The sequence below is a fragment of the Poecilia mexicana genome, unplaced genomic scaffold (assembly GCF_051168715.1).
Source record: "Poecilia mexicana isolate PSO_F unplaced genomic scaffold, ASM5116871v1 scaffold_22, whole genome shotgun sequence".
Classification (NCBI taxonomy): Eukaryota; Metazoa; Chordata; class Actinopteri; order Cyprinodontiformes; family Poeciliidae; genus Poecilia; species Poecilia mexicana.
Genome location: NW_028263391.1, coordinates 13,453,087 through 13,741,444, shown reverse-complemented (window position 1 = coordinate 13,741,444; position 288,358 = coordinate 13,453,087). Strand labels below are relative to the sequence as shown.

The following is a 288,358-nucleotide window of genomic DNA, read 5'->3' as shown; positions in this document are numbered from 1 at the left end:
TGGTCTCCAAAAAATCCCCGGCCAAATCACCCGGTCTTTGGAATAGACTGTGGCAATGTACTGGTATTTGATCCAATAGTTGTCGGATTCGGTGAGACAAGGTATAACCCAGGCTTGTAGTTCTTCTTCTTGGAGTCCCCACCATTCCCAATCCCACGCACGATAGTAGTCCTCCCACCAAGCTCGGAGAACCAACTTGGCTGTAGGGAAGGTATTAGGATTGGGGCAATGGTATTTCCAGGTGGAGTAAAAGGTGTTACTGGTTTGCCAAAGGTCGCATCGCGGAGAGGACAAAGTCTTCACCCAATCAGTGTCGTTAAGGCTATCAAAAATTCGTTTGGCTACACATTTGTCAATTTTTGCAAAGTGATCTTTTGGAGCATTCAGCAGATCATCTGGAGTTGGAAGAAGCTGTACACGCATGTCAGCCACATGTGGTCCTTTCAACCCGGCAGGGGAGCGGACAGCCCCTTCTGGGAAATCTCCCTTGAAGTATACTTGTTTATTGATTACATAAGTCCATGGGAACGAGTCATTCAGCCAAGTTTCGATCTCCGTGCGCACTGCACTCAGACGAACCCATGAAAGTGTCCAATACTCTCTCAGCGCCAAAGCAATGTAATTTTGGCCGTTGCACCTGTAGTATTTGTTCCACAGGCATGGATTCAACAGATTAAACTTAGTTCTATAACATTCTAGCTCATCGAGCTGATACATGAACCGTCTGGGTCCTTGTCTAATTAAGAAGGCTGTAATGTTTGTCCAGACCAGCCCAGGCAGCACTGTCGGTTGCGTTCGAATGACGCTGCTGGCGTTCTTGTTCTTGAACAGGGTCGAGGTGTCCACTACCTCCTCTTCACAATTCAAATGAAAATCTCCCCAGAACTCTCCTTTTGGAAGCCAAGCTTTGCAGCCCGAGGATCTATGCGGGGCCGAGTAAATTACCTCATTGTCCCAGTATCCCTGAAGCGGCAACGACTGCAGGGGTCGACAGGCCATGTTGCAGTGCCATTCGGGCATGCCTCGGTCCGGATGGATCCAGTTGCACCTGACGGTCCGACGTTCTTTCCGTTGCAGAATTCTTATCCAGCAGATTACCCCATCACTGAGAAATTCATGGTTGTAGATTTCCCAGGTGCGGTTCAGAAGATTATCGATGGTGGAATCATTCAATTCATGAGCTCGGCTTTCTACATATTTTTTCCCATTGTCTTTGGCAAACTTCCTCGTCTGGTTCTGAATTGATGACCCATTGTCCCATGGTACAAAGATGGAGATGGTACTGGTGTTCCAGCAATTGAAGGTAGCATATCTGGAACGAGCATAGGTGACTCTTGAGTGCGTGAGATGCCAGGGCCCAACTCCGACGAAATATAAGATTGCGATAAGGATAGATGCGGCAAACAGTAGGGCGAGTAGCGTAAGCAAAGTTTTTATGTACAGTGGGGTTTCCGCTCTCGTGGTCTTTTTCCGTAGCAGGGGTTCGTCAGGGGTTTCCGTGTTATCATCGTCGTCAAAGTCAGCGCTATCCTCCGAATCCAGAGCATCTTCTAACAAATTCGTTCTGGTATACATACGTCTTAAACGTGTTTCTTCCATCCTGGTCTTCTTGTCATGAAGAGAGGATTAGCAACTCTCTGGGGTCTTTGGTATTGGGCTTTGTGCAGATCTTCTTCAAGGCTCTGGTGCGATGTTGAGCAGTGGTTCTCGTAGCCGCTCGTCTGGTGGCTCTCCCTTGCAGGAGGGAGTTATACACAGGAGAAGGGTAGGGTAGGTTAGGTTCCAACCCCCTCCACACCCATTTCCAAAGGAACACCCTCCAGAAGTCAGGTTGAGGAAATGGGCCTTGGGCGGTGCCACCCCGTAGCTGGTCATCTTTCCAGGCCTCGTGTTTGTATCCTACTGATGTTGTTACTGAAACATAGGTACATAATGATTGCCCATGCAATGTCAATCTCGTGCGATACCCCCAAGACGTCGGAGTGAAGATCCTCTGATGAGGCGGATTGGGGTAAACCCTGTCTAATTCCAACCTCAGTGGGAGCCTGGTGTTGTTAAAGACATAATAGTCTGGGTTTGTTTCCATTTTCAGGACGACCCTCGCCATACCTGGAGAGGTAGTCCAGAGGATCATGCCATTTACCGAGAGTTCACAGTACTGTCCTTGCAATGGTTCCAAGTAATGGGGACCCCACCGAACCCGCACCTCCTTCCCCTCAATCATCAGATAGACTGTATTGAAAATCCATGGAAGGTGATGTGAACAGTCCGGTGAAATTCCATCATAGCTAGTCGCCTCGGGTGACATTTTTCCTTGCCAAATCGGGATTACCGAGGGGACAAAGTAATATGGTTTCTGCCATGGACGTGGTGATGCCTCTTCACTCTCCTGGACTTCTTTCACCTCGCGGAGATCGGGGGGTCGAAGATAGGTGAGGTGCTTGAGGTAGTAAGCTTCTGTAAGCGGATAGGAGACTGTGAAATCTTCTCGTGGCATGTCCAGTAGGATGGAACCATTTGGCAGTTTTAAGAAAGGCCCTTTTTTAGAGAACCCAGACCAGACCTCTGGGCCTACTTTAAATAATTTGCTTACAAAATATTTCTTCCCCTTTCGTTTTTTATCTTTTCTCTGACTTTTAGACTTGGTAACTCGGTCCCCTTCTTCCAGAGTGTCCTTTAATTCTGACTCTTCTTCCTCCATGCTGATGTGAGCGACTGCCAGGCGCTAGTCTTAAACTTCTTCTTGGGAGGTTCTAGTTCGACGGTGGCGTAAACCTTTTCCTCGTGCACCACCTTAACTGTTGCTCCTACTGAGTACACTCCTTTGTAAGGGATGGTGAGCATCTGCACTGACAGTTGAACTTTACGGGTGGTGCTAGGATCAGTGGGCGTTCTCACTCTGTGGGCCACGCCTCCTGGGACTTGGAGTATTCCGTCGCGGAAATTGAGCTCCGCTGTTACTGTGTACAGGGCTGACTTTTCTTTGGGTCTTGCTGCATTGCTGCCCCACCCATCTATCTCTGTGGTGTAGTAATACAGGTCTGACGTGCGTACTCCCCTCTCCCTTGGTACGTCTGGTAGATCCGTCACTGGGATAGTGCAGTCATTAATAACCTCCAGAATTAAGTGAGCCCAGGTGGTCAGCTCCCAGGGGCCCGTCCAGCCCCCATTAACAGCTTGTACTTTTGTCTCATCGGGGAGTAAGCTCAGCTCCTCAGCCATGGGGCGGTTGGTTTGAGGCCGATGTACCCGGAAGACCACAGGGGAGTGCGTTGTACTCACTGGTGGGAACTGCAGCTGTGTTCGTGCGGGATCATAAGGCCAGGCAGAATGGACAGAGTCCCACAGGTAATCGTGTGGTCCCTCTTCCTTCCGCCAGATCCATTGTTCCCTCGCTGAGGAGTCCTCTGGGGTGTTGGGCGGAGCAGAAGGTCCTGTGAACCATTGAACCGATGGTATGGGGCTTCCATAAGTACACTGGACCCCTCCGTATGTTTGGAAGTACCGCAGCGAGCTGTAAAACCTCCTCACTTGCCAGCCGTCAGCTTCCCCCGACAGAGTCACCTCTCCTCCCTGGATCTGCTCATTGCAGATAGAACAGCTGCTCAATTCTTCTCCGTCCCATAGACAGGTACACCTTCTTGGTTCCTCCTCCCGCCATCCCCACTGACTCACTAATACCAGCCGAGGCAGGTAACCCATTCGACAGTTTCCACATATCTGGACATTCATGACAGAGACCGGGGAGACGGGAAGGTGTTGCAGTCTACTGGCTATCGCTTCTTGTCGCCTAGGCTTGTCGCGACCTGGTCCCTCCCAAGTGATGGGGAGTTGGCTAATTGATAAACACACAGGGCAGCGGTTCTTCGCTTTGCTCCACATCAGCATTTCAGGATCTTCCGACAGGACTCCATTTTTGGCCCAATCCAATTTCTTCAGGGCTCGTCCTGCCCAAATCCCTGAAGTTGTTCTCCTGATTACCACCACCCCTTTCACGGTGGCCAGTCCGAGATAGGGTGGAACAAAACATGATTCACTGGCCATTTCACCGGCTTCTGTTTCTCTTTAGTCAGGAACTGGTTTGAGCTGTTCAACTCCTTGGATCCCTTTCTTCTCCAGCAGTACTGTGTTCCTATCCAGTACCTGCTTAACAGTGTCTCTTGTCTCAAATTTAGGTTTTACTGCTGCTCTCACAGGTTGCTCTCTTGCTTTGACCCACACTCGTTGTCCCACTCTGAATGGCATCTTGGGCGTTGGTTCCTCCTTTTCTTTGCTGGAGCCCCGCCCCACTTCCTTCGTGGTGAACGGCCGTTGGTTGAGCTCCATCGAGGGGGCGGGTCTTTCTGCTCTGCTTCGGTCGTTTAGGGCCCGCCCTATTTCGACCGCCATGGTGCTCCAGCTCTTGTCGTTAGCATTCTTAGCTATCCAGCCCTTTACTAACCCAATGGTGCGTTCCACTACTCCATTGGCCTGGGGTGTATAGGGTGGCGAATACACCCTCATCACCCCATACTTTTGACACCATTGGTCAACCTGTGTATTACGGAAATGTGTCCCATTATCCGTCCGCAGCTCTTTCGGGATTCCTAGGGCACTGCACACTTGTTCCAGCATGCTGACAACACTGCTGCCATTCGCTTTCCTGGCTGCTTTCACGGTCACAAATCCCGACATTGAATCCACTAGTACCAAAAGGTACTTCTCACCCTTTCTTCCTGTTATTCCCATGGGGCCTGCAACATCCATGCAAACTGAGCCCCAGGGGATCATACTCTTGATGGTTAATCCTTCCAACCGCTGCCCTCGGCGACCTGCGTTGTATTTTCCACACACTTCACAGTCCCTCAGCACGCGTTGGACTTGTTTCACTGGGATCCAAAGTTCATGCCCCTCCAGTTCCTTACGGGTGGGTCGTACGCCTGCATGACCAAGGGCTTCATGCACACTCCGCACGACCTCATCCACGTACTCTTCTGGGACCTCCCGTCCTCTGGGAGTGTTGTCCCATTTCTCGATTCCGACAAAGACAATCTTCCTTTGTTGGACATAACAGTCCACTTCATCATTTCCACGCCAATGAGCTCCCTCATGCGTGTGCGCTCGTTGGTGCTCTACTTCGAGCTCCAGTTGCATTTTCAATTCAGCAATCTTCTTCCATAAATCTCTATGCGCCACCGGTTTACCTTTAGCTGTCTCAAAGCCATTTTCTTCCCAAATGGCTAAGTCTTCTTTAAGGGCTTGGGCGCAGTAGTAACTGTCCGTTACTAACCTGGCTCTCTTGATCTTCCTTTTCCCTAGCTCCAGTAGTCCTTCCAGTATTGCTGTCACTTCCCCGGCTTGAGCGCTGCCGGGGGCCTTTCCTTTCTGTCGACATCTCTCTTTGCCGTCTTGTTTCAAGATGAAACCCCAGTAGGCCACTTGGTCGGACTCTTTCTTTGATCCATCCGTGTAGAGTGTCCATTCCGGTTGTCCTGGTTTCTCAGGTGTTTCTTGTTGTCGTTTCTTGTTGGTGGGTTGTGCTGGCCCAATTTCAAGCTCTGGGTCTAGCAGGATGTCTTCCCATCTCCCCCACCGTGCATTTGTTGCTTTAGTACTTTCAACGGTACCTTTTCTCAGGTACTTGTGGACCTGGCTCTGCGTGATGACTTTAACCGGTTGTCCTTGCGCTAGATCTTTCAGCACGCTCCAATATCGAGCCAACACTGCCAGTTCCTTCTCTTCTTGCGGGTACTTTTTCTCAACGGAGGTCAGGGTGTAACTCCATAGTGTAACCAGGCCTCCGTTCTCATTACTCACTTTAATCATGGCATCGTCGTCTTCGCAGTTGATTTCTGCCACCAATCTATCTGACAAACTTCTCGGTTCCAGTCTCACCGCGGCCTGAATTGCCTTCTTCAGGTCCTCCAAGTCTCTTTGATTAGCCGCAGTCCAAACCCAGGGTCTTTTTCCTCCCTCGTTCTCCACACTCTTCTTCAGGCAGTTATACAAAGGTCTGGCATACTTCTGATAGTTGGGTACGTGGTCTCTGACGTAGTTGCATAACCCCAATATCTTCTGTAGTTCATTTTCTGACTGAGGGGGCTGAATGTTCATCATTTTTTCCCTATACCCATCTGAGAGTCCCAAGTCTGACGTGACCTGGAAACCCAGGTAATTCACCTGGAACTGTCCAAACTGGCACTTCTTGAGGTTCAGTTTCAGGCCCGCTTTTGTAAGGTTCTCAATCACTTTCTGCAGCCTTTCTAGATGCTCTTCCTCGGTGTCATCAGCGATAAAAACATCGTCTATGTACACGGTTGCCCCCACGTCCCCCAATACTTCCATCACGGCTGACTGAAAAACGTTTGGTGAGTTCTTGTATCCTTGGGGCAACCTTTGCCAAACATAACTTTTGCCTTTATGAGTAAATGCTGTCTTACCCTGGGATTGTCTTGCGAGGCGGAGAGAGAAAAATCCATTAGCCAGATCGATGCAGGACTTGAATTTCTTGACGCGCAGTGTCTTTAACGTGCCTTGGGGATTGATCAGGCTGGCCCGATTCGCTATCGTCCTCCGGTTCAAGGCCTTGAAGTTGATGACTGGCCTCCAACCCCCTCCTGCCGATTCGGGTTTCTTCACCGCTTGGATGGGGCTGTTCGTGATTGGGTTGAGCTCCTCTCTGATGATTCCTAGGGAACCCAGCTCCTTTACTATCTTGTCCATCTCTTCAACTGCTCCTGGATTTAACGGGTACTGTCGAACCGGCGGGTGCACTCCACCTTCAATATGGTGCACGAACCTTGGGCCCAAATCTCCGCAATCGTTCTTGAATCTGGCTACATTTGCCGAGGCAATGATTTCACGCAGCTTCTTCTTCCCGGCCGGGGAGAAGTCACTCTCTTCGATCTTCTGCTTTGTCACTGCCGGTATGTCCACAGGTTTGTACCATTCTTGAGTGCCTGATCCTGTCTGCGTCGGACCAACTTTTACCAACCTCGCTTTTAAGTTTATCAACCGTCTTTGGAGGGTCCGATAGTTGCACTTCTTCTTACTTAACTCTTCTAAGTCTTTAACAGTGAGAAGATTGTATGGTCCTTTGATCCACACCACTCCTTTCCATGTCCCATATGGCATCTTCTCTATTTTTCCATTAGCAAATTGTACCTTCAGGTGCCCTGCTGTTTCTAGGTCTTTGCGGGTCATCGACACCTCTGCTCCCGTGTCCACTAGGTAGGGTACTCCTTCCACTTTAGCGTAGATCTCGTCCCCCTCCCAGTAGGCATTTTCCAATATGACCCGCGACCTGGACTCCATTACTTCGGTGGCCCCCCGGCCCCGGTTCTACGGGACTCATGGAGGGCCGTTCTTTGTTCCGGGCTCAATTTTCTGTACTCCTCCTCCGTCAGATAAGGGCCTCCTCTCGGCTGGTTCGATGATGCCGGTTGATTAGTCTGTTTCCCTTGCGGCCCTTGTGTTTTTGGTTGAAACGTCCTGTTCTGGAAGTTGGGTGGCGGTCTGTTTTGGTAACTAGTCGACGGTCGGCTCTGGAAGTTGGTTGACGGTCTGCTTTGGGGGTTGGATGGGGGTCTGGGGCCGACCTTGTTAGGTTGTCTCACTTGCTGGTTTGATTCCTTCCTCCGCTTTTCCTCATAGTACTGCTGTTCCAAGTCGAAACTTTTCACAGCCACATCCATCTGGGTGACGGTGGTACCTTTTACTGGCATTTTCACAAAGGCCATTTCTCCTCTGCGGCCCCTCGTCACCTCACGCAGCACTTTCACATATCTTGCGGGGGGGACTGTCTGCTTCAAGGTGTGCCACAGCGGTTCCAACCGACCTCCCTTGTCGAGCCGTCCCCTGGCCCTCTTAATTTGGGAGTCTTCATCATCCATGTCTTCCAACACCAACCTCTCATAGTTATCTTGTGCTGATTCTGATCCGATCATCGGATCTGCTGTCACACTTGTTAGCCACAGCTTCTTGGCCCCACCGTGGCTTGTGGTAGACAGTACTGTCGGCCAAACATCTTTTAGGTACTCCTCATTGTTCTCATCCGCGTTTTTACCCCTGACCACCAACCTGAGGTTCTTAAGTTCGGCGTAAGCGTCTTGGCCGGCGCTAGGGGCAGCTGATGGAGCCGGCCCGCTCTGGGCGGCCACAGGGCTGCGCTGGTCCGCCTTTGATGATATTTGAGGTGGCTCTTCCTCGTCAGCTGACACTTCATCTAGTTTTTGCTGGGTTTCTCGGGAGTACCTGAAAGCGGCCTTCTTCAGTCGTCGCAACATTACGTCGTGCATGATTCCAATGTATGCAGATCTAAAATTGGAGGTCAAGAGCTGGTATGCCACCAGTGTGGAGCGAGACGGAGTCATCAGGATGTTGGCCCACTCACCGATGGTCGCCTCGACCCCAAGGGTAACTCGGTCATTCAGTCGGCCAGCCCACTCCTCTGGTATCTGGTAGTTGGTCTGGCCGGCCTCTGGGACATATGCACGCCGTCCGTCTTTGGCTTGTACTGGACCCCAGGTTACATCTCTTGCCATTCTTTCGGAGGCCTTTTCGATGTCGAAGGTCTCTGCTTCCTTCTTCTTCCCTCGATGTTGACCTGTGCGAAGGGGCTTGTAGTTACCTAGGGGGTTCCTTGGGCCGGAGAAGGCACTCTCTTGATCGCTTTCTTCTCTCTCCTCTTCTCCATCTTCGTCCCCCCGTTGCTCTTGTTCCCCCTCTGATTCGCTGACGTCGCTGTATGGTGGCTGTCGTATATGCTCATCCTCGAGGGAATTCAGCGGCTGTATCTTGGCTGGCCTCATAGGTCCATCCCCTGCCTCCACTTGGGGTTCTTTCTTCTGCTGGTCCTCATCACGCTTCCTCTGTTCGTAGTTGTCCGACTCAATAGTGAGCCTCCTAATGTACTCTGGTGCTTGGCCTTCCGGCTCGATCGATGACACCTTCAATTTTATTTTTGTTGGTCCGGCCATCTTGGTCCGGCCAGTCTGACTGCTGTCTGGAGGGTTACTCCCTTGGATTCCCAGGGGGTGACTGCTGGCTTCAGGAGGTGAACGTTCGGCGTGGTACTGTTCCTCTATTTCAGCTGCCGCCCTCACACCTTGTTCGGTCTGGAGTTGATGCAGGCGGGGGTCTACTACGAGCACCACCTCTCTAAGCCCCAGGAGGTGACTGTTGGTCTTAGCTATCGACACCACCCCTTTTTCTGCGACCGATTGCGCGGTGTTCCCTCTCAGATCCGGGGATCTCAGTCCTTGCACACTCACCACTACTCTTCTCATGCCTTCGTTGCTCGCAGCCGTGAGCCCTCGGTACAATCCGTGCCAAATCTTTTTCCGGTAATCCTCGAGGTTGTCCTTTTTCTTGTAAGCGTCGATTGGGACCAAGATCACCACACCGTAAGTCAGGTTGTAGCCATTTATCGTGACTATTTCCCCCTTGGTGGTGGCACTGCCTGTAGTTCTCAGTAGGCGTTGGTCTCGTTGGTAGTCTTCTCCCGCTCGATGTTTGAGATCCCCTCTGAACTGTCGGTTGTGGATTTTGTACTTCTCGTTAGTGAACGCGATCAGTCCGTCACCCTCGATGTCCCACGGCTCTCCGATGTAGCGATGCACTTGGAGCCCCGTCTGCAGCCTGACGCTGATGATTTCCTTGGGCAATGGGGCCAATTCTCGGGGCATCTTCCGGGCGTTTGATTTCTGAAGCTTCTTCCTGGGGCTGTCGGTTGTTCCTCTCTCTTCGTCTGTATCACCTCTCTCGTCATCCGAGCTGCTTCCAGACTGCTGTCGTGGGGGAGCCGCTGGTTTCCTCTCAGTGCTGTATACTTGTGGCTGGAACTCACCCCTCCAGTCCCGTCGCGGAGACCAGTCTTTCGCTGCCTCCGCCCACTGTTTTTCATCGAGGTCGAAGGCAGACGTCCTACCCTCGACCCCCTGTCTCGACGGCTCGGAGGGTCTTTGTCGGTTCCTCGAAGGGCCTGGTTGTTCTTGGTCTTCCTCATCGTCATCTTTTGTCAGGTCTATTAGGTCCCCCGACGCTGGCTTTCTCAGCGGCGACTGGTCACGGCTGGCCCTCTGGGTAGGGGGTTCAGACATGTCCGACTCTTCCAGGTCCAGCTCCCGTTTTTTCTCTTGATCTATTCTGTAAGCTGCGAGTCTCTGCAGGGCTTCAGTACACTCGGCATAACGGGGCGTTCCGCGGACCTCTGGGTTTACCATGACCCCGTCTATACCGGCGGCTAGTGTCGCCGTCTTCACTATACTGTCGTATTTTTCAGAAGGACTGTAGATGATTCGTAATTTGCCGTCTGTCCATCCTTCCAGTAGGTTAGCAAACCACTCCAACCACTCTTTGACTTCCGTTTTTTTGGCAACTTTCTCCGGGCATCTGACGACCCCTAGGCGGTGACCATCTTGGAGCTGAGTGCAGTAGTAAACTTTCTGATGCCTTATTAATGCTTCCATCATCCTCCTCCCAAGCTTGGGGTCATCCGAATAATGGGCCCGATCGAAGCTTCGTCGACTGGTCGTGGTCCAGGTCTCTATTCCATCACCGAGCAATATCAACATCACTGGAAGCTGTTGCAAGACTATCTGGGAGCGTAGGAGCTGTGATTCCTCCTTTGATCCGGTGACGCTTGTCTCCCGCTCTAGCGCTGAGGCTTGCGGGGGTTCTGGTCCTTTCTCTTCTTCTTCTTTTCCGTCATCCATGATTGTCTTTGTCTTCGAGTCGCCTTTCCCCCAAAGCCTCTCTTTAGCCTTCGAGCAGGGATGGGTTCAGGCTATGGCTACTAGCCTCTCATCTGGATACTCTACCTATCCTCAGCAGAAGCTCTCCCTCACCTGTATGCCATACAGTTACTGCGAGGGTTGTGACTGACAGCCGGATCAGTCACCACTAACTCTATTCCTTAAGAGCTAGCCTCCAAGTGAGCTATTCAGATACTCGCCTCTGTTTTTACTGACTTGGTTAAAGTGGGGTCCTCCTACTCCTTTGGGAGGGGCCCACCCAGGGACGCCATGTTCGTTATTCTGCAATAGCCAGCCACGCCCTAACCTCACCACTAACTGACTATTGACCAGTTCTCTGTCTAACAGGTCCGGAAAATCCCTGAAACCTGGGTTTTACCCTATCATAGGTTTACTAGAGAATTTCTGTTTAAACTGGTGGCGGAGAAAACTCGTCTAGCTCTAACTACCTTCAGATCCAGAAGTTACGGCCCTTTTCAGTTGAGAAACAGTCGACAGAGTAGCTCTAGCTGCCGCGTAGTTCCAACAACCACTCCTGTTAACGGTAGCTTTCCTCCTTAAAATAACGTGCACTTGTTATCGGCTAGATTGGATTTAGTGACTTAGATATAAGTCCCAGGGCCATTATTTATAGCTCGCCAAAGGAAAGTACGAAGCCACCCATTTCTAGAATCATGTATTTAGATTTTACTTATACCAGAAGAACCCTCATCAAACAGTGACTCAATTGAATTCAATATCCGCGACCTCCATTCTTATTTTTATTATATTTTATTAAGCAAGCTTTAGCAGGGGTAAATGACAAACAGATTTAATAAAAGTAATTGTAAACTTGTAACAAATATTAATTTCAAATTATAATATCAACCAAATCAACCATATCCTATCTTATTTCTATCCCTAACCTATGTCACTAATCTCACTGAGCGAGGCTTTAGGGGCAGGGCAACTCACACCCGATGTTAGTCGATCTTGGCAGCCGAAATCTTTAGACGTTCTTGGTTAGAGTCTCTGTCCTAGCCGGGCAAAGTCCTTTTCCGGAAAAGCAGCAAAGTCAATCTGTCCAACCTCTTTTAGACGTACAGAATCTTCATCACTAGGTGACCTTTGTCTTTTCCCCAAGTCTGCTGCTGTTGAATAGGGATCGTAGGGTGGAGGCAGAGGAAAACGGTCAAATTCAGGGGCCAGGGCTGGGGCTGACGGATCTTGTCCTTCTTTGCGGCGAGAAGTCTCAAACTTTTCCCCCCGGTCCCAGGGTGTGGTCCTCCGCTGATCTTTCGCCTGCGTCTTCTTGTTGATTCTCCCTCAGCGCCGCGGACTAAGAACAGTTTCCTCCCCAGCTCGCTGGCTTTTAAACCCTCCTGGTCCACAGTTGTGTGTGGGAGAGATCTTATGACTCATTCTCCCCGATTACCTCATCGGAAAGTACCCGTCTTCCCAAACCTCGCTCCACCCTGCATTTGGTAATACACAAACCTCCCTCTTTTGCGTCCGCCTGCTGCAACTCCTTTGCAATGCTGACCATCTGGTAGTTATTACCTTTTTTGGCAATCTGTTCTGAGGTCCCCGCCCAGCCAGCTCAGTGCCTCTCTGTGCTTAACTCTACAATCTTCTTATAATGTACCATGAAACACAATCAACTCAAAACATAATCAGTTTTACCATTATCTGAAATCATTGAAAATGTATATATATAACAATTAAGTTGTTACTGTTACCGCAGATCATGAATACAGATTATATATTTCAGTCATACATTACAGACATTGTGATTATAAGACATAAATCATTTCAACTATTTACTTATCTATGTATTTGATTCCAACCATTACACACATATGTATTTCATTTCATTTCTTTAATCATTCTTAAATCAATACAGGATTACTGTTACTCCCCAGGCCTTTTACCCTGCTTTCCGCGTGTACCTAGAGAGATCTCACAAGTCCATGCCAGTTTTCTTGACATTAGTTAATGTTCTTGCGCTTCCCCCATCATTTAGTTACCCCAGTGCCTGCTTTTCATTGTCATCAGTTGCTTTTAAAGACATAAAGCAGCTAGTCAAATTTTTTAAATGTCTGTTGCTCACGAAAATAGCGACGGGTTGACAATTTGGTGAATTTCCATTTTATTCTCCAAGAGCGTTTCTTTAATGATTGTCCTGTATTTCATTCTCCCATTAACTCTGGCCTGCCTGCCTCCCATCCGTTCTGAAGAAGAGCCTCTCCACAGCATGATACTGCCAACACCATGTTTCATCCTTAAGGTAGCAAAATGATCTGCATAGTTACCTTTTTACCACACGTAATAATTTGTATGGTAAATATGTGTTACATGTTGCCACTACCTGAGCTGAAAGGCTAGACAAGTGTAACTTAAAAAGAAGTAGCTCCACAGTAAAACTGAAATTGTTCACAGGACAATTATTAGTTGTGTACTCCTCGGATATATCCAATGTAGACAATTAATTTAAATACGATTACTAAATGTTAGGAATTGCCACACGTTATGTAAGGGGCACAAACATGTGGAACAGCAAAAATTTAAATTGTAGGCCTACATGCAAAGTGGTATGTGACATGGAAAATCATCACCCGTAACACACCATGCCCACTGAGAAACTGCTAATTGCAGGATCATGTTGTGAGGACGCTTTCCTTCAGCAGGACAACAAGCAGGACAGCTGAAAGGAAGATGGATGGAGCTAAATACAGGGCAAAAACCCCCCTTGAAAAATCATGTAAAGAGAAGCTATCCATTAAATCTGACTGAGCTTCAGCTATTATGAATAGAAGATTGAGCAAACATAAAAACATGAAGGTTTTGCACTGTTAATTGTCATGAAAAGTGGTTCTGCAAACTCTTTAAGTAGGGGGACTGAATGTGCAATTTAAAAGTGCACATCACACTTTAAATTGTTTTAAAAACTTTTAAAATCATCTGTACTTTTGCTTCCACATATCAACGAGCATTTTCTGTGGATCCATCAAAAGTTCTAGTTGTAAATTATGTTTGTGTTCGTTACATGAGAGAATATAAAAAGGTGCAAGGAACACTTTTGATAGCATTTTACTGCCTGTGCCTGTAGCCAGCTCTGCCTCAGATGATTGCTCCGGCATCTTTCTGTGTGATTTGTGCCTTGTCTACATTAGATATGTTTTTTTTTTTTTCCTTTTGGAAGTTGTCTTCCCTGCAAGTTCTCACATTGTCACTGTTTCTGGGCTGGTTCCGGAGGATTCTTCACTCTGGTCTTAACATTATGCACTTTAGCCAAACCGAACCTGATTTCTCACACAAATGTGTGCAATTAAAATGAATGCACCGACAATGTTCCACATGGCTCAGTGCCGTCTCCAGCCCTCCTCTGTTCTCCCCGACTCTCTACCCTCCCTCCCCTCCATCTCTTCCCTGTGGGAAGATCTGACTCTGAGAGCAGACAGTCTGCAGCCCTGAATAAATGTATAAGAGGGAGAAGGGGAAGGGAGGGTGCATTAGCAGGCAGAGGGAGCGCAGGGGCGGGAGAGTGTTGGAGGATACATACATGCCGAGTGTACAGAGAAGAGCCAGATACACATTAGATAGAGAGGAGGGAAGCAGTTCAGCTTGTATAGGACCAAGAACGGAGCGATTCAGCTTCCTTCAGCTGTCTCTCCCTCTCTGCACAAACACATGCTCATACACACTCCCAGTTTCTCCCCCTGACACACACACATACACACACGCGCACAGGAACAATTGCTTTAGGGTATACCAGTCGGCTCTGGCAGTCCTCTCCTTTGTTGTTTTTGCTATTGGTTGGTCTCAGCGGCAGCACGGCGTGCGCCTCTATCACCGGGTGGGTGAATGTGTGTGTGGAGTCTGGAAGGCAGTGTGTGAAGGATGCCACTGGCTGTACCCGGGTAAGTCAGCTCCTTCCTTCCTCTCTCTGTCTTTTTCTTTTTGTTCTTTCTGATCTGCAGCCTCTCCATCTCGCCTGGGATTCTCGCCTCTCTCCTCCTGCCGTGCTCATCCTCTATGCACGGTTCTTCTCTCTCTCCCTCCCTCCATCTCTATCTCTCCATGCGAGCTCCCTCTTTCTCTCAGTCTCCTCCGGACTGTGCTCCCTCTCCAGGCTGCGCCTCATTGGTGTGTCCTGATTCCTGTTTTTTTTTTTTTTTTTTTTTTTTTTTTTTTTCCTTTTCCTCCCCATTAGGCTCCAGGCCCATTGGTCGTCTGCCTCCCAACCATTATCTCCACTCCTCCGCCCCTCTGTCATCCTTTCTGCCTCCGCTCACACTCTCTCCTTCTCTCTCTCTCTCTCCCTCTCTCTCTCTCTCGCTCTCTCTCCTTCCCACAGTCATCTCTCAAGTCGTGAAAAATGATTTGCATGCAAGAAGAGAGCAGAACTTTGCAGTGAGCTCAGTAAGGGAATTCATTGGGAGTGAAATAAAGGGAAATAATAGCAGAGGAGGAGGAAAAGTTTAAAGACACGACTGCAGTTGGTAGGTACCTTCTGCTTTGCTCATGGCATTTTGCGTCTTTTCCATTGTTGTTGGCTGATACTGGACTCCGCTTGCCACACTTTGTCCTTCCATGTGCTGTCTGTTAGTCTGGGATTGTTGTATGTGGTTTCTTGTAGTTCATGGGAAGAGTCAGCTCCTGATATTTTACAGGTGATTTGTGCTCTAAAAGTAGAGAATGTCTTCTTCAATCTATTGCAGTCAAATTCTGATACCTAGTGCTAATTTAAAGAGAAGTTCTAGAAGTTTTTCTTCTTCTGGTGCAGGTAATTCTGGCAATCCAAACTTAGAATGAGCTTTTCTTGTCATCAAGCTCTTAAAATTCTAAGAACTAATAAAATACCAACATACAAATGTTTCTGTTTTAGAACATTTGATTATTTAAAATTGTGCAAATTCCTTAAGTTTTCAGTCACTTTTAATGCAAGCCTATGCATCTGAAGTGTTAGATAAACTAAGCAGTTTATCTAACAAGGACAAGGAAGAAACTGTACAAAAAAAGTAGTTTAGATGAAACTATTTGGCTTCAAATAACGGCAAGCTCTGTGTTTGAGTTACATGGTTGGCGTAGCTCATGCACCAGTCCATTTTGTCTCTGTTTTGTGCTTGTTTTGGGAGTTAGTCTTAAGGAAAGTACAGTGCAGATGTTGTGTGTGCTCCTGTGGGTGGTATTTACAGTACAGATGCAATGCAACTTGCCTCTTTTCTATCAGGACACATAACAATGCTTGAGCACAAATTGCGTCCAACTAAGTGCTCTTCATGTCAACAAACGGCGTAGACAAGAGGTTGGAGACTTCTGGCGATACACAAAGAATTTTATCCTTTTTTTCATGGTTTTCAGTAATATTTCATCTGGAGTTTCGATTAAATTGTAGGGAAGACGCTTTGCGTGTTGAGGTAATGTTTTCACCACTCTTTCATCAGACTGTAACAATGATTGTTGGTGTGTTTAGCTCAGTTTCCCTCCATGTGTGCACAGAGACTGACATGAGCTGCTCGGCGGGATGTGAAGCCGTGTTCTCCGGGATCTTCTTAAAGATGCGAGAGGAAGGCGATGTCTTGCTTGTTATTGGGAATGCTCGTGTTTGTGCCACCGCAGTGCCTGATGTGCTATGCTGAGCTGAGCCAAGGACAGGCAGACAGCTGAATGTGATTAAATTATAGTGGGAAAGCACGCTACCTGGGTCTTACCAGGTCCAGCGTCGCAGGAACTCCCTCCCTGCCGTTTCTGCTCATCTCTCTTTCTCTCCCTTGCTGTGGAATAACAGCAAACGGACCCAGCCCCTGTTAATCATAACAGTCTGGTTAGAGCTGGAGCCAGGAGGAAAGTCGGTGCAAGATTGAACCGTTGGGTTATAAGATGCACTGTTCACTCTTACTGTGAGGAAAAGTGCCGAGTCCTTTAGCAGTAAAAAGCCTCCTGGGGATCCCCTTTATGCAACTGACAAGGATGGGTCAGATGATGAGGAGCATTATAAGTCTACTTGTCTGGCATGACTGAGCACTTACACTTAATGTGACTGTAAATACATGATAAAATAAAGCATGAGAGACTGTTCTTCAACAACATACATTTTCTGAATATTCTGAACCGCTGCTGCATGCATTCAGTGTTTATGAAGAAAAGTACATTTCCCTTTTCTTTAAACTGTAAATTACACTAAAAGTAAATGAAGGGGAAGCCACTGGGACATTTTTTCCTTTTTTGTTTGATTAGCATCGGTTTGGTTGGAAGAAGACCATCATTTAAGATGGGTGTCATCCTCATTAGCGATGCCCCAATCAATCTGCTACAGAATTGATTATCAGATTTGGCCGCTTTTCCCTCCCGAATGGACATCAGGCATATTTCTGAAAAATCCTTTTTTTTTTTTTTTTTCCATGTTTGTTGAATGCACCAAAAACTGCAAACTCCCCCAGTTTCTGGTGGGAGCATCAACCAACAACATGTAGTTCAGGTAACTTTTTTTTTAGTTTATTGAAAACCTGAAATCAGTATAGGTCAGGAAAAGTCAGATCGGTGGCTCTCTAATCCCCATACACTTTCTTTTCAATGATCATTGTGATGTAACATCTAATAGCTGACATATTTAAAATTGAAGAGACTAATGTACATATACCGTTTATTAGCTTTACAAAATAATTGCTGTAAAAGTCAAACAAAACGTTATTAAGTCTGGAATAAACCTCAGATGCAGTGGAAAACTTCCTAGTCCCTTAGAGAAAGACTAAGTGTACTAGACGCAGCTTCAGACTGTGCTTCTTTCAGCTCCACACCACTGAATCTCTCTAGTGCAGAGCTGATGATCATGGCTCCCTGCTGTGGGATGGCTTATATTCTACTTTACCCCTCTGTAGCTATTTTTCCTTTAAAATAAAGAATACTTGCAGAGGCTTAAATGCTCATTTTTGATTTTATCAGCTATTTTGCGAAGGTGCAGAGGAGAATGATCTATTTGAGCAGACATATTGTCAATACTGACATCTACTCAGTGTAAGATGTAGCTGCTCCCGCGTCCTTCACACATACACTCCTGGTGCGCCTGCCAGTATGCACATTATTAATTATGGTATATTCCTTATTCTGATCCAAGCTCTTGATTTGGATTGAACTAGAGGAAAAAACAAGAATTTGGTCACTTTGAAACCGAGTCTTTCCTTCCATTTTAATGATAAATAATAATGATTTATCTTAGGTGTGGGCCAGTATGAGATTTCTGTCAATGATAATATTGATAAAAAACATCACAGTTTTAAGATTTCAAATAAAAAAATAAACATTTAAAAATTAACCAACCATTATTCTACATGTGCTGATAAAACAACTTTTGATTTTTACCATTAGAGCAATATCTGAAAGATTGTTAATTTGATGTGAACCCAGACTTGTCCAAAAATATAAATTAAACACTTTTTTAAAAAATTCATTGATGTTTAAGTGCTTATTGTACAGAATGTTATGTTATTCTGTACCCTTTTGAAGACAAAGCCTATATTAGTTAGGTAATTAGTAAGGCTACCTGCTCCGGCACCTAGCCTGTAAGCTGGATGCTTAAAATAAGCTACTTCCACAACTTTTCTTTTAGTTCCCACAGCATTACGTTTTGTGTTTTTAATTATCAAAAATATTCCCAAACAGAAGCAAATAGTTGGGTTATTTATTTGGATAGCCAGTCTGCACTCTACTGCTGTGTTTTAAAAGATTGTTAACCTAATGAAAATGATTCCCACATTGTGACACTTTTATGAAAAGTTTCCAAGCAATGGAATTGTTTTTCTTGTAAGTGCAGAAAACTCTCTGGAGCTTTCTTTAAGCTAGCAATGCACAGCAACGTGTTGGGGAGGGGAAACACTGCCTAACTCTTTAAACTGTGAACAAAAGAAAAAAAAAACCCTCTGTTTACCTCAGGATTTTCTTTGACATTTTATCAAAATAAGTTCCATCTAAAGGAACAATTTTAATCCGTGGTTGTTAACAACACTGGCATACCTTTATACCAGCTACCAGCCCATGTCTTGATTTAAGCGCTCATTTGTATACAATAAGTAATGGATTGACTGTTCTTTCTATGAGGGTATTCCTCCAGAAAAATCACAGGTGCCCCCGTCTCTCACACATACACACAAACACGCTCGTTTTTGTTCTTTTCCTCGGGGAAAACGTGATCTATCTCCTGGCGGGCAGGCCAATTAAAAACCAATCAGGGTGCTTGGAGTGTGCTGGTAATGGGAAAGCCAAGGCAGTGAAGGAAGTGGGGCTGATTAATGGACATTTTCACCTTGTGGCATAACAGCCTCCCACAGGCATCCATCACCACAGGGGGACTACGCTGGCTACACACCTTTCCAGGAGCGTCTGACATGTTGTATAAGTTGCAGATGTCTGACTGTGTGATGATGAGCATAAAGTGCCCCGACGAGGCTGCAGTAGCTTTATATTAACCTGCCTTATCTGCAGGCCATGGAGATCATTTGATGTATGGCCGCATCCTGATTAATACCAGGCTGTGCAGCTCAGCTCCTTTTCATGGTTTGATAACATTCAGGGGATACGCTGTTCACCTGCTGTGGAAACCCAACCAGTTGAATACTAAGTATTTAGAGCAACAGAGAAATTCACAAATTTCTCGTGTTTTTATCATCTTTGAAGGAAAAAAATAAATAAAAACCTGTGTTTTCCACAGATGAGTATGTTTTTTTTTTATATGTATATATTACAAGTAGACTCGAGATGCCCTTGGTGAGTTGGATCGAAAAGCGTTTGTGTCTTTCCCTTTGGAGCCTTTGTGAAGCTGCGAGCCGTCAGAAGAAAAGTATTAAACGGTGTGAGCAAGGTTCGTTCCATTTCAGGAGCTGCTGTGACCTACTTCACACAGCCTGGCAGCTAGCTGTAAATACAGATTTTCATAACCTGCTTTGGCCTCTTCCCATTAGCAGCACAACTGTGCCTTGAAGAAAATTACGAGCTCAGGAGAAGCTGAGCAGAACGGTGCTATGATATCATCAGAGCAGGGAACACGAGTCTGATTGTGTTGGTGCCATAGGATTACATTAAGGTTTAGCACAACATTTAATATAACCTCAAGGTTGCATAATCATAAATGACAGAAAATGAGACGGAGCAATGCTAGCCATCTGGAAATATTAGGAAGGAAAAAAAAAGAAGAAAAAAACATCTGCGAAAAATGTTGATCTTGTTTCGTCTGAAACAAAAGACTGTACACTTACTGATGTTCACTGAGTTATATGGTCACCAGGGGGCAGAGTTGTACCATTTTAATCAGATTTTACAAGAAGTATAAAACTGAGCTAATTTTTCACTTTCTGTACCGATATCAGGGAAATTTGATTTCTTCACCTTTGTTAAAAATTGTGAAATCGATTACGATTAACTTACATTTTTGGGAAAGTTCTTAGTTTTTTTATACAATTTTTCTAACACTCTGTATACGCTTTAGCATCTTGGACAAAAAATATAAATCTGACGTGGGAAATATGAGTAGTTAGAATTTAACCATTTGGTAAATATTTTACTAATATTCAGAATGTGAATGCGCAACTTAAAAAAAATAATACATTCCCAAATATTAGATTGCAGTTATTGTTTGCTATTGTGATGCTCACTGATATAGTTATGATTGCAATTTGACATATTTCAAACTAATTTGTTTAAAATGTTCTTTGAATACAAAATATTGAATCTTAAATATACATCCGACCAAGGAACAATTGAAATATAATTATTTTTTTTATGGCAGCGGTGGTTTCAAATAAAGATCCACACACATTGAAAAACAGAATTTTCAACATTTCTCCTCTCAATCACCAGCCAAGGGAAAATAGTCTGGTTTCAATCACTTACTCACTGATTGGGGCAACACTAGAAAAGCCAATTTTTTTTTATGCTTGCTGTGGCCGATTATATGCTGAAGTCAGACTTCAGTTTTCTAAATCACAAACATACCCGGAAAATCAGTTGCTGATGAAGTGTGTTGACATAATAATAATAAACAGTGTTTTAAAGAATCTGGAATCTGTTCAGAAGTTTCTAGTTCAGATTTGGTAAGTCCATATTTTAAGGAGGCCGTAATACTAAAAAAAAAAGGAAATTAGATGTCAGGTTTATGCATTTCCAAAATAGAACGTTAGTAGTTGTTCACAAAGCTTAACTGTTCAGTTTAACACTCATCAGTCAGTACAGTAAGGAAACTATCTTTCTTTAATGTAAAAGTCTCAAAAACAGATAACAGACGTCCAGCTTAAAACTTGGTTTACGCTAAATGCGATTTCTGTGAGTCCGAACGGATTTGTACTTTTAGCAAAAAGTCTGGAAGAAGTTTTGCGATTGAATCAGATGTAGCATCAGAACCTCCTGACCTTTTGTTTCTCTGGACAATGATAACATGAATCATAAAAGGAGATGTTTCAGTGATAACAACACCCGCCTCCTCAGTAACGATGCTATCTGCTGAGCGTCATCACTGAGAGTCCAACTCGTCCCCAGACTCATCAGGTCAAAGAGGCACACAGATCCACCATAGAGAAACAAAAGAAAGGAAACTAAAACCAAAGGAGCAGGACGGGCCGAGCTCGTGTAAAAGCGCTGCGTTATTGGAAAATGATTACCAAACAGGCATCCATAATTCAACGGGGCAATCAGGGAGGGCTCAGTCTGTTCATTTATGCGAGCACCGTAAATCCGATTTGTCGGTTTTGATCACTCTAAAATCTCCCAGTCACACGCGGGCAATATTGGGTGAATATTATTCTGTCTAATGGGGAATTGATGACGGCATGTGACACCGGTCAAGACAAATGGATGGCTTACAGGGGTGGGAAGGGGGAGGAGGCTGGAGGTGTTGGGACAGAGGTTTATTACCGATTGAGGCACTGTATATTGCATTTCATTTATAAAGAAGATTCCAGAGAGTTACTAATACAAGGTTATGCTTGCATTGAGGGCGCTCAAAGTGATGATAGAAAAATTCATTTTTTTATGATCAAATAGTATTTTATCATTGTGGAGTTTTTGGTGTGTGTGTGTATGTGTGTGTTGAAGGTCAAAGAAGCGCAGTTAATTGAAAATCTAAATGATTTGTGGAGCTCGAACAAGCACACATCTGTGCTCGTGTGTATGCAAATGAGGGCCTTGTGATCGTTGCGTGCAAGAATCCGGGCGCGCTTGTGCTCGCGCGCGGCGTCGGGAGGCAGGCAGACATGATGCGCTCTGAGCTGCAGCGTCTCTGTGAGGGTGGCCTGACCTCTGCCTTCAGCTCCGCTTCACGGGACAGCAGCAAATGAGAGGTGTCATCGCATGACAGCAGCGCGGCCCCTCTTTAGGACCGACTGCGCGCCGCACGCGCGCACGCAAACACACATATCGGCAAATGGGCTCGCGGTGCGCAGGCAACTTCACATAAATGCATGCAAATATTCAAGTTGAACCAAGCGCTGGCAACAGTTGGAACATAAACAGACATAAATGCATAAATATTGACACGCAGGCAGACTTCCACAGAGACCCATGGGAAACACGGCCCAGATCAATAGCTTTGCTTCGTGAACATACAGCTTTTGTTTGGGCAACAATGATTTAGATTCAATTTGACCACTTAGTGTTTATGCCGAGCTTTGACCAGCTTAGAAAATCAAACTCGAATGTGAACAGGATTTTGTCAAGCGCTAACTTTTGATTTATTTTCATTGTTCGAGGCCTTTCTGAATGCAAAAAGCCCTGTAAGTTTGGATAAAATGGGCCTCCTGCTTAATGCATGTTCTTTGTTGTCTGTTAACTATTTGTCAGAGATGCAGTCAACAGTAAATTAATTAGGCATGGCAAGTTTATTTGTATAGCCCTATTCATACAAAGTAATTTAAAGTGCTTTACAGGAGAATAAAAAAAAGAAACAAAGTACATTAAAGACAAAACGACATTCATTTCAATTAAAAAATGTAAGCATAACAAGAAAACAGAGTGACTGCTTTAAAATGAACTGATAAAATTAACTTATCTTTATGGAAAAGCTGCATTAATATTTTCAGTCATGCACATTTTCAGAAAGTTTGTTCCAGAGTTGAAGATTTAATAAATTAAATGCTACTTTCTCTTCTCGTGGTGAACTCATTAGGAAGATTGCAGATGACTTTATGGTCAAAATTACATGAAATCTGTTGTTGCTCAGTACCATTCAATGTCTTATAGATGTTTTTTTTTAACCTTTCCTTCTTAAAAGCACAGATAGTGCACTGGTGTGATGTGATCAATTTCCTTGGTGTAGGTCAGGACTCTGGCAGCAGCATTTTTGATGAGCAGCAGCCTGATTGATTTTATTACAGATGCTGGTAAAGACTAGTTACAATCACATCTAAACTACTTAAAATAAAAGCATGCAGTTGTTTTCTTTTATTCTGTCTTAAAAAATATTTAAAGACAATCAAGGGCTGATTTTTCAACGTTATCGGTTATTTTAATGTAGATCTGAGTCCTTTATGACACCGAGGTTTCTGGCATACTCTGTGGTTATTAGCCTCATTGAGTCTAGCAAAGTGCTGACCTCTAACCTTACAATTTCTCAGGTTTATGTGCTGTTGGATTTGTCCTTATTGATTTGACCCTTCACTGAAAAGAGTTCAGACTAAAAGTTGGCAGCAACATTCAAGTAGTCATATTAGAAACCACCAAATTTTATTCAGTAGGTAGGTACTTTTATTGTGATTATTACGGTAATGCAAAGATATGAGCTCTTCCATCTTTTAGACTGCAGCTGTGGGAAGGAATAAAAGACTATCTTGCACAGAATGCAATAAGATTTGTTCTTCTCATTTTTGTAGGGAAGAAATATGTGAAAGTGTCTTGAAAAAAATTCTTAAAAATTTGCAATCTAGTTGTTATCGCTAACATAAGCAGTGATAATATTGCTCCTGGGTTACATTTCGTTCATTAGCTTTGTGTAGCAGACTTTGTAAAATAATACATAAAATAATGGTTAAGAGAAAATGCACCCCTTTTAAGTAGCTACATCCTTTTTAAATACACAGGCCACAGATTTTTAATGATTTTAGTAGATACGTCTATTAAAAGAATAGCTGAAATACAAAAGCATAAACAATACTTAGAGGTTACAACCAGCAAGTTGGAAAAATTAAACTAATTGACTATGGAGTGTTTAGAAATTATACCTAAATAAAGAAGCTGCCATGTAGTTGACTTTTCACCATTTAATCATTTGGATAAAGTTGCTCCAAGATAAAAAGTACTTTGGGTGCCTAAACCCCCACCAGCCAAGACTAGTATTACTTTTCATGAAGAACTTGGAGCACACAGTTTCTGAAATGATGGCCACATATAGGACAACATGTTTCTAAATAGACAGAGGGATACGCAAAAGAGTCACATTTGTGTTTCACATATATTTCAGGAACCGATGAACAAACATTAAGGTCTTGGTGTTACATTGTTGATGCAACAAGATTTTATCTGATTTTATGTGTAACTCGTTCTGTATGCTAACTATGCCAGAGCCAATGATCCAGGTGTAAGTCAAAGGAGGTTGAGCAGCTTAAGGTCAATAGAAAATACATTCAGTGAGAGATCAGTGATATCTTTTAAACACGTTTTTGGTCAATTTAAGCTTGAAAATTAGCTGGCATTTCTGATCAGCATAATCCTGGTCTTTTCTGAGGCATATTAACCCAAAAAGTCCGCTGAGTAAAAGACTACTCTATCTAAAACTGCCATAAAAAAAAGATTTCCGTAACCCTACAGGGTTTTGAGTAAATCAGTGCTGCATTTTTTGGTCAGTGGTAACTTTGTTATTTCAAGGTTAGCACAGTTGACTAATTTAAAAAGTGCATACATTGGGCATTCTGTCAGAGGGCCATAATGTGCTAAGAAGCTGTTTATTGCCCTCTAAGCAAAGAAAAATGTGTTTTAGAAATGCCAAATTTCCATTAGAATAAGCATTGAATCTAAATAATACAAGCTTATTAGGTAATTACACACACTCTACTTGTCACAAAGGATTGGGCTACTAAGTAAGAAGAGCCACAATCTAATAATACAGATGCCAAAATTTGCTCAGTGTCTGTGTTACTGTTGAGGTGAATACAAAAAATAAAATATTTGAATGCGTTTCAAACCATCTGTAATCAGCCCACGAGGCTTCATGCTCTTAGTAATAACAATCAATAAAAGTAGGCTGTAACCGTGCTTGTTAATATAAAAGATGTGCTTCTGTAGCTTTCCCTGTTAGTTGCAGGACCGTGATCATTTAGGCAATAATTCCAAGCTTCTTTAGTAATAAGTGATATTTTATTGTACTAAATCTCTAATGTATGAACAGTGCAACTGTTGCTGTACTTTTTATTATTGAAATCTCCAGCTTCGGTTTCATATGTGCTCTGTGAGGTTGAATCAGCACATTCATCATACTGAAATGACCTACCTCCCAAAATAACAGCTTCACTGCCCACCTGGAAAGGATTTCCGGAACAGCAGAAGATTAATCGGTGCAGGTCATTTCCAAAATGTTCTGAATTTGTTGGTTACCATACCCCATCAAGAATTGTACTATAATGAAGAATTCAGCAAATCAAAACTGTAGTGACCCACAGTTTGGTATTAAAGTGTGAGTCTTTTAACCCTCCAAATCGCTCATGTAACCTCACCAAGACTGTTAGAGATAAAATTTGTGTAGAAACGAGGTCGTTTGGAACATGCAACATAATCGTAGTGTGTTCATTTGTAAGCTAAGTACACAAGTCTTCTGTGGATGCCTGGAAGGCGTGAGTTTGTTCGTAGGCACTCCTCAAAGTAGGGCATTTCCACCTTTCACCTGCAGGTCGCCTCAGAAGTGGTCTCCTGAAAGTGCTGGCAGTGCACCTCTGGGTCTTCTAGTTACAGCTGGGAATGCTCTCCCGTGACTGCTTGTCCTCTGCTCCCACTGTCTTACCTTTATCATAGCATGTCTGTCTTGTTTCTGTCCTTGCACGCTCACATATTCTCTCTGCAGCTCCTCCTTTGCCTCATTGTCTCCCTTTGTACCCCCCTTGTCAGTTCTTTCACTCTAGTTCCAACTGCATTGCATCTCCCTTTTCATTCCTAACCAATTCCCTGTAACAGAATTTTCCCTGTTCAATTGTATGATTAGTCCAAATACAACAGTGAGGAGGGAGGAAGGGATGTCAGAGTAAGTTTTTTTTTCCCTCCCTCCCTTCTTTATCTCAGTTCAGTGGTTAACGAGATGGATGGACCGCATATTTACTGTTAACAAGGAGGATGCCATCGCTTCTCATTCTTCCTCACCAATTGTGCCCCACAGTATCATGCATAATAAATCAAATCCTCTGTGTCAGCATCGCTTTCTTTACACAGGCAACAGAGTCATCGAGTATGGTGTGATCTGCTGCAAAATGCAGGAGAAATATGAAGCTAAGCACTCAGAGCCAGCTCTTCGCTCCCCCCCTTCCAGTGCTGCAATGTATTCAGGTCATTGCCAGGTCTCTGTTAAAACGCTTCTTTGGTTTCTCCTCTCTAAGCTCCGGCATCTTGTTCGTTTTACTCAAATCTGAGCAGCCCCTTGCCCTGAATAAATAGTGCAACACGTTTTGCTTCTTTAGTCTTAGCCCTTGCCGCCGTTTTGCTCGCTAGCTCACTCCCTCCTCCCCGTAAGACAGCTCTGCCCTGCCCCGTGTATGTGACCTAATTTTCCTGCTCGGCCCAGCGTTTTCCGATGTGAGTCGCTCCAAAATAGCTTGGCTACAGCAGACCGTGGCAAACTCATTTCCATCTTGCATAACAGAGACCAAACATCCCCCCCCCCTTCCCACCCCCCTCACCTCCTGAACGACATCACCACCACCACTCTGCCTCGGCTCAATGGCGAGATGGCACTTACTCTCGCAGGCTGAATCTCGTCTTGCCACCTCGCTGTGTGAGGAAGATGGTGAAATTATCATTTTCACTTACTCATTTTTATCCCACAGTTTGTGCATTATGTCTTTTCAGGCCGTCTTAGTAATTGAACATGTCAAATTAATAGATTATACAGCCTTGCTTAGTCAAAGAAGAGAAGATACAGGAATCGGAAGTGACTCCTTTTCTCACTGCAAAAGCAGCGAAGCTAAATCAAAGAGGTCCCAAAAGGATTCATGAAAACATTTATGAGATGTAGCTTTGCTCCATAACCTAAAGTGTATTTCATAACAGCATCAAAATAACTATTCATATGCTATTAAAAGCTCATTTAAGTGTTGAGCCCTATAATATATTGCGTCGAGATGACATTGTGGAAGGCTGTAAGGACTGAACACGTCTATCGGCTGTGGATGGAGATTGTGAGGAGCTGTGGGCTGAGAAAGAAATCATTATTTTACCAATGGCTGCAGCACTTCTTAACATGTTCTATGGGGTGCCTTTCGCCAAGCTAATGCAGAGAAATGGAAACAGATGGAAGGCATGATTATTTGATCTGCAAAGAGTTCCTGGTGGGCTTTGTAGTAACTGGACGAGACTGCTTAGAGGCAGAAGAGTGGGTTGTATACGTGTGTGTGTGTGTGTGTGTGTGTGTGTGTGTGTGTGCGTGCGTGCGTGTGTGTGTTCTGAGGGATGTGCACGGGTGTGGGTGGCTGTTGTCTGTGTTTGAATGTCTGTGTGTGTGTGTGTGTGCATTTTGTCCATCTGTTCATGTGTTTGGATGTGTTGCATGCGCCTTTGTGAGTGTTTACACGCTATTGTGTCTCCCTCCAAACATATGGACCTCTAATTAGGAGTGAGCAATGAATAGTGATACAGGTAGCAAGCTCATTCAGACTTTCAAGCTCCGTTTATGGTCCTGGCCTCCTGCTTTGATGTGCTGCTTTGCCGTACGATGCATTGTAAAAGCATTCATACCGCTAGGACTTTCTCACACGTTGAGAGGTTACAGCCACATTTAAAGTTCACATGTAAAACTCTCAAAAATGTGGCTTGCATATGTATTGACCCCTAAATAAAATCCATTAATAAACTGGGAGTTGTCAATGGAAAGCCATGAGATGTTGCATTTGCAGTTTGATTCAATCAGGTAGTGGACACAGAAAGGTATTGGATAATAAGAATGGTCAGGTCAGACTCAAACCTGTAAAACAAAGTTATGAAAGAATCATGCTGTTAGTCAGAGATGATGTGAAGATGTGTGGCTCTAATTGCAGGGCAATCCAAGAAGAAAAACCTTAAGATGTTTCAAAAATACTTGAGACCGGAGCAGAGGTTCATCTCTTAGCAGACAGTTACATGGGCTGACCTTATCCAGTCCTCAAAAGCCTGTGTCCTTCGTGTTACAGGCATGTTCCTGCTGAATTATCTCAAATCATCAAGTTAGGCAGATGTCTCATATTAGGGGTCAATACCTGTTCATTTGGTTTAGGTCTGTTTAACCAAGAGGAGATCTAAAACATGCTCACTTACAGTTTTTTGAGTGGCATCAGGATTCCATGTCCTACACACAAAGCTTGAACTGAACAGTGAAATGGCTTAGAATGGCACAGTCAAAGTCCGGGCCAAAATCTATTCTAGAATCTGAGGTTTAATTTGAAAACTGATATTTACAGATACTTCCAATTTAATCTGATTCTGAACTATTTAGCATAAAAGAAAGGGCAAAAAAATTCAAAGTGTAGCTGTGCAAAGCTGGAGGAGACATATTTACTGAGGACATGCTGAATATATTGGCTTGACTTTTCTCTATTTTTAATCGTCACAGTTATGTGCAACTTTTAGTAGTTTTTGACATAAATTCCAACAAAACATTTAAATTTGAATTTATAATTTGCCAAAGTGTGAAAAAGTTCAAGGAGACTTAGTAACTTTGAAAGGCATTGTATGTTTTCACACTTGAAGAAGCTCCGTTCTTTTGCTTAAAATTTGCTTTGCATATATAGATTCTCTATACAGCCATAGAATGCAGTGTCAACAGCTCTACCCCACTCTTAAGACAATTTCTAATAAGAAAAATACACAATACACCTATATATTACCATTATTGTACAACCCACACAAAGAGAGAATTGCTCAGTCTCTGTGTTCTTGTATTCATCTCACTGCATCGCCTGAGCTGTTTCAATGTCTTTCTGCCCACTATTCAAAGCTCCATATTTGTATCCTCATCACAGATTGGCCTTGACGTGCCATAAGACGCACCTCAGATTATTTCATGCATGTAGCGCACATAAACATGCATACACCTGGGCAAAACATACAGGCTTTCATTTTTGCCTCTGCTGAATGCACGGGGTCTGAGAATGGGGTGCATTATCACATGTGGCTTCCTGTCAGGCGAGGGGTTGGAGGACGTGGCTGGCTGGTGTGTGCATGCGTGACTGGCGGGCCACACCTGTCAACAGTACTCCAAAGGCGCGGCGGTGATGCTATCTGACAGCCCGACTGCCACGGAGGACGTGCGCGCGTGTGTGACCGTTTGGATGAGTCACTGTTGTGCCTCCACCGCTGTGTTCCCCTGGAGCACCCACTTGTGTCTGACTGGTGGATTCAGTGCATGTGTTGTTCTGTTTGTGTGCATTATTTATTTATTTATTTTTTTTGTTGTATTTTCCTGGCTCTGTATTCTGAACATATTAACAGCTGGCCTCTTACTCACACAGTAAACAATCACATTGAACCATCAAAATTTTTAGCAATCTAGTCTCGAGTAGTGTTTGCACCATGCCTCTGCAACACTTTCAAATATGTAATGTGCTGAAACACTCACTCTCTCCATCTGCTGTGGGCTTGTCTTTGTATCACAGCAATCTGCTTTAATTCATTCAGCTGGATTTACATTAACGAACATCACCTTTGCCATTCTAATGGAACATGTTAGTGTAATGCAAATCAAGTTGAATTTAACTTACTTTTCCCTGCCATCTTATCCGCTAAAAAGCAGGTCTCTGGATGTGACTGCCAGAGAGCGTTCTTCTGTCATGACCACTGCACTCACAGCATTATGAAGCAGTCATACCTTCCGGTGCTCTCAGCAGCACATGCACTTGGCTGAAAAATTCAGCCCAGCTCCCAGCGTTACCTTGCATGTATAATTACCGGATATGCTGCCTGCTGCTGATAACTCTCCCAAACAATGTTTGAAGGGGGAAGGCGGCGATGAATTCCCAATGAAGTGTGAAAAAGACTGATTAAAATTGCCGTGGTCAAAAGCCAGCGCTCCAGTGTGTTCTGCTCTCATGGACCAGGGGAGATGGGGAGACGGGCTCTGCAGTGGAGATAGCAAGGTCTTTTTCTCTCTGTGTGACTCACGGGAATGAATTTTTGGTTTCTATTTTTGTCCACAGCAGAAAGGTTATTGGCAAATAAGCTTATGTTTTGGCCGCTGCATCCTTAGTGCAACTTCCTGTGTGTGTACCGACACTTATTTAGAAATACTTAGCACAACCCTACTTATGACATTGAAATTTTTCATCCAAGTAGGTAGCTGAGCCTTTTTTGAAGGTGAGGTTGTGTAGTTAGGGCAGTCAATATGTTACCTTCAGCAGATGAAAGTCCAGTGGATCCAAGTTTGAAGAATCGGGGAAACGTTCTTAAGGGGTAGTCATTCAATCTTTTGCAGCACACAAAGCAAATGCTTGGTATGAAAATTAAATCAGAGATACACTGAAAAATCAGTTGGTGGCACAGATTATCCGACCTTAAGCTGACCCAAACTGACAACTAGATAATCAGAAAATAAATGTTTTTTTTTGTTTTTTTTTGGGAGGTGCAGGGGTTCTAAAATGCTCTATACTTACCGTAAGCACTACAAGACCGCATCAGCAACACCACTCTTCAGTGTGAACCCAGTTGCTGAGTGAAGAAGACTCAAACTTTAATATTTTCAGCGAGATGTTTTACATTACAGTCAGGATGTGAAAAGACAAGCTTTTAAAAGAAATCTGTTTTACGTGATGTGTTGGGATATGTATGAAGTTCATTCAGGGCGAAAAAATCTGAGACAGCAAGTCTGAACATATATAGGATCATAGGATGCTATATATACCATCCTAGGATGGTATATATAGCGATGTTGAGTTTTCAAGCTCTATATGTTATGGAGCATGCTGGATAAAAAACATGTTGGCAACATTCAGAAATATGGTATGGATCTATATTCAGCATGGAAAACACACAGAGGCCGTTGTTTTAGTTGCTAGCTGTGTTAACCATCCTAATTGCATGTAAAAGACACAAATGACAGTTGAAAATGTCAACTTTGTAATCATTTTGTCTTTTGTTATAAAACATTCGTAAAACTCGGTCTTGCATAACTTGCTCTTTTACACAGCACACATGACATCCTCTTTGCTGCTAATATGAATAATTTATTACCACTCAATATGGGAAGACTTGGAAAAAAAAACCTGTAATGGTGTTCTTGTATATAGTTTATAAAACGGAATCGTAATCAGTTAAAGATGATGACGAAAGCCAATACAGCAGGCCTTTTCTCTGGAGGAGTGAAAATAACGCTATGGGAATACTTTCTCTGCTAAAAATACTTTTAGCAAAGTTCTTTAGCCCCATTTAACTTTTTTTTGCCATCTTTCACACATCACTTATATGGGGACAGTTTATTGTCATAGTTCACCATTCTTTATCTTCTTACAAAATAACAAATAAGCAATATGTTCATTTTTTTTATAAAAGAAAATAAGTTTTGATCATTTGTAGGTAAAATTGAGTGTTATAGGTAGCATAATACTCAATTTAGCATCTTCTTTGGAGGATTTCTTCATTCGTTTTCAAGCTTAAAAGACACACCATCACATCAATGGCTCATAGAAAAAAAAAAAGTCTTCCATTTACTGTACCTGACAAAATTACAGCAAAGGAGGAACACTTTCCTTTGTTGAGAAGCATTGTACCATTTTATTATCATGAAATGTTCCTCACTTCGGTTTCTGAAAGATGGGGTGGATTTTTTATTTTTTATTTTACTATTTGTAAGCACTCCTGAGAATAATCTGTCCATTTATGTGTTCAGTAACAAACATTTCATACATTATGTACCTGTATATACTCGTGCTTGTTCATGTGTGTGTGTAGTCGTGTAGGTGTCCAGGCGACTGTTTGCAGAGGGTAGGGAGGCAGTCTCATTCGAAGCTTGTGGGTGTCAGGCTCCGGGCACCTAATTACAGCCCCGACTCCCACAGATTGCCAGCTTTTCCCTCAGCCCCCATGTTTGGGTGCATCTTCACTGGCAGACTCAGATGTTGCACTTCCCTCGTCTCCCAGGTTTTGGTCTCAGGGGGGCTCCACCTAAGCGCAAAGCTCAGCGGCGTCTGATTAGCCGGCTCAAATGAGATCCCCAGCTAGCTGTCTATACCGTCATTCTCTCAGCTGACAGTCTGGAGATGAGCTGCCAAACAGCCACCCAGCACGTTTAGCTTGTTAGCGTGATCAGGAGGTTTCTATATCATGTCTAGCAAACAGTGGAATTACAAACCTGTAGGGACCTAATTTGGACTACTCTTGTTGAGAAACTAGCTAGCTATTTACCTCTGGGCTAACAAGGCTTGGCTGACAGAGAGAGGGTCATTTTTTATTTTTCTTTTCTTGTACAGTTCGATAATTGGTGGTTATTAGTGAGGAGCTTTGGCGCTGGTTAACCCTTTCCTTCCTAAAAGCACAGCACACTGTCTTTCATCTCATTTCAGAGGAAGGAAAGATGGATGCCTATGGGGGTGGAGGGTTGTTTTTTTTTTTTTTTTTTTTTCATGCCAACAGTAAAGCGGGCACACTTTAAAGAGCAGCACAGCTGCCTTCGCTGCATCTGGGCACCAGATTGAAAGAAGAGGGAGGAGAACAAGAGGAAGAACAGGAGACAGAAACAGAGGGACCAGAAGGGAAGAAGGAAGAGGAGGAGAGAGAAGGAAACAAAGGCTGACATAGATAACATCTATCAGCACAGCAGAAACATGGGCTGGGTTTATCATTATAAATGGAGAGATATATACCCAACAACCCCCCCACTCCTCCAAACTCATCCTCAGTTTTCATTTTTCAGACGCTGGAAACCACTAACTGGGCCAATCCACAACAGGGATTAACTATGGAGCTGCAGAAGCATTTAAATGTGCTCACAGCGAGCTCCGCGCTTACTGTGGGAGTGATGGTAAACACAAACACCAAGGTGTCACGGAGAAGAAAGAAATCGGGAAGCGTACCGTATACTTCATTGTTTCTGTTTCTTTTTTTTTTTTTTTTAAAGGGATGTCACGTATAATTTGAGTACTACAGAGGAGAAGGGTTACAAAGAAACTGCAATATAGCACCATCACATAAAAGTAGCTGTTTAACATTTAATGCAGAAAAAATATTCCTGGGACTCTATTAAATACAGACAAATGTCGGAAAACAGTTTATAATGACAAAACGGACATTTTCAAAGACATTGGTGGAATTTATCAGCTAGTGTTGATAAACCTGTGTTGTGAGTATAACACATAGAAGAGAAAAAGCCATATGCTGTGGGTTGTTTGAACGGGATAATGGTTTTAAACTCAAAAGAAAAGAAAATAATTTAAATATTATGCCCATTTTTGTGTGAAAGCATATACCGCTTTTCAACCCACCCCATGTGATTGGGTCACTGGGGCCACACTCTTTAGGCCATCGTCAGGTTGTCCTATAAGGCAGAGGAGATTTGGAGTCATTCTGGTTCTCGCAGCTTTGGGACATGCCATAAAAAAAAACCACGTCAAGGGGAAAAGCATGTCACATGTCGGATCCACCTTAGCTGACTCCTTTTGGTCCAGAGAAGTCGCAGCTCCACTCCAAACCCCTCACTTTGTGTCTAAGGCTGAGTATGAGTCTGTCTGAAGCTCATGTCATATTATTATTTTTGGGATCTTTTTTTTTTTGTTGTTGTTGTGATTCATACCAAATGGCCACAATTGATGTTTGGAACTAAAGGGTTTGATAAAGTGAGGGCTTTGCCCTTTGCCTCAGCTCTTTCTTGATCCCAACAGACAGAAGAGATGCCTGCCTTACTGCAGACAACGCCCCAATCAGTCTTCTTCTATATCTTGCCATCACTCATGAACAAGGCACTCATCCATTTGAGCGATCCATCATTTTTCAGTTAAAAAATATGACTGACTCCCATTCCAGTCACCTTACACTTGGCTGCAAACTGCTCCAGTGCACACTGAAGGTCAGACGTTACAGAGAACAACAGAACCACATCATCTCCAAAACCAAACATGAGACCCCAAGGTTCCCAATCTTAACATGCTCTTTTCCATGACTGCACTTTGAGATCCTGTCCAGGCACACCCTTCAGAAGGCGATGAAAAGAGAAAACCCTGGCAGAGGCAAGCCTGGCCTGTGAACCACTTTGACTTTGTTGTGAAAATTTAGAAACAGGTCTTGCTTTGGATAAGATTTTTTTTTCTTTTTTAGTAAATCAAAATGCACACTACTGGTTGATGAATTTATTGATACGAATTGGAAGGAGTCCATAGTTTGTCTTAAAAATATAAATGCTAGTCACCAACCAGGTTGCATCAAGGGAAAATTTGCAGATTGTGATTTCTGGCAGATCAAAATCTTCTTTCCTAACTGTGGATGGCGTTTCACAACAGAAGTCAGCACCACGGAAAAGTGACGTACATCCAATTATTACCTCGCAATATGTTTCAAAAACCACTTGCAACACAGCGAGCTTGTTTTTTTTTTTTATCGGTCTCTTTCTGCCCCTCTCCCCTTTTCTTTTGTTCTACCTCTATTAGAGTTGTCCTTGACTGCCGAGCGAGCATGCAGTGCAGTCTTTGCTTGAGAGGAGCCAGTCAAATGTTCTCCCACTCTCCTGTTGAAACAAGAATAGGAGAGGACATGGAGGGATAGAGATGGATTGGATGGAATGAATGAGGTTGGAGAGTCTGCATTTTAATTCAGCTAACATCTTCTTAAAGCCACAAAGAGCTATGAACGAGCTGTGAACGAGGAAGATTAACAGGAAGTTGGCGTGATGACTAAGCATTGGGAGATGGGGAAGCTTTGGGCATTCTGTTTAGAAAGACAGTGAATGAGGAATTATTATGTGCCAAGAAGGGAACCTTCAAAAACTGTGATGCGTCACTCCCTGGATGAGAAGAGATGAACTCAACAAAGCCTCTAGGCTCCGGAAGCTTGCGCCTCATTGTAAAATGTCAGGTGTGAAATTGTGTACAAAGTTGTGTTTAACACTTTTCTTTTATTAGTGCCGGTTTTTCTCTATTCAAGAAGTTGTCATGCCAGCAGGGACTTCAACTGGTTTGAGTTGGTTCCATTTTAAGAGAACTGAATTTAACTAAATCCACCGATGGTCATCTAATTCAATCTTTCCTGTGTGTGTGCCATCCTGCTTCTCATTCAAGCAGCGTGCTGCGTGTACAGGATGCTTTGTTGACATTTAAGTTTGTGGAAAGATGTGGGGGAGAGCGCAGGAGATGATTGTGCTTTGCTTTACTTTTTTTTGTTATTGTTTTCATTTTAAAATATTGTTATTTCTTTTTGAACATACATTAATGATACATGGGCAATGTTGGGGGCCACCAAAGCTTAATGATTGGGAACCCCAAATAGCAGACTACTTTGCCTACATGGTAAGTCTGCCTCTGATGCACAGTTGCTTAAAGTGTTGTCAAGTTCTTGCTATCTCAAGGCCTAATGCTAAATGATTTGCTTTCTTCCTCCAAGTTAGCAAAACAGCCTTCTCCAGATTTGTAAAAAAATAAAAATTGCGCATTGTGGCTCACAACAAGCAAGCTTGTTCTACCCTTACCATAAAAAAATAAGCCTTTCTAGTGATTACTTTTCAAGAAAGCAGCGAGTAACAATTCAACCAACTTTTCTGGTGTTTTTTGAGAGTTTTAGAAACTGAAACAAAAGCCTGCAGTGTTCTTACTCTTCTCGACACACGTTATGATCATGCTCCATGACTTCTTCTCTGTTCTTGATGTTTTCACATGCCGGTGTTGCAGTGCAGGCCTGATACAATTATGGAGCTATGTTTTGTAAAAAAGTTTTGAGAAACCACAAACAAACAGTTTTTTGAAATGAAAGAAGATCTTTCATCATTTATTTTCTAAACTTTGTTCTATTAGTGTATTTAATAGTTGAACAAATGCAGTGAGCATTTGTAATTCAAAGGATGCCATGCATAGGATGCCAAAGTTATTTTGCAACACCTATCTTTGGCCGCGGTATTGAGGAATAAAACATAAACATAAGCTGTGACTACAATACAAAGTATGTAAAACACATTACGGTAGCTGCTGATATAATCATGTATCGGCTTCCGTCTTTATTTCCAGTCTCGTGTGGAGGAGATCGAGAGGAAGCAAAAGACAGAGCGGACTCATGTAAATAACAAGGTGTTAATCCTACTTTGCTGATTTGTTTTACAGGAGTTGCCTTCTAATAGACAAAATGACAATGTTTCCACTCAACCTTGCACAGACATTTAATTCAAAGGCTCTATGAATTAAAACATGTAATTGAATAAATCATACTACTACATCTTTTTTTTCTTGCACGCCACTTGATCTTTCAGAAATTCAAATGAAAATCTTTCTTGTATGGAATGGGGTCAGAGGTTGTGTGGCATTTTTATTTAATCTGAACAGTAAGAAGAGCTAATAAACAGGCGGACGGACAGACAGGTAAACCAGCAGATAGACGTGCAGGCAAACAAATAGAGACGCACACAGATGACAAATAGGCAGATAGTCGGGCAGATTGGCAGAGCGGCTGACAGGCTGGCCGCTTTCCGGTGGAGGGATATTGGACGGAGGAAGCGACTGGCAGAGAGACATGGACGCAGACAGACCGACAGACAGTAGGACTGGAAGAATAACAGAAAGCCTAGGAGGAGAGACGAGCACACAGAGCAGCAGACAGGCAGGCGGAGAGGTTGCCAGACAGACGTGCACTGTTGGTAGCGAGCAGGCAGTTGGCGTAGGAAGGAGACATGGGGACGGCAATGGCCTCTGGCAGAGAGGCAGAGCGAGATAGGAGGAGACAGAAATAGTGGGAGTGAGAGGGAGAGGGATGAGGTCAGTGCACGGCTGGCTGGCTGACTGTTGATCTGTGGCACAGGGTTGGCAGAAGAGGCTCCTCAGGGAGAGAGCAGCCTCCATCTACATCCCCCAAGCCCTCCATCCCTCCATCACCCAGCTGGGTTTGGAAAGACGTGCATGGAAAGGCAGGGACTTTTCTCAAACAGTGGCATGGCGGGGCGAGAGATGGCAAATACAGAACAAAAAAAAAAAAAAAAAAAAGAGGATTCATAGCAGCAAACAGCCGTGTCATCACTGAGAAACAGGAATCAAAGTTTTCCACTTTTGGTTTTGTGCAGGAATTTATGAAAGTCCTTCCTTTTCCTTCTTTGAAGGACAGTCTGAGAGAATTGCTGAAACCAAATTTAGAAAAAAAATCATCACATTAATGAAGACTTGTGTACTTTTATCGATTGAAACAACATCATAGACTTGGAAACAGACTATAGTTATCCAGTGTAACCAGTCTTGTAAAATCAAATCACTTGTCTTTGTTACAGGAAGATATGAAATTATTTTAAACTCCTATAACAATTCAAGGTAGAAGATTTAATAAAAAAAAAAAAAAATCGTACATACATATGTATAAAAACGATACATTTTTTGTGAATTTCCGGGGTTTACTTTGGGATTCTTCAGCTGTGACAGTTCACACCAGTCATAATTTAGTTTTTATTTTTTTCGTTCTCAGAATCCTGAGCAAAAAGTAAGAATTCTTCTTCTTTTTTTTTTTTCCAGATTCCCTCATCTTCTTCTGTACTAAAGTGTACTTAACAGTGGAATCCGGTAGTGCTTATGTATGGCGTGTTCACCGAGAAAAGAAAAGAAAAGAAAAGAAAAAGATCTGATTGTTGAATTCTAAACTAGCCATTCAAGCTCAGCTGTTACAGCTCAACATGATTATTTTTTGTACATCTCTAAAGCCAAAGGTAAAAACTAGAATTTGCACTTTGCTGATGCTCAGCATCCTTAATTTAACCCCTTCATTTACACATTAATCTCACTTTTATTACTCCGAAAATGTAAGTCTGGAGCAAGATATACTTTACCAATCAGCTGCAATATGAAAGAGCGGAGCATAGCCAATAAAAAGAGCAGTCGGAGCCAAATTAAGCAAAAACAATTCCTATTTTGGGATTAATGAAAGAGTTTAGAGACAAGCAGAGTAAAATAAACTAAAATGGCATTACTGTAAAGGTTTGATTTACTCCGTTTAACAGAGCTGAGCATAGCGGTTACTGATTTCATGCTCATATTTCCAGACCGGTCAGTTGAAAATGCTTTGATGCTCCCAGGAAACATCTCTAAAGCCTGTGGAGGTTTTTTCAGGACACAGAGGAATGTTAGATTATTATGGTGGTTTTGACTTACCCTGTGTTTGGACAGTTGAAATACCGGATAAGTATGTCGATATGTGATTTGAGGTGCTGAGGAGGTTCTTTTTTTTCTTTCTGTTTTTTTTTTTTTTTTTTTTTTCCTCTGGCTTTCACTTGGCTAGAGTTACACGAGGTTAATGTTACAGGCGTGCGTGGGAGTGTGAATGTGTTTGTGCTCGTGTGTGTTTTGCTTCAGGGTGCAAAGCTGCTCCAAATGTCCATCTGCCGAGTTCACAACCCACCTGAGCCCACTCACATATGCACAAGTGCATCCCCCCCTTACACACACACACACACGAACACGCACACAGACAGACACAACTGCTCCCGAATTCCCACAGGCACATGCAGAAACTACCCCAGCACCTCAAACGCTCGGCGCATACCTGTACAGGCCGCGCTTTCCCTCTTTCAGCATCATTCCTAGCTTGATTTGCATAAAAAACATCCCACCTTTTTTCAAGCTGTCACCTTGATGTCGCTGCAACACGCAGTGTGATATCAACATAACAAGTTTCCCAACAAGAATCCAGAAATGCACAGATACATATTTCAGAACAGGTGTTGGAGAAGTATGAGGGAAACAAAAGGATGCTGCAGAAGATGCCGAACACACACAAACCTCCACGTCCACAGACACACACACACACACACACACGCACACACACGCACACACATGCAGGCGCACGCACGCATACACAGATGATTGTTTTTCAGCTTGTATTTCAGTGTGGGCATGTGAGCCTGGTACAGCGACTGCCAACTAAATAATTATTGAAATGAGCGGGCAACTTGCTGTCGCTGGCAAAACTCTGGCAGAATCTCAGAGTCCAAATTTGTTGCCACGTTTATGAAGATTCGGTGTATTTGTTTCAGGGACAGTGGCAAAGGTTTATACTCTTGGAATAAAGAGAAACAAGGTGTACCAGCTGGAATGTCTAGATAAGTGCTGCTTTATGGGGGTTGTACCCCAATTTATCACAGACCGAACACAGAGAGCGCCAGCGTCAAGCTCTTACTGGAAAAGGACAAATTATATATATATATTTTTTCCTTGTTGCTATAGGAATCTTACATTTTAGAGGAAGGATTTGTTAATTTTGGTGACACTTATTTACTCTATGATTCTGTAATTAGTCAGCTGTTTCATGAAGTATGTGGACGCCCTCCACCACTGCTGCAGTACCTCAGGAATGGAGTCCACCTTCTTTTCAATGCAGAACTTGGCCTTCATTTATTTATGTACTAGCATAAGTGTGCTTCAAGTTCGACTAATATGGATTTCACAGAATCTAAAATCTTTTTTTTTTTTGCCCTGGCATTGGAATTGTTAGCATAGTTTTTAATTAAAAAAAAGCTGTACCGCTCCTTCAAAATTCAGTTTTTACCTGTTGAATATTTTCTGTTGCTCAGGGCGTTTATTCATTTTTTTCATTTTTTAACCCAGGCCACCTAACTCCCACAACTAGCACCTACCCTGCAGCATACAGGTAAAAGATGGCCCATATGATCAAATAAACCCTCCCACTCCGGTGGGCTGTTCCAATATCAAATGGATTACAACACCTGGTCAAAGATTTTCCCCACACCTTCTTTGCTGGCCTTTTGGCCTGTCTTGCTTTTAATAGCAGGTGTAGTAGAAGTGCTGCCGAGGAAGTAAAACCAAATTGAAAGCAAATGTTAGAAGTAAACTAACCTAAATAATTTGCAGTTAATTAAAAAAAAAACCCTTTTATTTTGTATTGTTTTTGCATTTACCTAATATGCTGTTGTCGATTTATTACTATGTTTCTTCATTTATATTTGTGAAGGACAAAAGTAAATACTAAATTTTCCATTTTATACATTTGATTTTTATTAAAGTTTATTTCCCCTTTACTTTTTTTTTTTGCCACTTCTCATTCTCCCTGCATAAGGTGCCTTAACTGAGACCCTCTATGGCAATTTACAATTGGTTCAAATTTCTCCTTTCAGCACAAAAGGATGGAACCTATTTGATTAAGGGCAGGATTTTCACCAACAAATTAACATTTTCTTTAAATTGAAATCTTACGTACAACACAAATTCTTTTATTAGTAAGGCTCATTAAAAACAAGAGGTTTAAAGTTGTATGTCTAATTTAAATTTAGTCACAGTTAACTTAGTTTGTATTATATATTTAATATCAGACCAGTTACTTCTGTCTGAAGGCACTTCTATTTTTAGACACACAAACACACACGCACACACACGCACACACACACACACACACACACACACGCGCACACACAAAAACAAAATAAAAGGAAAAACACATCAAGTGAACTGACTAAAAATATAGAGAATCACAGAAATAGTGATGCAATGAGGGATGTACTGCAGATATCAGCAACCTTTCTATCTTTGTCAACATTCTCTGCAAGTTTCCAGCCTGGAGCTTGCAGACAGGGCTTCAGGCAGTCAAGAGGGCACATTATTCCTGCATGTGTGTATGCGTCTGCATGCTCCTCGGCTCTCCCTCGGCTTCTCTGAATTACCGTGTGATTCATTCAAGTCTAAGCAAATTCTGTCTTATGTTGTCCAGCACTTTTTGACTCCCACACTGGAAATATAGACCTTATTTGAGGGCGGAAGAGTGAGGGGACATTTTTTCCATTAGGCTGCTATTTTTGGTGCCACAGGATACCCATTGACTGTGTGGAGGTTTGTCAGTGACGAATGTGTTTGTGTGAGAAACATTGGTGGGGTGCCTTCCCACAGGAAGACGTGCATGCATGTTTGAAATGGATGGAGCGGGAGGACGGGGAGATATTCGCTGTTTTTCTACCTTGCCTGCAGGACAGTAAGAGGGAGAGCAAGAATGTGTGAACAGTGGCAATGCTCTCTTTCTCTCTCTCTCTGCCTGGCTCACTCCCCTGCGGTGATTCAGTGTGTGCATGCCCATTAGCTTGCCTGAATATGTGCGTCTGTGTTTGCCTCACTGCCATGCTTCGGTGAGATACAGCGTGCCATGCTGGGGGTACCTCAGTGTGCGTGTGTGTGTGTGTGTGTGTGTGTGTGTGTGTGTGTGTCTGCCTGCTGTCATCCTGGGGTAAAGCCCCAGGACATATAGGGTCATGTGACAGACAGCCCTATCTATCTGCAGCCTGCATCATTGGTATTCTGGGTACACACTTGCAGTCAAGCAGGGGTTGGGGGTGGGTTGGCAAGAGGGAGACAGGGCAGAAGTGTGTGTGTGTATGCGTGTTAGGAAGACAGAGACAGAATGAGAGAACGTAGAGAAAATAACAATGGAGCTCATCAGTTAATTGAGAATAGGGAGCAATCAGATGAAAACAGCGACTCTCGCAATCAGCCATCAAATCAAGACAGGTGTTGGACTGTATAGGGAAACCGCATTATTCTGGATATTTTTCACCGATTTGAAGCAAAAATCTGTATCAAGAGGGGAATGTTGAAATTCGAATAGAAGAAAGCAAACTCTTCATGTAGGGACAGTAAGTGGCGTTTTAAATGCCACCTGCAACTCATTTGAGCACAAATTTAAGAAAACTCCCGTCATGATTGATGTGACAAGATGTTGTTGCATGGTATTTTAACTCCCCAGTATTCTTCATCAAAAAGTTAAATCTGTTTCACTTAGTGTAGTACTATCTATTTGTTATATGTTGGTAACTTTGTGTGTTGAAGTAAGGCAACGTTTCTATCGGCGTCAAATGTGAAGGTGAATCCTTGTCTGTGACAAGGACTGGTACCAAGTGACAGACAAGATATGAATCGTTTTCATTCAGTGTGAACAACTAGCTAGCTGTTAGCCGCTAACCATGCTAAAACTTCATAGATTCTTATCTGGGCTAAACAGGCGTTCAATAGTCTGGACTGCATTTCTGGTATAAAATTCATAATACTTCTACTGTCAAAACTGTTAGGCACAAACAATACTGAAAGTTATTTCAGTGTTAAATAATAGATCTGGACTTCATTTGATCTTGACTCAAATATCCTTCAATATATAGTTTGGAAGTTGTAACCATTAATTTATCTATGGAAAGAAAAATAAATGACAGTTATGGTGCAAAACCAAAATGTCAATTCCATAGTAAATATCAACTTTTTAAGTTTGAAAATATAAACATAGTTTTTCTGATCACTGGTCATAAAGAAGCATTTTTCTGTCAGAATTTGAAAAAGTGATCCATCATATTTTAGCCCATCATGAAGAGAAGATGATCTCTGTTGTTTAAGGTGCCAGTAAAATCAAAATTTACAGTTTCTTTTGACTTCTAGACAAAATATTTGAAAGTACATGAACAGCTCCAATGAATTGACTAGAAAAAAAATAACGTCTGAATCCGGAGTCAGACCTCAGACAAAACTGGGAGCTGGTATTGATCAGGAGGCTGATTAGTGATTATTGGCATGTTCATTATGACTTACCTGGTTCAACAGTCTACAACCCTGTCTTCAAGAAGCCTGAAAATACAAATGTCTTTGGTAGTCTGTTCTATCATTTGAATGCCACACGGGAGCATTTTTGTCTTTTTCTTTCTTGTCCAGAAATGCAGTTGAGCATTTTTTTTTTAAAGTATTGATTACCATTTCTATTTCCAGTTTGCCAAAGTCACATTTGCGGCATTGTTTTCACCCACCAGAAGTTGCATTGTTTTCCAGACAGAACAAAATGACATGCAAGTGCTCTATTCTGTAAGCCTGCTTGCAGATGCGCACTAATTGGTATCAGATTGACACATAAGTAGGCTCAATCTACTTTTAATAACATGGGGAATACCACAATGACTAATGCCGTGCTGGAAGAACACTAAAAACAGCACGACCAAGAGCTGCAAACAAAGCGTCAGTTTTTTACATTGCCCAGGGTTAAACTCCAATCTGATGTGATAAAAGACTGCTAACCTTCAAAGACGCTTTGCCATCCATTTCCCTCCGTAGATCTACTTCCAAGGATTGATCCCTCCGTCTGTCTCCTGAGGAGGGATCATATACTACTCTGTAAATAAGGATTCAGCCTGCACTGACAAACAGCATTGTGCAGGGGTATCAGGCCTAGGATCTAATATCGTTTCTCAGCAATACATTCAGATTTGCTTATTCTGAAAAGTCTGAGTAAAAGTGAAGCGATAGATGCTGACTAGAAATGTAATTCTGCTTGAATTTTAGGACTGGATTATACATTTTTTGAGGTTTACACCATTGTCTGTTTAACTTGAGGTCACTGACTTAACTAAGAAATTGTGAATTTAAGTGAAGTATCTTAACAAATATCATCTCGGTGCTTTTCAAAGAGGTTTGTTAGCATTTTATCAAGTCTGAACCAGAGCTCATGGATGCTGGCTGATTAAAAAAAAAAGAAAAGAAACAGTCATGCTTCATTGCGATCGTCCATCCAAGGGCTGATTTTTTTATTTTTTATATATATAACACCAGATGCAAATCTTGATTACATGTTATGAAAATCTCTAAATGGGCCACCAATCTTTTTCACTTTCACAAGTGCAATGTTGCTTTTATTGAGCTTTTGTACAGATTTTATGTTACTTTCTCTCAACACATTCAAATCAGTCGACTAGTGTTTAAGTTTACCTTTCACTTTATTTTTGGAAAAGCATGATTCTGTCAAGTAAATGCTACATGACAACAAAAGGAACCAAATCTGCTGATGTGAATTTTATTGTCTTTTGCATAATGTTACCTTACATTCCACATGGCTGTTTTGGAGTGGCATAAAGTTCTGTGCCTCCTTGATTCAATTATAATTTTAGTATGTTGTATTTATTTTATAATCACTGTATTTATTTTTGCAAAGATACACTGATCAGGCTGATGAGAAACTGACCTGATGATATTCCTTTTGACATCTTCTGACTTTTTTCTTTCCTAAATAGAATACCACGTGACAAAAGAAAAAGTTGGTTCTTTGATACACTTCATAGTTATACATGAATGCTCTTGATTGATGGAATGATGGAGATAAAGTGTTGGGAGTTCTTGGTTTCATTGAATGCTTTTAAGCAAATAAGAAAATAAAGTTCTGCACTCTTTAGTGTTTCCACTGAACAGATCCAGTGAAGGGCAAATGGGCTCATTCTAATATCTGAATGATTTCTTGGTACATTTCTACTCATTTATAATTTTTAGTTGCTACTTAGCAGGTAACTTTATAAAATAGGGTTTCCAACAAGCCTTTGAAAACATAGAAAGAGTAATAGTTTATTTATACTTTTGGGTGTCTGTGTCAAAAGGGAAAAAACAAAACAAAAAAAAAAACAGAAGAGTCTTTGCAGGTTTTAGCAGCATATCTAACTGGGTTTAGGGGGCAGAAATGCTTGTAGTAATTAGAACGTACCAACCTGGATATTACATACACGAAATAATGAGCCCAAAAGACATTTGCTGTAATACATTTGAGTTCATTAAATTACAATGTAAGATGGATCGGATGTAGTCGAAGGGATGTCTAAATCCTATCCCAATCAGCTTGAGGTCTCATTGAGGAAATTTTTTGAGGATTGTTTGGGTTTCCTTTGCCGTTTGGAGACGCTGGAGTCACTGTGCATCCTTTCTTCTCAGTAATACATAGCCAACACAGCATTACCTGAAAAAAATAATGTAGTCATCTGTGAATTAACTTATCTGATGTGACTGCTAATGGCTTTACTACAGGAATTTGAGGATTTGACTGATGTCACTGCTTAGCTACACGTAACCTCACAACCGATGAAAAACGGGGTGTGCTGCATGAAAAGCAGTTCCATGGACTTCACACCGCAGAGCACTTAAAAAGTAAGTAAGTAGGTCTTTGTCCTTTTCCTAGAAGATTCTAGAGACACGATCAGAAGCTCAACTAAGCTTACTAAGGCTAGGGAGCAAAAGTGTTAGACCACTGCTGTCTTCAGATGAAAGTCATTTTTTTTCTGTTCTATTTGAAAAATCAAGGTACCAGAGCCTGAAGTGAAAACAAAGAGGGACAGAATCCATATTGCTTCAGGTGCAGACTGAAGTTTCCACAGTCAGAGTTGCTTTTGCAGAGCCATGTTATCTGCTGGTATTGGTCAACTATGCGACTTGGTACCTGCCCAACAATTACAAAAATCCCAGTGCCATTAAAGAGTATGGATCCAGAATGTTCGATTGGTCATCAATCAAACCTGAACTCCACAGAGGATCTATGGAGTATTGTCAAGAGAAAAATGAGAGATACCGGAGCCGAGGCTGCAGCTAAAGGCTGCTATTAAATCAACCTGGGCTTCAGAAACACATCAGCAGAGCTGTAGACTAATGCACAAAGAGACCCAGCTGCAGGTACAGTGTGGAATATGGAGACACTTTTCTGAAGACTCACATTTCTATATGCAATTGTAATTCACAGATGCACACATGCTGTTCTTCATTTTGCAACGTCATTAACATGATGACGAATGATCACTGCTCATGTTGCACACTGAACTATCGAATGCATCCGATGTAACAAACGTCGTGCTTTTTTTTCCTATAGGCAGAGGCGGCACTGGGCTCTTTGTTTTCCTGTCTCGGTTGTGTCACTCCTCGACCTTGGTGTTCTATAGCTGCTGGGGATGAGAGATGGTGTTAACACTTCTAAAGGCGTAAATCACCCATCTCTACCACTCTGTCCCCCCATCCACCCTTCCCCTGCGCTCTCTCCGCAATGTTGTTCTCTTCACTTGCTATCAGTGCTAAGAGGTGATTGGAGTCTTCCCGCTCTGATAATGGACCGCATGTACACAAGCCTCTCTTTTTCTCCCAGACACGCACCTTTTTACAGCCGCAGAGCTGAGAGAGAAAGCAAGAGGAGACTCATCAAGTAATTAAGGCCCTGGTGCTCCCTTGGAAATTAAAGGAATGGCCCTTTGCTCTGTTCTGTCTCTCTCCTCTGTCTCTCTCCTCATCTTCCTGCTGGGCTGATTGCTGTCTGGCTTCTTTTCTCACCTGAGTATTTCGCTCTCTCTCCGAGGCAGCCGAGGCATAGTGCATTGTGCTGGTGATTACCCCACTGTGGGTAATTGCGGCGGCTGTTTGCCCGATGTTATTTCCCCCACTCTCTGCATTCGCAGAGCAGACGCCTCCCTCGAGAAAGAAGAGTGGGAGTGCAGTTTCTTTTTTTTTTTTTTTTTTCTTTTTTCTTTTTGCTTTGTGTGTGTGTGTGCGCGCGCGTTTGTGTCTTATCGGGAGGGCAGAGCTAATAACGAGTGTGCTGCATGTGCTCCTGGGTGCATTTTATATATTTCTTTATAGACTCCCACAGACTGCTGGCTTGCATGTGTATCCGTTTCTGTTTGCAAGCATGGCAAAGCTCGGTGGGTCAAGCTCGCGGTCAGTTCCATCTCTCATGTCCTTGAGAAGAAAAGTGTGTCAGACACTACTTTCGCCTTGGATCGCCTTTCCTCCTTAATAGGAGCAGCAGACGTCAAAAAGAGCCGGCCCGCTTCACTACACCATAGCTTCTTTAACCCTTAAAACAGAGATCATCCGATATCCCAGCTGTGTCTGAAGGTATTTGCTGAAATAGAGTTAATCTGAAAAGCAATTAATTCATGTATTTTAAGCATTCCAGCAATAGATGACAGTCCAGATAAATTATTTTATGTGTTGATTTATTATAGGGGACTTTAAGTGGTTGACTCTTCATAGGTGAGCGGTTTTTATCTCCATCCATGGCTTCAGTAAGATCAGCTAAAGTACATTTGAAGAAAAAAGGATAAGTGATATGATTCAGGACATAAACACAAGTACTACAATTCTTTCTTCTTTTTTTTTTTTTTTACTTTAGTTTTATAACTTATGAACAGATAATTTTCTTCACAGTTTCAGAAAAAAATGATCAGTTAATCAATTATATTGAGTATGTGACATCCAGTAGCCTGCTTCCACAGAGCAAACTTCTCTTTTAATGCGACTCTGGTATCGCCTATTTTGTAGCAGCTCTACCTCACATGTTGGAGATGTGATGAATGGGTTCCAGGACCCAAATGCAGGTCTGGAGCAGGCAGTGCAGACAGGTGACAAACTAAAAATACTTTATTACATCAGGAAATCCACCAAGGGCGCCTGCAAAGACAGGCATTCCAGAAACGTACACCAAGAAGTCACGTCACAGTGTTGTAACACAAAATGAAGATGTTGACCAGACGTGAGAAAGAAGCAACAGACAGAAGGGAGAATCTGAGAACAAACATTAAAATAATAGTGTATTTTCTGCAGACATAACAGCTCAGTGTTGAGTAGCTGTGGTGATCTGCAAAAAGGAGCAGGGGGCTGGATTACTCTTCAAGAGTGGTATATTCAGTTTCATTATTGCAAATCTGATCTCGAAACCTGACCTGCTTTGCAGCAGCAAGTCTGCACTGATCAATGCTTTTAAAAAATGAAAAAAAAAACAAGACATTTTTCGTGAGCTGACATCTGGAGCTCTATTTTTTTTTTTTTTACTTTATGTCGTGTAAAATAGGAAATCACACACATTCACTTACACAAGCTGACATGAATCGCTTGAATATAATTTCCCATTACACAAATCTGTTAAGATAATAAAAATTGTTATTTGGAAATCAATTGTATTTATTAGCATTATGTATTTGGTAAGTTTTTGTTTTAAATTTTATTCATTCAGACATCATCTGCACAGTGAAAATGGATCAAGATTAAACTATTTGGTCATCTACACACACCTTGCACACTAACACAGGGATAATCAATCTAATGGAGGGCTTACAGTTTCCTCAAAAATGTATTCACAAGGATATATAGCTGACAGATCATGTGCCTAACTTAGCACTCTGCAGTAGTTCATCTTGCATTGTGCTTGTACTGCTGCAGCTCACAACAAAATCTTTGACATTCCCTAATTAAATCCAATTAATTAAATTCCATTGAATCTTATCCAACTTCAAGAACTCCCCCAGTTTAGATCTCATTTAAAAATACAGCCAACCTCTACAGAATGTAAAATAAAAATAAACTAGACAGATTCATGAAAATTCTTATCGCCAAAAATTTTGATTCTGACACTTTATTTTCAGCATAGTTAATTATAACTACCACCAAGGCGACCTCACGTGTAATTTTTTTGAAATTATCAAAAAAAGAGAAGTAAAGATATGATGAAAATCCAGATCCCTACACAAGAATAAAAATAGCAAGACATGCATTAATAAAAAAAAAAAATATTGATCACGAGAGTCAGGCAAATAAAATGAGCTATTGTGTCTTTTTTAAAGTTGTGCTGTTTACTAACAAGAGTTCATAGAGAAAAATGGTTTTCCCTCTGCTTTGCACTTCTTACTCTATGGTTTCAATCTACAAGTCATTTTTTTAAGAGGAAAAAGCCTCCTGTAATATTAAAGTTGTCTTGAATTAGGTTCATGGGGATTTCCTCCACTGGTTTCTGCCGCATTACAGTTTTGACAGTGTGGTCAACGTAATGCTTCGCTGGGATTTGGAGGGTTTTGGTGGTTTAGTTTAGAGATATAGTGAATCAGCCTCCTTTTTTTTCCGTTTTTTTATTTTTTTATTTTTTTTATAGTGAGAAACCTCTGAATAAATAAACTCGGAGCAGTCTGGGCACAGGGAGCTCCCTTCTGAGCTGCCTCACTCCTAAAATAACAACAACAAACACATTCTAATGTGAATATGAATCAAGACAGTGGCTCTGCTCTCTCTGTGCCTGAACAAAGAGAAACTAATCCCGCTCCATAACGAGGTATCAAAAGGGTTATGGATCTAAAGAGTCAGCTGATATTCTTGTCAAGATGATCTCATGTTCTGCAAAAAAAAAAAAAAAAAAAAATATTGCAAATAATGCACACCGGCGTGCATTCATTTCTGTTAAGTTGTGCACATTAAGCACATTTGTGGTTGCTCCTGAAATCAATTGTTAAAGCATTGAACTGCTTCACAGCTGCATGTTTCCGGCAATCATTGTGCACGAAACGGCAGCTGCATCAAAATTAAACAAAAACAGGAGCTATAATTGTACAGTGCTCAGATATAAGCAATTAAACCCAAGCTCAGAAAGGATGAGGCATGTTTCCACAGCTGCACTGTGAAAACATGTCAATATTCTTGTTGTCTATGTACGTATTGATGCCATTTCCAGAAAAGTAATACAGGTTACTGTCATTTACGTCGGTGTTGATGTTAGTAAATCTTCTTTGTCTTGGTTTTAAAAGGAGATGGATCGTAGACAAAGACCGACTTTGAGGTGGGGGAACATAAGCATTGAAGACACAGAGAGAGATTTCTGCATTTGTCTTGTTACTTTGATTATTTTTTCAAATTTTATGCTTTTTAGAAGAATGCTGCCATCTGTTGGCCCCCTCACATCTAAAGCTGACTATTCAGCTGCTGATCTTATAGGCGAATATTGCCCTGAAAATCCTCCGTATTAATTTCTGCTGGGAAAGTCCCTCTGAGAAACTGGACATCTTCATCCAGAAGTCCTGGACAAGTTGAACATGCAAAATTGATGTACAAAACTAGATTAATGTTGGAATTGTGCTACTTTAGATTAAAACCAAGAAGAAGAGAAAAAACCCCAGAAATCTTAATATAATATGAAATAAAACAAAAGTCCAAAGATTCTGGAAGAATATTTTAGAAGTAGCACACCAGGAGCAACATGGTTCACCACCAATGAAAATCTCAGTAAAACAGTTGTTTTCAATACAGCTGTCTGCGGACAGTCGAGACTCTGTAATTTGCTAGAGAAATTAAAACGTTAAAGCTAGGCCTTACCGGTTCTCGGGTAATACAAAATAATTGGCTGAAGTTTAGAAAGCATTATGACTGGGTGTTGAAACAAACATCTAACTCATTTTCTTTCACCCTACAAGACCTGGAAAATTCAAAGATCTCAGATAAGCTGAGCCTCGAGTGCCGTCTCAGCATTGATGCAGCTCTGAACAAGAGAAGTGAAAATAACGGTTATCTGGAAGTGCTATATCTCCTTCTCTTTTGCTTATAGTACTCCCTGAACACGTCGTCTCTATGCTAAATCATGGTAGCAATAAACTTTTGTTGGATTTCTTTGACAAACACAAGGAGTCAAATTAAAATCTGACACGCGACATGCATACGTACTGACCGCACCCAGAGCATGGTGCTACCAACACTATGTTTTACTGAGGATGCAGAGTAAACAGGGACATATTTACCATGTCCTCTTCTGAACAGAACAGCACAAAGCAAAGCCATCGTTGCTCAGCTCTGGTAGCTCTGCTTCCTGAGCTGTGGGCTGCAGCTCCTGCAGAATTACCAGAAGCCCCTTGACCGCGTCTCTTATTCTCCGCTTGTTAGTTTATGTGTCTTACTTTTTCCCTTTTCAGAAGATGACTTGAACAGTTCTGTGTGGGATGTTCGAAGTGGCTGTGTTCTTTGGTCTCCATGATGATTTTTCTCTACTCATGTTCTCCAACAAACGTTTCAGTCCTTCACAAAACAGTTTACATTTGTTTAGAGATGAAAAAAACACTCACTTGTGGATGAGATGGGAGTCTTCTTCAGTAAGGTCAAGTTAAGTTTTTGCATAGCAGATTTACTGCATTGTCAAGTTTTCTGTATCTCCATCACGAAACCCAGAAAATCAGATGAGAAGCTAAGATTGTTTGACAAATGTTTCAGCTGGTTTTTTTCCTGCAGCCACATTTGTAATTAAATTACATCTGAGGAGATGCTCTGAAGTAAAAACGTAACATTTTGCATTGTGGTGTCAAAAATTCCAGTTCCTTTCATTCCTAGTTTTGGGCCCTTCTCACCACGTACTTGATGTGAAATGTGACATATTTAATCTCTGTCTCCTCCTCTGAGCTGAATTTGGTGACCTCATGGGGATGTAAATAATTTATGTACATGGATAAAGAGCAGAGGATAGATGAAGGGATCTCTGATATGCAGTAGAGAGCCTTCCATCACCTCCCTCTGAAATCCATCAAACGCACATTGCCGTTGCTCTGTCCGTCCCCAGTCCGAGGGTACATTTCGGGCTCGAGAAATCACAGCAGCTTCTTCATCTCAGCTGCGTGAACAAGCGTCTGAGAAGAACACAGACTGGAGAGCAGCAGAAAGAGAGATTTCATCTTCTTGAATGTAGGTCAGGCAGCCCCAGTCAGTCTCAAAGCCTGAGAGAAGAAGCTGGCTGTGTGCGCACACACATCGCATGAATAAAGCATGTTTCTCTCTTGTAATAAGTGCCTATATGTGAGCACTCCCTTATCTTTGCCACATGTCTTTCAGTATATAATATTTGCATTCTTGTATGTGTGTGTGTGTGTGTGTGTGTGCTAATCATGCCACGTTGCGTTGTTGTACATTTCCATACACTGGGTTTCATTGTGGTGTGTGGGAGTCTTGCTTTGATAGATAAAGAAGCTCAGTAAAGGCCAGACATGATCTGTTTTCTCAGAGGAAAAGACTATGAGAAAAATCACACTTTAAACACACACACCTGGGATTCTGGGTCTGAGGAGAGTTCCTGCAGTCCTTTCTAACAAATGTGAAGAATATCCGTGTCTGTGTGTGTCTGTGTGTGTTCCCATTACAGCTGAAGGCCAATTCTTCCTGTCTGTCGCTGTCCTTGGTGCTTAAACCTGCAGACTAGAAAGAAGCTGAACAGCCCCGTACGCCGTAAGCACCACCAGTATTTACAGGGGCACACATTGCGTTGATGCTTTTGAACGCTGTCTGGTTTAATCTAATTTTTCCTTTTATTTCTGTCTTTCTATCATTCTTTCTTGCCTTCCTCCTCTCCTCTCACCTCCCTCATCTCTCTCTCTCTTTTTTTTCTGGTCCACACACACAAAAGAGGAATGTAGGCTGTGTCCTGATGAAGCGTCAGAGAGCTGTGATTTGTCATCAGCCTCCACATGAAGACCTTCATCAGAGGACAGACCCATCACTTACACTCTGATTATAAAGACAGAGAGGCCAGCGATGTGTGTGTTGTATTTTATGAGCTGGAAGCAGTGCTGCACATCGGCTGGGTTCATATTATCTGTGAACTTTGAACTGACGGAGGCTGCTTTTTTTTTTTTTTACTAATGAATGTGGACTGAGAGTGATTCACCTTGGTGGGGCTCAGTAACTGAGAGTTTTTGAATGTGCTTTGGCTGCTGCAAGCAGATGAGAGTTGCCCGCACTCTGGTTGGACAACTGCAGCAGCTCTTTGTCTGCTGTTTGTGTGCCTTGCGTTTAGGCTGTAGAATACGCTTTTTGTTAGTTATAAATGTAATATTTGCTGCATACCAGATGTTTTCCCATCATGACTGTTAATCCTTGTCAGAAGTCACATTTCTTCTTGGTTCGTTGACTCAGCCCAAGCAGTTGGGTAAGGATTTTCATCTTCCCTAAGATTAATTAAAATAACACCCTTGGGGATGGGTGCTTTAAATTTCTGATCATTTGGAAATTTATCCTCTGATTGCAGGATTTATCCATCTTTTACAGACACCAGCTGAAGCCACAGGTTAACCTTCATCTGAAGAACTGCAAAGCAACAAACAACCAAACAAGTATTTATGTTTGAACGTGTCCAAGCTGCGAACGGACATGTCTGCAGGTGTGCGGTTATTGTAACAGATTAAAAGAAGAAGAAGAAATTTAGCCATACAGCTTACCAGTTATTTAAAAAAAATGCATCCAACAACTGTCCCATTCCTATGAATGACGTTTTTCGGATTATGCTTAAACCAGTAAGTGAAGAGAATAAACAAAACTTTATTGATAAATGGGTTTTACTGGGACGTTTTTCAGTCAGTTTTTGACTGAAATGGCACCATAAAAACTTTCGAATTTGACCATATTACGATAAAGTACATGTGAGCAAAAGGAACAAAAGAGAAGCAAATTAATGTAGGAAGTTGGCAGAGAAGAACTTAATGAATAATATGCTAATCATCACATGACATTCCCAACTTTTGAAATCTTTTTTTTATAAGACTTTATCTTATGAAATATTAATGCACCTGAACTATGAGAGCATAAACTAAGTTGTGAATTTTAAATAGTAAACGATAAACAAGAATAAATCCATTTTTAATCTTTGAGAACTGAACTTTGGACTAGTTCTTTTAAAGTTTGACAGGAATGGGATTTATTTTTGCCAGAAGTTATCTAAGCTCCAATAGATTTTGTCAAATACGGTTTGGGAACTAGGTGTGTTTTACCACTAGAGACACTCTTTTTATCTGAAGTTATACATATTTTATATTCACAAGGTAGCACATACCAGTAACCAAATCCACTTTGCGTTTGTTTTATTGCATTCTTTTTTCTTTTTTTTTCTTCATAAAAATGCTTTTGGGGCACTCCAGAGGCTGTAATCAAATACAAACCAGCCTTTGATGCATTTTTCATGAAACAAAAGACAGCAGGGCTGCAGTAGTAAATGAAAATATAGCACGAGTGTCCCATTGTTTCCCATTAGGGCTTCCTGTTAATAGCCATTTTGAAAGTTGTTTGCGCTGTCCCCTTACAAGCCCGCTCTCTCTGTTTCCACGCTTATTATGTACACTACAAAGGGAGAGGAAAGCAGAGGTGTGTGGCATGATGAAGAGTAGAGGAGGAACCCCTGCCGGTTGAAAGTGAAGTCCGTGTGTGTACGTAAGCACAGCCTTTTACATAACGCCTGACTTGAGCTCAGCCGGAGCTTGCGTTTGTCCTGAGGGACCGGCTTTTGTTTTGATTTAAGCTGCTTTGAGATAGGTGGGGAATGACTGTGTGAATGTGTGTGTGTGTGTGTGTGTGTGTGTGCGTTACCGTCCGTCTGGCGGTCTCCCTGTGGGGGCCCTCCTTCTTCTTTGTGATTCTCCCTGTTCACCATCAACACCTCATCTGTTCCCTGCTGTACATCTTCTCAATTAGCAGCAGTGGAAAAGAAAAGAAAAAAAAAAAAGCAGAAAGAAAGAAAGGGAGATAGTGCTCCAGCATGCTCAGTACTAACACCTTCATCTCTTCCATCTTTATCTCTTTTGGAGCTTTAGGTTATTTTATCTTTACAGCAATCGACCCCCACCTCATTTTTTATTTTTTTTTTCCTGCTTCCTATTTGCTCCTTCAGCTCAGCCAAGGATGGAGAGCTGAGGAGAGAAATCATGGAGGCAGGCACGGATCATTAGCTATATTTGTCCCCACTTCCTGCTGCAGATGATAGATCTAGCTAATTACCCCATGTTGCCAAGCCTATCGCACACGACACGCGACCGTCGTTATGGCGGAAATCAGTGTTCGCTCTGCCGCGTGCCGCATAGCTGACGCTATATGACTATTCATGAGCCTGGAGTCAAAGGAGTAGAGGAAATTTCAAATTCTGTCATGGCTGTGCCTGAATGTGATTGTTCTGGAAATGATTTTAATGATGCATGCTCTCCCTCTTCTTCCTCCCGCCCCCTCTCCCTCCACGTGTAGAAAATGAGTTTGGAGGAGACGTGGTGAAGCCGTTCATCTATAGCTGAACGTCAGAGCATCACGGTGGCAGAAGGAGTCGGGACCAAAGAGCTGTCTGAAGTCCAAAACATTTCAGGTAGATCTTTCTGTCTGCACGCGTGATCCGCTTCGGCTTCCACAGTTCACACACAATCACGTTTCTCAGGTTCGTTCAACGATCAAACGCAGCTGTTTGTATTGTTCTCAAAGAAATTCAGATGAATCTAAAACATATCAGTACAACAGCCTGGCCTTCAATAATAATTGTAAAAGTAATTTTGGAAATTATGGGGAAAAAAGTAAAATAAGACACTTGGTTACTTTGTGTGCTGTTTGTTTACCAAAACCCAACTTTTTCATGATCAGTCATCCTGATTTTACTTTTTTTTTTTTAGTTTGTTTCTTGTGACGAGGAGGAATAGATTTCCAGCTCTGTGAATGGCTTACAGCAGGTGCCATTATTGAGAGTACAGGGTCTGCTGATAAAATTAATTTAGATTTTTTTTCTCTCTTTCTCTTTTTTTTTTTTGTGGATTTTTCTGATTTTTTTTTGATAAAGCTTCCAGATCAGTTCCATTTTGTCTGCCTGTTGCATTACAACTATTTGATTCGACACAAAAATGCAAGATTGACTTTAAATTAAAAAAAACCAAAAAAAACATCTAATGTAATTTAAAATTGTGATAGTACTGGCTTAAAATTTGCATTTAAAGTAAGAGTTCTGCAGATGTTCAATACGTTTTTGTAGTGGAATTCTGTCAAAATAGATTAGAAATGTTCATAAAGGGAATTAAAGTTCAAAATGGCCTAATGCCAAACATTTAATGACAATATTACAATACATTTTATATGAAGCACCTTTCAGAACAGCCAAGGACACTGTACAAACAAGTTGGTTAACAAACGTATTGTGACACTTTTGGATTTGAAGACCCTCTAAAATCAACATTTACTAAAGTAGATCTGCACCAACCAGAATTATTTAGACAAATATTTTCTTCTGTCAAGCTTCATATATATGAAAAGACTAAACCAAGTAAAGAAACACAGAAATAAGAAAAGAGTAGAAACAAAAGGTGGAGGCAGGGAGGATGGAAGAAATGTCATTAGTAAGAAAGGAAACCTCTTAGTAAGGTTCCTGTCTTCCTTCAAGGAAGACAGGAAGAAGAGAGGACAACACAGCAATGGAAAGTTATGAAGGACGGAAAGGAAGGATAAAAGGTAGGAACAAAAGAAGGATGGGAAGGACACATAATAGGAATGAAAGAAGAAGAAACATAATAGGTAGGAAGGAAGGAATGGCGCAAAATAGTTAAGAAAAAAGATCACGAGGGCATAGGGGAGGAAAAACACAACATCTTCTGGACTGTTTGGGAACTCTGTGACTCTAAAAACAATCTGTGCTCTTCACAGATGCTCTCTTTCCAGTAAAGTTGAGCTTGTATCATTTTCTTTCCACTTCACAACTGGTATGCATCACATAAAGCTCCTACAAAGTACAGAACACTGAAGTTTGTGGTTGTTGCAGGACAAATGTAGAAAAGCTGTTGTAAACACTTGTGGAAGGACCTCTATGCATTCTGTGCAGAAAGGCCTTCACTACAGCTGCATTTTGGCATCACCAGGCCAGCTGATAAATAGTTTTATTGTGCTCAAATCACAGCTTTTCTCGCTCTAACCGCTTTTGAGTGCTGCACAGCTGCCCTTCCCCAACCAACCACAGCCATTTTCCACAGTATTTAGGAATCAGTGCCAAATTTTGGCCCGTCTGCCTCCGTCACTCTCACCCTCTTTCTCGCTCAGCAGCCACTCAGATGCTATCGCCACAACCCTTCACACTAATTCAGATGCACTTAGCATCGCTCAGGCACACGTGTTTGCTGTCACTACACGATGCATGGTGTAAATATGTGTTTGAAGTGAAATTCGATAATGCCTGTGCAGCTTTGCACTGCAGCTCTGTGCAGAACAGCAGCCAGCCTGTGAATGTGAGCATGTGTGTGACTTAAGGTGGAGCTGGGAGCCACATGACTGAAGCACATTCTCCCAAAAACTGACAGTGACACAACTTGCTAAGACTGATGTCTGAGAGTCCCAACTCCCTCATTACCCAATAGGAAATACTTCTGCCATGCAACATATTGCAATAATAATAATAAAAAAAGTTTTATTTGTCGTAAAATCCATTCTTTTCAATCAAAATAAAAAACTTTTTATTGAAGACATTCCGCGCAAATGGTGAAGACCTACTAATAACAAGCAAAGCCATTTTAATTTACATTTTACTTTCTATTGATGCAGTCTTCGATCAGTGCAAACACACACGCTATTTAAACAGCTGCTGTTCGCAATGTCTCTGTGGAATCAAAAGTTTATGTCACCTCCCTCTGGATGACACTTTTTAAAGTTAGAGCAGAGGCTTCATATGAGTCTCTAGAAAGTGAAAAATCTTTGTGAAACATATACTACATGGCATGACTTTATGGGAAAAAAAATAGATGTGTATGCAAATTAAAAACTTGTACCGACATTCCGACCATTGTAAAAACTAAAAAGTCAAATAGAATATGTCGTCCTGGAGTTTTTTAAAATCCTGTTTGCTGCAGGTTTAAATAACTGAAGAGGAGGGAATGAAAAGGTAAATAATCCCATTGAAAGAATAGACTGATGATTGCATAAGTCAAATGTAATTTTAAAAAGTATGTTTTCGAAAACTCTTCACAATAAATTAATACCAGCCTTTTATTTATTTTAAAATGTATTCTTGATCCGCTTCCGAAAAAAAATCATTTTTTGCCTTTCTCTATTTATTTAATTATTTATTTATTTTTTCCTAAAACATTTTTTTTACAAAAGAGGTGGTTATTTTATTTATTTTTACCAAAATGTAGAAAAACAGCCAAAGCTCATTGTGAGAAACATACAAAATGGTACAGGTTTGATGATCTCTATGACTCTCGAAACTGTGGGATCAACATAACTGTGTGTTTATTTGTCTCGGAATATAAAGCCATTGATCCAGGGGGTCTAATTGAGACACAGATGGGGGAAGGAGCGGGCCTCAACTAATCCTCAATAAGCACACTAACCTTCATTACAGCTGTGACATTTTTTCATGGGGTCCTAAGAGACAGTAAAAGCCAGACAGGGTATGAAGGGCTGCGACATACGATGAGCCACAGTGGCGTGCGGTACGCCAGAGGCCTGCGGGTTTCCTGGGCTCAGCTCTGACGAGAAAGTGGAGGCGAAGAATTTGCTGCTGTTGTTTTCAACTATTCAGCTGGACACAATGTTAAAGACTTCGTTACAAAAATCAGAACTGGTATGTGACTGTGGACTTTTTTACATTTTTATTTAAATCCAAAGCAAATCTTGTTCTTGTGTCTAAAAGCTTAGACTATTTATTTATTTCTTTATACCTGCTTTTCATTTTAATTCCTTCAATCCCTAGGAACTGTTGAACCCAAATGTCGCATCAGTTCTTAATGGTTAAAACCAACAGCTAATATGTTCAAATCTTGCAGCTGACTTAAAGTCTTCTCTTAGATTCTTCTGTTTTCTCCTTGTTGTATTAATCTGCTGCCAAGTAAAGTGTCGAGCAACAGGAACATCAATGTACATGAAGCAAAACTGGAGTTAATACCAATACATCTCCACTGTGATGTGAGCCACTGATTATCTGGAAAAAAAAAAAAAAAAAAAAACATCCCGAAGCCTCGGCTTCAGCCAGCTGGCAGCTGTTGATTGCTGATTCTGATCAGGAACAGATAAGTTTGGAGGACGGCATGCCAAGCACATCATAATGTTCCTCTTCAACATGTTCTGCTTTATCCTTGATTTATTTTGAAAATGGAGCAGTAATTCACAAAATTAAATTTTCCACACTATGAATTCTCCCTTTGGACTACCCTTCAGGACCGTCAGATAAAGTAGATGTTTTCTTAGATCAGTAGTCATTTTCTAGCAAGTTTCTCCTTTAAAACGCAGCTGTTAAATTTTATTTACCATTTGTAGCAAAGGTTTGAAATACATTGTCGTTTTTTTTGTTTTTTGTTTGTTTTTTTGTTTTTTAAATGAAGGGCGCTCTTGATCATTTAATTTACTTAATTAGGAAAAATTAAATTAAAGCAAAATTTTGTCTTCTTATAATGTGTCACAAGCGATCCTGGTAATAAAACAGAGCTTTAAAAAAATTGCATCACATTGAAACTGATTTTTTTTTTTTGTTCTGTGACATTAAAAGGCACGATCTCTCCGCCCTACTGGAATGTTTATTTCCTAAAGGAGGATTATAAATGTTCTTGAACTGGAACAAACAATGTTGAAGTCCATCATTCAATAGCATAATAGATTTTTTCACAAGAGGTATACATTCAGAACAGCTACCTCTCCAAGGTCAAAGTACACAGTGGTGAGGAAAATTGCAATAAACCCAAGAACTCTATCTTAATTGCTACATGCATCAGTTAGCATGCAAAATGTTAAAGCTCAGATGGAAAAAGGCTGAAAAAAACCCAGCTTGTTTGGAATGGCTTTCTGGAGAAAGGATGTTTTCTCTCTAATTTATGTAGCATCTTTATTTTGGTCTGCAATTGTGCATCTAAAGGAAATCACAAGACAGATTAAAAATAAAGGAAAATATGTTTTCCACAGTACCTTGACTGGGAAGAAACCGGCATGGCATAGTTTTTGGGATTCACCGAGTTTGTTTTGTTTTACATCCGCATGTCCCAGATACTTTGCAGTTATTGAATTTATTACAAACTCCTATGTATACTAGATTATCCTAGAGCCAATGTAAAAATGTTGGACACAATGACTAAGAACGAAGAAAACAACAAAAACATCATGTTTTCAGTGGCCCAGTCAAAGTCCAAACCTCGACCTGATTAAAATCTGTCGCAGAAACTAATGCCAAATAAAATATCACTGACATGAAGCAATTTTATTACAAAAAGTAGACTTGAAAATGTCTAGACTATATTTTGAGAGACAGGTTAAGTCTTCATGTTAATACAGGCAATAGTTTAAACAATTGAATAATGGGATTGACTTATTTTTCCTCCATAACTGCAGCCATTTCTACATATAATGATATGTAGAAAATTCACTTCCTCTACTGATTCTTTGCCATAACCAAGAATCCCATATGTTGCTTCCTTCTTTTCTTCACTGAGAAGATTTATAAGCTATCTTTGTGTTTCATCTTTTTATTTTTCTCCCGTTGAAACATTTATAGGCATTCATAAAGAAACACGCCATTAGTACTGAGAGGCTCTACAGTAAAGCAAGCATGCTGTTAATAAATCATGTTGAATAAAACGAGACACCCAAACACGGCCCCCGTCATCTTCCAATCCTGGCAAGCATGAATATTTAGAGGCATCTGGAAATAACAGAAGAATGTTCATTGGCATTCAAGTTCCTTCGCAATTTATGACCTGTTGTTGAGGTGATAAAGCTATATAGGAAAGAGATATGTAGGTCTGATAGCTGTAAAAGATGTCAGGAAAATGCTTACTCTGGCGTAAAAACAGCTTGAACGTCCTGGGTCATAAACCAGTTTTTAGAGGAAAAATCAACACAACTGCAAAATGAATATACAAAACAGTCTCAAGATTTCTTGGACATGAGAACAAAAGATGCCAAATAAAATTCACAATAAATATTTTTGGCATTATTTCAGCCAAAAAAGCAAGAAAAATGGTAAAATGTGAATATTCATTAAGCATATCCTTGAGCCTTTTTGGAATTGGGTTAACAGTGAAGATTTTGAAGGCAATTCCCAAACTTATCTATTAGTCAGCTCATCAGTTCTGGCAAAATATGAGTCTCTATGGAATTTATGTTGATTTTGAGTAATTTCCAAGAAAAAATAATTCACCCCTGGCAATTCAATCATTGTAATCACAGACCGCATAAGAAACATAGATGCTTTTGCATCATATAATTACAGCATTATAAAGCTGTAATTTTTTTTGTATCTTAGATCCAGATACAAAAAAAAAAAAGAAGTAATTTGTATCTGGAATGAAAAATGTGAAATATAATATAAATTGACAAAATTATTAGTAAGAATACATTTTCATCAAAATCATTTTAGCGTCTTCAAGTTGATCCTAAAAAGCTGTGGTGAAGTGAAAGCAACATTAATGGTTTAATATCATGGATGCAACAAAGCACCTCCCTGTAAATATACAGACAGGTTACAAGTTAAGTACAGACATGACAGACAATACAAATAAGTTTATTTGAACTGTAAAAAAAAAAAAAATCTAAGTAATCTCAACAGATTGCATCAAATGACGCACTTGCAGCATTCACTCATCGAATGTGGTGACAGACATTGTGATACATTTACTTTGTCATCCCTCATACAGTAAGACTGCTACTGCTACTGTTCAGTAGCTTGCCATCATCAGTGTGTGAATGTGTGTGTGAATTGGGAATGACTGAATGTAGTGTGAAGTACTTTGGAGCACCATACATGTACAAGACATTTACAGGCCATAATGAGCATGCATGTAGCAACAGTGGATAGGAAAAACTCCTATTTAACAGGAGGGAACCCCAGCAGAGCCTGACTGTGTGAACGGCCATCAGTCTGGGGGTTTGAGAAGACAAAGCATATACAAAAGAAGCACTTTTCTTTAACATAATGCCTATGTTAAAAGATTAAAGGCAATAGTAGCTCTTTCAGTGGCATTTTCTTGGACAGAAATAGCCAGGTAAATATGCTATATGCTGGTTTCCATACTTGGTGAATAAAAACTAGCACTACTGATGTCCTACTTCAGGAAGGTATCACAGCTAAACAGAACACTAGACACGATTTAGCTTTTATGAAGAAAAAAAAAAACAGAGAGAGAACATACAGCTGAAGGCTGAAATAACACTTATAATTAAAAATTGGAGAGTAGTAGGAGAATGTAGCAGAGTGAGAAAACGTGGATATTGTGTCCTCCAGCAGCCTAAGCCTGTAACTGCATAACTACATAGAGTGATTTAGGTTATCTTGAGCTTTTTCTCAGACAATAAACCTGTTTTCGAAGAGCAGACAATGTATCCTCAGAAGAAAGAAGATTCCTACCTCCACCTACCTTAATGTAAAGATTACTAAAAGCTGTTTCAAATTTCATCACTTCAGCATAACATATATTGAAAGCTAAAAAAGCAACAAGGGGAAAAAAAAAACCTGGAAAATGTGTGTTGGAAAATGGATGTGTACTCCAAAAAATATCACTTTAAAATTAGTCAGAGTACTTCATCGCAGAAATAGTTAGAAGCAAGAGATCTCTAGAGCGCTTGCTTCCTCAAGAAAGCTGTGTGAGAAGACAAATCTCAGCTGGACCAGTCATTTCCAAAACGTTTCCACTGGGACACTGGAGGTCAATATACTTAACTGGAGAAGTATATTTAAAAGAAGGCTGGCTTGTCGATCAGAAGGATTGGATCTTACTAATGACACCACAGGGACTTTGGGGAATCATTTATTGACCTTTTGGAGAGAAGCTGATACTTTTTGAGTGAAGGAGAGACGTTTGGCACCCGGTGGTATTGATGGTTTCAAGAAAACATTTTTAGATTTAAAAGACTTTTACAAAACCTTTAAATTCATTTTTAGAATAAAAGTTAACAAATTCTGTTTAAATGATATGTGATTTGCCAAGTATGACCTCAACGAATAAGGGTTACATATAAGCTAAGGACATCTTCTTGATCATGCTGTGGGATCTGCAACGTAGCTCAACCCGCAAAATCTTTGTTCAACCGACATTTTCCCCATTTTCTTATGTCAAAACCAAACGTTCAGTGTGTTTATTGTGACTTTATGTGACAGAACAACAAAGTTTTGCATATGTTAAACTGATTTGCACTTTTTCAAATAAAAATATGATGAGCGTGGTATGCAGTTAGTCGATAACTGCAAATACAATCTGGTTCAACCAATTGCCTTCAGAAGTGATCTAGTTAGTAGAGTCCATCCGAGTTTAATTTAAAGTCAGTTTGAATCCAGCGGCTCTCTGAAGGACTCCGAGGTTTATGAGATAACATGAGCTTGAAAACTAAGTATTCAGTAACTTGACAGAATATGGAAAAGTTCACTGCAGTAAGCATAGGTACTTTTAAATATTGGGAAGACATATTTGGTATTTACACCTTGAATAGGGTTAAAATTATAATTGCTTGTTTTATGTATGTAACCCTTCGCAAACTATTATTATTATTATTAAAATTCTGTTTCGAAATGGTTGCTGGCACATTCATTTTGCCTGATTTACTTGTTTGAGTTAAGTATCTTGCATCTTTTTACTTGTTAACGTAAATACCTTAAATTAGTAAGAGCTGAGATGTAATGTGGTCTGCAACTACAGGCTACATCGAATCCTATCTAATGCATGCTGGGTTCGTGTCAATTCATCACAAAAAAGGCTTTTCGGGTTACATCTATCCAGTAAGAAAATAAAATAAGAAAAATCGACTGTGCAGTCTCTAAATCACTTTAATCATTCACACTAATGCTGCCCATCAGTCATCTACATGAAACCTTCTGGCACATCAGGTGCGAACTGAAATGCCTGACAGGGTGGAAATAGCACTCTGAACCGGAGAGAACATGTATCCAAATTAAAGATAATTTCACCGGTCTGTCTGTTGTGTTGAACAGCTTGTTTGTGCCTTTTTTTGCAGATGGAGGTGGATGCAGACGATAAGCGCCATCGCACACGCTCCAAAGGTATCTGCACAGATACGCACAGAAACACACACCTCTATTCAGGGTGACCTTCACTCTCCCAACACAAACACGTTTATGCACACAGATCCTGAGCAGTTACACTCCAGTTGCTTTCTCTCGCTGGTTCACTCCTCCTCTATCTTCGCTTTACATGTATCTAGCAGCAACAGAAGTCCACCTTCTCAACGCCTTGTGCAAAAATAAAACATTGGCAGGAATCGCAGTGGCACGCACCACAAATCGGAATAAACGGAGGGTTTCATTGAGTAGATACCTCTCATTTTCAGTTCACAAAACAATGGCTCCCTTTTATGTTGTTGACAAAGCTGAGGACATGTTTTTTCAAAGTGAATAAAATTAAATGAAACATTAAAAGGCTGCTCAGTCCACTCTAGCAAGCTGAGATGATGCTCCTCTTGCTTCATCTTTTAATACCTGTGTTGAAGTACCTAACATTGTTTTCCCAAAACGGGAAAAAAAAAAGAAAAAAAAAAGAAGATACATTTAAATTCTAAAAATGTTATGAAAATCTCAAAAGTTATTTACTCCTCCAGCAAGATGTTGGCTCATAAAGTATGCTGATGACTATATAAGCTACAGTGTTTCCTTTCTTGTGTTAAACTGTATAACTTCCCATAGAAACATGACTAAATGTTCCTTAATTGTCAAGATGTGACATTGTGACTCATGGTTTCTGTTCAATATTCAGTCAAAAGTAATGTCCAAATATTCGATTTCTGCTGGCACCTGAAGCAGCACATTTGTTTCATCTAAAGTGCCATTGAAATTTTGAGTTGAGTTGCAATGGTTGTTTGTCGACAACAAAATGCCTCGGTGATATGACGAGGTTATAGAGTTGAATTTGTATTTGCAAAGAAAAAAAAAAAGTAAATAAATCGCAGCTGTTCATCACTACACATGTCCTCCAACCAAACTGCCACACATGACTGCAAATTGACTTACACTCAGGCTATTTCCCTTGGCAATTAACTCACTGAAATATGAGTTGTGCTCTTACCACAAAGATGCCCTTTGGATATCATGAAAAAGTTGCATTTAATATAATTAATTTTAACCTTAATTTCCAACGAGTACGGGCTTATGTGAACTTATGGACTGAGAAGAATTCAGGTGTAACGTCAGCAAAGTGATACGTAAGTCAGGCATGTACAAAATTACAAGAATAACATACTGTATTGTAGGGGCAAAATTACAACACAAAATACTTTTCAATTATCAAAAGATGGCAAAAATCAACTCGGCATGATACCTGTACAGACAGTTAGTTCAATGGAAGGAGATGTTAGTCTTGTAAAACACAGTTGACAACTTGGATCTTTTCCTCATCTTGGTTCAGTGTAGACATTGTTTAAAAGTCTCAATCTTGATTTAGATCATCATGACTGACATTCACTAAAATTTCACTTTTATAAATAATGTAACTCCTTTTCGGTTTGGATGTGTAGACAGAATGTGCCTAAGCAAAATCTTGACTGTTGTTGTACATTTAAGATCAAATTGCACCTGCTTTTTTTGGTCTGAAAGTCAACATTTATTTGACATTCAAATCTGTTTTGGATTATAATTATAGCCAACATTCAGCAGGTAAAAACAAGAATATGAAGGGACTGATCTCATAATTACAACCCTATCACTTTTAAATCCCGAGTATTGTCAATTTTTATTTTACAAATACAAGCAAATCTGTGTCCCCAATAATCATCCAGATATAATCTTACAGTGTTGTGTCATTTCTACTTTTACAAGCAAAATGCACGTGTTGGCATGATAAAAGTGTCCGACTGTCCTTGGAATCTACAATTCATATGAAAAAATAAAAAAATCTGTTCTCTATGGATGACATATAAATGACATTACAAAGACGAAATGATTTAATGTTTGGGAAAAAAAAAAGCCAAGGTCTGAGGCAAAGCTATGTAAAGATTTAAATGAGGTCTGTGTGCAGCCTCAACATTGATGGTGTATCTGTTGCTCAGTGGATTGCTATTGATGAAATTGTCAAGATCCGTGTTTTTGTGTGTTTATTTTTGAGTTTTCTGTGTTCAGTCCTGTTTCCCTGTGAGTCTCTGTCCTGTCCTCCCCGTTGATTGCTCCCCAGGTGTGTCTCATTCCCTTAATTACCCCGTGTGTATTTAAACCCACCTGTTGTCTGTGTTCTTTGTCGGATCCTCGTCATATGTATTGTGGTTTGTGTTTGTTCCGTCTAGTCCGTTTGACAGTTGCTACCGGTATTTAGCTGCGTGCTTGTTCCTGCCGTGCTGCCTGCCTTGGACTGTTTGGGTGCTTATTCATCATTAAACCTTCATCTTCACCATAACCTGGGTCTCAGCGTCTCTCCTCACCACCAACAACCTCACACCTTATGACAGAAATGACTTGTTCTTAAACGTCAAACATCTGTGATGTGTGTCACTTTCAAATGACACCATATCTCTTCTGAAACTGTATGAGATGATTTGTATATTGCTTCTTAGATGAGGTGCCCAAGATGAAAAATCTGGTCTTTTATCAAATGCATTTGCTTAAATTTCTCATTAAATTTGTAAATTTTGCCAAAAATTCTACTTTTATGTGACCCACCAAGTTATGCTTGTGGGTGGTCAAAACCTCTTGCCTTGGAAAGTTATATAAATAAATAGATTAGATGGTGGTTGTCACCTGTTGGATGGAGAAAAAAAAATTAGAAAAATATATTTAAAAACAATAAATGAAGAAAATAACTTGTATAATTTAGCATGTAGTACATGCTAATTTATTAAAAGTTATTTAATCTAAGCCATTTAAAAATATTAAACACAATACATTTGTATTTGTGAACAGAAGTAATGAAAATATACTTTTTAACATCAAAATAAAACAATTTTTATTAGACACTGACTGACTAATTCCCACATGTTTCCAGCTTTAAGTGTTTCAAGTGTTTCACGGTTAATTTATTTTATAGCAAGCCTACGCAGACGAGAAGTCACAGAGATCAACATTTCAGCAGGTTCCCTTTATGTGTGTTACGGTTTGTGTGTTCAGCTGGAGCCGGTGCCGTTTCATAATGATTCTCTCCTCTCTGCTTCTCCCTCAGTGCCTGTGGATCCAGCATTAACAGAACTTTTCAGGTCAGTGAGAATGGAAAAGCGCATGGCGCTCATGTACGCACACACACACACGCACACACACACTCACGCAATCGCACAATTTGCCTATTGTTGTCTCAGCGCAGAGAGTTAGAGAGTACCAGTCACCTTATTACCAGACGGAGATGTTTCCTCTTTTTCTCCTCTGTTTGTCCTCACATGTGTGGCAGAAGTCTGATCTACCATTTTTCTTTTTTTTCTTTTGTTCCTCTTTATTTTTCTCTTCAAGCCAGCTTTGTAGAGTGAAAGTCTCTTTCTCTGCCTTTGGCATCTTCATTGTCAGAACACATGATTGGAAGAAAACTGACAAAACAAGCCACAATTTGTTGCAAGTTTTGCCAAGAATTTGATGATCTGCTTTAAAAAGTGAAAAAGCTATCAAAGCCAACTCTGCGTTAAAAAAAAAAAAGTAATCGTTGTTCCACCCTTGCTCGCAACAACTGCTTTTACGCATTTATGATAACTGGCAATGTGTGCTCCACCTCACTATGGAGGAATTTTTTTTTTTTATGCCATTTGTAAATGGACTTACTGGTGGGTTAAGTATCACTGCCTTGGTCTGAGGGTTGAATGGTTGGATTTTCTGGTATCAAGCAGAATGTGTGGCTGAGAATTCATTCAAGTCATCCAGCTGCAGACCAACACATTACCACCACCATGTTGGACTGTTCTTTGAGTCTCTGGGTTAGTTTGAACCAAATGTAACGGACCAAATGTAACGGGGAGGGGATAAAAGCTCCTCCTTCCTTTTTTTTTTCTCAGTAGTCCACAGAACATTTTTCCAAAAGTCTTGGAGATCATAATTTTTTTTTTTTTTCTTTTGCTGTTTTGTGGCAAATTTGAGAAAAGCCATTTGTCCAAGCAAGTGGCTTTGGTCTGGGAACTTTTCCATGGAAACCATTTTTCCTCGCTCTCTTTTATTGTTGAATCATGGAATCTAGGTTTTCCATCGGCAAGCATGTCCAGATTTTATATTAAGTTAGGATTTTTTTTGTAACCTCCTACTATTCAGTGCACTCTTGAAAGAATTTTGGTAAGCTGGAGCCTCCTGGAAAGGTTCACCACTCTGGCATGTTTTCTCTCTTTGTTGATAAAAGCTCACACTGTGGTTCTATCGCATTGGAAAGCCTTAGAAATATCTCGGTGATCCTCTCTACCAAGATGCTAAAGTATTTGAACGAATTCTTGAATTTCTTTCGATTTCACATTGTGCTGCTATTGAAAATCTCAGCTGACAGTTACAGTTACAAGCTACATAGTAACTTGTCTTTGTTCTGGTTAATGAAACTGAACACAAAAATGTAGGTGATTGTAGTTAAATAATGATTTAGGAAGTGCATCAATTACTTTTCTTTATAGAGGGCCAGGCTGGTTTGGACAATAAGCAACATAATTTGCCAAACTAAATCTTGTATTTAAGCTGGTTATGTTTGTGTAATATTATTTTTTTATGACCTGGAAAAAAAAAAAAACATAAAATAGAGCTATTGTCACACTAAAACTAGGATTTTATGTAAAGTGCAATGACTGCTGTTCCTGATGTATTTGCAGCATTATAAGATTTCGGCCTTCTGTCAAGTCACTTAAGACTATTGTTGGTCTCCTGTGTGTTGTTTTGCTGCAATTTGGGATGCAAGGAAAATGTCAGTGAGCACACAAGCAGCAGCCGACTCTAGTCAGGTTAAGTAGAGTTGGTAGCAGACAGTGAACAATCCCTGCAGCGTCTAGTACCTGCATCCTCTCTCTAGCCTTTTTACAGAAGGCTTGAGAGTATTTGTTACTGTTTAAAGCTCCGATGCTTCTAAATATTTATAGGTCTGGCTGGATGGAGGAGATCCTTTGTCAGCGTCTTTGTTTAGTCTGATAAAGGGTGTGTGTCTGTTTTCTTTTTATTCTACAGAAGTGTTTTTGGATTCCAGTTTGACAAAGCTAAGGCCTTAGTTAACTTTTTTTTTTTTTTTTTTTTTCAAGAACATAATTGCTGTGATTTTGGCAGCGTCGTCTGATTCATTCTGTCTGTCTGAGCTCATGGAAGATCTCGTGGGATTTTTTTAATGCCACCCAGGGAATGTTTGATGCTGATGGAAATTACGTTTTTATTTATTTATTTTTTCAGAATTGTTTGTATTTATTTATTTATTTATTTATTTACTTTTACAGAAGCGTTCTAACAATGTTTTAAATGATTTCTTTTGTACTGTTTAAACACTGAGAAAGTATAAATGACTCAGTAAGCCGTATGCCCTTAGAAACATTAAATTAATCTGTGGGAGACAATATGTAACGCCCTTCAGAGTAAAATTTGTCCAGAATATTGTTGTATTTCCAGTATTTTTTTTTCTTTAACATTTTCTGAAATAGTTGCGAGAATGCCAAACAGCGAAGGGACATTTGATTCTTTCCAGACAGCCGGCTCTTGTGGCTCCTAAACAACTGTTAATTTATGACCATCTGTAGCCTCCTATTTTGGCTTAACTTGGTGAATATGAATGTTTTGCAAATCCTTTTGAATGTAATATTTTTTTTTATGCAAAGCCTTATAAGTGCTTAATTGTATGTAATCTGTTAGGAAACCAGGCGTTCTTACTGTTGTGCACTATTTCATGTAAGCTTTTCATTTTTATTTAGCACATAAGCAAACACTGCAAACGCACACCGAGGAGTACCATAATAATTTATCATGATATTACGTGATATTTTTAAACTGCGGCCAGATGCTGCTTTGACGCACTGTCACCTTCAACCCTGTTTACTGTCTGAGGCGATGGACTGCTATACCTCTGTTCTAGTTATTACTTTCTTTAGACATGGCTTAACTTCATATGATTTAATGAGAACATGAAATAGATTCTCGATGCACACTGTCAGTTTTGTGAAAAGATGATTTCCCGCATATCATTTAAATATACAGCCCCGTCTTAAGCTAGACTCAAGTGGGAGACTAACGCTAGGACTTTAGCTTTTTACTGACTACCCAGTGTTCATTGAAGCTTTCTGTTCAGGGTGCTTATCAACAATTCAGTGTTTGATAGTTTGTTCTGCATGCTAAAAGAGGTTGGAATACATGTCTGTATTCCACATGTCGTTATTTTCACTGGTATTTACAGAGGGCTGTGTGTAACCCAGTTGGGAATTCATGGGTGGATTCTTCAGTGTCCTCTACTCGTCTTTGCAAGTTGTTTCCACCCCAGTAATGTGTAAATTTTATTTTGTCCTTGGCGGTGTTAGGAGGTGGTTGCAGCTTAGATAAGCTTCCCAGCCTACCCATGTATCAATAAATAATATTCCACCTCGAAGATTACTGTGTAGCCTTTAGCTGATATTCATAGATAATACAAGCCGGACTCTTCCAATCCTTCATCCACCCTCCTCTCACACCCTATCCTCATTTCCTATCATTCTCTCACTTTTCCTCCTACCCTCCCCGCCTGTCTCAGCTTCTTCTCCTCACCGTGCTGGTGCCTGCAGATAGTAATTAATCAGGGGATCGATGTGAAGCCTATCTCCAGGCTGGGGCGTCTATAATGTCGATAAGACTGCTCGATGGCCTCTCTCCCCAAAGAGCTGCTAGTCTTCGGGGCAAACATGCCCGACTTTGCATCATGTTCGGAGCTGTAAGTGTCGTAATGTGCTTAAATATGACATCCTGTTTTATTTGGGCTTTTTTGTTTGTTTGCTTGGGAATTAAATAGGAATTATGTTTTTGTAAGGAATTGTTCTAAAAGGAGAATTCATTTCCCATCTTGCATATTTAAATTGCAATTGTAGTGCTGACTCAGTGTGTACAGGGTCAAGAAATTAACATTTTTGCTGTTTGAGAGCTCTACATACTATAATTTTATGTACAGTACTTTTTTCTAAAAAGGCTTTGATCAGTCATTTCAGACTATATCTACGTCATCTTTCATTGCCTCGTTTCTCTTTTGGTACCTATAGAACAAAACTAAATGGCAGGAAAAATATTTGTCCATTTAACTAAACATGAGGGGACGTATGTTTGAATTAATTGAATTAATTATTTGAAGTTTTCTTAACCCTCCATTGTGAAATTTTCTAACAGTTTTAGGGTCATGTGTCAGTGTCCAGAAAGTGGGACTAGCCATAGTCATAGGAAGGTCATAGCAACATCATGTTTGTCGCATGGCTGTGTGGTCAACACGTTGCTACAATTCATAGGAGTGTCACAGCATATTTATGGTAGTGACATAGGAAGATAATCATAGCAGGGTCACAACATGGTCATAATGGGGTCATAACATAGTCATGCAATGGGTCAACCAATGCTCTGATATAAGAGCTGTCACTGTTTGCCATAGAGATGATAAAATCATTAAGGTCTGCCATAAAATAAAGTCCATGAAATCCAGCAACATCTCTAATTATTCACCTACAAAATAAGTAGGTGATTCATTGATGTACTTTCTACAAAGAAATGGCTAGAACTACCATATAAAGGTACTTTTGGACCTCAGTTTTCAGGTATTGCAGAATTCTCTTCCAGCAAGCAACACAAATATATTCAGATGAATAAACTTTGGACTATGATTTCCACAGCTTAGCTGCAGATTTTAAAAGGTTTTCCTGAGTTTTCAAATAGCATTGCATGTGCTCATACACAAGTACGTCAGCTGAGCCCTGCAGTCATTTTTTATAGACTCTGATTAACTTTTTAATTCAGTGTCATACATTATGTATAAGTCAGTAATGGACCAGTTACAACTCTCATGGCTTTTGGGTTCTTCTCAGACTTTTTACTCACCAACCCACCATTTTGACTCCTGAAGTACGGTGGAGTTCACCAGCTGATGTCTGCTTTTGTCGTTCCAGTTGAAGTAGGGAAAAGGTTGATAGTAATGCATCCCTTTGTATTAAAAATCACAACTATATGGATGAATTTCTTTTATCAAAGAATAAAAATAAGGGTAAATTTAACAGAGGCCCCCGTTTTTAACCTCATCTTGCTTTTCAGACAACGGGCAGGGTGGATAGTTTGTGCGACACTCAAAGCCCCAACTATAAACATTCTCCACACATCTTCCCTCTCATTTGCATATTTACAGTCTGCCATGCTAATCATGTTTATTGGGGTGTGTAAGTACGGCACATGAGTTGAATAGCAAAGGATATCTTTGTACTGGAGACTTTATAGTGAAGTCGCTAGGATGGAAAAAAAAAAAAGTCTCCCCATTTCTGGAAATAAATGGTTTCTCCTGCGGTAATCCAATTTCAAAAGACAAAACAGCCGTCTTACATAACTAGGACAGAACAGGGTCTTGCTAATTATGGTGCTAATGCTCAGTGAAGAATTCCCTTCGTTTTTTGTTTTTTTTTTCCACAAAAGCCAAGATTTGTGCAGATATTTCTGTGCAGCTCAGGAAGCGGAGCTGTAACATTTAGACTGAAATGGATCTGAGCCTCCCATCTGAACCTCCCATTATGCAGGACTGGAGTGTTTCTTAATTTTCCTGCGCATTATTCAAAATATTCTTCCGAAAATTAGACACTGGTGAATCTCAACACCACAGTCTGGTTAAAGGAGATAAATAGTTAATTCCCTTGATATACACGGTTAATGAAACTGTCAGTTTTAAATATTTCAGTACGTTTCCTCTTTGGAAGATAAACATTACGTCATCTATCTTGTGTCCTTTGGCTTTATTTTATTTTATTTTATTTTATTTTTTTGTGATTAGACAAAGCAGATCACTGCTAAAGATTTCCACCTTCATACTTGATGTAATCTGTAGTCACTGCCTGTTATAATAAAAACATACTTTAATGAAACAAAATTGGGTCTACATGTATGGATGTTTGTGCAACATCCATACATGCATACTATATTTTACTACTTTAGATTCTCTGCTCTTGCTTTTTGCAGAATGTTATATTACCTTTGCTTTGCTCTGTTCATGGTCATTTCTTCACATCGCCAGCCTCGGTCTTGCCTGCGAAACTTAAACCTGTCGCTGCAGCTCTGACGGACACTGTCGTATTGATTTGAGAGCAGGAATGAAAAGCTTTTTCCCTCTATTCTCCATCGCCGCCTCTACGCCAACACACGCGCGCAAACCGACGAGCAGATCAGATAATTAAAGAGAGCTAAAACAAACAAGAAGATATCAGTTCATCACTTCGCCTGAGATGCCCTCCCATCTCACTCTCTCTGGATTTGGTTTCTCTCATTCCTCCTCTCTTCTCCTTCCTGCCCCTTTTTTGGTTTCCCTACCCCTTCTAACGCTCTCTTCCTCCCTTCCTTCCTTTCTTTCTTCCGTCCTTTTCTCCGCTTACCCCCTCCTCCTCCTCCTTCGGCTGTCTCAGGCAGAGCTAATTCCCTCTTCAGATGGTGCAGCTCTCATTTGCATACTTATCAAAGTATTTGGACTATCCGACAGAAGCTGTAGGAAGGTGGGGTCATTAATATGTTAATTAGCTCCTCCGTTCTCTTCCCCCCTCTCCTCCGCCCCAATTTTGGAGCCTTTAACGTTGGTGCATCCATATTCTCCACCTCTCTCTGCACTTCACATTTAGCTTTCAGGTCCTGAAAATGCCAGAAGACTCTGCAGACATTAACATGTTGGAGTAACGGTGCATTCATAATGTCTTTAGGTAGACTACATACACACACTATCTTCCATTGTGCAGCAAAATATAATCTGGTTGCACAGTTTCAAATAATCTGTTCTGGTCCTACACTGACAAAAGAGAATAGTTGATCCAACTTAAAAAAATTGATTTAATCAGTAAGTAATTTCTTTAAGTTTAGCCTGGACAAATTTAAGTCAGACATACTCAAATCATTTAGTTTCTTTCAAATAGAGACGGAATTTGATTTAAAATCAAAGTTTTAAGTTCTTTCACATCAATAACTGAATTTTCCAAAAGTACATTATGACTCATTTTTAAAAAATATAGCTTAACATAAATAATTTTATATGTGTGCCTTTGCGAGTTGTTTTAGTTTTCCAAACAGGATTAGGATGGTAATCGAGAACCGGTTTTCAGTGATTCAATTCCTTGAAGTTGTTAAGCTGATTGCTTAATGATCAAACTTATCAGTTCCAGTAACGTGTGACGTATTTGCGCGATGATGTATTGCACATGCTCCGTATTTTGCTTCAGAAAATATCCAGGATGGCATCGCTGCCAAAGCACTTCAAAATATTTTCATATTCCACAGAAACAGGTGATGCTTGGACCAGTTGCAACATGTTCAAAACTTTACTCACATTAAAGCGATGAAATGCCTCCAACATCCTCAAACATTTGACACAACTTGAAACCAGTTTTTAATTTTGTGAAGTGTTTGATGCGTTGCTTGCATTAAATTTAGTAAATATTTCTTTGGCAACTGCATTAGGAATTTTTCTACATGCCTTGGGTTGTGAATGCTTATGAATACTTCTTGGTTTTGTCAGTAGCTTTCTAGATTGTAGAGTGAAGTAGTATTGGTTTTTTTGTAGGCAACAGCTGCAGTTTATCAAACACCCTATAAGAAAACTTTATGTGAATGTTTACATTACCTATTAATTTATAATATTTTCTTAAACACAAAAAAAATGCAAAATCCTATTGGTGCCAAAATTATAACGTGGACTGGTTGTTGTCAGTGACATCTTTAAATATGCTGTTCAAAATTACTGATGTTTGAAGTCAGACTTGTTTTAAATTATGAAAACTTTGCTTTAGTCATTACTGCCTTCTAAGTAGCCATTAGAATCGCTTGGCTCTGTGTCAGAAAGTTAACATCTGAGAGGTATTGAATACACATAAGTAATACAACTCCTCTTAAATAAACAAAATGCTCACTCCCAATTTTCGACGCAGTCAGCAGTCAATTCTCAGGATAAATGGCGGTTGGACTGTGGTTGGTACTGAGGGATTTATGTTCTGCGAATGTCGAGCAAAGTTTATATCATAATATTAGACGTAGGGTATCAAGGCTGCAGTAAACTTGATTGTTTTACTTAGTCTGAAAGTAAAAAGTACATTTCAGATGAAAAATTTTAATTTTAAGTTAACTGAACTCATAAAAGTAAGTTGTCATCACCAGTCGAAATGAATTAAGTGAGCTGAGCGTAATATCCGCTACCGTACAAGAACTCTTAAGTAGAGTAATATCTTGATGGACACACCCAGATCCTAGCAAGTATGGCAAGCTGTTAAACTAGATGTGTGCACACAGTTTGTTTCCTTAGAATAAAACATTACGATTTTGTCTATGAATAAATGTAACATAAGCTGAAAGAACTGATGCAATTTTCATAGCTGTGTGTGTATTTTTGTAGTCTATGGAGGAAGAAAAGTTTGAAAAATTGAGTTTTTTGTATTTTTTCCATAAATCTCATCTACTTTTATTTCCATAGCATACTTTAACAGAAGTGTGAAGCATTTCTAGGTGTCTTCTTTTTCTTCTTCAACCTTTATTTAGCCAGAATATAACTGCTTGAGATCAAGGATTTCTTACAAGTGTCCTGACAATCATGCAGTTAAAACAGTTGGTTACAAAAAATACAATACAAAAAACGTAAGCCAGATTAAAAAAAAAAAAAAAATGTTCACTGAATAGGACCAACAACAAATTTGAAGATAAAAAAAAATGTGTAACCAAATATATGTACTCAATATCAATACTGCAGTTAGAAATAGAAAAGCAGAATCCAAGTAAGGATCAACAAAAATATCTGGCACTTATCAAATGAAAGTGTACTTCTAAGGTATTCTTTTCCAATTCATAAATATGCTTACGGGCAAATTCTGGAAGTGTGCTTCAATTCATATCGCCTTTTATCAGCCCTTTTTCATATGTGCAAATTTATGGAAACTACTTTTTTTTTTTACATTTAAACCACCAAAATTGACAAGAATTTGTATTATTTTCTTTTATTGTGTCAAGATGGAAAGACCTGAGTGAAAAATTCCTTCAAAACAAAAGTGAAATAAACTGTAGTGGAAGCCTAAGAAAAGCATCATAAAAGGATATGAATGATGTCACAGAGTCACAGTCAGTAGTTTGCACGACCACAGAGGAGTGACGTTAACGTCTTTAGGTAACTTTCAGCTTAACGATGGCATTTGTTCTGGCACTGCTCTTACTGGAAGAGATTAAATGTGCTTTATCCAAAAAAAAAAAAAAAAGAATGAACATGGTCGAAACATTTAGGACACCCTGACCTGGCAACCATTAAGCAGGAAAGCTGAAAAAGTCACATTTGCAAATTGGTATTCCCATTTGATAGCTGCTTAATGTGAGTCAGCAGTTGCACACAGAGATCCATCTCTGTGGAGACTGACTCATTATTGATAATATATCACTCTTCCTTCCCTACAATATATCAATATAAACTAAGGCTCCTATCCTAACCATATAAACCAATATATTAGACTGAGTTGTATCTGCTCCCTGGTTCTGTTATTATTCTGCATGAGCCTGCAGCAGGCAGAGAGTATCCACTGTGTATTTGTAGTTATAGCAGATACAAGCAGTGCAATGCTGCAGTCTAACCCATCGAGCCACTTCTAACTTTCCAATTTGCTGCCCTGCAATGCTGAAAAATTACTTGTTCCCCCCCCATATTTTAAGTTGAAAAAGTTTTGTTAGCTCTTTTAAATCAAATCAGGATTTTATCAGAGTAAGAAAAAATTAACTCTGATAACTGTGTCTTATTTTAAGTGAATCTGGTCCAATACTGTTGCTCACCTAAACAGTTGGTGTAAGAATGCAAACAACGAGCTTCTCAAACCTAAATAGATCTGAGGGAAAAACAAAGAGATTTTTGAAGGTAGTATATGCTTATTAGTTTATCAGATAAAAGCTATGGACAGACTTTCATATATGAGCTTAAACAGTTGAAAGTCACTTTGCAGCAGAAGAGACACATTGTTAATTATATGGTTAATAGGTCAGCCATGCAGTTCTTGTTCTAACAAGGTTTGGTTGGCAGTGTCCTGCAGATGAGTCGACACTGATGCAGGTGATTGACTAAGATGCTTATGACAGGCATCAGTGTCTGACGATAATTAAAAAGGCCACGAGAAGGTAAAGCAAACGCTGGAGTTTATGTCCTGAATACGATTTAAATTTCGTGCCTTCAATTCGATATGCAAAGTAAGCAAAACTCACACAGTTCACACAAAGGTGCTTTTGGTAGTAAGCTTAAATTTAAATTGTTAAAGATCAGGATAATCATAGAGGGAGAATATAAAGCTGGAGGGTTCCAAATGTGGAAACAGTCATGTCAATGCTGCTGCTATTTTTTTTTTCTTCTCAGTTCTTATCACATTATTTTAACATTTTTCTGAGTAAACTCTCCCTTTTTTATTTTTTTTGCATGTATAAGTATGTATGGAGGGTTTGTTCCACATTGTCTTCCCGGGCTTCGCAAATAGGAATTCAAAATGCTTCTTTTGTTCACACGACCTTCTTATATTGTCACGATTTTCTTAACTGTATCATTAAAACTGCTGCCATTATACTTCTGCTTTGGAGACATCTTCACTGGACTACAGAGATGTGGTGTTTTTCTAATAACTAGTCATTTTATGTGTTTCCTTTGTTTGATTTGCGAGACATCGGAGGTGGGCCGGGTGAGAGCACATTAAAAGAATATTTAAGGATTTGATAATGATAAATGAAGAATGAGGACAGAACCCGAGGATAAGATGCAGCGAGAGGAGAAGAGCGCTCACCTTGCTCTCAGCAACAATAAAAGCCTCACAAATCCACCTGGCCTTGCCACTGAAGACATATTTCTCTCTGCGTGCCAAAGCGAGAAGGTGTTCAATTTGGCCCACATGGGGCACGCTTGATAATTACTCTCACTTTGAACGCAATTTCCTGGCCGTGGGTAATGATTGACAGATTGCATCCCTGGTGTCAGGTGGCCAGCCACGCCCCTCCCGACTACGGCAGAAATTAGAGAACAGCGGGGGCTAAATTACACCTTAGCAAAGACCTCTGGCAGGAGGACAGGAAGGGAAGCATGATGAATGAGAAAACGATCGGAACAGAAAGGTAGACGGGTGAGTCGCACGGGAGCACCAAGATGATTGGAGGAATAGCTCGGGAACACATTTGTAGCTGCACATGGAGGCATGCACTGAGGTAATGGGTCTGCAGTCCTATTGGAGTGCAAGGGGAGAGACACTTAAATGCCATTTCTGCAGCTGGGATGCTGTTTACTCCCTCGCACACACACACACACACACACGCACACACCATCATCTCCACTCCCTCCACTTTGTCATGCACTGAAAGCACTCAGACTGATATGCGAGCAGCTAGAAACCAGCAGAGTGGCACAATGACTCAACGAGTTCAGCAGCAGGAAGTGGACAAGAAGAGTGACAGATCATTGTAGGGATAAACATAACTGGTGGACATCATCTTAACAGAAACCGCTCTCACATCAATCCTCTTTTAGTCAAACAGTATGGCACCCAAAAGTGGGCTGTACATTCATTTTTGTCAACAAAGGTAATAAAAGGATCAAAACTATCCATGAGTTGGCCACACTTGCAAGCATTGTGAGAGTTTTCGCACTGAACTACAATAGCTTCTGGTTTAGCTCCAAAAACCACCTTCATCCAGAAGCTGTTGTAAACACTTCAAACACACATATATCAGCTGCAGGAACTGCAGAACCGAGGAAGAACAAAAAAACAAAACAAACGTGCACACTGGACATTTAGTGGTCTCTTTGTTAGGTACACCTGTTAAATTGCTTGTCACTAGTAATGGCGACAGTTTAGTCAAGTGCCAGTAACTTATTAATTTAGGAATCTGGATGTGGTTACAATAATTTACTGTAGTTCAAACTGAACATCAGCACAAATAAGAAGAACAAGGTTTTAAATGACTTGTGCCAGATGTGCTGGTCTGATAGTTTCAGAAACGGAAATGTCAAACTCTGACAATCCCTCAGTTTACTGAAAAATAAATATCAAACAGATTCAGGAGGGTGTCTTGCTTGAAGTGCTCATCATGGTAATAGCACAAACAGAATTTAGCAGACACTGTAAGTTTTATTAGTGCTATGCAATACTTTGTAACTGTGTGGCTTTGCACATGGTTTAGGTTAGTGACAAATAAACGAAGTGTTTTTGCAAAATTTTGATGAAAATGTTTACATTTGTAATGGTAGAAGAGAAAATGGCTGATCAACTTCTGATGTTATTTTTACGTCCTTTACAACCTCCTAATTTATTTGTCTTTTTAAGATACACCTTGGAAAGAAGTCTATAATTTACGCTGTGGTATTGTTTTCTATTAAATGGTTTCTTGTCTTTCAAAAATATTTTAAAGTTTCTTAAATTTAGCCCCGCCCCTCTCCCCCCTTGTACTTGACTGGCATATCCAAGCAGATTTGCTTAAAAACATTTTCTGAATCAGTGCTATGAATAGGTCCAAGTCATCGTACTGTTGATCGGTACTGCTTCAAGAGCTAACATGTCAAATTATACTGTATTTCCTCATTCAATACTTAAACACAGGAACCACCATAAGAATAAAGTTTTGAATCAAAAATTTTGCACACTTAGACAAAATGTACATTTTAGTCTTTTATACTGTAGCGACAAATATACCAATAAATACATATTTTTAGATTTGACATTTCACAGAACTATTGACAAGCTATAAATTGCACTGTTGAGGTTGTTGTTCAAATTAGAGATGTAAGTCAGTGCTAACTTTGCTAATAGAACAAGTGGTGCAAAGTAAAGCCATCAATTCAGTTCAGATTTTTTTTACATTGCGCCATTAACAAAATATAATCGCCAAGCACTTCATAAAAAATAGTCAATTCAATCATATGTAACGGGTGGTATCAATGAGTCTCCAGAAGTAATTCGACCAAGCTTCAATGAAATCTTTTATTCTGGGGGAGAAGAGTAAAAAACAAATCAACCTCCTCTTCAACTCTGTCTCTGCACTCCAGCCTAAATGTGAGAATAAAAACAATGTTCAACCGAACTGTGCTGGATTAGCACCGGTTGTTTGTGACAAAATAAAAAAAAAAGAAAATTATAACAAAACTGGTTATAAAAACCCACAATGATTGTCAAAACTGCAAAATAACACATTAACAAACAACAATAAACATCACATGGTAAAACTTCAACATAAACAACAACATCCGTACAGAAAACAAACATATATCGCAGCAGCGAACTTTCCTCTGACTTACCCACAGCAGCGCAGAACAACGCTGTGAGGGAAAAGGGGGAAGAGGGGATGCTACGAGGGCTGGACTGAGCCGGGGACACAAATGAGGCAGAGTGCAGAAAGGCGACCCCAGCAGGCAAAAACAACAAATAGAAATAACTGAATAAGATACAATTCACAAATTCTCAATATAAAATGAATTAGAAATATATATATATATATATATATATATATATATATATATATATATATATATATATATATATATATATATATATATATATATATCGTCAACGGACGATGTGCTCAGCGAATGTCTCAGGCAATGGGGAACAGAGGACAAGGTGCTGGAGGAACCATCATGGGAGGACAAGCCCCTACATGGGATGTACCACCGACAAATAACTGAAGTGGCTGATATCAGGAAATCCTACCAATGGCTGGAGAAAGCTGGACTCAAGGACAGCACAGAGGCCCTCATCCTGGCCACCCAGGAACAGGCCCTAAACACCAGAGCAATAGAGGCTCAGATCTACCACACAAGACAAGACCCAAGGTGTAGGTTGTGCAAGGAGGCCTCTGAGACAGTCCAGCACATAACAGCAGAGTTTGCAGCCAAGGCAGATGTGCAAGATGCTGGCAGGGAAAGCGTACATGGAACGACATAACCAAGTGGCGGGCATAGTGTACAGGAACATCTGTGCCGAATATGGACTGGAAGCCCCGAGATCAAAGTGGGGAACACCCCCAAAGGTGGTGGAGAATGACTGAGCTAAGATCCTGTGGGACTTCCAGATCCAGACAGACAAGATGGTAATGGCGAACCAACCGGACATTGTGGTGGTGGATAAAGAACAGAGGAAAGCCGTTGTGGTGGATGTAGCAATACCAAGTGATTACAATATCAGGAAAAAGGAGCACGAGAAACTGGAGAAATACCAGGGCCTCAGAGAGGAACTGGAGAAGGCCTGGAAGGTGAAGACCACAGTGGTGCCTGTGGTCATCGGGGCCCTCGGGGCAGTCACCCCCAAACTGGAGCAGTGGCTCAAACAGATCCCAGGAACAACATCAGACATCTCAGTCCAGAAATGTGCAGTTCTAGGCACAGCCAAGATACTGCGCAGAACCCTCAAGCTCCCAGGCCTCTGGTAGAGGACCCGAGCTCAGAGGATGAAAGAGACCACCCGCGGAGGGTGAGAGGGGAATTTTTTTTTTTATATATATATATTTTTTTTATTTTTTTATTTATTTATTTATTTTTTTTTTCAAAAAAAGCACATCTGTAACTTTGTTACACATACATACAATCCAGTTGATCCTAGTTGATCAAACAAAGCAGTCAAGTTCAGTTTATCATTCAAACTGGTGAAAAAGTTTTCTGTCTAAGGAAACCAAGCAGATTGCATCAAGTTATTGTCTTGCAGGATTCATCCTCCTGGACGAACATATAGCGACAGTGAACAGTTTCTTGCATTGTGTCAATTACTTTGCAGCAATCCCTCATACTGAGCACATATGTAGCATGACAGGGAAAGGAAAGCTCCCTTTCAGAGGGAGAAACCTGCAGCAGGATCTAGTTCAAGATTGTAGCTAAAACTAATTTACAAATGTAGTCCTTGGCAGGTTACACACGACTGTACACACCGAGCAGTTATGGCCGCACTCATAAATAATTAATAACCTTCTTTAAAGCTCATTATATCATATGCCCTGTCCCGAGTCTCAGCAATCTGAATACAGACTTAACAGTTTCATGGCATAATGCAAACATAGGCATGAAAGGATTGGCCTGAGGCTTATTATGTATTTAGCAATTTTGGTAAACAATAGTGCAAACTGTGATATGGGCATCGTTGGCAGTACAAATTCTGGATTGGAGCATCTCTACTTTTTTTTTTCTGTGTTGCATGAAATTGTATTAGAAATTCTACAGAATGACATTTCTTCTTCTTTAGCTTTGTATACATCTCTTTAGGTTTTATTTAGTATTTATCCTCTATTTTATTAGCAATTTGTGCTAGACCTCCTCTGGGGACTACCAATGGAAATTAGCCAGTCACTACATCTTCTCTTTTAGGATTGACATTCCTGCACATGAACCAAATAAATAAATTCAGGCAAACATTGCCTTAATGTTACTTCCCAGGTTTAAATGTATTTATATGTAGATGTAGGTATGAAACCACTTGTAGTCGCGCTGAGACAGTCCATTGAGAGTTTGCAGCCAAGGCAGATGGTGAACTTTAGGTCCACCTCTTCCTGAGTAAAGTGCTACCAGGCTGACATGAAGGGCTCTCGACTGAAGCGGCGCCCTCCGAATAGACTCTTCACCTGGAGAAAGAGAGCAGATAGAGATACACACTCACACATGCTGCACATCCACGCTTACGAAAGACCTCTCAACATGATGACACAAATGTAGACATGCGAGTCGTACTCGCGCATGCACACGCACACGCACACACAACCTACTTCACATGTAGAGCAGCATTCCCAGCTGAGTGCCGCTCTCCAACCTGGCAATTTCAGCGGAAAGAAAATCCAACTAAAGTACACAGGGCCTCATGCTGATTTCGCAACAGGGGGCTTGAATGGCAGAATGGCCTCACTACAGCCCTCGTTACTGATCCGGCAAGATCCAACTCATCTGGTTCAATAGCACTCTGTCACTGGCTCTTATGTGTGTGTGCACATGCAGGCAAAGCTGGATCCTGTCCCCTCCCCCCTCCCACCACCTCCTCGTTCACAATCTTGTTGGATTGCAACAGCAAGATTCAACCCACATGCTTAAACCTAGTTGAGAATTGTGTCTTTATACGCATCTCAGATGGAGAAACATAATGTACATGCTCTCAGATGCACCTAACAGGGAATGTTTTGGGTGACATTTAGTTTCTAGGTTGCACAAGATGCTCCTATAAATGAATCATGAGTAAATCTGTGAGGTGTGAATAATAGATGGGAGGAGAAGTAAAAAACAAAGGAGTGCTGTTATTATTTGTTAATAAGACACTCTGGAGCATCACTAACTAGATCTCATTACCTCAATACTCGCAGGCATGCATACCACACACACACACACGCACGCACACCCCACATGCCAAACACATAACGAGGTCTCTCATCCTGCGTGACTATTTTTACCTGTGAAGCCTGTCGTTGCCTAGCACTCTGTAATTACATCCCACACTTCTTCTCCAGCAGATGATTAGAAGCAGTGATGGATGGGTTAACACTGTCACCTAAAGATGCCTAGGTGCAAAGCTAATTATGCGACCATGCATGTGTCATATACCTGATACACGTGATAGCCCTGTGGAATGAGCACGATAAAGGTGGACGCTGCGTCTTCTGTTAATTAACAGATAAGACATGATGAAGGAACTCCGCCGTTGATTAATAGATTTTTGGAGCTCAGTGTCTCCAACTCCGACAGCAGAGTGACAGACACGGTTCCTTCACTTTCTCGTCGTCCTCCATGAAAAACAATTTCAAAAGTGCTTGGCTCATTTATCACTCTGCACTTTATGGAAAAAAAAAAATAAAAAAATTCTAAATGCACGCTGTATTTTCGCTCTCCCAACCCCCAGAATAGATATGGATTTACTGTCATGTAAGGCGAGTGAGCTTTGTTTTGTGTCTCTGCATAGACAATTGTTGCACTGTTGGAACCTGGGGATTGGAGTGTGTGCTTATACATGCAAAATGTGCCCAGCTCCAGAGCGTGTGTGCATGCAGGGATGTGAGGGGTTACATTTATGATTGCCACGGCTGCAGCTGGGGCTGTGGGCTGAGTAATTGCCTGTCTTGGTAGGGAGAGCGTGGTAGCGAGCTAAAAGTCAAGTGCTCTCTTCCTGCTGTAGACCTCATTTGGATTCCACATAGCTAGCTAGCAAGCTAACACCAGCCTTGGGCCTGTATTATTCATAACTTGACAGATAGCTCTCACTAAAAGCATTGGAAGTGGGCCAGGGAGTGATGGAGCGACAGAGGGAAGCGGCACCACTGCACCTCAGTCTCTGGCAGGGACAAGCGGAGAAGGAGGAGGAGGATTTGGAAACTATAGATGCCCAAATACATCTATATGTGCATCTCGGTAAATTAGAATACCACTAAAAATTTACTTAATTCAATGATTTGATTCAAAAAGTGAAACTTTTATGATCTATTACCAAATTATATGGCTATTTCAAGGCTTAATTCCAAATCATTTTTATTATTTTTATTATGGCTTCTAATTCTAATGTTGCTTAAGACCGGTTTAATAAGATTATTTTCATACAAAAATATTTTCGTACCGAAGCATACCGGTATGTCGCTGAGATGTACAGTGCACGCACACATACTTGGTTGGTACTTTTTGCAGCAATACAGTGTGGCACAGAGCATGTTAAGAAAAGCCCAGGTTGCTTTAATATCAGCCTGTAGCATATCAGCAATATTGTGTCTGGTGTCTCTCATCTTCCTCCATACATTTGAGGTTTGGGTCAGGCAAGTTAGTTGATTGGCCAGAAATCACTCCATTGGTTCTGGAGTGGTTTAGAACAAGAAACGGAAACGTTATATGTGCCTGTAGTAGCAATGTTCACCTTGTGTATACCTCCAAAAGTCTTGAATGCGCTTCACTTTATAAACCACTCAATGTTGGAACAATCTCTGTTGGTTGTGCACAATTTCTTTAACCAATTTTTCATTCATGCCATGATCTGAAAACATTCAGATCATTGCCTGAATGTTTTCGCAATGGTCTTTTGTGACTTACCCTCCATATGGAGGTGAGTTACTGTTTGATGGGCAACTGATAAGTGGGAACTCTTCCTCATGATTGAGTAAGATGTATTCTAATTAACTGAGATGCAATGATAGGCAGTCCAAAGAGGAGTCACGTAGTAGCACCAGATGGCCTAGAAAAGCATGCAGTAAAGCAAGGACTTGAATGACAACGGCAAAGAAAGAACAAAAGCAAAATGAAAAAAGAAGAAATGCAGAGTAATATCAAATTGAAGAGAGAAAGATGGCTGGTAAAGAAAGAACAGGCATCCATCCACCCCCACCAAGCTCAGGAAGCCCTCTGTCTCCATGTGCAGCACCAGATAAGGTCGCATTAATCAAAATCTGCCACTTCCCGTTCCAAAAAACACAGTGCATGCCATCAGCCCCCCTCCATGAAGTATCTGTCACCGAAACAGAAATTTCCATATTTAATGGGAAAGCTTTATATCACAAAAAAAACAAAAAAACGAAACGTGTTTGGGCTGGGGGTGAAAGGAACTGAGCTGGTTGGATCTGTCAGCTCTGTCATTAGTTTATACACTTCAGACTGTGCATGGCGCCTTGGGGTTCATTTCAGTTTAGCTCTGATTCAGCTGTTATCACTTCAGCAGCACGACTGAGCCGGACACAGATTGGTCCGCTCAAATACAATCACTGCTGTAATGACAGTTCACTAAAACAGTATTATATTGTCTACTCTACATCACCGAGTCTCTTTCTTCGCCTGCTAGGACTTAATTAATTAATGTATTTGTTCTGCTGCATATTCTGTCCTCTAACACAGTTTAAAGCAGGCTTTGAAAGCCCTTCAACAGTGCGGCTGCCAAATTTACAGTGGCGTGCACGTATTTGTTTATTTTTTTCCCTTTGTAAATGCTCCCCCTCATTTGCCTTCTGTGCTTTGTGACAAGCCTGCAAACTGCCTTCCTGACATTACCTGACGTCAGATAAACAGGTGGTGTTTATGCTTTTTTTTTCTCCTATCCCTGCTTTTTTTCTTCTTTTTTATTTTTATAACTGCCTCCCGGTGGAACAACATCAAAGGGAATGGCAGATCATGTACGGTTAGTGCCGAGCGTGCCGTGGGGGTTTGGGGGTGGGTGGGACCTTGGCAGTGGAGAGGGGAGATGGCGCTTTCTGAATGGGTTAGCGACTCGGGGCCACCTCCGGGCTCGGGCTCATCCTGACCCCTAACCTCTGAACCCATTTCATACCCATTTCTGGATCTTTCTTCCTCCTCCTTCCGGCATGCCTTCCCTTCCACAGCAGCTGCCAACAGAATTACATCAGTGTCATACAGCCCTCCTCCACTGGTGGAAAGACGAGGCTTAGCAAATATGAAACAGAGTTGGCCTCACAAAAGGAAGAGTATTTACTCTGTTATGTTATTGAGGAACTACTGTAACCACCAAGGCTGGTTGTGATGGTTATTATTAACAAATCACATGGCATTCATGGCCATGGCATTCATCAGTGACCAGAAGAAGTTGAGTACGATGATATTGGTTTTCTGCACTATATTCTGCTTATAGAGGGCTGTAGTTTGTCAATGGCAACGGAGAAAGTGAATACAGTCATTTAGTCCATGTTGACCAAATTTCCAAATGTTGCATTAACATTTCCAGTCATCTTGTTTGGCTTGACAGCTCTCTCTTTGCAGTGTAGGAAGAGAAATTTCCGGTAAGCTTCATAGCATCAAACTAGTCCATTACATGCGTCACAGCCAAACATTAGCAATTGGGTAAAGTTTAAAACTGCAACAAAATCCTTCAACAAAATCCAGGAAGCTATCATTTCTCAACAGCAGAAGTGTAGAACAAGTGGCTGTTTTATTTATTTATTTTTTTTACCATGCTAATATAAATGGACTCAGCCAGAAAAAATATAAATCAATTGTTAATAGAACAAAAGGAGAAGTTTTCAGGTTGCGATTTAGTTATTTTTATTTTCAGCACTTTTTAAAAATTCTCTAGAAATATTAATAGCATCGTTTTCCCTTTAGATCTCACCTCTAATTTTATTCTAGCGCCTGCATTGTAATCAGTACTTTACAATTGATAATTGGCAAATCACTCTGGTTTCTTACATGCAAACAAAAAGTGAAGAACTCCGAGCAATAAGGCACTTAGTGATAAGAATTTGTAATGTATTTTATTGGCTTCTAATCAGGTAATGATTATGTTCCACAGCAGGTAAGAAATAAACAAAATAGAAACACAGATAATATATCTTCACTCAGGTGGTTCATCACAGCCAAAGATTGCTTCATCACTCCATCAGTTCTTCCAAACAAACAGCTACTGTGACAGCCTCCTCAGTGGCTTCGGTAGACAGATGAAAAAAAAAAAACAAAAGAAGAGGGAAATCCTCCTCAGAAAATGGCTGATGGGCTAGCAGCTACCTAGCTGTTCTTTCCTTATGCATCCGAGAGTCGAGGTGATTGATTGAAGTCATTACGCTGGTGGAAAGACTCCTTACCTGGCTAATCCGGGAGTGATTTTAGAAGCAGGATGACAGATAGCCACATTACAGTCTAGAATCAGCTGCTCGATGAGCTCTCCTCCCCAGGTCTTCCTCAAGTGAATTATGTAAAATAGCTTGTATAATATAAATACTAATATTCTCATAGTTGATAACGCAGCTGTCTTAAAGTTGTATGCATCTCTGACATAAACAACATGTTTACAAAGACATTTCAAAGTTTTGGACTATGATTTTTTATTTTTTTTTTTTACTTAAACGCTTATTGGCTTATTGTTGTAAATACACTGATTATTTATTAAAATATCAAAATATAACTACAGTTTTCTGACAAATGTTGAGCGGTGTCTCTCACTTGGTCTTCACCAGCCAAGACTATTTCATTTGGGATGGGGGGATGGACATGGCCAGTCTCCAGTTGGAAACGGGAGCTGCGCAGTCTTCTGAAAAATATACAGGAAACAAAAAAATATAAAGGTTAATAAAAATTAGTATGGATTTTTCTTTACCAAAAAACTAAATCCCATCATAAATATATATATAAAAAAAATCTGAGTATGTGTTGATGAGGCTCATGTAACAACCCTAAAGCAGATAATAAACATAGTTTTTATTAAGCCAACGTTTCTGTATTAAACACTTTTATTGTGCCAATGTAATATTCTAATCTAAAATGTTGTGATTTCATTAGTTGTAAGCGGAACGTAATGAGAATTAGTTAAAATATGTGTGTAAATAATCTATGCAGTATGTTTCACTTTGAGTTACTGAAATACATGTTGTTTTCCATAATATTCCAATTTATTAAATATGACTGTTTAAATAAATAAATGTGTTTTATTGGGTCTTATTCAGACGAAAACACAGAAAGCTTTTTTCTCAGACTGCATTCTGTGGAATGTTGTCACTTCAATAACCCTTCATTTCCTTGGCAGGCACCATTAAAGATGGCAAACGTATTTAAGCCAAAGGTACTTTATGTGAAGATGTAAGACAGAATAGAGTCAAAAGAATATCCAAACAAGAATTAAATCCAGCTTAACATTGAATGAAGAAAACATTGTAAACTACGTCCCTTTCCCTTTGCAAATCAGAATCAAAATGTTGGCATCTCGTCTGGTGAAACATAAATGATCTGTGCAATCCTGATTCATCCCTCCTATCTTCAGCAGTTCCAATATGCTCTCCACCATAGAGAAAAACCTCTAGCTAAGCAACAAAAACACTTTGGTTTGGTAATTAGCGCACAAGGCAGAGAAGAAAAATGAGCAGCCAACACTTTGGGTGGGTTTAGAGGATAAATGTTGGAAGATTTTCGTAAACACATGGAAGTTGCCAACTGGAAAGGTTGCTTGTCATTGTGCTGCGCTTAGGCAGAAACATGTACAGATAAGTCGAGAAGAGGAGTAGAAGACTGTGCAAAGATGGAAGGAACCAAGTTTACATTATTGATGAACTTCAAGAATTATATTTTGCATTTGCCCGTCATCCTTTTCGGAGCCAGAACTGACCATACGGGGACAAGAAGTTGGAGCTTTGTGGGATATTTAGAACTTGCTGTGTGGAAAAAAAGAAGAAGAAAAAAAAAGGTTCTAAAGAAGCTCTCGCGTACCGATACTAATTTCAGGCGGGTTTTTTTCTGATTTCTTTGTAAGATCTGTAAATTTACTCTTTGACAAGACGGATTACTGTTCACTACCATTTTTCAAAGCTTCTAGAATGTCTTTCTATTTTTGCATTCTATATTTTTCTACAAATTCCACTCAAATCAGTAGCTTTGTCCAGTCCTGCAGAAATAAGCTGATGGTACGGATTGTGCATCCAGGACAGGTCGTGGAGTGACAGGTGGAACCGTTTCTGTCATCGTCTTTTTCTTTGTTCCTTCTGCAGATACAATGTGAGCTCTAACTAAACTGTCCCCACAATTATTAGTATTGATTTGTTTGTTGTGTTTGGGTATTCATCCCCAAACTCCTTGATGAAGAGCTAAAAAAAAATGCAAGAAAGGAACACAAAAGACAGACAGAAGGCTCCATCCTTATGTTTCTGTGTATTTAGCATTGATCGTATATGGTCCATTAGCACAAGTATTATGACTTACTATAGAAAACACACATAATGTGTGTTTCCTGCTGAGTACAACTTTACCATTATAATTCCAAAAGATAAAAAGCCAGCATGTTACGAAATGGACTCCTGAAGATGATAAACCAGAACAACTTTGAGTCAATATAAAGTTTTCATGCTGTATACTGATGTATCTTTACTGGCTTAGGTGAATTAGTAGCCTAATTAAACAATGAACCTGCCTACAAAGAACAAAAAAAGGTACGACTCGTAGCTTCTAAGCTTCTAACAGCTTTTTTTGTATTTCATTTCTAACACCCTGTTAGTACTGAACATATAGCCGTTTCACTTAGGAACAACTTCAACTGTGTTTTTGTTGGCACTGCCCAGTTTTACTTTAGCATGTTCACTCACCAGAAAATAAAGATCTCATTTTCATTGCTATTCAAAAGTAGCAATGAAACTCTACTGGATGCATCTCTACCTTTAAGCATTGAATAAAGGTGAGCACAACTAATGTCCAAATCATGATATGAGGTATAAATTCAAGAGGTCACTCACATGTTTGGAACATAATCAGTTTTTGGCCTTTTGTAAATTTCCCAAACCAGCGCTGCCATTGCAGTGAAAAGCATGTCTGTTATTTCAGCACCATTGATGAAGGAAGAGTTGTCATTTGTCACATTTTGGCTTTCTAAATCCAGGAAGACACATTATTATGCGCAAGCATCATTTGAGCTTCATAGTTGGGATTTGTGTCAAGACCAAGGCTATTTGAGGTGATATTTTATGAGTCTGGTCGTCATTCCTGTGCTCATGAACGGGCCAAAACAGCAAATGTGCAAGCTGGAGACTGAGCTGCCAGCAAACGCCCCAAATTGTGGCGTCTGCCATGCACTTGCTGAGCCTCCTGCACCAAGACACTGCCTTTTGTTCTCCTCTGCTATTGGGAGAAGCCTGACAGCTCTGAAATGATCCTCAATTCTCTTTCACACGCAAAACCGTCCTTCTCTTTATCCCTCCTGTACCCTATACTTCCCAGGTTTGTGCACACATGAAAGAGGCCTCCATACAGAAATGCACAAAAAAGCATACATTCTCCCATCTGTCTCGCCTCCTATAGCCTCTAATTTTCCTCCCCACCCCTCATTTTCTCTCCCTGCCTGCCGTTCTCTCTCATTTTTCCTCACTGGCTGGCTGACTGGCTGTGAGGATGGCGAATCCCTCGTGGGTTTCTGGAGGGTATCACCATGGAGACGGGGCTCTGCCACACGTGTCTATAGATCCTCCTGCTGGATAGGGAGCACAGTTGGAGGTGGTGCATTCCCTCTGTCTCCAGTCTGCTCTGTGGAGCAATAAGTGCGATGAAGACAGTAGCAGCGTTAGAGAAACCAGGGAAAAATGGCAGGAATAGTAATGCAGAGAGCAATTTACGCTTGAAAACCTTAACATATTGAAATAATGCAGAGGAATGTAGGAATGGCGAACACAAAGATGGCAGAAAGAAAAGATGAAGGAAAAAGGAGGCAGGGGGAGCAGCTACAGCACCTTCATCCGTGCATCAGGGAGACAAATAGTGTGTGATGCTAATGACCGGCTAAAGCTTTTGCCCCCGCTGCGAACAGCCGCTAATATGACTGCTAATAAAGGCACCGTGGAACGGTGTCGCATTCCAGCAGTCGCTCAACTGTCGACTGAAATTAGCCAAACAGGAGCTCTCTGTCTCCTGCCACTCCTCTCCCCTGTCTCACGTTAATGCTCCAGGAACTGGAGCCCGTTCAGTACAATGCCTCCTGACGGGGCTATTCTGCATTAAGGGGGCCTCTTGTTCACACTGTAATAGAATTTGTTCCATCTTGTAATGCTAAGGATGCCCACTTTATAGAAAAATCAAGTGGTCTTTTTGTGGTCTGAAGCTCTTTTCTCCTCTTGATTGCTGCCTCCCATCCTGCACGCGCCTCTCGGAGGATTTTTGTCATTCTGCCAGGAAGGTGGTGGAGGTGTGGGGGGGGTGCAAAGCAACTTAGAATGGTGCAGTATTTTCTCATCGTCTTGTTTTTTTCTTCACATTTCCAGCTGAATTAGTCCTCTTTTCAAGTAAAATACCATTTAATTACTTGAGGAATTTTAATTGCTAAGTGCAGTGAGTGGGATGCAAGGCCTGTGATGAGGAACATTGCCGACAAGGTCACTCGGTGGCAGGATTGGAAGAACGTGGGAAGCTGCGGAGGCTTCCTGCAGGTTTAGTCATCATGGGGCTCGCTAGAAGCAAGGCAAACATACCTTTTCATCATATAGCAACAGTTCGACATCTAAAGGACACTTAAGAGCTCAGCTCTTACAGCGATAATAAGCTGTGGTGAATTATAGTGAATTATATTCCAAACTGATTGGTTCTGGAACCAATCAGTTTCTAATTTATCAAAAAAGTTTGCCTCATGATCATGCCTATCCAGAAAGCAATCTTTGTTGTATTACTGGCATTTGTTTAGAATACTAAAATTGACAACTAAACAACACTCAACATAAAATTAACTGTAAAAATCTATGATTGAACAGGAGTTTATAAAGTTCTCTCAAACCGAAGGAAATGATGTTAAGCTAACAATGAAGCTGTTATCACGCTGTGTCTGTTTTGATTTGTATGTCGATGTATTGATGTATAATCAGACAGACGGTTGGTAAAATGTAGTGTGAGATTGCCTGATGTAATCTTAAGGTATTTGTTTTAATATCTGAGAAACAGTTTGTTAAATGTGTTAGATTTTGAGCATAGGAATGTTATACATGCAGTACCTATCCTACACCTATCAGATGCCATTTTAGATTTGTTTAAAAAAAATATGTTGCGTTTTAGTTTTGCTGGTAATAGTTATTTTTGGTACAAAATTAAATGCATAGGAGAGTGATGCTGTACGATGCTGTGTATTCCTATGCCATTTGCAAGACACATATGCAACATTGTGGTTGTTTGTGATTGGATGAACTGGATCACTCAGCAAATCAACAACAACAACAACAACAAAAAAGGTTTTGTTGGGCAGGATTTCATACTGAGGCTGCAGCGTACGTTCTGGTGCATACGTTGGAAGGACGGCTTTAATCAGTTGTTCCCCAGTCAGATTTGTCTCCATCCAGAGATCTTGTCATATTCATCCCCGTTTTTGGAACCACGTCTTGGGTGGTACAAACTGGACCCAGCCGGGTATTGCATGCAACCGATTCAACTGCCATCTCACCACATTCGCTGATTAGCCCGTGGTATCCATGCCGATAACGTAGTAACTGGCAATCTGAAAATTGATATCTCCATAGTTAAACTTGGTCAACCAGTCACACTTTGGTAAGATAAGAGCTATGTTGCGTTAGAAAATTTTTACTATGTTTATAAAGCTTTTTTTTTCATATGTTAGAGGTCTAGTTTTTAAAAATGTAAACAATCTGCAACAGCTGTCATAACCATCTTAAAGCTGCGATGGCTTTCACTTTCACCTTTTTCAAAACCTGTAACAATTTATTTGGATAAGAGAGACTCACATTGAAAGTTCAACATATTAGCTATCAATATTTAATGTTATAGATAACATATATTAACACACTTAGCATGACATTTGAAAGCTTTCTTCATTCTTGTTTAGCCAACAACAACTAATCATTCTAGAATAATGTAGACATGTTACAAAATATGTATTATATATCAAATGCTTCTCATTTGTGGAGATACCAAAAACCTCCCTATGGGAATAATTTTTTTGTTTTGACTAGACCTGTGGTTCTACAAGAACAAGCTGAACTTGTTGGGGAAACTATTAATCTGACAAAGGAAGGCCACACTGCACTGTCCTGTCACCACTGCGATTAAAATTCATTTGCGCACATTAAGGCGGTCCACTTCCAGTGGTTGTACAAGCCTGCTCCTAAAATAATAATGCGCACTTGACTCCTTTTAATGAAAAAATACACAGCCCACCCCATATTATTTGCTGTCCATTAGCTGATGTTGCAGCAATTATTCAGTTCAACAACATGGTCTTTTTTATTATTATTTTTTTTGGATGTAGTTGCATTAAGACCTGTCAGGCACAGAGCCACAGAGCCAAGCTCAAAGCTTGACAAGAAACATTGCCTTCAGACTGTTTTATTGTTAAAAAAAAAAAAAGAAAAAACAGGTAGAAAAGCAAGGCTAGGTGACAAAGCAGGAGAGGAGGGGGTGAGAACCCGTGTCTATCTACCTTTCACACCACTTCTCTCCCTTTCTGCCCCTCCTCTCCTGCTTGCCCGCCTGCCTGCTGGGACTGGCCCTTGATTTATTTGGAGAGGGCCATGGAACAGAGGAGCCAGGATGAGTGGCATTTTAATGTGCTTTCGAGATGTTTGGTCACAAGCACTATTGATCACTGTGCTGCAGCTCAGTCTCAACCCCCCCTCCCTCACTGTCCCGCGAACCCTCTCGCTGCCCTGGGGGGGAGAGCTTGTCAGGCAGGGAATGAGTTTCCATGTAGGCTTAGATTAATGAAATGAGGCCCCTGGTCACGGGTGGTGCAGGGGGTCAGACCATTAAGGAATCCCCAGACTGGGCGAGATTTAGCCTTGACTGACTGAGTATGGATAGGCTATTGAATAGAACTGGATTGGAATATGAGAAAAGTAGGTGGTGTAGACGTATCAGTTTGCTGCTGTTGTTTCAGTTCAAATCTCACCAACATCTTTTCATTCATTTAAAGTTTCTTGTGTTAGTGTTGACGCTGTGCACAGAAGAGAACCTGGGGATATTTCATAGCTGAGTGAATGTGACCAGATCCTTTTGGGTTCATCTGACAGCTCAAAAAGCTCAAAAATACTGACTGTGTGGGTGATTTCTGAAATCAGGCACATGCTCCAGGGCTCTCTCAGGTTTGATGAGTCAAATGGAATAAGATCCCTCTGATCAATAGCCTGAGCAAATACACAGATTATCAGATTATCAGATTAGGATTTGTCCCCTAGATGCAGAGGAGAGCCAGAGAATACATTAAAACCTGAGGTGCCTTGATATGATTCAGGTTTGTTCTCACTCGGAGTGAATTGTGGGAAAGCTGTTGTGTTTCACAACTATAAGTTGAGTTTGGAGGTGTTTACAGGGCAGGCATTGTGGTGTTCTTTAGCCTAAGGAAAAACTGACGTTAAATCTTTTGATTTTGTTTCATTTCGGGGTCCGTGTGTGTGGGAATGTAAGAAAATAAAAAGATCACGTTAGCATAACAACTCAATAGTTAATGAGCACATCTAATTAAAGCCTGATGTCTGTCTCGGCGGAACAACTTGAGATGCTATGTTTTCCGTCTTTGACCCTGCAAGTATTGAACTCCTTTCAAAATGTTGTAAATAAGCTTTACAAAATAAAGGTTAACATGAACAGTGATGTTTGCTGTACTTCGTAAAAGTATTTAGACCTCTTGAATGTTTTTCACACTTAGCCATTTCATCACTACACATGTATTTTGGGGGAATTGGAATGAAAAAGACACATTTTTCAAGAGAAATAAAACAAAGTGTGTCATTTACTCCTGTGGGTCCCCAATGAGTCAATACTTTGCAGAACTGCATTTCACTGTGATTGCATCTGCAAGTATTTGGAGGTATTCCTCTTTCAGCTTTGTACATCTCAAGAATAACATTTTTGTAAAATAGCTGAAGCTCAGTCACAATGAATGGAAGGAATCTGTGAGAGTCTGTTTTCAAGTCTTTCCACGGATTCTCAATTGTGTTTTATGTTTAGATGTTGACTAAAAGATGACTATGCTTTTATATAAACCACTCAGTTTTAGCCCAAGCTCAATGTTTGGGGTCATTGTCCTGGAGGAAGGTGAACCTCCAACCCAGTTTTAAGACTTGAACTAGATTTCTAACAGTTATTTTCCAAGTACTGCCCTAAAAAACGTTCTATCTATATTCTCATTAACTCTGACCAGCTTTTCTGTCCCGACTAAAGAAAAGGTCTTCCCACAGCATGATTCTGCCACCACCGTGTTTTACTGTGATTGTTGTTGCCCCTGTATAAATTAAGGCAAACATTAAGCAAGACTTCTATTAGCTTTAGTTTAACAATTGATTTCTTCCTTTTTAATTGTTGTTAAACTCACAATTTTGCTGTAACTGGTCTGTCAAGTGTTGGTTTATCACAAAAACTTCATTTAGAAAAAATGGCATTTTTTTAATGTAACAACTTCAGAAAATGAAGGGATGTAATCTTTGTAGGTTAGCTAATATTCCTAACAGGTACTCTCATTTGTCCTCGGCAGTGTGTACGGCTGCCCTGTGGCCAAGAAGAGGAAGGGTCTAGACAGGCAAACTCTGGAAACCTCTCCGAAGAGGAGCACCTACCTGGATGACATGGACAACTCCACCATGGAGGAGTGCTACGAGACAGACGGGACAGAGGAGATGGACGACAGGGAAGAGGAAGACGACGAGGGGGCCGTGGAGGAGGAGGGAGAAGTTGAAGAGGAAGACGTCGAGGGTTACATGGACTATAATGTCGAACAAATGGAGCATGAAGACGGGGAGGACGAGGACAGAGGAGAGGGAGAGGAAGAAGAGGAGGTAGAGGTGGAGCAAGACGAAGAGGAGGAAAGCGATGAAGTGAGGGTGGAGGAGGCAGAAGAGGAGGATGAGGAAGCTATAGAGGAAGTGGACTATGAAGAAGGAGAGGAGGAAGACGGAGAGCAGAATCAGCAACAAGGTAAGAGTACTAAAGGACAATGTTAGAAATAAATTCAGCAAATGTGGTGCATTTTGTGAATTTTTTTCATGGTTGTACAAATTGATATAGAAGAAAGTTTTCAAAAACGAAAAATAGGCTTTAAGGGCCCTCAAAAGAGAAAAAAATGCTTTCCTGTTTTTTTTTTTTTTTGTTTTTTTGTGTTTGTGTTCTGGCGCTCATCATTCTCTGAGATGATCCTGAAACTTTTATTTTGTACAAGTGTTCATGTAGTTTGTGTTCGCTAAATTCAACATAATGAATTAAAATGTGTTTTTTTTTTTTCTTCCTTTTTTTACTTTTAAACAAAGCCGGATTAATTGACCAGAACATGAAATCATATCATTTAAAAGCTGCAGACTGTGCAAGATACCAGTGGTAACAACGGTAGGAAGTTGTAACGATATACTATAGATAACGTAGCCGATTGTGTGAGTCCATATCAAAAGGCCCATGATGAATGTATTCAAGCAACCAGAATTGCCTTTTCATTGGAGTTATGAGCTCCAGCATTTTTATTGGTATGATCAACAGCAGAGATAGCCTGGCATGCCACCATGTTCATAGAAAGCTTAAATCTCATTACTCTGGAACCACATAATTGAATTCAGTATCACTTCAGCTCAGTTTGTTTATATAATACCAGATTACAGCAGATAAAACCGATTCATTCCATATGCCGTGGTACAGAAATCAATCAAGTCCAAATTCACTTCAGATCAATCTAGTTTATGAGAATAGAAGCTATCATATATCCATTTTTAGGTTAAACGTGCACAGTACAATTTGATTTTAATTTGAATACTTGCGTTTTCCTTCATAGCATCAAATACTTTTAAAAGATTTTTAAAATATCTTCTCAAAAACATCTGACGGGGATTTTTTCAAAGGGTTGAAGAAATGTCTGACAACAGGATTACAAACCGTCAAGTGAGTAAAACAAGATCCATCTGAAAAATGAAGATAAAATAGCTGATCTGGTAAGAGTTTTTCATAGCCCAACATGTAAAAAGAACATCTGCAGTTATGGCGGAAATAATATCTGTTGTTTTGTTTCGTACTGACTTCCATCAAAGTGTTTTTTACAGCTTTGCATTGACGAGTTTTGAATTTCATAGCTGCGTGTTCAGACAGTGGAGAGTGGGCACCCACCTCTCTTGTGCCAAGTTTAAAACCTGTGGAAAAAAAAATATTGGCATACTCAACCACTTTCTACAGATATGAACTAAATATCAGGGTTGACATTTTCAACATGACACTAACCTGAAAGGCATAATTTTAAAAGAAATCTGAATTGTATTTGATCATCCTTCTCTGAACAAACCTTAACCTACCCGAGGAAATATCACCAAACTTCTAACACAATAAGAATTGAGTCTTTAGCCACTCAAGTTTGAATATATGTCTCATGAAGACACACTGCAAAATTCCACCCAGTTTTGGCAGTGGGATTTCAGAAGCTCCTGCCCCATATGTTTGTGATCTCCCCTTCCCCCAGTGATGCACCAAACAGCAGATCTGGCAGGTTTCTCTCCAGCAGATTCGGCTTTGCACCCACGCATCACGATTGGACCTGACAGTGCCTTCAAGTCCAATTAAGAGTGAAGCTCAGAGAGAGAAGTGTGTTAACCCTGTTTGGCGCGCAGCTCCATCCACCCAAAGTGTCGATGTGGCATCGCCGCTGCCGCTGTGCTCCTATTTTCTCGCAGACATGTGAAAACATCTTTTCAGACTACTTTTCATTAGAGCCCATGGCTGAGATTTTATCTTTAACACTGAGACTGTGCCACTATCTCTTTGACCTCACTCTGTTTCTATCGAAGGCAAGTTGTCTGCACCTACCCTTTAGAAGCGTTGTACAAGACTGCTGTTGCCGGAAAGAATTCTGCACACCCTTATTTTGTTAGGGCTCTGTAATTATTAAACATTGAAAGAGGAGCATTGGATTTGGTGTACGACCTCTTCCGGTACGCATCATCTTTGCTGTTCCCATTTACTGATGGCACTCAGTTACCAATCTCCAGGTGAAATTCAGGAGCTTTTCTGTGTTTTTCATTCACATGCACGCCCCATTGTCGCTACTACGACGTCAGTTCAGGGCAGGGCAATCCCTCTGTTCCCCCCTTAATCTGTGTTGCTTCTATATCCCTTTTGTGTACCTTGATTGCTCTTCAAATTGCTTCCCTGTGCCATGTTTCAAACCATCAAAAATTAAACCCCTGGTGCTGGAGGTTGCTGTAAGAAGCCTTTCGCTGTCAAAATATGTGCTTGGTCATTCGTGACAGTTCCCTCTTCCTGCTCTAAAGCCCTCACCCTCCAGGCAGCAAAGGCTGTGTTGCTCTCATTAAATTTGGATGTGTAGAAATGTGTGTAAAGATGACAAAGCTTTTGTAGAACAAGGACCGTTTTCACAAGAAATATTCAAACATCTTTGTGTTTTGTCAGTGTAGTAAAAAATATTTTTTCATTAATATCTTTTTTTTTTTTTCCCCTGGTTTTGAAGTTACCAAAGGTGATGCAAACTTTTGTTCCTTTTGCTTCTACATGTTATTGGGGACCTCCGGGTGCGTTTTCTCTACAGGAATGCAAAAGGCAAATGTGGCGCCAATATGAGCAATGTGCTCTCGACGGCACAGGGCGGAAACGTGAAAGGAGAGATTGGAAGTGCTCCAGGAGTGAGTGCTTGAAATTACTGACAGAAGAGGTTCAGTAACCTTTGCAGTCTGCCAGAATCAATTAGGCACTGAAAGGAATTCTAAAGATACTGATGATTTAATGAAAATAAAGAACTTTACAAGCAAGGGATAAATAGCTGCTGACTGAAGTTCATCATGTTACCGTTTGAACACCACGACATGACTCTGAATTTACATTTTCAATAGAAAATAATAGACTGAATAGGCATGTCTCAAGTTCCAGTTGGATTGTGTGTTCAATGGGATAACTATATAGTGTGCAAAATCTATTTTAAGTTTTATGGGAAAAAAGGAAAGAGTATGGAATATAAGACATTTCTGTTGTACCAACCCATCTCTGATTCATCTACCTTTTATTAGATGAAGTCACGTGTATAGAATACTTTTAAATGTTTAAACTGTAACAAATATTAAATGTTGTTGTAAAAACTGGCCAGGAACACTGTTAGGATGACTTTAAAACTTTTAACCGTAGCATTTTAATTAAGGTTTCTCCCATCTATACTACTTAAGAAGACTTGTTTTACTTTTAATACTCTAAAACAACATAATCACACTTTATATGAACTTCAAAAACAGCCATTATTTAAAGTTTATGCAAACTTCAAATGTCAACTTGAAGTTTCTATTTTTAATTCTCACCGATTAAAAGTAGTTATCTTGAGATATTGTGATGAGGAAACTGTTTTCACAATGAAACAAGATTTAGATCTTTTGATATAAATACATTTTAATCTGTGTAATTAAGAATAAAGTATGATTGAGTCAGTAAATCACTTAAGTCTAAAGAAACTGTCAAAAACTTCCAAAAACCTTAAATCAATGCCATTTAAAAGACTACAACATCCTTGCCTCGCTGGAAGTCATTTTTTCCCATGAAATGAGTCAATACTTTTGCACAGCACTGAATGGCGCAGAAAGAATCAGGGGCCTACTGTGAAAACATGATTCATAGAGCATCTTTGCCTGGAACTTTCCTAAACTACTGCATTTAACTTCCTGTGGTGATTCACAATTCAGAACACAAGCTGCTGCTAAGACTCTCAAAGTAAATTATTAAGGGGAAGCAAAGAGTTCCTTATCCAATTTAGATGGTCCAAGCCCAGAAATCCGATTTAGCTGTAAAATAGAATGACGGAAATGGAATTACAAGATGCTTGTTCTTTCTTCCCAACAGAGGAAGATCAGATGAGCACTGGTGAGGGGGACGAAGACAATGGCGGAGGCGGCGTTGTCGGAAAATCCGGTCCTGCGACAGAGAAGGATGACAACAACAACGATGAGTATGAAAACTATGACGAGCTCGTGGCCAAGTCCCTCCTTAACTTGGGGAAGATCGCAGAAGACGCCGCTAATCGCGCCATGACAGAGTCTGAGATGAACAGCAACTCGTCCCACAGTGCTGAAGATGATGAGGAGGAGGAAGAGGAGGAAGAAGACGACGAGGAAGAGGAGGAGGAGGATGAAGAGGAAGATGACGAAGAAGAGGAAGAGGATGAGGAAGAAGAGGAGGAGGAAGGGGATGAAACACAACGAGAAGATCTGAGTTTGGACGTTGACAGCGATGTGGTTCGAGAAACGGTGGACTCTCTCAAACTGCTGGCACAGGGTCATGGTGCGGTTCTGTCCGACAGCTTAGACGGACAGGAGTTTGAGAACAGAACGTCCGGCATCGGGGATGATACTGACTGTACTCACAACGGTGGAAACGCACACAACGGAGGTCAAATTAGGACCTCCAGTAACGGACAAATAGAAAACAGTGATGAGGAAGTGTGTTTAAGCAGTCTGGAGTGCCTAAGGAACCAGTGCTTCGACTTGGCTCGAAAACTTAGTGAAACAAAGCCCAACGAACGAAATGGCCCAACTCAGCAAAATCACTATTCGTGCGGGGACCCCAATCAACAACCCCAGCATCACGGCTATGGAGATTACCACAGCAGCCAAGACGACAGACGGACTCTTGATAGGAACTATTCTGACATGGACAATCTCATGAAGCTTGAGGAGCAGCTGAGCCCACGCTCCAAGGCCTTCTCTAGCTGTGCACACGATGAGCGATATCACACCAACAGCCACCGGGACTTTGACGAGGACACGGCCTCGGTGACGTCGGACCGATCGGAGGAAGTGTTTGACATGACAAAGGGGAATCTGTCCCTGCTAGAGAAAGCTATTGCACTAGAGTCGGAGCGTGCCAAAGCAATGCGGGATAAAATGGCTGCTGACGCAGCCAGAAGAGACGGGGTGAGGTACACCCATGAAGAGCACGGCCCACGTCACGGTTACAGCGTTGAGCGCAAAGCCCGGCTTCCTGATGGCATGAAGAAGCCTTTCTTCCATAAAGGTAAGTGGATTCCATTAGAACTGATTCATGTTTGTAACCCAGTCTCATGTTTTTGTCACAATCTAACTAGTCTTATGATTTATTAAAAACAGTAATTTATTTAAAAGCATTATTTACGCCTTCCCAGTAGGATCCTGTTAATTGCATGCAATAATTATTGTCTACTTGCTGCTCTAAAGTTCTGCTTCACTCATTACTGAAGGTAATGGACATTAAGCTGATAAAAAGAATTTCAGTAATAAAAAAAATGTGTACAAAAATCTAAGTTTGACTTTCAAATGACAAATATTTTGATGGTCTTCTGAAATTCTGAAAACCTCTGTTTTGTACATTTATTTTATTTTAAACAGGATAATTTCAAGCGAAAGAATTTTCACCTTTAGAATATTGGCATAATGAACATTCATTGTTGAAGTTTAGGATGAATATTTTTGAATTATTTTAGATCAAATAAAATATAAATGTTTATAATTTTGTGTCAGATCATCTGAGTCTGCAGGTGGCTGAAAAAAAAGTAACAGTAACAGTTGTTGAAAATATATATTTTGAGTGATTAACTAATTATCTTGAGAAAAATGCTTTATTTTTACTCAACTAAGAGTTAATTCAGTCCAAATAATCCATCTTAAAGGCTAAAGAAAGCATAAAACATAAGATGCTCCAAAAAACCAAAGGTCAAGATCCGTGTTTTGTTTTATACTGCAAAAAGCATTTCTACAAACAACAGTAGGGCTTTTCTCATTTGACAGGCTCAGGTAAAATATTAGCTTTTTCAGTATTCTGCATTTCATTTCCTCTGCAGAAGAAACCAGACAAACACGTGTGCATTCCGGGAACCTCAGTATAACCTCGGGACAAGCTTTTTTCTTTTTTTTTTTTTTTTTTTCAGCCAATTTGGAAATTCGAATCTCGGCACCAGCGTGAGCAGCAGCAGCAGCTTATATTGTAAAATAGGCCAGTATGGAAACATCAGAGGGTAGGCTTGTCAGGCATAAGTAATGGCAATCTGCATGGCCTGTTAGGACCGCAAATCTCATCCCTGTGATGCAGCTCAGGGTAAAGCAGCCTATTTTTAAACCTATAGGCAAACAGATTGGGTGAAGAAACCATGAAACAAGGGTCCTCTGTTTTTAGGATCTGCAATACAAGTCTTAAGAGCACAACGCTGAGGAAAATACAGATCATCACTTCTTTATTCTTCTCATCATTTGCACCAGTAATACACAGACCGACGTGGATAAGTTATTGTCACCTGTATGGATGATATCAGATGAGAGCAACAAATAAGAGCATGGCAATTCACAGCGGGATGATATTACACCTCAAATGCCACACAACTCACAGCAGGTTTATATTGCTACTTAAATGCCACACAAATGCTAATTTCAAGAGTCTTCCCTGGCCTTTGTGCCTGGATAATGTTGGTATAATGAGAGGATGCAAGACGGCTGCAAGGCGATAAGCATCTTTCCCCGGGCAAGATAGTAACAGACACTCGTTGACCAGGGTTTCGGTGTGTGATTTATAAAAACTAGCGGAGGAGCAAGGCTCCCTAAAAGAAGCATGAGGTTGAGATGAAAATTGAACAGTATCAAAATGACCGATAACGAACGACAGGCCCACTGACTGCACATTAATTATCTAGAGATGGTATGGTAATGGGGGCCATTTGCTATGCAAAGCACAGCCCGTCCCCAGCCACAATCAATATCCCCTGCTTTCTAATATGCCTTCCACTTGGCTGCCTCCGCTCTCCACAATAGAAGCGATGCAGGCGAGATGCATGAGCATCACGTCTGCTTGCACTCACATGTATGGAAATGGAGAATTATTTCCAATGTGCTGCTGAAACATTAACAGCAAACATTGTATAATGAAGCCATTATACAAAAGAAACTGCATTTTACTTGCAGCTCAAGTTCCCTATCAACATGAAACTTTGCTTCCTGATTGTGTTGGTGCCAGACAAAAGAGCCAGACATGACATTGCAGTTTTATCCCAACTCACATGGGCCTAATGTGGCATAGATGGATGATGGCCCCAAAGGATAATGAGGTGCTTCTTTTCTGATGAATGGGACATGGAATTTATGTTGGTGACTCATTTGTAAATGTATGATTACGTGTGCCCTATGCCACCTCTCAGTTTTGCCGTTTCCAAACTCTTCCCTTCACTCGAATGATTTTAACACCGCAACCCAAGTGAGGGGCTTATGTCTGTTCACGTGAAGTGAGTTAGAAAATGGTCTAAGACATAAAAGAACTGTGTATCGTTCCTCCCCTTGTTACGTCAACATTTCCACAGAGTATATTGAAATATCATTAAAAATTACATTTATTTCTGTAATTCCATTCAGAACATGAAATAAATAATCAGCACAGCTAAGTGCATTTTGGTTGGAACCATATCTGATCTAGTTGCAAGGAAATATAAGATGCAGGATTCAGGGGGGGAAAGACAATCTTGTTTCTTGTGTGGAGGAGAATGTCTCAAAAAGTGTTTTTGGTGCGAAAATAGAGCGGAAAAGAAAACAGAGATTTTAATTCAGTAAAGCAATTAATGCATGTCTTTGTTTTAATCATTTCATTCTGGCTCCACACATGAATGCAGAAATAAATGTCGAAGAAAGACATAAAAAAAGCGGATTCGAAGGTCAAGAAAAATAATTTGGTTTCAAGTGTGCTCGGCACTCAAAAAGCTAACGTTTTTTTTATTTATTTATTTTTTTCTTGGACAAAAATAATGAAACATTTAAAATATCAAAAAATATTTTCTTTGTAGAATGTCAGAAACAGTTTGAGATTTCTTCTATATTTTCTGCTATATTTCAATCCTGACTGAAATCCTGAAATCCCTTTTCCTCCACAGCACAACTCGTGCTCATAAAGGCAGATTTGCTAAAGAAATCATTCGAAATGATGTTAGGGCCCGATAAAAATTGCTTTTGAGTTTCAAAGCTTTAATTTTACCCCTTAGAAAGTCTAACAGATTATACTTGATTTGCAGTTATGATTTTAGTAGACTTTTCATCAGACTGTCTCCCTCTCCTACTATTAACTTTTTACTTGAACATAGAAAATAATCTTACATCATTTAGTGTGTATTTTTTGTGCATTTTGCTCCGTCTTCTCAAATACGCAGTCACACTTTCCTCTCCACTGTTGCTACATGCTTGCTCAGTATGAGGGATCGCTGCAAAGTCAATAACACAATGCAGGAGATTTTCTGCTGTTGCTATATGTGCCCGTCCAGGAGGAGTGAATGCTGCAAGTCAATGACTTCATGTAGTCCACTGGATTTCCTTGGAAACTTTTTAAATTACTTTGGATAATTACCTGAGCTTACTGTACTGTTTGATAACCAGGATCAATTTGGAATGTAGGGGTGATTGATTTTAAATTTTTTTTTTTTTTTTTTTTGTAAAAATAGCATTTTTCAATCTGGCTCCACCCAAGTTCATCCCACGGGTTTTCCGGCCTGGAAACGGGCATGTCATCTACTTTCACAAATTCTGAAGCTTTCCTCTGATGCAGCCTGCTATGAAGGAGCGAGTATCATGGAGGATAGAATTTGTTCACCAAGACGAGGTGTTTGATTCCTGCTGATTCCTACCTCCACATCTCTCTGCACTTAGATTGCTTCAAATGATGAGAAAATGTCCTCCATTAGATAGAAGGTTACTCAGGGTTACCTGTCTTTACTTTTCCGGTGGCTGTCACAGGCTCCTGCCCGTAGTTCTGTCAACACAGTAAAGTCTACAAACCGGATTCCAAAAAAGTTGGGACACTAAACAAATTGTGAATAAAAACTGAACACAATGATGTGGAGGTGCCAACATCTAATATTTTATTCACAATAGAACACAAATCACAGATCAAAAGTTTAAACTGAGAGAATGTATTATTTTAAGGAAAAATATGCTATTTCAAAATTTCATGATGTCAACAAATCCCAAAAAAGTTGGGACAAGGCCATTTTTTACCACTGTGTGTTCTCTATAGGTGAAAGATCTGGACTGCAGGCTGGCCATTTCAGTACCCGGATCCTTCTCCTGCGTAGCCATGATGTTGTGATTGCTGCAGAATGTGGTCTGGCATTATCTTGTTGAAAAATGCAGGGTCCTCCCTGAAAGAGATGACGTCTAGATGGGAGTATATGTTGTTCTAGAACCTGAACATAGTTCTCTACATTAATGGTGCCTTTCCAGACATGCAAGCTGCCCAGGCCACCAGCACTCATGCAGCCCTATACCATCAGTGATGCAGGCTTCTGAACGGAGTGTTGATAACAACTTGGGTTATCCTTGTCCTCTCTGGTCCGGGTGAGATGCCGTCCTAGTCTTCCATAAAGAACTTCAAATCGTGACTCATCTGACCACAGAACAGTCCTCCTTTTGCCTCACTCCATTTTAAATGACTCCTGGCCCAGTGCAAACGGAGCTTGTGGAGCTTGCTTAGAAATGGCTTCCTCTTTGCACTGTAGAGTTTCAGCTGGCAGCGGCGGATGGCACGGTGGATTATGTTCACTGGCAATGCTTTCTGGAAGTATTCCTGAGCTCATGCTGTTATTTCCTTGACAGTGGCATTCCTGTTTGAGGTGCAGTGACGTTTAAGGGCCCGGAGATCATCAGCTTCCAGTAGAGTTTTACGGCCTTGACCCTTACACACAGTGATTGTTCCAGATTCTCTGAATCATTTGATGATGTTGTGTACGGTTGATGATGATAACTTAAAAGTCTTCTATTTTACGCTGGGTAACACCATTCTGGTATTGCTTCAGTATCTTTCTCCGCAACAATGGTGGAATTGTTGATCCTCTTACCATCTTGGCTTCAGAGAGCGTTCACACTGCAGCCTGAAGTGACTCAATTCTGATTTTTTTGACGTAATGCGACCTGTATCCGATCTTTTCATGGCAGTGTGAACAGCACAGGTCGGATTCTTTTTCGAATGTGACCCATATCCGACACATATCCGATTCAAATGCGACCTAATGTTCAGGCCGCATTCATCCGAACTGAACGTCACTAATTCTCAACAAATCTCACTATTCTGCGTCCTGATATGCGCAAGTGGGAAGAAAAACAACAGCCATGATGAATTATATGAGGATTAAGTTGTTAATATTCTGCTCTGGCCGGACAACAACTTCAAATATGTAAGCTAAGCTCCGCCGTTAGCCTCCATGTCTACTTCCGCAAACACTGAGCACTTCTTCTTTTTATGGCAGTTGGCAGAACACTCAGAACGCTGACGCTATTGCGCCCTCTACTGCGCATGCGGTACACTTTCAGGTCGTTTGCCCGTTTACACTGCAGAATGTATACAGGTCGCATTTATTGGCAATGTGAACGGCCCTGGCAAAAAAATCGGAATTGCCAAAAAATCGGAATTGGGTCACTTCAGGCTGCAGTGTGAACGCACCCACTGACACTCTAAGAAGCTTTTTTTATACCCAATCATGTTGTCAATTGACCTAATTAGTGTTAATTGGTCTTCCAGCTGTTTGTTATATGTTCAATTTCCTTTTTCCAGCCACTTATTGCTACTTGTCCCAACTTTTTTGGGATTTGTAGACACTGTGAAATTTTGAATCAACATATTTTTCCTTTAAAATGTTACATTTTAACATTTTAAATTAAACTTTTGATCTGCCATCTATGTTGTATTACGAATAAAATATTGACATTTGCCATCTCCACATCAATGCATTCAGTTTTTATTCACAATTTGTTTAGTGTCCCAACTTTTTTGGAATCCAGTTTGTAGAAAAATGGCACATATTAAAAACATTAAATCACAATAGAGCCGGGTCCAGGATGGGCTTTATTTGGTTGTTGTCACCAAAGAGGGGACCTTTTTTTTTAATTAAAGATCCTTGTAAAATATGTTGAATTTAAACTGAGTTCATACAGACACTATATAATAAAATGCAGTTGCTGTTAGAAATCTCATCCATGCACTTGGCATTCGTCTTTGGCACCTATCAGGTCACTTGCTTGCTTACTATTGTATTGGTATCGAGCTGAGTACAAACTTTCAGCGCCTTCCAATTAATGGAAAGACAAACTTGAAAAGAAACTCTTGAGGTTTTCTGTCTTTTTAAGACTCCACATTAGGCATGGGCATATTTGTTAAATTTGAACAAATGAAACGGTATTGATTTGAAAACTGTACTTCTCTTTCTCAGTAAAGGATGTGCAGCATTATGCTTAAGCAAAAATTGCGTCTTTAGAAATTATTCATCTTTAGAATGTAAAAATAAAGACGTCTTGTGTAACAGTCCTAGAATCAAAAACTAAACACACCGGCAGCACAAGTTGCCTAAATCATTCCCGTTCTCTTCTAAGCATTAATCTTTGGTTATATATTTTTACTTTTACCATATATTTGTATTCTTACTACTGCAGAAATCTCACACGTTACCCAGTAACATCTGTAATGTTAGGTCTGGTTGCCGCTTTTATTTAGTCATGATTATCCTTTGCTTAGTTAGTATAAAAAACCCATACGTTTTCAGAGAGTGTGATTCTAGCTGGAGAAACACTGACCAGAATTAAAATACATTTTTGAACTCTGTCTCAATGTCTAAAATATTTGTAAAACAGTTTTTTTAGAGTAATTAATTGTCATTTTGTAAAGCCAGTAGTTTCCAGCAATATGAAAAATGCATAATATTGACAGCAGGTTGGCATCTCACTATCTTGAGGTTGACTGTTATGTGGCAGACTGGTGTTTTTGCTTTCAATGTGTTTTTCTGATGGCAGGAGCTCAGACACCTGAAGAAGGTGTAAGGACGACGTTCAGCTCTAAAACAGATACAGAACAGAGGCTCCAGTGACCAGCTCTTCACTGGTCTCTGCATAACCATCTTGCTTACAAGTCGGCACGACAAACAAAACTCAACTGCAAACATTTAAGACTTTCACATTGTGATGAATCCACAAATGATCATTGAGATGGTAGCATGGAAGCATTCCAACACTTTCCAAGTCTGTCACGAAGCTTTCTGCCCACAGATGTTTCCCGCGCAGACAAGAAGGAGAGCCGATGTCCGACGCCGGGCTGTGACGGAACGGGTCACGTGACGGGCCTGTACCCCCACCACCGCAGCCTGTCGGGCTGTCCGCACAAAGACAGAGTGCCACCAGAAAGTGAGTAAATCAGCTACATGTAGCAGTCGGTCTCAGCCAGTGTCCTCCCTGTTCTTTGATGTCCAGCAATCAGCATGTGCTCTGTGCTTGCCGCCATGTCTGGTCCTACGTCGGTGTGTACCTGTTTTATTGTGAGAGGTCGGATGGGTTGCAGCTGCACCAAGCTTCCTCCGACATTTTGCACGGGGTCGTGGTTTTGTTTTCTGACTGTCTGCTACGGGTGCCGTCGTTGATGAGGTGGGAAATGAGGTTTTGGTAATTGGCAGGACAGTCGAGAGCTGTCGGTTATAGATTCACTGGCCTGCTTGACACAGCTGCACTGACTGACAGCGACGGAGAGAATAAGATAATCCCACTTCCTCATTGTGAATGGAGTCCTGTTGAGGGTTGTGTGTTTTCTCACTGCATGTCAGCGCATGTCTGAGGGGAAAGAAAGGTTAAACAGTTTGCTCTCCGTTCATTTCTGGAGCTTTTTTTCCTGTTAATAGAGTCATAATTTTTTCATTTTCTTGAAACTCGAAAATGCTCGCAGACCTTGATAACACTGAGCGTGCTTCAGTCATCCATGGCATAAACCCTGTTCATTTATTTGTGTTCCTCGCTCAATTGAATTCTGTTGAATAGGGCGGCAGTCTCATATCTGTAAGCCACAGATCAAGAGAGGTGGCAATAAACATTAGCCTTGAATGAAAAATGAGTTTTCCCTTTAGAGCATTCAGCGTGCTGATTCAGTCTCTTTCACCCTGCGCACTCATCTAGTCTCGTGTGTATTTTTCATTAACGACGGAATGAAAATTAAGCTAGGATGTGCCATGACCCAGACATAAGTAAAAAAAAAAAAAAAAGTTTTAAAAAAACAGATAATATGAAAGAGCTAGACCACACACAAGTGTGGTTTTTGGCCCCAAACAAACTGCAAAATGACTCAGAGCAGGTATCCTGAACCAGGAGATTTTAAGCAGAACTTGGAAAGGTCATGAATAGACATCCGCTGTCCACCACTACTGTCAGTCTGCCTTTTAGTAAAACTCTGAGCAGGGTCATCAAAACACCTACTTCTTCTGTTCTTCCTCCTACAAATAATAAAAATATATATATACATGTCCAAGTGAATAATTCAAGACTTAGCATTTTCAGTCATCAAGAGGACAGTTGAAGGTAAATAGGAGCATATATTACATCTGATAGCCTGAAGGGTTGAGCCTTTCTTACTCTTTCCCATTAAGACATTTTCTGTTATGAATGGAGCATGTATTATTAATTCAGTGACTTTATGTAATTGGGAAATCACAAAGTGCAGTTTGACCATACTTGTGAAAAATGACGATTAAATTAGATCTCAGAGTATTTCTTTCTGACTATTTGCTCATTTTGGGGTTTTTTTTAGTAGAAGAAAACTGCATTTTGTGATGCAGTTGTGATCAAGTGTTTGAAATCTTCATTTTTTTTTAAATTCCATCCATCAAAACTAAAAAAAGAAAAAGACTAAAAGGTGATTTTCCCATAACCAATGGGAAAGTGTGTTAATCCTGAATAAAATGTGATTTTTTTATACAAGACAATAAGCAAGTAAACTTTGAGACACAAAATAAAAATCCTAAAACTTAAACCCATATTAGATTACAAATGGACTGGAGGAAGTGAGTTGGAGAATAACAATACATATATTCATGAAAATGAAATTACCATATTTTAACAATATTTTTCACATTTTTTTGTTTACACAAACTCAGTATGAGTCGTCAAAAATGACAAGCACTGTTTGAAACTACCGTTAAGTGTAAAATAACTTATTTAAGGTTTAACTAGTTTGCTACTGGTTGCTTTTTATGATTATTAAATGATCCTAATAACAAAAAGCATTGAAACCACTCCCCTTTTTTGCTTCCCCACAAAAGAAAACTGATTTTATGAATCTTGAATTGTAAATCGGATAATCTGTTTTCAGAAAGTTATTTTTACAGGTTTAGATTTTACATTTTGAACTGGATCTAGCTGGGCCCAGACTCTGTAAAAAAAAAAAAAAGAACTTCAAAAGCAGATGCTAACTTTTGTTTTATTAGCACATAAACCGGTATTCTTACAGGGCTTACAAATCATTTGTACACTTTGACAAGAAATGCTGTGGCATTTTTATGCTGAAAGATCTTGTAACAGACTGCTACTATCAGAAAAGTAAACTGTCCATGAGTATCGTTTTTCTTATGGAGATGAAGCTTTCAAGCATTCATCAAAAACAGCCTAAATATTATTCAAACCATCCTGTGCCACATGTCTTTGGATTCATTATATTATTCACTTTAGGCTTCTCTTCAGAGTAGAGTTTGAATTTTTTGCTACACTTCCTGTCCCCCAAAAGAAGGCCAGCGCAAAGTAGGAATATGCATAATGTATTGTCTCGTGCCATGTTGAGAGTTGGGGGGTGCTTTGTCCAATTACCTGCACCAAACACCAATTAGTATTTAGGGGAAGGAGGATGATGTGGGGTTAAAGTGTAAGGGGGCGATAATGATGAAGCTGATGCCGATGGGTTTGGCCCCACACGCCACCAGCATGGAGACTCCTCCTCCTCCTCCCCCAAGCCTGCTGCGCTCTGACGGCTCCTCTCGGACATCCATAGATCATTAATCTAATTGGCTAGTTGCTGAGGTGATGTGAGAGCGTTATGGACTGTTTTAACGGTAAACGGTATTGGAGACTGCACTTTGTGCCCTAACAATGCATGGATGATACGAAAGCACACAGTCAAGAAGCTGCATTCCCTCTGTTTGTGTCCCAACATCGATTTTAAGGCTCCCGTTTTGCATGACTGTAAGCTGTTTGCATGCGCCAAAAAAATTTCCTTCTATTCCTGTCTGTCACCGGCTTTGTCCTGTCAAACCCAAATGACATCTTTTTATTCATGAATGTCCCTCATTCCATGAATACTAATTTGAAAGAGCTAGATAAGTGGAAGCAATATGGTGGGAAACCTCGCCTGCCCTTTCAAACTTGTGTTCATTAAAATGAAAAAGAGGTCATTTGGGTTCATTTCTTAATGATGTTTATAATGCCAGGTTCCTCACACACTAATAGCGCTCATGGGTGATTGTAAAGGGCTCCTAACCTTCCCTGTCTTTCACTCCTGTCTCCTGTCTGTGCGAAGTTGTGGCAATGTATGAGAATGTTCTTAAGTGTCCTACGCCTGGCTGCACGGGACGCGGCCATGTCAATAGCAACAGAAACTCTCATAGAAGGTAAGAGCTCATCTTGTGTGAAGCTCGTATTTGTCCCTTTTTTTTCTCTCCATTTTCTTTCCTGTGGGATTATTTTTGATCATCCCTCTTTGAGGTATTCTTTATTTCATCAGTTATTTTTTTGCTTTTTCAATGTTTTTTTTTTTTTTTTTTTAGATTTGATTGTAAGTGAATTCATTCTTTTTAACGTTTTGTGTCTGTGTGCGCGTGTGTGGACGCTAGAAATGATCAAAACACTTGAGCTGCTTCACAATCACATAATTTGGCTAAGGCTGGTTTGAATGCAGCGAGTCACACTTCCCACAGCATAAATCATTCATCAGCTCCAGGCAAAAAAAAAAAAAAAAGCCATCTATCAGGTGCAGGTTTGGAGGTAGGAACTGAAATAGCTGCTTGGCGCTGCTGTCAGACGGGGGTGAGGTGACAGCAAAAAAAAAAAAAAGAGTGTCACCCGCAGCAGATGCTCAGGGATTCGGGCATAGCGGCAGCCATTAGCACCTTGCTGCCACTCAGCCAGGGTGACAGGAGAGGTGCAGACCTGGGAGGACCAAGAACGGGTGACTCCATGCTGAGCTCGGTGACAAACTGCGGCACCACACAGCCGCGCACAGTAAACTTTCACTTCTGCACGAAAGGTCTGCTATAAACCTCCACATACTACTTCACACTTTTTCCACAATCTCATCCGTGCATGTGCTCATCACGGCAGGTTGCGCGCGGAGACAACTGGCTCCGGGCCATTGTCACAAATAATTTTTTTCACACGACACTTTTTGACAGTCAAGATGGAGAATAATAGAGGTTAAAGATAGCAAAATGAAGTGATAGCAAGAAAATATATCTAAGATTAACTAAATGCATTCCCGTCACACAATGTCTTGCAAAAAGTACTCATGTCCCTTGACCTTCTCCATCGTTTTGGCATGTCACACCCACAAACCCATGTAGACTTTAAGGTTTTTATGCAATAACCCTAAAGAAAGTAGTGTTTTAAACAAAAATCCTTTAAAACATATGAATTTGAATTCAACCTGTTTTACTCTGATAGCACTTAATAAAATCGTATAACAAATTATTTTTGAGACTTTTATTTGCATTTAAAATGTCGGCCATTTATCATACTAGTTCCACTTCGACGTTGATCTATTACAAAAATCCAATCCAAACACATTGAAGAGACAGAACAAGCTCAAGGGGAGTAAATACATTTGCTAGACTCTCTAGAATCTTTCCGGCATGTACATTTATGTTTGGTAAACATCAACTCGACTTGCACATTCACACCAAAAGAAGACTGGCGGTGCTTCGTTACATATAAATTAAGAAAAATTTAGAAAAACATCATTTTTGGATTTTGCTGTACAGCAGGACTCGACAAGTGACTTGTCTCTGGATCCTGACCTCTGAATATCTAGTTCTGTCTGCTAGAAGTCAGTCAAAAGTCATATTTCACCTGACTGCCTCTTGTGGCAAGAAGGAGTATGACGAGTGCAAAAAGAAACACGAAACTCACTTACACACCCACAGATACACATACACAAAAGAGAACTTGCCGTCAGAGCCCATAAAATACACTCCCCCCCCACCCCCCCCCTGAATATTCTTACTAATATTAAGAAAACGGATTAAATTGAAAATGAAAGCCTAAGAATTCTTTCTCAAAACATGAACAACAGGCCCAAAAAACAAAAGATTAAAAACACTACTTTTGTTAGACTTACTCAAAGCTTTCTACTTTAAGAGCTTGTATTTTTCTTCTGCCCTGGTTTTAGACGAGTCCTCTGCTGTGGAAGCCTTTGATGTTTTATGTGGCATCTTCTCTGGTCAGACACAAAATATCAATTTAAAAAAACAGCTTCAAATTGCATCGACATAGACAGAAATGCTTGGAATGTTGCATATTTATAATTTTTCTCTTTCTTTTAATATACATATATATTGTTTTTAATTTTGGGACTGTTTTGTAGTTAGCTGATGTTTCATTTTGGCTTAAATAAATGCTGCATGACCTGTCTCTGCTCTGAATGATAAAGGCTTTGTTGGTGCCTCTTTTACATGTCCAGTATTGGTACCCACCTATCACCAGTTATGCTGCTAAAAAGATAATCTTCCACCATGCTATTGGGCCTTGCTTACATAAGTTTGGCCATCAGTTTCAATTCTCAAAATTCTCCCTAATAGTTATTTACTCCAAATATATGAATTACTATGTTGCAGAACAGATTATAATTGTACAAAATATTAATTAGAATAAAAACTTCACCAATTTTTCATCTTTATAAAATAGGGTTTGCACAGTATATCCCATATGTGTGGGTTTTTCTGTCAACTCCTGGTCTTTGAAGGCAACAAGCTGCAGAATGTATATAAAAAATTTAAGATTTGTCCATATGGGAGAATCTATTCCGAGAATTATCTTAAGCTGCTCAACCAGAAACATGCAAGCTGTTGCCAACTGCGTTGTTATCAAAAGTGTTAAAAGTGATGAAAATTAATGAGTTTGCATCTTTTATTTCTGCATATTTTAAGCAGAGACTTCCTGAACTGTAGTTAGGTGCTTTCAGTCGATGTTTCAAACCGGCTGACAGGCAGATGCACAGTCAGTCGCTCCGGCAGCTTGACAGACTGGATGACAAGCACTTCTAACAAGCCAAACATTTTATATTATGTTCGCTCTACGTAGAATCTAAATTTCCCTTCTCATTTCAGTCTATCTGGATGCCCGATTGCTGCTGCTGAAAAGTTGGCAAAAGCCCAAGAGAAGCATCAGAGCTGCAATGGCCCAAAGTCCAACCAAGCCTCTGACAGAGTCTTAAGGTAGTATTCACTCAGATCTTTCCTTCTCATGTCCGATTTGAAATTTTCACAAAGCTGTGAAATTTGTTGTGACATGATGCACTGAGATAAACCCAGAAAAAACAAAAACAACAAAAAAAAAAAAACCACTCATATCATGTGGGATTTCTTTCTTTCTTTTTCCTCGTACATCCTGTAATTGAGATTTGATGTCTCCCCTTTTTTGTTTCATGTTTAAGTTCTGCTGTCCCCTGAGAATACACCCGAGAGACTGCACGTTCATTTGAACAAAATATGCCTCATTCATCGTCGTTCAGGCCCTGCGTTTTGAATGAGTGTCTTTGATAGACATGAAAATGCTGTGATGAAAAGTCATAAGTAGTTGTGAATTTTTATATCCGTATCAAACAGAATATCAGGCACCGTTTTCTTCCCAAGCCTAAATTGAGGCTGTAAATGCACATCAAATGATGAAATCACATAAAAGAGAAATAAAAGAAATGCTTGATTCAATTTTTTTTTCTTTTATTGCATTTACTTAAAAATACTCAAAGCAGTTTCTTTTTCTTAAAGAAGAGCAGAACAGCCCTGCACCTTCAGTCATTTTTCATCTTCTATCATCCTCCATGTATTAATTTTCCCACAGCCGCCTGCTCGTTCTCTTCCTCCCTCCATTCCACACATTTTTCTTTTTTTTTTAACCAAAAACCAGGTTTCTTCTCCTCCCCCCTGGGCAATGTTCAGTGCCTCGGTCCAACTTCCACCCCCTCGTCATTTATTTTCCAGGCCTATGTGCTTTGTCAAACAACTGGACTATCCACAGTATGGTTACAAGAACAATGTCTCCACCAGCACGCCCCGCTCCAACCTGGCCAAGGAACTGGAGAAGTACTCCAAGACCAGCTTCGACTACAGCGCTTTTGATGGCAGCAACAACCACCAAGTGTATGGAAAGCGGGCCATTGCACCCAAAGTTCACGGGCACAGGGACACATCCCCCAAAGGATATGATGGTACTATTTTAAAGCAGCATAAGACTCTTTAAAGAGATTCTCGTAATATGTCCGATTTCTTTCACATATCTATGCAGGGAATTATCTCAGAATAGTTTCTGCTTCTGTCCAAGAAGACTTGCATCTCCCAAAAATTTGAAACTGAACAAAAAAAAAAACTTTTAGGACTTTGCCAAACATCTTTACTTGATCTTAATTTATTTGTGATTGTGAGGTGGTCTTAATCATATCTGTCTGACAGATTTTAGTTTGTACAATTTGATCTGTCACCATAGATACCATTTTTACTTATGACGTTACAAAGTTTCTTGACTAGGTTCGATTCTGTTTCCTCTGTACATGCTTTATTTGATCAATATCATCTCACTTCCATCGTTTTGCAGATGATACTCAGCTCTATCCAGCAAATGTCCCAGATATTATTTGGTTAAAAATATGCAAACGCCTCTATGAGACATGGAAAACTGGATTATCTTCCAAGGCAGGTAGATTTAGGTTTTAAGTAAAAGTTTCTGTGAGAATGACCCAGGACTGGATAGGAAGACCCTTCAAAACCTAACAGAAAATCCAGCCAAGATGTGTTTGTGGATTTTGCCCAGCATTGGATGGATACTGAATGGGCCTGGGCTCATAATGTTGTCCTATATGAGGCCCACCTGGGCACACAATCCATATTGGCAAGATCAACTACGAACCTGATATAGATCGTAGCAGGGTTTCAATTTGCTGTTAAGAATTTGAGTTCTAACTTGCAGTCAAATAGAATGTTGGGTTCTTCTTTTTAACCAGAGATGTTGTGCATCAAACCTACCATGTATTATGGCCAACATGTAACCCAAGCACAGTCCCTTCTGGGAATCATTTTACAGCCCGTTTCCTGCTCATACATGAATTTGACCGCCTTCTTGCAAACAAAAATTTGTTAATTATTGTAGACGTTTTAATTTCTGAAATTCATCTTATTTAGAAATTTTGTTCATATGTTTTGCACCTTTCTGTGAATCATACTTTTATTATATTACACTTTTATTAAAAGTCATTGTGTTTGGTCAAATGTTGCAGGATGGGCAAAAAAAAAAAAAAGAAAAAGAAAGTTGTTTAATTGTGTGTCCCTGCAGCCAAACGATACTGCAAGAACTCCAGCTCAGCCAGCAGCACCACCAGCACCTACGCCCCCAGCAGCAGCAACAGCAGCCTGAGCTGTGGGGGTGGTGGAAGGGGCGCGGGAGGAGGCGGAGGTGGAGGGGGCAGCAGCGCCAGCAGCACGTGCAGCAAGAGCAGCTTCGACTACAGCCATGACATGGAAGCTGCCCACATGGCGGCGACCGCAATCCTCAACCTTTCCACGCGCTGCCGGGAGATGCCCCACGGCATGGGCGGAAAACCCCAGGACTTATGTTCACAGGTGAGAAAGGAGGGGCGGGGTTTAAATGCACTCAAAAATGTGCTTGTTTAATTAATTACTATGAAAAAAAAATGACCCTGTAAAAAAGACAACTCTGATATTCCAACCTCCAGCTTTGATTGCAACACACATTCACTGTGGCATCGTTTTGTAAAGCTATTGCGACGTTGCTGCATTTATTTCAGTGATCGGTTGCTACTTTGCCACAATCTTGTAGAAATGACGGGAGAGTCGGATTGCTGTTCAAGTTTTTTCCTGCAACATCCCAAAGATCTTCACTGAGGTTAAGATCTTCACTGTGATGGAAAGTCTATGAGTCTCAAATCTTTATGCTCTCTGGTAAATCGAAGCCTCTTTTTTTCAATTTCAATTTTTCTTAAGACCACTTAAGACCATTGGCTACCCAGGTTTTCAGTCCCACTCCCTGCAATGCAATGCTTTTAACTTTCATGATTCAACATGCAGTTGAAACCAGAAGTTTACACCAAATATAAAGACACATGGACCTTTTTTCTCACTGTCTACAGTTAAATAAGACCAAATGTCTCCTGTTTTAGGTCAGTTAGTTACTAAAATTATTTCTATTTCCTAAATACCACAATAATAAGAGAAGGAATATGTGAGAGATGTATTTTTTTATGTTTGTTCATTGAATATCCGGCTTATTTATGTTTCGGCTTTGGAAAAGAGTTGCACATCTGGTTTCCGGTTGCTTGAATGTGCTGCATCCATCTGTTCATGCCTAAACAGGAATGTCCAATGATCAAACTACTCGGGAAGGAGACAAGTTCCGTGTCCCAGAACAAAAGCCAGTGTTTGGCCATATTGACCATGGACACATTTTGAGGAAAGAGGGAGACACTTGTAAGCCTTCAAGCACCATTTACAACAAATGACTTTGAAACTTCTCTTCTTGTTTGGCTCTTCCTTTCAAGGGTCACTGCAGCAAATCATTTTTCTCCAACATATTACTTTGAAACTGAGAAATTATTTCCTGAAATCAATAAATAAATGGGGATTTTTTTTCATGGATATGGACATGTGTTTCTAATGAATTTCAGTAGTGAAATCATGATGCATTTCCTGATTTGATTCTGAAGCCCATAAGACTTCTAAGAGTCTTGCCAAGATGTACTGAATAGTTCCTCTGTAATGCGGTGGCCTCCTGCTGCAGGTGCAGAAATATCCACATCCAGATTATCCCTTTCCTTCCTTCATTATGCTAATTCTGGCATAGAAAACTGACAAAGATAAGGAGATTTGAGTTGCATATAACCGCACCAGCGTGCACATGACTTGTGAGCGACCCAGAGCTGTGTCTTACACTCAGGGCTCCGCCAGGCACTTTCTTTATTTTCCGTCTGGGAATCAGATAGGAGCTGGGACGAAGCGCCGTTTGACACGGCGTGAGTCCGGTGTGTCACTTCTGAGGAGATAAGGTGACAGTGCTCCTGTATTATCTGTGCCCAGATGCTAAGCTGGAAAATGGAGGCCAGAGTGGGAGTGCACAGTGGAGGTGTAACGTTGGCTTATGTTGACAGAGGAGACTGCTGGAAAATCAGAGCGAGGGAGTTAAGAATAAAGACTGATAGAAAGAAAGGGGGCACAGGGGGAGAGATTTGTAAATGTCACAGCGAAGGAGGAGAGAACAGAGCAAAACAACAATGAGGACAGGGAAGGAAAACGGCCAAAAGAAGCTTATTTTCAAGACAAAATAAACTCGGCGGGACAAGCTCTGGAGCAGTCAGGACTGGGTTTTTTTTTTTTTTTTGTAGTTTCACCTCATTTCGTCGTGTGCACCCGCAGCCGCCTCCCCCTGCTTTGGGACGAGATGAGCAGGAAACTCTCTGGACAGAATATGAAACTTCAGAGGATTCTGTTTTCCTTCCTCCTCTTTCATCTCAACACCTCACCTCGTGGCTCACGCTGTTCTTTTTCTGAGTCTGAATGAAGCCTTGCACGCACACCTTTTTCTCACCTCGTTTTCTCACCTCGTTCATTTTTTTTTCTACACCCAGTCTATCCGCCTGCTTCTCTCAATCACTCCATTGGATTCGTCGCTGAAGCTCTAAAACGTATTGTGTTTTGCACAGGATTGTTGTTTCCGCGGGAACCTTTTGTTGCTGGCGACCCCAGTGAGCGTGTCCAGGCCTTCCCACTGACATGCTTCTCTGCTTCGACGTGCCTGTCTGAATTATCTCCCCAGCAGGTCACGAGGTTCAGCAGATGCTTGTTAATGAAGCGCCATTTGAATCAGATGTGTTGAGGCAAAGAAACATCTAAAGTATGCAGGGCAGCAGGTCCTGAGAAGCTCTGGCTCAGAGTAAATCAAAGGTGGGAGCGGTCAAGTGAGAGTTGTTTGTCCTTGCTAAAACTTTTGGTTATTCTAATCAGGCAAACTGTTCAGCATCAGTTTGCAATACAAAACTTTGACACACTTATATTTTTTGTTCATTTATTTTGCGAATTGTCACAAATCGCAATTTTTATACTCAACTTCATCACCAGTCTTGATACAGTTCAGATTGCTCAGAGTCCACTGTAAATTAAACAAACAGCCACAGTCAAATAATTTTGACTGCTTCTGACTGAGATGACCATGAAATACAGTCGATTTAGCGTCTGGTGAATCATTTCTTTGTTATTTTGGAGATATATTCCACATCTTTCTCCTGCTGAAAGGCTTATTGTCTTTCAGCAGGTTTTGTGATGCAGGCCACCAGATGTTTGCCTAAGTTGATATTTCAAAGAGGCCATGATGCCACACACTATAATAAGGTTCCCAGGAGAGAAGCAGGGTCACAGCATATCAGAATCTTTACCATAAAGACTGATAGATTCACTCCTTTTTTCATACCAAACCCATCTGAAACTCTTGCTGCCACAAGAGCCCAAATCAGGTCTTCTCATGTACACAGCACACAGATTCAATTAAATGTCTGCTAGGGTTTTGGCACAATCCACATTTACATTTCTGGATGTTATTAGGACTTTGGAATATTTATTTTTTCTTTGTTTCTCCAACAGTAAATTTCCTTTACTATCCTTCTGTGTGGTATGTAGTACCAATGTCAACTTGGGTCCTTGTCCAGTGTTGTTTTTCTCACAGTGCTAATTATTGCTCTATATAGATATGGACAAGTTCAGGTCAGAACCTATTTCCCTTATAGCTATTTTCCGACTTATGAATACATCTGTCTCACTTTAATTATATGTTTTCTTATCCTTCCCTGTGGCTAAGAACAATAAAAGATATAATATCTAACTACAGGGGAAAGTTTTAGACACCCTGATGGAGTTCAAAAAATAAAGTAGATGTTAGAAATGCTTCAGTGCATTTTTTTTTTTTACAACCTGTTTAGAAAACAAATTAACGTTTCATCATTTCTGCAAATTAATACACTGAAGCTTACACAAAATTCACCCAGCACCAAGCAAATGTAAAGACCATAGTGTTTGATTACAGTGGATTCGCTTTGGTGGGAAACCTCATCCAAACCCCCTTTAGACCACGTCTTTCCAGAAAAGGTCAAGGGTTACCAGAGGGCAAGAGTAGAAAGAGTCGGCTAGTAATGAGAGTGGGGGGATGCAGTGTCCTCTCACATTATCTTTGGTAATTTGATATGAAGGGGTGGGCCATGTTAATTTGACAGTGATACACAGTAAAACAGCTAACAAGAAGAGGCTGACGTACTGCACACATTAATAAAAACAAGATCGGTAACTGCCTCACCCAGTGAGAATCTCTGCAGGAATATGACCTCTGTTCAACAAAACGTCCTTCCTGTCTTCTCCTTCATTTTATGCTTGTCCTCTGCTTTTATCTCTCTTGTATTCCTGTTTAAGTGTCATTACTTTCCAATTTTACTCTCTAATCTTTACAGACCTGCACAAAAATGTTGAAAGTTCAATTTGACATCAAGTAGTACTGTGTTTAGCGTCTTGATCTATTCAGCTCACCTTTTAAAGTTCTTGAACAGCATCCTGCACGTTTTTTTTTTTTTTTTTCTGTTTCAACAGTTATCCCCAGCCTTATTTTTGCATCACATTTATTGCAGTATTCATGTCCAGTTGCAAATCTATCAACCCATGTATTTGAGTCAGAGTGCATCACAGAGTTTGGCTTTGGACACCAGGAGAATCCACCCTTGGGTACTCTGTCAACTGGAATCAGAATTAGAACGGGCTTTCCTCCTCACAAAACTGGAAAATGGGGGTGGGGAAAACAAGGAGTAGAGAGGAGATAAGCAGAAGGAGTCGGAGGCAAAGAAGGCACAGTAACATCCAGGAATGCATGCACGAGCATCCCACTGAAGGATGAACCTGAAAGAGACGGCTCTTTTTCTTTAGGTGCGATTGAATGGATAAGTTTTGAGGAGTCTGTATCTTTTTTTTTTTTTTTTTTTTTTTTTTTCCCCAGATCTAAGTTTGGACAATGTTTGTACAAATTTTAACGGTGGGGGGAAGGTCATAGCTTTTCTTGATCATTATTTGATCAGAGGCAAATAATGAGGGAATGGCTACCAATTAACCAGACTAAAACGTAAGCTCTTATAAGAGGTCACCCTTTGTTAAAATTATTGCAACATGTGGTTTTCGCTTTTAACTCAATAAAGTTTTTGTGTGTGCGTTTTGGCTGCTGAAATATTCTGGCAAGTAATTAAAAGTCCATCAGTTTCCCTTCACTCAAACCAGCAGTTATTGTTCAATCTCATTGGAAAATGTTTTTAGGAGCCCAGACAACTTTTGCAGTAATTAAAATATTACTGCAAAAGTTGTCTGGGCTTCTGACCAGTGGAATGAAGTCCAATGGCTTGTTAGGCAAAGGTCACATTCAGTATTGACCAGGGTCAGAAATATGTGTAAAAATACAGAGGCTTGTTGGTTAAGAAAAAGGCTTATATATTCATTATAGAGGGGACTAAACTAAAGTGTTTATTTAAAATCAAACAAATGTGTGCAGTTTAGAATAGAAACTTAAGCTGTGGGTAGGGAATGTGGACGCTTCGCTCTTGTGGACGTGGCCCACTTTGTTCCAGAACACCTTAGAGTTCTACCTCTATTTTTGGGTTTCCAGCAGTCTAGTTCGAGTTGCTCCTGCTTCTGCTCATCACTGCTCACAGCCCCACCCCTAACCTTTGTCCCTTGCTCCCCTTGTGATGTCCACTCACATTAGGTTCACACATGCCCAACACACGCACACAGTTCGGACTGCAAAGCGCAGAGCATGGAGGCGTGGAATGGAAGAGAAAGACAGAGAAAGGCATAGAGGAGGGCTTCGCACAGGGATGCAGTCGTCCTTGAGAACTGATGAACCTCCTTTGCTGTTGACCTTCTTATTAGCAAACATTGTTACTCAACATCGCAAGAGTCTGTTGTCGTCTTTTTTTTTTCCTTTTTTTTGTACAAAGTCTTGAGCCAAAAAAAAGATTAGGAATTTAAGTTACAAGGGAGCTTAAACCACTTTATTCTAATAATAAGTTAGTATTTATAAGATTTTAGAACTTTTCATGTACTTTCATAGGAAAAATCATGCACTGCTTTGCCCATCTAATGATGAACATGTTTGATTGCTAATTAATCAGAACCTCTCTCTGTTTTTTATGTCCTTCTCTTCATCTCTGCTTCCTTATGTTCTATGCATCCTCCTCTCCTTCCCCATAATCATATAATCATCCAACCTGCTTCCACTTCTCCTCACTTAACCTCCACATATAAACGCATAACCTCCCCCACCCCCATACCTATGCACGCCTTCCAGAGCCCCAGTCTAGATGTTGATGAGAACGGTACGTTGGACCTGAGTATGAGCAAGAGTCTGTGCGGCGGCGGCGCAGGGGACTCGGTACTCACCCCGCTAGAGCCCATGTCCCCCCAGAGGCAAGCGGCCCTGCTGGGCTCCCGCTGTTACGGCATGGGTGATGCTGCAGACTGCTGGGACCTTCCTGTAGACTACACCAAGATCAAACACATAGACGAGGATGAGAAAGAGGTAAACAGAGAAAATGTTCAAGGGTGGCTCTGGAAAGTTTGCTTAGCTGTAGTTTTCTAATGCAAACAAACTTTATTAAGCATTTTAAAATAGCCTTCACATATATATATATATATATATATATATATATATATATATATATATAGTCTTTGTTTGTTCTTTCAACACTGCATTTTCCTCTTACTTTTACTTTTCAGTTCATGGTTTGTTGCTGATTGTTTTCACAGAGATCTTGTAGTTATTTATCAAGCCACCTAACTCTGACCTTTGAGAGAAGAAAGACTTCTTCTCTGTATGGTTGTCTACACAACAGCCAAATTAGCAAAGAATTAATTCTGTTTTTAATACTTTTTTAAGTGGAAAATAGCAATGTTAACACATAACAGATGTAGAATAACTCTTTACCGAAACGCTGATTTCTAATGAGCTATTGCATAAAACCGTTCTTGTATGCAGTGAATTAGCTAGTGATATTTTTAGTAATCAATTATACTGATAAAGGATTGATTAATCAACAAATTGTCACATTCTTCTGATTTTTAATCTAGCCACTTAAGTCATTTTATGCATTAGAAATACATTAAAAGATGCAAACAATTCAATTCCCTTTTAAGATAAAAAAAAATAATTTATTGGCTAAAATGTAAAAACATGGCATTCTGTTAGTGTGTACTTGATCATCTATGGCAAAAAAAAAAAAAATCTTCTAACATCAAAATGTGAAAAGCTCAGCCCTTTCGATTTGATTGATGTTTTGATTATTTTTTTGTATTTATCATTTAACAGCTGGATAGTAAGGTACATTAAGAAGGTATACAGTGTATGACAGTGTCATGATGGGTAGTGGTTGACGTTGGACCCAAAAGCAGAGTTGGAGGCGGCAAATTAGTTTGAAGATTTAATGAATAAAATAGTCCCTTCAATGAAAAATTGAGTATTGTGTTATACTCATGTGTAACAAAATACTCCCATGCATTTTCTTACTCATGGAAAACCAGGTCAGGAATCAAGAACTAAAAAAATACTCAATCAGGAAATCAGCAAAGGAACTCAAGGAGAACATGGGATTGTAGCAAGGAAGTGATGGGATCAGGCAAGTAGTGACTGAAAATGAAAAGCCTAAATTCTAAGGAGGTTGAATGCTGAACAACAAGACCGAGGCTGACGAGCTAATTGATTACAGGTGCAAGATGAGGAAGCAGACTGAGCAGACAGAGAGAGAAAGTGGCACAGGGGACGTGGGAGAGTACACAGCGGGTCAGGAAATAACACTAAAGAATAACCAGACTAAGGATACATAATAGAACTAAACAAAGACTAACTATAAGAAATAAACATAACTAGAAACAATGAGAAGAAATGAACTAAAGAAAAACAGGAATAAGACAGATCTAACCAAAATAACATCGAAATAAACAAAATCCAAAGCCAAGTTAAACAACTCCAGATATGACTCAGTGTCATTTTATATTACATTCAATTCATTCTTACCATCAGTTGATATGAATGCTGCATATATCACACATAGCTTAAAATAAATTTGACTTTGCTATTTCGCGCTTTGAAATTGGTCTCTTTAAGAATCTACTACTCTTTCCAACACTCCACCTTCAGGATATTATCATAAAGGTGCTCCTATTCTTATGAACATGGTTGTTTATGAAAAAAAACCCACCAGTTTTTCATAAACAACCAGCCAACAGACATACTTTGTGTAAAAGGAACTAAGATTCTCCTGACCCATTCTTGTGCTCAGTCTGAACTTCAACAGAACATGTTTATCCCCTCTAGACGCGTAAATGCATTAGGCTGCTGCAGATTGTCTCATTCACTGTTTGTGTTTTCAAACAGGTCCAAGCAGATCTACCAGAGTAGTGAGTGAATACACACCAGTTCTTTGCGTACTCACTCATACTGGCTAGAGAATGAATGAAATAGTTGCCAATGTACAAAGAAAAGCTAAGACAGAGCTCCAGAAAGCAGAGAGAACTGATCAAGACCTTTTTAAAAATTTAGTAGAATTTTTTTTTTCCTAATTGGAAGTGAAGCATAAAGAAATTCATAATAATTTTGCTAATGATTTTGTGTGTTCGGTTTTGTGGACTCTCCTCCTGTTTGGCTCATGATGATGCTCCAGCACATACAACTTGTCTTCTCAGAAATCTTTGTGACTGAGTGAGGAGACAGAAATGATAACAAGCAGCGGAGGGTAGAATAGAACGGAGCACAAACAGCAAGCAGTTTTGTCACTGATGATAATTATATAGCAGCAGTTGCTGTTCCCGAGACTGAGAGAATATACTGTCTGGTTATCTCCCTGCAGCCATTGATTAAACACAGTCTCCAAGTCAAACATTTGCATTGTTTTCTTGGTCTCTTACCTTCTGGTCTGACTCAGTCTTTGCTGCAGAATCAGTAAAAAGTCATAAAAAAAAGGCTTTTATTTTTAAATTTTACATAAACCTAATGGATCTGTCTGTTAACTGATGTCAACACCCCCATGCACAAGAGTCATCTCCCCTGTTTGTTCCGTGCTCCCCGCATGCTGGCTTTCTGTTTTTACATTTCTCTCCTCTCCAAAATGAATTATGCAAAGTAGCACCTTGGGAGGGAGTCGGAATAGCTCATCTCATCAAAGAACCGCTGGAAATCAATGCACCACTGCTGGGTGCGCCTGTCGGAACGCTGATGCGCGTGCGTTTGCAAGTGCACACGCCTGCTTTCCTGTGTGTGAATATTCATAAGAGCGTGTCTGCTGAACCCTTGTCTCTTTGGGAGGGTGTCAGAGTGAGTTTGTAAGTCCCATTATGGCAGCCTACTTTTTTTGCGTTCCGTGTCCTCTGTCTGCATGCATGCATCAGTCTCATTCCTGTGCCATTAATCGGAGAAACTGGTTTCAGCTGAGCAATTTAGTCTTGATTTGGACTTCTGCCTTTATGGCCATTACTGTACCCACACTGTAAAATATGAAAGAAAGGTAAAATGGATTTGGATCAACTTGCATCGTGCCCTGGTTGCATGCACTGCAGACAAAAGCATAGTCCCACACTGCAAATCCAAACAGCGGTCTGGTCCCACACCACAGTGCCATCTAGTGGCAGGTTGATTCATTACAAGAGGCGACTCCCAGAATACTCCATACCTACACACTAGCACTACAAGCACGGGCATAACCACAAGTGAGGCCTCTCACACCATTCGTTTGGCATTATTTCCTCTCTGCTGTTCCATTTTACTGCACTGTTAGACTGGCTCAATAGTCACACTGGCTCACCAATTTGCATCCACACTGACAAAACTCTGTAGCCTGAAAGTGCATATGATATTCGTGGGTGAGGAAAGTAGACAAAGAGGGAAGAAAGGTAACAGAAGGATTCACTGCAGAAAAAGAGCTTTTCTTTTCAGGTAGTTGAGTACATACAACCAGAGAAGCACAGATTTTGTGGTGAACATGAGTGAAAACACTTTGTGTGTTTCTCCTCTCTTCAGCCTGATGATCTGGATCCCTTCCACGATCTGCTGGAGGATCGATCCTACACCACAGATGTTAACATGCCAAGCCCCAAGCCCAAGTACGTCCAGTGCAAGGAGAGTAAGAAGGACCTGATAACGTAAGGAGTCCCGTCCTTTTCCCGCCTGACCCCCACTTGCTTTGTTCCACTCATGCTCTGATTTTTTTTCCCCCACTTCATTTACTGGTGCATCTCAATAGATCAGAATATTATCTAGAAGAAAATTTCTTTCTGTAATTTACTTGGAAAGTAAAGCCTGTATGGTGCATATATTCACTACCTGCTCAGTAAGAGATTTCAGGCTTTTATTTCTGTATTTTTGTTGACGATCATGGATTACAAGTAATGAAAATGTTATGGCCTATAATCTCCACAAGTAAGTTCATTAAATGTCAGTGCTACTGAAGAAGCTGGCTGTTCACACAGTGCTGTATCCAAAAATACAAATAAAATATACAAAAGCAGCTGAACTGATACTACAGTATTTGCTATACAAAGCCTCTCCGAAACCAGAAACAATGTCAGAAGCATCTTAACTGGGTTATAGGGAAAAAGGACTTGACTCAGTGGCCCAACCAACATCCTTTTTTGAAATTAAAATTGTTTTTTTTTAATTTTTTTTTTTTATTTGATTTGTAAATCAAGATCTAAGAGTCTGGAGGGAGAGTGGACAGGCACAGAATCCAAGTTATGGTCCTGTGTGAAGCCTCTACAGCAACTGATGATTTGGAAAGACAGATGGTCTGTACAACCATCTAATACAAAATCTTTGAGCACGCCACGCATTTCTCTGGTGACGAACTTTATGGCGATGCCGATTTTGTTTTCCAGCAGGTCTTTGCACCCGCCCACACTGCTAAAGGTACCAGGCTTTAAGGCTTTAGTAACCATGGTACTACTCTGCAAAGTCAATCTGTGAGCGATTGAACACGATGAGAGACACCAGACCCAACGGTGTAGAATTTTTTTTTTTTTTAATTATTATTGAATTACAGAAAAAAAAATTACATTTCTATGATATCCCAATTTATTGACATGCACCTATAGTTTCCCCCTTCATTCTGTTCAGTTAACCTCAGTGATCCACTGTTTCTGCTCTCTTCCTGCCCACATTGTGCCGCTGGCTTGCTATATGACTTTTATTTAATGGCTATCTGTGTGAAACATTTCAAGCTGTCAGTATCATTCCACATCAAGACTAGCCCATCTCAGGTAGCACTAGGTTAAGCACAGACAGTGAAGCTAAACTGGAAACAATGAGAACCATAAAAATAAAAATCCCCCTTTCTTCCTGTGATTTTCACATTTTCCTTTCCTTCCCTTTGGACTTAAAAAAATCTATCTATTTTTCCGGTGGCAGATGTCCCACACCGGGGTGTGATGGAAGTGGTCACTTGACGAGCAATTTCACCTCACATCGAAGGTGTGACTTCCTTTTCTCCTTGTGGATTCTAAGTCTATTTTTCTTTATTGTTTTCAGCTTACCTCGACGATGCTGTCAACCGTCTGTAGGCAGGGCTTCACTGTTTTCTGTTAGCCCTTTGAATATTGAGGTGCAGAAGCAAGACATAAAAAAAATAATTAAATATTGAGCAGATGCTTATTTTGGGGTAAAGCCCTGGATTAAGTTTTTTCCTCAGTGGGCCACGTTTAAAGCCTTCTAAGCTGATGTTATTTAGTCCTCCAGGCACCTTCTCACAGTCCAGTGCAGAGTGTGCATTTACCATTCAAAAGGTTTGAGCAGAACTGCTGAGTGTTGCAGAGCGAGATGAGTCTGCATGGATCCTGAGACTTGTACAACCTCTCAATTCCCAAGAAAGTTCTGACGTGTTAAATATTGTCATTTTATTTAAAAAAAACACAGCTTCAATTTGTTTGCTTTTAGATACTCAGAGGGTTAACATTTCTCTTTTTGTTTTCTCTTAATCAACTCTTTGCACTTGCATCATGGCTTCCTTACATTTCCTGGTTGATATTTTACTCATGCATGTGTTTGTCAGAGTGGCTGCAGTGTCTTTTAACCATAGTTGTTCATTTAGAGTAATCTGGTATTCTGCTGCTGTATTTTTCAGTCTCTCAGGTTGTCCTTTGGCTGATAAAAGCATTCGAAGCATGCTAGCCAACAATGCACAAGAACTCAAGTAAGGTTTTAGATGACTAATCGATATTTGTGTGTTTTCTTTGGTTGGTTGATTGGTTGATTGCTTGATTTTCTATTTCCATGCTTATTAATGAAAATACTATAAATAAACAAATAAAATAAACACTCAGAATGAAATAAAATTTCAAGAGACAATTTTGGAGTTTGTCTCCACAGGCCTGAGTGATCTTTTTTTGTTGCATTGGAAAACTAATTGCTATACTACTGGCAATGGTTTTTTTTTGTTTTTTTTTTGTACAATGTAGTACATGGGATGTCAGGTAAATGATATTATTTATGTATACCATGTGATTATTTCCCTGACTATAAAAGTACTCAAATCGAAGATTGGACATTTTTTTTAATATGTGGTTATGCAACTGCAATTTTAAGAAATTTTCCATATTTTAACAATGAGTGTTGGATAAAATTATCCTTACCACAGGCTGATTTAGATTTAAAAGTGTATTCATTTAACCAAGAAATTAATAAAATGGGACATAACAGTAAAATGGAAATGTGTAGGCAGAGGCACCAATTAAAAAAATTGATCTGTTTTAATTTACATTTAGAGAAAAAAAAAACTATGTATGCCATTCCCAATAGTTGGAAAGTCATTAATGCTGGGAATACCAGCAATTGTACTGTGTGCACATTCTCGACTAGCTTCTTGTAAGTTTCCCATTTATTTTGATTTATCTCTTACAGTGAGTTACACAACTTAGAGTGACCTCCTTTCCATTATTCTAATTTCTAGCTACGTCAATAGGTTTGTTATCAAATTCAAGTCGGGCCATTCCAAAACATTAATATTACGAGCAATAAAAAGAAACGTGACGATATCATTAAAAGATTACTCTAAGTGCAAATCTGTCAGGGGTTTTAAAAAATTGGCCTGACAGGTTTTTTTTTTTTTTAATAAGCATCATTACGACACTGCGGATCTGTGTTAGGCCCTGAGCCCTCTATATGTTTTGTGCCCCAGGTGTCCGACACCAGGGTGTGATGGTTCGGGACATATCACTGGTAACTACGCTTCCCACAGAAGGTACAGCAGTCAGTCTGCAGATACATCTTGACAAAACCCTTCTCTCTTTCTGACGATTTCAGCCTTGTAACTCCGTCATTTGTCTGCAGTCTTTCAGGGTGTCCGCGGGCCAGGAAAAGTGGGATAAAGATCATCCACAGTAAAGAGAATAAGGAGGACCAGGAGCCCATCAGGTAGCGTGCAGGCACAGATCATAAGTCTTTTGTCCGACCGCTAAACCCCGAGGCTGGAACTTCCTCCTGCCACCATCGCTACCCACCGTCCACTCCCTGTGACATATGACTTTTCATTTCCTGCTTCAAAACGGACTCCATGCGATTCCTAATCAGTCCCACCACATCTCGTGCAGTCCATGCTTATCCTCCTGTTCGACCGCACACATCCCCGTAAGCAGGAATAAATCAGTATTGGTTCTGACAAGACAAATGTACCAAGAGTATAAAGTTTTAACACTGGTATCAAGGTGTAGGAGGAACTTCAGAAGTGCAAGGTTGTAGGAGTTTACAGAGAGGTGGTTCTGTGGTCTCTGGCAAACTCCTGCAGACCCTCGTGTAGGTAAAGAGACGCGCGAGCAGAAGTAGAGATGGAGGCAGAGAGAGATTGATTGACTCTGCCTAAATCCCACAATGGGCTTCTGTGGCCTCATCCCTGCAGCTGCATTGATTTCTCTGGTGGCGCAGAGCACAAACAACACACTCTGTTCATTCGTAAGCTTGTCATTCTGTTGGATTCGGTTTGTCACAGCGAACTCTCTTTGGATGCAGTTTTCATATAAAGATTGGCATCTGGAAATATAACGACAACAATCTAAAACAGACTGCTGCTGAAAGAAAAAGGTTTTGTGGGAATGAAAGCACATGAATATATTTTGGTGAAAGCTGGCCGAAAGATATAAATCAAGAACTCTGGTATATAATGTCACGCTCTGCTTTACAAACAGCCAACCTTTTAGATGATAAAGGGAAGATCTCTGAGTCTCGCTCCATCCTCTCGCAGGTGTCCGGTCCCAGGTTGTGACGGTCAGGGACACGTGACGGGGAAATATGCATCCCACAGAAGTGCTTCAGGTTGCCCCATCGCAGCCAAGAGACAAAAAGATGGCTACCTGAACGGGATCCAGTTCACATGGAAGTCTGGAAAAACGGAGGGCATGTCCTGCCCGACACCAGGCTGCGACGGCTCGGGACACGTCAGCGGCAGCTTCCTGACACACAGGAGGTAAGTCATAGAGCTGTGGATCAGGTACAGCTGCATGAGCTTTGTTAGATTTAATAAAACAATATTGGATCGTTTTCTTCAGTAAATTCAAATCTGTTTTTGTTTTCAAATGAATCCGTTTATGACCAATTCTTCATGATATTGCAGCTTTCGGACCGATGTAGTGCTGGATTTATTTTGTTGTCTAATCTTTTATTAATTAATGATTTTTTTTTATTTTCTTTATTGTTATTGTGCATTTAGCAGAAATAAGTAGCTTAGGTAATCCTGACTGACCTATAAGACAAGCAAATTTGGACTGAAACTCTTTTTATTTAGTGTATGTAAATTCTGGTTTCATCTTTGCAATGCATGAAACAAAGCATGACAGTTTTAATCTTTTTCAATGTCAAGCATAATATGTGATCAAACATTTCCTGTTTTTAGGTCATTTTCCAGATGCAGAATTTATATATATATATATATATATATATATATATACAGGTGCTGGTCATAAAATTAGAATATTGTGATAAAGTTCATTATTTTCCATAATGTCATGATAAAAATTAAATTGTCATATATTTTAGATTCATTGCACACCAACTGAAATATTTCAGGTCTTTTATTGTTTTAATTTTGATGATTTTGGCAAACAGCTCATGAAAACCCAAAATCCCTGTCTCAAAAAATTAGAATATTATGAAAAGGTTCTCTGAACGAGCAATAAAAATAATCATCTGAATCAACAAAGTAACTCTAAACACCTGAAAAAGATTCCTGAGGCCTTTAAAAACTCCCAGCCTGGTTCATTACTCAAAACCGCAGTCATGGGTCAGACTGCTGACCTGACTGCTCTCCAGAAGGCCATCACTGACATCCTCAAGCAAGAGGGTGAGAAACAGAAAGAAATTTCTGAACGAATCGGCTGTTTGCAGAGTGTTATATCAAGGCACCTCAGTGGGAAGACAGTAGGAAGGAAAAAGTGTGGCAGAAAACGCTACACAACGAGAAGAGGTGACCGGACCCTGAGGAAGATTGTGGAGAAGGGCCGATTCCAGACCTTGGGGGAAGCAGTGGACTGAGTCTGGAGTAGAAACATCCAGAGCCACTGTGCACAGGCGTGTGCAGGAAATGGGCTACAGGTGCCGCATTCCCCAGGTCAAAGGTCAAGCCACTTTTGAACCAGAAACAGCGGCAGAAGCGCCTGACCTGGGCTACAGAGAAGCAGCACTTTGGACCACTGTTGTTCAGTGGTCCAAAGTACTTTTTTCGGATGAAAGCAAACTTTGCATGTCATTCGGAAATCAAAGTGCCAGACTCTGGAGGAAGACTGGGGAGAAGGAAATGCCAAAATGCCAGAAGTCCAGTGTCAAGTACCCACAGTCAGTGATGGTCTGTGGAGCCATGTCAGCTGCTGGTGTTGGTCCACTGGGTTTTATCAAGGGCAGGATCAATGCAGCAGCTATCAGAAGATTTTGGAGCACTTCGTGCTTCCATCTGCTGAAAAGTTTTATGGAGATGAAAATTTAATTTGGTCTGGAATCGGCCCTTCTCCACAATCTTCCTCAGGGTCCGGTCACCTCTTCTCGTTGTGTAGCGTTTTCTGCCACACTTTTTCCTTCCTACTGTCTTCCCACTGAGGTGCCTTGATATAACACTCTGCAAACAGCCGATTCGTTCAGAAATTTCTTTCTGTTTCTCACCCTCTTGCTTGAGGATGTCAGTGATGGCCTTCTGGAGAGCAGTCAGGTCAGCAGTCTGACCCATGACTGCGGTTTTGAGTAATGAACCAGGTTGGGAGTTTTTAAAGGCCTCAGGAATCTTTTTCAGGTGTTTAGAGTTACTTTGTTGATTCAGATGATTATTTTTATTGCTCGTTCAGAGAACCTTTTCATAATATTCTAATTTTTTGAGACAGGGATTTTGGGTTTTCATGAGCTGTTTGCCAAAATCATCAAAATTAAAACAATAAAAGACCTGAAATATTTCAGTTGGTGTGCAATGAATCTAAAATATATGACAATTTAATTTTTATCATGACATTATGGAAAATAATGAACTTTATCACAATATTCTAATTTTATGACTAGCACCTGTATATATATATATATATTTATTTTTTTTTTTTTTTTCATTCACTGCAAACATAATCATCAAAATTATAGTCTTGAACATTTTCACTCTACTTATAACCAACTAAGAAACAATACAGGTGAAGATAAAAAAATAGAAGTATATACAACAAACATTATTATTATTATTATTATTATTTTACTTTGAGAACAAAACTCTTCTATTTAAAAAGTTGCTGGTTTTCCAAGCGCCAATGACAAATTTCTCTTTAAATTCATGTAAAGTACAATACAAGGCAGTCTACATGAACAATTTTCAGTGTATTTTGACGTGGAACAACATATGAAACAAAGCTTCCTTCTGGTTGCCGCCTGCAGTCTGTCGGGTTGTCCACGCGCCACCTCCGCCATGAGGAAAGCCAGGCTCTCGGGAGTGGAAATGCTAACAATAAAGCACCAACGTGCCAGCAACGGTAAGCTCAGCCACACAATGCAGCCAATCAGGAACAAGGAACATGGAAGGGTTTACAGAGCGGAGTTCCAATTACAGATAATAAACCAATCAGAGTGGTGTGTGTGTGTGTGCGTGTGTGTGTGTGTGTGTGTAGGGTGAGGGGTGTGTGTAGGGTGAGGGTGGGGGGGGGGGCAGCAAATGAACGGCCACTCATGGGGTAATAATTCGAATGGCTCCAATCTGGAGGAACAGGTTGAAAGAAATCGTGCAGATTTGAGAGACGCTATGACGTTATCATCCAGTTGCGTCACACACTTGTCAAAAAACACCTCCCCCCCAAAAAACTTAACCACATTTGTCATTTGTAAAGATTTTAAAATCTGACGATAAGGTTGGGATTAATGCCGCTTATCGTCTCCAGGGCTGGATCATGACGAAGAGATCAAGCAGCTGGACGATGAAATCAAAGATTTAAGTGAATCGAATTCACAAGTGGAGGCCGACATGATCAAACTCAGAACACAGGTGAGTCACCCGCCCAGCACCCGTCTTCCACGTCGAAGTCGTCTTTGTTTTTTTTTTAATCGGCAAGTGGAAACATGTAACGCACCCTCCTCTCTGCAGATCACAACAATGGAGACCAGCTTGAAGTGCATAGAGGAGGAAAACAAGGTGATTGAACAGCAAAATGAATCTCTGCTGCATGAGCTGGCCAACCTCAGCCACTCACTGATTAACAGTTTAGCTAATGTCCAGCTCCCTCATATGGTAAGGGCCACCAGGAAACGGGCGAGCCAGAAAGTCACAGAACGTAGTGAACCATAGCGTTTATCTGTGGTACATTTGCCCACGGCTTTCTGTGCATGCTTACTCTAATGTGTGGAGCATCGCTTGTCTTCCCAAAGGCTGAGGGGGAGTTGTGAAATGAGTTGCAGCAACTGTGAGAACTGAAATTCAGCATAAACAAAACAATATGTTGAGGTTTTGTTTACGTTTACAGGGGAGCTATGATTAAAGGACTGTTATTGTAGCGGGTTGAATTCTTAGAATCTGCCTTTGCAGTCATTTAATTTCACGCCAAAGATGTTTCTGAAAGATATGATCCCAACTTTTCCATCTCCTTTGACACCTTATTCTGTTCCCTTTCGTTCGATTTTTTTTTTGTTGCTCATTTTGTTGCAGAGTTTTTAAAGCAATCACAGACAATTTCGTCCCGCTTTGTCCCTTACGCTGCCATTCTTTTTATGATCATCTCTTGCGTAATAGATCTATCACTGACAAAGTGCAGATTCAAACGCTGTTTGAAATGTGCCAGCCGCTTTTCTTATTTTATGTTGCTTTTAGATCTCTGGAGGTGTGCAGATGAAAGAAGTAAAAAAAATATTTTTAATCTCCCTTAAATCACTGTAAGGCTTTGTCCTGATTTCTCGCACGGCTTTCTGTCTATGTTCAAGTTACATTTTTTTTAATTTTTTTGTATCTTATAGCATTTGGCTGGTTAATAGATACTGCCATCTAGTGTTTAATTTTAGGAATAGCATCTTGTTTGAACTTGTCCTGCTTAAAGAAATCTCTCTTTCTTGACTGCCTGCAGAAACCCCTGACAGAAAAAGAGCTTCCTCTGAGGAATAACAGCTGCTTACAGATGCACCAGCAAGTAAGTCTCTCGTGTGGCCGTGTAAGAAGCTTTTTCCTGTTGTGAAATTGAATGTGCTACTTTGTATCTTTCTCTTAAACAGAAAAACCAAGAACACATGAAAATGTATTCGTAGTCCATGAGCATTTTCACATTTTGTCACGCTAGAACGGCAGACTTTAAAACATTTTCGTTGGATCTTAAGTGATAAAGCAAAGTATGACTGTCAAACCTGGTAAACGCCACAATATTCTGGTTCGTAAAACCCTAGAACTGCAAAAAGGGGTGTTTTAAAAAAAAAAAAAAAATCCGACAAAACCTTTAGAGTCACTAACCATTTTTTTTGTGTGTGTGTTTGGTCATGCAGGAGTCATTAAGTGAGCAGAACTTTGACGCCTACGTCACCACTCTCACGGATATCTACACAAACCAAGACCAGTACCAGAGTGCGGAAAATAAAGCTTTGCTGGAAAACATCAAGCAAGCAGTTCAAGGGATTCAAGTGTAACGTCTCAGCAAAGGGACACGTTGGTTCTCCGCAACAGAAAGAGAGACAGGCAGTGACGGTTTGACCTCCTCGGTTCAGTGCAGTAATTTGATATAGTGTTATATATATATTCTGAATTCTGTTCTTTGGAGAAAAAAAGAAAAAGAAAAAAAAACCAGAGGTATTACGCTTAAAAAGACCTCGAGATAATTTCTTTTTTCTCTCTCTTTTTTTTTTTTTTTTTGTTTTTGAGTCTTGCTTTTGAGGAAGAGCATAAAGGAGTAAATCGCAAAATAGTTTTTGAGGACATTTACATTTTGTACGTTTTCATATGAGCTGACATAGTGTCATGTAATGTTTCTAGCTGCTCATGTATGCACATTTTTAGTGTATATTTCTGAACAGTAAGCTAACGAAAACAGAGGTTCTTTTTATTGCTCGAGAAAACAAAGCATTTCAGACTAAACAAAAAAAAAAAAAAAAAAAAAAAAGAGTAACGACGAGAAACAAGAAAAAACTACAAGCAAGGAAGAAGCTTTTTATTTCCAGTGGATGATTCTGGACTTAATGAACTGAGATGATTCCCACCCACCACCACCACCAACCCCACTCCTTCTTTATCTTCTTCTTCCTGCGTGTAGATTGTCAGATAGCAAGAACTGGTTTGCGAATTGCTTTATTTTCTAAACAATGCTTGAGAATCATTTGTGCTTTGTTATGACGAAGAGTAAAGATGTGTCACTGTAGGTGGGGCCATTTTTAATCGGTGCTGTAAATGAATTCTGGGAAAGAGAATTACCTGATGTCTGTATGAATGTATGAAGTTATATTGTAAACATCATTACACGGAAACCCGATGGTGGAAATCCCCTCCCCTCATTACTGTATCTAGCAGAGCCAATTTTGCATGTTCTCATGCTCATTCCTAAATTAGTTTGAGGTAGAAAAGATGTGTAAAAGACAATGATGACCTTTAGAGGCAAGATTTTAGCCTTTTTTTTAAGAATCAAATCTGATCAGTGGTATGTTGCTAGGATCATGAAATGTCTCAGCAATATTTAAAAGATTTAAAAAAAAAACAAAATCATTTGTTTAAAAAGAGGTATATGCGATGCAATCTGCAAAAGAGGGAAAAAAAGGTTGGGTATATGCAATCTCTTGTTTATAAGCATAGCGGGGTAACATGAATCTTTTTAATATAGCCTATGTAAAATATTGATTTTTATACAAATCTTTTAATACAAAATGTCTTTTTAAAAAAAAAAAGAGGAGGGAACCTGGACATTGAGTTTTAGGAGCAAAAAGTATATGAGTTGAACTTATTTTATTTTTATTTTTTTCTGTACGACTTTGCACAGGGACACCTTCGTTTCCATGTTTTGATGTTCTTACAGAAGCTAAACGCAGTTACCCGAGAGCCAGAGGAGAAAAGGTTTTGTAGAGAGTATTTATAGAGAGCGGGACTTACAGGGTCGCTGTCCCCACTTATGTGCCAGTAAGACTATTTGCACTTCTCCTTGAAAATATTATCCTTACATATGGCGCCGTGCAATTTTTCCAGGTGACCTCTTCGGCACACGATTGGAGCAACCAACCACTTGGAGCCACTGCAGGTGTGGATTTCCTACCACTGAGAGCAAAAAAAAAAAAAAAACAAAAAAAAAAAAAAAAGAGAGAAGGAACAGGGACTCTGAAATCTGAACAGAAGGATTATAACCTTAGCAGTTATATTTTAGGCTGTTATCAATTGTAAAAACATTAAAATTCTTTCATTTCTTTGCTACGTTTTAGGAAGATGAAGTTATCTCCCTCCTCCCCCCCTCCCCAGCAGCACTTTATATCTAATCACTGTACAAAGAATTAAATAGTCAATCAGTTCAAGGTTTGAAAAAGAAAAACAAAAAAAAAAGCAAGAGGAGGTGAAAGCTTGGAGACCTTCACAGACTAAAAGTAGGCAGCCCTCCCATTCCGTCACCGTAGTTGTTAGCGATCATGTTCAGAATTTGCCTTTTCGAGAGCTAATGCAACAAGGTGCTTGTGGTTCACCTGGATTGAATCTCATCTATTGTACTTTACGGGTCCTCGCTCAGGACTCTACTACCCATCGCCCATGACTGCATACGCCTTTTTCTCCACAGCATCGTGTCTGCAGCTTTTGCCAATATAGTAATGCTTCAGTAGAGTTATAGCTAGTACCAGTTTTTGAATTAATTCTCATTAACGGTGAAAAACGGACAGAGGGACTTTTAAAGCACAAGCCAGCTGCTCATCAGACGTTGGTGCATAAATAATAAATCTGAAAAGAGTTATCTGTGACTATCTATAGGGACACACAAAGAGGTTTGTCACTTATTTAGAATGCTGAATTTTCATATAAATTATTGTGAATTCTTTAGAGTTTATTACTTTCTTCAAGCCGGTTCATTTTGAGGTTGAGTTCAGTCGCCATTAACAAAGACAGGATTTTGTATAAACTATTGTGCTCTCTCTGTGGAACTGAAGTTTGATTTATTTTTGTACTACACAGCATGGATTTGTTGACATTTTAATTTTGCTATAAATGTGTGAGATCACAAGTTGCTGTGATATTTCATTTATAAATTGTGAACTTTGTACAATTTTTGTCATGCTGGATGTTGACACATCTTACTCAGAATAAAGAAAAAAAAATGTGTTGCCAGAGGCCTGTAAAATACTTTCCTTTGCGTCTTCATTGTGACAAGTCATTTTAAGAGCGTCCTGTGGTTGTGCAGGTATGCACACCACAAATACTGTTTTTGACTTTTTGATAAAATGTGTTGAGTTATAGTGAATTGGATGAACCTGGTGTAAAATTCAGCTATTCCAGTAGATGTTTGATCATTTGAATGGAACTGCTGTAATTTGAAGAAGGTTTATAAATGAGTAAAAGGATCTTACTGTGCTTAATGTGCATGAAAGTCAGGAGAAAGTGATTTTAAAAAAATCCCACTGTGTTCTATACATATACAATGGCACAGAGCTAATTATATTTGGAGAAAATATGTTAAATCGACATCGATAAGCTGGACATTTCTCCAAAATTGAGTAAAGACAGCATAGAGGCCAGCGACATTTCTGAAGGGAAGCCAGCAGAGTTTCTGACAAGAACTGGCTGTGTTTGAGTGCAGACAACAACAATGTGTCCGGTATTCTCACTACGGTCTCAGAACAAAAGCTAATAGCAGCTTCATTTCTCATCAGTTCAGTACATCTAAGCATAATTCACTTCACCAGAAGAAAATCAAAGCTGTGTGACGGCCTAGCCAAACTTACAGATGACAGAAAATGTGTGAAATCACTTTAAAAACACTGTGGACAAAAAAGAGTGTTTCACCTGGTAGACTTAAAGAACATCTGATTAGAGCGGGCGGCGTCCACGTTGAGATGTGGGATGCTGACAGGACTGCCATCAAAGAAGAATGAATTACATTTTCAAATGATGAACTGCTTTTTTTAAAGTATTAGTATTATCGTGTTTGCTTACACATTCGGGTTGTTGCATGTTTTAATTTTTCCTCTTCTTTTCCTTCACTGATTTTCTTTTTCAGTAGAGTTGAGAAGGATATGTGCCAAAATTAAAATGGGGATTTAAAAAAAAAAAAAATCTTTTTAATAAAACTCTCATAGCAAAAAACACGCAAAATAAATGAAAACTTTGAAAAATCTTTTTTTTTTTTTTTTTTTTTCCATTTGAATATGGGGTTCAAATGGTGGTTCACTCACGAACATTTGTGAGTGATGTGTACTCCATTCCACATCACTCATGTCCACCTGTCTTCAGTGATGTCCAGTTAAATCTATCTACAGAGATAAACATTAGCTGGATCTATTGGATGAATTAAAATGAATCACATCCTATTAATCTGTCATTTTTTCTTCAGTGCAGTCAAAGCTTCAGTGAGAAGGGCACTCGGTTTAGCTACAATCTGCTTATTTACCACTAGATGCCACCATTTTGCAAGTTTTAATTAATTATGCCCCCAGCTGAAGGCAGATGGAATATCATCCATCCATCCATTTTCTTTACACCCTTGTCCCTTAGTGGGGTCGGGAGGTGCTGGTGCCTATCTCCTATAAAAAACTGGAAAGCAAGCAGAAATCAATTTTTGTTAGTTTTTGATATGTTAAAGTGTGAAACTGGAACTCCTCGTCTGTAATTATCACCCTCCTGTGTTTAAGGCATAGAGACTAATCGATTTGACCAAATATGATTAGCTCAACAAGTATAAAAGTGTAAAAAAAAGACATAGATCACAATTTAAACCTGTAATATAAATCACAAATTGATTTATATTACAATATCTTCATTTATCACTGTGTGAAAAATGGAGTACACCCTGAACAGGATGCCAGCTCATCACAGGAAACATTTTGTGGGTGTAATATTTTACGTATTTTGTTGAGTTGGGTTTTGTAGATGTCATATTTCTGGACTTGTTTCTTTGTTTCTTTTGTTACCATATAAAGTACCTGCCAGAAGGTTGAGCTGAACTATTGTCTCAATTTTCTGTACTGCTGCTAGACCCTCTTTGATTAGGTAGCAGCATGATTTGAACTAATGAAGCAATTGGTGTTTTATACCCAATTAGCTAAAAAAAATAAATGTCACCTCTGACAGAACAGGGAAGAGATGGGCAGTGATGTAGACAACAGCTCATTTGGTTTCGGATGCACTGTTGACTATTAAGCCAGGAAAGTTGACTTCCTGCTGCCTAAATAGCACAGGGCTTCTCTATTTAATTGGCAACAAAGAGCAGTCATAAATTTTGTTTCAGGGCTTATGCTGAAACCATGAGGAGCTCAAACAAAGCCGACGCTAATCAGTGCAGTGCCTGTAGTCCGTCAACAAAAGGAAGCTGAAACAATAGCGAATGGAAATGTATTGTTAGTAGGAAAAGCTGATAATGACAGCTTGGCTTGCCAACAACAACATATACAACTGCCTCTGACCCATAAAACACCAAAACAACAACAAAGAGGATGCGTGACTCCAGTTTGAGACAAAAGTTGACCGAAGATCAACTAATGAACTTAACCTGGGAGCATTTTGGTTTTTTAAAGTGAAGAGTGAGCGGAGGTGGTTAAAGCCACACTGAGTCGGTACACTAACCCTACACACCTACTCCTTTAATGTCCTTGAAAATTACGACAGTATATTTAAAATTATTTATAAGTTAGATGTTATGTTATGTGTACTCAAAGGGCCTGATTGTTAAAGGTTTGCGTGCACAAAAACAGGTGCAAACTCGATATCACGTGCAAAATCCGATCTACAAACAACACGCAAACAGGATTGCATCAGCGAGGTGAGGAGAACAGCTGGCACAAAAAACTTGAAGTGCCTATCTTGATGGATATGCAAATACACGTGCTTATAGTCAGGATGCAAAATTCTGAGAGGAGGATATGCAAATGTAATGACCTGCAATGCAAGTTACTGAACCAGAGCCAGATTGCTGGAGCTGTTTTGACTTCTACATTTAGCACATTTGAAATGCATCAAGACATAACAGTGTGTTGTGGTATGGAGAAACAATGATGCAGATTGGATTTATCTGCTTAATGTTCCGCAAAATTGTACAGATAACAATCAATTACACTCACAAGTTTTGCAGATTGCGTGCGAGATCTATGTTGCATTTTTGCGCTCCACATTTGGAATCTTTGTAGATCAGGCCCAAAATATTATAGCAGAGATATTTGGCTAAGACCTATGCTTCTGCTGGAAGATGTTATTTTCATGTCTTCCAGCAGATGGCAGCAAGTCCAAACTTTGAAAACATGAAGTCTGTGACGCAAAGAAGCAAGGAAAGGTCCGCTGCTTCCTTCTCTTTTTAAAGTGTTGACCAATTATGAGACCTCATTTATATTTTATTGTCCTTTGGAGTTAGAAAGTTGTGTTAATTTAATTTAATTGAACAAATGCCTCTTTGAGTTAGAAGTCAGAAATGTTCATTACCACCACATGTTCTGGAGGAGGAACTGCTGTTAAGTCAGCAGCTTGATGCGCTTGGTTTGGTTTCTTCTTGCAGCCTTAGTGGCAACAACTGCCATTAAGTGTTTGTGTAAACGAGTAATATGTGTTATACCACACTTCTCTTACAGAGCTGGTTTAGTTCAGCCACAACGGAGGTTTTGAAGCTTGAACAACTTATTCAAGGTTATCTCATGGCAACCCAATTGACGTAAAGTGCACATAACCACTGCCCCAAACCTTCGTGTTTTTGTGCTTCAGATCATTGTCCAAGATAACCCAAGAGTGCCTAATGTAAAGGTAGCGAATTGATGACAAATTGTCCTTCAAGATTTTTTTCTACGTAGTGAAAGAGTCCATTAATTACTGCAGGTTTTTAGGTTAAATGTTTGTGGTTTTTGGAATGTTCCTATGGTTCCCATTTTGTCCACACTCTTATTGTTGAATTGTGAACTTTTATCTAAACCAAGGCAAGTGACGCTGACAGAGCTTTAGATGTGGTTCTGAGTTCTTTTATGACCTCCTGTGCAAGTCATCAAATGACTCTTGGAGTACTTTTGGTAAGCCAGCCACAGCTGTGAAAGTTCACCACCGTTTCACATTTTGGAACAGTCAATGATGGTTCTCCAGAATCTCAGAGCTTATGTAACACTTTTTTTTTTTTTTTTAAGAATGATTGATAAGTTTATTATCAAGTTTATTTATGTATTTGTTTTTTTCTAGATTGGGGCACGTGCTCCTTTTAGCCAACTTTGTGTTATCAGACAGGTTTAAAAACTGACATATTTATTCTACTGCTCTGCTGCAGTGAAGTGGAAGTCAACTTTCCATAAAATGTGATTCATCAAAGTTGACTTATGTTTTTACGCCAGTGTCGGGACTCCGCCACGATGGATGGATGGATGGATGGATGGATGGATGGATGGATGGATGGATGGATGGATAGATAGATAGATAGATAGATAGATAGATAGATAGATAGATAGATAGATAGATAGATAGATAGATAGATAGATAGATAGATAGATAGATAGATAGATAGATAGAAAGCTAATATGAATTAACTTCAGCAATCTACATTTTTTTCCGTTCCGCTTTCGGGTGGACTTTGTCAGGACTGTAACCCTGCCCCACTTGCTGCGTGTCTCAGTGTGTGCGCGCGCGAGTCCGCCTCTCCCACAGTGTGTGTGTGAGTGTGTGTGTGTCTGCGAGCGACAGAGCGTGGGTGTGTGTGTGTGTGTGTGTTGGAGCGGGGCAGCTGGCGCTCTCAGCTCTCTGCTCGGCTCTCACTGCTGGAAATGGCGATCCGGGCAGGCCAGCTCTGTTCTCCGCGTCGCCTGCTGGCGCTTCTCGCGCTTCTCGTCTGCGGACCGCAGTCTGCGCTTTGCTGTCCGAGCCGCTGCTTGTGTTTCCGAACCACGGTGAGATGTATGCATTTGAACCTGGAAGCCGTGCCGGCTGTGTCTCCGCAGACAACCATTCTGTAAGTAGCGTTTTTTTCCCCCCACCTCACCCCTTCCTTCACTCCACTAACTAACGGGAAACCACCACCGGATAAACCGATTGAGCCTGGGGACTTCTGGTATTCTTCCACATTGATTTATAAAGAATTGCGGTAAGGTGGGTCCTAACACAAACATTTACCACGTAGAAAAGGCATGTGGGGATCTTAGAACAGAGGTTAATAAAAAAAAACATCTCAAGATGTTTTCACCTGCTTGTTGGAGTTCATGAAGGAGGATCAGAGCTGCAAAATAAGGTTCTTCAACTGAGCTCAGCATAAGCCAATAGCATTTCACTCATGCACATATGATTTCATTAGCAATTGTTATACGGCGTTACTTACTGGACAAAATTTCCAGCATGAATATGTGGCGAACGTGTAGACATAGAGCCTGGATTAGTTTGGTTGTCTGAGTTTGACCTTTTCAGATGAAAGGAAGGAAATTCTTCTACCTCAGCAAGCACTTGTGAATGGCTCCTCCTTGTCACGAGTGTGCTAAACAGTTTCCTTTCACAGACTGTCTGGACACAAAGCTCAACATCTGGCCAATCCCTCCAGATATGTGCCAGTCTGAAGTCTCCAGAATGCAGTCTATAAAAACGTGGCCCTATAAATAGCCACATTCTATGGCAGCAAATGGACAAGTTACCCTTGCCACACACTCAGAATAAGTTCTGTCCTCTAATATCTGTGGTCAACCCACAGCCGTGGACACAGCTTTGCCCGGATTCCCCTCAAAGGGAGGATGAAAGTCCTACGACAGGAAGGGTCTGTATTTTACAGGGATGATCAGGACAGGAGAGCAAACTGGTTTCCCACCAGCTTTTATGTCTGTGGGCTTTGAAGCTGCAGCCACTTGTTGCTCCCCCCACTCTTCTCTCCACTTCGCTGGGCCGTCATGTCAGGACGTGACTTCTTTTAGTCTGCCATTTGAAATGTTCCTTGAGCTTCCCGGAAAACTGCAGTTCTCCTGGGTGAGACTGCGAGGAAGCCTCTTTGTGTGCTGCAATTTATGGAATCACATTACAAAGCTGTGTGTTTGACGCTTGTAGTCAAAGTGAAAATGCACTGTCTGAAATCCTGCGGCTTTATGTTCTTTCAAACTTTTGTGCTACAGTGACACTTGACCTGGGATGTTCTCAGAAAAGATCAGGACTGTTTTAACTTTTCCGACAAACGGGACGCCGTTGTGGAGATTCTCGGAGAAAACTAAAGATGGTCGTTATTTTCCTTCACTGTTAAACATAAAGTATTTCACTCTTTGGGTGCTAGATTATAGCGTCAAGATAATTTAGCTCCGTTATTAGGTTTTTGCATCTTTTCCGTTACGCATGTTAAACTCTTAAAACTCAGTGTTTCATTGTCCTGTAGCACAAAAACATTAAAAACAATGAATATGTTTTGTGCCAAGAGCTCGTTTAAAGTCCCCCTCCTCCACCCTTTGCATTACTTCGGGCCTACATCATAATGATTCAGCTGTTTTCTCTTTGGACTGTCTGTTTGAGGGGCGACAGAATATTACGTTCCCTCTCTGTAATGCTGTAATGACCCCGGTGTATTCCTTCTCACAGATTTGTTAACAGTTCAGGCAAGGTTCGGTAGATTGTTTTTGTCAGCGTATGCTTTGAACCCTTTCTGTCACTTGATTTGCATCTTGGAAATGGTAGGCTTGAAAAGATCTGGAGTTCTTTTTTGTGAACTCATGCACTGTGCACATTGTGAATCGGATTTTTCTCATGGCACTCTAAAAGGGACAAATTGAAGACTACTGAGCTATGATGCCATAGGCATCCTAGCCAAGATTTATATAAATAACCTGCCTTTTGTTATAATTTGGGAATTGATAGTAACCAGTGACAGAGCGCAGTTTGCGGAACGTTTGTGTTTGCATATTCAAAAATGTGATGAGTAAATAACCAGAATCAGAAAAAAAAAAAGTATATATTGTTTGTCACTGGGCCACAGTCTCCTTTTTCTAGCCAGTATCCAGCACTCTGTTTATGGCCGACTTAAGAAAAAGCCTTCAATAGTTGTCTGCCTACACCACAGGAGAGCATGTCACGAACTACTTGAAAAAAATAAACATTTTAAAATGGGCACACGTTAATTGCCTGTAAAAAAGACTATTACAGCCTGGTTTCACAGACTAACTAGCTCGTCAGCAAATACCCACAAGTCATACTTGTGTTACCCTATAAACATCAGAAAAACAAATGGATGTGTCAGATTTAACATGTTCTTATTTTAATACTTTTGCTTCAATGACTATATATGTGTGTACATATGTGTATATATATATATATATATATATATAAATATGATTCAAAGAAACCATTTATACTCAATGTTATTGCACCTTGAGGATTCTACTCTACACCAGGAGTTTAAATATGGATTAAGTACTAATGCTCCATTAGTTCAGGTCAACCATTCATTTCCACTAATTTACCCTAAATGTTGGCCTGGTGTTCCTGAGAGACAGACAGGGTGAATCAGGAAGAGTCGGTGGTGTCTGTGCTGTTGGAATTTGCTGCAGTCAGGTTGTGTGAGGAGGTCAGTCTCTGCAGCTTTATGGAATGCAAGGGCAGAAATCCCCAAAGCTTTACTCATTTGCACACAGAAATAGGACCCAAGACAGTTGTTGATGGGAGCTCCATTGGCCTTACTCCCACGAATTGCTAAAGCAGAGCAGCTGGGGAGTTCTGAGAAAGACTTTTTGTCACTCAGTCTACAGGAGCTTGGGAGTTGAATCATTTATGCTGCATTAGTTTTATTTCTCATTGCCTATTGTAAGATTATTTATTTTTCAATGCTAAATATATTAGTTCTCAAGAAGCAGTGCTTTCTGCACTGAATCCTTAACAGCAGTAAGCTGTTTTTATTTAGAAATCAGCAGCTTGCTGCTCAGCTTTCTGAGCATTACCAGGAATATTGGGTTTGTCTGTGATGACTGCTGGACATAGACACCAGACCCTACAAGACCCTGCAAGGATAAGCATCTGTTGACAATGTATCCATAGATGTATGGATGGATGAATAGTTTGAGTATTCTGCTTCTAAACAAAAGGTCAAGATCCTTGCTCATCACCCCTCTGTTTTTTGACGTGGTGGATCATCCTGTTGATCAGTCACTCCATTATGAGGGGAATTTGGCAGATTCTCAGTGGCTGAAAGTAGGTCTTCCACTTCAACAGTTTGCATTACTACAGCACAACTCTGAATCGGCTGCTGCTGCCAGCTTAGGGGTTCACTGGGTTCTGCGGATCTCCTGACTTCTTGCTGTTGTGCTGTTGTTCAAGCATTATGAGGAATCACTTACTTCAGTCTGTAACCATTCCATCGTTTGAGCTGGAAATGATTACACACAATATATAATCCTTTGTTTATGCAGGAAAATCTCTTGAGACTCGTTGTCTTATTGACGAGAGACCTGAGAGACAGACAAGACAGCCATGACAACAGCATAAAAACCATAGGTAAATTCATAAACTCTTTACAAGAAACAGTGACAGTGTCATTTTGGCAACTTTTGGATTTTTATTGGGTGATGATGACCATTCTCGTTTAACACTCATCTAGAAAAACTTCATGTAACTCCTGGTCCACCTCTTAAAGCCATGTCTTCATAGACAGGTCATTTTTCTTCTTCACGTAAGATCTTAAACAAAACCAAAAGCATTGTCATACTCTTTGGCTACGTTTACACGAGATCGCTGCCTGGAAATTTTCAGCTTTGGTTATCGTGCCGGACTGCTATATGGTGCTGTGACTTTAATATGTCGTCAAACACACATGCGCTTTTGACCCTTAGCTTAGACCTCACTAACTTCCACCTCATAGTAAACAGTAACCCGTGTCCATCGCCGATGAACTAAGTGCTCAGTGTGAAACAACAACAACAACAAAAAAAAAATATCAGCTGGATCACAACAAAAATGTTAGAGTTTATTAATTGAGGAGCAGCTCTGTGTAAACGGGGCTTTTGTGTATCTGTTTGGTGTAAAAGTAAGTTTATTGGGGCAGTAGTCAGATTACTAATCAGCTGTATAGACTTGGCTTGAGAATAAGCTGATTAACATCATAAAGTTTGGTCCTTTTCTACTGTCATGTATTAGTGTACCATCTTCCATCAAAAGATTGTTGGTTTTGAACATTTTAACAGAATTCTAGGTTTCTCAACACAGGTCATCAGGACCCTCAGCTGTTTAGATGCGTCTCCAGCACATCTGAATCAAATGGCTGATTTACATCCTTAATATGTCATAAAGTTTGCGAGTAAATTAATGGATCATGTTTTAAATGTTTCTCTTAATGAATTAAAAGAGACACTTGAGGCAAGTAAGGCACTAGGCCTTGGGGAATAACTTTAGGAGACAGTGGTTTTGGTAAAAAAAAAATAAAAATACAGCACTAACATGGACAGACGGATGGATGGACAGACAGCTTTGCCACTTCAAGTAAAAAAAAAAAAAAAAGTGTAATATTGACAGGAAAAATCTATGGCAAACAGCATATAATCACTGTATCACCCAAACAATTCACAGTCATGAACTAAGTTTGTGTCAAAATCCCAAGTAAACAAAATCACTTCTTTTGAAAAATGTCAAAGTTTAGTGAAAAACCATACGGGGGAGTTTAACTTCAGGCTTTGTTTTTATCAGCCTGAATTATGGGTCTATCTTCCTGTGTGGGTAACTGAGCCTGGTAGGCTGTTCATTTTCCAGCCATGTGTTTAGGCAAAGCCAGAACGGCTCCGTCAACCCTTTCACAGGGTTGTTAGCATTAATTTTTTTAAACTTCCCTCTGGTTTTCTTGCTGTCAAACCTTGTTACTGTGGGTTAACATACTTCCTTAATGAGTTCCACAACAAATCTAATGAAATTGTTGGAATTTTCTAAAACAACACTACGGCATTCCCTGGCCACTTAATTTGCTGAATGAGTTTAAAATATTTTGCTTGCTAAATGTCCCTGACATAGTTATTCTATGTTTTTGCTGGCTATGAGGTGAGTCATTTCCTCTCTAATTTCCAGTTGTTCCTAAACAAAGACTAAGTAAGATGACAGACTGCCATAATAGTGGATAATCTTTAGTCACTGAAACGTGGAATTAACCTTTTTTTTTTTTGCATGCTTGCACGAAGAGAGTTAACATGGCTTTAGCTAAGACAAATTGTCCTTAGAATGTATTTTATAGTGATCAACATTTAACACGAATGCAGATTTTCATTTTCCTTTACAAAATCTAAGACCAAGGCACCTTAATGTCACTGTGCCACTTAAACATTCCACACATAATCCAGAGTCGGTTTTCAGTTTAGCTTGTAGACTCTCAGGACAGTCTAATCAGTTGAGCATTTCCTTCCCTTCAGACAACAGCTGAGCCAATCTTGTCCTTTCTGCCTGACCTTGTTTAGCCTTCTGCAGAAAGAAACAGAGTTGTTTGACTACAATCTGAAAAGTCTGAAGTGCAGTTAACCACCTAATGTCCTGCTATTATCTCTTACACCTGTAATATGTGAAACCGAGTCTTTTTTTTTTTTTAAATCATTAAAAACATTATAAGCATGACCTCACCCAAAGTCTGTTGCGCTTAATGTGTGCTATGTGCGATAGGTGCTGCCTGAATCAGCACATAACCTTGTTCATTTATCCTGCTCGTCACCCCTCAGGCCCAGAGGAGGCAGGACAGTGTCTGCCTCAGCATGTCTGCGAAATGCGTCCTGCAATGCTACCTTGCAGAGAAGCCTTCCCTAAGAGTATCTCACTCTGACAACTCACTCTGAATGTGCTCGACTCTTTCTGATTCACAGAGTGGTTTAAGCTTTCCTGATTTTAAAGATTGTACAAGTCCAAAAAACAAACAAACAAACAAACTGCTAACGGTGATCCTGACAGCTTCAGCTAAAATGGGTTAAGATGACGCTAGAATCAGGAGCATTTAAGTGGGAATTTAATTCCAAAAAAGTGTGACCACCCTTGTTTGCTGACGTTGCTAACGGTGTCATATTGGAGATTTAAATTGTACAGTGTGTCTTCCACCAAAGTCTACAGCCAAGCTGTGTCAATAAGCGTGTCAAACAATTGGAGGAAGCATCTGTAACTGACCTGGTGCTCTGTGATACAGACTTTAGGATTTGTAAAGATCTTCTGTTGTTTGTGAAACACTCACTGGTCAAAAATAAACCCTAGGGCCCTGGTGAGACCACTTCACTTGTTTTTAATATATTTTAAATATTTTTCTGCTTTGTCTCTTAAGGTTTACCTACTTGGAGATGGTATACTCTTTGCTATTTAGCAGCAAAGTTAAGCCTCAGACTCATACTTTCTTTCATCACGAAAAGTCAAAACAACGTTACTTAGTGTTGCATAAGTTTTTCCTTTTTTTTATAATTATTTATTAAGTTAACTAAAAACATGAAGAATCACGAAACTTGAAATAACCCATTGAGACAAACACCTTCAATAATTTTTTTTGCAGAGACATAAAACACAAAAGCAAAAGGAAAATTTTTTTTCTACAGAACTTAGAACATTTTAATCTCAAGCCTTCCATCCCGTCGATGTCTTGACAGTTTTGCAAGATAGCAAAAGTATGTTATGTCTTTCTGAACCAGGCAGAGATTGTTTACAGTGAAGAGTCAGCACTTGGAGGCAGGCTGAACTCTTACAGGGTCAACTGAGCTTTCTAGAAGAACGCCCAGATCTGGAAACTGTAGTCGGTTCCTCAGATCCATCTGAACATTTTGGTCTGGTTCATTTTGCATAGGATTGACAACATTAATCTTTTGAAAGTGATCTAACTTTTGGTTAGATGTCTCACTATATATGTGTTTGATTACCAGTTTGCATCCCTGATATGTAAAGCAGAACTGTTTTTGTCCAAAATGTTAGAACTTCATCATTCTGCTGAGGCAGTCATTATATACAAGTGAAAAACGCTGAAGACAGCTTGCAGTGTTTCAGCCGTAAAGGTCCCAGCAAGTTCATTCTGATCCTCAAAAAAAACAACAAACCCAGGAGCGTTTTCAGTCTCTACAGGTCTCAGTTAATATGTCCAATGTCAAAGTTCATGATGGGACACTTACAGTTTTTGTCTTTCTTGTTTTTGTCTGTTTAATGCTGAGAAATTAAAGTTCAGTCTGCAACCCGATTGAAAAACTCTGGTTGAATTTGAATTAAGCTGTTCAATAAAATGCTATAATATGATCAAATATTTTTTTATACTTTCTTTAAATTCATAAGTTTGCATATAGTAAAATTACTAATTAATAGGGAAGATGCATTTTTTTTTAACCTTTTTCTGAACATCCATTCTTTCTCTTACCTTAACATGCTGTTGTGAAAAATGGCCAATAGTACCACAAAAAGCCTTAAAAGAAAAAAAAACATTGTTCACATGTTTTTTTTCTATGCTCCTAATGTCATATAATAAAGAGTGATTTCACTTCGGTCTCTAAAAGATAAGATGCAAAGTCATAATATGTCGGCTTTGTTTTTTATTTTTGCTGACTCATTCAATTAGAGAGAAACAGGAGACAGATTCTAAAGCCTGCTGACTGCAGCAAACAACCCTGTGCTTGTTATCTTTAAGGCAAACGTTATTGAAATCCCCCAAGAAGATTAAAGCCCTAACAAAGAAATACTTGTGAGCTGAGCATCCTGTAATACTTTGGGATTTTCCTGACAGTGATCGGGTATCACTTATCGTACTAACATAATGAAATATCCTCAACGATTAACACGTTCTCTTTTTTTTTTCCTCTTTCTTTCAGAGACCTGAGATTCAACAAAATCAAGGATCTACAACCAGGCTCCTTCAGGCGATTAACGAACCTCAACACCCTGTAAGTCGCCCTGTCTCTTTATGAGAGGCAAGGACATTTCCAAGCTCCTCTTCTGTGGTTTTACAAACTGGGTTCAGAATATAATTTTACTAAAAAGAATTCCTCTTTTTTTGATCTCCACCTGCATTTGTGTGTTTTTTTTTCCTCTTATAATTTGCACTAACACACATATTTAGCACACTCATATCCATAAGAAATGTTGGTTTGTTATGCTTCATTTTTTAGTTATCTTCCCAGTTTTCAGGTGATTTTATAAGCTCCACCTTATCTAAATATTTGCTGAAGGGGTTGAGAAAAGAAAGCAAAACATGCACGGTGAACTTTAAACAATTTTCTTTTCATGTGCACTTTGGGTAAAACCAGTACTGAACACACCAGCATTTCTTTTCTCAGTAAATATATTTCATAAGCAAGCAAAGCCACAACCCATGCATAAAGTTGTCCACACATACAAATACATGTATTGCAAATTATTAAATAAATGCAACAGCGTAAGTATTTACAAAAAGGATGTGCAAAAGCCTTAGAAAGCCAAGAAACCAGCTGAAATCTGTTTGCTTTAAATTACTGCATAGAGTTTGATTACTGAAAAGAAAAGAAAAAAAAAACCTTCACAAAAACATCTTAGTGTAGCACAGTGTAGTAATGACAAAGGTTACAGCTGCATTTCTAAACATCTGGATGTTCCTGTTAGCACCATTGTAGCCATAATTCTGAATTCCAGAACATTATTTCACCATAAGGCAGCCACACTGAGGCGCCTCTCCTTGGACTTCTACATTTGTGACTTTTTCAGAAGATTCATGGGGTGGGCTGTCTGGCAGCATGTCACACTGGCCGACTTTTTATAACAGAAGGAAGGATGGATAGAGACATCTTTGATTCAAATCTAAAGAGAACAGCTCCGAATTTTCAAGAAAATTAGTCCCAAACACTCGACCATGAAAATTATTAATTGGTTTCAGTACAAATTCCACCAAAGGAATCCAAGTCGGGGGGAGGAAACCCATAAGTGAAGCGAGATGTGCATTGAGTGTATGATTCTCCTAAACAAAATTCATAATGCTGCTTTCCCTTCAGAAGTGACCCATTTAATGCAGCTTGAATATTGTAATTTAAGTATGAATGCAGCCGTGTTGGGGAGGTCTCAGAGGTCTGTTAGGCAACATTACTGACAGATCAGGAACGATGTCATGGTGAAGCTTTAAACACTTAAAAGCAGTAGTAAAAATAACTTCAGAAAAACATCTGCTCCTTTATCAGATACATTTAAAGCTTTCCATCACTTTTTATTTTTCAATAATTTTATTTTGTGTTATAAATAGAATCTTTATCAGCAGCTCAGGTCCTCATTGCAACAATCCTGTAAAAGCTCCATATAGTATTTTTATTATTTTTCCTGAAAAGGCAGGAAGTAGATTAAGTTGTTGGAGCTCAGCCATTTTCCACTCTTAGCAGATTCACCTCACCTGCAGGGTTCCCCGGGCTGTTCCGCTTCGGTGGGCCTGTTCAGAGCTAACACTTAATGTAAAGTAGACAGCACTGAGTGAATGTGTCCAAACCTAGTAGTACAATGCACCCCTCAAAACCTATAAAAAAATATAAATATTTGTATATAATTTAGTCACTGTAAAGACAGAAAAGCGTTTGCGTCATTTCCTGGACAAAATATTTTGCTCTTTATTTTTTCGACTTCTTCAGCTTGTTCTGTTGAGTTCTGTAATGGCTCCTCATGGGAGTCGACCCCTGCTCTGCGTCAAGGATTTGTCCCTCAACGGGAAAAAACAAAACTCTGTCTCCAACTACCAAGATACGTTCCTCATATGGAACACTGGTTGTGTCTCCCCCATAACTAACTTTCGCTCCCTGTTCTTCTTTCACAGTCTCCTCAACAACAATCATATACGAAGGATTCCCAGGGGAGCGTTTGAAGACCTAGAAAACCTCAAGTATCTGTAGGTTTGCTGCATTTAATTTTGTTCCCTTATATGTTTAAGAGGGGTGTTAATCATTGGTTCTCAAATGATGCAAACCCAATTTTTGCTTAACCTTTTGAGTATTTCTTATCCAATCTTACAGCTGAAGTAACTCCTGGGAGAATCTGGTGATCATTGCGCCTGCCTCTTTTTCATTTTTTATTTTTATTTTTTATTTTTTGTGTGTGTGATTGTGAGGAGGCTATTGTTATGAAACATGCATAATGTCATTTGGGAAATGATATGCCCGTAGTGAAGCAAAAGTTTTGCAGTGAGGACTCCAGGGTATTGCTAGAGGGAAGAGTAGCTTTATGAAAAGAGTTTTTTTTTTAAGTATTCTTATGCCAGCTGTGTCCTGAGCATGTTATCTATCCTTTTTATGCATGTGCAGTCAATGGGGTGGCAGCATCTTCTCCTTGGGGCAAAGAATGAGGAGAGTAGCTTGCATGCAAGCTGTTGTGAAAAGTAGCTCTCCAGGACCCCGAGATCTCATTTTCTCATTTTAATTGGTTGAGGGCAGCAGAAGGAGGGGCGCGCACAGAGCTCCATTCATGCACGAACCACCATTGGGTACCAGACAGAAGGTTTTTATTTATAAGCATTCTGGCCACAGATTTTATTGTTAATTTCACTAACTCTATTTTTCTTTATATGTAGCCTAATCTGATCTTGAATACAAATTATACATTAATATCAAGGAAGCGCTAATAATGTAACATCCTACTTAAAACTGAAATAGCTACTCACTTTAGCTGCTACAACAGAAAGCTAGACCTTATAGCCATTTTGTACTTCTACTGTTTCTTGTTTTGTACCTGACTTTTCTTTGTGTGTTAGCAGACATTTGAAAATACCAAAGAAAATTCTAGTTTTTCTCGTTACCACACATAGATTGCTGTTTAAGGTTAGCAGTTTAGCAGTGCTAATTGTGATGATCACTAGCCTAAGATGTTGATGAGAGTTTAAAATGCAAGCCCTAAATTAAGTTGTCTTTGCTTTAGGATATTTGTAAAATCGTGTGGTGCAGCCACTGCACTTTCACCCAAGTAGAATGTGTGACTTTGCAACTGCTACTAATATAAAATAGTATTGAAAGCTTACTGTAGGAAATCAACACAATGCTGTTATCACTCTTCATAAATCGACTAATGCATTTCCATCTGGACACAGATCTCTGTGTGTCAACTATGTGGTCATATTCAGTTGATTAGAGTAGCATTGAAAGTCCATTTATTCCAGTAACTCAATTCACTCAAGTCAAACCAATTTAATGGATGAATTACACACAAACTGTTATTTTTAGGCATTTGTATGTGTTATGTTTTATGTTACTTGTGATTTTCCACCTAGAGCTGATGAAAACCCAACATTTAACATTAGAATATTACAAAAGACCGATTGAAAACATTTTAAACCAAAAATGTGTGCCTAATAAATAGTATTATTAAGATCTAGAGGTAGCTATTTGGAGTAATTTAACCTGACAAATACGCCTCACTTATTCTAATTTGCTAAATATGACCGTATTCCCGAAAAGTTGATCTGAGTCATGCATCAGCTTTTTAGTAACAAGAACTAGTTGTTACTTCTTTTTGGGTGTGTTTCACTGAAAACACTTAGAACTCTGTACAAGTTAGTTATTTGATTTAGCAGTGTGCAGAAAAGTGCTCTGACTCTGGTGGGAGACTTTTACTGGAACCAAGTGGCTGTGCCTGTTTACTGCTCAGTGCAAGCTGAGTTATTTACCAAGATGAAAAGGACTTCAGAGGACAAAGTTTGTCCCCCACTTAGTCTGTTTCCATTGACGTGAACGAATAAGTAAAGTTTCTCTTAATCAAAACAATTCCAAAGCAAAGGTCAAGAACAGAATGTTTTTAATTGGAGTCGACGTTCTTTGGGGGTTTTTTTATTTTAAAATTTTCAGTTAAGGTCCTCTAAGAAGATTTCAGCTTGTGTTTTTTTAAAGGATATCTTTAGGTAACACTTAATAGTATTGTCCTGTCAAAGGGAGGTAAAGATAATACTTTGGATTACCGCCAAACTAGCTAGATAAAATACAAATTTTATGGACTTATTGTTAAATCTGTGAAATTAAAGAAACAACAATAGTAAAAGTGAAAATATTCTGTTTTTTTGCAAAACTGATATTTTTTTTTTGTTTTGGCTCCAAAGCAGACCACATTTAGGTCTGCAATCACACCATGGTTCAGTCCATTTGACCTAAAACAACTGAAATTAGATGTTATTACTGTCTCCCGAAAATGTTTGAGTCCATCTTCACAGCAGGTAGGAACAAACAAGAGGCTCGAGACAAGAGCAATTCAGCTTTTTTTTTTTCCTCTCCACTGGATTCCAATCAAGAGACTACAGATTCCTTACGGTTCTCCCTCATGTTTGTAATTAAATCCTGCAGCTGTTTTAGTCACTTTTAATTAGGGAGCCCCACCCCATCAAAACACAGCTGATCTGAGGACTGTACTGCTGCAGGAACCTTAATGATTGTTGAAGGTTACATCTTCCTGCTAGTCAGAGCTTAAAGCTGCAAGTTCCCATCTAACCTCTTCACTTTCTTCGAAGCACAGTGTAGCTTTCTCTGATTCATCTGCAATCCAGTTAAAGCTTAATGGTGAGCTTTCTTTTCTCTGTAAGAACCAGCTCAATAAACAGATCAGACTGATGTAAACATGCGAAGAGCTTGCCGATTGTTTTCTTCAACAGATGCTGTTTCTCATTAGAGAATCAAAAAGTTTTCTCTTTTTTTCCCCCATAGATGTAGAACTTTAAAAGCCACACATTGCAGCAGTGTGTTGTGTTTGCATCCATGCTTGGATGGTTATGTTTTTGTAGTTCATCAAAATATATCATCTAAAAACAATTGAAAATGAAAAATTAAACATCTCAAAAATAACATTTTGAAAACAATTACTTTACTGATGGAACAATTGTGTGAAAGATAATTTGCCTTCTGATTTAATGTTGGTGAAGGAACAAATTTCATCAGAGTTGTTGAAACATTCTCCGGACATTTCAATCTGATCTCTTTGAGCAACACGCTTTCAGTTAATGCATTAGTTGTTTAAGTTTACCTGTAACAAAGAGGGAAAGGGTTTAAGGGTCAAAGGCGATGGAAAGGCAGATTAATTGAATGACATGCAAGGCCATTTTTCACACTAAGTATCTTTGTATTCTTACTATTTCTGGGTAACTTTAGGTTTTGACGTTAAAGTGTCTCATCACACTTTAAGTTCAGTCTGTCTATTTTCTTTATTCATGGATGTAGTTTGAAGTTAGATTTGCAGATGTTGTTTATTTATTGGTCTAAACAATATGGTTGAAATCTGTTGAATGTGCTGGACAGACAGTAAACGTGGTTTTAAGTGCTTTTCAAAGTTGTAAGGTTAAATCACAAAAAAAATGGCTCATTTAATCCAAAATGGACATCTTGCTATTTAGTCTACCCACAGAAGGTTAAACTAACCAATGGCGCTGCAGTCTGGGTGGCACTGTGGCTGCTGCTTGAATGACAGGCATTTTCACAATTCCCAATGTCTATCTCAGATTTATGAACTTTGGGATAATTTGCAGCTGACTCATTCAAAAACATGACACAGTGGTCCTTTATCTTGCTATTATGTCTCTATTTCACTATGTTGTTTGATTTTAATTACAGAGCGATTCTGTTCAACCAAAGTTTAGCTCAGATTGTCCTGGTGGTTTCCTGTTCTATAAAAGAACTCAGCATTTTTGTAATCTTCTTGTTTTAATGTATTTTTTTTTTTTCTTTAATTCTTGTTCTGGTGGAGATCTGGATTTCTCATTACGTCCCAGGTTAAAATCATGAAGTGTGTGATGGGAGATGAAAGGATGCACAGCTGGAAGCTATTGCTTTTCTAGGCTCACATTTCTTTGACATGTGTTGTGGAAGAATAACACACATGAGGAGGGTGATTTGCTTTTCGGGGGCGCCTGGTGATCCTGAACATTGCGTTTATGATTCCAGCCTGTTGTACATTACTTCATGGGACTTGCAGCAAACATTTCACCCACGGAAATTTGTTATGTTTTTTTTTTTTATTACTTTGATCATTTCCCACATTTGTATTTGTTTTTGATATTTCGGTAACAATTTAGATCACTGAAAAGACAGCAGATGGTTTTCTTGTGGTGTGGATAAAGCAACTTACTACTTATTCTGAGTGAGCCTGTTGAGCAACTCGGAGACTATTGAGTTTTCACTTCAAACTATTCTTGTGGAAGGTGATTGATACTGAGCAAATAAGTTGCTGTTTAATGAAACACATTGAAATGTCTATATAATATATACCTTAAATGTTTGTTGTATTAATTTGCAAGCAAGAAAAATAAGCAATTGGTCAACAACTACAATGGACAGCTCTTGGACATTCACCTTTTACGATATCCCTTTATTCTTTAGTTGCATGCTTTGCATGTTTGGCTTTTATGTCGTAAGCAGAAAACATTGAGTTAGATGAATTTGTTTGTAGGTTTTTAATTCATCACCAGGAGCAAAAAACATTGTGAAAGTTGCTCTATTTAATTTTTTGGGGTCAAATTAAGTTATTTTTTTTATAAAATGCTATAGGACTCTGTGCTTTTTCTCTATAATTAGGGAAAATTAAGATGTGTGAGTGTTACTAATGTCACTGATTATCTCTCCTTTCAGCTATTTGTACAAGAATGAAATCCAATCAATTGACAGACAAGCATTTAAGGGCCTTGTCTCTCTTGAGCAACTGTAAGTGACCGAGTTCTTCATTCACCTTTTCTATTTGCTCGCAGCGTTCTGCCTTCTTCTACCCATTTGTACATGGCTTGACCTCTCTCCCTTCTCCTGAGGATCTCTGTAAAGAAATCCCAAAGCCTGGCAAAGCTGACATGCTTATGAGTCGTACAGTGCATAAATCAAAGCATGCTCTTTACTTCTTAGGTAGTAGATGGGCATCATGCTGCTACATGCGACGGCCCTTTTCCCCTTTTTGTTGCCACTATGCATGCCGTTTGTGCACCTGACCTTTGTCTGCTGCGCTGTGACCCACTTTGACTCCCTCTGCATGAGTCGCATGGTGATCATGGCAGCTTTGCCCCGACACCATTGAAGCTTTAAAACTTAACATGTTGCAGTGTTGTGCTGCAGCCAGGAGTACAGTAGAACAAAGCTTTGACCTACGTCTGTCTTCTTGCTGCAAAAATCACACCTCCCCTAAGATTTGCTGTAATCTTGTGTGTGTGTGTGTGTGTGTGTGCGTAGGTGTGTGTGTGTGTGTGTGTGTGTGTTTTCTAGATAATTGTGCATAATGTGTGCTTTGTTTGTGTGTTAAAGTTCAACTGTTTCCCATAAGTACTGAACATTGCACAGTCTTGTAGCGATGCACCAATCCACTTTTTTCTCTTTTGATACTAATACAGATATCTGAGACTCAGTATTGTCCGATACGGATCCGATACTGAAAAACAGCTCAGGCATATTGTCACCATACTCGATCTAGAAGTTCTTTCAGTGTCGGGACCGATACGGTTGTTAATATCGGATCGGTGGATCTCTATAATTTGGGGATTTGGAGACCCTTGGACCCTAATGCTTGATTCCTGCTGTAAAAGAAAAGAAGTTCAAACTGGGATGTTGCTTGGAAAAACATTATAAATCTTATATTTTATTCACTTTTTATGTTGTCTGCAGTCAGTGGGAACCCAAGATTGTATGTTTTTATTAATGTTTCAGTATGAATTGTGACTACATGCATTAATAATAATAATAATAAAAACACATCCTAACCAACTTGGCCCAATGTTTGGCTACAATGTGAAATCATGATTGAGCTTTAAATCCCCTTGGATAGCTGAGTTCAAATTAATTCACCACACCTGATGACTGATTACTGTTTTGAGACGCAAAATGCATGAATGAATAAATTTTAACCCCCACAAAGGTTTGAGACAAAACAGAAGATGAATTTGTTTTTATTATATTTGCAGTAAAACACAGTAATCCTTTTAATTTAGTCGCAAACAAATTTAACTTAGTATAATGCAATATATATATTTTAGTGGGTCATCTTAACGACAATTTTTTTTATGTGCTGTCCTCTTTCTTAACTCAATCAACAACAAATAATCTATGTGGTAAAATTCATTATCATTGTCAGACCAAGCAGCTGGGCTGAATGTCCCCCCAATAAAAGAATGCTTTATGTGTTGGTGGCAAGTTGTAAATCCCAGTAATTCTATTAAAACAGATGCCAAGGCATGAAATTCCATTGTGTCATTGTTCTGACTGAGGAAAATCCCAAATCAGTGGTCGATGATCCTCCTGTGATTCATGAGTGTCTAAGCCTCATGTCTGAGTTTCTGTCAGTAAATGCAGTGGCTCTGGTTTGTATCAGCCTAACCATATGATTTATAGCCACTGATGAGTTAGGCCTAAGAGAAATTCATCATTGTTTTACTCTCTGATCTCTGACGTTTAAAAGGTTCTTTGTTGTCTTAGTTTGTTTTACCGCTGCATTAGTGTTGACTCTCAGGTGAAAGCAAACCCAATTTGAAACCTTATTGATTATTTTTATCCACCTGTCGGATTTTTTTCTGCATTTGTATTTTGTGTCTCCAATCTGAGAAAATGCAAATGCAATGCTGATTTTAGTATATTGTAGTTCTCCAAACAAAACCCTTTTTTCCCCTTTTCTACATATGTTTTTAAGTAGATCAGATTTTACTAACTAGCATACAAATGAACTGAATTTGACTCTATTCCATTTTCATTGGGACAAACTGGGCTGTGTGATATTGGATCTGAATCCAATGATCTGATGTTATTATTGGATTGTATTAGGTGATCAGGGCAGATTTTAATAGAATTTGGTCAAATTGGATTTCATATCATATGAAATAACTCGCAACTGTTTGTCATGTAAAGTCCCCTTAGCTGCCGTTTGTGTTTGTAATATGCAAAACAAAAATGCCTTGATCTTTTTTCTCTTGCATCCTGTTTATATAAGACATGATTCTAGTGCTTTATTGATCACTGCTTTATACTACTGAACTGACTGAAATTAGACATAATTATGAATTTACTCATTTGTCTGCATGACTCATCTGACGGGTATGAATGCAGTGGTGATAATAAACCTTTTCCCTAACCATAGCTGGAGTTTGCTAAAAAGGCACTTGAGTTGCTTTAGGGTGAGAAGAAATAGGGTTCTGTAATCTAATGAAAAAAGTAGTTCCCCTTTACCAATAACATTTAAAGCAACTGGGTGCTGAGCATAACTATTTAAATCCAAATAGAAAGCCCCCAGAATTAGTTGCTTTGACCTCATCTCAAGTGTTTGTCAGAATCCTTGCATAAATGGCATACTTCAGTGATTTTCGCTTGAAAATGTTCCACATGTACTTCCTTGAATTTAAAACTGCACCCTTAAATTTTAAACTTAAATATGTCATGAATGCCAACATGTAGAATCCTGCAGTCTGCCAAGATCCACAGTGCCGTTTTCTCCATAGTTATTTCTGACACACTATTGTCCAAACCCCAACCTGTCCACACCCTGCCCCCACCCATTCAATTCCATAGAACAATGTAACGTTTCATAATCATGAAAACTGAAATACCTATTTGTACATTTTGTTCTGTTTCAGCTACCTGCACTTCAACAGCATCGATTCTTTGGAACCGGAATCCTTCAGCCATCTGCCGAAGTTGGAACGACTGTAGGTGCACTCTGTCTCACCTTTTTTGCCAAAATTAATAAAATATCTTTAGTTCAGACACAATACAGTTAAAATCTGCTCTTATGAAGCAGTAAACTGTTATATAACTGTGACTAAGTTTATAAGATTTTGTTTATTTAGCTAGCTGCAATAATTAGCATGGTTTTCTGAAGCTCCCTCCCTCTCTTTGTCTCTCATAGACTTAATGATACGTTAGGTTCTTGTTTCATTTTTTTAAACCTGCTGTATTTGCACTTGCAGTCTTGAGTCTGTGCAAAATAGATGGAACACCTGCAGGGAAGACAAAAAGAGGAATAGGGGAAGGAAGGAATTCCCAGGTGCGTAGTTTAGCCGTTGTTGGGGAAGATTTCCATGGACACAGTCAAAGCAGAGACAAGAAAGATCTTTGAATCAGTTTCCTGGAAGGAAGGATACAGAAATGTGTCGCAAATTGATCAAAAAGTCTCGCATATACAGGAAAATGCTTTGTTGTGTCTACAGTGGAAAAAGATGTGCTATTGCACCATTATCTGGAAGGACAATGATATTTGTCCTCTTTTAAAAAACGGAAAATTAAGTCACCAAAAACAACATCCTGTCTCCACACTACCTGTTTTATTGGTCACGTGTTCATTTTCCCGTTTCTGTCTCCCTGTCAGGTTTTTGCACAATAACAGAATAACACAGCTCATCCCAGGAACCTTCGTTCATCTTCAGTCCATGAAACGATTGTAAGTGCAAAGAATCCTAAATAAAAACACATCTTCTTGTTCCTCTTTTCCCTCTCACAAATTTACTTCTAATGTTTGAACGAGAGTTCAAGAAGAGAGTTAAAGCCTGCTTAATCACACTGACTTTGCTGCGATTTTGGCTTTTTGTATAGGAACACATAAACAATATTAGACTGTGAAAAATCATTAAAGCATTGTAAAGCATCTTTTTTTAGGTGACACATTGTAGTAAAGCTGAACCAGAAAAGGAGTCCAGGCTGTGAGACCAGTTCCCACAGTGAGAACAATCCGTCCCAGTCTCTTTCTGGTGGGCCCCACTGTTTGCACTGAGCTGGATTTGGTGGTGCCAGACACACTGTAGTTCATGAACTGTCACAAAGGAGTGTTTTTAACGCTGCTGCTGCTGCTGCTACACAGCTAATGTGATCGCAGGTCGACAGCTCTGAGGTGCATGTGTGGCTGGATTGAAATCAAAAACTACTCAGGCTGCATTTTCACATGTGATGTTATTATTTCCACACCTGTAAAACCGACACAGTCCTGAACCGAATGAGCAGATTTCCTTTTACAAGGCGACAAGGTTTCCACTCTGATTTTTAAATTTTTAAATTTTTTTGGATTGTGTGCTGTCTATGAAGCCTGATTGGTTACGATGCAGTAGAAGTAAAACATTTGGTTTTGTGTCCCGCTGAGCAACATACCTGAAGCTAATCATATACCTCTTTAGACTCCAGTCAGTATTAATGACATGCATAACCCCGATTTAGGCCTAAACTTAAATTATATAGGTCTGTCTGCTTGTCCTTTAAACAGGCAAACAGCCTGATCCAGTTTTTTTTTTTTTTTTTCTAGTGGGCCCCATCGTGTTTGGAAATCAGGCAAACAGCCTGCTCTAACAGTGGTCTAAACTTCAGGCTGTAGCATATATTGTCAAGCCGAAGTCAAACTATCGATGCACTGTCACGTTCATTTTCAACCACATCCTTCAAAGACAAGCTCCTATGAAACCCCTCCTGCTGCAGTACATGTCATGGTGTTTTTGTCATATGTGTGATTTACAACTGTGTAGTAAACACAACGATCAAGACATAGAGGAACAACTATCACGAGTTGACAACTTCAGATGAGGAAGAAATAATGACTGATGAGCTTCAACCATTTTATTTTACTTTTAATTTTGTCGGAAGCCTAAATAAAAAATAACAATAGGTGTTGATGGGATGTTCTCCTGCTTCACCAGAAGTGACCGGGGGGAGTTTATTGTTTTGGTTCATGATGAACCAAAATGGCCCTCGGACCATTGCTCGTCCATAATATCCATGCTGCTCTCATGCTGAAGAAGTCTATTATGATCTTATAACCTTCAACCGTTCTGATTTTATTGATAATTAGGGTCTAACAGCATTAGTTTCTGCAAACAATTCAACTGAAATGAGATAATAATGAACACAGAACTCCTAGGCCCTTTTATGTCTTGTGATTTGCTCTTTGCCTGTGTCCACGTTTGCAGGCGGCTGGACTCTAACGCTTTAAGCTGTGACTGTGAGCTGTTGTGGCTGGCCGACCTGCTGAAGCAGTACGCCGAGTCAGGAAACGCCCAGGCTGCTGCTACCTGCGAGCATCCCAGTCGACTCCAGGGCCGATCGGTGGCCACCCTCACTGCTGAGGAGCTCAACTGCGGTAAAATTAAACACTTTATTTTGATTTGTCTTCATGTTGCTTCTTCAAACCAGCTTTTAGCCCTTTGTGGCATTAATGTTTTCACCTCAGTGGTATTTTATAGCACCTGGGAAAAGTATCCATAGTCCTTGAACTTTGTGACATTTTCTTATGGTACAACCAAAAAATCTAGTGTATTTTTACAAAATAAAAAAAATAAAAATATCTAGATTTCCAAAGGTAGGAGAGAAAGAGTGCCAATAGAAGTCAGTACAACAGTGCTTGTTTAATTTTGAAACTGAGAAGAAAAAAATTTAATCTGGTAAATGAAGTCATGTACACAAGCAGATATATTCTCCTGTGTACTGTGCAAAAAATATTTACAGTATATGTAAGCGCTGTTGCTCTGTGGCGCCCAAATAACACTGTTCCACAGAAAGTTATTGGGTCTATGCTAACTCAACTTCTCATGCAAAGTTTCCTTGCAACTTCCATCCAAATTGTTTTTGTCTTTCTTTAGCATTTAATAAAGTCATTGTTAAAACATACAGACAACAGCTTAGCCTTCCTTCCTGCTAGCAGCACATGTGTTGAGTCATGTATAAACTGCTTAATCTAACCACACACTGCAAATGTACACACAGGTGCATGTTTCTGTTCTTTGTCTGAGCTCTGCAGCTGTTTTGCTCCTGGAAAAAAATCTACCCTGCTGGAGGAAATGTAAATCTGTGGTCACTGCAACAACAAGCATGTTCACTTTATCAGTGAGAGGGGATAAGGGTTTATCTTATTTTGCATCTTAAGTAGAAAGGATGTTTACAACACAAATATTGGAATTAATAAACGTATGCAATGTTCCTACTAGGCCATGAGAAGTTTGGAACAACATGGACTGTGCTTATGTTTTTTTTGTTGTTGTTTTCTTTTTTAGTTTGTCAAAGAAAGAAATGGAAACATATCCAAAATGCTTTAAAAGAGATCAAAAATATGTAATAATTTAAAGTCTGAAGTAGTCAGTCATTTTGAATTGGAAAATGTGTAGAAACCCTTGACATAGAGAAACGTCTGCATTCGTACTTGTGACAGAAGTCCTCCTGGTTCTACTGCAGTCTAGGCATTAGAAAAGCTCTTTTATTTGAACCTTTCAATCAACTAGCATAAGTTTTACACTTACAAAAGGAATGTCAAATTATTTGTTGAGTAAGGATGTTTTTTGCTTTTACGTAAAAGCAATAATTATTTATACTGCTGCTAATTTATTGCGCATTGAAGTTATTTAATAATAATCTCTACCATTTCTTTTCTATTTGATTTTAATTCTCAAACTTAAGCAAAGATGAGAATTACCTCTCACAGCGTTGAGTATTTTTCAAGTGCTAATTGTGCAGAATATTACACGTTTTTGATGTGCTGTCCTTTCTAGAATTGGCAATGGAAGTATGGCAAGCTATTGGATGGTTAATGATCCGTTCACTAATTTGTCTGTTTTGGATGAGATAATAACAGTAAGTTTATTCACACTTCTTTGCAACAAAAGTGGAAGAGAAAATGCAGATAATTCCATAATCAGTCTGATTCCCTGCGGGCACCAGAGCTAAATCCACTTGTTGTAAACCTGTATTTTCTCCAGCTCCCTCTGAATCCCTCAGTCTGAACCAGGCAACTGTATCTTAACCGCAGTTTAATCACAGAAACTAACTTTAATGGCCTTAACGTGCCCACTCCTGCCTGCTGTAGCCCTCCCACTCCCTAAAATCCAGGAGAAGAATGTCTTCCTGAAAACATGGTGAAAGTCATTCTACACCTCTCTCCATCTGTCTTTTCCTTCATGGTCCACTTCAGACCCTGGAAGCAGGGTGGTATGCTGCCTAGTAAGAGCTGGAGTCCAACTTTCATCCCCTTAGACTTGAGATGTTATGGTGTTTGCACTGATTGACCTGCTGGTGGATGCAAAACAGTCGCCATCGCAGCAGTTGCTTGTGTGAGAACTTTGGAGGAAATTGCTCAGAGGAATTGCTTCTGACCTGAATTGGTGAGCAGACTCTGTGAAAGTGGGAGGCTGAATCTCCCTTTGGGACATGGGAACTGTTCCTGTTTGTTGCTTCTGTGTGTCTTAGATTTCACATGCTTGTGGTGACCATTAATCTAGATCACCACCGAGTACAGGAAGTACATCCTGTTGGAAACTTCTGGAATTTGGCCTCTGAATTAGATTAGAGACTCTTCCAACATGGATGTAAGAGCAGGTCTGGTTCAACAGAGGCTCGGTACAGTTGTGGTAAGAAACAAGTTTACCATCTGTTGTTATGGAAAACTAATTTGAGATACATTATCTCCTGTTGACACAATAACAGCAATCATCTTGGGGATGCGGTTGTTCCTGCCCCTCACCCTACGGATGGTTATGAGGCTGTTTCCAAACAATTTGGGTTTGTCAATCTGCACTTAGGAATTAGCCTTAGCAAATGTAGAAAATGGCGAGAAAAGACCTGAGCTGCACACAACTGTGAGCACAATGTCCTTCAGATGGGAGAGCTTAAAGCAGAGATGTTTGACTGGACTGCAGATTTACATATATGAAAAAACCCCAACACAGAATATCAGCACGCACGCACCCACGCCAACTTTTCTGTATATCACTGTATTATTAGGGTTACAGAAATGTGAAATCAAAGCATGGATTGTCATAGTTTGATTGTCATTCATTTTTCTTGTTGAATTTTCTCACTGCAGAGGTACCAAGGATCACCTCAGAGCCCCGGGATGTCGATGTTACATCAGGAAACACTGTTTACTTCACCTGTAGGGCTGAGGGAAACCCCAAACCTCAGATTATCTGGCTCAGGAACAAGTAAGATTGGTCAAAACCTTAAAAAGATGAAATAAGAAAACTGAGACCAATTCCGCATGTCTTTTTTTTGTTTTTTTTAAAGAAAAATGTAGTCTGTCCTAGTGAATTGGAATTTTGAGGTGTTTGTTTCTCGCAAACCTTTCTGTTGTCTACATGTTGTCTAAGATTTTATTGCACTTTTAGCTTGGCAGAAGGATGACAAGAAAAAGGAGTCATGCAACGAACAGCCTGGAGTTGGGAATAAAACTCAGGACAGCCGCAAAGAAAAATATGGCCTCTGAAAACGTTGTTCTACCTTTGAGCCATGTGATGGCTTCATCTTTGTTTAGCACAATAATGTACAACTGAAACTAAATGTCAATAACTCTGCAAATTGACAATGACCAGATTATTTAGATGTTTACATCAAAGAATTAACACATATTATATGTTGCGTTTACCAATTATATTATTGCTATGGTTTACTTCCCTCAACTGTGTCTTTTATCTTTTGTTCCACTGAGAATAACAAAGATTTTTTGGAATATTTTTGTAAATCAAATAATATTACTAAGACAGAAAATACACTATAAAACCATCCATCCATTTAGAGTAAACAATATTTGCCTGCTTTTTTGTTTTGTTTGCAGCAATGCTTTAAATATGCGAGATGACAATCGTCTGAACCTCCTGGAAGATGGGACACTGATGATTCAAGACACCAGAGAGACTGACCAGGGAGTTTACCAGTGCATGGCCAAAAATGTAGCCGGGGAAGTCAAGACTTCAGAGGTCACCCTTCGATACTTTGGAGCCCCCTGTAAGTGCAATACTTTCCTTTCTCTACCAGGTTATTATGCAGCTTCCCACGCACTCTCATAGAGGTTGAATACAGGCTCATTTGACAAACTACAGTATAATGCATGGATGTGAGTGTGTGTTGGAAAATCTGGTTAGTGTTGGCATGGTTACTTTGATATGACTTGTTGCTCATTTGACTGTAGCATATACTGGTTAGCTATGTTACAAAATTTAAAAAACAGAGGCATATTTTGAAAATTGTAATAAGAAAACAACAACAAGCACTTCTCTGTTCTCTTATCAAGAGCAAAGTGAGCCAATGAAGTCAGATGACCTAGACACACTGGAAACCACTGTCCCTGTCCTGTGAATGTAATTATGAAAAGTGAAGAAGGCTTGGTTTGGAAGCAAAAGAAAAAAAAAGAAAAACAGATTTGATTAACAAGCTGCATAAAATGCAGGTCGTCCACATGGGCCAATACTTAGGATTCAATCAATACATTTTTATAAAAATTTACCTGTTGTGTTTTTTAAGTAAGGCATCTAAAATCTTCTTACCTATAAAAGTCTGATTGATGCATCTCTAAATAATTCTTAACTATAGATAAAGACAATACAGTGTCTTTCAAAAAAAGCAAAAAAAGTAAATATTTTTGTGCATGTTTTGGTTGAAACTGAGCCCATCAGAAGTTTCTGAGAACTGATGTTGTGCATTTCCTGTCTCTGTGATGGTAAACCACACAACCCTTGCTGCAAACATATTTTCTTCATTCCACTGTAATCACTGACCAAACAAGGACACATATCCGCTGCATTTTCTTTCAATAAACACTGAAAACTGTTTGGTATTGGTCAAGCTGTTTTCAGTTTTGAGTCAATGAACACAAAGGTGGTTTTTGTAACTGAGCTACAACACGGTTTTTTAGAACTTTTAAAGTTGTTGCCAACAACAAATCACTCTGTTTTGGTTGCTTAAAATGTTTTATGTTGTCTTTCAAAACTTGAACACTGAGTTTGTTTTTGTTTTGCTTCTGTTGGATTTTTTATTTTTTATTTTTTGGACATACTGTGGAGTTAAGTTCTGGCAGTAATTTAGATGTTTGATATTGATACCCTAAACCCTGACGAGTGATGTAATCTGAAAATTGTACTAAAGTTCAAGCTCAATGCAGGCCAATATTATCTGATACTCATATTGTGGCTGATATCACGATGATTTCCAATATCAATATTAGATCAAATATTTATAAAGCTGTCTGGTTCTACATTTATCTTGCTATTTAGCTTTGTGAAGTAACAGGTTGTCATAATTTGGATTTCTGTTGATTTTTGTAGCATTTGGAACAGAAAAAACTTTGTCCTAACAAAACAAAATGGTGTCATCTGCAAAGAAGAAAACATATTCTAATGTTGATGAACTTTGCAGAAGTTATCTTGATCCTCATTTCAACTTTCCTCCACCCTCTTCTCTTGTTCTTCCAGCCCGGCCAAGTTTTGTCATTCAACCCCAGAACACGGAGGTGCTGGTGGGTGAGAGCGTGACCCTGGAATGCAGCGCCACCGGTCAGCCACAGCCCAGAGTCACGTGGACGAAGGGTGACCGCACACCGTTGCCCAGTGACACTCGCATCAACATCACTCCATCTGGGGGGCTGTACATCCAGAATGTTGTCCGAGAGGATGGAGGACTATACACATGCTTCGCCTCCAATAATGTGGATACCATACATGCTACAGCACGCATCATTGTCCAAGGTAAAGCTTTTAGATTTAGATTTCTACTGGTGTAAATGTTTTGGTTTTTTTACTATATAAATCCTAAATGTTTTCTGTTGTGTTATTCATATAAAAACATTCATCAGTCTCACAAAAATTAAGCTAAATTTAATTAGAGTCAATCCCAATACGTACAAAAATAAACACGGGATAAACTTGAATTCATTCCAGATATTCATCACAATCTCAACACAACATAGCTGGGTCATCTTGACAGAGAAGTAATTTTTGTAAATTAAAAAAAAAAAAATATTTGGAAAATCTTATTTGTGTTAATAGATAAGATTTAATTGTGTTAATAGATGACCTGCATGAAAATGTCATATTATTGTCTTATTTTTTTCTCCTATTCTGAACAGCGACTCCCCAGTTTACCGTCACGCCACAGGACCAGTCAGTTTTGGAGGGTAACACTGTGGATATTCCCTGCGAGGCGACCGGTTACCCAGAGCCAGTGATTGTCTGGACTCGAGGTGGAAACGTACTGCCTTCTGACCGACGACATGCAATTCTGCCTGCCGGTACCCTTCGTATAACTCGTGTTACGACCGATGACGAGGGCCAGTATGTGTGTGAGGCAGTGAGCCCAGTGGGGACAGTGCGTGCAACTGTGCAGCTGAACATTGAGCAAAGAGGTGAGAGACTAAAGGGATCAGATCACTGAATAGCATGGTAATGTTCCCACGGCTCATAGTACTCCGGCACAGTGCCGTATCACCAGCGTACATGCAAAATAGAAATCTGGTTTGCTCGGAGATTTATCAAACATTTCATTGACTCTAACAGAGGTGCAGCTTTCACTCTCAAGCACACTACTGACCTACTAACCACTAAGGTGTGCAGGGCCTGGGTCTTGGCAAAACTTTGATTCAGATCCAGGAGTCGTTCTGTTAAACGTTCCATTCACAGTCGATAGCCATGTTTACTTTGACGTAATGAATCAGAATAAACAGCCGATCTGAATAAAAGTGTGTCATGTAAATGCCTCCATCAGAACATTCTGATTGGATTCATGCCAACCCTCATTTTTTTGCCCAGGGGCCTAAGAGCTTATGGGGGCCCTAAGCCTGGGGCTCTTCTCAAAGAATTTGTTGTAAAAAAAAAAAAAGTCATACATTGGTTTACTTAATCTCCTTTCTGAATCTTAGTCATTTGTATCCACAAAATACAAAATGGCTGTTTTTGTCAAATTTTTCTCCCATCTCGACAATAATGGATGGATGACAAGCATAATGCACAAGAAGTATCTGGGCAACAAGATCATAAACCACCCATGGAGCTAAAAGGGTTATTTTTATATAACATCATATGTTTTGTGTTAAAAGAGTGTTGCAAAAACCTTTCAGAAGTGCACATTGTTTTCATTAATGAGGCTGTTGCTATGTTATTGTTTCAGTCAAGAGGAGAGTTAAGCACTGAGTGTTTGGAAGCTGGCAGTGGTGCATCCCATGTATTGCTAATTTGTTGTTTGCCCTGGTCAGTGTACTCCTAAGCTTTTCTCATAAAAAAAAAGAAAAAAAAATCTCTTTTGGGGTGGAATTAGAGGACGTAAACGTTTATTTAATATAATAAGTTAAAAGGCAGTAAAGTTCTGCTACAAGTAAATAAAATTTTCTAAAGTTTACCTGCTTTATTAAGTGAATCAGTAACTGATGTATCCAAACGTTCCTCCTGCATGGTTCCCTCAATAATCAGTAGTAGCAGCAAAATGTTTTCAGTATGTGTTGAAATAACAATAGGCCATTGACTGGAGCCATTTGCCTTGAATTGACTTTTAAGGGCCAAATACCATTTTGGGCTAAACTGTCTGACTGACAGAGTTTAGTTAGCGAAAACAGACCATTTGGGGAATTAAAACACAAGTGAAACATTGAGTGATTATTCATAGAAATGCGAGGCTTGCACAATTATGGCAAAGTTTTCTAAGATAAAGTCCTTTGGTGAAAGTTGTTGGAAAAAAAAATGTTGATTAAACCTGAGTGTGAACAGAGCAACACACTCTGGCACCTATGCTTGTCAAAAAGGAACAAAAATTACAATGTTTACCTCAATCTGACCAACTTGATGAGTCATGTTTTTGTAAATTACGCACTGGCTCCCCTGTGACGCTTCAATTAGAAGCAGATATTGACAATGGGTGGGTTGATCTTTTTGTGAAATTAGTTTTTGTAACACTAAACTAGGCTAGGCTCACCACAGAATACCGTTACTTTTAATCCATCTTGCTAGATCTCTGAGCATTTCTCCCGACTTTCTCCTGCTCGTCGATAAATCCTCATGAAAGTCTTTACTATATGACAGTTTAAGGTGGATTTTAAGATGGATACTGTTGTTGCTACTTTCCCTTCAGTTGGCCATTATGTTATGCATTAATGCCTGGGTTAGATGTTCCAAACATTATGCAATCACTCTTTGGAAACTTTTGGCTGCATTCTCGACTGTCTTGTACTCACTTTTTCTCTTTCATGCTTTTCCGATACTTCTCAGTTTTGAGGCATAGAAATGAATTCAACTATTGTGAGCTACAGGCCTGTGCACAATTGAAATCATGTCTTTTTACGGTTGGCTTAAGAAGTTTGTGTACTGGTTAAAAAAACAAACTCAGCTGAAGTGATGGACTTGATTGCTCAGTACTACAATGCCTTCTATGTTTGCATGGCTTTTTTATCGCAGTAAGCCATTCAGTTTTATGTGTAGCGGAGGTTTATTGCCTCCTGTGAACATGATTTCATTGAGTGTGCAGCTGAAATTACAGGCCTGACATAACACAGGAAAGCGTGGCAGCCTGTAATCCTGAGATGACACCATGTTTTTCCATGTAGTAATGGCTGTTAACATGGCTTAAAGTACATGCTGCATAATGGCTCCTCAGTGTTTTAGGCGGTGTGTTGGACCACAATCCTGGTGGCACAGTATGACAGCTGTGCAGCTCCAAACAATGCTGAGAGATCAACAGTAAGGCGAGAAAGTGAATCTCATGGGGATTACCACAGAATTTCACATCTTGATTTTCTCATTACGCTTCTATCAGCTCTTAACAGTTTGAGTGCAGCTGTGCTCTGCAAATCAAATAAAAACATTCCCAGCTGCAGAAATGTTGGGTCCTTTTCGTTTTAGTGAGTCATATGTTTCAGCTAATTAGAGTCAGGCTTGTGCAAAATGTCATCTGTGTGTGTATGTGCGTGTACGTGTGTTTTTTTTTTTTCATTTTCTCTTGCTGAAATATGAGAGAAGTAAAGGGGGGATGATGAAGATAGTTTAGATTGTGAAAAATTAGACAGTACTCCATGACAAAGACTAACAGTGCTCTACAGTCTTCAGTGGTGAGTGACCCACTGATTTACAGCCTTGTGCAAAAGTCACAATCTCTCCCCTGTTCTCTGGGAACCAGATTTTCAAGAATTATCAAACGTTTTGCATCAGTCAGTAAAAAATAAAATAAAATAAGTCCACAAGGTGTTACATTTATACACTATATATCTACAACATGAATATTGTAATTCCTCCATTCTTCTCTCTTATGCAGCGTCCCCCCAGTTCACCGTAACGCCACAGGACCAATCAGTCTTGGAGGGTCATACGGTGGATTTCCCCTGTGAGGCAAGCGGCTATCCAACGCCACTGATCATATGGACTCGAGGTGGAAGTCCTCTTCCCTCGGACCGCCGCCACGTCATCCTGGCCTCCGGTACGCTCCGCATCACTCGGGTTGCTGCACACGATGAGGGCCAGTACGAGTGTGAGGCGGTGAGCACGGTGGGAACGGTCCGCACCGCTGTGCAGCTTAGCATAGAGCAAAGAGGTGAGAAACTTGGAAAAAAAAAAAAAAAGTATTACTTATATTTAAAGAAAACACAAAAATTTGTAGGATTGCCTCAACACAGATATGCAGAAGCCATCTGTTGGAACATCACCCTGAAATAAAGTTGAATAACGTGTCAAAGGATGGTTATAAATAAAACGAAAGTACAACTTTAATTAATATGGCCTGTGGCTGTGAAACCCTGTTTTCTTCCTTGTGGTGGTCCATTGCAAAATGCTCTGTATATATGTATATATACTTTCTATGTTGAGCTTTGGTGCAAAATTATTAACTTGCGTGTGTGTGTGTGTGTATGTTTTAACTTATTCAGTAACGCCTATTTTCACAAATGCTCCAAGGGACCTGACTGTGGAGTCTGGTCAGGATGTGCAGATTCCCTGCAGTGCTCGGGGCCAGCCGCGGCCGGTCCTCACCTGGAACAAGGTTAGAATTATTCAGACAGTTTCTTAGTTAGCACAACTGAATTCGGGCAAAGTCATCCCTCAGCACATTGAGGTTGGACTCGAGCAGTGTCAGTTTTTTTTATAATAGCCATCTTGACAATTACCCAGGGCATTAGAAAGGGGGAGGGGAGGGGCACACAAACAGCAGATATAAAGAAAAAAGACAGGAGCAAGAGAAGGAAGACGTTAACACAAAAACCACCACTTCTCCTAACACTATGAATGTATTTTACTTTGGAGCTCTCAGATCCCTGAACTTCTCAGTTGCTGTGTCTTTTAGGATGGTGTTCAGATAACAGAGAGCGGAAAGTTCCACATCAGTGAAGAAGGTTACCTGGAGGTGAAAGATGTTGGCACTGCAGATGCTGGACGCTATGAATGTGTCGCCCGGAACCCCATTGGATACCAGGCTGCTCGAATGGTGCTTACAGTCACAGGTACAAAAAAAAAAAAACACTTTTATCTTAGTAAAAACAGAATCTCAGCATTAATTCCTGTTAATGATCTTTAATCATGCATTTTAGTAATCTGGTCACAGGCTACTGCTGACCAGACCAGTTCTGTGTGTGTCTGTGTTCCCTGCTGTAATGCTTGAGGTCAGACTGCAGTGCTTTGCTAGTGAACCATAAAGTCAATCACTGTGCTCAGTTTTTGTTGGACTCTCAGTCTTCACTTCACAGTGAAATGGTTTTTAGTGGCATGGAGGCGTGACGGTGTTGAGAAAAAAAAACAACAAAAAAAAACATCTGAAGCTTTAAAGTCAACAGCACTATGTTTTTGTCGGTCAAAGTTACTTTCTAAATGTGTTTATAAGAAGGAAACCAGAAGACAAAAGAAACACTCTTGTTATATTTTCGTCTCTTTGTTTTAAATTTTACACTGATTTGTTAATCTTTTTCTGTCAGTGCCTGCTATCAGCCGAGAGGGAGACACATTTGTGAGCACATCCATAGAGCAGGCCATCCGTACTGTGGACAGTGCAATTGAGTCCACAAGGAGACGTCTCTTTGACGGGTAGGACATAAACTCGCACAGCAAACATATTACAACACACAGTGTCACACAAACACATGCATACTACTTGTTTCCATACTGGTATGTTAACAATCCCAAAACTCAAGACAGAGCATAAGGGTTTTATGTGACAGACCAACAAAAAGAAGGGCAAACAGTGAAGAGGAGTGAAAACTATGTATTGTTTTCAAATATTATAAATAAGTACAAATCTGAAAAGTTTGCTGTATATTTGTAAGCTTAAACATGGACTTTGGTGTTTTTTATTGAAGTTCTGGCTGCTTGCTTAGGGTTCCTGTCCTTCAGGGTTATCTCATCTCAACTTTGAATAGCTCTCCCTTGTAAAAATGCATCCCCACAGCATAATGCTACCACCCACATGTCTCACAATGTAGATTATGTGTTCAGGACGATTTGAACACATGATTTTCATGTTCCCTATATGGCTTATGGTTGATTTTTACAAGTTTTTTTTTTTTTTCTAAGCCTAACGTATAACACCTTTAAGAAGGCAATCAAAGCGCCTGATTTTCAATTGAAAATGTCCTGGGAATTCTTGCAATAACTGCTTTCAGGATTTTTTCTTCTGTAATTGTCATTGATATTTCAGAATATATCAGAAGGTAATATTAATGTGCCAAAAGTTCCACCCTCACATGGATTTTATCCAAAGAATCTCAGAAAATGTAACCCCCCACCATCAAAACATGACAGCACAGTAGCATTTTCTGGTCATTGCAGTGTTAGCTTAGAACTTGTTGCTATTGAAAGATGAAAATCTTTTTAGCTGTGCTTTAGACATCGAGGAATGTTATAAACGTGGGTGAAAAAGATGTCGCAGCTTGTTCTGCTCATTTTTCTTTTTATGATACCTCATTTTTAAACATTTATTTTCCTCAGGATATTAAAAAGCCACAAGGATACTCAAAGATGTTTTATGTTGCTTCAAAGGGATTGAAATTAATATCAAGACTTGTAACTGTGCCCTGATTCATGAATCATCTTGGGGCCCCAAAACCATGGCTGTCAGAGGTGTTAGCCTAAGCTAATTGATGTTGTGCTAAGAAAATGTGGCAAATGTCTTCAGATCCTCAAAACTCCAGGCTTTATAGGTTATCATAGTGACATATTAAGGTAGTAAATCAAGCAAAAAAAATTTTTTTAAACAGCTGCACTATAAGGAGTTGCAGTATATTTAAATAGTTAAATAAAATCACATGTCTCAATATGTCAGATGATGCAGGCCGACATGATTGTGGGGTGTAAAATAAAACTTTGCCCCAGTTCATGTTGGCACTTGACTTTTTCGCATAAAAACTGAGCATGTAAAACTAAACCCAAGTCACCCAGATGACTTAAATGTTGCTTTGTGGATGAGGAGTCGCGTTTTTCACCTCTCAAATGCCTCCACAAGGAATATTTGTCTAGAAATAAATTTCTATTTCATTGCTTTTCTTTGTCCTACTTGAACTTGTCTCTTATTCTTTTTCCCTCCGGTCTGTATGAAGCTCTTATTAGAGTCAAAAGGTGATAACAAAGGCATTGAAGTCTGTCACTGTGAGGAGTGGAGATGACCTCAGTTCACCTTTTAGAAGTTTCCATCCTGATGAATGATGTGGTTAGCAGTTGTGCTTTTCTTGGCATGCTCACACGTACACTCCTGCCCACCCAGGCATACGCACATGAAAATGATAAATGCACACCGGTACACGGCACAGCCATAGCTGCTGTTGCGATGAGGGGGAATTTCCAGCTTTGTTAAATCACAATCACAGAATAGGATGCAGCTTTCTCCTCGGCTGAGTCAGTCATCTGGAAACAAAGAGGAATTCCTGCAGGGATGGGGAGCGAGTGCTGCTTCTTCGTCCGACTCAACAACATAGGTTGCTGGAAAACACAAGACAGATCCTGGTAATTTCACCAGTGGTGCACACTGCTACCCAAAAACTTAAACCATTGATTGATTTTTTTTTTTTTTAATTCATTTGTTCAGTTATCAAATAATTTACCCATGTTTTAGAATTTAAACAACACGACTGAGAAGATACAGACAGGAGGGCAATGCTTATGTGTATGCCTGGGTATTCTGGGTACAGAATACACATCATTTGCTGCACAGCAACACAGGTGGAGGATGTGAGGAGTATCTGTTTTGCAATTGTTGCTATACAAAGGTACTTTAGGGCCGCCATCTTGGGCCACCCAGTTTTTGTTGTTTTTGTTGTTTTTTCAAAGATGGACTGAGCTAAAAGAGCTCCAAAAGATTTTAGAAAAACGCCAATATCCACTTTTTAGTGAGTGGAAACTGCAGAAACTCAATGAATGGCTTTTCATAAGCTGTGTGAAGCGACTCACATGTGCATGCAAGGTTCTGTTTGGATTCCTCTTGTTGAAACGCTTCAAAGGAGAAACTAGAGCAAACTCTGTCTGCCTCCGATACCTCAAAAGTTTGAGAAGATACGTTTCCTGGTCTGTTTTGTTTGTTATTTTAATATATGCTTCTCATCTCCTGCCTTCCCCACAATCTTCGTGCCACTCATCTCTCCAGTCAGCCTCGTACACCAGGAGAGCTGCTTGCTCTTTTCCGATATCCACGTGATCCCTACACGGTGGAGCAGGCCCGTGCCGGGGAGATCTTTGAGCAGACTCTCCTGCTCATCCAAAATCACGTCAACCAGGGTCTCATGGTGGACACCAACGGTACCGGTAAGGCTGATTGCAAACTTCACCACTGCTTCATAGAAGTTGTTTCTATATGCCAGAGAGAGTACTTTCTTTGTAAAAAAAAAAAAAAAAAAATTTGAAATGCACTTCCACTTTGCTCTACTTGTGTTGTCAGTGACATAAAACACAATTAAGTTTTGTGTTGTACCGTGACTAACGTAGAAGAATTCAAGAGCTATACAAACTTTTGCAAAGGAGTGAAGTTGTGTGTTTGGCAAGTAAGACATTTCCATCTAGTCTCATTTTGTGTTAAGCCCAATTTTCTCATCTCCCCTGACTGTGACTTTTTGTTATTGTCAGCAACAGTCGACTCTGTCACAGCTTTCCGTCTGTCTACCATTTCCCCCTATAGAGAGTGTCGTAACTATGGAGCAGTTGACAAGCAGCCTTTAAACTGGTTTATTGGCCTCTTGACATGCTGTGAAACACTTAAAACTGTAATCACTGCAGAGCACTGGACAAAGTTTAAAATGATGCGTTGCACATTTAATTAGGCCTGTGTGTAGACGTGTGTGTGTGGGGGTAGAGTTGGGCGGAGCAGGGCGGTAACTCACTGTTTACCACATAAATATTTAAATTTTTGTTGCTCTTCTCTCGTTAGTGTGAAGGAAAACTGGAGCAGCGTTGTGTGCCTGGCAACAAAAACAACCGGCTAAGAGAGGAATACATTTTAGAGAACAGAGTCAAAGATGAAATGCAGTGAAAACAAAGCATGTCTCTTTTTTTTTTTGTTTTGGGGTTTTTTTGTAATACATTTCATGGGCAAGCAGATATTCATTATTTTCTTTCAGAAAAGTATTGAGGTAATAGCTCATTATGGAAATGGTAATGATACAAGATACATTTTAAATGCTGTAAGTGTAAGATGATGACTCCAGACTAAATTAATCCAATAATTTCAGCAGAAACAAAACAGTATTTTTTCTTTACTTTGACCTCATCCTATAGGTCAGCAATACCGTTTCTCCTATTTTTCTTACAAAAGTGCACATAGTACACAGACAATGTCCAGGAACACCATATATAAAGAAACTCTCACCCAGAGCTTGGACGCATTTAGCCTCTCTCCTTAGTGAATTTATTTGTGTGTTTTTACAGCATTTCGCTACAACGATCTGGTATCGCCCCGTTTTCTGGAAATGATTGCTAATCTCTCTGGCTGCACAGCCCATCGCCGCAACAACAACTGCTCAGACATTTGCTTCCACCAGAAGTACCGCAGCCATGATGGGACCTGCAACAACCTGCAGCACCCCATGTGGGGTGCCTCGCTCACTGCGTTTGAACGTCTCCTGAAGCCAGTCTACGACAACGGCTTCAACCTGCCCAGAGGAACCACAGACAGGGTTCATAACGGTTACCGACTGCCCCTGCCTAGGCTGGTGTCCACCACAATGATCGGAACGGAGACCATCACTCCTGATAGTCGCTACACTCACATGCTGATGCAGTGGGGTCAGTTCCTGGACCACGACTTGGACTCCACAGTAGTGGCCCTGAGTCAGGCTCGGTTTTCTGATGGCCAGCTGTGTGCTCAGGTCTGCACGAATGACCCGCCGTGCTTTCCAATTCAGTTCCCACCCAATGACCAGCGGCAGCTGCGAAGCGGCGCTCGCTGCATGTTCTTTGTCCGTTCCAGCCCAGTGTGCGGCAGCGGGATGACGTCTCTGCTCATGAACAGCGTTTATCCGAGAGAGCAGATCAACCAGATCACCTCCTACATTGACGCCTCCAATGTCTACGGCAGCTCACGACACGAATCGGAGCAGATTCGTGACACGGCCAGCCACAGGGGGCTTCTTCGTCAAGGCATCATACAACGAACAGGGAAGGCACTTCTTCCATTTGCCACAGGACCGCCTACTGAGTGCATGAGGGATGAGAACGAGAGTCCAATCCCTTGCTTCTTGGCTGGAGATCACCGTGCCAATGAACAACTTGCCTTGACTGCTATGCACACTGTGTGGTTCAGGGAGCACAACCGCATCGCTACAGAACTGCTGAGACTGAATCCCCACTGGGACGGCGACACCATCTACCACGAGACCAGAAAAATAGTGGGGGCCCAGATGCAACACATCACCTACAATCACTGGTTACCAAAGGTAACAGCTCTGACCTTAAGCTTTTATTTTGACATTTTTATCACATTTATGGATATCTCCATATTTTCTTGGTGACCAGTCAGTTGACACTGACAAGAAAAGTTGTGTTTTTTTTTTTTCTTCCCTATAGATTCTCGGTGAAGCAGGCATGAGGATTTTAGGGCCGTACGCCGGTTACGACCCCAATGTTAACGCTGGCATCTTCAATTCGTTCGCCACAGCAGCTTTCCGCTTTGGACATACCCTCATCAACCCAATACTCTACAGGTTAAATGAGCACTTCGAACCCATCACCCAGGGTCACATCTCACTGCACCGGGCCTTCTTCTCTCCTTTCCGCATCGTAAATGAGGGAGGCATCGACCCGCTGCTTCGCGGACTGTTTGGTGTTGCTGGCAAGATGCGCGTTTCCTCCCAACTGCTGAACACTGAGCTGACGGAGAAGTTATTTTCCATGGCCCATGCTGTGGCACTGGATCTGGCTGCCATGAATGTTCAGAGAGGAAGGGATCATGGCATACCACCATATAATGACTACAGGACCTTTTGTAACCTGACCTCAGCTCAGACGTTTGATGACCTGAAGAATGAAATCAAAAACCCTGATGTCAGAGAAAAACTGCGAAGGTAATTGTGAACTAACTGCTGCTTGTGATTGTTGTATATTCTATGTTATATTTGGAATATTTATCGACTGAGAGCTTCTGAGTGACAGGAACATGGTTTGGCTTTTGTTTAGGAATCTATCGCAAAATGAAATGAAGATATTTGTAGGTTCTTGCATTACAAAAAAAAAAACAAAGCATGACTATTTTTTATTTTTTTATTTTTTTCCCTTCTTCTACTTGTTAAGTTTGTATTAATTTTATTTTTAAAGCAAAAGTGTTAGGAATTGGCAAACAAAACTAAATATTTTTTTCAGAAATAATCTTTTGGTAAATTATAATTATGATATATACCAGAGCCACATAATATCTATACTGGGACCAGAGATGACGTTGTTGATGGGTGTGAACGAGCAGCTAATGATGCAAAGCTCTCCATTTAAACATAATTTCACTAATGTTTGAAAAAAATAAATACAAAGCTCACAACTTACACTATCTTTAAGGTCCATAGTAACAATTTACAAATAAACAGGTCAAACAGTTAACCGAGTTGTCTTCACTCACCACTTGTATATTGTGCATTTACTGAATGCAGTTTCTTAGTACAAGATAAAATATTTAGTTTCTGAGCGGCCTTTCAATGGTCAGAGTATTTCAATTCAACAACATCAGATTTCTCTGCATCTGTAGTTTTGTAAAACATGTGAGGATTTAAACATTCCTTTAAACTCAGAATCCACATAAATGTCCTAATTATGTGGTGAGAGTGGCTTCAGTATTTTTTTTTTTTTTGCACTGACAGCTTTCCCTGTATGACAGGCTATACGGTACGCCTCTCAACATTGACTTGTTCCCAGCGCTGATGGCTGAAGATCTGGTCCCTGGCAGTAGATTGGGTCCCACCCTCATGTGTCTGCTCGCAACGCAATTCAAGCGTGTCCGAGATGGAGACCGGTAAGGAAGCATCACGCACACAGACATACAGAAATATGACCAGAATTTTCTTCGTTATTTTCGTCATGTGCCGCATCATGTCTTTGGGTCTCGATTAGGTTCTGGTACGAAAACCCAGGCGTGTTCACTCCTGCACAGCTGACACAGCTTAAGCAAGCGTCCTTAGCTCGAGTCGTGTGTGACAATGGAGACAACATCACCCGGGTGCAGCGGGACGTGTTCGCAGTGGCCGACCTGCCCCACGGATATGGAAGCTGTGATGATGTTCCTCAGATCGACTTGCGGATGTGGCAGGACTGCTGTGAAGGTAAGACCAGCAAAATCAATTTTACGCGGTTTCTTTGATTATGTTTCCCAAAAAAAAAAAAAAAAAAAGAAAAAGCCAATCAGTCCTGATAAAAACTGCCAGATTTATTCTGTGCTGGCAAGTACCGTAAAATATATCATGGACGCTGACTGCAGGATGCAGTCAATAAAGTTTGTGATGTTCACAGACCTTTGAAATCTGCGCTTAAGTAGAGCACACAGATTGTTATAACATGTTATAGCAATACTATTGAAGTCCAACAGGATGATGCATCAAGCAGTATTCTTTCAATTTAAGCTTTGTCAGTAATTTTTTTGTGCTGGAAAAATACATTTTATGTAGCAACAAGAACCAAATGGCAAGTTCATTCATGCTTTATTTTTTTTTAGGACACTTTGATTTCTGCAATGTATAAAACACAGATGGAATCACTCATTTCGAGGTTCAAAAACATAAACCATTTCAAACTTGTAATTTGTGGATAAGACCTTAGAAATCTGAGGTTTTCTGGGCATAATCTTTGTCTCAGTTTAGCTTTTACAATTCACTTTAAAAGAGAGCCACTGAAGAGACCCAAAGCCCCTCCTTCAACGCTAGCAATTCATAATTGTAGCTTCAAAGCTTAGTTATGGAAAGTCATTATGAAAAAAATTGAGTGTTAAATAAACTTCACTGTGAAACTTTTAACACCTTAGGATCACAAACAATTTCTGAAAGAATACATCATTTATTTTGCTTGTAACTGCAAGAAGACTTAATTAAAGGTATTTACTCACTGCAAGTTGTACAACTTTGATGTTATCTGGAGATCAGATTTGGACTTTTTAGCATGAAGCTTGAAAACCTCAGATGTAGGACTTTTTTTTTTTTTACAAAGATTTTGGTGTCACAGACACCTTCAGGGTGTTTGGTTTGGAAATGTTTTTGGGGCCCAATGAGGATTATATTATTTATAATGGATTGCGTATTGCTGCATAAATAGAATCGAAAAACTGGACTTGTCTGTTTAGCTTCTGATTGAACCTGTTCTCCATCAGACTGCAGAACCAAGGGTCAGTTCAATGCCCTGTCATACCACTTCAGGGGACGAAGATCAGCTGAGCACAGCTACAAGGAGGAGAAACCTGACAGCAGCATTCAGGACACAAGGTAGCAAACACTGAATCTTCCTCATTGAATATTTTTCAATCATAGCCAGAATATCACTGATATATATAACCTACGTGAGCTTATGGCTTTTTAATGTGTTTACAATCGTCTTTCCAGCCCTCTGGAAGAATCTCAAAACAGTCTTTCAAATGTCACTTTGAGCTCCAAGTTGAGCAGTGAACCTTCAGCTGGTGACTTCCAGGAGTTTGTCTCAGACATGCAGAAGACCATCACAAGCTTAAGGAAACAGGTGCGTTTGGACACACACTGACACTATTTGAGTTTTCAGTCTGGCAACAAATGCAACAAGCCTCCTTCATGCAGAAAATCCAACAAGAGCTCAACAGCTTTTGCTTATAACTACTCATGACAATAAGATCTTGAAACATGAAGCTTTTCTTTCTGACTTATTGGTTTGCACTCTTTATGTAAGATGTTGCTGTCTTTAATGAAAACATAAAAGAATCTTACATGAAAAACACAATTGATATTACCTGAAATGTTTATCTTCCATGTCCTGCTAATAAAAGCAAAAAAAAAGAAACTAACATGAAAAATAACTTAAATAATGCCTGAACTAAAATGGAGTCATGAGGATGTGGACTCTAATTCACAAGACAACCTCAACTTTGAGCTTTTATCTGGGACAGCAAGTATGGTAACAAATAAGGTTTTAGACTGACTTCTTCTAACTTTACCGAGTATTCTCCAGTAATAGTTCAGTCAGATTTTTAACTGCAGATGTCATGTTTGCGTTGCATTTTGCCTAAATTTAAGCCTCTGAAACCTCCGAAAGAAAGAAACTCTTTCTTTTATTACTTCCCAATGGGATTATTAAAAAGTTACACATGAAAACAATTCTGCGTATTCAGAATTGAATTGGCTGTTGCATACATTGCATTTCCTGGAATGCACAGCAGAAAGGGATCATAGATTTTCCTGCAGCAGACATTTGTTCGCTTTTGCCGTCTGCAAAGAAAATCTGTTCTGATGCACGAGAGCGTTTTATCCATTAGTTGAGGGTTTTGATTTACCACTTTCATTTTTGTCCCGCAAAAAATTGTCACATTGGTAAATTGCAGCTGTCTCTTGTGTTTTTGCAGATTAAAAAACTGGAAGCTCGTCTGCACAAGTCCACCTGCGCAGACGGCGACGGGCGCGAGCGGACAGATGGAGAGCGCTGGCGAAGGGACCCGTGCTCGACGTGCGAATGCAGAGTAGGTGCACGCTGATGTGCAGTAGGCAGAACACACCCCACACCAGATCCCGTTACAGTGTCTCTGTGTTTCTCACAGATGATGGGATGTCTATCCTATTTTTAAAGCACCTTCTGCCTCTTGCACTTTCCTGGCCCCAGTGCACAGTCTCTTGCCACGTTTCTGTCTTTCATCCCTTGTCTGTTTCCAGCTGACCGTAACTTCACACACCTGTAATATGCCTCCCTCATGGTAAATCTTACTGCTACTGATCTCTTTATAGTGTCGTCTTTTCAGTTCATTCTTTGCGTTACACAGCTGACGAACACACCAGTAAGTCTTTTCTCCATTTCATGTTCCCATACGGTTTTGTGTAATTGGAGGCTTTTCAGGATGACTCCCAAAAGGCAGGCGAAAGCAAACTGTTACTCTTAAGTGAAACCATTTGATGTTCATGTTTTGTTTCTTGTTTACAAATGGAAATCTTAAAAGTCGAGCCGAGTCAATCCTCAAAAAACACACCCTTTGCTTTGACTACAGCTTTAAGTCTTTTGGAGCATGTCTCTACCAGTTTTCCCCATGTAGGGACTGAGATGTTTACCCATTCTTTACAGTTGAAGGTCAGTCTAATTAGATGGTCTATGAGCATACATTTCCAAGTCATGCCTCAAATTTTCAACTGTATTCAGGTTTCTACTTTGACTGTCCCATCCCATCACATGGGTATGCTGTCATCTAACCCACACAATTGTAGCTCTTGTTGTTTGCTTCATTTTTTTTTTGGTCTTATTCAATGGTTAAAGAGGGTCGAACTCCAGAAAGTGAGAGCCTTGAATGCTGGCGAGGTTGATTGGTCGTGTGAACGCAGATGGGACTATGCGGGGAACATGCGTAGGAAGCTGAGGGAAAATGACTACTATAAGCAAACCTAAAGGGAAACAAAGTAGAGAATAGAAAGTTTTAAAAGAAAAGCTAAAGATGAAATACAAATAAGAATGAAATGAAATATGTTCCATATGAAATATGGTGCATGACAGGACCAAAAATAATCAGAGAATTGAAAAAGATCATAGCATTATAGTCCTACTTGGAAGATGAACCTCCACCCAGTCTGAAATCTCCTCCAGGGTTGAGTGTCAGTTAGCATAATTCATCTTCCCACCACGGCATGATGCTGCCACTACCTTATGTCACCATGACGATGGCACGGTCAGAGTGATGTGCACTCTTAACCGAACACCTGGGTTTGTACTGATAACAAACTGAACTCTATGTACTTATCAGGTGATGTGCAAACATTTGATTGTAATGATTTTTCTGATTATTTTTTTTTTACTTTTATTTCTATTTCATTACTATCCCCTCCACTCAGGATGCCCAGGTGACCTGCTTCATCGAGTCGTGTCCAACTGCAGAGTGCAAACAGCCCATCAAGCTAAAAGGTGCCTGCTGCCCAGTGTGCCTCCAAGAGGAAGATGACAACAAGAGGCAAAAAGCTGACACCCACCACAATTAACTTCCAGGACCCTCCCCGACAACCTCACACCCTGACAATCTAGTGTCTGAAACCCACAGAAAAATCAGACAAATCAAAAGAGGAGATGGGAATATACATAGCCACGGCTGACCTCGACAAACTCAACAGCCTCTCAGTGTTTTTTTTTTTTTTTTTTAAATCAGGGGAGCAATTTTTGTTTTTTTCTTGTTTTCCAATTTTCCCGGCGTTCAGTTTGAAATTGTTCAGCAATAAGTCAACAGGCACTCCATGGATTTACTTCTGTATCAGTGAATAGATTAATGGATTATATAAACAGGATGGACAAAAAGCTGTCCTCGGGCACTGAGGTGCTGTTTGCTCTCAATGGGAAAATGCAACACCAGTTGCCGTTGACAAAGCAGGAAAGGGGAATGGATGGAAAGGCAGCAGTTGTCTCAAAAAAAAATTTCTCAGGTTAGAGATACCGAAATACTGGTGCTATTTCCCTGTTTTTACTCCCAGATAATCTCTAAATACGAACCTTAAAGTATTATCGTTTGTATACAAAGCCACCTATATACACGCAATATGTCTTTTATTGATGCATCAGACTTGAATGGATTATTTTATTCAAGGACTTTTGTTGAATAATTTTCTGGTGCTTTATATTGTTGCTTTTTACCCTCTTTTTTTTTTCTATGTAAATGCTTACATGTGAAAATAATGTGAAGCCCTGCGAAAATGTTTGTAATGCAAAAGAAACATGTCTACTGATACCTGCTCTTCTGTTCGTGGGACGGCTTTTCCGTCTCTCTCCTGGGCCTCAGGTGAGGTGGTGCAGGGAGGCACTCATCTGTGGAGGAAACCCAACGCAACTCCTGCAGCACTGTCCTCTTCGACTCTACGGGTCTGTCTCAATAAATTAGATTGGCATCAAAAAGTAAATTTATATCAGTAGGGCCATTGGAAGCTTTTTACCTCTGCTCATTTTTATGATCATGGGGTAATAAAAACCCATGATTCTGTTCCTCGGAAAAACATCGAATCTTACCTGATTTTGACGTTCAGTGTATATGCACTGGGACTCAGTTTGCATGAGTCATTATCGATGTGGTGTGATATGGAGGAGATCAATCTGTGGTTCTACCGAGGTGTTTAGGAAGCTCAGGTTGCTTTCGGAGTGGCCTTCAAATTGTTTGCATTTTTAGATCTGGTGTCTCTCATCTTCCGCTTGAGAATGTCACCTGGATCTCTATGGGGTTTAAATCAGATGAGTCAGCAGGCTAATCACTGACGTTGATATCATGATCACGAGCTTTTGACTTTGTTACTGGTTCTGGAGTGGCTTAGAACAAGGAATACATTACTGTAAGTTTATGCATCTTTTCCTATCATATTTTTTTCTTCCAGCCAATGTTCAAAAAAATATTTCTTTGATAACAGCCCTGTATGAACAGCCAGCTTGTTTAGCAATGACCTTTTTGTCGCTAATCATCTTTGTGAGTCTGTACTGACACCTGCCAGGTCCACCATCGTCACAATGATTGTGAAGCCGAGGTTTTTTCAAAGAGTGACAAAGTTTTAATACCTTTTATTGTCACTTTTGATTTTGTTGAAATAAATAGAACAAAATGCTGCAATGCAGTTTTACATCCACATCACTGGTCTCTAGTTTTAAGCCATAGTCATCAAAATGAACAAAAATAAACACTCATAACATGTCACCTAATGTGTAATGAATCTACAAGAGCTGTATTTTGAATTGAGAAATAGAACATTTTTAGCTTATATGAGTAGTATTCTAATTTTTTGAGATGCACCTGTTTTCTGTGTTTCTGGGAAGCACCGAACCAATATATATGCTTGTACATCTGTAAAGTTGTGAACTTCCTCCCAATGTCCTTTCCTCAACTTCTAAAGCCAAAAATAGTATTGCGTAATTCCTTACATTATGTAATTAGCATATATGAAACTATGTATGGATGTTGCAAAAAATCTGGATGCAGCCTTTGGTACTGCTAAATTTACCGTGGCAGTATTCACTTTTCAGCTGCTTATGGTTTTATTTTCGTACACATTCAGTCCTTATTCATAATTACAAAGCTCTGTCTGTTTCTCTGGTGTGCCAGTTTTTACGAGGACATGCATGCTCACATTCTTTAGTGTTTAACTTCAACTCCTCCTTTCTTTTAGTTTTTTTTTTTCTCTCTCTCTCATTTTTCTCCAAGGACAGATTTCAGTGTATGGAATGCTGACCCCACTCTTGTTTTCTTGCCGTATTGAAGATTGGAGTCTGAACTGACGTCACTTCGTAGAGTGCAGACTCTCTCTTCCTCCAGCCCTCTGACCCTCATTCCACTGTAATAGAAGCCATATGAGAGGAGGAGTGAGGGTGATGATGGGGGAGGGGCACATTTCATGATTGGACCTTACGTATGTACTGTACATATAAAAATACCACTCATCATTCATTCTGCACTGGCTTGCATTGTCTGATTGTGTTGTACTTCCAAGTGCCTCTACATATTGGTTCTATTTGAAGCAAGCATCTGTCACTGAGAACAAATAGTACTCACCAGTATTTTAATGGTTTCAGATGACTTGGTGGCTTCAGTCACACTGGTATCATATGCTTGCACATTTTTGTATGTTTACAGTTTTTGTTTCTGCAGCAACAGACTAAATGCATTTTTTTTGGCAAGGGGGCCAAAGCACTCCTTCACCAGTCTGCATTGTATTATATCTGGCTCATTTTGGTCATTTTTATTTTTCCCCTTTGAAAAACTTCCAGGCGTCGATGGAATGCACTGCCCTGCAAGACTGGACATGCTTTACCTACACACTGTCCCAGCACCCAGCGGTCAACGAGGACGTACTAGGAACCATCGTGACAGTTGTATTGTACTTTTGCCAAAGAATGGTTTGCACTGTAATGTATACCTTTCAACAGTGATAATAAAAAAAAAGCCACGTTTCCATTACACTGTGGACATGTCACCGCTTGTTCTTTTCCCTGTGCTTTGCAGGAGCCTAGAGCTGGAAAACAAATGAGATCATTGAGACTTGTCATTCTAAACTCATCCTTCACACATCAGACTCATTTTGGTAGTTCTTTACAAAAATCTGAAAAAGGGGTTTTGATAAGTGGTTCTAAAAATCTTCAAAAGATTTTTTTTTGTGTGTGTGTATGGGAATTCTCTAATATGGTTCTAGTCTATAGTGTTACATCTTGATGTGCAAATCCATCAGATTATTTTGCACCTTAGCCATTTCTTTGTCATTTTTGTGTTTTTTTTTTTTTGTCTGAGGGAGTTTTAGCTTTTAATACCTACAATAAGTTGGAAATTTATAGTTATGATGGTTTGATGAGGCTGCTTCAATCATCTTTTAAACAAGTCATTTGGCCTGATATAAATGGGCTGCAATTTGAAATGATCAGAAAGGAAACAGTGCTGCTAAAAGGTTTTGCCTCTGTTCAGCTTTCTTTTGTTTTTGCCTTTTCTTTGTTACGCTAGAATATCTCAGAGCATCAAACATACATAATTATCAAAAACAGATCCTGAGTAAATATAAAAAGGATACCAAATATCAAATAATACCAAATTCTAGGACAAAAGATGCGAACCCTACTGACCTTATGTGAAAAAGAAACTGTTCACTAAACCCAAAGACTGGTTATATCACCTTAATGGCAATGACATACTTGCTAATTAGTTTGTTACATTGTTTATTTTTTGGTGCATAAATATAAAAAAAGAGTTAATCATAATAAATTAGGACACAGCAGAAGCGTTAATTTATTTCAAAACATGAAATTCATATTACATATAAACATTGTATTTGGATATTAAAAGTATTTAAATTAGTAGTTTAATTTATTTTGACAAAATAAATTATCTGATTCTCTGGAAACCACAATATTACATAAATTTGTTGACGTAATAGTTGTCTGGCCTTCAGTCACTGACACTTGCTATAAGTCACAAAAGATCATTTTCTATTGATCCTGGATGTTAACAGAGTTCTGTATCCATACATAATAATGGAAACGGAATGGAGAGAAAATCTGGCAGGAAAGGGGGCACAAGAAACGGGTATAAGCGAAATTTAAATCTGCTTTCATCAGGCATAATCAACAAAATTAAAATAAATTTGATATCAATTTGATTGGATTGTAATGCATTTGTTTCATTTGTAGGATTCACTACTGCATAACACAACCACTGCTGCATAATGCTGCGAGTTATTCACTTTTCGGTTTTCCCGCTGTTTTTTATGTTAATGCACTTTGGAGACTTCACAGTTTGCCAAATGTCTGCTCCAGCTCTTTCAGTCCAGACTGAAGTATGTCTCCAACATCTGGGCAGATTTCTTAAAATTTCATCCCGGTTAGCTCATGCGGATAAAACACATCTCATATTTTAGACATGCCCTCATTTTTACCCTTAGATGTAATGAGGTCAAAATGTTTTCTTTTTCATAGGTGCTTTCCATCATATTGTTAAAGATTTAGTTCAGGTTTCTTCCATAGTAGCTCTTGAGGCGAAACCATGTACTTTATCATCTCTGATCAAATGTGAGTGTGAGACTACACACTATAGTCAAATGTAAATATGTGAAACACAACTGCTTTCTACTTATTTATTATTTTTAACAAATATTAAAGTTTAGAAAGAGACTATGTTCAGAACTATAAAGTTTGTGTCATGTTATTTACAGTAGGTTCACTTGGGAACACGTGTGTTATCTTACAAGTGAAATATGTAAAAAAAAAAAAAAAGCTAAACATTTTTCACATTTTACATGTGGAAAATATTTAATGTGGTAATATGTGAAACACTGCAAAACCCCCAGAGGTTAAATGTTTTGTCTGAGTTTTTGTGTGTGGAATTACCATATAGTAACATGTGCAACATGTGAGAGGAAACTATAATATGTGAATTATTTTTCCCACAATTCATGTGGAAAATATTTAACAAATGTGGAAATGTGAAATATTTTTTCTGGGTTTTGACATCTTGAAAATATACGTTGTCACACATGATTCATGGATGGTGAAACCATCTAAATGTGAATATTTTTCATGTTTCACTTGTAGAAATTTTATTGTATAATAATATATGAGATGTAGGATTTTCTTTTCTCATCTTTTGACATTTGCAAATTATTTAATGTAGCAACTTAGGAAAGAAATGTGGAAAGCTTGACATGTAGAAGCATTCCCTAGACACATTAGTGTGGAAATCGTATTATGCAGCAACAAAGACACATGAGGAATCGTTTTAACTGACATCTGAAATGTTTTCCCACATTTGCAATTTTATACGATGTCATAGCATGTATAAACTTAAGGGGAAACCTTCTACATGTGGGACATTTGACCCTGTTTCACTTTTGGAAATGATAATGTAGTCACCTAAGACAATCATCAGAAAACATCCAAACCACAACATATTTCACAAATTATGTTGAGTAACAACATGTTCCTTCAAGGGATTGTATGGACAGACCAGCTGGATGGAAAACTGGTCCAGTAAATGAAATTTCCAGTGGCAGCACAGATAAAGGGGCCTTAATCTTTCTAGAGATCATTATAGTCCTCACAACATAGAACCTACCTTAATATCTAAACTAGAGCATGTGCTCTTTGTTTGTAGCTGATTGGAGATTTTTTATCTTTTACACTTATATTAGTGAAATTGTGCTAACAAACCAACAATGTTGGCAAAATTAGACTAAAATATCTGTCTGTAATAGATATCTCTCAAAGTGTTTCTTACAGTAAAAAGAGTATTGTGGTTTTCAAAGTCTTGACAAAACCCGGCTGAAATTGCACAAGCCTCTCTCTACTTCTTCCCACTCATCACATGTTGGAATTTCATTTAGTCAATTGGCTCTCTGCATTGAAGCTCTCACTCGCCAAGGTGGGGGATTCTTTCCCCTCGCTAATGGAACGTCACTCTCATTTCCAGAGGAAGGCGGATGAAAGGGAGAGAACTGGAGCACCGCTGAGGGGAAATAGGTTTAGCAGTGCAGGACACAAAGGGCGGCGGCACGGAGTTGTGACCCCTCACCAAGAGGTAAATGCCATGAGATGGATTCCTGCTATTGTTTTTGGCTTCAGATACATGCAATTTTTTTTTTTGTTTTGTTTTGTTTTTTTTTTGTTTTTTTACAGTTTGTTTGCAAAAACAATTAAAGAATGGGTATGAGAGTTTCAGCAGAAGGATCTGCTTAAAAATCACAATGAATGGGTAAACTCTGCAGTACAGTACTGCTCTTTTTATACAGAGAATATGAAAAGGAAACCGTTGTGGATAAAATGTCATACAGCTTGTTGTGGTGAACCGATTAACTAATCATCTCCTTAGTTTATCAGTTTGGGGAAGGCATTGTGGTCTTGATATTGTGTTCCTTTAGGAAACCCCGCATCCGGGTGCCAGGCAGCATTTTAATTGAAACATGGTGATGTGATCCTTCCTGGCTCACCATGTTCACCATGTGGATGCTATGGAGGCAGGATCCTGCTGTGATTCTCCCTGGAGCGTATTCCTGTACTTGGTGGGGGGTGACCTCCTGTCTGCAATCATCTCCTGATTTTTCATTTGAACAAGCTAATGTGAGTCTTTGCAGAACTCCTTGATTATTTTGGTTTTTCAGTTACTCAACCCACAGCCAAATGCACACTCATTCAAAAAAAATCGAAAGCTGTCTCACAGCTTTTAGGGCCTTTAGATCTTTTTAGATTGGAATCTAAGACCTGACCTGTGGTTTGAAGTTTCTTAAAGTTTGTTTAGCTCACACTGAGTGAACGTTAGACATATGCTAAACATGTCTTAATGAATTCTATTTTATTTATATTAAAAGAAAAGAAAAGATCCCAAAATTGTCTGATAACACAGTAACCCCTGACTCAGATGACTCATTGGTGCCATGGTTTTACTGTAAAGCTTTTCCACTGTTGGCACTTTTAGGAAAGTGAATCACACGCAATTGTGGTTTCACAGTAAAAGCAGTGACTTCATCTTGGACTTACAGATGGTTTAATGGGAATAAATATCCTTTATTGACAAGGCTCTGTGGTCTGCTTTAGGTGCACTTATCCTCCCACCTGTTTTCCTTCAAGAGCATCCAGTGCAGCAAAATGTTGCAAAATGTGTAGGTAAAACTGGAAGAAGGTTTTCTGGAATGAGCCTGTGGCCGTGAGGGCTTTAAATCAGCAATGCAAATATTATTTTACCGGTTTGTTTTCCCTCATGAAGATGAAGGCTCATATTTTACCAAAATTCCTGAACAGTGGTCACGGGTCAAAATCAGGGCAGGTAGTGTTGCTTTACTGGGTTGTTTAATCCCAAATCTTTCAAACATCAACAGGAACAAATTGAAAAAAAAAAAAAAGTTTTTATTTTTTTTTCTTGAAATCTGCTGCAGTTGGGCCTTTGGTAACAAACCCGGTTATGTGCTAGGTTGTTGTTTTTATTGCTAATTTAAAGTAAATTTTCATCTGGGCTTTTTCTTTTACTGGTATCAGTATATTTGGGACAAGGAAATGACTTGTTGCCAGTCCCTCTCTGTCACAGTCACTTTTCACTGTAATGTGTATGTGGTATGCTAGCAGCAAGAAATGTTGGGATAAAACAGGCTAAAAATAAAAATAACTTAATATTTGGGTCATTTAATTGGTAAAAAAGAAAGAAAATCCTGACTTTATCTTGCTAATTATCTCTCTGGAGACTGTCCTAAAATGCACAAATTAGAATCTATAAATCACATTAAATTTACAACTGGAAAACCTAAACTGCTAGAATGTTTGTTTGTTTTTTTCCCCCAAATTGGAAACAGAGTTGCAAATGCAAAAGGGTTGAGTCATTGTCTGATGAACCATTCCTGTGTAGATTTGATCAAAATTATGGTATCAGTATCCCCCAGAAACACTTTGTGGTTTTTACTGGCAGAATCCAGTAAATTAAATGCTGGCATGATGCAATCATGAACTTTAATAAGTATTGCAGAACCTTGGAAAGGATTCCAGGCCTTTCCGAGGTTAGCATCACAGATTCTCCACCATACCTATCAATAGGTGCTAGAATGTGACCTAGTTACACATTTTCAACAGTTGGTTTTTATCTTTGAAGAAAGTTGAGAAAAATTCTCCCATTATTCTGGCATTTTGAAATAGACAATAATTAAATATCAAACCATCAAAAATATATTATATGTGGTTTTAAAGAGTGTATTTAAACATTTGGCTTCAAACTGATGGAAAACTTCTGAAAGTGAGATTCAAGCTATCTACAAATATTGTCAGTTTCCATCTGAATCTAAATGGTTGAAAATAATTATGGCCTAAATTAAAAGCAGCTCTCTGAGGGCCTCCAGTGGACGAGGAAAGAGGAACAGGCCTGTCTAAGTATTTCATACCACCTTATTTTTACCTTCGAAGAATTTGATTTCCGGTGAGTTCAATATTTACATTGTTCAAAAGGATTGCGGTTGTATTTTCAGGAAGCTGCATTAAAGATGCTATGTGGGTGGAAGGAAAGTGCCAACTACGGGGATGTGTGGTTGTGAAGTGAAAGTACCCACATGTGCCCATATTGTTCAAGACATAAAACCTGTATTGACAACATGGTGCTCTGCTGAGTCTGACTGGAAGTCCCCATTTCAATATTCCATATTTTGGTGCGCTTTATGCAAGGTTTTACCAGCTTCACACCACCTAAGCAGGATGCGTGAGAAACAGTGTACTTTTCCACAGCGAGTGCACCACAACAAAAGTCATGACTTGGAACTGTGCTGGGCCTTACTTCTGCTTTCTCTGCGTGTGTTTTATTTAGGACATCAGATAAAAGGTATTTTGCATGCTGACAGCAAAGATAAGTCTATTTAGGTAAAAGTTTTAATCTTGTTGTTTTCTTTATTTTGGTGAATGATTTTTAACCACTTAATTTGTTAACGTCCATTGTAAAATAAAAAAAATAAATAAATTTTGCTAAATGTTCCCTGTTTTCACAGGACATTTTTGGATGCAATTGAAGCATTACAGGCTAAAAGAACACACTTTGGTTGCTGCATAAAAATATGCATTCAAGAAGGAAATTATTCACATGATTTTGCAGTATTACATAGAAAGTGAAAATATGTAGATGTTCAATATATATATATTATTTTGATAATACAGAGTTTTGAAGAAACTCCTAACTTTGTTAAAGACATGTCAAAATGAATTTGGCAACATAGCACAAGGAAATCTAAACATATTTATTACTGACAAGTTTTTAAAATGTGTGTAAAATGCAATTTAATAATATTTAAAAAAATGATGATGATCATCATTTGAAATCTAGCACACAAGACATTGTGGCCAAAAGAGATTGTGTCATAAAAACTAGACGCTGTTGAAAAATGTGTCCATTTAAATTCTGTTGTGGATTACTAATTCATTCATTCATTCATTCATTAACACAGTTTTTTAAGTATAATTTTTATTTATAGAAATATATTTCAATATTAGAAACAGAGAAAAGTCAACAAAACAAAAACAACAACAAAAAAGCTGAGTAGCAGTCATTTAAAAAGGGCACATTATTATCTGGCACCCTGAGAAAATGAACTTTAAACAGTTCCAAACATAATTTGATAAAATCTTAGAGTTGACATGTTTTGGTTATTTGTTTAATTGTTTCACAAATTTTGAAGAAATCATCTTTCACTACCCAAAAGGTCCATTTTTGTCCATAGGTTTTGTCTTCGTCATCAGGGGGAAACCAACGTTGGATCAGTGGCTTATTGAGATAAACATAAGGAGGCAAAACAAGCATTTTCATCTGGGAAGACTCCATGCAGGAAACGTTGAACAGTTTCCTGCATGGAGTTTGGATGATTTATATATATATATGGGTGATTCTATAATTGGAGATACATTTGGCACTTCAAGAAATGACAAAAAAAAACTTTTCATTTTTTAAAAATTTTCTTAGGTAGTCTATTGAAAAGGCATTAAACTTTAAAAAAATCTGTAATTGCCAAACATTAGCTACATATTTTATAATTTTTTCTCAGAAAAAACGTATATTTTGCGGTATGTTATGTCAACTCTGTTACGGACAATATAGACAGTGAGTGAAAAAAACAATAAATTCTAGCAGACTAAAATATTTTTATTCCATTACACCAAGTGTCCTACTACCCAAATACTTTAAATGGAGATGTTTTACTTAAAAATACATTTTAAACAATCAAAAGATACTCAACTTTTCACAGAGTTGTTCGCATAGGGTCAAACGTTTTTCATTAAAACTCATTGAAAACCATCATTCTTTTAGAAATAAAATTGGTCAGTAATACTAAATCACAGCAGAAGTCAACCAACAATGTATATGGTGCTCTAGACAACAGTTTTCCTTTTTTTTTTGGTGAAAGTATGTCATAAACATGTCAACTCTGTTACCTAACAGAGTTGGTGTTAGTAACAGAATTGACAGGACCATAATAATTTAGAACTGAAAACTCTGTTATTGTCAACTCTGTTACCCTATTTGGTAACAGAGTTGACAGTAACAGAATTGACAATTTCAAACATTTTTATTAAAAACTCCACTTGTGAGTAGAAATTGTGAAAAAACATGACACCACTGAGATAATGGTTTAAAAACCATTAAAAAAACTTGTCTCTGATCAAAAATCTGTTGTATTTTTCTCATGATTCTTTGGTAACAAGATTGACGTTGAAAACGATAACACCTGGTGATTGTGATTTTTAAACTAAAATATTTCCCAGAGAATGGCACATAGACCTCTGTGTGTTTCAGGTCTTATCAGTAAAAGTAAATGACTTAATTTTATGCAGTTTATATAGCCGTAGAAGGCAATTTCCCAGATTTACAGGGACAAAACCATATGGTAAAAGAGTTGACAAAAAATTCTCGGACACATATTTTTTCAAAAATAAGGGTATTTTGAGTTAATTTAATGTGATGTTGTTATTAAATTGACCTTTTAGGCAGTTTAAAAAAAGACAGAAAAAACAAATTCACCAAAGAAAAATAATAAAACATAGGTTTTTGCATCATTTTTCAGGTTAATAAAAAAGACAGTACCCAACTCGGACGACAAGAAATCTTGGTTTTTCAGCTATATAAAACAATTTTAAATGTATTTACTTAAATGTTTTTACTTGTTAAATATTATGATCCATTAAAATGAGTAATAAATTACGAAAACATTTAAAAATTGAAATATTTTAATATACCAGACCAAAAATAATGACTCTGGACATCAAATGTATCTGCAATTATAGAATGACCCACATATATATATATAAAACATTTTAAATCTGAGTGGTTTTAAATTGCTTACAATAACTGACATTAACTTTTTAAAACCTTACTTTAGGTTATTTTTAAAAAGAACATTTTATCCAATAATAAGAATAAAAGAAATAAGAATAAGAATGGTTATTGCTAAAGTAAGAGAAAAGCTAAAAAAATATATATTGTTTTCAGCAATTATATACAGAAAAACACTTTATTTTCCATCCACAGGCCTTGTTGTATTATCCCTTATGTGCTAAGAGCATAATAGATGGAGCCTCTAGACTTTCTCAGTTTGAGACAAAACAACTTCAAAAAGACCAATGACATTATCTGAGTAATGTTAAGCTGAGTAAAAACGAAACTAGCTGTAGATTTACAGGTTTTCAACAGAGGGTTTTGTAGCTGTTTTAGTTAGAACAGGGCTGAACTCCGTCTATGTCAGTAAAGCGCTGTACAAAACAATTACTTTGAAACTCTAAGAAAAAAAAAATATTCTGAAAGTTTCTTGTTTTCATACTTGTCAGTTCATGAACATCATATTTAATAACAGAATATCACTTGTAATAACTTGCAGTATTTGCAATAAATCAATCAAATTTTATATGCATAGCACATTTCAGCAGCAAGGCCTTTGAAAGGGCTTTACATAATTAAAATAAAAACAGCATGTGACATTGAAAAATCAGTGAGAAAGAGAAAGACATTTTGAAAAAGATTAAAAAAGATAAAAACATTAAAACCTGCACCCCTTTTAGGACTTCAGTTAAACATCGTTTAACTGTCGTTTAACTGGGACTCTAACCCTCTGGGACTCTAGTCAAAAGCACCGTTTGACAAGGACTCCAACCTCTAGTCATTTCACCTGTTAAACTTTAAGTTTTCTCACAGGTTTCTGTTTTGTAGAAGCTATACCTGGTCTGGGGTTCTGTTTTGGTTGTGGTTCCTTCTTGTAGGAGGGCAGCAGCTGAAATATTGTTGACAACAACAACTCTTTTGTTCAATTATCCTTTCATTTTTCATTAACATGGAAAGTACTCCTGTATCAGTTCCTCTTTTCCTTCTTGTCCATTCTGCTGTGTTGACCCAGTCGGTCGTGGTAGATGGAGGCTTTTACTGAGTCAGGTTCTACTGGAGGTTTCTTCCTGTTACCAGGAGCTGTTCCTCTCCTCTGTCACTACAGGGATCCTCGATATGAGGGACTACAGTAAAGGCTACAGCACAACACAAGCAATTTCTTTGCATATGCTGGTCCAGAAGGAGGGAACTCTGCCAGTCAATGATTTGATGCAATCTGCTAGGTTTTCTTAAACAGAAAAGTTTTAAAACTTATTTGAATATTAAATTGAGCTTAACGTACCGTTTGATAACAATGTAATGGGTATATGACTCTTAGAGAGGGTGCAGAATGAGGAGAAGATAAGAGCAGACGTCGCACTACGGCACCCTGTAGGTATGCTGAGTGGAGACAAGCACCGGATGGTGAATGTCACTCTGTATCAGTTCCATTTCTATGACTTGTAACATTTGATCATTTTTGACATTAAGGCCTGCTTTAAATGTCATTATTTCTCAAGATAACTTTTTTAGCCTTGAGACATTTATTGTGAAACGACTCTATGTAACACTGACTTGGAATTAAACTGAATGCAATCAGGATCTTGATATCCAATTGATGCCCTGGTAAGATCTGCTTAGTTTGAGCTCAGGCCCACTTATTATCCATCCAGCCAAAACAAAATCCTCATGGGGCTCACATTCACATTCGCTGGCTGATAAAATGCCTGTTACCATACAATGGCAGGTAACCTAATTTTTTATGATAAATTGAATATAATTTCTTTTTGTTATTGACACGTGTGGAACTACACTAAAGTAACTGGACAAGACAAATCAGAGGTTACTTGCATGGCTGTCAGGCACTGAAGGATGACGCGTTGTTTGACGCCTCTGAGGTTCTCAGGCCTGAAATGCAAACTTCAGATGTCCCACGTGACAAGCGAGCAGAGTAGAGGTACCTTTTGCCAAAGCACCAAAGGTCAGACAATATTTTCCTGAAGTGGCTCCTGAACTTCACTCCAATAAACGCATAGAGGATGGGATTGAGGCAGCAGTGGAGGTAAGCTATGCTCCTGGAAGTGGCCAGAACCGTACGTTTGGTCTTTTTCTCCTCGCAGCTTCCCTCCGTAAAAAGAGACACCGTGTGGATCAGGAGAGTCACATTGTAAGGAAAATTGCAGATGATGAAGACCACAACAACTGCCCAAACCACCCGGATGGCCTTGTGCCTCTGGCTGTTGTGGGCTTTGAGCAAGGTGCACATAATGCTTGAGTAGCAGAAAACCATAACCACAAGAGGGAGAAAGAAGCCGACAGCCATCTGCAGGCTCGGTACCATCACCTTCATCAGCCTTGCGGTCTTTCTGCTTTTGAAATTGAGCTCACAGGTCAAAGTTGAATTAGGCTCCATCAGGTCATGTTCTTCAAAGAGCATCGGGTCATGTTCTTCAAAGAGCTCAGTGTAGATAAGTGTAGGCAAAGTCAAAAACAGCGCAAACACCCAAACTGCGGCGCAGATCAGACGGCCGTACGGGACAGCACGGGACTGGGTACCGAAGGAGCGCCTGGCTTGAACAATAGCAACGTATCGATCGCCGCTGATGCAGGCGAGCAACAGCATGCTGCTGTATAAATTGATGCTGTAGGCTGAGCGCAACATCTTACAAGCCACAGAACCCATGGGCCACCCGTTCTGCTCATTATGGGTGATAAGAGGCAACGCCACCACAAAGATCAGGTCTGCCACAGCCACATTGAACAGATAAACATCTGTCATCGTCTTGGTCCTCTTGTAGAAACCGTAGGTGATCATCACGAGAACGTTGCCAATCAGCCCGAAGGCGCAGATGATGGAGTGGATGTAGGTGTGGGAGAGGACCTCTTCAGGGGAAGGGCTGAAGCTGCAGAACTCATCTGAATCATTTACTGTCCAGGTTGCATAGTCGTCAAAAGTTACATTATCCATGACTTCAAGCTGAAGAAAAAAAAAAAAAGCATTCCAATGTTAATGTTTTTTTACTTTCATTTTGGCCTGAAAAGCCAATTACATCATCATCAGCTTTACTGACAACACACACTAATGAAAATTACAAATTTTGATGTAATGTATTCAGATTTTAAATTAGAAACCAACATAAAGTTGTGCATAGTTGTGAAGTGGAAGGAAAAGGACACATGATTTTAATATTTCTTTCTTCTGATTTGTTTGTTTTTTACAAGTTATACTTTTTAGATTTGTATTCAACCCCTTCACACTGAACCCCCCCAATAAAATATTGCAATCAATAGTACATTGACTCCACTTGTGTGTTGTGCAATATCAGTAAAAATCAAACTGTTCTGTGAAAACCTCAGCGATTTGTTAGAGAACATTAACAAATAACATATTGAAAAGACCAATTGACGCACTTTATGGGGCTAAATATAAATTTCCGACACAAGTTGTAGATTTTTAAATGTAAGAAATATTGAAAACCACCTATGATTTTTCTTCAACTTCTACTACTTTGCATCGGTCCATCATCAAACATAACATTTGTGCCAACCTAGCAATGCGTAAATAATTTTACTTAACTCTCAACTGATATTTCATATTGAGCCAAGTATATTCTTTTAAACACGTTTTCGTATTTTTTTCAGCATAGAGGATCTGAATAGCCTTCTCTTCAAATACTTAGAATGCACTTTGCTAAATCATCTTGATTTCAAAGTAACAGTAGAGTTCACACATCTGCAAGAAGAAGTAAACCAAAAGCTGTAAATTGAGGAAGCAATAACAAGAGGAAACAGCTTAAACAGCTTCCTGAAGAAAGGCAGGTAGTTCTTTGACTAAACCTGCACAAACTTGGTAAATACTTAACAGAGATGTTTTCACAAGATAAGAAAACAACTGACACTCTACTTTAGTTCTTCCTTTCTCTTTCACTGACCCAGTTTTGGCCCAATAAGACATTCAGGACTGCACACAAAGGATGAAGCTCTGTGCTTCATCTGATCTCAGAAAAAGATAACAATGGTTATCACACACGACCTGTGATCTTTTACAGTGAGTTTATCAGTCAAAATGTTGTGTAGGTAGATCAACAAAATGTGACACATTCTGCAGATCAGAAAGTTCCACGTCTAAAGCTCAAAAACTACTGAGTTTATGACTGGGGGAGGGCAGGAAACCTTTGAAAAGAGTGAAAATCTTCAATAGACGGCAATGTGAAAGGTTTACTAAGGTGTTACTGATTGCTTCTTTTATGGGTATTTTCTTGAAATTTGACATGGTTTATTTTGATGATTGAACTTTATACTATATATATATATATATATATATATATATATATATATATATATATATATATATATATATATATATATATATATATATATATATATATATATATATATATATATATATATATATATATATATAGTTCCTTTATTATGAATTATTATGGTTTTCTGTATAAAATAAACTCTTAACATATATCACTCTGTAGATATATGTTTTATATATATATTTATATATATATTTATATTTATATATATAATTTATAATTTATATTTATAATTATAATTATAATTTATAATTTATAATTATAATATAATTATAATATAATATATATATTATATAAATTATATAAATTATATAAATTATATAATTTATAATTTATAATTATAATTATATTTATAATTTATATTTATATATATATATAATTTATATATAATATTTATATATATATATATATATATATATATATATATATATATATATATATATATATATATATATATATATATATATATATATATATATATATATATTTATATATGTTTTATATATACATTTAATGTATCTATGTAATATATGAATTAGTCTTTTTAAAATAAGTGACAAATATTTTCAATGGCATAATTTATTCACATTCACCTGTGTTTGATCTCATCCATTTCCAATTCTGATCACTCTTCTTGTGAATTGTTAAATATTTTCTGAATTGCGAAATCAAATTATATTTTCAATATGGAAGCCAAAACCTATTTTATGTATTTTACTATTATATGGGATGACTTTTAATTCTATATATTGTGTGCTTTTCATGCACTCAATCAAGTAAGTTTTTTTTTTCTCCAGTTGTTATAGAAATGTTGTGTATGTCAAACATGAAATTTGACTTTGTAAATTGAACCCTTGAAACTGGACTGTCTTTGTGAAAGCAAGTGTTTAGGGAGGCCGAATGTCTGCCACGGGAGACTCAAGGATTTCTCGAAAGTGTGAAAAACTCCAAGTAACACTTCTGGTATGTTTTTGATGAGGTAATAATAATTTATCATGATATAAAGTTCAAAATAGTCAATTTTACATAGTAACCACCTGCATTTTATTTTCTGTACTGTAAGAAAATGGGTGTGTGAGATTTTTAGAGTTACTCTAACCTGGGTGATTGCCAGGGATTTTCTCACACAAAATCTTTTGTCACAGTTCTAATTTACCGAATGAAAACCAATAAAAGTATCATTGATGCAGCCAGTTAATTATTGCAGTTTTAAATTAAAATTTTCTTACTAGTTTTATTAGTAGCATGTGATTTTTTTTTTCAATCATGTCTTGAGGCAGAGACCTGATAAAATAAAGCATCTTCATGTCTCAGTTAACGCAACATACGAAATGGATTGCAGCAAAAAGCAGGTCTATGAAAATACATTTGTGTTTTTTTTTTTTTTCTGAAACCGAAAAGGGAAGCATAGACGTGTGTCTATATCTTGACAGATGACCAGATTTGATAATTTCAGGTTCTCCAAATGCTGTTTTTTGACAAAACTGGCAGTTTTACTAGGTGATTCCAATTTTATTGCTTTATCTCTTGTGGTTTTCCAAAATTTTATTCATAATTAAACCATCACTTATCAAATAAAATGTGTTTAATAAATGTCATTCCTGAACTTTAGTTACACTTCACTGCAAACTTTTTCATTTAGCAAGAACATCATAAAAACTATCATGAACTAAAAAGTCGAGCCCTGATTTTTAAAGTGAAAAGGTTTTGTTATTTCTGAGGACTTACCTTCTGAAATGGTGATGTTCGATGTTAAACTTTGTTGATTCAAAGTAGTAAGAAAATGACAATGCAGGTGCAGAGACAGCTGCTGGTGAAGACACTTTTCAGTCAAGAGTCGGTTTTATGCTAAAGACACTCTGAGCACAGAAACTAAATCTTAAAAGCAGAAGAAGCTGAAGCTAAAACCACATTCTCACCACCCCTGCTGCTGTCTGAACTGCTTCACTGATCTTGCACCTTTTCTAGCTGCTGTCCCAAACAGCACTGCTCTTATCTGATGGCTCCAATAACAAACCACAATTATGTCTTATTCTACACCCCCTGTATGTTTTTCCTGTATGTTTTTTTTAATTATTATTATCTTGTATCTTCCAGACAAACTTCAGTTTTCTAAAGTTTGCTTATTGTTACACAGATTACATTTGCCGTCCTCTCATAGGTACAGTTAAGAGGAACCTAAAAGTTGAAATCTTTGAGAATTGTGAGAATAAAATTGGTTGAGATATTGTTGTGGAAACTGTGGCAAAGAGCTGGTGCCTCCTCTTGATCTCATTTTCAGTCTTTGAATGTGTTTTGCCACATGCAAAAACATGTTTCAATCTCTTCAGACCTCAAACCGCCAACTTGATTTGCACTAGATTTATTTTGTTCATGGAAGTTGGTTTAATATTTTGACATCCTAATTCATTTCATTACTTGAGTCTTTTTTTTTTATTATTATTTGCATTTTATTTGGACAGTCTTGTTGAATCAGTTTGCGTCAGGCTAAGGAGTTCAAGGAAAAGCATGAAAAAGTGATTAAATTATTGCTTTTGGAACAGCCAAGCTTATCTGTGTGCTACCTCATCCTGACCAGCAGATAGAGCTGTCATTTTAACTATATGGTGAGGAAAATAAGTATTTATGTAAAAGTTTTTCTAAAAGTAAGTAAGTCAGTAAATTTCTAGTGGGCCTGTTGACATTAAACCTCTAGCAGACGTCTGTCACAATCCAAATACTCAAAAATGGTAAATGGTCTGTTGCGCCTTTCCAAGTCCAGACGACCCCAAATGCTTCTCTACATTCAGTCATTCAAACGTTCGAGCACATAGTCACACACTGATGGCGGATGTTTAATAAAGTGAAATGGCACGAGGAATAAATACTGAACTCAAAGGTACAAGGCTTTTGTTTCTAATGACAATGATAAGAATATATTTTCCTGCAATGCTCCGGCGGAGTTTTTACATAGTTCTCCAAACAAGCTGTTTAATTCGAGCTGATATTTGGTTCTGTCAGAGTTGACACCTATTAAACACAGCACATAACACAGGAAAGACAAGAGAAAGTTAGATTCTTAATACTCGCGAGGAGAACAGACAGAGATGTGCTTTCAGTTACAAATCTCCTGCTGCTCTGAAGCACATTTGCCTGCCCCTCTCTTTTTATTGTCTTTAGGATCCCTAATCACAGAGAGCGCTGTAACTCTAAAGGGAGGGGGAAAGACACTTCATCACACAGTCACAGCGCCAAGATTATCACTAACTAACAACACAATCTATCTCGCACTAGCTTATCCAGTTCCTGACCCGGGATCAAACAGGACAAGTTGTACATCTTCACGGCGATGGTTTTATAGCTATCTAAGAGGTCAAAGCAGGCCGTTCTGTGAAGAGCTGCTGTCACTGCTCTTCTTCAGAGAGGCCTTCTGAGAAAGCAAGCCAGAGTGATTAATAATACAGAAACATTCCTTAAAACATATGACTAAACTAAATAAGTAAGAATACATAAACTAAGAACATAATAAAGATATAACAAATAGTTGATAATAATACAATTTACCTAACAGGTTCTCACTTTAGATTTTCAATTGGACTCAAGTCGGGTGATTTACTCAACCATTTTACAAACTTTATTTTCTTTGTGACAAACTGAGACTTTTGTGGGGTTTGTGTTCGGATTATTATGTTGCTTGGGGGAAAAAAACAAACAAAACTTCTTATCTCTCTTTATTAATGTATTAAATGATGCTTATTTTGACCATGAGAAAATAAACTGCTGATTGACTCCTTTCACCATCATGTTGCCCTTTACATTTCCTCTATGTTGTATATGCAGTGTTGTTCATCATCAAAACATGGTTTGTGTAATTTGCAGACAAATCTCTACAAATGTTCTGCAGCATACTTTAAACTATCTTTTCCCTCTCCAATGAAGTCTTACACAGAGAAGTTTCTGAGAAATCTTCATTATGATTTTCCTTGAAATAACCATTCTTGTTAATTATATGTCTTTCTGATATATAACTCACTGCAAGTAGTTCTTTGCTCTTGAACAACTCTTAGAAGCCATTTTGGGTATTTGATCAGAAGTCTTATGCCAAACACCTGTTTGTTGCCAAAAAGTGAAGAAATTTATTTCCAGGTTTGGATTGTGGCCCCAATCAAACGTCTGTAATCAACACAGTTTCTATGTTTAGCAGTGTAGCTGAGTTAATTTTAATTTTTTATTTTTTTGATGAACCTTCTCAAAACACCTTGTTGAATTTACATGATTGCTGTCACCTTTGCACTTATTTCTGTTTTATACTGTTTTATTTTGGATCCTAATGTGGCCCCAAATCCATCCCCATATTAGTTTTTCCTTGGTTTTTGAATTGTATTTTATTTTGGTGGAGAAGCTTTTATTTTCTTGTTTCCTGTCTCCGTGTCACATCCTGTGTGTTCCCGCTGCCCTCCTCCGCTGCCCTCCTCAGTTCGCGCCAAGCTGCGCTGTGGAGAGGTAAGCGCACAGAGTTGTCTTCTGCTGTACATTAAAATATTAAAAATGTAAAAAGAAAAAGTATGCTGTTCAACTCATAACTTGTAAATAGTTGGTTAACTTTTTGATGTTTAGCACAGCACTGTTCTGGGTATTTAATTCCCACGTTTTTTGCATTTATTCAGTTTACCGTGCCAACATGGTTATTTTATTTTTGTTCTTTTGGATGGTAAAGGTGTGTGTGGGAGAGCCAGAGCCAGGAGCTGCTGCTGAATATGTTTTTGTTCTAAACAGGTATGTGAGTTATTTCAAAATGTTATCTGGTTGTTAAATGCATGTATTTTGGTATATTTTTATATTACTGTGTAAAATTGTAACCTTTGGGCAGATTATTTCTGTTTCAGTTTTATTTTAATTGTTTTGTATGAATGCAGATTTTATTTTATTATTATTTGTGAACTTTAGATGATTTTAACCCATTCCTGTGAGTTCGCGCCAAGCTGCGCTGTGGAGAGGTGTGTGTGGGAGAGCCAGAGCCAGGAGCTGCTGCTGAATATGTTTTTGTTCTAAACAGGAATAAATCAATGCAAATCCTGGTTCCTGTCGTGATCCATTCTACACCTGTTACATCTGGTGCCGTGACCCGGATCCATTGGTTAGCCGCTGCCGACCGCCGAGGGTTCAGCTGTGTGCTAGTGACGCTGATGTCATCAAGCTGGTCGACCTGTGGATCCTGTTCATTACTGTTGAGGTTACGATCACTCTTCTGAATACGGACACTTAAATAAATCACTCAAATCGCTATATTAGTTTGATTAAAGCCATTTTTTTTTGTGAACTGTGGAACCTTTTTGGTTTATTTTTTTTACATCACTGCTTTTGTACTGTGTGAAGCATGGCAGGCAGAGGTCATAACACCTTCAATGTTTTCACACCAGTAGTTGGGCGTGGCAGAGGGCTGTTAGCCCAGGGTGGTACTCACATGATTTATGAGGGGTCATCAGAAACAGAGGAGATTATTGAAATACCTCCGTTGGAGCCCCAGTTTTCCACCCCTGTAAATAATAATGACAACACCATGCAGCAGTTACGCGACCTCATTGGTGAAATAGGGAGCCAAATAGGTGAAGCCATTACCAGCCGTTTGTTACACAGTGGATCTCACCTCACTCCAGAGAAGCCTCCACCATCACAGTGTACGCAGAATGAGACATCCAACACAGTGATTGACCTCGCGAAAATGAGCCTGGTGGTGAAACCAGACATTAAAGAGCCTCCTATTTATCGTGGTGACGGTGATGATAGGATTTCTGTTCATGAGTGGATAGAGATGATGGAGGTCTACCTGCGCAAGAAAGGATTCTCAGCTGAGGAAAAAACAGATGAAATCCTGAACCATCTGCTGGGCAAGGCAAAGAGCCTTGTAAAGATTGGACTAAAGAGTAGTCCTACTACCACACCTGTAAATCCTGAGGCACTCTATAACATTCTGAGGCGCTATTTTAGCGACATTCCTGGGTCTTGCTTGCCACTGGCTGATTTCTATGCTACTCAGCCGGTGGCTAATGAGACACCAGTGGACTACTGGGTCAGACTTAACACAGCTGCTGAAAATGCTGACAGACACTTGAAAGATCAAGGGAGCAGCCTGAACAAAATGGATGCAGAGATAGCAATGATGTTCATCAGGAATTGTCCTGATCCTAGTCTTGCCTGTGTTTTCAAGTGTAAGCCCACCACCAAGTGGACACTCACTGAGGTGCAGGAGGCCATTGATGAGCATCAAAGAGAGCAGCAAGTGAAGAGACCACATGCAACTGCGGCAAAAGCAAAAGCTCTCCAGATTGCTACTGCAACAGCAGCACTTGACCACTCAGAGCCTGAAGTAGAACGTAGGCAAGTGAACACTGTCAAAATTACTCCTGTCAGTTCTGCCAGCTCGAATGATCGTACTGCAGAGTCAGGTGCTCTGGAACGGGTGTTAACTATGCTTGAACGAGTATTAGAACGCACTGCCCAGCCTGTTGGTGATACTCAACCTCAGTTTTTCCGTCCCAGTCAGTCTTCTCCATGTCAAGTATGTGGCAATAGTAACCACTCTACACGAGCACACTGCATGAGAGAGAGAAGGTGCCTGGCCTGTCTCGAGATTGGACATCAACGAAGAAGCTGTCCAAAAATCACTAACACTCAGCGAGTTGGAGACTCAGCTGAACAGGGAAACTAAGCCACTCACACCTGAGAGGGCACTGTGTGAGTGAGTATGATGAGACCCTCACCTCAAACGAAGATATAAAATCTGTGTATACAGAAAGTTTGAAATCTGCTCCATCTAATACCTTTGTGTTGTTTCAAAACATATCCAGACTAGAAAAGGCTGACAGCCTCTTTTACACTGATGCACAGGTTGGGGATAAAGTATCTTTGCAAGCCCTTTTGGACACTGGCTCCATGGCCTGCACTATCAGTGTAGAAGCTGAACAACTCCTTAAGGATGCAGGGCTTGCATCCCAACCTGACCGTAATCATAATGATATCATTCTCGTTGGCTGTGGAGGAGTTCAAGTAAAACCCAAATGCATCCATGAATTGAAAGTGAAAGTATATGACTGTGTATTTAGTGTTCCAGCTCTAGTGGTCGCTGGGCAGAAAGATCAGCTAATTCTGGGCACAAATGTCATCAAACACCTTCTAAACCAGTTCAAACAGTCTCCTCACTTTTGGCAGGTTATGAGTAAACCAGAGTCTGCCCAAACACCAGAAGTAATACAGTTTGTTAGTATGCTATCTGGCATTGAAAGATGGAGAGGTGATGTAATCCCAGATTTTATTGGAACAGCTGAACTGGTGCAGGCAGTCACTCTCCTCCCAAAGCAAGAACATTTGATTTGGGGCAGACTTCCCAAAAACTCACCTCTCTCCGAGGGCAGTGCCATTCTAGTTGAGCCATCAGCCAAAACACAGATCCATAAAAAAGACATTATTGTCTGTAGATCGGTGTCCTCCATGAATGGTGACAGGTGGGTCCCAGTGCGCATTCTAAACACCTCTGATAAGGCCATCACATTAAAACGTCGCACCAAAGTAGCAGAGGTGTCCACCTGTATAGCCCTTGAAGATATGGATATGACTCCTGAGCAGGTGCCCGGTGCAAAAGTCAGTACCAACAGTCAGACAGTGAAAAATGACAAAACAATCAGCTCTGACTCTCCCTGTACCGGTTTCCGCAACACCCTGAGTGACTTGGGGCTGGAAGATCTGGACATTGACTCTTGTGAGGTGTCTGATTATTGGAAGTCAAAACTGTTGCAGCTGGTCCAGAAATATGAAGGCATTTTTTCAAGAAGCAAACTTGATTGTGGGCTGGCCAAAGATTTTGTTCACCGTATCCGCCTTTCAGATGATCGACCATTCAGGCTTCCATATCGACGTGTTCCACCAGGGCAGTATCACAAGCTGCGGCAAGTTCTCACAGAAATGGAAGAACGGGAGATCATTTGCAAATCTAACAGTGAGTGGGCTTCTCCTGTAGTGCTGGTGTGGAAGAAGAATGGAGATCTAAGGGTGTGTGTGGACTATCGCTGGCTAAACGCTCGTACAGTTAAGGATGCTCACCCGCTGCCGCACCAGTCGGACTGCTTGACAGCTCTGGGTGGGAGTGCCATATTCTGTGCCATGGACCTCACCTCTGGTTTTTATAACATCGCCATGGCTGAGGATGATAAAAAACTAACAGCCTTCACCACACCCATGGGGCTGTATGAGTTTAACAGGCTACCTCAGGGCCTCTGTAACAGTCCTGCCAACTTCATGCGCCTCATGATGAACATCTTTGGGGATCAGAACTTTTTGACGCTGCTTTGTTATTTGGACGATTTGCTTGTATATGCTCCTGATGAGGCAGAAGCTCTGAGGAGGCTCGAGATTGTCTTCAGCAGGCTTCATGTCCATGGTTTGAAATTGGCCCCCAAGAAATGCCAGCTATTCAGGAGGAGTGTGAAGTTTTTGGGGCATGTTGTGGGTGAAAATGGTGTGTCAACCGATCCAGATAAAGTCCAAGCTGTTGTTGCTATGACAGAGTCTGATTTGATGATGGAGGATGGTGTCACACCCTCACAAAAAAAGATTAAGTCATTTTTGGGGATGGTAATGTACTACCAACAGTTTATACCAGACTGTTCCCGCATTGCCAAACCATTGTTCGCTTTGACTGCCGCACCCAAAGGGAAAAAAGTGAATGGACGAGGTGCAGCAGCATTTAAGAAGCTACATCCAAATGATTGGAAAGAGGAACATCGCTGTGCATTTGAAGAACTAAAAAATGTGCTGCTGGAGACTGTGGTGCTCGCACACCCTGATTTCAGTCGCCCTTTCATTCTATCTACAGATGCCTCACAGGATGGGTTGGGGGCTGTTTTGTCTCAGGTCCAGGAGGGTGAAAGTAGAGCACGACCCATTGCCTTTGCCAGTAAGGCTCTAACACGTGCCCAGAGTAACTACCCTGCTCATCGCCTTGAGTTTCTGGCGTTGAAGTGGGCTGTTTGCGATAAATTCAGTCACTGGTTAAAAGGGCATACTTTCACTGTCTGGACTGACAATAATCCCCTGACATACATCCTCACAAAACCCAAACTTGATGCATGTGAGCAACGGTGGGTTGCCAAGTTAGCACCATACAACTTCAGCATCAAGTATATACCTGGCAGTAAGAACATTGTTGCTGATGCCCTCAGCAGAAAGCCCTTTGCTCAAGATCGTGTCTGTCAACGGATTTTGAATGAACCATATAATGACCTTGTGGGGGAGTCACAACAAGTACAAGAAGCTTTAATTCAGGAAACATTCAGGATTGGTGTCAACCACCAAAACATTCATCATGCAGCACCATTGAATGAGTTGGAAAATCAATCCCTATCTGACTATGAAGTATCTGCAGTATTGGCCGGTCATATGGAGTGGGATGAAGGTCCCAAGCAGAGAGTGGTTTCATGGTTGGCCCAGGATCTGGAGAAGTTGGCCCAGCCAGGTGAAGACCCTCTGCCTGTTCTCTCACGTCAAGAGCTGCATGATAGTCAGAGGAATGATCCTGTCCTGTCCCAAGTCATCCCATTTGTCATCCGAGGGAGACGACCATCAAGACGAGAGAGAGCTGGGTTGCCTCTGAAGGTGCTCAAAATCCTAAAACAGTGGGAAAAACTGAAGATGCACGATGACATTCTGTACAGAGTTTGCAAGGATCCATTGACGGGGAAAAAGCGACATCAGTACATGACGCCTTCCTCTTTGATCGGCCAAGTTCTCAGTGGTGTGCATGATAATGCTGGCCACCAGGGTCAGAGTAGAACTTTATACCTTTCAAGACAAAGGTTCTTTTGGATCGAAATGGAGCAAGACGTCAGAGACTATGTGAAATGTTGTAAGCGTTGTGTTGTTAGCAAGACATTGGAGCCCGAGGGACGAGCACAGCTCGAGAGCATCAAAACCACAGGCCCCTTGGAGCTAGTTTGTCTAGACTTCTGGTCTGCAGAAGACTCGAATGGGAAGAGTGTGGACGTGTTAGTGGTGACAGACCACTTCACTAAGATGGCTCATGCCTTCAAGTGTTCAGACCAGTCTGCAAAACAGGTCGCACGTCAGCTGTGGGATAAGTACTTTTGTGTATATGGCTTCCCACAGAGAATACATTCAGACCAGGGTGCGAATTTTGAGAGCCAGCTTATCCAAGAGCTACTTCAGATAGCAGGTGTGAAGAAGTCCAGAACAACACCCTACCATCCCATGGGGAATGGCCACACTGAGAGGTTTAACCGGACTCTAGGAAATATGATTAGAGCATTGCCTCCCAGAGAAAAGCAAAAGTGGCCTCAGATGCTGCAAACGCTAACCTTCGCTTACAACTGTACTGCTCATGAGTCGACTGGCTATGCCCCATTCTTCCTGATGTACGGTCGGGTTCCTAGATTGCCAGTGGATGTTATGTTCCACAGTGTGGAAAGAGACAATGACATCACAGACTATGATGGTTATGTTAAAAGGATGAGAGATGATCTCAAGGAGGCTCTTTGTATTGCTCAAGTTCATGCCAGCGCAAAACAACAGCGGCAGGCTGAGCTGTACAATAAGGGTGTGAAAGGAGCTAACATTGAAGAGGGTGATCAGGTCCTCTTGGCCAACAGAGGTGAACGTGGGCGCAGAAAACTTGCTGATAGGTGGGAGTCGACCCTGTACACAGTGATTTCCAAGGATTCAAGATGTCACACGTACCGCATTAGAAACCCTGACAACGGACATGAAAAAGTGGTTCACAGAAATTTGCTTTTGCAAGCCAGTTTCCTGCCAGTACATGTGGATCATGACACAGAGCCTTCCTTCTCCAGTGTTGGTCAGGAGTCTGAAGAGAAAGAAGGATGCGATGGAAGCCTGCTTTTGAAGGAACTTGAAATTCACAAATCCGAGCGCACTGCTAGCTGGGTTGCGGAGGTCACCCCATCGGAGAACCTCTCAGAAGTAGGGCACACAGCCCTGGATTCCCCTTCAGTTCCTCTTGCTGATCCTGAGCCTCCCATTGTTGAGCTGCAGACAAGTGACTACAATGGAGAAGACACAGATAAACTGACAGTGACCACACCCATGGACCAAATCAAGACTAGGGTGGGCAGAGTAGTGAAACCAGTGAATAGGTTGATTCAGAATATGACACAGAAAACCAAACAAGGAAGTTTTGTGGTTGGAGGGTTGGCTAAAACTCTATTCAAGTAAACAAAAATCTCATTCATTTTGGATATTTCTGTTCATTACAGACATGAAAGTTTATTTTGTTACTGTCATTCTGTGTGTCAAGAAAACACTTATTTGGTAATCAAGTTGAGGATTTGTAGACGGCATATTCTTTTGCAAAGTAGACATTAAAGGTCTGGCCAACTCTTTGATGTCACTTCCTATTGAAATATAGAAACCCTTGGTTGCACAGTGATTATCAGAGAGATGTAGCTAAGTTTAGCTGATGTTATCTTGTATGCAGTTCCTGATCTGACCGGTAACGGTTTTGAGAAGTTCAGGGGGGAGTATGTAGCTGAGTTAATTTTAATTTTTTATTTTTTTGATGAACCTTCTCAAAACACCTTGTTGAATTTACATGATTGCTGTCACCTTTGCACTTATTTCTGTTTTATACTGTTTTATTTTGGATCCTAATGTGGCCCCAAATCCATCCCCATATTAGTTTTTCCTTGGTTTTTGAATTGTATTTTATTTTGGTGGAGAAGCTTTTATTTTCTTGTTTCCTGTCTCCGTGTCACATCCTGTGTGTTCCCGCTGCCCTCCTCCGCTGCCCTCCTCAGTTCGCGCCAAGCTGCGCTGTGGAGAGGTAAGCGCACAGAGTTGTCTTCTGCTGTACATTAAAATATTAAAAATGTAAAAAGAAAAAGTATGCTGTTCAACTCATAACTTGTAAATAGTTGGTTAACTTTTTGATGTTTAGCACAGCACTGTTCTGGGTATTTAATTCCCACGTTTTTTGCATTTATTCAGTTTACCGTGCCAACATGGTTATTTTATTTTTGTTCTTTTGGATGGTAAAGGTGTGTGTGGGAGAGCCAGAGCCAGGAGCTGCTGCTGAATATGTTTTTGTTCTAAACAGGTATGTGAGTTATTTCAAAATGTTATCTGGTTGTTAAATGCATGTATTTTGGTATATTTTTATATTACTGTGTAAAATTGTAACCTTTGGGCAGATTATTTCTGTTTCAGTTTTATTTTAATTGTTTTGTATGAATGCAGATTTTATTTTATTATTATTTGTGAACTTTAGATGATTTTAACCCATTCCTGTGAGTTCGCGCCAAGCTGCGCTGTGGAGAGGTGTGTGTGGGAGAGCCAGAGCCAGGAGCTGCTGCTGAATATGTTTTTGTTCTAAACAGGAATAAATCAATGCAAATCCTGGTTCCTGTCGTGATCCATTCTACACCTGTTACAGCAGCAAAAAGAATTTTTTTTTCTTTAATCCCTGAGGAGATTCTTCTGGCACAAAACATTGGCAATTAAGCAACTGTTTATACATAACCAATTGCTGGATGTGGATATGACTACAGCTAATATGTAATAACAGATGTCGTGACATGTTGTACAGATATGAAGACTTATCCCATTGTAATCATTGTAATATGTTTTTCACATATTAGAATGAAAATATTAAGAAAACAAATGTCTCATATATGCAATTTAAAATGAATCTTTCACATAAATTAATGTGATTCTTCCTATAAAGACTTTATGGTTAGTCCCTTTACTAAAAAAAAAAAAACTTATGCCAATTAGTCAATTATGTATTTCAGATGGAAATCAAGATTGGAGAAGTTGCTCGATTTCCAGTGTGACGTTTCCACAACTGTTATGGTTTGAAGAGCTGTGTTATCTGCTGTTGTGGTTTATGAAGTCCAAAGTCAGCATTGACAGACACAATTGTATAACACTTCATGTGTAAGTCTGCTGATAGGTTTTATGGAGATGTTGCTGAGCTCATTTTCAGGTGAACTCATCAACTACATCGGCTGCATTAGAATATGTGGAGACACCAGAACCAGATGAGCTGAAGGCCACTGCAACCTGAGTTTCCTTGGCATCTCACAGATTTTTAGCCCGTAACTGTGCACTAATTCTCAGAAAGTGACTCAAAAGGTGTACTAAGTATAAATTCTGTAAGGTACATGGGCATGCTTTCTGAGAAGGAATACATGAACCAAATAATAAACCCTTGAAATAAGTCACATTTTGCTAAATATGTTTATGCAATGGATACATTTTGCATTTTCACTCAAAGTAATAAAATAAATATTTTTTTTCAATAATATTCCAAGTTGTTAAAATGTGTCTGAAAATATTTTTTATAAGGAGGCGATCTCCTGCTTATCTGCGTCTCCTTCACACAAACACACACACACACACAAAGAAAAATAATTTGGAATTGGAATCCTGACAGTTATAAATAAATATCAGGCTAAATAAAATGCGAAGGTGTTTGCACTGAAATCGGAAGTTGTGTCGCATCTTTTAATCTTCCCAGATACGGCTGCGCTTCTTCACCTGTTGGCGCGCGCCACTGGCTCTGTGGGCAGGTCCTTCGCGCTCGCGCCAACCCGCTCTGCAGGTTATCCCGGTGAGTCAGTCCCCCAGGTCGCTTTAAGACAAACTGCTCTCCTCATGTTTACACCTTCGTGCTGTCGGTCCCTGGCTGCACCATGAGCAAGTCCGGCACGCTGAAGGGTTTATTCAAACAAAAATCCATCGAGAAGGAGAAGAAGGAGCTGAAACGCTCCGCGACCATCCACCGGGATGATCCGAGCTCTCTGCGACTCCACGACCCGGGCCCCGTTAGCCCCGGAGACGGCAGGACGCCACCCCTGGATGGGGTCCTCAGTTCCCCGAAAGAAAAGAAACCAAAGCGGTTCTTGTCTCTGAGGCTCAAGAAGAAAAAGCGAAAGGATGAAGGGGGAGACGTGTTCGAGGAACTGGACAGTTTCAGCAGCCGCATGTAAGCTGAAAACAGTTTATGACTTCATGATTAAATTGTCAGGTGTTATGATTAAGTTTTTTTTTTTCTAACTAAATACAGATCTGGGCACAGAAATCACAAATGATTTAATCAATTTAAATATGAAACACAGCTCACAATAAAACAGACTTTTTGCAAACCTTATAAGTCATTAATATTCATGTCACGTTATCAAATATCAGTCTTTGTAGACATACTGCAAATCAGAAAATGATTGAGACATTTGTGATATAAGAGGTAATTTTTTAACCATAGTTGTTAAAAGTGAGTGATAAACAGGGCTATCAGGTTCTGCTGCTCATAGTTGTGATCTTGATGCTGTATATTACTCTATGTACTTTTAATAAATCATCACCTCATCATCATCATCATCACCTTCTTCATTAACTTTCTACATGTAAATGATTCTAAACAGAAGTTGTAGAAACAGTGGAAAGTCCCGGAGTGGGTCCTGGCAGTCTATGTTGGGAAGTGTTTCAAATAGTGAAGGAAGCACCGCATCTAAACCATCTCACTCAGTGTCTGTTTTCCCCCCTGGCAGTTTGTGGAATTGAAAAGCTTTGCCTTGGTGTTGAACTAGTTTGGTCACGCATCTTGTTGAGTCATTATATTTTAAAAATGTTGAAATGGAGGGCCATGAAGGTGTCGTTTACATTCTGCATTTGTTGCAACCTCAAAAATTACCTGTCTTTTGAACTTGATAATGAATCAGCATTGACTTTGTCTCTGGTATGAATCATGCAGGCTTGTAGGATATAATTATTAAATATTGCTGACCTGATAATAGAGTCTTGAGGAATCCCACATGCAAACATGGTTTGCCTAAACAATCATTGCACGTGGGATTCCTCAATGTTGCAGATCTGCCACATCAGATCTGAAGCTGTCTAGCATAGAACCATACAATTTTACCCACTTTGTAATTTGTCATGATCAACTGCAGCACCAAGATCCAGATGGCACTGAGAAAGAAATTCTCTATAGTTTTTGGAATCAACATAAAAATAAATAGCATCGACCAGCTGCTTACCTTAGAAGTGGTCTGGATCCAGGAATATCTTCATCATCCTTGGCCGAGATCTTGGTCATGCTTTTGTTTGTCATGTTCAACTGTGCCGACACAAGCAACAACTGCAGATCATTGGAAAGGAAGAAAACCTGCTGCACAGGATGGGACACATTTCCTTATTCAGTTCAATTATATGTGACTCAGGCAGGATGGAAATGTGTCAGGTGATCTGGGTAAATACGACTAATGCAAGTGACAGGAGTGATAAAAACAACAACGTATGCAAACAGGTCAAATTCAGCCATGACATACTCACTTGCCTATTAACAAGAAAAACAAACTACTGAGTCAATTGTAGGACTGCTTATTCAGGTTGAAAGAACTCAACAGGATGTTTTTGATAAGGTATCTTGTGTGGATTTACTTTCTTTTTTGTTTCAAATTCCCCTTAATCCAAAGAAATATGGATTTGGTTTGTGATGCTTTTTAAAAATCCCATATGCAACAAAATACTTACAGATGCACATTTGTGATGGTTGTCAAGACCATATTTCAGTAGCATCAATAGGTTTTAAACATTCATCTTGCTTAGAGTTTGATTGTTTGATATTTGGAAGTGAAGCCAGCATGAACTCAGTGGCTTCTTTCACTTCCTCCACTGCCATTCTAAAAGAGTGCAGAAAATGTATGTAATTGTTCAAAACTCCTCCCTCTGTTCACTAATTGGCCCGGTTGAAATTCAATTGGAGAAATCCCAGATGGAGCATTGAAGGGAGATGAGAATTACATCAGAAGGACATGGACAGGCTATCAGATTAAAATTCCAATGTTTTAAATTAGGTTAAATCTTGTAAAAAAAAAAGAAAAAAAAGAAGAAGTGATTTATATGAATAAAGTATTTCTTAGTCTCTTAAGGGGACTTCCAATATATTATCTTCCAGGTTATATATTGGCTTTTAGGCCCATCCATAATCTAACTCGCTTATCCTTTCAGGGTTGTGAGGGGGGCTGAGAGGAGGGGTACATCATGGACAGGTTGCCAGTCCATTCCAGGGTAGCACAGAGTTCACAGGGTGAATAACTATACACTCACTCATAAGTAAGGAGAATTTAGAAAGAACAAGTAAACTACTAGTCATGTTTTTGGACTTTGGGAAGAAGCCCATGCATGCACAGGGAGAACATCATTCTCCATCAGATACAAACTAATATTGCTTCCAGTGAGAAGCAACATTTTACTTAAATAAAAAGATTACTTTAAACCAATTTTTTCCTGTGATTTTGAATAGTTTTGAGCCTGTTCAGTAACTTAAAAGTTCATGAAAAACTGTGGAGTTACACTGTTGCGTTGCTGTAAAAAAAACCAAAACGTTAGCATGTGCAGTAAGGCATGGAATAGCACAGTCTGTTCAAACATTCTGATTAAAGTAAGGGATTGGCACTGGTTCAGCGTTTGAGTGAGTGGTGATGCAGGCCTTCATTCACAGCTGAATATTGAAAACATCCTGAAGATCTCTGAAAGTTTTCAGTATGAAAACTTGCACAGTGTTTCAAAATGAGCCACTGGTAGATCAGATAATGCTGTCATGCTCTTCAGTTATGCTGTTGGTTGTTTAGGTGAGGGTGTGGAGGCTTAATGTTTGTATAAAGCTGAGCCTTTTCGGCAAACATCTCCTGTGGTCTCTCTGTATAACTGAACTAATAAATAATATTCCTTTTTTGCCATTCGTATCTGTTTTGTTAATAATGCTAATCTTCTTGGAGATTATCCTTTTTTTTTTTTACTTTATTGAGCTCAAATCTGATCTTTCTGACTGTCTGGGGAAGATGTTATGAAAGATTTGCTGTAATCTTTCTCTTGAACTCTGGTCCTGTTAGTTTAGTTTAATCCATAAATTCTAAAAAAAATGACAATCATGCTTTAGGGGAAATTTCCAACTATAAAACCTTTGTTTAATGGGTGATGAATCACTGATTTGTCATTCAGAGCTGACAGACAACCTACATATGTTTTTAGGTGGGGAAACCTGTGCTGTGAGCTTCCTGGTGAACATAAAACATAAGAGAACAGTTAACACAAAGGAGATGTCAAACATGTCATGAGTTTCTTGCCTTTTCCAATTATGTAACCAGTTTTGATTTGCTTGGGGGTCATTGTTCCTTTTCAGCAAACATGCGTTTCAATTATCTAAGAGCTGATTTTGTGTGAATTTTATAGCTAACAGGTTATTCTCTATTTTAATTATGCTTTCAGTACTAGCATGCTTAGTTCAACAGGCCCCAGCATGATGATACCACATCTATGCTTATATCTTAAGAAGGAATTTGGCTTGTGGAAATGCTTGAAGGTGTCGACTATGGGGTTTCAAAGTGTTAGAAAAATGTGGCTTTATTAATATTGTCTATGTATAATTCAGCAATAGCAGCAATCGCGCTATATGTATGTGTTTTATATTGCAGACTTTGAACCTGTAAGTAAAACTTTGATCCTTATAGACGATCCTAAAACTTTTACAGATAACCATCAGTGTCAAAGCTGTTTACTATATGATCGTTACATGCTGAAAAAAGAAAATTCAATGTAATTTATTAAAAGCCCAAGACTAATATAATGTTAATCCCAAGGATACATATATGTTAGCTAGAAGTAGTTGCTAAAAACATGGCTCCGTACAGAGAAATGCTGGGTCAAAAACGTGAGCACATTAACTTCAGAGGTCATTCATCAAAACAAATGCTTCTAAACTCTCTCTAATTACTAACTGAAAACAAGACGGTTCCAGTGAAGCCTTTAATGCCACCATTCAGGTTTTGTTAGTTGTCTTCGAACTATGCTGTGTGCAAGACATTGTTTAACTCATTATGTCTAAGGTTGACAAATGAGGAATCACTTGATGTTACTTTTGCCTTCTCATCGTCTGTGCACGCAAATGCAGTAGAAGGGATTTGACAGATCAGCAATGATCTGCCCAAACTAATGCTTATAAGTATTTTTTATTTTATAAACTACATCTTTTCATCCCCTTTGTTCTTGTGAGGTACAATTCCTTAACAAATGAGCCAACACAGTGTTGCCTGGTGCCAAAAAAGAAAAACAGATCTACAAATATGAGATCCACAAAAGCAGACTGGAAGGCTGGATTAAAAAGGCTCAGACCATATTTGAATGTGTGTGTGTACAACATGACCTCCGAAGCTTTTGACTGTTGGACCTGAGCCTTTGTTCAATGCTGTATACACACACCTGTTCACACCTACTTATTCATATTCAGACATACATTGGATTTCCACAGATGTAACTATATGTGTAGGATATTTTACACAGGACATTTAGTTAACGCACATTATAGTCATTGTTTTATTTTTTACACACTAAAGTGCAGGTTCTGTATGTCATTTGAAAGAGCACAAGTAATTTTGTCCAGAAAACATGTGAAGTACAGCTACCAGAATTCATTTTCACCTGTTTCTTTTTCAACACCATTTTGTGGATGTCGTGTTTGTGATTGGTGAAAACGGGGCTCTTTCATTGGTTAATGCTTGCATGTTTCACAGTGACGCAGACCCGTTTTTAGTTACTGTGTGCTCTGCTGAACACGTTTTAGATAATTAAAATCTTTTTCAACGATGCTTTGAAGTTTAAGTTATTTACACAGAGTTTGTTAGAGCTGTAGAAGGGCTTTACACAAAAGGCTTTACAAAAAAAAATTGTAGCAGCTTCTTAAATTTGTATCTCTGTGAAGAATTTCAAAACAATAACTCCATGTAAAATAGCTTACAATTAAATCAAGTCCATCCTAAAAACAGACTGAAAGATACTAAAAGAAGTCTTGACGCTGTTGATATTGAAATGCATGCATGTCCAAGAGATCTGCAAGTGGGATTTAAATAGTTTAATTATTTCGGGACTCGCAGATAATGACACCCAATTACTATTCAGGAAAGTTCAAAGCATCATTTTGTACACCCAGGCAGTGGCATCATGGTTTGGGGTTGGTTTGTTTCAGCGGGATGTGTCAAGCTCAACCTCATAAAATCCACCATGATTTATAGCACGGATCCGTGTGCTGGGACAATTCACCAAAAAAAAAAATGTAGCCGAAGTAGAGCTGGACAGCTGCAAGTAGAGCACATTTTTTCCTTCTATATAAGCCAAATTGTAATCTGCAGATCAGACTGTGAAAATAATCGAATGGAAATACATCCCATGTTGGACGTTTTTGTCTCAGAGACTGGAATGTGCATAAATCTGTATGCCATTCTCTAATTCTCACACATCAACACATCTATCATTCCCTAAAGCAGCTCCAGTTAATCCACAATCCGATTTCTTGTGTTTTTTTTTTTTTGGCAGTAAACCAACACATTTTTTAAAAACTGTCCAACATTTCAGCCCAGTGGAGTTTCTTGAGCAGGAGAAATACCATTAGGCAGTGCAGATATTACCTCATTTCTAAAAAAAAATCTTATGACTTTATGAGACTTTTTTATTTTCTGAGGAATTTAGGTAGATGGTCACAGGTCCAGGTGTTCTAGAAGAAGTCTATCTAAAGTATTGGTAATTTCTCTGTTCTTACTGACCAGGAACATAAGTTCAGAGTGACAATTTCCTGCAGAAGGTGAAAACAAATCACTTGAAAACGTGCCTGTCGCTCCAGGGACGGGCCAGAGATTGTGCAATGCGGTGGCATATGAATGCTTTACAGTGAGATGCTTTTTTTTTTGAAACCTTAAACAGGTTTCAAGGTAAAAAAAAAATCCTCCTGCAGAAATTGTCTCCTGAAAAACTGTAGCTTTCACATTGTGTTCAGTCTTCCATAATGTCCCATAAGTTTTGACTTGTTATGACTTAAAACTACATGCCAGGAACACGGTGTGCTAAATAGTAAGAAAATAATTTAACAAAGCCTCCAAGCAGATAAATTGCCTTAATAATCAAGGTACTCGAATCATTCAATAAATCATTGCAGCCTTACTTATAATAAACCAAAGCATGGATGCACTAAAGCTTTCTTCAGCTTAACAGAAACAAAACTGAAGTTATTATCTTAAACTCACAGAAACCGAGCTCAATGCAGCTCTTATAAACATTATCATTTTCTCTCCCTGAAATGTGAAAGTCATTTGCTTCTTTCTTCCTCTGGGTTATTTTAATTTTACTAATGAAAATAACCCAGATGTAAATGAATTAAATTCCCAGTTGACTGTTATTTCCCACAAACTATGAAAAATAAATCTTGGGAAATACCAACAATTATGAGGGAGGTGAAAAAGACCTTTAGTCATATTTGGTCAGCAGTAGTTTTGACCTTGGAACTCTCCCAAAGATGACCTTGTTGTCTTGACTCATTCTTTCAGTCATAGACAATGACCTTAACTGAGGAAAACTGGGCCTGCAGTTCTTTTGTGCTGTGTTGATTAATTATGGTAGGTCTGCTCATCCAGGGAATGTTCCCCACTTTTCCATGTTCTCTCCATTTGTAATTAATGGCACTCACTCACTGTGGTTCATGGATATCCCAAAGCAGTGTGCACAAGGGTGATTGACAGCGCTAAAACTTTCCTCTTGGCTCAGATTGGTTGTTTGTGAGTTGGAGAGATGCATTTTTGTAGACGACAACAGTAGTAGTGGGGGAGCTTGATTTTTGTCACAGATTATCTGCCTCATATTACAATATCATGACATATTGACAGTTTTAATAAATATGTAAAAATCTATGTATATATATTTTTATAAACCTTAGAAGCTGTGGCTATACATATAAAAGTTAAAAACTTGTTTTGATCCAAAAGGTTTAGATTTAGATTTGCATGATATTTGATTATTTTTAAATACACCCCAAGGTTTAGGGGATCAATAACCAACTTCATCTGTTTGATTGTGAGGAGTGCTTACAGCATGTTGGATTGTTAGCACACAGTCTGGAAATGTATAGAACTGGATGAAACTTGATTGAAGTATTTTCCAGGTCTGCATAAGTTTGGATATCACCTTATCTAAATGCTATGTGTTTGCTTCTTCACATTTTCCCTAAAGTCTGTGCTTCTTTTCTTCAGTCTCTGTTTCTGTCCTCACTCAATTGGTTTGTTGTAGTTCTTCTTTCCTTCATTCCTTTTCTCCTTCCTTAGTTTGCTCCTTAATTGAGCTCCTCCTTTTTCCACATCATTGGTTTCATTTACACCCTTTTGTCCTCCCTTCATAAAAAAGTCTTCTATCTAATTAATATCTATGGTTGTTTTCTTATCCAGACACCAGCAGGTTGAAAACATGTTTAAACAGTTCAAGAAAACAATATGTTTTAATTCAGTGTAATTGCTGTCAGCTGATAAAACAAGTCCATCCACACCACCTCCCAGACTGCCTGTGTCACTTTCCTACATCAAAACAGATCTGAAGGTTATTACGCAGCGTCCAAACATTTCAAACCTTCAAAAATGTGAAAATGAAAATGTCTGTGTGCAGAAAGTGGGGCAATTGGACAAGGAAACTTCTTTTAATCTCATCAAATGAGAGATTTGACAAAGAAAACTTTCGCGTCTGACAAGTAGGTTGGAGGAAGTTACTCTCCCTTAGCTGGGATTTCTTGTAACCTTTTTCTGCGTTCTCTCAGCTGAGATAAAAAGGTTCAGTGAGCACAATAAGGGTACTCTGTAAATTCTCAATAACAGTTTGAAGCAGAGTATGCTTATGAATATATGATAAACTGATTGTCAGTTTGAGAAAAAACCCTTTAAACTACTCATAGACAAGAGGAGATCGCTAAATGACTATTCGCCATTGAATTCTTTATAGAGCAGTGAAACATCATTTCATTCTTGCATGATGCAAAGCAAAGTTTTGCAGACGACTCCTGTTCTCCAGGTTTGGGAAGTCTGACCTGTCAGTAAAAGTCTTAGTATATATAATATATAATAAGTGATGTGGGTAATATAATCACCAACATCACTTAAATTCTTATTGTGCACATCCATCTCACTGCGAATGACCACTAACCAGCATTTGTATTAGAAGTTGTGAACATTTTAAAACCTGTCTGAAAGAACAGCCACTGTAAAACAAAGTATTACTTATAAGAAACAAAAAAAGTGTTTGGAACTGACTTTATTTAGCATTCTATATTGGCAGTAGTGACATTAAAGTGTAAACTGTCTTCATATGAAAGTGCAGATTCTTATTTAACATGTAAGATTTTCGAAAACCTGCCAAAGGTATTCAAGGTCATAATATGTTTTTTAAACATAATTATTATGACTACATTATAAGTACCTGTGGTTGATGCATTCAATCTTTATTTAATACCATTGACCACAGTTGTGTAAATTACTTGCATGAATTTGTCACTTTTAGCGTAAATCACATATTTTTGTTTGGCATTTTACTTGCAGTCAGTGTTTGCATCTTGAACACCACTTCAGTTTTGCAGATTTTGCAGTTGTTAACATAATTTCATTAAAAGTATTTTTTTATGCTAGTTATGAATTAATGAGCTTAAACCTGAGAGATTTTTATATTGTTTTATCGACAAATACAAGAGGCTTAGAAGAATTGGAACCAAAGACAAAAAAATAGAAAATCGCAGTAAAGGAGTCTATCTGTGCTTCCAAAATCAACATGTCATTACTAGGAGTTTCTTTGTTCATGTGGTATTGTGCAAACTCCCTGATTGTAAACATGACATACAGCACGCCTCCGCAGCACCTGACGTTCTGCAGGATGCAGAGCAGACACTCGTCTCCATGCAGACCAGTTCAGGAGAGGTCGCTGGAACTTGAGCGGACGAATGCTTGGAAGCTTTTGCAAACATCTTGGCTTGTTTTGCACTGCGCTCCCTGGTTGCGGTTATTGGTCCAGATGGGAGCGTAACGGCTGCAGCCTACTGGTTGTTGCAGAACCGCCCTCTCTCTGGCAAACACAGCCCTGCAGCAGTCCTTACCGCCACTCCCTTATGCATCGCCATGCGCTCTTATGAACAGCAGCTGTTTTTGATTCACAGTAGAAATCCTTGCAAGGATTATTACTTAACATTTATTTGTGTCTTTGTGTTGCATCAAACTTGTCTGTGGAGTAAATGTTAGAAAACAAAGCGCCAGATTCTTCCTTTTGCTACATCTCATCCCAGTGTTGAGCAATTTGACCATGGAGAAAGAATTAACAACAAGCAGAAGTCCAGCCTTTGTTTTGTCTCAGCTTGCATCTTGTTGTGCGCAGCACTGAGTGTGGTTTGGTTTCTTATGATTTCTTGAAACATTCTAACGTCTATCTACAGCTCCCAGTGACTCATTAAGCCTCTGGTCTACCAAAGAGAGTCTGAGTCATTGGTTGAATCTCTTCCATCCCTTGTTTGAGTTTATACAGTGGCTGCAGCAGTTTTACTGAGCTTACTGCAATCATTTTTGACTAATTTCACCTATTTGTCTCATAAGAAATGAAGGCTGGTCATTTCCTTTGCATCAACTTGTTTGATAATTTAAAAAAAAAAAATCGCTGTAGAGGAATCTGGGTGAATTGTGTTGGTTCTGTGAAATGCTAGAAGAGGGTCAGATCTGAAACAATTCAAGGTCATGTTAGTTTATTTTCTGTGCTGGTCTCCTTTCTCAGATGGTGGGAGGGAAGAATGCAGCTTTGTCCTCAGATACACGGTTTTATAAGTTCACAGAGCAGATGGCCGCTCCTATCGAAATTCATTCATTCAATTTGCATTAAATTCTTTTCTCTAAAGTTTCTTATCAGTTTACTGTAACACAACATTAGCTGATGCTATTTGTAATACTATTTGCTTCATTATAACTAGACTAATTTTTGTATACTCAACATATTTTTTTAAGTTATTTGTGAACAACACAAAAAAGGCAATTTTAGTGCTTTAGAATAATCTAGGATAGGTCAAATTATTTCACATCAATAACAGAGAATGCCTTGTGAAACATGATTTGTGAAATCTTGACATTAGATTTCAACTTTTGTGAAGAAAGCATTGTTCTTGTGAACCCAATGTCATTTGTCATTTCGTTTCCTGAGCTGATTGTATCGCTACACAGCTATCCTTCACTACCCTTTTAATTAGATCAAACCTGTGAAAGATATATGGTTGAGGAATTGTCCGTTGCCATGGCGTTTTAGCGACTTAGAAGCAAACGTTCCTCATTAAAAGTCTCCTTAAAACAGTGGAGCTTTGTCTGCAACTCAGGAGGTTCAGGCGTGTTGGAGCCGGTTTGTGCCTGCAGCCTGATAGACCGAGGTTGACATATTTCACACAAGTCATCCCTCAGTTGAAAAATGCTGGAGGTTATTTTCAGGAGTTTCTGTGCAAAAAAGAAGCGTCAGTCACAATTCCTCTTAGCTGTGTTTTAAAGTCGACATCCGGTTCTCAGCTACAGATAACCTGCATATTTTTTCCACCTCCTCTGCAGACTCAAATCTGATGAGTGGTTGTCAGAAAACATCAACTACTTTCCCAACAATCAGTGAACATTCATTTATTCCATTTTGTTTATTGGCTTCTCTGTTTGTTTGTCCAGTTGTTTCTTAATTGCCTCATTGTTTTTCCATCCTTTGGTTTTCTCTGTTACATGTTTGCTCATTGGTTACTACCTGTCTTTTTTTTTTCTGAGCAGTTAGACATTTTTTTTTGTGTAAATTCATAGGGAACTCTTTTATTTGTCACTTGATGGCGTAAAATAATTTGAGAAATCTAGAAGTTTTATTCTGTAAAAGGAAGAAAATTATAAATGAAGGAACCCTGCAAGATCTATGTGATGACAAGTTTGAGTATAACGTTAATCAGTTATCAGGTAATAGGTCTTTTGGTGATGTATAAACTTATCTTTTATATAGCTTATTATTATTATTATTATTATTATTATTATTATTATTATTATTATTATTATTATTATTTAGTCAGCTAATGTCTATTGATATGGATCAGGGTTTTTTCAGTCATTTACATGTTCAAACTTAGCTCATAAACAAATCAAAAATAAAAACATGACAATAGAAGTAGCAAAAGAAAATCAGTGTTTAACAGAAGTTAAATTTAAGACGCTTATGAAGCGTCTGAGACTAGATTCATCATGTTAAAACGGATTTAAATACTTATATTTCCATCATCATCATCAGAAGCGACGTCAAATGTATAAATATGTTAAAATGTTGGTTAATCGTATCACCCGGGCTGTAAAATTAAAGAGGAACAATGTTGTTTTGACATGTGGGTTGACAGCGAGTTATGCAGATTTAACACGGACGCAATTCTGATTTGGAAAAACACCAGGATGTCACAAGACGCAGCTGCACTTCTGCAGGGCATATCCATCCGCTGGTGCACTGAAGGCATGACAGCCAACAGCACACGATAAATCAGCTCTCATGCTGGAGGCACGGACGACAGGACTGTCTCGCCTCAAGCAGGGTGACATCAGAGGACCCGTGATGACAGTCGTGTACGAGCACGATCAGACTGTGGCGAAATATTCATTCTCTCACGACTGCGTTCGATTAGAATTGACTAGTTGATTCTTGCTTCACTGGAGAAAGATTAGTCACTTTTAAGAAACACAGGAAATCTGAGGGATTGTGCATTAAAGTGAAAAAAAAAAGATTCAAATTTTATCAGGCGTCGTGAAAGTAAAAGGTGTCACTTCGCTCAGATTGGTCAGGCTGAAAACAGACAACAGGCATACAACAAAAGCTATATGACTATCAGACATAAAAAAAACTGAAAATAAAGTAACAGGTGATTATTTTAAAGACCCTCATTCAATATAACACCTGATTAGTGGAAACTGTATTTTAAAACGACTTGGAATAACCAGGTCTGTCTGTGACTGATGTGAAATCAGAGTGGAAAAAAATATAAATCAATATTTTGTGCCTGTTGGTGTTTTTTTCCCCCTCCGTCTTCTTGTATGTTTAAAACACCACACCTTCTTACCTAATGTCTTAGTTCTAAGAAAAGCTTCAGGAAGAGACAGGAGCTGCACAGCTTGATCCTTTCCCGAAGTATTTTGGCATCAGTAACATTTAAAAATGTTGGTGAGGTCTGGATCATTCATGAACTAAAGTTTTATTAGTAAGAATCATATGAGGTAATTGTGTGATTAGCAGCTTCTCTCTATTACATTTGCTGCTTCTGGAATAGGCCACACACAAAAAGAAGACACCTAAAGGAAGCAACTCTTGAAAACACAACAGAAGGCCAACAACACCTTGCAAAAGTATTTATACTTTAAATTTTATCACTTTACAGCCACAAACCTCTATGCATCTGGGGGAAATACTTGAATTCTTTTTGCAGCTAAGTTTTAAATCTTTTATTTTGTTCCCCTTTTTCTGCCAGAAACAAAACAAAACAAAACAAAAAAAAAAAAAAAAACATCTGCACAGTCATGTGAATTCATAAATAAAAATGCTGATACATGTTCATATCAGTACGTACATCTTGTCCAGGAAATCTGTGTCAGTAGGGAGAACATAAAAAAAATGATGGTAACAAGTAAGGCGTGGCATGCAAGCCACATGTCTGCGAGTTCTCTACAACTTTCCTAGTCTTGCTCTCTTAAACTTTATTTTACACGGTCTGTATTTAGGTTGAGCAACTACAAAGATTTATTAGTACTTTAGCAGTGTATTGGATATGTTTTAGGTCTGCGTTCAACAGATTACTGCTGTTGAGTGTCTGCCAGGGTTCTCTCTCAAAAGCTGTGATTCTCTGCCACCTTGTGGAGAAACACGGTATTGCAAAGATGCATGTACTGTGGTACTGTGTATGAAGTAAACCTGCTACTACAATGCAGCACGTTGCTCTGATGAAGTACCTTCATATAATTTAATGTGTGCAGCAGTGTCTTAAATATCAGCTGTGATGTAGACATTGTCAGAAAAATCTGATCCCAGTTGAGCCTCTGCGTGTTACGCTTCTTCTGCTGCCAGATAAAGTACGCTAAATCCTCCCTTGCAATGCTGAAATAAGCTGGTATGACTGCTAGGCTTTCAGCCTCGTTATGATTTGCGGAGCAAAAAAAGTTGAGCTGCGGAGAAAACCACTCCTCAGAAACAGAAGCACCTCCTAATACCCCACACCCGTACCACAATCCTCAGCAAGGCTCTAATTGCTCAGCAGCAGAGTGAACGGTGTCCATTTTCTGCCTCAGTTTTGTGTTTGTTGTCAACTTTACACCGTGGCGTTAGGAAAACACAACAATTAGAGCTGTCAGCGCCTGAACACACTGAGCTGGAGGTGTTGTTTTTACGGATTGTTAGTTTCTGGGGACAGGCCACGGTCATGCCGCTTGTGGAGCTGAATAAACGTCACCTTTTGCATTAAATGATGCAAGAAGCACATTTTGCACATCAGAGCTATCCCAAAAGTCATGATGAAAACATAAACTTAACTCTGTACAATGAGAGGGGAAACAAAAGCCAGTGACATAACATCCTTGTTTCTTGGTTCCCCGCCCCCCTCTCCTTCTCTGCCTGCTTCCTGCTTTACTCCACCAGGAGCTACGACCAGATGAGCGTTTCCACAGATATTGGGCCGGGATCCGAGTGTGACCCTCATTCTGACTTCTCCTCTCTGTACAACTTGGATATGAACGCTCCGTCCAGCCCCATGTCTCCCTCCAAACTCAAGGTGGGTTTTTACTACTTTTAAAGTTTACTCAGAAAGCTTAATGTCTGAGTGACTTGTGCAAAAGTGGATTTTGTCACAATGAGCTGGGAACTAGAAATTTGTTTTTGAGAAATTTTGATTGCAATAGGTTTTTTTTTAATTATTATTTGTATTTGGTGCCTGCAGATATTTGCAAAAATAAGGTGGCTTTTCAGGGTGTTGAGGTCACTTGGACAGCAAATTTATGCTTTTGTGTGTGTTTAAATTATATAAAAGGGAGCCTAGGCACCTCAAACTAAGGCGTGCTTTGTAAGCTTGTGAGAACAATAAGAAAGGCTTGTTAGACTTTCAAAACCACATTAAAATTGTGTTCAACAAATAATAGAAAAATTTGGCTCCTCACACGCAAGATACACATTCAATTCAGAGTGGCTCAGCCTATGTAAATACAATGTTTAAGTATTATAAAATGCATATCTATTTGAGGCTTAAGTGGCTTACTTCTGCAATATACCGCCCTAATGATGCTTAGTCAGTAAATTAGCAGGAGGAGCCGTTTTTCCTGAGGTGCTTTACTTCTAGACAGTAGCTGGCACATTTCAGCAACCCTCTGCTGATGGGAGAAATTACAATTTTGTTTCATCAACAAAGAAGGCATGAAAAGGAATGTGTGAGGAAATTGAAAACAAAAGTCTCCTGATTATTTGGTCAGTTAGTCGGTAAATCCACATGTTCTAACAGAAATTCAATCATAATCTGGGCTTGGAGACAATCAACAAAATGAAGAATATATATTCTCAGTAATGAAGAATGTGGAAATCATGAAATATGTATAAACATCTGTAAAATTAAATTCAATGACGCTTTCTGAATATCTAATGTCCATCATGACTATTTGTTTCTTTATCTATCTGTCCATCGTCCGTCCGTCCGTCCGTCCAGCCAAACAGTGAACCATTACTTTAATTAAACTATATTTAAAAATAGGCTGCATGGTGCCAAAGTTGGCAGTGCTGTTGTCTTGCAGCAAGAATATCTTCAGTTCATATCTGAGCCTGGGGTTTTTCTGCATACAGTTTGCATGTTCTCCCTGTGCATTGGTGCTCCAGCTCCCTTCAGCACTCCAAAAAACATGACTGTTAGGCTAATTGGTCTTTCTAATTGCCCTTAGATGCGAGTGTGTGCATTCATGGTTGTTTGTCCTGTGTGTTTCTGTGCTACCCCGCGATCAGCTGGCTATCTATCCAGAGTGTACTTTTCCTTTTCACACAATGACTGCGGCAGATAGGCGCCAGCATCCCCACAGCCCTGCAATGAGAAGCAGATATAGACAATAGATGTACAATGGATGGATATTTTACAGTAGAAACGGGAAGTCAGGAATCAGTCAAGGAAACAAAATTAGCTGAGTTTGATCATCTCTCCACTCAATCTAACACCCCCTGATGTTCAGATCCTGAAAACATGACATGGTGCTTTTAACTTTCCAACACGACTAACATGTTCTGATAGTTGCAGGCATGGTGTTACATAATTTACAAGATCATTGTCAGTAATATTGTTTTGGTATTTTGTTGCACTGTAATGAATATTGTCTCTGAATCAATTTTAAAGAAGGGCAAACAATAAAGATGGGTTACAAAGAAAACAAAAGGCATCATTACAATTCTTGCTTTAGTAATTTAGTAATTTAGTAACTTGCTTTAGTAATTTGCAAACCGGAAGCTGCAGGCTTCCGGTTTGCAGAGAAGAGAAAAGTTATGTCTGCAGATTCAAAAGTAGATAGACCTGATACCGGTGGAAAATATAATTAACTTGCCGTCTTTGACCAGAGAAAAGAAGCAACAACAAGGCAGGTAGCAGAATACAAAAGATAAAAGGCAGATTTGTCTCTGAAGAAATAAATCTGTGACAATGTATTTACGCAGAGGGAGGCGATAATTAACCAAATGGTGGGTGTGGTTTTTATTGAAACCTGCTACAGAACACAAAGTAGAACCACAGTGGAGGTTTTATCGACTGAATTTGGACATAGCATTTATTTGCAGCTCTTTTCACCTCCCTACAACTTTAACCAATCAATATTATTCCAGCCTTAAAATGTCTTTTATTTAGACTTATGCTGCTATCATTACGTCTGTGTTATGCACAGAGTATTTTGGTAGATCATACTTTTGAATGAAGAAAAGTGAAAAGATTTTTTTTCAATATGTTATAACTCTTTATTTAATGATTTGTATGGTACATTATGGCACTATGGAGTAGGCAACCATGAAAATATTTAACAAGTGATCTAATGATATGCCTGTTGAAAACAAAATATATATATATTTTTAATGTCAATATAGTTAACTATACATTTTGTATGACTATCAATGTATTTGAAACTTACACAACGCAATTACTGACAAATTTATGTAACCATGGAAGGATTTGTTGATTTAGTGAACTGTGCCACTTTTAGACCGTCACTTGTTCCTCTAGGCTAGTTTCAGTCTGTCTTCCTTTTTTGGTGGCAGAAAGCCATCATAAAAATGTAGTCACACATTTTGCTTTTGCTGTCACATTTAATGACTTGATACCCTTTAAGGTTTGGTACAAATAACTGTATGGGATCTGAATATGCCTGGGCGTGTTTTTTTTAAATAATATTAAACCAGTCAAACCAGTCCTCTGTTCTATTTGTGTCAATGGGAGTGCTTGACAAGAACTCCTGTTATGTGGAAGAGAACAAAATCCTGAATTTTAGAAATGTATACATAAAAAAAATCTTCCTTTAACTTTACAGGTGTTTTGGATGAAAGTATTGCTTTTCATGGTGTTTAATCCTGTGTTATTACACTCTGACATCGGAACACGAAGCAGAGCTCTGGCTGACAGATAAGGAAGTGGAGTATAACGCACACAGATGTGGCACACAATCTCCACCTACCTAACATTTCTTTCTGCTTTGGGCAAATAAAAGGTGAATGGTAGCCGGAGAAGGGCTAATACAACACAGAGGCAGCTGTTCATTTAGAGACTACTGGTAATGATTGAAAGACCTAAAGGCTCACTGGATATTTCACTCAGGCTGTTTTCGTTCAACTTCCACGCGGTGGATTTGTGAATCACTTGGGGCAATCTGGAGGTAAAGTAGAACAGATTTGATCACATCTTGGAGGTAAAATGAGATGAGATCGGAGTGTCTCATCTCTTTTAATAAGCCGGACAAATTCGTGTTTGCCCAGTGGAAATATATACTTTTGACGTCCGTGGTTAGTTTGTTTCAATAAACCACTTTCAAAGTCTGCTGAATATATTCCCATTTGTCCCTGAGCAGTTTGGCTTAATTCTGGTGGTTAGCTTTTTAACTGTATAATTCATAGATAGGCGTTACGACTCTGCTGATCAATACTGATTTGTCCTCTATAATCAGAGCAGTAGATAACAGATGATCGACTTTTATGCAGCTTTAGAATAATAAAAGGGAGCGTTTGCCCTCAGTAGCAATAAACATGTCTGCTGTTATCTGTGGGAATGTGAATGCCCCATAGTTTCCCTTTACTTGTGAGCTGATCGCTTAGCTCAGAGTAGAAGACAGAGCTATTTTACCTTTTCTATTCTATTTTTCTTCTAAGAAGACTAACTCTTTTCAAGTTCTCAACTGGAAATCAGGACAAATACAGGTAGGAAATTAGAAAACATATCTGTCCTGTCTACTGCATATAGCAAATATCAAAATCAGGAACTGGGCTGTTGTTTTGGGCGCTGGTTTCTGCTGTTCTCTCTTTGTGGTCCATGTTTTTCGTCTGAACATGTTTTATTTGCTTTGACATTACTATAGCAGATTTTGCAATGTAAGCTGTTGTTTCTTTGAGTCATGTTGTTTAGATGCGCTGTCAATATTATGGATTGATTTAGCTTTTCTGTGAATTCTGTCAGAATTTTAAAAGGTTATTGTGAAAGCTCCATGAGTCAGATCTTGAAATCAGTTCATTTTTAGAGATAGATCCAAAAATTATTGCTTGTAAATCATATAGATTTATTACACACAAAGCAACCTTGCAAGCCTTGATGAATATTGTTTTCTGCTAATGAAAACCCCAAATTTTGTTTCTCTGTAAATTTGAATATTACATGAGACTAATAATCTATTTTTAAAATGCAGAAATATTTTTCTATAATCTACTCAGTCATGGGGAAGACTGATGGCTTAACAGCTGTTCAGAAATCTGTCTTTAACTCCGCATTGAGGGTAAGCCTCCAAAGGTCAATTGTAAAAGAGCTGGTTGTTCACAGAATGCTGTTTCTAAGGACATTAATGGAAAGTTCACTGAAAGAAAAACATATGGTGGAAACAGGTGCACAAGGAACATATATCTCCTGCCTTGAGAGGATTGTGTAGTCAGGGTGAGATTTAAAAGGTGTTGATTGCAGCTAAAATTAATGCTACATGTGGCTGCCTTTTTGGATCTAAGTATTTTTACTTCATTTTTTGCTTATGGCTAGTATTTAGTAATAAAAAGTGACCCTTGATCTTTGCCTGAAAGGCGTTTTCATCAGTTGGTTATTCATTCAGATCAATATTTTACTATCTTACTATGTCTGCAGCCTTTCAGCCCTTCTATAGCCACAAACGTGGGGCAAATACATGTTGAAACAATTTATGTTTGTGCTTTCACATAATATTTTAATCTGCTGTTGAGTAGATATGTTGCTGTGATTCTACTTTATTTTTTGTAGCTTTTGAAGTAAATCGTATTTGCCCTGTGTGTGACTGAAGCTGCAAGTGATGGATTGGGCAGGACACTTTAAGACGACCATTCAGAAACTGTATTGTGTTGCCTTTAAATTCAAGTCTTACGATGTACCGTATGTTGAAAGACGGAGAAAAAAATAGAAATACAAATCTTTTCAGTACTCACAAACAATTCACTTCCTTCAGATATACAAACACTAATTTCCTAGGATTTAATATCACAAGGTTACAAAGTTTCGTGTGAAAGCAGGAAATATATATATAGTCAGAAGAACTGACTGAGAAAAGGGTGCTTGTCTGAGTCATAAGGTATTAATTTGTTTTTTTTTTTTTTGTTAAATCTGACACAAATCTGACTTGTCAGTATTTAACATGAAATATTAATGAGATTCAAAATTTTGGCCAATTGTTATCTTTTTTTTTTCAATAAATTGGTGATGTGTCCTTTAAAAGTGTCATACTCATTTGAAATACGGATGACAGAATGTGATAAAAAGTTTATCACATTCTGTGATTCTGTCATTATTTATGACACTGAATGTGATAATAATATAAAAAAAAAACAATATTTGAAGAGGTACTGCAGTCTTTTTTGTCCATATATTGAATGTTTGAGATTGTTGGTAAATCCTACTTAAAGAAAAAAAAGCAACTTACTAGTCAAGAAACTGTTTAATTTTCTATAGAGCTTAATTGGAACACCCAATAATAGTACACTTTTAGCACTAAGCTACACACGACAACGAATATATTTATATTTTTTTAAAGATTCTGATGGTTATTTCTGCTTTCATGGAACCTACACAGGAAAAAAATAGCACAAGTAACTTGAGGGAATGATAGACATTATTATTTAGAGTTTGTCATAGTAGTGTTAAATCAAATTTGCATGTTAACTAAAAACTAATTTACTATACATGTTACAGGAAATTGTCATCCCAGCCTGAAACAAAAAGAAATATAAATAAATTTAGAGAAGGTGTCTACACATTATTAATATAAATGTATGTGCTCATGAGGCATGAGCACACCTAGCAATTATTCATGTTACATATGTTATTTCTACATCTAAATTACAAGGCTTTGCGATGTCAGTTTATTCTCTTTTGCATTCTACATAAAGTTTAACAAAAGTAAAAAAAATAAATTAATAAATATTACGAGATTTGTTTTGAGAATCAGGCAAAGATTTTTGACATTTGGTCTAGTTTACATATAACGAATTCTGACATTTATTAAGTATTGTTTATGTTATTTAAAACTTGCACTTATCAGCTTAAATAATTGCAAAACACGAAAGATTTCTAGCTCCGATACATTTAAAGAGAGACGAGCACCTTGAAGTAGCAGCTAAAGCAAATTAAATTGCAGACATTCTTCCGGTTCAGCTTCAGACTTAATGTGCGTTCTGGTGCATGTCTTTCATATTTCTTTTCTTTTCATTTTTGGTGAGATCAAACCCAAACGTCTTCCTTATTTTTACATCGTCTTTTCTTCTTCTTCTTCTTCTCAGGGGGAAAGGAAGGGCGTCTTTGGTCGGTTCACCAGCTTTTTCCAGAGAAGAAAGAGCAGCAGCAGCCAGCAACAGTCAAACACCTCCACAAATTCGAGCACACCAACTTCTCCTGTGTCTCCCCGTTTCCCTGTATCCCACGAAGAAGATGGGTTAAAGCCTCGAACGGGTTCACATGATGCATCCCCTGGAACTGAGCTCGACGACTCCCTCAGTCAAAGCTCCAGCCCCAGTGTGGCCTCTCTGATTGTGGATGGGACAGACTTCCCGTTCGCAGACAGCGGCAGCAGCGGCAGGAGCAGCGTGAGGGAGGTGCGTGTGTCCACGGTCAGCGGTGCTGGAGCTCAGAAGAATTCTGGGAATGTGACGCCCACCAGTGCAGAGCTTCCATCTGCTGCCTGTCCAAACTCAGACACAGATTTAGGCTTTGCAGAATCAGTGGTGGAAGAAGTTAGCAAGAGATTGCATGTTAATTTGGACAACAACATCCAGAACTCCAGTGAGGAGAACGTTGTGACCCCTACCACACCGATGTCAGTCAAATCCCCACTTTCCTTGACGCTGGACACCCCAAAGTCTCCCAACTTAACCTCCATATGTTTGGCATCAAAGAAAACCGTGGTGAAAGTTGGAGAGAAAGGCCACAGCACTGTGTTAAAAGGAATAACTTTAAGCTCTCAGTCATCCGTATCACAAAGCACCAGCAGTCAGCAAGAAAAAAATGACCCAGATGCACAGAGGGGAAGATCCGAAGTCAGGATACCTTCCAGCAGTTTGTCTGAGAAAACTCCAGATGCGACACAGAGCCCTGTGCCTGAGAGAGAGCAAACAGCTGAAAGGGATTCTCCCGTCCTGCTCCATAAAGCCATCTGGGTGGAAACATACCTGGGAGATGAGACGGAGGAGGAGGAGGGAGAGGCGGATGTAATGACACAGGAGGGGGAGGGCTTTAGGGTGGACTCACCTCCTGTGCTGGCCATACCGGTCAGAGTAATACCTGAGGATGAGGTGGTAACACAGAAGGAAACCCCACCCGCCCCTTCGGAGAGTTTGCTATCCGGTGGCAGCTTGCCAGAGTCCGACATCACCACGGCAGCAACTTCAGAGGAGTTTCAAACATTCCCGCAGGAGCCGGGAGAGCCCAACACCAGCACGATCCCAGAACCTGAGTCACTGGGAGAAATCCGCTCGACTCGCAAGACCGCGAGTCTGCCGTCAACCAAGGTTTTTGCCCAGAAAGTAATTATTGAGCCGGAGGCGAGTTTGGAGGACAACGACGTAGATTTAACTACTGATACATCCAGGAGAGCAGAGCTAAAGGGGTGAGTTTTATTTTTTCTGTGTTATGGTGTCATTTTCCCCTTTGATCACTGAAAAAGCAGAAGAGAATAAAGGCTGCACGCAACCTGATATCCAAGTTCCCATGTTCCTTTGTAGCCAAGCAAAACAATAAGCTGAGCTGGTTGAGAGGCACTGAAATATTAATTTACAGTAGATAATATCAGTCACATACGGTATGTACTCTGTAGTGCTGAAAAGCTAAAAATTTAGCTAAAGTGAATGTATTAGGGACTTAATGAACAATTCAAATTGTTAATTAATTGTGAATTAATGTTACTTTTCTCAAGGATTGTTGGAAAATGTCTACCTTTCTGGATGCGTCTTTGGCTCATTGCCATCTAAGCAATTTTATAACTAAAAAAAAAAAAATCAGCTGTTTTAGAGATTATAACCAAGATTATTTATTTACCTTTTTTAAAACAATGTGCCATCCAGACTGAAGTTGGTGATGCGTGAACAAGACTAGTTGAAAACATAAAACATAGATCTCTTATGTTTGGACATTATGCGAGCAGTGTGTTTTACAAATTGTGAGAAACATCACTGTTTTCTTCAAGTACAAAAGGTATTTAGCCTAAAACTGCTGAAATAGAGGACATGATTATTATCACTGGGGTATTTTAAGGCAAATATTATCAGATTCTTTTTTGCTACAGTTTTACATAGATAATCTGAGTTTATGAAAGAAATCTGATCATTTCTTATCTTTTGAGATGTGATTTTTAAAATACTCTATGGTGATAGTCATGTTATCGTTCTTGATGGCATTATGGAATAAACATGGAGATAAACACCAAAGCTGCTAAACAGACACCAGTTTCTTTTATAGATTTTTGTCATTTTAGCTCCCATGGGCCAGTATAAACCAACTCAATCCTCTAGGACGCGGTACACTACAACTACCATGTCAGACTGTTGATAGTCTAATTGTGCCATTAATTTCATGTTAATTTCAGTCTTGATTCTTTTTGACAAATGCAAAATCTGTCACTGCTTACTTAATAATGTAGTTTTTTTTAACCATGGAAAATGACATGCAATTTCTGCCCAATCTCTTACTTAATGTTGAATCTTGAATGCTCACTTTAACTAAAGCAAGTGAGGTCTGCAGGGGTATCGATGTTGTTCTTGGTTCTTTTGTGACTTTCTGAATGAGTCATTGTTGCTTTCTTGAAGTAATTTTGGTGTGCCAGCCACTCCTGGAGAGGTTCCCCGCTGTTTCCTTTATTTGTGGATAATAAATCTCACTGTGGTTCACTGAGTACCAAAGTCTTAGAAATGACTCTTTAACTCTTTCCTGACTGATAGATGTAATTAAATTTGTCAAAAATACGCCTTTTAAAGAGACTATATACTGTTCCACGTTTAAACATTTCATATTTACTATAATACCCAGATAGCACAGAATCATTGAAACAACACTGAATCAACGTCAGCCAGAAACATTGAATCAACGTTGAACGCTGACATTGAAACAACATCGAAAGTGGTCGGTGACTTGTATGTTGAATCAACGTTAGGGTTTCAACCATTACTGACATTATATCAATGTTGATTCAACCATCATCTGAATGTCAACTTATATGCCTATTTGTGTTGATATTACATTGAATCAGTTAGGAATCCACGTTGATTCAACCATTATCTGAACGTGGATCTGCATGCATATTTGTGTTGATTCTACATTGAATCAGTTAGGAATCAATGTTGATTCAACCATCATCAGAACGTGGATCTGCATGCATATTTGTGTTGATTCTACATTGAATCAGTTAGGAATCAATGTTGATTCAACCATCATCTGAACGTGGATCTGCATGCATATTTGTGTTGATTCTACATTGAATCAGTTAGGAATCAATGTTGATTCAACCATCATCAGAACGTGGATCTGCATGCATATTTGTGTTGATTCTACATTGAATCAATGTTGATTCAACACTCATTTGACTATGGATCTGTATGCATATCTGTGTTGATTCTACATTGAATCAGTTAGGAATCAACGTTCATTCAACCATCATCTGAACGTGGATCTGCATGCATATTTGTGTTGATTCTACATTGAATCAATGTTGATTCAACACTCATTTGACTATGGATCTGTATGCATATTTGTGTTGATTCTACATTGAATCAGTTAGGAATCAATGGTGATTCAACCATCATCAGAACGTGGATCTGCATGCATATTTGTGTTGATTCTACATCGAATCAGTTAGGAATCAATGGTGATTCAACCATCATCAGAACGTGGATCTGCATGCATATTTGTGTTGATTCTACATTGAATCAGTTAGGAATCAATGTTGATTCAACCATCATCTGAACGTGGATCTGCATGCATATTTGTGTTGATTCTACATTGAATAAGTTAGGAATCAATGGTGATTCAACCATCATCAGAACGTGGATCTGCATGCATATTTGTGTTGATTCAACACTCATTTGACTATGGATCTGCATGCATATTTGTGTTGATTCTACATTGAATCAATGTTGATTCAACACTCATTTGACTATGGATCTGTATGCATATCTGTGTTGATTCTACATTGAATCAGTTAGGAATCAACGTTCATTCAACCATCATCTGAACGTGGATCTGCATGCATATTTGTGTTGATTCTACATTGAATCAGTTAGGAATCAATGGTGATTCAACCATCATCAGAACGTGGATCTGCATGCATATTTGTGTTGATTCTACATTGAATCAGTTAGGAATCAATGTTGATTCAACCATCATCTGAACGTGGATCTGCATGCATATTTGTGTTGATTCTACATTGAATCAGTTAGGAATCAACGTTCATTCAACCATCATCTGAACATGGATCTGCATGCAGATTTGTGTTGATTCTACATTGAATCAATGTTGATTCAACACTCATTTGACTGTGGATGTACATGCAGATTTGGGTTGTTTTTATATTGAATGAAAGCTAAGGATTTATGTACATTTTAGGTCTGATAGGTCTACATCATAAGATGCCACTAAAAGTTTCTTCACTGGTGTTAAACACACTATATTATTGGCAGATGATGGGTAAACTGTGTACAAAAGTTTAAAAATGACAACATGGGTTTGATTTAACATTTTATTTAAGAAAAGAGGGACAGATCTTTAAACATATTTGATTCCTTTTTGACTGTCAAAACAACAGTCTGTTGTCCACAGAAGAACAGAGTCCATGAAGTTAAGCTTTGTACTGTATGAAGTAGGGAAACAGTACAAGTTGTGGTAACCCCAGTTTGACTCTGGTTGGCGTCACTTTGATTCCTTGCGATGTCTTCCTCTCATTCTGGCGCATAATGAAGCCACTTCTTGACAGTTTCGCTGCAGTCCTCAAGAGTCAGCTTTCGGTGAAACTGCAGAGCAACAGCTGAAAAAAATAAAAGTGAGGAAGGTGCCGGTTAGAAAGATGATAAACATTTGAAAAGTTCTGAAACACAATGAAAGATTAAACAGTGTACTGGTTACAGGTCTGAGAACAAATACAAACCATATAGTTCCCCATGTACACTCACTGTTAAATTAATATCTTAATCTCTCATTAATATTTATCTTAATGTTTACATATACAACTACATTTACCCATTAAGCTGCAGTATAGTGTAGGATTTACGATATTGATATTAAATCAATATTTAAAATAAAGGGCTGTTTATCAGAAAACCTAACAATAAAACTCAGGGAGGATCAGGGTTTATTTAACACAACAGAGACAAATAAATAGAGCAAAAGGTGATTTATAGTGTAATTGGAAAAATTATAATTTTTACAGAATAAACTTCCATCAAATAGCTGGTTCAATCTTCCATCAACTACAAATATTTCCAAATAAGTTGATTAAATTCCTTAAAAAGTGTCTATATACTAATAAAGATCCCACACAAGTAACAATAGTCCAGTTCAATTTAACCAGTAACCAATCCAAGGATCAACAGACTGAATCAGTCATTAGCAGGTTTAGTTCAGTGTTTCACCTGCCTTACATGTTAAGTGTTTCCCTTCTGCCTCACCTGGATTGAATCTGTGGATGATTAACAACCTTCTGCACTTCTTGATGGCTGCAGACGGTCATGTAATCATCCAACTTAGCTGTTCTGATACAGAGGCTCATTTAAGCACATCCCTAAGCATATCATAATAAAAAGTTAAAAACAAGTGATTACTATCACAACAATTTAAAGCCCACCTGGACCAGCCAGCCTTACACTTTCTTGTCCACCACATGCTCTCCCAGACCAAACAATAGGCCCCACCCTATTTTAAAAACTCAAATCCCACAAAATCTCACAGGATTTCATACTTAGAGAGGGGGTAAAGAGGAGAAGGTTGGGAGGAGCGGCTGGGTGGGGGAGGTTTGGGAGGGAGTAGGGGGAGATGAGGAGGTGATGAGGGCTGCAACAAACTGCCCAGATTGCACACAACGGTAAATCAACATTGAATTATAGTCAGAAGGGTTGATTTTTGGTTGAGGTCAACAACTGACGGTTGATCAACCAAACAACCATCCACCTCTAGCCAAGTAACCAATGTTGAAACTGTGTCATTGAATCAATGTTGTTTTGTGGTTGAAATCTCATGAATGAAATGCTAATGTCTGATCAACGACTGATCAATGTTGAATCAATGTTGAATCAATGTCAGCTGTTTTGCCACACCCCTTCCCCTCCTCTCCTCCTCATCAGAGCTCTGGGTCAGAGCATTTTATTAGTGAGTGGGGGGTATTACATTCTAAATTAACCTCTGTAAAGGATAGTGGGTGAAGATTCATTTCTGTACATTTTCTTTCTTTTTCATAACAAAGTCCTACTGACCATTTGTGTGTGATATATTGACACAAAAACATCTACAACTTACTACAAGGAGTGGAGCAGTCCACCCCCACCATTTACATGAGTGGGATGTCCCAAACACACAGCCACTTCGCTGTTGGCTTGTTGGCAAAAGATGTTGATTCAATGTTGAATTGCCATCATGTGCAATCTGGGCAGGTGCAGAGCTATGGGGGGGTGGGGCTGGGGGTGCGGTTTCAAGTCGCTTAAATGTCTGATTATAGACTGAGAAAGTCTACCGCCTGTTGAGAAAGGTCTATTTAATGTTAAAGTTACTTTCCCTCAATGGAATATATACTAGTCAGTCCCAGTGACCGTTTCACTCACGGTTTAGCCGATGTGTTTCCTGGGTAAAGATCAAACAAAAAACGCAGACCAACCTCCCCGCCCCTCGCTCAACAGTTTCTGGTAGCGCAGGCGATAAACGTCAGGGGCCTGGTGATTCGTTAGGGGTCCGGTAATTAGCCTCGCCCCCTGGCCCAACGCTGACTTGTTCCGCTAGTGAATCTGGGTACAGAACGGAATCACAACTCAGTGTTGTCAACACATAGTGCTTAAGTTAAAACGTGATTAACCCTCACCTAAAAGGGGTTGTGCTGTGGTGGCGCAGGGGTTAAGCACAAACCACAGTCAAGGCCTCAGTCCTCAACACAGCTGTCGCAGGCTCAATTCCTGACCTTGGCAACCCTTGCTGCATTACCCCCCCTCTCTCATTACCCACCTTCCTGTCAATTAACTATCAAATAAAGGCCACTAGCCAAAACAATCTTTTAAAAAATAAAATGTGAAAAATGAAAAACCCTCACTTAAAATTAAAGTTTCACCCAATTGAGGGGTAGATGGGCCCAGGTGGGGGGAAAGAGGTGTGTGTGTGTTTTTGGCAGGTGGAGGGAAGGGGGTTGGGCGTTTGAATGGCAGGCGGTGGTGAGGGGTGCAAAAAATACCTTACATTGATTGAACACTTTGATTACTAGTTTTTCCCCAAACCTTATCCTCAAGGCAAACTGACCTGCATGTTTTCAGTTCAGCAAAACCTTGTTAATCAAATGTTAATTAAAATCATGTGTGCTGAATTAGGGAAATGCCTAAAACTTGCAGGGCAGTGTGCCTGGTGGACCGGTGCTGAAAAACACTGGATTCAATGTGGCATTTCAATCAATGAACGTTAATTGGCTAGAATTGAATGGTTGTTTGATGGTTGATCCAGCTTCTGTCGTTGACCTGAACCATACATGCAGCCTTTGTGATCATAATTCAACATTGAATTAACATTGTGTGCTATCTGGGTAGTTCTTCCCCAAACCTTGACATCAATCAAACTGACCTGCGTTTTTTCAGTTCAGCAAAACCCCGTTAATCAGACGTCAATTAATATCATGTGTGTTGAAGTAGGGAAATGCCTAAAACTTGTAGGGGCTGGAGGACCAGTGGTGAAACACACTGGATTCGACGTTGGCATTTCATTTATTTGATGTCAACCACAAAACATTGATTCAATGTCACAGTTTCAACATTAGTTAATTGGCTAGAATTGAATGGTTGTTTTATAGTTGATCCACCATCAGTTGTCGACCTCAACCAAACATGCAACCTTTGTGATGATAATTCAACATTGAATTAACATATTTTCCAACAAGCCAACAGCGAAGTGGCTGTGTGTTTGGGACATCCCACTCATGTAAACGGTGGGGGTGGACCACTCCACTCCTTTTAGTAAGTTATAGATGTTTTTGTGTCAATATATCACACACACACAATCAGTGAGAATTATTATGAACAAGTAAAAAAATGCACAGAAAGGAATCACCAACCACTATCCTCTACAGTGCTTAATTTAAATGTGATAACCCCCGCTCAGTAATAAAATACTCTGACCCAGAGCGCTGATGAGGAGGAGAGGAGGGGAAGGGGTGCGGCAATACAGCTGACATTGATTCAATATTGATCAGATGTTGATCAGACATCAGCATTTCAGTCATTAGATTTCAACGACAAAACAACATTGATTCAATGACACAGTTTCAACACTGGTTACTTGGCTAGAGGTGGATGGTTGTTTGATGGTTGATCCACCATCATTTGTCGTCTTCAACCAAAAATCAACCATTAATCAGACTTCGGCATTTCAGACATCAGATTTCAACCACCAAACAACATTGATTCAATGTCACAGTTTCAACGGTTTGATTGGATGGTTGTTTGATGGTTGATCCACCGTCATTTGTCGACTTCAACCAAAAATCAACGATTCTAACTATTTTTCAACGTTGATTTAACATCATGTGCTATCTGGGTAAACTCTGTGCTTTCTATAATTGTTTCACAGATATGCTATAAAACAAGCCTGTTTCTCTTTACTTCTTTGACAGATTGACAAACTTCCAACAAGGCAATGAAACTGAAATCAAAGATAACAAAACCGAAGCACCAAGAACAACAACAGATGAGCCCTCACTGTTCAACACTAAATATACTACTGAATCCATAATTACAGAAGAAACTGAGACCCCTGCTTCCGGAGTTACTATTGCAGCTTCAGACATGAGCAAACCTAAGTTACAAGATGAAGACATTGGAGTAAAAGCCCAAAGTAGTCACATAGCTGCTGCTAAGCAAGGAATTAAAGGAGCAGTAGACAACTTGCATGCTTCCACAGGAAGTGGAACAAAGACCTCTTCATCTGTTGGTGGACTTAAGATCAAGACTGTCCCAAGAAAGACCACAGCAGGCACAAAAACAGAAGGTTCCAGTGATCATCCTTCACTTAAGGAGCGTAGCACTGAGAAACGTGTTTCTGCACTTCCAGTGTTAAAAGATCAAAGTGGTGTTAGTCACACAAAGCCTAAAACTCAGAAAGTTTCAACATCAGAAACTGATGCGAAATCTCCAGAAGCATCTGATAAAATATCTGAACCTGATGTCTTTGGGTTAGCAGTCGTTTCCAAACTTCCAAAGCAAACTAGACCTAAAGAACCTGTCAAGTCTCCAACCAAATCAGTCAGAAAACCCAGCTTTGAGGAAACCAAAAATGTGAGAGCCACGTCAGGAAATATTTCACCTACAAAATCTGTGTATAGAACAGGGACAAAGCTGAACAAGGAAAAGTCAGATGAGGAGTATGTAGACTTTGTCAGTGGAATGGAGCTTGAGCAAAGAACCGGTAAAAAGGTGAGCCATCCTGACAAGGACGCTCTGCAGCAGAACCAACAACAGAGTAGTTCCTTCCTGGCATCAAAAAGTAAGTTGCCAGTTTCATCTCCAACAAGAAAAACAAATATCAGTATCACACCGACAAGCAGCCACAGCTTTAAAAAAGTGTTGCCTGGTCAGACTAACTCAGACAAAGGTGAAGCAGTCCAGAAACAGACACCAGAAGAGCAAGAAGTAACTCCCATTGATGAGAAACCTGAAAATGAAACACTGATGCCGCAGCCTGGAAGTCCAAAGAAAGGTAAGAGTCCAGTCATGGTCTATCGGCTGAGCTTTTTATTCTTAGTCAGTCTGGGTCAACTTTGAGGCTGTTGAAAATGGTTTGTCAGGTAACTTTATGTTTATTTGAGAAGGTAGTTCTTAAAGCTGTTGAACTCCCTACACTATAGTGAAGTGATTTTTATCTGTTTTTAGTGAACACTGTATTGATTTGTTTATATTAACAAGGGTCAACGTTAAGGCCGTTTAAAAAAAATAAAATAAAAATTAAACCATATAATTTATTTTCTGAATCTTCTAATTTCACCGCATTTATTTATTTGTTAATTGCAAGTTGTTAAAAACTCTTTTTTAAGTTATTTAAAAAAAGTAATTTAAATCTTATTTTATTTTATAGTTTTTTTGTGGATGGCTTTTAGCTTTTGCACCATATTCAATCTCAATAGATACAATAACTTCTGTCTACATTACAAAACTGTGATAGCAAACTTGCATGTTCAGCATGTCTCACTGCATAAATAATTAAAACTCAATCACATATCCACACCAAGGAAGTACTGCAACCTGACGCATGCCATTGCAATAGAATACTTTCCTGATTTTTTTCACCTCAGTTCCCTTGAATAACATTTGTGTTTGTGTTTTTCAGGAACAGGAAGTATGCCACCACTGAAACCTTCCAAACCCCTCTCTAAAAGAAGCATGAGTCATGAAGAGAATGACACAGCAGGTCTTTCTTCTTCTCCCACTAAGCAAGAGAAAAACGTGTTCGCAAGGCTCACCAAGCCAAACGAAAACATGAGACAGCATGGGAAATTTCCTGCAAAGGAGCTAACTGAGACTTCATCATCCGGGAGCAAGCTTCCCACAAGAAATCAGAAAATTGCCAACAAATTAAAGCCCAAAATCCAACAACTCTCATCAAAATATGAGGATTCAAATCTCAACACAGTTAAGGACTCAATTGTGAATGATAAAGAGACTGTCACAACAGATACTAAGGACAGTGACTGTAAGTCTGCAGAGGAACACATTAAAATGGCAGAAAAACAAACTAAAACCCCTCAAACTACACTGGAAGGAGATGTTAAAGGTGGAGAGATTGTATCGGTTCAATCTGAGGAAATCAGGACTTCAAAAATTACAGGCGAAACACAGATGGACGCACACCCAGTAATCATTGTAGACAAAGAAATGTCAGCTAAGTCACGGGTTGCTGGTGGTAATAATGTAGAAACTGAGGAAAGAAAGCTGGAAGCCAAAGAACCAAAACCAGAAAATCAAAAAGACAACAGACATAGGCAAAAACCATTATCATCATTTAAAACATCCACCACAGTTAAAGCCAAAGATGTGTCAGAGGAGCTGCAAAGCAAGACTAAATTAAAATTTGCCAAAGAGAAAAACTCTGCAGTTCAGGTCTTTGACATTAAACCAGCCCCTAAGGATGTAACCAACAAGTCAGCCAAACCTGAGCTGGATGTAGGCATTCATTATGGCCCATCAACAGAAACTGGTCAGGAGGGAGTTATGTCTACATCAGAAACAAGAAAGAATATTCCTGCTGAACTTGTCTCAGACTCACAGAGTCTTGCTGTAGGATCAGATGTTGTGAGCTCACCGGACTATTTGGAGGATCCAACTAAAGCTATAAATAACAGAGTATCCCAAACATTAACTGTGGAAGCAGCAAAAGGTTTTGATGTAGGGGAGAAAAATAAGGAGGAGGTTGGCTGGAAACCAGCTGAGGCTTTGGATGCAGAAACAGAGACTGTAGCTGTTTGCCAATTGCCCAAGAATGTTGAAAATCAGTTAAACAAAGAGGCTCTTTTAGACGAATCTGGAAGCAAGGAAAAAGACTCGAGGCCAGATGAAATGCTTAATCACACTGCAGCAGAAAGCTCTGAGTCACAAAACAGTTGCAAAGAGAAGCTCAAAGAAAGACCTGTGGACTTTGCAGGGAGAAGAATTATGAGTTCAGGGAAAGCAGGCCATCTCTCAACAGAAGAGAAAAGCTTGCAGCCTAAGGCTACAAAGAACCAACAGGCAGTAGTTAGACATGTCCTGAAAGGAAAGAGAACCAAGAGCGAGGAAGCAGAGAGCGCAATAGTTGAAACTGCAGCAAGTATGATTGACACAAAACAGCAGAACTTACAAGAAACTTCACAAAGTGACTCTATGAATATAGAGAGACCAAAGCCTCAAAATATTGAACCACTGGGGAAAAATGAAAAGGAAGCCAAGGAGCTAATAACTAAAAGTAAAAAGATGAAAGATGACTCCAGAAATCTAATAGGCAAAAATTATGATGTTGTAGAAGAAAAACCAAGTCCTGGAATATCAACGACTGACAGCAAAATGCTGGAGACTGAATCTGAAGACGGCGCCAAAGAAAAAGAGGAGATCGTATTTAAAAACCAAACTATGAATAAAACAACAGAACAAAATGCTCAGACATTAACTAATTCTAAAACTGGAGAAGAAGGTGGAAATATAACAAAACAAGGAAGAAATGAAAATCATATATCAGATAATGGACAAAAGGTTGCAAAAACTGAAGAAGAAAAGACAAAGGAGACTCAAGCTGTAAAACTATCATTAGCGAGCACTCACGTTGAAGAAAACAATGTAAAACCTGAAGTTGAAATCTCAGAGAGCTTTGGGAATGAAATTGTAAGAGCTAACAGTGAGGATGCAAAACAAAAGGTTCAGACAACCAAAACTGTTCTTGAAAAATCGACTAACAACCAACAAGGTCAAGTGATAGCGACTGGTAATCATGATGGAGTATCTTCAGAATCTGAACATCTGAAATCTGAAATTACTGATTCATCATTGCAAAGCTTGTCAAATGAGACAGAAACTCCAGGACATATTAGTAAAGATACCAACCAACGGGTCCAGGAAGTGTTAACTGTTGGTGGCCAGGATGGAATATCTTCAGAATCTGAACAACTAAAGTCTGAAAAAAGTTCCTCAATGCAGACTATTGTAAATGAGACAGCCGCTCCAGATCGTTCCAGCGAAGTTAGCAACAAACAGGTCCAGAAGCCAATAACTGTTGGTGACCACAAAGGGAAGTCAACAGAATCTGAATTTATAAAATCCGAAATCAGGGTTTCATCGTTGCAAAGTCTGACAAATGAGGTCACAACAGGAAACCATACTGAACACATACCAATACCAGGCTCTGAAGGAGATAGAGATGACTCTGCAACAAAAGATACCCTGACAGAATGTTTGGTGAATGAGTTAGAAACTGCTAATATAAGAAATGACCCTGGAGGCCTCCAAGAGTTCAGGCCAATAAGTGCTACAGATGAAGGCGCAGACGAATTAAAACAAGATGAAGATGAATTGGGGGGATCTGAACGTTCGAGTAACAAATCAGTAAAACAACCAGATATAGATGCTGAAGTTCAGGATAGTAATGGCACCCAAGATGCTCACTCTGTTTGCAGTACCACTGCAGTTGGAGATTTGGTGAATGAAACAGCAGATGTTCAGAAGTCAAACACTGGTGTGATGCAAGAAATCAAAATATCACATCAAGAATCTAAATACTTTGACATAAACGTCAAGTTAAGACCAGAAATACTGGAAGACAAAGCTTCAGAAGAGACAAAAGAAACTCAAATCCAAGAGGTTAAACCTACAACCACCATGGGTCAAAGTGCTAAAGAATCTAAAGACAAGACTACAAGTAAGGACCAATCAAATGACAGTTTAGTAAACGAATCAGTTAATGAAAATGTCACCAGCAAACTTGAAGTCAAGAAAGACACAAGGTCCACTATCTCTGGTGACTCAAATGAAAGCTTAACAACATCAGATCAAGAAAAGTTAACAGGGTCTGCGTCAGAGACATTAAAAAAGGAAGTTCAAGAGAAGAAAAAACAAAACTATGGCATGGATGCAACCCAACATCCTGACAATCCACTCTCTTATAATGATAGGAAATTAAAAACAGAACTTCAGGATTTATCTTCTGAAAGTTTGTCGAGTGAAACAGTACCTTTGAAAGACATCAGTGAAGTTGTCAATACAGAAGTCCAAAGATCCAAAACTACTAGTGAAAAAGGTGAAGATTTACCAAACCTAGATCAAAAATCCAAAGATTCAAATTCTGTAACAACTGAAGTTGGCTCAAAGGAAACCGGGATGGAGCACAACATCCAGGATCATAGCACTGAAGATCCTAAAGACGACTGTGGTGCTAAAGTCAAGGAACCACTGCTAGTAGCTACAGAGCAGACCCAGAAGCCCTCGACTACTACAGAACAAAATAGTGGTACAACACCAGGTCAAGACAAGTCAGCACAATCTGCCACAAATGCAGACCTAAAAGAAAAACTGGAGTCAGTAATACCAGCAGAGTCAAAGACTGAAATTCAAGAGCTGAATGCCAGAACTGAAGGAGTTCAGATTCATGACCATTCTAAAGAAAAAACTGCATCAATTAACCCATCAGTCGATCAGGCAAAGAATATTGAAATTCACAAAGCAGACACTCAAAAAGAACAAAGTATCTCAACTGACAAAGATGGCAAAGTTGAGATTAAATCAGACATACATTCCAATGTTTCTGATGATACCATTTCAAGAGACCTTCAGGAGAAGACACCAATTGTTTTAGGAAATACAGATAACCTGACTGTTGCCAAAGAAGAACAGGATGCAAACGTCACTGCTGTGGTTCAAAATATACCAAACACAGTCCAAAAGAAAGCATCTCCCATTGGTTCAGTTCAAGTATCACTTAGAAATGATGCTCTGAAGACTGATGAGGTCTTTGAAGAAAGTATTCAAAAACCTGAATCATCTGCAGAGAGGTTCACTGCAGGTCGTGGTTTGAAACACGAGGCACACGAAATTTCAAAAAAAGCAACAACTCAACTATTTGATTTTGACAAGGGTAAGCCTCCAGGGAAACCGGTTTCACCCAAACTTACTCCGTCCGCCTGGTTGGACGTGGAAGACCGTCACAAAAAGAAAAAGGGACGCAGAAGAAATGAAGATGAGACAGCTAGTGATGACGACTTACTTGAGCCAGAGGAAGTTGATGATTTTCTCAGTAGTGTCAGAGGAGGAGGAATACCCTTTTCACTGCCTCGAAAGAAACATATTCGTAAAAAACTCCAGTCCCCACCTTTTGCTATGCCAGCCATCAGGGAGGACCGCTTTGAGCGGACATTTGATCCAGAGCAATTTCAGTTTGGCTTAAGAAAAACTGAGAGACGCATGGACCTTTCTCCAGCTATGGTAATCAAACAAAAAAATGCTAACAGGAATGGCAGTAGTACTGACTCTCAAGAGAGCGGCACCTCAGCAGACAAACTAACAACTCATAAGGTTGAAGGACAGGATGAGGCCAAAGAGGAGACTCAGGTCAAAGAGGGAAAACCAGAGAGGCAAAACAATGAGCCGGGGAAGATGACATCAAGACTCGAGAGGATGTCCATCCTCACAGACTTGCTTAGCTCCCCTCGGACCTCCAGGAAGTCGAGAACTGAAGCTTCCTCTGCCTCAAACAGTACAGTCCCGTCTAACCAGCAGCAAGACGTTGGACCGCAGGGAGTTACTGCCTTGCCTCTGCCTGTTCCCCCTGCTGATAACAGGGGCGAGAAAGGTGCAGATCAAAGCTTGATTTCAGAAGGTGGAATAGTTGCTGTTAGTGAGTCACCATGTAGCTCCTCCTCTGTTCCTCCTCTGTCGGTGCTCTCTGAGATGGACCTGCCTGATCATTCAGAGAAACAGCTCAAGAAAGACACACCAGAGCCAGAGGCCTCCATGGACTTTACACAGACAGCTGACCTAACCCCTCCTGCTATGGAGCAGTTGTCAATTACAAACATATCCATTGTGGATGCGGGCCCGAAGAATCCTACAGTACTGCCTTCTACAACAAACTACAATCATGAGATATCTCAAAATGGACTTTGTACAACTAAAATCAAGGTAGTAGCTTTTTTTTTGTTTCACTAACATATTTATTAATTGCAACAGGAACATACTGCTTTAAATGAGTACAAATGATTCTGAAAGTCACAGCTGCAAAGAACATATTTGTTTCTGCTTTACTCCCATGGAGACACAAGCCTCAGGTTGTATCTTGTTCACCTTTTTTTTTTTTTTTTTGTGTGTGTGTGCGTGTGTGTGCGTGTGTGTGTGTGTGTGTGTGTGTGTGTGTGTGTGTGTGTGTGTGTGTGTGTGGTGAAAGGAGGGGGTTTCATACTTCAAGTTGCCAAGTTTTGCAATCATTTGCAAGAAAGAACAAGGAAAACGAGCACGTTCAGTGTGGCACTCTACACAGGAAATATTTTGCAACATTGGTGCACATGACTTTTCCTGTCTCTGGGCAAAACATTTGCATCAGTAAGCAAATAACACTGATATGAAAATTAAATGCATTCGTAGTAAAAGGGTAAGACACAAGCGACAAGCTTTTATTTTTTTGCCACAAGGAATTTGCGAAGAGAAAAAGTGATTTGAAAGAAGATGGGTTGCTTTTAAATTTGTATGCATTTAGTCAAAGATGGATTAATAAATGTGAAGTTAAATATAACATATTAGTGATTCAAGCAACTGCTAAATTTAATGGAAAAAAATAGTGAAATATACCCCAAAATCTTATTTTTTTAATACGATGCTGAACTGTAGGTGGTGTCTTTTTGCAAAACAACTCTTCCTCTATAGATATATCAAATAACCATAACCTTATCCAAGCTTACCAACCTAACGTTGACTTTTCCTCGTAGGGTTGATTTGCATCAAAAATAATTAAAGAATTGTGTCTTCACCTGTCTTGCAGAAACCTGTGGTTAGAGGACACCACAGAAGACCTGGGAAGGTAGGATTTGAAATGTTACTAGTTGCATTTTGTGAGGCATTGTCTCTTTATCGCGCTGATGGTTCTGTTTGTTCATGCAGATAGTCATACACGAACATGCTCAGTTTGGTGGGGAGGCATTTGAAGTCTATGGTGACGTAGAAGATTCCACCTCGATGAAACTGTCACCTGTGATATCGATCAAAGTCATCAGAGGATGGTACGGGATTCTACTAGTAGTTGTAAAAAGAAAATTAATGTTTGTTAATACAAGAGGAGTAGAGAAATCAGAGGGAAACATATAAAGTATTGTTTTACGTGGCATGTTTTATTATGGCTGACTGTTAGTATAACATGATGGGATGGCAAGTATAACATGATCACAATACTTTGCCACATCAGAGTTTAATCCGGTCAAAAATAGGATGAATAGTCAAGACACCTCTGGCCAGAGGTGTTTAGTAGCATTGATGAAAATATTTACCTTGGAATCACTTATTGATTGAGTCCATAGAAATGTATTCAGCAGTAGCCCAGTTCTATCTCTGTGTTTATGGTAATTTATCATAACTTATTGAATGATCAACTGAAGTCAGCAGGGTAGGCTGCCACTGATTCAGATTTTTTTGTGAATGTCTTTCTCTCACTTATGATGTAGTGTCATCTTCTTACTCTGTTTTCAGCTGGCTTCTCTATGAAAAGCCTGGCTTCCAGGGTCGTATCCTTGCCCTGGAAGAGGGTCCCATGGACCAGATAGTGAACATGTGGGCAGAGGAGGGAACTCCAGAGACGCTAAATGAATTGGGTCAACCTGTTCCAACAGCACCGATGGTTGTAGGTTCCCTTCGGCTGGCAGTCAGAGTGAGTCACGATTCATTTTACCTCATCCCTTCAGTCCAACTCACTACTTCTGTATTAACACTGTCCCTATATCTATATTGGCGAAAAGTTTGGAATGAAAAGTCAATCTTGATAATTATACCATAATCAAAAACCCTACAACTCACTAAATGTGTGGGAACTTATACTTTTGTCAATAGCTTAGAAATATTCAGTCATCTACATTTAAAACAAAAAAAAAATCTTTGTCATGTTTTGTATGTTGTGACTGTGCAGAACTCTATAGTCACAACTGTTAGCACTTCTATGTGGTAAACGGTATTAAAACTCATATTTTATTGCAGCAGAAAAATCTCCCAATGAAAATTTGGGAAAAATTTACAATTTAATTGGAGCACTGGTACATTAATTCAGATTCATTTGTTTAAATATTTAACTAAATGAATGGTGGGACTGTTGTAATTCTTTAATAATTTCAGTAGATTCAATTCAATTGATAATTTGATATGATCGATTTGTTAGGGTGTTTCCTGTGATCTATAGTTGCATAGAATTGAAGTTATTGTAAAAAAAAAACAAATTATTGTATTTTAAAAACCTTCTTTCTTTCTTTCTTTCTGTAGGATTACAGCATTCCCAAGATTGACCTGTACTCAGAGGTGAACGGGTTAGGGAGGATGTCATCTTATTGTGACGACACGCCAGATCTCAGTTCATATGGGATCCCACAGACCACAGGCTCCATTAAGATTCACTCTGGAATGTAAGTTTTGACGACACAGACAAACTCACTATGCTGGGAAATTGTTCACGGGTGTAAATACAGTGACTTGCATACATTTTTTTAAAATCAAATTTTAAACCACAGACTTTAATGTATTTAATTTGGCAAATAAAAAGTTGAAAATTGTGGCATGGCTATTTATTCAGCCCCCTTCTCTCCGATACTCATAAATAAAATTCTGTGCATAACCACCTGATTAGTAAATTATTCTATGTGTATTACAATCTCAGTTAAACCATAACAGCTCTGTGACGGCCTCAAAGGTTTGTAAGTGAACATTTGAGGACAACAGATATGACTGAAGGAACTCAAGGAACTTTTCAGACAGGTCAGAAATAAAGTTCTGGACTAACACTGAAAACCTCCCAAACAGAATCTTGCTAATGCAATGCTTTTTTTTTTCTGCAGGGATAAGGGGGCTGGGAGGAGCTAAATAAAGGGGAAAACCAAAAGAAAGGGTGGTGGTTCACCTCTTAGCAGGATAGTGAGCCTTAGCACATAACCAGAGCAGAAATGGAATTGATTAGAGCAAAACATATTCATGTGTTAGAATGATTCAAAATCCAGACATAAATCCAACGAAGAATATTTGACAAGATGTGAAAAAACATTCTCCATTCAATCTGACTAAGCTTCAGCAAATAAAATAGAATATGCAAAAATTTCAAAAAAATGTCTCTCAATGTGCAAATATTGTAGAGACTTATCTCAAATGATTTGTAGTTGCAGTGAAAGGTGGTTCTGCGAATCTTTGGCTCAAAGGGGCTGTATATAAATGCATGTCACTCTTTCCAAATTGTTACTTATAAACTTTTGAAAACCGTGCATCATTTTCTAACTATGAACCACTTTTGTGTTGACTTGTCAAATGAAATTTGACCAAGACCAAGAAGACTTTGACGTTTGTGGTGGAAATGGGACATAATTTGAACAAGTCCATAGGAGTGTGAATTCTTGTACGGGTATGAATGCAACACTCTATGTTGAATAATCTTTCTTGAGAATTGGAAAAAAAAAAAAGTTTCTGTGAACATCATCTGTGTTGTGTCTGTGAAGGAATGCGAGCAACAGGCCACAGCTTGTGGTTGTCATAGTTGAACTGCTGTGGATTATTGATGGTTGACGCTGAATCGTGGTTTAGACAGTGAAGGTGTTCCTGTTATAACTGTCATTAGGCTTTGCTTGGGAGCTTTAAATCAAAATTATATACATTTGTCTGATATAATCTCTGCCTTTATGTGTAGCTGGTTGGTGTACTCTGATCCAGGATTTGATGGACTGCTTGAAGTGCTAGTGGAGGGAGAGTATCCCCACCCGCAGAGTTGGGGTTTCCCTGAGCCTTTCATTGGCTCTCTCAGACCGCTCCGAATGGTAAAGTGTGTTACATATTTGTAATTCTGTAAAAATGTATTAGCTGTGTTTGGTTAAGATTATATGTCTCAATTTCAGGGACCAATAAGGGTGGAGCACCCAGCTGATGTTAAGGTTTGTCCCAGTTTCTATTGCATCTTATTTATTCGACCTGTTCTTGTTTTACCACAAACATGCTGATGTGTTGAGTCTTTGTTAGCTTTTTTTCTGTAAATACGTGAGAAAACTCACTTTTAGAGGCAAAGATTGCTGCTGATAAGCAGAATAACTGAAAATCAGCCTCTGCATATTTGCCTGATGCTTAGCGGTGCTGATGGCCTGGCTCAGATTCAGAGGCTTACGAAACTCTGTGATTTATTAAAGCATGCATAACAGCCTAACAACAACCTAACAATAGAGCATGTGATAAAAAACAGGGATTTTCCTGTAAAATAATGATTCCAAACGTGTAAAATCAATTGAGAACTTTGAAGTTATAGAAACAAATTGAAAACAAGAACTTTTTTGGTCTCATTAGGCAAAAGGTTTTTCAATAAGCTTAACCATAGATCTGCAATAAATGGACATTAATTGTGCTTAGGATGACTTATAAGTGTATTAGTAATGTTCACAAAACTACTTCTATGGTTATTATTTGGGCAGACCATTAAATCAGGGATTAATTTTATTATTAGTCTTGAAATGGCTGCATGATTATAAAGTAGGTCTTTGCCTAAACTTCCCATATCAGTCAGGAGATTATTAAAAGTTATGAAGGAACCAAATCAGAAAACATACGGCTCGATGTGAGCTCAAATTTTTACTTTTACAAACATTTGTTGGACGTACAAAATCTCTGAAGCTCGATGCAAGATAACTTCAGCCAAAACTGCCATGTAAGGGTCACATAACAGGTTCCATAGATTAGCAAATGCAACACACACTTACAAGTCAAATGACTATTTGGGAGGCATGTCATGAGAAGAAACCAGACATGTTATGTCCCAGTATGCTAAATTAGAATTTCACAGATTAGATTAATAATGACCTTTCCATTAACGTTTTGTAGCATATAGGTAGAGCGACCACGCCATATACAGAGCCGTTAGGTTTGTTTTTTGACCCTAGGGCCTTTACTGCATGTCTTCCCCTTTTCTCTTTGTGCCCATTTCCTGTCTAATCTACTGTCAATAAAGCCTACCAGTACCAGACAAACCTTAATAAACACTCCATGTCTGTTGTTAAGTTGTTGTTAAGATTTGGGAGGTTGTGGACCTGTTTCCCTTCCAAAGGCACAAATGCACTAGGCACCCTGTTCGAATGCATGGCATCATGGACTTTTTAAAATACCAGGTCATTTTATATTCAGTTTTACCAGAAAACTGGCAATGGTTTGTCATTTGACTTTTTCATTTGATTTCGCAGCAACATTGGGTACAAAACATATGGCCAAATTACACATGTTTAACAAAGATGAGGAACGATCAGAAAACACCAACTTCCACTAAGCTTTAGCTCCCTATTCTCATTTTCTACTCTAGGCTCTTGTGTTTGAAAAGCCAAACTTTGATGGGCAGTGTTTGGAGCTGGATGGTGATGTCTACAACTTGCTGGAGCAACAAAAAACAGATGGGAAGAACACAACTCTTTGTTCAGTTGGCTCTATAAAGATCCTCGGGGGTCTGTAAGTACTGTATTGGAGAGAGCAGCCAATCATTTTATACTTAAAGTTACCAAATAATTTTCAAATAGTGTCTCTAAGATACTCTTGTTTTGTCTTGAAGCTGGGTTGGCTATCAGGAGGCAGACTTTGAAGGCCAGCAGTACATCCTGGAGGAGGGCCAGTATCCTCACTGCAGTGAGTGGGGAGGATCTGAGGACGGCCTACAGTCACTGCGGCCTGTACTTGCAGTAAGCATCTTTTGAAGAATTTCAAGTTTGATACGGGTGAATTTTTACTTTTGACGTGAACGCACTTGCTATTTCATTCTACGTGATGCTGTCCCCCAGGATTTCCAGTCCCCACACCTGAAACTGTTCAGTGATCCTAATTTTAATGAGCGGGGGGGCCACATGGACTTGATGGGTCCCATCATCAGCATGGAAGAAGTTGGCCGCAGCACTAAAACCCAGTCAGTCACCGTCACAGGAGGAGTGTAAGTTAACCGGTTTCTGTTAAACACAGTAAAGTTCAGCTCACCACCGCAGTGAGGAAACGGTATCCGTTGTGTACTTTGAAAGATTTGGGCGTCCTTCTCGTCTTACAGCCAAGACTAAGACTTATACTGCGCAAAACATACACACCGAGTCGCTCAAAAATACTAATACCAATTTTTTAAAAATGGATTGTTTTAACTAATATGACAGGACATACAAAATATTTTTAAAAAGACTCTTAATGTTCCTTGAAGGCAGATATTTCTACTGGTGACTCAAGAAATTCTGAAGACTTGATTGTACTTCTGTTACATTCTTTAAACTTGTGAAATGATGGAAATGTTTGAGTATCAGAAGAGTGAAAATATGTTTCTTAATAGCTATTTTGCATATAGCTTAGTGAATCAATAACTATAGATTGATAACATAACTTTTAGGTCATTTTAGGTTACCTTTTCCATTTCTCGAATGCCTCCATCTAAACCAGGGGTCCCCAAACTTCGGCCCGCGGGCCGGATCCGGCCCGCCACGTCATTTGGTCCGGCCCCCTGAACAATGCCCTGCTCATACCAGAGAGCATTCAGTGTTTTTTTTCTTAAATTGTATTTTCCGGTTTATATGTGGATTTTTCTTCAACCACCAGGGGGCTTTTGAGCAAATGTGAAACTTACTTTCCCTCAATGGAATATATACTCGTCAGTCACCGTTTCACTCACGGTTTTTTCCATTTGCATTCTGGGTAAAAATCTATCCAAAAGCGCGAACGTGTTGTCGTCGTCGTTGTTCCCAAAGCATTTTAACTATCTCATAGCTTTTCTCACATAGTGCAGTGGGTTACGTATAATGCTCTAAATCATTCAAAGTTGCTTATTTCCAACCAGAATGTTGATTTCATTTCGAAACAACCGTTCCCATTAACACTACGCATCTTGCAGGCCACGTCCCCGTCTGTTTTGCTTCAGCTTTTCTTTTCAAAGCCTGGCTTCCTCTCTAAAGCCCTTCCCAGCTTTAGAGAGGAAGCATTTATATAGTTCCTAGTCTTTCAATTAACACCAACATGAGTCACCTTTCAAGAAGAGATCATTAGTTCTATTGTCAGGACTTAAAAGACTAAAATCAAGTCTTACGCTTTTAAGAGCTGTGTGCTGTTTCTGTGCTATCTCAGACTTCGGTTGAATGTGGTTAAACTTTGTCTGATTTTATATGACATTTTTCTGTTTGCTTTAAATCCGTCTCACCTGCAGTTTTACAACCTCTCAGTCATGAAGAGCTATTTATTTTATGATGCAGTAAAGGCAGAGATTCATTTGGAGAACCGATCCCTGCAGCTCACATTCCCCCAAAACTGCATCACTACTTAAAATTGCTGTTTGTTGTCTGCAAAATCAACATTTTAATCTAATGTTTAAGACTTATAAACACAAGAAGTTAGCCATCCGTTGTGTGTTTGTTCTCTCTGTACAGTTGTAACATCGTTATCAATCCTCTTTGACTCTAAAGTTCCCCAATTGCACAGATCATGAATAAATTTAACACTCTTTTTATCTTGTAGTCATTGCCCTTCAACCATTAACCTTCAGCCCTAAGCTTTACTTTATTGCAAAAATAAAGAGAGATCTGCTTTTGAATAAGTTATTGTGTAACTGAGTGTGTCTTGTTTGGGGAAAACCGCAGCTGGGTGGCGTTTGAACAACCTGCCTTCAGTGGAGAGCTCTATGTCCTGGAGAAAGGCATGTACTCAAACCCAGAGGACTGGGGAGCACAGAACTTCAACATTTCATCCATACAGCCCATCTTCCATGTGAGGATCCGTAACATGTGTAACATATTTTTCTTGTTCACTATTTTAAACAAAAACCTCTAACAGAGCCCTTGGTTTTTGTTCTGCAGGACATGCTGATGGGAACAACGCGGTTTAAGGTATCATCTCGTCTTTCACAGATTTTTATTAAAAAGGCATCATGACGAGTATCGATGTGCTTTTTTTTCTCCCTGAGTTGCTAAACCTGTTTGAATGTTTTACAGATCCAGTTGTACTCTGAACCAGAGTTTCAGGGAAGGCTGCTGGCTCTGGACGACAGTACAGATGCTCTGGATGCTGATTTCACACCCAAGTCATGTAAAGTCCAGGCTGGCAGGTAAATATGCCAGACAGAAGAGATTAACGTCATTTATTTATTTATTTTTTTTATAATTCCAAAGTGTAACATGTTCTCTACTGTACTCAGGAACAGTAGTTAGTGTTTTTCCAGTAACAATAGTTTTCTATATAGTAGGCTCATCTGCACACATCCATCTCTAAGAATATCCCTCTTGTTCTTTGGCTTGCTTCTAGAAAACCATCAACTTAAGTTCACATTTCTCGTTGATATCTCTCCCGTGGCATTTCCTTCGATATGTTATATGTAGCAAAACTAAAAGTCAATGTTAAAACTAAAAGAATAAATATTTTGTTTCAGCTGGGTGGCGTATGAGGAAGCTAAGTTCAAAGGGAACATGTATGTCCTGGAGCAAGGAGAGTACCCCAACACAGAGGCCATGGGCCTCCTATCGTCAGACTCCTTCATTCGATCAGTGCAGACAACTGGACATGTGTGTATTGTCTTTAAAACTGAAGGGAAATGTCTAGTAAATGTTTCATTAAGCATCAGTTGTGAAGTAAACTCTTTAATCTTCAGGAGTTCTCCCTGCCCTCCATCATCTTGTTCAGCAAAGCGGGCTGCAGAGGTCGCAGGGTCGCTTTGACGAGTGGAGCAGTAAACCTGCTGCAGACTGGCATGGATTCACGCATACGCTCCCTGCTGGTGGAGGGGGGAATGTACGTAGAATCTGATTTTAAGTTGGGTGTTGGTGTAAATACTAATTGATCTTATACATTTGTTTGCCAGGTCCAGATAAGCATGGCAATTAAAGATCCGTCATTCCCTTTTTCCTGTACATTTTTCCTTTTTTTTCCCTCCCTTTGAATAGTCTCTTTTTATTCCTTATGTCCATCTTTTGTACTTCCCTCCTTTTAGTTTTTGATTTTTTCCTGGTTCTATATTTTAATCCAGTCCGCTAAAGAAATATCTGCTAGAAAGTTATCATGAGCTATATTGATATATTTTATAATGTTTGAAAATTAACATAAAGGACTAACAACTCGGAAAGCTGAGTCTGGAAAAGTCTTAAGATAAATATATTGACTAGCCTCATGCATCTAATGGCGTTGTCTGCAGGTGGGTGCTGTATGAAGGAAACAACTACAGAGGCCGACAGCTGTTTATCCGTCCGGGTGAAGTGGGCGACTTCTGCAAGCTCAGCAACTGGCAGCGAATAGGGTCCCTCCGTCCACTGATGCAGGTGTGGAAGAAGTGATACGCACCAATAAGATACCGGCTTTTGCTGACTTCGATAACGAACAGAACAGTCACAAGTCATGTTTTTGAGATGGAAGTTGTTGGGGGAGGGGATAAGTTTGAATAATCACTGTGTTCAGATAAATGCGTCCCAGTTATTGTCATGTTTTCTTCCAACAGAAACCGATGTACTTCCGTCTGCGGAACAGGGAGACGGGATGTCTGATGACTCTGACTGGAACGCTGGACGACATCAAACTGATGAGGATCCAAGCTGTGGAGGAGACGGGAGGAGAAGACCAGCTCTGGCTCTACCGAGATGGACAAATATCCTGCAAGGTACACATCTTCATCATCGTCCTCCAGAACAACTGAAATATTGTTGAATCCTTTCGTCTACTCATATCAGTGGAAGAGTCTAGTAAATTCAGTAAAAAAAATAAACAAAGGCGTGTTTTAGTAATCCCACAAATTTAACTATGCCTAATTTTGTGCTGTTTTTAGGCAACACCGCTCTGTATTTTTGCATTTTATGCCAAATCCGTCCTCTCTGTCCCCAGCTGATGGAGGAATGCTTCCTGGAGACGGCAGGCAGCGTGGTAATGTCAGGTACACGACTCTGCATCTCTTCAGAGCGAGGCAAAGACAACCAGCTGTGGAGCATCACCCAGGACGGACTGGTCCGCTGCCACCTTAACCCAAATCTCATCGTGGAAGTCAAAGGTCAGGCACTTCCATCTCTAAAGTGTTTGATCAAAAAGTTCATAGAATACCCTTTATCTCTCAATAAATAGTTGTGCTGTGTGTGTTTAAAACAAAACAAGCTCACCAGAGACCTTTATGTGCTCTTGTGGCGATTTAGAGCATGTCTTAATCCAACAGCGCCATCTCCTGGTCTAAAAAAAGCAGTGCAGCAGTGACTAACTACAGCGTCAACCCCTCAGCGTTTCAGATTGTGGTTGCAGTTTAACACATATCGCTGTTTGTCTGCAGGAGGTCATCAGTACGACAAGAACCAGATCATCCTGAACGACTTGGATGAAAAGAAGTGGATCCAGAGGTGGATTTTAGAGATTCTGTGATCTGATGAGGACCAATTAGCCGACTGCTTTAATGCACATCTGTCGAGGATATTTTCACCTGTTCATTCTTCTCGAGAAGGAAAACTATGAGCTGGTTTTTGCTGTTTAGAACGTACGATTTACATAGGAAGACACCTTTAAGTTTTTGTCAAGCATTTAGTACCACGTTTTCTCTTCATGTAGCAAAAACTCTGCCTTGTTCTGATGCTGCATACTTTATCACCTGTGGTACTTTTCATTGCATGGGTCATAAATCTCTAATTTTCCTGCAGATATGAATGTATATATCTTATTTCAGGATGTTGCAGGAGGCATCAATGGTTTCTTTGCATAGATCAAAATGATCGTGTATAAAGTTTTTATATCTTTTTAGGACTTTTTGACACAAACTGTGCCTTGTTCATTACACTGTACATAATTCGCCTCGATTGTACAAACTGATTTACAATTTTAAACAAAAATGCAATTATAATATTGCCCCCTAGTGGTTGTAAATATGTGAGAAAATGTTTGTCGTTACAGGTTGTTACAATAAAATAAAAATTATTTTTCACTGTTTTCTTGGACTTGCTGTTAACTTCACATGAAAAATTTCAATTTTAGGAGATTTTTATTTTTTTAAATCTATTTTACAACCTTGTCTAATTTCAAAACTCTAATTTTTAAAGTGTTTAAAATGGTGTGATAAAAAAAACTAAATGCTTAAAATGTCACATTGTGTTATAAAGCACCAACCTAGCTATGATTTAATGTTATTTTTTTCATCACAATTTACTAAATAAAACCTTTGTTTTATTTAAAGTCAAAATAATTTTACATTTGTTAATGCGGCAGAAAGTTACAGCATGACATTTTATTTAAGTGACAATGGCAAAAAATGTATAATAGTGTACAGTAGCCCTTGCTTAAGGTTTTGTGTCTTCTGATATGAAAAAAGTAGCACAAGCTGCAGCATTTCGCTTATTTTCAAGTAGTTTGTGTCATAATTGTTCAAACACATACACACATACACATTCCTGTTGAGAGTCCATGTTACACATCAAGATCCCCCTTTGCTGATTTCCACCACAGTCTTTCCTCGGGCGTGGCCCTTCTCTACCTTCTCCAAGGCCTGAGGGACCTGGGAGAAGCTGAACGTCTCCTCCACCACGGCACGGATCTGACAGGAGAGCGGAAAACACGCATGCTCGTCACGTGTTCTTCCGTTTATAACGTCGGCGTGAACAAAGCGTGGCCTCATACCTGTCCTGCGTCCACCATTTCTCCTATCTCGTCCAGAGCTGGACCGCTCGGTGCAAAGAAACCCCAGCGGTAGTGAACTCCTTTGACTAAATGCTGCAGGAAAACAGAATTGAGTGTTTGTGTTGAAATTCTTATAATGAATCATTAGATGGTCAAGAGCTTCCATTTTAATAAAACATCTTAACATGCTTTTAAAAATATCTTATATTTGTATGTATGAAAGGTTTGATGGGCTCAGTTCCTGCTAAAGCTTAGAATATGTACATTTTGATCATGACTTATGTTTCCCTATATGGACAGTTGCAAAATGTAAACAAGTAAGACATTTTGAAGACAACACCACATCTTCCTTCAATTTCAATATTACACATGATCTCATCTGATAGACAAAAAGGTAAAAAAAAAACAATGGTGTCGAGAGATTTAAAATGAAAAATCCATATATGTATTGTGTACGAGAAAGTACACAATAAACAGTACATAGAATAGATATGGTGCTCACGACAAATGGGGCTGCACCCTATCAGTGCTTCCCCCTGAGAGAACACCACGCCCATTCTATGAACCACAAAGTGTCACCAGGACAAATGACAAAAAGCTGTTTATGAAACTGCTAAGTGAGTTTCAAATGACACACTTGCTACTTCGCATTGGAAAAGCAAAACTTTCTAAAAATACCAATATGTCATGGCAGCACTCTTTACGTAAATGCAGCCATATCACTCTAGATTCAACATGAGAAGAATCAAATGTTTCTGTGGGGCCGTCCCAGGCACCCTGCAAGACACTTCGTTATCACGACACAAAGGTTAGCGAGGAAACGATCCAAAAACAAAGCTCCGTTCCAGCGGAAGTCGTTCAGATGCGTCTTGGGAGTTTCTGTTCCACTCATTTTCTACAGTTTGTCATAAATCTAAAAATCTTAAAAAAAATAAAAAAAAAGAAAAAGAGTAGCAGCATTTCATCAATCTTGTACCTGCTTATATAAAAGGTTTTAGTCTTGTGTGTAGTTTCCTGTTGAGGACTCCCACACAAAAAAAAAAAAAAAAAAAAAAGCACTTTTCAAATACTGCACAACTTCCTGGTTCTAGCTTGTCTTACGCTCAGCTCTGGTCGTCCTTCCTTGTTACCTTATAAAGAAGAATATACTGTAAATCATTTTATTGTCATTAAACAGTATTCTGTCGGTCCGGAAATGTTTTGTAATAAAGAAATAAACAGATCTCCATTGAAAGGTCTGCTGACAACCCAGTATACAATGCCATTACAACTGTTCAGTGACAAAGATAAAATGCAAAACTTCACTTGATTAAAGAAACATCTTACTGTTATTGTTCCCCATGGATAACTGAGCCTCAGAAATCTGCCCTGTGTAACTTATTTCAAAGCAAGGCATTTGGTTTTGTGCTTTTTTATGCAAGTGAAGTTAGATTATAATAAATTCAGAAACTAGTAGAGGCCATATAGAATTATTTTTTTACATATGTTGTGATAACTCTGAAATTAAAGACAGTGTATCTTTTTTTCTCCTGTGCCATAAATTTTCCCTAAAAAACATCTACTTTCACAAAGAAAAGAAATATTTACTGCTCTTGAGATAAAGAAGTCATCTTTAGCTAGCTGCTAGCTTTACACCTACTTTACACCTACACATGTGAGACTCGTACCTGACGAGCTTTAAGCTGTGGATTGGGTGGTGCAGCGAGGGAGAAGAGAAGCAATGGTGAAACACAGATATGCAAAACTGCATGGTTTGATGTTCACCGCAGAGAGCAAACTGACAGGAAGTCACTGTCTGTATGTGTGTGCTCCCCACAACAACCGACTGCTCGTTGTGGGGAGCACAAAACGTAGTGCTGTTTTGGGAAATGGTTTAGGACTAACAAATGGACAGTTTTAGGTTAGGTTCAGGTGAGGCATGTACTTGGTTCTGGGTACGGACTAGGCTATAAAAAAAGAATAAAAAATGAATAGAAGCCAATGCAAAGTCCTTATGTTAACAGACATTTGGACATATGGATTTGTCCAAAACTGGACAGATAAAATGAAAGATGCTTCCTCTTCAGTGTGAAAGGAAATTACCAAAATACTTCCTACAGTTTTTTTGTTTTTTTTATACACCATCTGTAAACTGCAATTAATTGAACAATAAATTAAAAATAAACACGATCTGATGATTAAGATTTTTTGAAGGGCAATTTTGTTTACAAACATCATGATCCGTCTCGGTTATAGTTTCGGTTGAGTGCAATTTTTATTTTAGTTTCATTTTTTACTGTTTTTGGTTGTTGTATTTTGTTTTGGTTATTTAAAATATCTTACAGTCCTGGTGTTGATCCCAAAATTATAGTTTTTTGTTTTGTTTTGTTTTGTTTTGTTTTTTAAGAGGGTGAACTGGACTAATTATGCTTCTATCAATATATTACTTGAAAATGGTCTCTAAGCAACAGTCACTTATCGCAATAATTACTAGGACAATTTATCATCAAGCAATATTTGTTACTGTGACAGGCCTACAAGGATATTCTTCAAAATAATCCTAACCAACTTCTCTTTCTCAGTCATGGCTGTTTTTCTGCCAAACGTGCAGCATCAAGTAGTAGCACATCACTAATCTACTGTAGATATATAACCGTAACATTTTTAATATTTTTATTTATTTATTTTCCTGATAGGAGGAAGTACAGTAGAGACTGTTTACATGTCACTGTGTCAGAAATACCTTGATAGTTTTGGTGGCGACTGTGGCAGCAGTCTGCAGCATGCCGTCAGCTATACCCAGCCGGTCTGTGTTCAGAAGAAAAGGTGTAACAAGAGTGACGTATTTGGCTCCAGCCCACGGTTTAAGCAGGCCCAGGGCCCATCGCTCAGTGTCGCCCCCTATGTTATCGAGGATCAGGTCAAATCTAAGAGTGCAAGAAACGAAAGCCGAGACAATGACTGAATGGCTTCAGATAATCAGAAAATCGAAGGTAGGTTAAAAGTGACTTACTTCTCAAGCGCACTTAGTGGCTCTTCAACAGGTCCAGCTGTGTAGTCGACCACATGATCCGCCCCGAGTCCTTTTACGAACCGCTCGGCATTGTGGGAGCAGGTAACTGTCACGTGAGCTCCCCACGCCTTCAGCATCTGGACAGAAGCTCAAGCCTCAAATGGGATCGAATTTATAGGGTCTTTCCAGTCATTCCCGTCACTCAAAGTGCTTTTACACTGCATTCATATTCATTTGCCTTCATCCAGATTAGAAAGCATCGTGGGATTAAATGCTTTGTCCAAGGACACATCATAGGTGGAGCTTCCTCCACAACTGTATCCACTTAATCACAGTCAACCTACATCATCCATTCATCCATTATCCATCCACCAACTATGAAATAAACACTTTTCAAAACCAGTCAACAAACAAAACAAATAAGAAGAAAAATGATTATGCCTGTTTCAAAAATATTGACCATTTCCTGATGAAAAAAAAAAATCCTAAACACTGGGAGTTTAAATTCAGATGCCGATCTGCACATTAGATTATCATCCACAAAAAAAATTGAAATATTTTGACATAAGAATTAAATGAAAATGAATAAATAAACACTTAGCCGTCATCAACGTTTAAATACACACCTGGATTGCAAATGTTCCAACTCCCCCAGATCCTCCAAGGATCAAAATCCTGCAAAAAGGAAAAAGAGTGGACAAAAAATACACATGAAAATGTTGACTAACCAATATCTGATAGGATTTGTAGCCCTTCTGAAGCTTCATTATTAGCAATGACAGTTTTAAATAAGACAAAGGGCTGATTTTGAATAGAGAAGGCTTACAGGGGTGGCATTGTGTATTTTCAACCTTAAAATCTGGTTTTAGCTTTGAGTGACATAGCTTAACATAGGAACATAGCGCCATTTCATACCACAACCTAGTCTATTAAAAAATGCTGCATATATCCCTGAATGGCTGCCACAAGATATTCATGGAAAAATGCATGAAAGAATCAAAACAATACTCAAGGTATGTTTTTAGGGATTGAATAAGAGTACAACATAAAATAAAGCTAAAGAAAAATACATAATACCCACCCTACCAAGTGAATTTAGTGTTTAATCACTGTTTTAGTAACTGTTGTCGTTTTCTCTGGTCCCCACAATACTTATTGTCATTATTTTGTGTCTCTTTTCAATCATCACAGATGATTTTCTGTTGACTGAACCAGATGCATCTGTCTAAGTTAATGAAATCAGCCACACAAGAGAGGTCTGAGCCCACTTTAACTCTGCTACAGATCAAATTTACCCTGACACCATACGGCAGCCTGACCCACCATCCCAGTTTGCCTAATGTGCGACAGCCAGGCGTTTGTGTGTGTCCATGTTTCCTCACCGTTTATTGGCACAGTTGTCTTTACTGAGTCCACCCGTGTTCACCAGTGCAGACCAAGCAGTGGTCGCCACATAGGGGATGGCTGCTGCCTGTGTGTGACTTATCGACTTTGGTTTATGGGATATCTGAACAGAAGACATAAGAACACTAATTTCAGTGCAGCTTCCTAGGTTAAACTGTCTTTAAAAAGAGACAGCTGTGCTCCACCCATATTTCTGATAAGTTAACATGCTTGAATGATGGCTCATTTATGCTTCCATGAAAAAAAAAAAAAAAAAAAAAAGCAGGGAACTGATTACTCACAAAATTAGACAATATGTCAGAATATCTTAACACTAAGGTAATACATTTATGTCAAGAATACCTCAGGAATTAGATTCATACCTCATTCGCACTAAGAACCACAAACTCAGCTAAACTGCCCTGTTTCCACGGTGGGATTGCTGCCCATACCTGAAAGAGAAACCCACCAACAACAGAAAATAACAAGGAAATGCAGTAATGCACATAAGTCTCTGGTCACTGAAAACATCTTTATAATTGGCTTTCAGAAAGTTACTTTTTCTTGTAACCTGTCAAATGAGTCACTAAAATAGTGACTAATTAGTCTAGACTTCACCTGAAATTTTCTTTTCTTCTTTGAGTCCAAGTCAGCTAAGAACTGGTAACGAATTTTAAATATCCAGGATTTTTCACTGATGTCAGTCTGGTTTAAAAACTTAAGCTTGTATGATAGTTTTATTATAGAAAATCTCCTGCTTTCCTTCTGTTGTTAAATCAAAATAGTTGTCAAGTTGATTTACAATGAATACATACGCCACATGACTTTATCTGCTTACTAGCTTTGCTTGTTGCATAGAGTATATCAGGGGCACTGAAAATGCATTATTAACTGTGGTTACTGGCACTAAAAGTAAACTGGTCATCTTTACCAGCTCATCTACTCAGTACTTATTTACATGCAAAACTATTGCAACTTACAACATTTTGAGAGCAGTGCTGTTAGGTTTTGGCACCTGACACTACAAGTAACAAGAGTGATACTCCACCTTTTTTGTTTTGAAAGATTGATTTGCATGAGATTGTTTATTCTTATTTTCTTTTAATGCAAGTGGTTTACGGGATTCTGCTTGCTCAAAAAAATATAATGCATTATTGACCTTTATTTATTATTTTTATTACTGCATGTTGTGCAAAAGCTTCCTTTGAGATAACCAATGAAGCAGAAGAACGGTTTCAATTCGTGGTGACGTACTTCAGGTAGGAGGCTCATTCTTGCAAAGCATGATGGTGTTGTGATACGATTAAGTGTTACTTCTTTGTCACTCAACTGTATCTCCGTCTGTTCTCACTAACATCACATGTACCAAAAACTCACTACGTAATCAGAAACACAAGTTTCCTGTACAACAAGACATTTTTTTCTTCCCAGTTTATAAGTGAAATAATCTGGCAGTGGAGCTAGTAATTTAGTAATATTAAGGAATTATTGATTATAGTCAGAGTTAAAAACAAACTCCTACTTCTTCCAAGCTAGTTTTGTCTTATTTCAAGTGTACCGAGATATTTCCACTAGAAACTAGACCAAAAACACTTGGTAGGATTTTGTGTTTTTGTAGTGAAGGAATTCTCATGGAGAGCTAAGCTATCAGTGACCATTCAAGAAAAAAAAAGAAACAAAGAAAAGAATATCACTCCCTTTTAAGCTGTACAAGCAAAAAAAAAAAAAAAAAAAAACAGTCAAGATATTGGGACAAATGTTACATTTCTGCTATTTTCCATGCTGGACAATAACCTACACATACATGAGATAAAGCTGCTCATGTTATTATAACTACACATTCAGAACTCTCATAAAAAGTTTTGTTTCTGTCCATAACGCAACGGCTTGTTTTTCTTACCTCATCTCTCTCTCTGAAGTACTTCACATCCAGGCCACATTCCATAATGACACCAGAAACGTCTCTTCCCAGAATGAGAGGAAACTCGCTGCCTGTCTGTTTGATATTCAGAGGATCTCTTTTCATAGCCATTGTAGCAGAGCCATAGCCACCTGAATCGGAAAACGCCGTTTTATCACTTCAGAGGAAAAAACTCTTAATCACTACAGTGGAGACATGCAGACAATACCAAAACAATCTGGAACAGGAGTACAGTCGTTCAAAACCAGATGTTTTTTCCCCCCTCATATTTTTTCTATTACCACTGCAAAAATAAAGCCATGCGCTCAAATATAAGGTATGTATATTTTTCAGGTCAGGGGTGGATTTAAAATACCCCTGAATTCAGGCACAAAAATGAACATAAGTCATCCCACAAAAAAGAACACAGCAACAAGTCAATTTCCTCTGCAAGGCACGTAGGCCCTACAAACCACAAAGTATTTAAAAAACTGTACATCAGAGTAATTCTTCTTTTGCATGACTCTGCCGTCACAATAAAAAAATTTAAAAACAGATCTCTTAAAAAAGTAACAATCAAAAAACAAGGTATAAAAAAACGAATGTAAACATTTTAACCAATCAATCTTATTATTCTCTCAGTTTAGCCCACAGGCATGCCCCTTTTCAAAACCACAAATTGTCATTAGAAGCTGTGGCTAAACTTGAGGGGTTGATTGCTCAACTAGGGTTGCCACCCGTCCCGTGATTGGCTGTTAAATGTTCCGTATTCTACAAATGTAAATGTGTAACAATAAAGACGCCGTCTCGAGTACTTTATATAGTATGCTGCCCCAGTCATTGTTTGACTCACGGTGTTGGTGTTGCGATGTTGTTATTGACTGGTCCCTTATTTTAATTTCTGAACGGTGGCAACCCTATGCTTAACTGAAAAGACAAATACAACCACAGGAAACACATGATACACAGTTCTGAATATGTCCTTCTCTCTAAAACGGAACACAAGTTAAAGAAGTCCTCCAAGTAATCATTTTCATCGGTCTCGATTTAAACTGACCTCTCATGCTGACGTCAATCGGGTTCAGTCCAGCCGCAAACACCTTTACAATCACCTCATTGGGGTAGTTGATGATGGGGAAGCTGGCGTTATTTGTGAAACGCAGTACATCATTATTTCCATATTGATCAATAACCCAAGCAGGCATGATGGTCATGGCTTTGCTGGAGGTCCGGATCAGTCTGCTCTGGTTTCTTAGCCAGCCATGGACTCTGTGCTCACACACGGATTTACTGAGGTGTCGAAACAACCTTCTGTGCATCAAATATCTAACACAACTCATGTTTACAGTGTCGATATAAACACAATGTTCGTCTGTTAAACTGACAGCTTAAGCAGTTAATATGTGCAGCGGTAAACTACTCTACGTTCTTACCTAATATACGGTGTGTCATTATAAAACCTGCATATTTGCAGAAAACTTAGCAATTAAAATCTTTGAACCATTTCAAAACCACGTCCTATTATTCGGTAATTTTCTTCCTGCTGCCTGACACGGCGAGTGACTCCACCAATCAGAATGCTGTTTCTTCAGCAGCCAGCCAATCACAGACAGCGCTGTTAGACGTTGATCGCAGACGCAGACATGGCGGCGTACAGGTAGAACACACTGTGCTAATGTTGATGTTAATTTGAGGGTGATCGGGGAAAATCAGCAGATATGCTCGGACTGACATTGAAAGAGGTTAGTTGCTCATTTACCGATTCATCTTTTTATATTGAAATAGGCATTTATTCAATGTTACGTTAGTAAGAAAGAGAGATGAGAGATAAAGAGAGATGTCTGGCTGTAATACACAGCACAAAAACAGTGAGCTTCATGGGATGGGTTTCGTGGACATGGCCAAAGAAAGAATTTGTTAAACTGGATTAAATACTGATTCTCATTGAGTCACAGATCTCCAAGTCCTGATTAGTAAATTCCCTGAACGATGAGTTTTGCGTACAAAATCTTACCAATACATTTGGGAAGATTAAATAAAATATGTTCAATTCGTGAAATAAAATGGAATAATGCATTACCTAACTTTTTTTAAATTTAAAAATAGGCAAATTAATTATCTAAAACAAAAAAAAAATAACTCAAAGACATAATCTTAATTTATTTGATTTAAGCTAACTTGCAAAATAGCAGTGAGAAGTTTTGCTCCCTTAGTTTCAATATTGTTACTATTTGGGATTTTTAAGACAAGAAATGTTTCCAAATTTTGTCTTTTCTTTGAGAAAACTTTTTCAAATATTGGGAAATTATAAAACATACCTAGTGTAGGAATTATTCATATATATCATGTTTCTGTTACATATACAAGAAAATCCAAGACATGTAAACAAAACACCACACCATAGAAATTAAATGTTTACTTGTGTAACTCCGTGCTTTAAGCTGTGTTTATGTCTTTTTTTCCAGGTGTCTTTGGCATTCAGGGAGGGGAGAATCTCCCCAACGGAGCTCTGTAGGAAGTGTTTGAATCGCATCAAAAAAACTCAGCGCCTGAATGCTTACATCACCGTGACAGAGGACTTTGCTCTGAAACAGGCTCGACAGTCGGAAGCAAGGCTGCTTCAAGGTGTGTGGATTACGTGAGTTTTTATCTCATTTTGATTTCGGTGGAGTCACAGGTGTTGACGCATTAATGTATTTTATTCTAGGCATCCCCAAAGGGCCCCTGGATGGGATCCCCTTTGCAGTCAAGGACAATTTCTGCACTGCCAATATCAGGACAACATGTGCCTCCAAGATGCTGAAAGGTTAGAGCATAAAATGTTTCTTATATATAGTCAGAATCAGTGCAGGTATGTAAAAATATTACTCTTTTTATAGACTACACTCCGCCCTACAATGCTACAGTTGTACAAAAGCTTCTTGACCAAGGGGCTGTGCTGATGGGGAAGACTAACATGGACGAGTTTGCGATGGGGTAAATCTAAATCTAAATGCAGAAAATATTTTAGAAATGTGTGGTTTTATTTTTAAGCTAAATTAGTGTCGATGTGTTTGTCCTCCCAGGGCAGGCAGTACCGACGGGGCGTTCGGTCCGGTCAGAAACCCGTGGAGCTACGCAGCTTCATACAGAACACAGGCGGGAGCAGCTTCTGACTCCGACTGGGTCATCACTGGAGGAAGTTCTGGGGGAAGTGCCGCGGCTGTCGCCTCATGCACAAGCTACCTGTGAGGACGCGCAGTGATACTAGCAGTGAAGAAAAAAATGGAAAAATATTCCCTGATGTTTGCAAATGTTTTGGCAGGGCTTTGGGTTCAGACACAGGCGGCTCAACCCGTAATCCCGGAGCGCTGTGTGGAGTTGTCGCCCTGAAGCCCACTTACGGCCTGGTGTCAAGGCATGGGCTCATTCCCTTAGTTAATTCCATGGATGTCCCTGGAATTATTACACGCAGCGTCGGTGACGCAGCTGTCGCCCTAGGTAGGGGACACGTGTCTCTTTCTTCTTTTTAGGATGATGACATATTCTGAAAATAAAATAATGTTGTATCCACTTTTGTACAACTGTAATTCAAAACAGGTGTGATCTTATTAAATCTGAGAAGAAGTTGTAGCAAATAATAACCTCCAATGTTTTTTGCACAGGTTCAGGAATATTTTTACCCAGGCTTCTCTGACGTGACAAAAACACCAAAGCAAAGTTGGTGTTCGCGTAGCTATAAATCCATATAAGGTTGTGAAATTGATAGTACATTAACAAGAAACAAAAGAAAAAAACTGTAGTGAAATGTTATGATTTTAACAGCAGGAACAAGATAGAGCAGGTGTAACCTGGAACTGTGTTTACATGTCAAACAGGTGTCCTCCAAGGCGCTGATGTTAGAGACTCGACCACAGTTCCTGCCCCGTCAGCACTAACAGAGCTTCCTGAAGACTTTGATGTCAGGAACATCTGTGTTGGCATCCCCAAGGTGAGTTAATATACTCAATTAAAGACTTTTATCTACATCGGCTGCACTGCCTTTGATGCCTTTACACACCTATTACCAACACAGACCTAATATTGAGTGGGTCTGTTTCTTCTATTTAACACCTGGATCATGGGAAAGACAAACTCAGAGAGACAAATATATGGTGCATTATGCTTAAACCCCAAGCTCAAATATTCTATTAGAAGAAAGTCCCTTTTAGAGAAGTTTGAGGAAGAGCCACTACAACTGACTATAGTTATTCTTCCATTCCATCCATTCATTCATTCATCAAGCTTTACATATTTGCATGTTCAATTTTAGTGCCTAAAATGTAGCTATAAACAAACGAGGTGTAAAAAATAAAAAAAATGTTTAGGAACCCTGAGCTTGTAACTTTGTTTGGTGTCTGCCATCACCTGTCAGGAGTACCATGCCCCTGGCCTGTCTGAGGAGACCCTGGCTCAGTGGAGTCGTGTTGCAGACTTGTTTGAGAAAGCCGGAGCCCGGGTGGAGCAGGTTTCCCTCCCACACACTCAGTACTCCATCGTCTGCTACCACGTCCTTTGCCACGCCGAGGTGGCGTCAAACATGGCCCGATTTGATGGACTGGAATACGGTACAAACGTCATCGTGTGGAGTTAAATCGGATGCGGGCAGATCATGTGACGGTGGTAAAGGTTTGGGGATTGTGGTGTTTTTCTCCTCTACCAGGACACCGGAGTGAGATGAAGAGCTCCACGGAGGTGATGTATGCGTCAACCCGACACGAGGGCTTCAACGATGTAGTCAGAGGGAGGATTCTTTCCGGGAACTACTTCCTGCTTAAACAGTAAGGCTGCAAATTGTCTCCATAGGCAGCCTCAGGCGCCTCCAGTGTCTGGCATCAGTACTTTACTCACAAAGTGACCATGGACGTGTCACACCTTTCAGGAACTACCAGCACTACTTTGTGAAGGCCCAAAAAGTCCGTCGGCTCATTGCCGACGACTTCCGGCACGTTTTTGGCTCAGGGGTCGATGTGCTGCTGACTCCCACAACTCTGACTGATGCGGCCTGTTACCATGACTTCACACAGGAAGATAACCGCACTCGCAGCGCACAGGAAGATGTTTTCACCCAACCTGCAAACATGGCTGGTATGGAGACATACCTTCTCTTTAGTCTAGAGAAGTGGCAGCATATATAGGTTGTGTGGGAGGATTTAAAACCTTATAGACTTTATACACACGCACACACACACACACACACACACGTGTGGGTTTTTTTTCAGCATTGGGGAGATTTTATGTGATAAACCGTATTACAGTTGCGCTTAATTATGAAGTGGAAGAAAAAGAAATGCATAGTTATACATTTAATTTTGAAAATCTGAAAATGCGACATGCATTGGTGTTCCGCCACCTTTTCTCAAATGCTCTGATTATCATCCAAAACTAGAAGTGGCATGGGATAACATCAAACCTACGCAAGTATAGCCATCCCACATCTCCTGTTTGCAGAGCAAACATGTGGAAGAAGCTGCTCCTCTTCCACATGTTCCATATTTCCAATGAGAGAGAGATGAAACTATTTAGCCAATGTGCAATACAATATCTATGGCAGAAAATAACCACTGCACATCATTGACACCCCATAACCACAGTGGCAGCATCATGCTAATTGGATACTTTTCTTGAGCAGGGCCATGAAAAAATAATCTGAGTTGAAGAGAATTTCAGCTGATGGGAACATCTGCAATTGCAGAAAAAGGTGGTTCCACACAGTATTGACTCAGGCGGCTGAATACAAATGCTTGACAAACTGCTAGCCTTTCGTTTTGTAAGAAAATTTGGTAAGTTTGCTTCTCTTTTCTTCCACTTTACAACAACGTTTTGCTTTGTGGTTGAATTCTGAGAAAATGTGGAGAAATTTAAGGGATGCGAATACTTTTGCAATGAACAGTGGACACCCACACTTGTAGCTGGAAATGTAATGTCGTTGCAAAATCATAAATGGGAAATGACCCCGTTGTTATTAATGTTTTAACACAGGCCTCCCTGCCGTCTCTGTGCCGACCGGGTTATCACAGCGGGGTCTGCCCATTGGCTTGCAGCTCATCGGCCCCGCCCTGGAAGACAAGAAGCTGCTTTGTGTCGCTCAGTGGGTGGAGCAGAGTGTGGGCTTCCCATCCATCAGTGACTGCGAAAACACACAGGAGAGCAGGAAGGATCCGGGAGCGACCAGGAGAGAGCAGACTTCAGCCGTCTGAGGAGCGCTTTCGATGCTATCAAAACTTAAACAACTCCTGATATCCTCATAGGAAGCTCTATACGGAGTTATTGGATCACAAATTGCAGATGCTTTATAGTGATAAAGTATAACTACAGAATGGTGAAACCTGTTTAACTGGGATGTTGCATCACATCCTGTTAAATAGACATAATGTAAAAGCCGGCCTTTCTCATTAAACTTGTATGTATTACGGAGCCAAAGCTCTTCCACACTGTCCATACTGTCCCATCTTTGTCGTTGACTATGAAATTCATTTTGAGAAACTCAACTTTTCTCTTTTTTATGTATGGTCTGTTTGTTTTTGGACTCAAAAAGTCACCCTTCACTTATATCGTATGTAGAGAACATAGATTTTAATCCTAAATACTTCTTTTTTAGGCACAATTTAGTTGGGTATCACGTGTCTGATTATTAAAACACAGCAGTGTGAACTAATCTTGTTTTGATAAGGTATTCAGCCATTTTATAAAAAATAGTAAAATGTAGCAGAACATTTATAGCTCATTTACTAATATTTAGCCACATTACAAGCTTTAGAATCAAAACGGAAATGAAAAAAAACTTCCTCTTTTTTCCTCTTCTATGTAGAACATTATTTTACATCGAAGGGAAATACATTAACATCTTGGTTATAGATTTCTGGTTTATTCTTTCAGGAAGTCCTATCAGTAAATACAAAGATCAAACCGCGCCACCGGCTTCCTTAAAACTGGAGGTATGTTCATCATGGAAATAACTTGTCATGCATCTGATGACTTCTATGAGGTAAAAGCAAATAAGGATGCTAATTTTAGGAAACAACACATCCAGTGTTGCACTTGTCACTGTTAGCAGCATCAATGCTTTTGGGTTTTTACCATATAAAGCTCAAAGCAGAGGTTTGTGACCTTCCTGTCTTCATAGGTACGGTCTCAACCGCATTTGTCTTTACGAACATCTTTCTCGTACATCTGAGAGCATCTCGTCCTCGTTATTTTTTTGAGTTATAAACAATGTAGGATACAAGACATTATTTCTCCCAAAGACAACCGTTTATTTTTGTAGGAAATGAAAAGCAAGTATACTGAAGCGATTTTCTTCACGATTATATCGTTCAAGCCGGTTCTGAAGTCTCCTGTTGGTGTTGTGCAACACTTTAAGTGTGACAAATTCAAACTATGTTCTCTTAGTTCTGCAGAAATAAGAGAACAAACAAAAAAAGAGAGAAAAAAAAAACATTTAATAATTTCAGCTTAACGTGTTCTCTGTGTTATGCATCTGCAACAGTTTGAAACAAAAAATGAAAAGGCTTTTGTTTCTAGGCAACTTAATAGAGCGCCTTTTTAAATGGCAGCCCACATAAGGGTTAAGTTGCAGCTATTGTGGGGATGAAAAGTGGTGAGCGGTCTATACCATAACTGTGTCATCTTCTAAGGTTCTGATAAGAAAGTTTTGTTTTTTTACTGGCAAACAAACAGCACGTAGTGTATTTTATAGATACCAAAAGTGCAAGTCTGTTGGGCGTATGTTGTTGTGTGGACTATTAGTTTGAAGACCCCGAGGCTTACATGAGTTCAGCACAATGATATGTTTGGAGACAGAAGTGACTATATTTATGATCCCAAAAATAAAGGGGAGCTTCTTGAAAGCTGATTGGACAGAAGTATAGTCCTCTAATGGCTTCTGTTGTAACTCATTTGTTGAACTAATTATTTTCCTAATTTTAGTTGGCAATGTCTTGCAATAATGTGCAAACCTCTTGAGCTTTTTTTTTTTTTTAAGGCACAAACTTTTCATGAGATAATTGCTGTGAAGTGGAACCAAAACATTTTCCAAGGAAACATTTTAAAAGTATGAAGCCCATACTCACAAATGCCCATGACAAAGAGCATTTGTGAAAAGCAATTTTCAATTCTTGCCCCAGATGCTTAGTTTGATTTAGATCTGGACTTTAACTAGACCATATAACAAATCTAGACCACTCCATTGCATCTCTGGCTGTATGCAGTGTGTATATGGCGTGTATTCTGTTGTCCTGCCTCAGTTTTAAGTCTTTTGCACCAATGAGTTAAAGCATGACACCGCCACCACCATGTTTCATCATAAGGACGGTGTGTTTAAGGGCATGCTTAATAATAGTTTCCCTACACACACAACATTTTATTTTTGATAAAAATCCAAACTATAAGTCTTCTTTTCACAAGAACACTTAATATTGTCTCCAAAATGTACAATTACACACTGCTTTGTGTTTCTTTGACACTTAACTTCCACAGAAAAGCCTGTGGTTGCGGCGTGACATGATGCAAAAAAAGACATTCAAAATGTTCTCTGTGCATGTTGTCTGGGTTTCCTGTTGGTTTCCACCCGACATCCAAAAAATAGAAGCTTCCATAACTGCAGATTATAAGCTGACATTAGTCGTACATGTGCATGATCGCTAGTGATCAAATTTAACTGTATACACAGTATAGCCTTGGAATCCATAACACTGAAGAGAAAAACATGTTTATTTATGTTACTTATATACTTCCTGTTTTCCACTTCGTCCATAAACAAGATTGTTGTCATGACTTGACCATGGCATATGTAAATGATGGCTAAAGCTTTAGATAAGCTGATCACTGGCGCTTTGTGCTAGCGAAGAGAATTTTACATAATTTTCATGGCGCTTCCTAAGAAAAAAAATCCCGTGTTCATTTCCATGTGACTTTTACTCTCTCCTCTTTTGGCGTATCTGTGCGAAAGCCGGCTTGACATGTAAATATGTAGTCTTTTTTTAAAATCTTTTTTTAGTCTCGGTTCTGTCTAAATACGAATACAGCAGTACTGTATTTTCAGCAATTGAGTTCTAGATGGTAACTCAACCCAGCCTTATTGAACGTATCTAATCAATGCAAACGGGTCAATTTTGTAAAGAAAAGTGAAATACTCAGAATACTGCCAGCTTTAGTGCTACTTACTTGTCATCCTGGTCACCAGGAATATGAAATAGATTTTTTTGTTGTTGTTTTACGTTGAATTAGAGTGTGATGTCATTCCCTGAATCAAGTTTAATCTACAGAGAAAAAACATCACAAGTCACCAAAACCATCTGGTCCTGTGTTGCTATTGTCTACTTCATTATGAGCAAATATTTATTTAATATCCTTAAATACAGAAAAGAGAAGCGGCAAATAACTGCATGAACTTCCTCCTACTTAAATCTAAAGAATCTTTCAACTACTGACCTGCAGAGTTGTATATTCACACTGCAATTAAGTGGTACAAATATTTCTCGTTTAGCACCACAAAAGACAATCGAGGGACCACCATCTGTACTTATACCGCAGTTTGAGAAACGTGTTGGAGCACAGGAGATCCCATTGGAAATATGTTTTTTTTTTGTCGTTTTTTTTACAGTCATTTACCATTTGATTAGACTGAGGTTAAGCTATTTTGTAGAGAAAAATGGGAAAAACTTTCCATCTGCAGATGTGGAAAACGGATAGAGATGGCTGAAGATGGTTCTACAAAGTACTGCCTCAGCAGTAGTATGAATGCCACACTTTTCAGAATAAGTCATGTATCATTTTCCTTTCATGTCACAATGATGGACCACTTATTGCTGGTCTTTCTCAAAAATCCCTGAAGAGTAAATCAACGTTCGTGTCTGTAAGGCAGCATCACGTTCATCAAAGATAACCCAATTCTGTTTCTGCATGCTAACAGAGATCCTGTTAGTATGTGCTTGTTGGTTTGGGACCTGTGTGAACAATACTTTGTGCTTAAAAAAGTTACAGTAATTAATACCTTGGCTGATTAATATCTATGAATTTGCCACTGAAGGAGAGATTACGTGTTTTTAGGAAGGTTATGATGTTAAATAAAGAAAAGAAGCAGGAAATACCTGCATGAACTTCCTCCTATTTAAATCTAATGGATTTTTTCAACTGCTGATCTGCAGAGCTGTATATTTTTCACATACATACTTTGTTCCTTTATTTCTTTTTGAACATTAAGGGATACATTATATTTAAAAGAGAGTTCATATTCCTCATTGAAAAACAAGCGTCGGTGTACATTGTTTCCTTGTTCATGAATGAGTAAATAGAAATCTGCAAGGGAAGATTAACTCTAGTGCTTTTTGTGCATGCAAGTCAAATATTTGTTGGTATTCAAACTGCAGGCAAAAAAGTCAAAGGCTGTTATTTTGGCAAGCAAGACTGTGCAGGTGCATCCTGTATTCTTTAGCTTAAGTTTTCATTTTATGCAGCTCATTTTTTAAATTCTAATGCACAATAAAGTACACAAACAATCCAGACAAACCAGAAACAGTTAGCAAATGTCCAGCTTTACAACTTTTTTTTTTTTTTTTTTTTTTTTTTTTGCAAATAATGGAAGTTATTAAAATTCAGGTATTATTGCTGAGGTTTGTGTAATATAATGCCAAGAAGAAACGCTACCAGCAGTGATCTTAATGAAACAACTTTTGCGGCCCATCACTCTGAACCCATTTCAAAACAGTTTAAAATCAACCAATCCACAAGAAATACCAAGGAAATCCAATCGATCACCAAATGAAATCAGTCGGTCCCTGTTGCAAAACTCAGTTTAACTGAATAAAATCGAAGAAGCTGCAAGGCAGGAAGTGAAAAACAGGAATCCGAAACCTAACAAAGCAGAAACAAAACCTGCATGAGGTAGAGCAAGGATGTGGCAAAGCGAGCAATGAGCTGAAGAAAACACAGCACAGATGTCCTGATCAGCAAACTAAGGATTAAGAACCAACACAATCTAGATTTAAAAGTCACACAAGAGCACAAAAAAAGTTATAGAGAAAGACTAAAACTGAGGTGAAATCAACAAACCTAAACGCAAATAAGGAAAACAATAGAAGATAAAACACGTCATTTATCTTATTTCATGTAATGTGAACATATTTTCTAGATAAATAAAATCTGTTCAAGGAGCAACTTACTGCATACATCCTCCTTATTGTTAAACTTGGAAAAGATGAGTAAAACCCTTTAAAGGATATTTTTCTACTATAATAGCTCATTGATCCATAGGGTCATAAAAATAATCTCCTGTAGCATATGGCCAATTCACAGAAAATTTAGTAGAAAAACTGTGTGGTGAACCAAAGATCATAAGAGAAAACCCAGCCCCAGGTTGATAGGGCACCTTATGTTGGTGCTTCTTCACCATTTAACATTAAATGATTTTGGTTGAAAAGTGTCTGACTGTATTTAATAGCACTGTGTATTTAAAAAATGTAATCAAATAAAGCTACTTGATTATAATTTAACCCTTGTGTCTAAAAATGGGGTCCAACCAACCCCACACACTTAAAACTTGTATCATTTGCCTCAGTCCTCGCACACACAAGGGTTAAGCAAAATTTTCAGTACTGAATAGGAAATGTCTAAATGGGATTCATCCATTGTCACTTTAAGTTACTTTTCACAGCAATTCGATTAGAAGACATACATATATTGCCTAATAATATAACAGCATCCACCTTCCTGTTAGACCTATCTCTTTGCTCTATTATTTCCCTTTTCATAAAAAACGAAACTGTGAAGACTGACTGCTTACCTGACACTTGAATTGCAAAACAGATTTTTACATAATCTATACAAGTTTGTACTGGACAGTTGTTAGAGATGTTTTGTAATAAACAAGGTTGGATTCTTGGTTTATTTGTTCTAAATGCAATTTTATGCTAATACACAGGTGAGGTGAACGTTATCACTGAGCAACGAAGCAGAAAAATCATCCAAAGTTTCACCTAATTTGAGCATACAGCACCCAATTGTTAGTTGTGTGATGAAATATTCAAATAAATCGTTTTTTGTGCGTGCACTCATTTTACTTTGCGTGTTGTGACAGACTCGACTTCTGCTTTGCAATTCTTCACATGCATTTGTGTGCCTCGGCACTCGCAGTTCGCAGTTCCCACACAGCGACTCTAAGCAAGGGCGGGGAATATTTTCAGACAACTAACGCCATGTTTCAAAAATACTCACAATTTCATCACTGTGTCATAGGTCTGATAAAACTGGTTGCTCTGACACCATTTCAACCAGACTGCACATAAACCTTTCAACAAAACAAATTGGCAGAATAAATGCACACCTTAATGTTTTAAATGTGCAAAAGCATCAATCATTCTAATTCACAACTTCGCAAGTAGGTCTGACAGCTCAACACAAGGATGTGGTTGTGTGATCTACATTTGAAAGAAGTTCCCAAAAGTTCAATCACGATAGAAAATGAAGCGAAGCATAAGGAATGAGAAAGAAACTGACAAAAAAAAGTCGCACACATCATTAGAGAGTCCATGTTTTTTTTTTTCCCTTTATTTTCTTGTGAAGATGGGTGTAGAAATAATTCCACAAGTACAAGATTATGGCCATAGTCTTTGTTCTCATTTAACTGTTTCTTGAGTTCTAGTTTATTTGTACAGGATGTGGTGATAGAACTTCCTTAATGTGAGTATTGTTGCCAAGACACTGCAATTATGCTCATCACTGACATAGTACAAACTTTATCGCTCTGCTACTGACAAGTCTATATCCTCTTCCACCTACTGAGATCACAGATTATGATTCATGCAACACTTAGAAACCATAGTGAATGCATTGCTTTACATCATTCACTACACACTTAATCTGCAACCCAAAATTACAAAAACTAAAAGAAGGCTTGCAAAATGCAAGAGTTTGTTAGTTTGTTTACTTAAGCGACTGTCTTATGTGTCTGTATAGGACATACTGATAACATCTTGAATAATAGGCTGGGGCACGGATCTCTTGGAATGAAGAAGTCCCTCCTGCTTATGTTTTTTTTTTTCAGCATTTTGTATTTTTGTGTCTGTGTTTATGGACAGAAATAAAGAACACATAAAACAATAATGTGTTTTGTGGCTGCACCACCCAGGATCGACCAAAAGAGCACACTAAGCTCGGTAGACGAAGATTTCTCAATTGAATTTTGCTCAAGTCACTAGGTTTGGATCCACTTTTGTGCTCAGAACTGCCATAAATCTTTGATACCCAGGCTCAGAAATGTACCTAAACCATTCCTATGAGATTCCGTATTCAAATGTTTGCATCATGCAGTTGTGGGAAATTTGTTGGCTGCACAATATCCTGCTCCACTATATTCCATGTGTGCTTTATTAGACTGATATCTGGTTCACAGTACCACATTGGAGTACTGTGAACTCATCCCAATGTAAAGTACTTAAGAAAGGATGACTCCTTAGTTTCCATGTTACCTAAAAGACTTGGACAATGATTCTGCAACCTGTTATTTTTCAGTTTTGGAGACACGTTGTGAAATGCAGACAACGTTTTCCACCGTTAGCTTGAAGTGGAGGGCCTTTGTGGTCTTATGCTTTCATTGGATAGTTTCTCTCCTTCAGAGCTTTGTGTGTACACCTAAGAAATGGTCTGAAAATAACTCAGACCAGCTCATCTGGCACCAAAAAAAACATGTAGCAATATTTAAACCAACTTTCTTGCCTGACTGATGTCAAACAATTCTCCAGTCTTACTTCATCTTACTTACCTCATTCAACCAGAACGAAGATACAGTAAACGGTGGTCCTCAGTACTTTGAATAGCTGATAACCGGTAATGAAACTGACTTCAGTGTGTCACTTCCTTCCCTAAAAGTGTCAGTGCAAGTGGAAGGCTTATGCTGGCTTCCTTCAGTTTTAAATGAACCGTGTTTGTGAAGATAAATAGCTCACACTGGTTCCAAACCAACAAGTGATCAGTCAAAGTAAGTCTGTAGTTTGTGCCAAAAGACTAACTTCATAATAACTTTGTGGTCTGTACATCTGTTTTATATCTTCTGACGAACGTCTAAAATTATAATAAACTTATTAAAATGACAACCTTCTGATGTAGGTTGTCTGGGCTTGTCGACCCATTTGTAAACCTTCTCAGAAATTAGCACACCTGTTTTAAGCTTTTGGACCAAATTAGGGTTAACCAAAACCCGTAGAACCTGTAACCCATAATTTCCATGTTGATTCTGAATAATTAATACACCATTAGCTATAGAACAGAATAGACATATAATTTTAATTCCGGTGTGGATTATAAAAGAAATCCCTGAAAATCTCAAATGTTTCCAATTAGTTCTACAGTTAATAGAACCTGACGTATAATTAGTACAACCCTGAAAAATGAATCGCTCTAATACATTTTTGAAAGCTCCCTGAATAACAAGTGAGTGCACACATCTGCTTATTGTTTTAAGATGAACGTGTAACTCAATTTCAGAAATAGGATGAGTTGAACGTTAATAATTTTTAAATAGGATCAAATAAGAACTATGAATAACTTTTTAGAAGGAAATACAAGAGATGTCAGTATTACCTATCTTCTTAACTACATTGGAAATGTAGTAAACATTTTGCAGAGCCTTTGTAATTAAGGCAACTGTATTTCTACTGTCTTGCTTTCCAAAATCAGTCTAAAATTATAATAAACTTATTGAAATAAATTATTTCATGGTTGCTTCTTAATGACCATACAAACATGGTTTTAATCATTTACAGTAGAGCTAATCTTAAATGTGAGGCCTTCATGCAAAGTAACAGTGACTGAAGTGCTTGGTTTTAAGCAGCTCTTTTTTGAGATCAAAGAGAAATCAACTCAGTGCTGAAAGCTCAGGAGTGTCCTTCATCTGTCCTCCACTGCATTTCATGAGCTCACGTCTACCCGACTAAAAGAGGAATAAGGAAGAAGAGGTGATGCTTTCAGTGGTGACACTCTAACCAAACACAACCACCTGAATACACTCCGAGTTAAATGACTCTGTTGCAGGAACGTGACTGTGCCTTGAGCAATTCTCTTTTTCTTTCACTATGTGTGACTTCAGAGGGAGAAACAGAAATTCAAGATGAACACAAACATCTGTTCAAAAGGTCTCTATGGTTTCTGATTTGGAACTGAGGATTGGGTAAGGTAGGGGGCTTATGGATCACGAAGCACGGGTCTTGATAGGAATCCAACAGATAAGACGAGGTGGAGAATGGAGCCTTTGTGTGGTGATCAGAGCAGGATACAATTCCCTCCCAGATTGGGAGTGGGCACTGGGAGGAGGTGGGACAAAGAAAAGGTGAATTCCAGCGTTCTTTCAAAGATAGAGAGACCCTTTGATGGCAAAGGCCCCCTCGACAGGTGAAGGAGGAGGAATGGTTCGGCAGCCTCATTATTGGGAGTATTGCGAAGATGACTTCTAATACAAACTAAATTCTCATTGTTTTCAAGTCACAAAATGTAAATGATGTAGGAAGGAATACCCCAAAATTGAAAAATCAAACTGAGAAACACTACTTAGGCTGGAACTTTCCAAAGATGCAAGATAATTTGATGTATCTTCGAGATACAACAATATTCATTTGTATTACAGTTTGTATGCAAATCCCAATCATTGATAGAGAAAGACGAGTTTGAAAACATTATTTTAATACATGGCAAACCCAGGGAGCCACAGGGGCAACAGAAGCTAAACATCACAGCCTTCATATATTTCACTGGCAGCTTATTTAATGGTTGATGCATCCCACCTATGTCCTAGAATAAATCAGCAAGAAAACAATTGTCATCACGGTTTTATTCAACTGAAAGAATTTAAGGCACATCATTTAAAATTTGAAAGCAAATTAAACCGTTTAGACATTTTGACCCACCAACACAGAGAAATATAAGAATTTCCGGAATAACATGACATTCCATGACAGCACCAAGTGAAAATCAGGACTTGTGTAGAACAACTAGATTTTCTGGATTGCTGTAGTCCATTAAAAGCTTGATGTAGTTCCCTGCACAAAATTAAATAGGCAGACTTATTGAAAGATTTCCATTGAGCGTAATGTCAGATGAGCAGATGACAACTTTCCAAACTGATTGTGGCATCAGACATAAAAGCGGGAAGCTGATAAAGCCAGAGGGAGAAGCACTGGTGGAAATTTGAAGGTCGAGGCTGAAGATGCGGTCCCATTAGAAGTCGTAGCATTGGGTGAAGTGAGGGTTGTTGGAGCAGAGGTGGTTGTTGGAGCAGAGGTGGTTGTTGGAGCAGAGGTGGATGCTGTAGCAGAGGTGGATGTTGTAGCAGAGGTGGATGTTGTAGCAGAGGTGGATGTTGGAGCAGAGGTGGTTGTTGTAGCAGAGGTGGATGTTGTAGCAGAGGTGGATGTTGTAGCAGAGGTGGATGTTGGAGCAGAGGTGGATGTTGTAGCAGAAGTGGATGTTGGAGCAGAGGTGGATGTTGGAGCAGAGGTGGATGTTGTAGCAGAGGTGGATGTTGGAGCAGAGGTGGTTGTTGTAGCAGCGGTAGTTGTTGGAGCAGAGGTGGCTGTTGTAGCAGAGGTGGTTGTTGTAGCAACGGTAGTTGTTGGAGCAGAGGTGGTTGTTGGAGCAGAGGTGGTTGTTGGAGCAGAGGTGGTTGTTGTAGCAGAGGTGGTTGCTGGAGCAGAGGTGGTTGTTGGAGCAGAGGTGGTTGTTGGAGCAGAGGTGGTTGTTGTAGCAGAGGTGGTTGTTGTAGCAGAGGTGGTTGCTGGAGCAGAGGTGGTTGTTGGAGCAGAGGTAGTTGTTGGAGCAGAGGTGGTTGTTGGAGCAGAGGTGGTTGTTGTAGCAGCGGTAGTTGTTGGAGCAGAGGTAGTTGTTGGAGCAGAGGTGGTTGTTGGAGCAGAGGTGGTTGTTGGAGCACCGGTGGTTGTTGGAGCAGTGATATTTGAGTCTGATTGCATCCTAACCACCTGCAATACACCGTTACGGTTTATATGCAAATTAAAATTGTCCCCATGAACACTGGGCTCTGTTCAGGATTAAACATTAGTTTGTATGGATGCATTAGACTGTGTCCTGTTTCATTGTTTTAATACCTCCTTTGACCTAACTGCCTTCTGTTAAACTTGATGAATTACAAAGCATATAGGACTTTTATGAAAAAATGTGCTGGAGATAGGAAACATCTAAAGAATATAAGGTACTGAGCACTATGTAAGAACACTATAAGTCAGTAGGTCACTCATTTCAAACTCACAAAACACAAATGCAACAGGATCTTAAATTAAGAATATATAAACTTTGATGAAAATATTGCAATATTGAGAAGTGCCTAATCAAGTTTGTCAAATAATAATAAACACTGAAATTTAAACTAACCTGTGATGACAGATGGAAAGTGACCAGAGCAGCTGCAAAGAAACTGAACAACATCTTGATCAGCTTGATGATTCCAGTAGGATTCTGTGTTCTCAAGTGAACCATGGAGGGGACCCTGGAATGTTTAAATAGCTGTGGGAACTTTCCAAGCTGGAGACCACACCTGTTTTTTCATGCATTATTCAAGCCCATTTGGATGAATGTATGGTTGTATTTTAATGTGAAAGCCCTCCTTTTCATATTTGACTGGGGGGTGTTTCTATGTAGGCTGGACAAGGAAATATTCTGCATATTCCAGAATTGGATCAATATTATCAATAACCAAACAAAACAAATAATGTCACATTTTTCAAATGTGTATTTAATTGGATACATGGCATTGAAAATCTGAAAATTGAAAAACAAAGATTTTACTCAAACATACTTCAGATACACTTTGCAGGCTTGCTCAAGCCCACTTGAGGCTCATGATGAGTTCGAGAACTCGTCATGTTAGGGTGTGTTTTATCAGTGGAGCCACAAACTCTGCACTCTACCAGAAAGGAAATGGAATATGAAAAGTCGTAAGTTTGTGACCCTAAGCTTAACGCTGCTGCAAACAATGATCCAAATCACACCAGTAAGTCCACTCCAAAATCAGAAACACACCATTCATGGTCAAAAACCATGAAAACCATGAATGGTAAGTTTTCAACTACAAAGGAAGAGTAAAGCCATAGCAAATGTTGCACCCATGAATGGAACAACCAGGGCAACAGTAAGTGCAATTATTTTTTAATACCTAGTTCCCACTGGCTCAGGTTACAGCAGGAAATAAGATTAATTACCATAACCACACAGATAAAGCATAGCTTTTCATTATGATGTCACCAGGTGACTCTGAACCCATCCAATCACTGAACAGATGTTCAGAACAGATAAATGTGTGGATGTGCCAAAACTTTCTCCAGTTGAACAGAAACAAAACTGAAGTTATTATCTTTGGACCCAACGAGGAACGATCTAGAGTCAATGCACAGCTTCAGTTATTACAACTAAAAACCAGCGATCAGGCCCGAAATCTGGGAGTAGTGATGGACTCTGACCTGAACCTTCAGAGCCACATAAAGACAATTACAAAGTCGGCCTTCTATCACTTGAAGAACATTTCCCGGATTAGAGGACTTATGTCTCAGCGAGATTTAGAGAAACTCATGCGTTTATCATTGTTCGCATTGAATACTGCTACAGTGTCTTCACAGGTCTGCCTAACAAATCAGCCAGCTGCAGCTGATACAGAACACTGCTGCTCGTGTTCTCACTAAAACTAAGGAGATACATCACACCAGTTCTAAAGTCCCTACACTGGCTCCCTGTAGCTCAGAGAATTGACTTTAAAATGCTGTTAGTTTATAAATCACTGAACAGTTTAACGCCACAATACATTAAAGATCTGCTGTTGTTGTATCAATCTTCCAGACCTCTCAGGCCCTCTGGTTCTGGTCTGGTCTGCATCAACAGAACCAGAACCAAAGGAGAAGAAGCAGCATCCAGCTTCTTTGCACCACAAATCTGGAACAAACTTCTAGAAAACTGCAAAACTGCCAAAACACTGAGTGCCTTCAAATTTAAACTAAGAACTCACCTGTTTAAGAGTCACCTTTGAAGCATAATTAAGAATTTAAAGATGGCACTTGAGTAAACGTAATGTTTCAACTGTTGATTCTATGTTGCATGACTTCGTGTTTTTTGTGTTTTTATGATGTAAAGCACTTTGAAATGCCTTGCTGCAGAAATGTGCTATACAAATAAAAGTTGATTGATTTTGATTTGATTTTACACATCCTCCAGGTTGACTTGAACCATGAAATCATTGAAAAACTGTTTTGTTTATGATGATGTTATCTTTGGTATTAAGCCCTGCCCCTCATCACCCTGGCAACAGTTAATGCTATCATTTGAATCATGTGTGCTGGAGCAGAGATGGACCTAAAACATGAAGGACAGTGAACAACTGGAAGAGGAAACACTGCTAATAATGATGCCCTGAACTCTGTCTTTTAGTTTCGTTTTTACCTCTCTCTGTTTATCTAGTTATTCCCTCTTTCAGCCTCCCTTGTAGAGTTTCAAGTTTTCTTATCTTGTTACCTTAGGTTTAGTTCTTCTTTTATGTCTGTATCCATGCCCATCTTTCTTTGGTGATTCTAGTTAGGTTATTTCTTTGCTTAGTCCTTCTAGTTGTTCTAGCTCTTATTATTTTTAGAGCAGCCTTGTTTCTGTCTTGGTTCTTTTATAGTTTCCCCTCTCTTTTGAGTTTATTATGTTTTCTTTTAGTGTTAGAATTAGTTCCAGCTCCTTTAAATTCCTTTCCTCACTCTTTTCTGCCCCCCCTGTATATCTATATAGTTGCCCTGTGCCATTTTCTCCCCACCCCTCAGCCTGTCTCCTGCTTACCACTCTCACCTACAGTCAATTAGCTCATCAGTCCTGGTTTTGTCTAGCTCTCTACCTCCCTGTAATTTACCCTCTCATCCTCTCCCATTACTCATTTGATTCTTATGTCTACTCACTCCCGTCCTACCCCATGTCTCCTGGCTGGAAGTTCTTTTGGTTTAATTTTTGCTGTTACCTATGATCTTCTATCTTTTGTAAGTGTTTAGCATTTTTTCATCAAATCATCTAACTCAGTTCCTGCCTCTGCCTCTCTGCTTTTGGGCCCACACTTCAACAGCCAACATCATGACAGTCTCTCTCCTAATCAAAGCTATTGGCTGAGATTTTACTGCCTCTAACTCTTTTTCGTCCATTATACTTGAAGACTGTCTCAGCTGATCTGTTTAGCTGTTTTTCTCTCCTAGATGAAGCTACCAGAGGTGCAACTCCTGCCACTAACTTTTTACTTTTCTTGGTAATCAGTGCTTCTTTGTCTTTTTGTGTATCTGCTCTGTCTCCTCAAACCTCTGGTTGGTCGCTCACACTGAGCCAGGTTCTGTTGGAGGTTTCTTTTTGTTATAGGGAACTTTTTCCTCTCCCTTCTCAACTGCATGCATGCACAGTGTGAAGGCTTGCAGCCAAGTCAACAACTTAATGCAAGAAACTGTCCACTGTAGATGCAACTGCAGCTCAATGACTATGCAACTAACTGGATTTTCTGAGACAGAAAAGCTTTTAACCAATTTGAATAGTACACTGAACTTGACTGCACTGATTGATAATTAGGATTATTTGGAATGTATGTACTTGACTAGAAATCTGTGTGATTGTACCTCGAGATGACATGTGTTGTGGATTTAATCTGGCAGCCATGAAGTGCATATTAAAGATCAACCAGTCATTCCACATTTACAAAACTGAGGAACACATAAGCTTTCCAATAATAGTAATAATGATACATTTTATTTGACAGCGCCTTTCAAAACACCCAAGGAGACTTTACAACATTAAAAACCCAAATTAAACGGCAAAGAAATGGCTACAAAGATACAAAACCGCAAAATAACTACACAATTAAAGTGAGAAGGCTAACTTGAACAGATGACATTTGCAAAGTGCTTTGAAGGTCAGAAGAGAGTCAAATTTTACGGATGTCAGGGGGAAGAACGTTCCAGAGTTATTTTAACAGATGGCAAATCAGCATTTTAAAGAAAGGGTCACTTGTGTTTTGGAAACCTTAAATACTTATGTCTCTCATGTCACACAACTGTCACTTCAGTGCACAGTATTGAATGAAAGGTTTGTTCACGTTACAACAGTTGAAGCAAACCCAGGGGCAACAGGAACTAAACATCACAGCCTTCATATCGTTCCCTTGCATCTTATTTAATGGTTGATGCATCCCACCTATGTCCTAGAATAATTCAGCAAGACAACAGTTTTATTCAATTGAAAGAATTTAAGGCACACCATTTAAAATTTGAAAGCAAATTAAAATGTTAAGACATTTTGACCTACCAACACATAGAAATATAAGAATAAGAAAATCGTAAAGTCCATGACAGCGCCAAGTGAAAATCAGGACTTGTGTAGAAAAACTACAACTTTTCTGGTTTGCTGTAGTCCATTAAAAGCTTGATGTAGTTCCCTCCACAAAATTAAATAGGCAGACTTATTGAAAGATTTCCATTGAGAGTAATGTTAGATGAGCAGATGGCAACTTTCCAAACTGTCTGATTGTGGCATCAGACATAAAGGCGGGAAGCTGATAAAGCCAGAGGGAGAAGCACTGGTGGAAATTTGAAGGTCGAGGCTGAAGATGCGGTCCCATTAGAAGTCGTAGCATTGGTTGAAGTGAGGGTTCTTGGAGCAGCGGCGGTTGTTGGAGCAGAGGTGGTTGTTGTAGCAGAGGTGG

At 39.5% G+C, this 288,358-nt stretch overlaps 6 protein-coding genes and 1 long non-coding RNA gene across 7 annotated transcripts; 5 read left to right on the top strand and 2 right to left on the bottom strand.

The window, feature by feature from the left end:
• Nucleotides 1-94,665: 94,665 nt before the first annotated feature.
• myt1lb (myelin transcription factor 1-like, b) lies at nt 94,666-135,364 on the top strand. Its single transcript, XM_088002839.1, is given in 18 exon segments — nt 94,666-94,682; nt 95,261-95,700; nt 99,592-100,761; nt 107,781-107,915; nt 111,061-111,151; nt 113,861-113,968; nt 114,734-114,960; nt 116,079-116,365; nt 122,127-122,357; nt 125,847-125,968; nt 127,942-128,010; nt 128,995-129,109; nt 129,112-129,230; nt 130,054-130,275; nt 132,708-132,802; nt 133,205-133,551; nt 134,378-134,440; nt 134,787-135,364. Coding segments are annotated over 18 exon segments (3,999 nt in total). The 3' UTR covers nt 134,928-135,364.
• A 5,645-nt stretch (nt 135,365-141,009) lies between these two features.
• pxdn (peroxidasin) lies at nt 141,010-186,530 on the top strand. Its single transcript, XM_015005787.2, has 24 exons — nt 141,010-142,384; nt 150,180-150,251; nt 152,135-152,206; nt 156,912-156,983; nt 159,881-159,952; nt 160,612-160,683; nt 162,194-162,363; nt 165,076-165,193; nt 165,823-165,992; nt 167,456-167,728; nt 168,109-168,384; nt 171,276-171,551; nt 171,883-171,995; nt 172,296-172,452; nt 172,921-173,029; nt 175,578-175,735; nt 176,852-177,858; nt 177,989-178,485; nt 179,286-179,420; nt 179,519-179,727; nt 180,765-180,876; nt 180,994-181,126; nt 181,980-182,093; nt 183,445-186,530. Exons 1-24 carry the CDS (start codon nt 142,200-142,202, stop codon nt 183,586-183,588), a joined length of 4,716 nt encoding a protein of 1,571 aa, XP_014861273.2. The 5' UTR covers nt 141,010-142,199; the 3' UTR covers nt 183,589-186,530.
• A 7,973-nt stretch (nt 186,531-194,503) lies between these two features.
• Nucleotides 194,504-214,415, bottom strand: ccr6b (chemokine (C-C motif) receptor 6b). Its single transcript, XM_015005771.2, has 3 exons — nt 214,288-214,415; nt 200,975-202,655; nt 194,504-197,895 (listed from the first exon to the last, which is right to left on the bottom strand). The coding sequence occupies exon 3, from the start codon at nt 197,884-197,886 to the stop codon at nt 196,777-196,779; it is 1,110 nt and encodes a 369-aa protein (XP_014861257.2). The 5' UTR covers nt 197,887-197,895; nt 200,975-202,655; nt 214,288-214,415; the 3' UTR covers nt 194,504-196,776.
• LOC148152813 (uncharacterized) lies at nt 203,775-204,303 on the top strand. The gene is made up of 2 exons (XR_015761934.1): nt 203,775-204,001; nt 204,173-204,303. It is a non-coding gene; the product is annotated as an uncharacterized LOC148152813 (long non-coding RNA).
• crybg1a (crystallin beta-gamma domain containing 1a) lies at nt 212,870-259,681 on the top strand. The gene is made up of 23 exons (XM_015005772.2): nt 212,870-213,236; nt 226,763-226,895; nt 233,129-234,450; nt 241,684-242,765; nt 243,393-248,701; nt 249,555-249,593; nt 249,674-249,792; nt 250,256-250,433; nt 251,036-251,175; nt 252,441-252,567; nt 252,646-252,681; nt 254,088-254,230; nt 254,331-254,457; nt 254,557-254,702; nt 256,378-256,504; nt 256,594-256,623; nt 256,729-256,841; nt 257,163-257,295; nt 257,382-257,521; nt 257,922-258,045; nt 258,222-258,380; nt 258,602-258,764; nt 259,035-259,681. The coding sequence occupies exons 1-23, from the start codon at nt 212,944-212,946 to the stop codon at nt 259,121-259,123; spliced, it is 10,272 nt and encodes a 3,423-aa protein (XP_014861258.2). The 5' UTR covers nt 212,870-212,943; the 3' UTR covers nt 259,124-259,681.
• Nucleotides 259,682-259,956: 275 nt separating this feature from the next.
• rtn4ip1 (reticulon 4 interacting protein 1) lies at nt 259,957-268,202 on the bottom strand. The gene is made up of 9 exons (XM_015005774.2): nt 267,698-268,202; nt 266,641-266,792; nt 265,124-265,192; nt 264,740-264,864; nt 263,984-264,032; nt 263,358-263,494; nt 263,088-263,271; nt 260,366-260,458; nt 259,957-260,282 (listed from the first exon to the last, which is right to left on the bottom strand). The coding sequence occupies exons 1-9, from the start codon at nt 267,978-267,980 to the stop codon at nt 260,163-260,165; spliced, it is 1,212 nt and encodes a 403-aa protein (XP_014861260.2). The 5' UTR covers nt 267,981-268,202; the 3' UTR covers nt 259,957-260,162.
• A 68-nt stretch (nt 268,203-268,270) lies between these two features.
• Nucleotides 268,271-273,097, top strand: qrsl1 (glutaminyl-tRNA amidotransferase subunit QRSL1). Its single transcript, XM_015005773.2, has 11 exons — nt 268,271-268,382; nt 269,106-269,265; nt 269,348-269,446; nt 269,520-269,616; nt 269,706-269,867; nt 269,945-270,120; nt 270,498-270,610; nt 271,034-271,226; nt 271,322-271,439; nt 271,541-271,746; nt 272,641-273,097. The coding sequence occupies exons 1-11, from the start codon at nt 268,359-268,361 to the stop codon at nt 272,856-272,858; spliced, it is 1,566 nt and encodes a 521-aa protein (XP_014861259.2). The 5' UTR covers nt 268,271-268,358; the 3' UTR covers nt 272,859-273,097.
• The last annotated feature ends 15,261 nt before the right edge of the window (nt 273,098-288,358 follow it).

Coding starts and splice junctions, on each gene's coding strand:
- pxdn (XM_015005787.2), top strand. CDS start 142,200: ATGGCGATCCGGGCAGGCCAGCTCTGTTCTCCGCGTCGCCTGCTGGCG. Junction 160,684..162,193: donor CTTCAGTCCATGAAACGATT/GTAAGTGCAAAG, acceptor CCACGTTTGCAG/GCGGCTGGACTCTAACGCTT. Junction 168,385..171,275: donor GCTGAACATTGAGCAAAGAG/GTGAGAGACTAA, acceptor TCTCTTATGCAG/CGTCCCCCCAGTTCACCGTA.
- ccr6b (XM_015005771.2), bottom strand. CDS start 197,886: ATGGATAATGTAACTTTTGACGACTATGCAACCTGGACAGTAAATGAT.
- crybg1a (XM_015005772.2), top strand. CDS start 212,944: ATGAGCAAGTCCGGCACGCTGAAGGGTTTATTCAAACAAAAATCCATC. Junction 251,176..252,440: donor ATTAAGATTCACTCTGGAAT/GTAAGTTTTGAC, acceptor CTTTATGTGTAG/CTGGTTGGTGTACTCTGATC. Junction 254,458..254,556: donor CACTGCGGCCTGTACTTGCA/GTAAGCATCTTT, acceptor GCTGTCCCCCAG/GATTTCCAGTCCCCACACCT.
- rtn4ip1 (XM_015005774.2), bottom strand. CDS start 267,980: ATGAGTTGTGTTAGATATTTGATGCACAGAAGGTTGTTTCGACACCTC. Junction 264,865..265,123: donor TGGTTCTTAGTGCGAATGAG/GTATGAATCTAA, acceptor TCTTCTGTTCAG/ATATCCCATAAACCAAAGTC. Junction 263,495..263,983: donor TTGGAACATTTGCAATCCAG/GTGTGTATTTAA, acceptor GCTTCTGTCCAG/ATGCTGAAGGCGTGGGGAGC.
- qrsl1 (XM_015005773.2), top strand. CDS start 268,359: ATGCTCGGACTGACATTGAAAGAG. Junction 269,617..269,705: donor ATGGACGAGTTTGCGATGGG/GTAAATCTAAAT, acceptor TTGTCCTCCCAG/GGCAGGCAGTACCGACGGGG. Junction 269,868..269,944: donor GCCTCATGCACAAGCTACCT/GTGAGGACGCGC, acceptor ATGTTTTGGCAG/GGCTTTGGGTTCAGACACAG.